This window comes from Patagioenas fasciata, chromosome Z, assembly GCF_037038585.1.
Source record: "Patagioenas fasciata isolate bPatFas1 chromosome Z, bPatFas1.hap1, whole genome shotgun sequence".
NCBI classification, from domain to species: domain Eukaryota; kingdom Metazoa; phylum Chordata; class Aves; order Columbiformes; family Columbidae; genus Patagioenas; species Patagioenas fasciata.
This window is the reverse complement of record NC_092560.1, coordinates 60,649,704-60,928,548: the sequence shown is the minus strand read 5'-3', so window position 1 is coordinate 60,928,548 and position 278,845 is coordinate 60,649,704. Positions and strand designations below refer to the sequence as shown.

At 38.1% G+C, this 278,845-nt stretch overlaps 1 protein-coding gene across 1 annotated transcript; it reads right to left on the bottom strand.

Moving 5' to 3' along the window:
- Nucleotides 1-47,689: 47,689 nt before the first annotated feature.
- Nucleotides 47,690-245,507, bottom strand: HCN1 (hyperpolarization activated cyclic nucleotide gated potassium channel 1). The gene is made up of 8 exons (XM_065861534.2): nt 244,994-245,507; nt 221,560-221,983; nt 144,866-145,027; nt 119,660-119,878; nt 95,253-95,399; nt 74,208-74,448; nt 53,388-53,552; nt 47,690-51,448 (listed from the first exon to the last, which is right to left on the bottom strand). The coding sequence occupies exons 1-8, from the start codon at nt 245,374-245,376 to the stop codon at nt 50,640-50,642; spliced, it is 2,550 nt and encodes an 849-aa protein (XP_065717606.1). The 5' UTR covers nt 245,377-245,507; the 3' UTR covers nt 47,690-50,639.
- Nucleotides 245,508-278,845: the final 33,338 nt, after the last annotated feature.

Sequence of the window (278,845 nt, the reverse complement as noted above, 5' to 3'; positions counted from 1 at the left end):
TGGGGTGAAATAGCCTGAGGAGCTGATCGAGATGCAAAGTAACCATGAACATTCATCATTTAGCTTAAGCAGTGCTGTTATTAAATACTGAACACTCAAAATAGTTCTTTTGCATAAGTCATAAATTAGGAGGATGCAATCAAAACATGTTATGTTACAGACATAAATTACAACAAGAGAAAAACACATGCACATCCTTTGTCTGACCAAATTTCCACCATCACCTCCTGTTTAACTGTGCCAGAAAGCCCAGTGAAAGCTCATGCTGACAGAGACCATGGTGCAGGAGTAACACCCTGACTCAGAGAGACAGATGTTCCCTTTGCTTTTTCCTCTGGATTTGATTTTCCATAACTTCATCTCCTGAGTGAATGGATAGTCCAAACTCTTACTTAGTGCTTCCCAGGGGCTTGGTTCATTTCCAGTTGATCATACTACTTGGGGTAGGAAATTTAAGGGTGAAGTCTTGATAGCAGCACAATATACATGGTTTGGCTTTCAGTGCATTAATGAAAGCATGTGGCTTGAGAAGTAGCTCTGGAGACAGCAAGCAGTATTTTTCTTTCTGATAATATCTCACCATATTTACTGGGGCCCAACATTTAAATTTTCACTCATTAGCAGCACATGGCTTTAATCAGGTGGTTGAAGACTTGATGTAAGGACATAAGGACTTGTGATTTCAAGGACATAATAACCTAAATTCTTGTGGTGAACAAAAGCACAATCTGCCTTTTGTTAAAGTCTTTATAATGAGAATGAGCACTGTACTTCAAAGAAGAAGCCCTGAACTTGTCTCATGTCATTATTTGAAGCAAAACTATAGCAATGGGAAAAGCTAGTGAAGATACCTTGGGTAAGACGCTGTACCCTCAGCAAGACCACGTTGGTTGGAAGCTAAGAAAAGGGACCAGGGGACAACTACTTCTAGCCACATAAAACATCACTGAATTCTTGTCAGAAAAGTTTAGCATTATTGTTATTTTTCTGACTGTCCTGATTTTGTTAAAAACAAGTTTCTCTTTTAGTGAATTTTCCTGTAGGCTAAAGTCTCCTTACTAACTGCACTTTTCTGAAAACTAGATACATGTTTTAGTAGACATAGCAATGGAATGTGAGGTCATTTCTAAGGATGGACATACATCCCACGAGAGCAGCAAACTAAAACAAGGGACCAAAAACTGACGAAATAAGTATTCCATCCCATTCATGTGATACTTCATATAAAAGTGGGAGATCACGAGGATCTTGTCCCTTTTTCCTTATGGCCAACAGTAGGAGAGGACCTTGTGAGTCATCCCTGCAAACTGAGGCCTAGTGACAGACTGAATCTAGTTCTGGTTGTCTGCAGAGTCCAGTCCAGGATGTTGGGTGCCGGCCCTACATCTGCTGGAGCAGTTGCCGGGACTTTCAAGATTGGTTTTGTGTATTTTGTATTATTTTCTCTATTTTTATTAGTAGCATTAGTAAAACATTTTTAATTTTCCCAACTCTCTTCTCTTGGTCCTTCTTTGCCTCCCAACCACCTGTCCTTAGTGGGAAGGGGGAAGAGGGAGCGGCTAAAGGTGGAGAGGGTCAGAGTGGGGGCTAACAATACATCTGTCAGAGTTTATTGTCACCCTGCAATCAAACCCTTGACACTGACGTAAGTGTCATTAAAGCTTCAAACATTACCACACATAATTAACAGCAAACTTAGACACTGATACCATTCAGCTTCCTGAAGTGCTCTGTTTCACAAAATAATTAGAAAAGTAGACATCACCAACCGAGTAATACCAAATGATGAAAACTACCTACAAAAGAGACCACATCTTGTCATGATGACTGAACTAGTTTTCTAGGATTAGCTTATGATGCATAGCTAAAGCACAATTTTTTTTTTTTCTTAAGGGTACATCTCTTTTTTTCCTAATCTGCTACAGGCACTTCTGCAGTGTATTTTTATTTATTTTATATGTAATGTTACTTTTTCAAATAGTTTTTCAAACTTCTTCAAACTCCTTTTACTTTTAAACTGCTTTCTTCCTTCTACATCTTACTTTAAAACATCCTAAAGGCTACAAAATCATCATTTTTCACTTCCACAATAAATGAGGTTTTTCCTCCATGGTATAGCTGTACCTCAGCTAGATGTCACTGCTCCCATTTTTCTTCAAAGTAAGGATGTTTGCAATGAAGAATAAAAATCCTTTCCCCATCCTCCCCATAAAGAAACGGCCAAATAATGCTGAGACACAGCTCATCTGCTACATCCAAAAGAGAAATTACATTACTAGAAGACTGAAAATATTAGGAAGAGAACAGAGAGTAGTGAGATTTTTAAAACAAGCAAGTAACCTAACATTAGTGTTCCTAACAAAACACAATAGTGTTCACACAGTTTCATTCAACCAGAAGTGCCCTGTTAGGGATGCACCAAATCCCAGGAGGCCATGTCCACTTACACAGCTCACTCTCATGACTTTTCCTTCCCAGACTCTAGTCAGCCAGGAGCCACTGTGTTTTAGGTCCACCCAGGCGGCTCTTATGGGACCAGAGTCAAGTTAATCATTAATTCAGAGCAGACCCGAGTAATTTCCGCTCAGACAAACATAAAGGTTTCGGATCAGGAAACTGAGAGCTGCCTGTCATGTAGCTACACCCTGTATATGCCAGACATTTCAGGTAAGTGCTGAAGTAATCAGCGTGATTTTCTAAGCAAAAATAACAACCAAAACCTTCCCTTTTCACACTAAGTTCTATTTATTATAGTTTTCTCTCTGCTACCAATGCCATACTTTCCAGGCTCGTTGTTCCAGATGTCCTAGGACAGAAAAATGGTGACCAGAGGGGAACAGGAAAGCAAATCCCTTAGAAGACAGAGGTTAGATTCTAAGATCTTCCCCCTCTTGCTGCCAAATGCTAAATGTTAAGCAGCAAGTTAGCAAGTATGCAACACAAATAAGAAAAAAAGAGCTTCTAAAGGAGAACCAATTTTGTTTGTAAGCTGTAATAAGTCTATATATTATGCTAACCAAGGTACTCCTGTTATCCTAATCAGTTGAAATAAGTCATGAAATAACATTGAAACAGAATTTAGCTACAATTTGTCAACTACCTTTAAACATAATTGCCTTAATTAAAAAAAAAAAAAAACGCTACACCATCTGTAATCACTCTCAGTTCATAGAAAGTTTAGCATCATCCTTTCATTGCAGGGAACATTAAAAAATTAAATTGTCCATCCATTTGTTTTTTACAAATATCCTATGTATATACGTATATTTAAAACATATTTCTGTGGCATAGAAAAATGCTATATATTTGTATCAACACTTACTAATTATCTTTGATATATTTTGACCTACATACTGCATATACAGGACATATCCAAGAACACAGCATACAAGCTGATCAGAAAATGGAACATGAAACTTGAGGTGTCTTTAGGATTCAAGAAACTCCTGTACTGCTGAAATTTTTATCAGTGTGAGCTTTCCTATCTCTCATCCACAGGAAGGTTGGTCTAAGTGACTGGGAATGAAAAGTACAGAAAGACACTATTAGGCCATAGCAACACAATGTGGAGACTTAGATAAATGTTGAAAGCTTTTCCTTTTCAAATGTCTTTTATTTTTTAATTGGCATTACACTTTTGATAAAGATAAAAGGGAATCAGAATTACTGGAAATAATTATTTGAATGAACTTTAGCTATGAATGAACAACACAGAGACTTTTTCTTTCCCCTTTTGCCAGAAAGAAAATGAAAGGTGAGAATATGGCATTTAAACTGTGTTAGAATAATAGTGCTAATTTTAATCTTCTTAGATGAGGAAATGATCTTAGTATAAGAAAATTGTAGCATTGTTCTAAACCCAAACTGTGCACAGTCCCCAGAGCCTGTGTCACACTGAAGCCATATCATCTCCATGAGGCAAAACTCACCTCATTCTCATCACAGTTGCACCTCTGTTTGATATGTGCCCTTAATAGAGGCGTGTTCTCTGTTGGAACAAGGGGAAAGCATTGTCACACTGGTTCCTCCATGAGCCTGGGTATCTCGCCCAACAGCCAAATGAAGAGCAGCTGGAGAGGGTCTCTGATGTCAGGACCATGGTAATCAGCCAGGGAACCTGAGCTACCATGACCCATGGCAAGGCATGAACTACAAAAGAGGGTGACAGAACTGAGACAGAACATGCTAACAGGGAACCACTTAATGCCCCAAGAGGGGGTCTCTGAGGTCATATAAGGACGGTTTTGTGCTTGTTTTAATTGTAACTTTTAAAAAACAAACAAACAAAAGTTATTTGTCTTAATAATTGTGTTTGTATAAAAACTTCTTTTACACTGTAACTTACACTCGCACACAAGGTAGAAATAGCCAAATATTTTCAAGCCTCCCACAGGTTTTATGGGGTTGCTGCATGCATTCACAGTCATAAGACCATGAAATAGTAAGCACCCCTAGCATTTCAATTCAGATACCCTTACCACTGCATGGAAAAAGATGTAAGCTCATCCAGTGACTTTACCATCTGAAAAAAAAGTCAGATGATTGTCAAGAGAGTGATGACTCAGATGTATCCCAAATATTGCTGGATGACCTGTCAAGGTTTAGTGGAATTCCAATTACCAGAAGTCATTCAAGCACTCTCTAGTAATAATTATATCCTCTGCTACCTAGTACATGGTACTGAGCAGCAGGAAATTGAAGGAAATAGATATCCTCACATTAGCTTCTAATTATTTAAAATTTAGTAAACAATCCAAGGGGAAAAAAAACAACAACAACAACAACAACAACAAAAAAAAAAAAACACAACAAAAAAAAAAAAAACAAAAACAACAACAACAAAACAAAACAAAACAAAACAAAACTATTTCTAGGTGATTGCCTCTGAACTTTGTGAACAAAGATAAACGTTAAGCATCCTCATTGATACACAAGAAATGAAAGCACAGCTGAAAAACAATCACCTATTTGATGTCTTATTAATCCTGTGTGTTCAGATATTTCTTATCACCATGGTTTGAGCAGGTATATAATTTTGCTCCCTCCTTGGTCATCATGGCTTCATTCCAAAAATTTAATGTTTAAATGAATCTTTCTATCCAAGAAACCTAGCTACTTAATGGCTGAATAGTAATTCTAATAAATGTGTTGAACAAAATAGAGGATGATCATCATCATTTAAAATCATTCCTTAAATACTTTCTCACCATTGTTTAATAATGTAGCTTTAGAAAATGTTTTGGCAAAGCTTGCACTTCCTATCCATCGTTACCCTGGCCTCAAAGCAAGAGTCTCATTAAGAAAATCACTTAAATGTTTTATCTGGCAGTTAATATATGCAATCTAAGAGTGGCCATCCTTGATTCAGTACAGTGACAAATATGATAGCATAAATATGATGAGATGGTGAGATTTACGAGGCCAATGAATGTGGATAAAAGAGCACAGGATAAGTCAAAATTCATTAGTTACTGGAGATCTGTGAGAAGAGGGAAGACCTAGGGTGGGAAGTGTTGGAACTTTTGGAGAGCTACAGACTTTCTCAAAATGGTATGTGAGCTTTGTAGCAGTGATCTTGTGGCTGCACGGTCATAGGCATAGTAGACACAAGGTAGAAAACCTCACCAGGGAAGGTGGCCAGTCTAAGAGTGAGCATCCTGGCACACCTTGTGCAACCTTTGACAGAGCAGCCTCATCCACACTGACTAATGAGAACAGTCTTTGACTTGTTCACCTCACGAAGAATATTAAGCAAAATGGGCAACTGAACACCAGAGCTTGAACCCTTGCCCTGGCTCTGTTCAATTTGCAGACTACCGCGTGCTGCCTAATTATCTGATAAGTGGAGCTGTGCTGACATAAGCTGTCACTCATCAGGAATTTACGTCATCAGCTCTGGATGGAGTCTATGTTTCCACAGTGTTACTTAAAGAAGTTACGTGAAAGATATAAGACATATCTGTTATAAAGATATGATTATCTTTATGATGTTCTTTAAAAAAATGGGGACTTGTACATTCTGTTGTTAATGACCTCAGTGCCAAGTAACTCATACAGAACTTCTCAAATACACCATTTTCTTTATCAGGTTTTCTCAGCTTAGCAGAACTTAAGCACAACTAGCAAAGTACAGAACTTAAAATTGAGAACTACTGCTAACTTCCTGAGTACAAGAACTGGAAGTACTTATTCAGTGCCTGTGCTGACTTATGATGCAGTGAGGCTTTCCGAGGTGGTCAGCACATCAGAATCAGCTGGGTCACCAACTCTGGTGATGGCATTCCCTGAGGCTCAGCTATTTCAAGCTGCTGGAGCTGCTTCTGGCTTCAGTCTTGGCAGGCAAAACAGACACCTCAGGCCTCTCTCTGTTCATCTGCTATTATTGAACTGAGAAAAGATGTTGCCCTTTTCTCCATCTCTCTCTGTATGGAAAGAAGTATGTTGCTTTCACTGTCACAGAGGACTGTGCCGTTCTTTCTTATCACATAAATATGTACAGTGTCTTCTTTTTAAGAAGCTGTGTCAGCTATGGGCAATAAACTAAGAGATTCTTCTTTTATATCAGTAGGTCCTCAGGGGACCTCCTATTGTGTAGCAGTGGTGCTAGCAAGTCATTATCAATTTTGGACAGAAAAGAGAAGAAGAGAAAATTGGGAAACAGGGTCACATGCTAACACAGCAGCAGTCTGTTGGATGACTGAGCGTAGCTGGGGCTTGCCATATATATTTATGTCCATTCTTACTATAAGCAGCTTAAAGTCATGCATATGGCTTGTTGCCAAACATCAAAATTGAAGGATTACCTTATGAAGCTAGGTATAATAGCAATAGTATGCTGTTGAGTACTACCTAGTTAATAAAAATGAGAGAAATTACATACATGTCTTGAACAAATACTTCATTTGATCCCAGCTGATCCAGTCTTGTGCACAAACCCCTCAATGGTTTGTAGCAGGGTTAGATTTTGTGAGGATTTCTCAGTATAACAGTATAATTGAGACCTGCATAAGTCATCTTCACCATCTTCAGTATTTTTCCACCCCAAAATAATCTTGGTTTGAGTTCATTAAACATCTCTTTCTTATACTTTAGAAAGTACCACACGGATATGTTTCAGCAAAATGCCAGCTAGACCTGGTAGCTGTTTCTCAGAGAGAGAGTAAAGGCTATAATTACACTATCCAGATACTCCTCATAATCTTTTTGCTTTGTATTATTCTCAATAGCAGTTTGGGCAATCACAATCTGCTTTCCCACCAGTACTGGAAAGGCAGATTCTGGGTTTTTTTTCTTTTTTTTTAAGCTAATCGACATACTGTGATGGGAGTTCATGAAGGCAGAGCTGCCTGCACCATTTTCCCTAAGGAAATACACCTCAAATCCCCCAAGTCTTTCGAATCAATAAATCTGGAGATTTTTCAGAACTCACTCTAGAGAACTAATTCAACAGAAAAGATCAGGGTTCAATAGATGAAAAATAAGGGATTTATTGCAAGGGATAGCTCCCGTCCTTCAGAGATACTAGTGGTTGAGAAAGAGCAGAACAGTTCCCTATGGACACTTTGAGAATCGTCTTTTACACCTCATCCAGCACTTGGCTGCGAAACTGCTTTGTGTCTTGCCAGGAACTTTCTCAGTCTTTGACTGAAAGGATGACCTTAAGCTCAGGGGACGTCTTCCTCTCTACCTGCCCTACCCAGCAGCCAGAGAAAACACTGAGAGCAAACCCGACCTCTACACCACCAGGCATGCAAACCATTGATTTTTCTGCTCTGTATTTGTCACTGGCTCTAGGAAGTGCATCAAGATCAAACAAATCTTTCCCAAGGTTTGTACCCAGTCTGGAAATCATATAATTGCATCTGAAAACAAACAGGCATTGAATTCCTTGGAGGATTTCCTTTCTTGGTTAAGCCTCTCTTAACTGTGGGGATTATTATTTGTGTTTCTTATTTAGCTAATATTGACCTCCTATATGCAAAGACATGAAAATTATTCATGCCAGTGCCTGAAGACCGAAGCCTAGCTCTCTATTTGAATATATTGTGACTGTTTTAGCATGCACTGCGGTAAATAAACGATTGTACAGAAGCACTTCTGGACATATTTTTTTCTTGCATTTTATTTTACACCATGAACAACTCCATGTACTGGTTTTGAACCGTACATTACTTTCTCCCCCAGGTTCCTTTTCTTTCTTATTTTATATTCTCTTTTGTGTCCAAACTATAGAACCACTGTCTGTTCCTATAAGCATAGAATCACGGAATCATAGAATGGTTTGGATTGAAGGGGACCTTAAAGATCATCTAGTTCCAACCCACCTGCCATGGGCAGGGACATCTTCCACTAGACCAGATCTCGCAAAGCCCCATTCAAACTGGCCTTGAACATTTCTAGAGACTGGTCATTAGATCGGATAAAGAAAATTCCCTTTCTTACCAGATTTAACTGCTTTTTCAAATGCAAATACTGGATCTTCTTGAATGTTCTGCCTCAAATCTTGGAACAATGTCTTCCCTTGGTAAAAAAATCTGCTAAATTTTTACATTCTTCTGGTACTCTCTCAATAAGTATACAACTAAAATGTTTGTGGGGTTTTTTGTTTTGTTTTGTTTTGTCCAGAGTAAAAAGGAAATGCAACATTTGATTCATACAGTATGCTGAAGTTCTGTATTCACATAAGTGCTCAGAGGCCTATAAATTATACCAGTTTGTAAGTAGAGTTTTAGACTGATGATTGGAATCAAAGCTATCAGATTGCTGAACTATAGGAAAATTGGTTTGGGAAAACTTTCTTTTAATGTCTTATGTTATATAATATTCTCTATGTTCCCTAAAGATGAATCAAGTTATAAAGAGCCTTTTTGCTGGACAAAGGTTATGGTCAAGTTTTAACTCCCTTAATTTACAATTGCCCCTTGGTGGAAGTTTTCTGGGTGCAAGGTCCAGAATTCATTACAGAAGTTACAAATGCTGACCTTGATCTACCCTTGCCTCTAGTGATTCTCATATCTGCCTCTCTGCTCAGGGACATGGATGCTAATGTTGAAAATGTATTAAAATGTGCTTCCACAAAGATTCTGACTAATTTACCAGGTTTTTCTGAGATCAATAGAAAGCATACTGGGCTGAGCTCTGAGTGCTTGACCTATGAATGATAAAAAAAAATCCCAGAACCCAAAATAGACAAGTTATTAAGATGTCATCCCAGAATCCCAGGATATTTTTAGCAATTTCTAATTTTTCCTGCAGAGTAATTGAAGCCACAGGTTTCATATCTCTCCTACTGTATCCTGTGGCACCATATTGTTGTCTTCAGGATTATATAATACTTTGTTCAAAGGTGGTTTTATTTATTTCTCTGGCTTTTTCTGATGTCTCCTTCAACTCATGGAAGGCTCATACATAAAATGAGTTAAGGAAAGCTGGAGAGGAAACGCATAAATTTGGAATGTCTGCTTTCTCTGCTTCGCTTGGTGCCCTTCACTTTCACACTGTTTTCCTTCTGTCTGAAAAACGTGGTTCTGCAAAAAAAACAAAACAAAACAAAACAAATTTTCTTTTGTGTTTGTATTTTCCTTTATGTGTACACTACTTTAATGCCAGTTCTTGTGTGGTCTTTCAGCCCTCCACATTGGATATCCTTATGTGAAGGCTGACAGTAACGTTCCAGCCAGAAAAATCAAACATGAAATTGTCTCTGTGTTCAATGGGAACATCTAGAATAGGATTCATCTCAACTAACAAGAAACGTCTAAAGATGCCTAACCCTATGCAATTGTTTTAAGGTCCCTCCCTCACCAACAGAGAAAAACATGTCCAAACAGTGATTCATCCCAACAATTTGAGGCACTTACTTTAGCAAGAATCCAGAGATGTTTATTTTTCTTCATTAAGAGAGAATTCTTCTCTCTGTTAAATTGAAGACTGTCAAAGCCACCAGGATATGCATTTCTAATTGGCATGAAGTAGAGTACATTAGTAAAGATAAACTTGTATGACATTCTGGCAGACTATTAAATGCATTTCTTTGAAAAACACTGGAAAGAATGATTACTTGATCTGATAAGAATAGATCACACAAAAACTTGAAGTGTTGAAATTGTCTTCTGATTTCTAATTTCATGCTTGGTACTTTGTATGAAACCTGAAACATTTATCATTATCACATCATAAGAAATGATAGTTCCTATGACAAGAAAATGACCCTTTAAAAGGAGTTCTGCAACTTGAATTTATGTTTCTGTTTAAACTAGAAGTGTGTTGAATCGCAAAGCGAATGTTGCAAATACTTATTGATTCACCTTTAAGGAGAACCTGGGATGTCCATTAAGGAGAAGCATCTTTCTCACCTGTTCTGCAATATAAGAAGCCACATACCTAGTAAATTAAGTGAAACTGTATTGGAAAACAAGCAAACAACCAAACAAACATGTTAATGTATCACATCTGTTTTATTAGTATCAGGGGGGCACAAGGCTGCTTGTTCAGCTGCTCCCAAGGACTGCATGATGGGTAGGGGCACAGAAGCTGGTGGGAAGGGGCTTGTTGCTGGGAAGAGCTGAGCCCACCTTGGCCCTGCCTGAGCTGCAGGAGCAGGTATGTCTGCAAGCTCATGAGACAAAGGAGGTAAAAAAAAAACAGAAAACAAAATGCAAAGTGCTGCAAATCCCACCTTTCCCTAGTGACTCAGGGAGAAATATGCAGTTTCAAGCAATCGTATTGGGCCAGCATCACAGGAAAAAGGAGCAGTTAGTAGGCAGAGGAGATTTGTTCTGAAACTTTCAATATAAAGCTTCTCAGCAGGAAAACTCAGCTTTCTGCATTATAAATATACTGGGAAAGTCTGACTTAAAAAGACTGAAAGCAATTCGTAGTTTCAATGTGTTCAGTTAAAGGTAAAATTGCAGGAAAATAAATTAGGGACTCATCACAAAGAAAAAAACTTTCCCTAAAATCTTCAGATATTGTCCCATTAACTTAATTTGTTTGTAGTAACAAGATGCTTCGTCCTTATATAAGAACAACTTTATGAAGGCTCACTCAAGATATTTTCAAGGTATTGGTTTGACTCATGAGAGAATTTCTGTCTTATCTGGGAAGAAACCCACTGAATGTTCCTAAATATTGTCGTGGTATGAATAAAACAAGCATTACCCTGTTCTTTATTTAAAATGTCCTTCATAATATCCCAGTCAAATACTTAATGCACATTTTGCAGCCCTGAAATCATTACCAAATGGCAGTCTTCTTCGTTCTTCTCCATGTTATTTTGTAAAAACGTAGGTTTGAGGCAAAGACAGTGAAGTCTCCTTAAATTACGTGTTACTTTGATCTCAGATAACCCTAAGGCTGCTGTACACACAGCAGCTCAAGTTTGCATACGTAAAAATAAGCTCTCTTTGGTGCATTGACGGTAGCAGTAACTTTTAGTTTATTTGCGCATACTTCCTACTTTGGTATTAAACTTGTGCTAAGCTGGAGTTCAGTTTACTTTAATTGCTTTTTTCTCCTGATTTTATTTCCACTTCTGTAATGTAGAAGAGATCCAGCAGAGTAAGGAAGAAGCAAAAGAAATGCCCTCCTCTTTTTGCAGCGTTTTGCAAAAGAATAATGTGTAGAAACTGGGTTTGCCCATATTACATTAGAAAAGGTTGCCTGTGCCAAAAAAATCCCAGGTGAAGTTTTTAGTTGAAAATTGCTGGAACAAAATATCCTGACATTCCAAATCACCCATATAGAAAAATACGCAAATGAACAGTGGCATTTCAGTTTAGTTCAGGAAGAAGAGTTCATATGGAAGAATAAAGTCATGGACTTTCCAACTCTATTCTCAGTGGCCAATTATAAAATCAAAGAAAAAAGAGGAAAAACGGACTAAGAAGGTCACCTATTTTACCTTCAGGTTATATCAAATGTACCTAAGCAGACCTGACAGATGTTTCTCTAACTTAAAACCATCCAGTGACAGAAATTCTACAGCCTACCAAAGCAGTCATATGCACATCAATTTATTATTATAGAATCTAAATAGAGAACTGAAAAGTTTAGTCAGAGATTACAGTTAAAGCTCTAGAGGAAAACAGGTATATAGTTTTGAAACTGCCTGGCTGTTGTCTTGGCTGGCTTGAGAGAATCACAAGAAGAAAGATGTATAAATGCAATGCATCCAAAGTCAAGACCAGGACCCAATGAGGTGCACCCATTTACTCAAATGGATGATGAATCAAGTGCTGAATACATGTGCAATACAGAATTATAAATTGTTGTCAAATGTACAGCACTAAATCTATGCAACACCTGGTAAGCACATGTGCACATGCAACATCAATAAGCACAAGGTACCCTCGTTCTCCTCTGTTGAGTGGGAGGAGACCTTACATTTGACAAAGAGGGAGGAGACTGGACATACCCCAGTAATGTGGAAAAGCTGATTAAAAACGCAGAGCACAGTCATATTTTAATGCATCTATACCTAGAGAATGGATGAGGTAGTGTAACATATTATATTCTTGGTTACACTTCAGATTTTGAGGAAAATAAATAAGAGGATTTTTTCTTTTTTTCTTTCTTTTTTCTAATCAGGTTTTCCCTAAGGTCAACCCACTGGCAATCACAAGGAAGTCTTATACAGAGGATCAGATGAAAAACAAAACAAAACAAAACAAAAAACAAATCAAAACCAACCAACCAACACCCCCTTCTTCCCCCCTGCCAAAAAAAAAAAAAAAAAAAAAAACAAACCACAAAGGTTTTATGAAAATTAAGAAATGGTGAAACTATTAAGTGATACCAAAATTTCTCTGAATCAAATAATAGGTTGGCTACTGTATAACTGGACTGGAAATTTGATATATTACTGATATTTTCCAGTACTTTCAGCTCTCCCAGTGTGAGCAGCAAACTATCTGATCTGCACATTGACTTGCATTGGAGGTTAGAAGACCCTTTGAGTCACGAATGTGTACTCAGTCATTTGTATTATATCATACATTTCTGAATCTGTTGCGAACAATACTAAATTTGCCACAAACTACAACATCTAGAAAAGGTTGGCTAAGGGAAAATATTGTCTCAAGGGCAAACAGAAAAGCAATATTTGATCCTTCAGACATGTTAGGAGTAAATACTATTGTGGACATCAGATATTAATACAAAACTGTTTACACTGACTATACATAACACCCTGCATGCAAGGGGACTATAATTCTGCAAAAGAAGGGTAAAAAAGTCTACACAACGTGACCTACTAGACAAGATGGAAGATACTGAAGTAGTCTGAGAAGAGAAGGGGTGATCATAAAAAAGGTGAGAATGAAACTAGGGGAATAAATCTTCTACATTTCTTGGGAACAGGAAAATAGTTTTAAATTATACCAAAGGAAGTTTAGCTTGTAAACTGCAAAAAAGCAGGGAGAATTAGGTACGATAATTTTGGAAACCAGCTGTTTCGCAGACAGAGGCTGGGAAAATGTTATTTCCAGATGTTTCTTAAGACCCTGTTAAAATAAAACCTCTGTTAGGTCTGTTTTAGGAATAGCAGCTTATTTCCATATTTAACGTGCAATGACTGTCATGTCTTTCAAGAAGGTGATGAGATTACTGACCTGACTAAGCACTCACTGACATGGGGAACTAGTTCTCAAAAAAATGAGATGGAAGTGGGAGAGAGGATAGAAAAGATTTGTAAAACATACTGATATAGATGAAAAAATAGAAGACCATAAATACGAAGCCGTATGATGGCAGCATTTTGCCCACACTTTTCTGGCTACTACTATGCACTAAGAATCACAGAATGGTTGGTGTTGGAAGGGACCTCTGGAGTAGATGGCACAGGAATGTGTCCAGGCAAGTCTTGAATACCTCCAGAAAAGGAGACTCCAGAACCTCTCTGGGCAGCCTGTTCCAGTGTTTCGTTACCCTTAAAGTAAAGAGGTTTTTCCTCATATTCAGATGGAACCTCGCATGCTGCAGTCTGTGTCCATTGCCCCTCATTGTATCCTTGGGCACTACTGAAAAGAGTCTGGTCCCATCCTCTTGAGACCTACCCTTGGGTCTTTTATAAGCATAAATAATGTCCATAACTATGTATTATAAGCATAAATAAGATCCTCTCTCAGCCTTCTCTGCTCCAGGCTGAACAGACCCACCTCTCTCAGTCTCTCCTAATAAGAAAGATGCTCCAAACCTCTGATCATCTTTGTAGCCCATCACTGGACTCCCTCCAGTAATTCCTTGTCCTTAAACTGGGGAGCCCAGAACTGGATGCCTCACCAGAGCAGAGTAGAGGGGCAGGATCACCTCTCTCAACCTGCTGGTCACACTTTTCCTAATGCACCCCAGGATACCATTGGCCTTCTTAGACACGAGGCTACATTTTCCACAAACTCTGGAAACTAGACAGGATTGATATTTTTCTTTAAATAAACCAAATTAAAATGCTTCTCTCATGTATATATATGAACTCTAGCTCCCCTGGAAAGAATGAGCACTCGGTAGAAAACAGATGTCAGCTTCACTCAGGTGTGTTTTGGAGAGGTTAGCAAAAGGGAGAATGAAGTGGTAAATTAGTGACTGAGTTAATAAGTTGTGGTGAATAAGATGCATTTGAAGCTCAGCTTCTCAGTTTAGCTCAGAGACCTATTGTGGCTAAATATCAATTAAAAAAATGAAAATGAGATATTATCCTACTTTTTAGTTCTTATGAAACTGCGCAAGCCACTGGTGTGGAAGTAAGAGCAGATCTCTTCAGAAGCAGATAATATCACCACAGTCAGTGCTTTTATAATTTAATGTCCTCAGCAGACCAAAAATGAATGGCAGCTTGAAGACTCACCAGTTTTAAGGGAAGAAGCAATTGATGTCACACCCTCTTGAACATCCCGTCACCATCTTCGACCAGTCAAAAAACTGCAGCCTGTGTTCTCTGTACTGCCCTGGGGCTGAAACTCACATGCTGAAGAGAACTTTGCATGAAGTGCAGCATTCGTGCTACAACTGATAATATACATGCTTAGTACAAATGACCATTTGAAAAAATATTTCTGTGTTAAGTGTGGAAAATGAAAATGAAAGTTTAATTTGGAAAATAGTTTAAGAAACAATTGTGTTCATATTCAGTATGTACTTTTGACCCTGCTAGATATGTAAAATCTAGAAGCAATGCTGATTAAAGTAAGATTCAGTATGTAGTTCCAGCTCACTGAAATTCCACTTAGTATTTGAAGAGTTTAAAAGACTTCCAGAATGCATAACACCAATGTTGCAATGACCTTTGCTCAAACAAAATGTAATAAATTTGGCTTTTCTGCCTACAGTAACTACAAATGCATTTGGAAGAATGCCAGTAGCATAACCTTAAACCAGATATCACTACACAGAGCAAATTTTTTAAAGTCCAACATGTTTGTTTGCTCTAGTATAATTGACAGAACTTATAATTTGTTGGTAAAAGCAAATGAAATGAAAGCAGAGAACTTTCTCTGCTGCTTCAACCTCATAGAGCTAATGGGCTTTTACATTACTGATCTTTGTTGCAGATCCGTTTATCACTTTATAAACTCGCTTATAGGTTTGCCTTAATGCAGGACTAAAGTGCAGCTGTGCCAAATAAGTCCTAGTTGAGTAAAAGAGAAAGAAAGCAGGAGCAAGGCGCTACAGGCAAGGCAGAGATTATTCAACAAGTGAGAGAGGAATCTCTCTAAATGTAGTTTATAAAGGTTGCATAGGTTGCGTTAAACACACCCAGTATAAAACCCTTCTGAAAAATGTGTTTTGTGAAATATGTGAGCTAACATACTTTAATGGATAATCTGGTCTAGATGTAAGATGGGGATAAGCCTATGTCTTGGTAGTCCTTGTCAGAGTAACACAGCTCACTGAATTCAAACTGTCCACTTCCGTGCTTATGTCCCTTCACAGGGACAAGGTACTAGCTGAATCTCTCCACGAGGGATTTCTTGTTTGCTTTCATAAGATTTTCAGTGGGGAGGTTAACCAAGTGACTGGATTAATCCATCTGGCACAGCTCAAGAAAATATCTTCCACAAGCAAGTAGGCTAGTAAGTCTTGGGCAAAGTGAAATATGTCACTGTTGAAATACCAAGCACATTGAATAACCCAAGCACATTGAAGCACAGCTAACTAATCCTTCAGGAGAAATAGCAGAACTTCTCATGAATTCTAGGTTGAGGAGTTGCTTACTTTTGTAAACTTCATGATTATATTGTCTCTTATTTCAAGCCAGACATTTTTAACTTAACAAGATTTGAGTGCTGACTCTCTTTGCTTGTATTGTCTTTGCCTGTATATGATGGTATGTTATTAGGAGCCTACTGAAAGTATTTCTGGAAACAGGGTGAGGTTCAGGCATGTAGATTCTTGAGGGGCACAGTAGTCCCATTGTACCTACCAGAGAATAAAGGGAGGCAACACAATTATTCTTTTTGTCCTCTGAAATGCCTGCAGGATCAACAGACTTACTGCTGTTACTGCTACTGTAGTCCCAATGTTTACACTGAGCACTCTCCAAGAAAAGGGATTGTACAGCTGGTCATCTCTTATCTCTGTGTTTAATAGGGAATTAACTTCAAAGCAGAACACTCTACCAGCCAGGAGACTTGTATTCCCTGCATGACACTCCAGGAAAGTGAAAACACTCCCATTCTGCCTCCTTCTTAGTTTGGATGTTCACAGAGGAGGAGGGCACGGTGTTCTGTGACCTTCTGAAATTGAAAGTAATCATTAATCTGTATGCTTTTCTCAGACTATGAACATATTTGTGTTACCATGTGTTTAAGCAGCATGAATCTTTTCTTACATCTGTGCATTTAATTTCAATTAATTAGAAACAGTGCTAATGCTAGCTGGATTATGCATGGATTAAATATGTAGCACAGCCTCTAGTAAGAAGACTTGATGTTTTTCAATGCCTTGTTTTACCACCTAATAACTGTGCATTCCCCCTGGGATGCATGTGTGACCAGCTCAGGGTCCTACATATCAGGCCAAAACACACAGTATGATTATAGAGTAATGATTTAGACTTAGAAATTGAAAAAAAATAAAAAGTCCTCCTATTTTGTGATTAATATTTTCCCCAATAAGTACAATCTTTAATTTAGAGATAAAAAAACCAACTCCTCCCCAGAAACACCAGAGAAAGGTTAATGACTGTACTTTAAAAAGCATAATAAACTAATGAATAAGTGCCCAGTGAGCACAATATTTCCCTACCCTGTGTAATTATTTTAGGAGAATTTTGCTGTTTAATGATCTTAGACTATTTCTATTTCTAGTTTTGCAAGAACTGCTTTTTGGAAGTCTCACAGCATTTGAGACTTTACAATGGTGTGCATTGTCCCAGATGTGTCATTCTATGTGCTAAAATATATTTGCAGCATTGCAGTTTTTTTCTGCTGACTCTTAGTATGATATCAAAGGCAGGTGCATGGAGAAGTTGGATGAAAAAAAATGTTAACTACCCTATAATTTTTTCACTATGAATAACTTTTGTAAGTATACAAATATTTCAATACTCCTCAGGCTGCAGGGAGGAAAAATGCAAAGGTTCAAAATAGGCTTGTTTTAACAAAATTCCATGGAGCCACTTGTTCAAACAATTTTAACTATTTAGTTAATCTTATGGATGAAGCAGATGTTCAGGAAAAAACTATTTAGATGGCTGATTTGAGGGCTGGATTGCACTGTGAAAGCTGTCACAAGCTCTCTGGAGTTTTTTTATTAATGCCCATTGCTGTAGGATCTGAGAGAGGACATATGCCTTGCGAATTCCTACAGAAATGTAGAAGTAATTACTAAGCCAGACCTAGTCCTCAATATTGTTACTATTTTAGTTCATCTTCTTTGTTGAGCCAGATCATTTCATATGTAAAAAATGTGGCTTAAGCCCCAGTCTCTTTATGCACTTGCACTGAAATTGCTCATGTTTCTGAGTGCTTCCTTGATAAGGACATCTAGTCATTAACTTATTACATTTGTGTCTTATTTAAAGCAGAAAAATCTGAGTGTGGCTAAATCAGATATCACAGGAATGTCTTCAGAGAAGCTGAAGATCAGCTGAGCTGTCCATGTCTTTCACCATCGACAGTTTTTAAGACTAAAACATATTTAGCAACACAATAAAGACAAAAGACATGTTTTTGATGTAGACTTTTAGGAATAATTCTCTTACAAACACCCTGGTTGTTAAAAAAAAATTTCTTTGTAAGAATGAGAACAAATTAAAGGAATCTTTACGGGTTATAGTGGCCCTTTGAGTAACTTCCGCTTCTGTGTTTCTCCTCTCCACCACATACATGCTTGGCTCAGGTTCATCCTAGTTCTCTTCCATGATAAATTCCTAAAGCTTCTCAGAGCCATTGGAAGGGAGAGATGTAATAAAAACAGCAGAGCAGAGAGGAGATCCTGCAAACTTATAATAACAGTGTCATCAAATGGTTTCCACCGTGGCTGGACAGTTGTAACAGTGTTCCCGAGGAGGGGTTGCTTGGGCTGCTCGCCTCTTCCCACAGCGTGTCTGGAGGTGAAGAATGGCTTCACAGTAAGAAACAGACCAATGAAACAAACAGGGGAAAACACATACAAATCTGGTAAACACAGCAGACAAACAGGGAAAAACTCACAATCCTGTTAGCTCACCCTTATCTTGATTGTGCTGGTTTGACTGAAAATGAGTTAATTTTCTTCATGCAGTTAGAAACGTTTCTTTTTCATAGCTAGCACAGTTATTACTAGGATTATATTAAGAACAAGAGATAACACCCCAGGACAGAGTCGATGTGTTTAATTGCTCTGTTCGGGGAGCCAAGAACATTCTGAGCTCTGCCCACAGGTGTGAGGCATCGAGAAAGGGGCCATGGATGGGCAAGAGCTTGACTGACATCCAGACTGATCAATAAGAGTATTCTATCCCATTTGTGTAATGCTTCATATTCAAGGAAAGGTGAGATCTTTCGATCTCTTTTTCACTTCTTGACCTTCTTTGCCCTTTTTGTCAGAGCCGGGGGAATTCTGTTCAGGACATTTAGTTTGGCCTTTTGCCATTTTGCAGAGGCCGCTGGGCCCTTCTGCCCTTTTTAGTTTTGTTTTTTTTTTTCTCTTTGGGATCAGCTGTTTGGGACCAGGTGCTGCCTCCTGGGACTGGTTGCTTGGTGCGGACACAGTTCGTGAGGAATTGCATTGAGTATCTTTTATTTTATATTCTATTTCTATTTTATATATATATATATTTATTTAATAGTAGTGTATTAGTATTTTATTATTTTATTAAACTGTGTTTGTCTCAATCCAAGTTTCTCCCTTTCCGTTCAATTCTCTCCCCTATTTGGGGGTGAGGAAGGGGTTGAGTGAGTGGCTATCATCGTTGTATTGCCAGCTTGGGTTAAACTATGACATTCGTTTACCTAGTGACCAAGATTTGTGTGCGTATGTCAGTCATACCTCCCTATAAAATCCCTCCTGTACTGATGCCCTGCAGCCACAGGATGTTAAACAACATGGAAAACAGAGATTCTACTGCAACGAGCAGTTTGTCCAGTTTTGTGATGTTAAATCAAGGGATATGCACAAATGCTAAAACTTAATTTGCTTGAATAGGTGTGGAGCTAGATTACACTCAAAGAAGTGAAGATGCAACTGAAAGCCAAAAATTTCAAGATCAGAAGATGAATCTTTGGAAATAGAGAACTTGGGAATATTTAGAAATATTGAGACACATATAGTTAATGAAATATTGAAGCATAGAATGTTTTTTCAATGCTTATAAGTTTTGGAATCTTTTAACTATATTCAATGCTAGGTAAATAGACAAAGATAAAATATTATTTATATCACTAAAACCAAATTTTATTTTCAACCTGCACTAAGAAAAGAGTTTTTTTATTATTATGTATATTGCTAAACAGAAGGAGACATTTCAACAGACAGAACATTCCTGCAGAAGAAAAAATACCTTTTTATTCTGTTGACTACTTTGTACGTGATTTTATTGTGGTTTGGTTGGCAAACAAGGAGATTGTTCGTGAACAAAAGAAAAACTACTTGCACATTGAACAAAACCTATCTTATGCATTTCTGTCACAGAATGATGTATTGCAGTAGCCTAAATATGCTCCATATCAAGAATACACAAAAAATGCAGAACCTGTGAAACACAGAGTTCATGTTTAGTAAAGAACACTCCTGAGAAGACAAAAACAAAAACAAACAAACCCAGACAAACTACTGATAGCAAAAACTCACAAAAGTTTGAGTGGAGGCACACTTTCCCCATTTCCTGGTCTTTCCTCATTTCTCTGAGAAGACGAATGAGTTCACTATATGTAATATTGAACAATATCCCTGTCATAAGTCTTCATTCATTCAGGCAAGGAAAGGAGAACTTTCCAGATCATTCTCAGGAATTCCACTTTTTATTCTAAAACAATATTTTAACTTCACTTAGACCCTACTTATAGTGCAATTTTATTTTGGGCCTCTTTTTGGCTAAGAAAGAGGTGCGATATTTACTGAGATTACCAACAATGGTTAATTAAAATCCTAGTGAATATACTGCAATAAATTTAAAAAAAAATAAGATAGCATTTTCGTGACTTGTAACATTTCTAAAATCTACTAGTCCCTGAATGAAATAAAAAATAGAGTGCAGATCCTGTTTAAATGTATTATGTTACACAGCCGAAGGGGACATCTGTGAATGCCTGATGAAGTAATAATTCACCTTTAATGTATGTAATTGAAGCCTCCAAATCAGAAAAATTGCTGGTTTTTGACAACTGTCACTTTGGATCAAGCATGTGCAGCATCAGCACATAAAAATCTATTTTTTGCCACAGAAAATGGGATATGCAAAATGGAAAACTAAAAAAGAACCAGTATTTAACAGCCTGGCATCCATTAGGAGATATTGCTGCACATGTAGATGGACAATGGCTGATCAGAGACCATACAAATTACAGCAATAAAATGTAGTGAACTGATAATGATTTATGCAGAAGAAAAAGCATGTGTTAAAATTCATTCTGACTTCTGAGCTGTGACTGAAGAAGACACACTTAGATCCTCTGGCAGACTATATGTGCCCAGGTTGTACAGATGGAAGTTTATGGTATTCCCCGCAGCCTTGTTATTAAACTGTGAGTCCGGCAGCTATTAAACAGGTGCCTATGGGCTCTAGACCCTTCTCCTTCATCTGTGTAGCTCCCCGAGAAATGAATAATTCCTGGTGATGGGAAAGCCCTTACCTCATATGAACTGCAACCAAGCAGCTGGGCTGTGCACCTAATTCACACAAAAGCCCTGAGAGGTCACTAGTGTGGTTGCAGACCTGGGATATGGGAAGGCTCTGCACTTGCTTTAAACAAAAATTTTGATACAGACTCTGCACCTACTTAGAAAATATCCAGCAGATGGTGAGATAAACACAATGGACCAGTTTCAACTGGGAGTATTAAGAAAATCTCCACATGCAACAGCCTAGTGAGGGGATCACTCAGGACATCTCTGTCACATCAGTGGGCAGTTAGAGAGTGGAAATTTAAGCTGCAGTCCTCTGTATTCCAGATGATTTTTTTTCATTCATTTATCTGGCAAAAATTCCTAGCTTTCAGCCAGAAATGAAGGCCTGTCTTTGTTTAGGTACCAGATGAGAGTTCTCAGGTCTGAATCCTGGATGGAGGAAAATGCTTCTCTTTGGCTTGGAAAGAAGCATATGGCTCAGCATCGTTCCCTCTGAGGAGAGCTTTGGCTCTCTTGGCGCTCTTTTCTCCTTGAATTTTTGTTTCTGGGTCAAGCTTCCTTGTGTTCAGTCCAGTATTTGTTTAAAAACCTGTAATTCCAGCTGACATAAAGAATATTAATGGCTGAGTAAGAAATAAAGTCAATGGAAGTTTCAATAATTATTCACACAAAATTAATAGGCAACGTTGAACGGACATTATAAATTAATAAACAAAATTTTTACTTGTACCTGTAGTGTCATACTTGCACATGACAAAGCTGCCCATGCTGTTCAAGCTGAAGGAAATGGAGAAGAAAAAAAAACAAAAGGCACCAAACAAAATGCTTGAATGTTGGGAATCAGCTTTATTATTCTCACTCTGACAGTCAGAACTTCAAACTGTTATTACTGCACCAAAAAGAAACACTGAAAAATCATTTTCAATTTCTTTCAGGCTATTTTTTCCAACACTCTCCTCTGTGTGACTGAAACCATATTAATTTTAAAGGGACGGGATTCACACAATCTGCATATGTGCCTGCACAGAGATGATTACGTATTACCACACAGGCACAAAGGCTTCACAATTTATTTACAGTTGGATGGCACTGAAATTAGATGCCAGTTGCCCAAGCATTCATGTCATCAGAATGACAGCTGGAGTAAAGAAACTGGTGGTGCTGTTTAATTGTTTACCACAAGAGGCATTTAATAAAAAGAATGAAGATCCTGTGCTCTTGGCAGTGTATAAAGGTATATAAGATTCTTCAAGATTTACATTAACCAATATTTTGTTAGTTGTTCTGCTTCTGACTTAACTGGTTGCATTTAATTTTGTGGTTGAATTCCTAACATAATTTCTGAGCTTTATTAGTAGTGATCTGGTTATTAGAAGCCATATGGTGAATTAAAAATCCCAATAGCTTGTTAAAAGTGGACCAGATGTGCAGTGTGTTGAAGTCAGTGGAAATTTCCCTTTGACTGTGGACCAAGCCCAGGGAAAGTATCATCTTAGCCACCAGAAATGCTGGTAACTGATTACCTTTCCACTGCCTCCCTCCAGTAATGCCTTGAAGCTAATATCCTAACTGTTGCCTGCCTGTTTTGTAATCCTAGTATTAGAGAAGGCCATTCTGTTCTGTCAGTTTATTTGTGATTTCACCAACTTCGAACCAGCCACATCTTATCTTAAAATATTCATAAACAATTCGTTTTTGCCCAGAAAACTCCCCACTGGATCCAACAGGTCTACCTGCTACGAACCCTGAATCATTTCTTGACCTTTAATCCACTTTACTCCATTAAATCAATTCTACTCCCAACCGTATAAACTTCTTTTCTCATGAGGCACATCAATGTTGAAAAACAGTGATATCAAACAGCAAATGTCACTGCAGTGAAAAATGAATGTCTGTTGTAAAAAATTGTGACCTGAGTAATATATTATACAAACTAATATGTGGCAAAGTAACCAGAGTCTCATGTAGGATCTCAATGTATACACACATCCTTTATTGCTCTTAGTTAAATACATAAATTCACCATACTAGAATAATATCATGCATCCCTTTTTACAGTAAGAGTCAGATTTACAGAATGTTCCTGGTTAGATTTTGGAAGAAATTTACTTCAGTGCCTGAGAGAAGCAATCAGCTCTAGTTTTTATGTACGTTACTAGAGTTTTTTCAGTAATGCAGAGCTCAGCACACTGAGTTTTTCAGAGCATGCTCCTAAGTGTGCAACAGGTAGCAGTTCATAACTACTCATCAATATGACAGTCATAAAGAATGATGAAATTTTATTCAATATTAATTATTTATAGCAACACCGTATATGCATTTAGATAAGAATTACAGAAATAGAGATACTGATATGCTTGTCCCCAGTTCCTTTTTATACACATTCCTGGGACTCCATATGTTACTGAGATGTGCTGGTGGTAAAGGTAGCACAAAGTATTTTCATGTGAAGCTGTATGTAACTAAAAGATTATAAAGTGCTTCTTTAGTTAAACTGGCACAGCATGCACACATACAAACGTACTAGAAGACGTAAACAAGCAGGACAATCTGGGTTGCATGTCTCTGCAGTGCAAACAGCAGTATGGGAAACAAACATGCAAACGTTGTCATGAGTGGACACTAGATGTGAATTGGCACTGTCTCAGAGATGTTTTGGGGCACACACCTACTCTATGGTGAGACATAGTCTTCCATTTTTTACAAAGAAAGACATTTCTTTGACTTTACCATAGGGTGATAGCACACAGTTAGCACAGAGCTGCTGACACTGCAAATCTGTGCCCTGACCCCAGTGCAGTGTGTGGCAGCTGTGGCCATGACCATGCTGCATCAGTGTTGTTGAGATGGTCCTTCACCATGGGCTTGCACTGCTATGTGCATGATAGAGCCTGCATGCAGATCTGATGTGTGAAACAATGACTCATCTGCACCTGTGAAGAGAACACAGAGCTTCCTGGTGTCTTTACTGGAGATTTCCATCAGCTGCACTTTTGGAAATGGTGTTCTGCTTTTTGAATATGCCCTCAAGGACAGCTGCCAGTTGAGAGCTGAATGTTGCTAGGAAAATGAAGAGTATGGCACTGAGACAAAGGTAACAGACTTAAAAGAAACAGTCTGGGACAGGTCATTTCCTAAAACATGGGTATTTCTGAGGAAAAAACATGTGTAAACCTTCTTTAACCTAAAAATTTCTGAAATTAATGCAAATTAATTTTAGGACCCCTCTGCCAAGCCACACTTTGTGTCTCCAAATGTTAAAAGAATCATATAATGTTCTCTGAAAGCAATATTTAGGTTTAGATTCCTGTGACATTGGCCTTTCTTTTACAGAATGGTGGGGCACCTTGTAGGAGGCTCTCAGCTTGTCAGTATAGTCCTATAACTGAATTCCTACATGGTGTCTTTAAAAGCCATCAAGAAAAATCTATTACACTTTACGGAAAGGCTTCATAATGGTCTGAACTCTGCAGCAGTCTGTGCTCCAGTATTAAGGCAGTTACCTCCACTGCAACCAGCTGCTTTTCAAATGGCCGCAGGCTATTCTGTCTCTGCAGGAAGAGTATCTCGCAGGTATCCCTCCACCTTGGCAGCTGCACAAACCATGGGCAACTCTCCCAGTGTTCCCCTTCAGATCCTCAGAGCTGGATGAGCAGGAAAGTATTTGTAAGTCTCAGCAGATCACAGGGAGAATGTAAACACACAGAGATGTAACCCAGAGATAAGAGGGATTCACAGCTTGTAACCAAAAAGTGATGCTCTGAGTCAGAAAATGGCTGTTACTGATCCTGAGATCAGCTGATCGGAGGCAGCTCTGCAGGTCCCGATTAAGCGAAATCTTCGAGGTAGAGAGAAGTCTTTTTTTTTTTTTTCTCTCAATCAGGCATTTTCATTCTCCAGAGACCTGGAAGCTCCCGGCAGCCCTTGCGAGAGCAGCTGACATGGAGTGGGCGTTATCGCGGTGAGAGCGATCACACCCCTGTCCATCATCTTGAAAAAGCCTCCAGGAGGGCAGCGACGCATCACTGCCCACCAGGTGATGGAAGGGGCAACCAACTTGTGACACAGGTGAGTAGCACCCACACTGTGCTGCAGCAGCGGGTGTGGTAACTCGTGTACTAGGGTGTAGAGGCTGTCACCTTTTGCTAGTTAGACCCTCTCACCTACTGCCACTGTCTCATACTGCTGCCGACCATGGTCTCGACCCGAAAGAGAGCTTGTCTGAAGAAGACTGTAGCAACTCAGACAGACTGTTTGCCCTGAACTATGGCTGTTCAGGTTTCTGGCTGCAGGGAGTGCCAGAGCCTGCTGCTGCTGGGGGAGAATGGCCAGCATCCCACCTGTGTGAGGTGTGAGCAGGTGTAAGATCTGCTCAGCATGGTTGCAAAGCTTAAGGAGGAGGTCGAGATGCTGAGGGCCATCAGGGAGTGTGAAAAGGAAATCGACTGGTGGAGTAACTCCCTGGCGTGACACTCAGGCTCCAGGGGAATACCCCCCAAAAGGTGATGAACTCCTTGCCCTGTTGGGCAGAGGGAGAAGACCTGAGACAGCCCCTGCCTTGTCACTGTCAGGTAGAGATAGGGGACAGAAAAGATGATGAGTGTTGGAAGCTAGTTCCAGTTTAGGGCTGTGGGCAACCCCCGTCCCAACCTGCTTTGCTTCCCCAGGTGCCCTTCTGTAACAGGTTTGAGGCCCTGGATCTTGAAGAAGAGGTAGGTGAGGATGTGGTGCAAGGCCCACCTACGAGGTCACATAGAAAGAGGCAGTTGACCCCACATCTCAAGACTGCCTCAGATAAAAAAGAAAGAAGGGTAATTGTAGTAGGCGATTCCCTTCTGAGAGGAACGGAGGGCCCAATCTGCAGAGTTGACCCTCATCGTAGGGAAGTTTGTAGTCTACCTGGAGCTTGGATCAGGAACATCACCAGGACACTTTCCAACCTGGTGCACCAAACGGACTACTATCCACTGCTGATCTTCCAGATAGATGGGGAGAAAGCTGTATCCCGCAGTCTGAGAGGAACGAACAAAGATTTCAAGGCCTTGGGACGGATGGTAAAAGAGTCTGGGGCACAAGTGATTTTCTCTTCCCTCCTTCCAGTTTTTGGTGATGATATGGGATGGAATAGAAAAATTCAGTCTGTAAACAATTGGCTACAAGACTGGTGCTACATGCAGGGCTTTGGGTTCTTTGATAACGGCTGGTTTTACAAGACACCAGTCTAAACAGTGATATGCGGGAAAGGCTTATCTCACAGGGGCAAAGGGTGCTGGGACAGGAATTAGCAGGGCTCATTTGGAGAGCTTTAAACTAGGCTTGAAGGTGGATAGGGTTGTAGCTGGGCTTGCATCAGTGGAGCAGCACTCTAGAGTTCGCGAAGGCTGGGAGGCCTCCCATACCCCTAGGGTGAAATCGGTGTGCTCAGCTCACAGTCTAAAATGCCTGTACACAAATGCACGCAGCATGGGGGATAAGCAGGAGGAGTTAGAAACCTGTGTTCGGACAGGAGATTATGACCTAGTGGCAATTACGGAGACATGGTGGGACAGCTCACATGACTGGAATGTGGTTATGCATCGCTATGTCCTTTTCAGGAAAGACAGACCAGCCAGGTGTGGTGGTGGAGTCGCTCTTTATGTGGGGGAGCAACTACAATGTATTTTTCAGGCACAGATGAGGAGTGAGTTGAGAGTCTATGGGTGAGAATTAAGAGGCAGGCTGGCAAGGGTGATACTATTGTGGGCATCTATTATAGGCCACCAGATCAGGGTGAGGAAGTTGACCAGGCCTTCTACAGATAGCTGAGCGCAGCCTCACAATCACAGGCCCTGGTTGTGGTGGGGGATTTTAACTTCCCTGATGTTTGTGGCTTGGCCAGCCAGCCACAGTCTAGGAGGTTCCTCCAGTGCATTGATGATAACTTTCTGATGCAAAGGCTGGAGGAGCCAACTAGAAGAGGTGTACTACTGGACCTCATCCTCACTGACAAGGAGGATCTGGTTGAAGTGGTAAAGGTTGAGGGCTGCCTTGGATGCAGCGGCCATGAGATGGTGGAGTTCAGGATCTCCTGTGGCAGGAACAGAATAGCAAGCAGAATTGCAACCCTGGACTTTAGCAGGTCAAACTTTAGCCTTTTCAGGCAATTGCTAAGGGAAATCCCATGGGCAAGGCTGCTTGAAAGTAAAGGGGCCCTAGACAGTTGGTTAGCATTCAGGGACTGCTTCTACCAGGTACAAGATCAGAGCATCTGGACACGTAGGAAGTCAAGGAAGGGAGCCAGAGGACCTGCGTGGTTAAACAGGGAACTGCTGGGTAAGCTCATGTGAAAGAGGAGAGTTTATAGATCATGGAAAGAGGGCCTGGCCACTTGGGGAGAATATAAGGCTGTTGTCAGAGGGTGCAGGGAGGCAACTAGGAAAGCTAAGGCCTCCTTAGAATTAAACCTGGCAAGAGGGGTCAAGGACAATAGGAAAAGCTTTTTCAAATACATGTCAGATAAAACTAACACCAGAGGCAATGTAGGGCCACTGATGAACAAGGTGGGTGCCCTGGTGACAGAAGATACAGAGAAGGCAGAGTTACTGAATGCCTTCTTTCTCTCTGTCTACTCTCCCAGAGACTGTTCTGAGGAGCCCCGTGCTGCTGAGACCCCAAAGGAAGGCAGGATAATGGAGGAGTTTGCCTTGGTTGATGAGGACTGGGTTAGGGAGCAATTAGGCAATCTGGACATCCATAAATCCATGGGTCCGGATGGGATGCACCCGCGGGTGCTGAGGGAGCTGGCTGAGGTCATTGCTGGACCACTCTCCATCATCTTTGCCAAGTCCTGGGAAACAGGAGAGGCGCCTGAGGACTAGAGGACAGCAAATGTCACTCCAGTCTTCAAAAAGGGCAAGAAGAAGGACCCGGGTAACTATAGACCGGTCAGCCTCACCTCCATCCCTGGGAAACTGATGGAATAACTTATCCTTGGTGCCATCTCAAGGCATATCAGGGATAAGAGGGTCATTAGGGGCAGCCAACATGGCTTCACCAAGGGGAAATAGTGTTTGACCAACGTCATCGCCTTTTACGAGGACATAACGAGGTGGATAGATGGTGACAGAGTGGTGGATGTGGTCTGCCTTGACTTCAGTAAAGCATTTGACACAGTCCTCCACAGCAGTCTCACAGCTAAACTGAGGGAGTGTGGTCTGGACGATCGGGTAGTGAAGTGGACTGCTAACTGGCTGAAGGAAAGAAGCCAAAGAGTCGTGGTCAATGGGGTGGAGTCCAGTTGGAGGCCAGTATCTAGTGGAGTGCCTCAGGGGTCAGTACAGGGGCCCATATTATTCAATATATTCATCAACGATTTGGATGAGGGAATAGAGTCCACTGTCAGCGAGTTTGCTGATGACACTAAGCTGGGGAAGTGGCTGACATGCCAGAAGGCTGTGCTGCCAGCCAGAGAGACCTGGACAGGCTGGAGAGTTGGGCAGGGAAAAATTTAATGAAATATAACAAGGGAAAATGTAGAGTATTGCATCTGGGTAGGAACAACCCCAGGTTCCAGTATAAGTTGGTGAATGACCTATTAGAGAGCAGCATAGGGGAAAAGTGACCCAGGGATCCTGGTGGAGAGCAGGATGACCATGAGCTAGCACTGTGCCCTTGTGGCCAGGAACGCCAATGGCATCTGGCATGTATTAGAAGCAGGGTGGTTAGTAGATCGAGAGAGGTTCTCCTTTCCTTCTACTCTGCCTTGGTGAGACCACACCTGGAATATTGTGTCCAGTTCTGGGCCCCTCAGCTCAAGAAGGACAGGGAACTGCTGGAGAGAGTCCAGCGCAGAGCAACGAAGATGATGAAGGGAGTGGAGCATCTCCCTTATGAGGAAAGGCTGAGGGAGCAGAGTCTCTTTAGCTTGGAGAAGAGGAGACTGAGGGGTGATCTTACTAATGTTTATAAAGGGTGAATGTCAGGAGGATGGACCCAGGCTCTTCTCAGTGACAACCAATGATAGGACAAGGGGTAATGGGTTCAAAGTGGAACACAAGAAGTTCCACTTAAAATTTGAGAAGAAACTTCTTCACGATGAGGGTAACAGAGCACTGGAACAAGTTGCTCAGGGAGGTTGTGGAGTCTCCTACTCTGGAGACATTCAAATCCCGCCTGGACACCTTCCTGTGTAACCCCATCTAGGTGTTCCTGCTCCGGCAGGGGGATTGGACTAGATGATCTTTTGAGGTCCTTTCCAATCCCTAACATTCTGTGATTCTGTGAAATAGTCACTAAAGTATCAGCTCCCTTGGACATAAAAGGATGGCATCTCAACTCCAGAGCCGGGAAAGGAAGCCTGAAGTACCTTTTCCACACCAAGACTGCAGGCTCACAGAATAGCTGAGGTTGGATAGTACCTCTGGAGATCACCTAGTATAACCCCCTTGCTCAGTGCACAGTCACCTATGGCAGGTTGCGTAGCACTGTACCAATCAGGTTTTGAATATCTCCAAGGTTGGAAAGTCCACACCCTTTTCTAGGCAACCTAATCCAATGTTCAATCACCACCACAGCAAAATCAATTCCTTCATATGTTCAAGTGGAATTTCAATTTGTGCTTGTTGGGCACCCGTGAGCAAGATGTGGCTTTGTCTTCTTTACTTCCTCCCATCATCTGGCATTTACACATTGATAAAATCTCCCTTGAGTTTTCCCTTTTCTATGATTAGCAATCTCATCTCTCTCAGTCTCTCCAGGTACCCACAATGCTCTGAGCCCTTCGTCATCTCAGTGGCTCTTCACTGGACTCTGTCTAGTATGTCCACATCTCTTTATCTAGTAGGTCCACATCTTTCTTGTACTTGGAACCCCTCACTGGGCCCCGCACTCCAGATGTGTCTCACTAGTGCTGAGAGGGGATGGATCACCTTGCTTGACCTGCTGGCAACAGTCCTAATGCAGACCAGGATGTTATTTGCCTTCGTTGCCACAAAGGTCAGTTGCTGGCTCATGGCCATCTTGTTCTCTACCAGGATCACCAGATGCTTTCCTGCTAAGCTGCTTTCTAGCCAGCTAGACCCCTCCATTTACTGAAGGCAGAGGATATTCCTCCCTAAGAGCAGGATTTTGCATTTCCTCCTCTTGAACTCCATGAGTTTCCTGTTGACCCATATCTCTAGCCCACTAAAATCCCTTTCAGTAGTGACATAACCAACAAGCAACTCCTTCCAGCCTTGCATCATCTGCAAACTTGCTGAGGATGTACTCTGTCTCATCATCTATGTCATTAATTAAGATGAGCTTTGGAAAAAGACCAAAATTATAGATTCACATATATATACATGTAGCCACTGCTTACCTGTTTCCCCAGATCCTTATTCCTTTGCTCCCCCTCAGAAACTACTTCCTTATTTCTAGAGATAAATAAAGTAAAGATGTTAAGGGCAAAGATTGCTGGCATGGGTCACAGTGCAGCCAGAGAATGCCTGAGTGCTGGGGTCACCGTCAGGCTTTGCCTTTGTTGCATTGAAAAAACAGTGACAGTGCGAAACTGAGAATATTAAATATCATGCACTGGAGCTAAATAATAGTGATACTTTGCTTGTTGGCACATTTGAGTCTCTTTTTTGTCTACCTCACATCCTGAATGTATTTGCAGATTGCCTATGGAGTGGTAAGATTCAGTTTTTCTTCTTTTAGTGAAGTGAATATATCAACATGTCCATTAATCTAGTCATTGTGGTTTGTATAAAAATTATATAAGAATTTCCCTTAACTATCATATCTTTTTAGATTGTTTGAATTTAAAAGGGATCAATTTAGGTAAAGAATCAAGGCATATTCAGTTGGCACTAATTCTTTAGGAAGATTCAAGACAGGATAAGGTTTTGACTGAGCATAAAATCCATTGTTTTTTGGGAGTTTCTTTTATACTTAACAACTTTCTGAGCAACCACTTATTCTCTTCTTGAAGTAATGCTTTTTACCTTACTCTTTGCCAAAAAGTCTTGCACAATGTAGCCTGAAATGGAAACTGTAAAACAAGGTGCAGAAGGGAAGAAATAAGTGCCTGGATGTTGCTGGTAGTTTTGACAGACCAGTTTAAGCCTCTTACTGACTTTTTTGCCTACACGCTGGGTGGGCAGCCTGACACCATGGCAGAGACAAACAACCAACAAGTGAGCACTGGTGTGAGGTGACACAAGCAGCTGAAAGGCAAGGAGATGTCCCTATGCTTTGCTTATGCACTTTCCTTTCATGTGGCTCGATCTCAAACATGGTTGATATATTCTCTGTTTGACAAGGAATCCCTGCAAAAGCAACCTTGGTCTTCTGGAAGCCACATTCTATTTCATAGAAAATAAAATATTACTTTTGAGTTCTCTTTTCTTCTATGCCTTTTTCCTCTTGAGCTGATTTTGACTGGAGTCCAATACCTAAATCCTGAGGGCCCTGCAACTGCAGGAGTTTGCTTTACAGTTTCAAGCAGGCCATGCATTCTGGGAGAAACATTAAAAGACATTCCTTCCACTTAGCATTACCCCATGAAATACAGGGCACAAGCTACATCCGACTGAGATCAGACTCTGAATTTTCAAACATAAACAGCCTGGTTACATGAACCTCAGTTTGATTCAGGGTATACAGCCACATCCATGAAGATAATTCGGGCTGCATTTAAGCAGACATGCTTTAATAGGCACTGAAAATGTATTTATTGCTATTCATAATGTACACCCATGCAGTGAGTTATTCTTCCTTGTAGTGAGTTATATTGGAGCCTGGTGACTTCAAATTCAAGTGGCTAATAAAGCTGTTTCTTTGCTCCTCCAATGAATTAAATCATAGAGTCATAGAATGCTAGGGATTGGAAAGGACCTCAAAAGATCATCTCGTCCAATCTCCCTGTCAGAGCAGGAACACCTAGATGAGGCTACACAGGAAGGTGTCCAGGCGGGTTTTGAATGTCTCCAGAGTAGGAGACTCCACAACCTCCCAGGGCAGCCTGTTCCAGTGCTCTGTTACCCTCACTGTAAAGAAGTTTCTTCTCAAGTTTAAGTGGAACCTTTTATGTTCCAGCTTAAACCCATTACCCCTTGTCCTACCATTGTTTGTCACTGAGAAGAGCCTGGCTCCATCCTCATGACACTCACCCTTTGTATATTTGTAAATATTAATAAGGTCACCCCTCAGTCTCCTCTTCTCCAAACTAAAGACGCGCAGCTCCCTCAGTCTTTCCTCATAAGCGAGATGCTCCACTCCCTTCATCATCTTGGTTGTCCTACACTGGACTGTCTCCAGCAGTTCTCTGTCCTTCTTGAACTGAGAGGCCCAGAACTGGACACAATATTCCAGGTGTGGTCTCACCAGGGCAGAGTAGAGGGGAAGGAGAACCTCTCTCGACCTACTAACCACCCCCCTTCTAATACACCCCAGGATGCCATTGGCCCTCTTGACCACAAGGGCACAGTGCTGGCTCATGGTCATCCTGCTGTCCACCAGGATCCCCAGGTCCCTCTCCCCTACACTGCTCTCTAATGGATCGTTCCCCAACTTATACTGGAACCTGGGTTGTTCCTGCCCAGATGCAATACTCTACATTTGCCCTTGTTATATTTCAGTAAATTTTTCCCCGCCCAGGTCTCTAGCCTGTCCAGGTCTCGCTGAATGGCAGCACAGCCTTCTGGCATGTCAACCACTCCTCCCAGTTTGGTGTCATCAGCAAACTTGCTGATAGTACACTCTATTCCCTCATTCAAGTCACTGATGAATATATCGAACAGTACTGGCCCCAGTACTGACCCTTGAGGCACTCCACCAGATACAGGCCTCCAACCGGACTCTGCCCCATTGACCATGACTTTCTGGTTTCCTTCCTTCAGCCAATTCTTTGTGAGATACTCCAATTTCATTCTTATTTTGCATCTTTGGTTATCCATACATCATCATTGCAACAGGCAGAATAATATTCAGGATTTACACCACTTGGACTTGCTTTGTTTTACGTAACAGCCTGAGTTCAGGGGAGGTGTGCGATAAGGTTTAGAAAGACTTATGGTAAAAGCCACATGCACTGTCTGAGGCAGAGGGAACTTGGGGCTCTCTTAAAAGCAAAGATATGATTTGAGTCCCGGCCCTGGCAATAATTTCTAGTCCTGTTACTCTGTTGTCCATCTGCAAACTGAGGATAATGGCATGTCCTTATCTCTCAGATTGTTAGGAACTGTTTAGAAACTGTTAACATCTCTTTTTTAAGTCAACTAGCTAGGAAAATATTAGAAGATACCTCCAAGACAACAAGGACATTTACAAAACACAAAGTGTTTGGAAAGTACTGTGGTATGAACGTTAGATGGAGTGGTTTTTTTTTTTTAAATCATCAAATATGTAATGCTCTACAATATTTTTTGAATAGGATGACTTAAGGATAAAATCCCCTAGCTAGTACAGATCCAGCAGAAAATAGATTTGATGGGTAAGGAGGATACCTTTCAACTCCTTTTTAGTACGTAAAAAAATGCAAATATCTCATCAGTGCTCTTCCCCTCAAATTTCAAGGGCTGTGTAATGCGTACCTTCTACTTTTCTGTGCATTTGAAAAAAAAAAAATTAATTTGAGACAGCTGACTGTATACCCTGCAAAGGGCCCTGATTAATTTTAGGCTAGTTAGCTAATAAAATATTTTCTCAACATAAAGAAATGTCTTTTAGAAATCACAGTGCATGTGTTTGGCACTTTTGTAAGCTCCCTAAAGCACCAGTTACATGTGTTGTAAAAAAGGAGTGATTCTAATATGAATAAAAGAAAATTTATACCACTTCCTGGAGTTTTCTTGAGTTTACAAACTGGAAATTGTATCAGAAGAAATGTGTTTTAGTCATAAAGAGTTCTTAATGAACTTTGTTCTGCTATTACTATTTTACAGAGAAAAAACAAATTGCTAAGAACTGAAAATAAATTCATATATTTCATTTCAAATCAGCTCTTTTCAGTTTTAGAAACCCCAAATCTAAATGTTGTCATAATGCTAAAGCCAGTGCTCCTCTAACAAGACTTTAACAATACTAAAAAAAACTTTGAAGTTATGCAATTCACAGAAAGGGCAGTTAAGAGAAAGAACGGCAATCTTTTCTAAGCTAATCACACCTAACTTCTCAGTTTCCATTATACTAACAGGTCTCCGCTGATGCTGCCTTTTCAACACTGAACTGTTCCGTCACCAATATGAACTGTGCCTGATATGTAATTAATTCATTGCTTGACTTCTATTTCACGTAGGATAAACAGAACCACTATCATATAGACTGTAAGTTTGGTTTATATAGTTATTTCCCTTTCTTTACAAAGCTGTATATGATTTTTACAACAAAGATTTCCAGCACAGAGACAAATAAAGCTTGACATTTTTGGAAACAGACTATGTGCATCTTCAGGAAATATTTTCTGCTGGAAAGTTTGTTCAAATGGTTGTCTCTGCAAATTCAAATGCAGTCACTAAAGTTGCATGTTACATTTGTTACTTCAGCTTTCACTACAGGATTCTGCCAGTGCAGGTGCAACAAAGATACATGGAGTCTCTAAGCTGCAGGATCCCCCAGGCAAAAACGGATCAACAAAACCCTGCTGTTAGCAGAGTTGCTTATTTCATTTGTAGGATGAATACTCTGCAGACTGTATAGACTGAAACTGTATTTTTCCCACTTAGAGCACTTATCTGGGAAATTGCATTCACATTTCAGTACAGACATAGACAGCATCCACACATATTCGTGTTAGAAAAAAAGGTGGCGTTAGTCACACATTTCCTGTTGCCTCTTTCAGTTGTTAAGAAAGGATGATGATCTCATAGTCTTACCACAGGAAAAAACAACAATCTTGGTCCATACATCAGTTTAATCCAAAGGACTTTCTTTCATCACATTGCATATGACAGAAACTAGAGAAGAAAAAGTTGCAAGGCAGCTCGCACATCACAGGACAAATTGTTTCTTGTGCATCATCAGTTAATGCAATTGGCTTTACTTCTTAAATTAGGGTATAGACTCTAATTGTCTGCACATGGGCCAGCAAAGCTATTAAGATGCCTCTGCTTCAGTATCAGTGCTGGCAATGTATTTAAGGCCAAGTAAAATCAGTAAACCTAATGGCAATGAACAAAATTGCCAGATTGACTTTACAATTTAATTAATTACAAGGGCTTGCAAACTATCTTTATGGATGTAAAGCTAGCCTCAAATAAAGTAAATCATTCATTAACTGTTAAGAAAAAGAGAACTTAATAACCAAAAGCACAGGTTCACAACAAAATTAAGCAATTCTAAACAGTAATAAAAGGCATTATTACTAACTTACACAATGGAGAAAAAAATAGTGCAAGGAGGACAGGCCAAGGGAGCATGAAAAAAAAGAAATCTTAAGAGAGTGACAGTGGCAGAAACACATCAGTATTTTAATTTTCAGATTTTCATAATTTTGTTATTGCTCAGAATAAAGGGAGCTGACCACTGTGGGTTCTATGAAATAAGGAATTTCTACTCAGAGTCAGAGAGTGTAAAACACGTGCCTTGTGATCTTCTGTGTTCTATGATAAATACAGATTCTACTCAGCCAAAGATGTAACTAACTGGGAAAAACCTTCATTCTTGGAAAAGTAGTTTCACTCTAAAAGAAGTGACTATAAAAACTCCGCTGTGTAAGGCTATGCATCTTACGTGTCTCAATGGCTGTAAATCACATTTGTTCAAAGCACAAGTTGTTTTTTTCTCATCCATAAACATGGCCAGAAGGCTTCCCTTGGGATAAGAAACTTCTGCTGTGTTCCTTTTGGCTTACGCATCATCCTCAGAAAGATGATTCATTTGAATCCATATTTCTGAGTATGATATGCAAGCCAAAATGAAAGTAACAGAAGTTTCTTATAATGCTATCTACTTGCAGAAATCCTTATATATGGCACAATGACTCAGAGCTGACTCTGAATGGTAGTGGATCACCTCACCTGGTTACCTAGATTTGCTGAAGGCTAGTGTTAAAACTGTCATTTGGTTACCATGGTTATCTGCTCAATAGCTATTGAGCATACAGCCCTGAATTTTGCGGCATGTGCCTAAGGCCTCCTTGGATGTAGAAAGTCTACCACCAAACTTGAAATACATAACAACCTTGCAGCAGAATGCAGTATAGGAGTGCTTCATGTTAATATTTTACCATCTCATTAAATAAGATACTACCAAGAGTAATCTGCAACTGCATTGGGCAGTGGTTCCTCTCTGGGGTTCTTACTCAGCTCAGATGTTGCTCACTACCACACACTTCTGTCTGCAAGTTCTGAGGACTGGAAGAAAAATTTTTCAAAGTGCACTGAGTCTGTTCTCTGAAATGAGAAAACAATCTCAGTAACTAAGACTGCTTTGGGCTGTGGAAAGCTCTGGGACACCACTCAGCCAGCAAAACAAAAGAGGCCTGTCTGCTGCTCAGATATCAACCAGAAAGAACCTTTTATCCTCAGAAATGAAACAAAGCTGGTGAACAGCCTTTTGCAGCCTTATTGAAGTCACTGCCTGAATGAAGAATGCCCCATCCAGGCATGTATGGAAGAATCACACAACCAGCTGATCATTTGTCTCCTCAGGCTTTTACAGGTATTAGCAGCATTTACAGGTATTAGCTCTCCTTCCTACTTCTAATTTCTCTGTACTGCTGGGCCATAAACAATCATTGCACACGTGCAAAATCAGATTGATTTGTGGCTGAACAAAATAGCTAATTCCCTTCAATACAGAGTGAACATGCAGGGCTGTGTTCAGCTTGCATGCAAAGAGTGACAATGCATACAAAATAAGTATACACTGGCTTCTGTATTACAGATAAGGATGCTGGGTTATAATCCACACAGAGGCACAAGAAAGATGCATATATCATCTTTAATTTGCCTGTTGCACCACTGTCACAAATGAAAACTGAGTTTTGGCTGTATAACCACAAGTTTGTTGACAGTTTTTGTTCTGGTTTGTAGCAGGAGACAGAAGGGAATGCATCTCAGGCTGCTGGCATGGTAATGTTAAGTGTGAGAAATAGTAAAGATACTTGTCAGTTGAGTGAACAGAAGAGGTTTGAGTGCATGCAGAAATAACACTGCCTGAGGGAAGAATTGGCAGTTTTACTTAAGCATTTTTCAGCAGGAGGGACACTGAGACATTTTATTTCCTTTTCTCCAATCTTTTGCATACTTCTCTTTATCCCTGTCTTTTAACTAGACTTTTTGTGAAACTCCACTTCTCCTAAAGCTCCTCATACAAGGGTGGTTCTACAACCTCCATGCCAGGAAAAGATCTCATATTAACAACAAAGAAGTAGTTGCTGCAACTTGTGACACAGGCCACTGGATCCAAGCTTGTTCAGAATAAGTGGCTAGTGCCAAGGGCGCAGGAGTGGTGGGCACAGATGGTGACATTGCAATCATACAATCATAGAATAATTAAGGTTGAAAATTATCTCAGGGGTCTATCTAGTACAACACCTTGCTCAAAACAGGTCTGACTAGGTCAGGTTGCCCATGACCATACCCAGCTAAGTCCTGAACACCTCTATAGAAAGAGTTCCTATAGCCTCACTTAGCTCCTGTTCCACTGTTTATCTATCCTACTAGTAAAAAACATTTTTCCTTTGTATCTAATTGGAACTTCCTATGTTCCAACTTATGTTTATCACCTCTCAACCTATTGCGGTGCACCAGCAAGAAGAGTCTGGCTTCACCTCATCTGTATCCTCATCTGATCAGACGTTCATAGACAGCAATAAGGCCTCTCCAAGTCCAAACGCCCCAGCTTCATTTTAAGGCTAAAGAAGCACAGTTCGCCCAGCCTCTTCTTCTACCTCACTTGCATCGACCTCCTGGATATGTTGTGGATCTTTTGCTGGACTTACTCCAGTTGGTCAATGTTTTGCTTGCACTGGGAAGCCCAAAGCTGGACACAACACTGCTGATTCAGTCCCACAAGTGCTGAACTGAGGGAAAGAATCACTTCCCTCAGCCCGTGGGCTTCTGCCTTGCAAGCACAGCCTGGCACGTGGAGTGCTGTCTTTGTTGCCAAAGCACAACCTTGGCTTCTGTTCACCTTGTAGTCCGCAGGATTCCCTGGTCCGCCAGCTATTCTGCAAAGCTGTTTTCTACACAGCCATCCCCAAGCATGTGTAATGTTGAGTAGGGTTATTCCAAGCTGGATGCAAGACTTTGCACTTGCTGTTGTTGACCTTCGTAAGACCAATGTCAGCCCATTTCTCCAGCCTGTTGAGGACCCATTGAACAACCTTTTTCTCCAGTTTAATTATTGCTGCCACCCCACACCCTTTTCTGTCAACTGGGGATGTCGGCAAACTTGCTGAGAGTAAACTTTGTTCCACATTAAACAGTATTGACCTGACCAGTGATACTGCTAGTTACTGGCTGCTAGCTGGACTGTCCACCAGTCCCACCACCCATGAAATGGCTGTACAAACCATTTAAACAGCCTTTAAAGTCATCTAATGACTGTAAATGGCCCGTGTTTATCCTGGAGAAGAGAGTGAAAATTCAAGCAGGAGTTAGGAAGAAAAAAAAGGCTAGTGGATGAAGTACCAAATGAATAATCCAGCGCAAAACAGATGCACAAAAGCTGAAGTGCTGGTACTGCAGTGAGACTGTGGGAGCAGAGCCGAAGGATTTTTGTTCATAGTGTTTGGTAGAGTGTGAGATTTCTTCACTACTGCCCTTGAAGAAATCCCTTTGTTCAGTTCTATTGGGTTAGGGTTTGAGGTTTTGTGGCCTGGGTTTATCTGTTTGTTTGTTTCTTTGGTTTTTCATTCAAACACTATTCTCTAGTGCCAAGAGGAAATCAAAGAAATAAAGGTAATAACAAAAACTTATGCCTACTGATTGAACTTTAATCTTAGTATACAGTATAATCTTAATATATGATATAAAGGAGGGGTTTAGATACTACATGCTGAAAAAATCTGAAATAAAATATATAAAGTATTAAATTTAGTATTTTCATAACTGCTTAAGAGTTTAAGATTAGGAAATACTTTTGGCTAAAACACTTCCTGCACCTAATTTTTGAAAGCAATTGTTTTGATTCCCAGCATTCTTCTACCATTTGAAAAACTGTCCAATCAGCCACTAAGGATGGTATTGCATCCACTCAGAAACGGCTGGAGATCACAGATGGCTGTAACCAACTTAACCCCTAATGCATATGCTTTGGATTCAAGGTGTAGAAGGCTGAGCTGCTCTGCTGTCTACATAAAAGACCATGCAGGACATTTAGATATATAACTGGATATGTTTCAGTTTTGTTATATTCTTTATAATTTAGCTTGGTGGTTTTTTTTTTTTCTTTATACATTACTGAAAAGCTTTCCATCATTTGCTGTAATAGCACAGCTTCAAAGTGCTAGTACTTTTAACAAATTTACATGATGTTTATTGAGATAAGATGTTCTATCACAAATTGCAATTTTCATGACTATTCTTAGATGTTAATAGTTAAAGGAGTTACACCTCTTTTCCTCCCAATAGTAATTTGTTGTAAGGTCGTAAGCATAGTCAATAAGTAATATATTTATTTATCCTAGACTTGCTTTATAATAAGCTTGCTTTCCCCCAGTTGTAGTGTTAAAACAAAACTTACTGTGTAAATAGACTGAATTCAATAATATTCTGGATATTTTCTTCTAGATGGATGTCAAAATAAAGTATGTCTCTGTTTACTCCTAATGTTTGGGACATACTATCAAGCAAACAAGTAACCTTTTCTGATTTTAGTCTCTGCCTGCCAAAGACAAGTTTATCATGGTTTTGTGGGGCACTGTCATGATTAGTTGCCTTTCACCACCAGCATAGTGATGCTTTGGCTTCACTCCCAGAAACCAACAAATGACTTACATGATGTGCAAAAAAAAAAAAAAAAGAAATGGGAGATAAGCTACAGCAAATTGGCCACTGCAAATAAGGAAGACAGGGGAATGTGTGGGAATAGAAGAAACATCTTTGAAATCTTACAGGCTGTTTACACTGTGTTGCAGTCTCGATCAAGTCCTAACCTGCGCTTTACATCTAAGTTACTTGGACCCACTCAGTAAGCTTGCTCCAGCCTATAATGAAGCTTAGTTAACAATGTTGACAAAGCTTGTGCATATTTTCCATGTTCAGAAAAGTAACCGTTAGACATGGAGCACAATGCTATTATAACAAGAAGAAAAAAAAAAAAAACAAAAAACCTACAGAATTTTTCAATATATAAAATCTGCTAAAGAGGTGTATGGGATTAGTGACAAAACGTGATCAGGATATCCACTAGCTTTGTGATTTTTTTGGACACTCTCTCTTCTTCCAGGTCTCATTCTGATACCAACAGAAGCAGCTAGCAACATGGACCTATCTGCTTTCAGTTCTCAAAATGAATGAAAATAATCACCTAAAAGAACTCATGTATTTGTGATGAAAACAAGAGAGATTGATCTCTCCTGCTTCTCGTGCTTTATTGCTACCCTCATGAGAGAGCTTCTTGGCAGCCTTAAATAGGACATAACATGTTGTCACCTTTTACTCCCTATCCCTTTCTTATCCTTCGAGGAATCTCAACACAAATGCCTTAGTCCAAAGAAATATATTTTTTCTGCCGCTGGTACTTGTCTTTGCCTTTTTTTCTACTCATTGTTATTGTTATTTTTGCTCTTTTCACTGTTCTTTGGTAATGACATCAGTATGTCCCATCACTGTTGAGAAGCTCCCCTAAACATTTGAGAAAAAAAAGAAAGAAAAAAAAATCACCACCACCACCAAAAAAAACAAACAAAAAACCAAACCAACCAAGCAAACAAACAAAAACCCCAGAGAACAATCATTCCACTTGTCTTAATGTATTTTATCACTTTTCACAGCTAAAATGATCAAAAGCCTGTTCTAGAAGACAGAAAAATATCTATATGTTCCAGATATTCAGTATCTCTGTCTTGCACAGGACTATCAGGGACAGGGTAAGAGGGCAAAAAGTGACCCAGAAGAGTGCAGCAATACACAATATATCACCTCATTGACAATCATAGACCTGAAATAACCGGTCTGCGCTCAGTGCCTACACTATAGATGTTCAACCCAGATATGTCAGGTTTTGCCAGCTATTAACAACTCTCTTTTTCTTAACAAGATGTAAAGTAAGTGGCAAGAGATCAGTTAAAAACATGTCTCCTCTTTCACAGAACACTAGACCATCTTCGACATGAGCAAGAAAATTAAGGTTATAAAGTATTCATCTTCTCAAAATCCAAATAATCCAAATCTGAGAGATGTCTTATGTGTGACATTTTCATTCAGATTGATTCAGCTCTCATAGAAACCAGAAACACAACCATAATGCTTGCTTATAGGGCATAAAAATCTAAGTGATTTGTAAAGTCACAAATTCTTTTTTTTTTTGGATTTGGATTTGTTATTCTAGAAGACTTTAATATATAGAAATAAAACAGGAGATTAAAAGCCCAAGGACACATTTTTTCACTTTCTGGCTCAGAGGTTACCTTTGATCTAGCCCACACAGTAGATTACAGCATTTAGGGACAGATATCATCTTCAGTCATGTATACAGAGGTGAACAACAATTTTTTTTTCCACTACCTAAAAACTTGCTTGTTGATGCCATGTGCCAGCTGCTGTAAGGCTATCATAGCTCTATAAAAGAATTTTATTTCTCTATGTGCCTGTTTCACCATCCTGTTGTAGTGGATGATGGCCTGGCATTGTTATTGCTCATACTGCCTCTTGGACTAGAGAAACTGATATAATTGGACATAAAACCTTCATCACATAGAAAAAATTCAGTAATGTAGAATGTTGCAGTCATCTCCTCAACAATGCAGACCACACATCTGGTGTAACACGCAGAGCAAACTCACTTTTTATCCTGACTTTGCAGAGGAAAAAAAATCTAATTCAAAAAGAGCCTGGTCTAGAACGCCAAAATGCCTAACTGTTGACAATGGAGACTAAGATCTGCAGTGATTGTCTCTGAAATACAGGAACTTCTCTTATTACAAAACCAGATCTCCTCATTTAAAATCTCCAACACTGCAGCAACAAAACAGGACACAGACTGAACACACGTTGCTCCCTAAAGAAAAGGCGTAAGTAAATCCATGAGAAGTGGTCAGACTCAGTGTACCACACAGAGAACATCTCAGATTTGTTTTTGTTATCATAAAATCATAAAACCCTTTTGGTTGGAAGAGACCCTCAGGATCATCGAGTCCAACCATAACCTAACTCCAGCACTAAACCATGTCCCTAAGAACCTCATCTAAATGCCTTTTAAACTCCTCCAGGGACGGTGACTCCACCGCTTCCCTGGGCACCTGTTCCAATGCCTGACAACCCTTTCCAGGAAGAAATTGTTCCTAATATACAATCTAAACCTCCCCTGGCACAACCTGAGGCCATTTTCTCTTGTCCTATCACTTGCTACTCGGGAGAAGAAACCAGTACCCTCCATGCTACAATCTCCTTTCAGGTAGTTGTAGACAGCAATGAGGTCTCCCCTCAGTCTCCTTTTCTCCAGGCTAAACAGCCCCAGTTCCCTCAGCCGCTCCTCATCAGACTGATGCTCCAGGCCCGTCACCAGCTTTGTCCCCCTCCTCTGCACTCTCTCCAGCATCTCAATATCCTTCTTATGATGAGGGTTCCAAAACCGAACACAGGATTCAAGGTGGGGCCTCACCAGCACCAAGTATAGTGGCACAAACACTTCTCTTGTCCTGCTGGCCACACTTTTCCTGATACAAGCCAGGATGTTGTTGGCCTTTTTGGCCACCTGGGCACACTGCTGGCTTATCTTCAGGTGCTGTCAGTAACACCCCCAGATCCCTTTCTGCCAGGCAGCTTTCCAGCCACTCTTCCCTGAGCTTTAGTGCTGCCTGGGGCTGTTGTGACCCAAGTGCAGGACCCAGAACTTGGCCTTGTTAAACCACATACAGTTGGCCTCAGCCCAATGATCGAGCCAGTCCAGATTTTTCTGTATGGCCTTCCTACCCTCCAGCAGATCAACACTCTCACCCAATCTGGTGTAATCTGCAAACTTACTAAGGGTGCACTCAATCCCCTCATCCAGATAATTGATAAAGGGATTAAACTGAACTGGCCCCAATACTGAGCCCTCGGAACACCATTCGTGATCGGCTGCCAACTGGATTTGGCTTCATTCACCACAGCTCTTTTGGCCTGACCCTCCAGCCAGTTCTTCATCCATTGCAGAGCACACCCATCCAGGCCATGAGCTGTCAGCTTCTCCAGGAGAATGCTGTGGGATATGGTGTCAAAGGCTTTGCTGAAGTCGAAGTATACAACATCCACAGCCTTTCCCTCATCCACTAAGCAGGTCACCTCTCATAGAAGGAGATTAGGTTGGTCAAACAGGATCCATCTTTCATAAACCCGTGTTGACTGGGCCTGATCGCTTGGTTTTCTTGTACGTGCCATGTGATGGTGCTCAGGATTGATCCACTCTACGCCCTTCCCTGGCACCAAGGTTAGACTGACAGGCCTGTAGTTCCCTGGATCCTCCTTCCTGTATATGGGTGTCACATTTGCCAATTTCCAGTCAATTGGTACCTCCCCAGTTAGCTAGGACTGCTGATAAATAATAGGAAGTGGCTCAGTGATCACCCCCATCAGTTCTCTCAGCACCTGTGGGTATATCCCATTTGCTCACATAGACTTATTGGTGTCCAAGTGGTGTAGCAGGTCACTAACCATTTCCCCTTGGATAATTGTGGCTTCATTCTCCTCCCCATCCTTGTCTTTGGGCTCAGGGGGCTGTGTACATGGATCACAACTGGTTTGACTATTAAAGACTGAGACAAAGAAGGGTTTTAGTACCTCAGCCTTTCCCTCATCTTCTGTCAGTATGTTTCTCCCTGCATCTACCAGAGGGTGGAAATTGCTCTTAGCCCTCTTTTTGTTGCTGATACATTTATAGAAACATTTCTTGTTGCCTTTTACAACAGTAGCCAAGTCAGCTCTAGTTGGGCTTTGGCCCTTCCGATTTTCTCCCTGCATAACCTCACAGAATCCTTGTACTCCTCTTGAGTGGCCTGCCCTCCTTCCAAAGGTTTTAGATTCTCTTTTTATTTCTACGTTCCAGTGCAGCTCTCTATTCAGCCGGGTCGGTCTTCCCTGCCAGCTCACCTTCCAGCACACAGGGACAGACTCCTCCTGTGCCTCTAAGATTCCCTTCTTGAAGAGAGACCAGCCTTCCTGGACTCCCTTGTCCTTCAGGGCTGTCTCCCAAGGGACTCTACCAACCAGCCTCCTAAACAGATCAAAGCCTGCCCCTTCAGAGGTCCAAAACAGGAGTTCTGCAGACCACCCCTCTAACTTCTCCAAGGATAGAAAACTCAATTATTTCATGATTACTATATCAAAGACAACCTCCAGCTGATACGTTTCACATGAGTCCTTCTCTATCTGCCAACAACAGATACAGTGGGGTGCCTTCCCTAGTTGGCTCACTAGCTAGCTGTGCCAGAAAGTTGTCTTCCATGCACTCCAGGAGCCTTCTAGATAGCTTCTTCTCTGCTGTGTTTTATTTCCAGCAGACATCTGGTAGGTTGAAATCCCCCATAATAACAAGCACTAGCGATTGTCAGACTTCTCCCAGCTGCCTGCAGAATATTTCATGTGCCTCTCCATCCTGGTTGGGTGGTCTGTAACAGACCCCCACCAGAAAGTCTACCTTGTTGTCCTTCGCCTTGATTCTCTCTCATAGACACTCAACCCTATCATCACACTCATCAAGCTCCAGACAATCAAAACACTCCCTAACATACAGGGCTCTCCACCTCCTCTCCTTCCTCACCTATCCCTTCTGAAGAGCTTGTAGCAATCTAATGCAGCACTCCAGTTATGAGAGTCATCCCACCATGTTTCTGTGATGGCAAATATATCATAGGTTTTCTGCCTCACAATGGCTTCCAGCTCCTCCTGTTTGTTGCCCATGCTGCGTCCTTTCATATAAATGCACTTCAGCTGGTCTATTGATCCCATTACCTTTTTCTGGTGAGAAGCCCTAATTCATTTGTGGCCATCCTCAAGTGCTTCAATGGTTTCTAACACATCAACAACCATTGTGTTTCTCCTACTGCATTGCTTTCCACCCCCATATGACAAGGGCCATATGTAATCTATAAAGAATAGTCATTAAACAGGACACAAGAAAAGATGCTTTGCTCTGTGTTGTAGGAACTATTGCCTGTGCCCATGTAAACTTTTCAGTAGTGTGGAATACAGAGGTAGCTGACATTGGAGATGTATTTTCGGATTGAACTCTGTGTTTGTTGAGATCCATGGTTCAGTATCAGAGTCCCTGCACACGCCTGCTGATTTTTGAGAGAAATAGTTCAAGTACCTGCTTCCCTTTTGTGCATAGGCTAGTTTGGACTGGTTGTAGATTTGGTATTTTGCATCTTCTTTTTTGGTCTGCAGTTCTATTTGATGCAAATTTGCCAATGATGTTTCAGGAAGAACTAACTCAGTGCTGCATGCTGTCTTCAAAGCATAGTGTTAGGGGAACCATACTGCAAATCTGGCATGTAAAATGCAGAAGGGTAAAAAATATGGTCTGACAGAAGTTGAAATAACACCACATATCTGGAACACTTTCAAGTTTAGTTTTGGTTCCAATGTGCACTTAATCTGTCAGTTCATAGGCCAAGGACCACCTGAGACACAGTGTACATCTTAAATCATCTAACGAAGTTGGTAAATGTGGTTTTTATTCTTACAACATATATCTTTTTAAACTGAGTACATAAACAGTGTTTTAGTGCACACAGCAGTGTTTTAAAACACAGGTAGATTTAAAATCAATTCAGTTAGTTGGAAATTCGGTTTGTCTAGTCACTGTGTTTCTCTTTCTAATGTTCCCATATCATGACCTGAAAAAATCAATGCTATCATAAAGTTCTTAAGATATTGCATGTTAAGACACTGCATGTCTTCACAGAGGTGAGGGAAATGTAACCATGGACCAGAAATTATTTCATCTGCCTGTATGACACCCCCTCCCCCCCCACCTCTAAAGTAGGTGATTCAAATGGTTACGTATTCAAAGGAGCACTGGGTACTGATTGTTGGTAAAAACGTATCGATTCAAGATCCACAGAATGTATTTCTCACACGATACAGCCTAGGGCAATTTTAATGCTCTTACTCTTCCCTGATAAAAAGAAAAAAAAAAAAAAAAGGCCAAATCCACTAAACAAATCAATTTGCACACCCAATTCTTATATCATGTTCTAGAATGTAGCTCAGACCCATGACTGTTCGTACCTTGTAACATTTTTTGGTGTGAACAGAAGACTTCAGAACAGCAGAAATTACTAATGACATTGTATTCCCAGAGCATAAAAATCAAACTATTTTTAAACAAAATATTTTTCTTCTCTAGACAATGTCACCTATAAAGCAGAAGAGTACTCACATGGATAGAAATACTTAAGTCAGTGTGAGAACTCATAAGTAAATGTCGAAAATAGAAATATTAAGCTTAAGTCTTAATGACATGCATCAAGACATGAAAGTTTGCTGTTTCAAATAAAATTTACTGTTTCCAGTTCTGCTGCTGCTTTTTCAATTAAAATGAAGGTAAGGTAGGAAGTTGAGGTAGATATAGATATTAGAAACAGACAGATTTTAAATATATATATATATATATTGTTATGTAAGTATACATTGATATCATATATAGTGATATGAAATATCATTTTGTTTCTTTTGGTTTTGTACACAAATGTATGAAGACTGGACTAAACAGCAAAGTATACCTTGTGCAGCAGTTCAATTGTAGACAGGAGAAACAAATTATGCTGCTAAACAAGAGTTTTCTAGTACACTGCTGATCCTCTTGGAAACCTCTTCATTGACTACAATTGGACTGGAGCTACATCTTACTTAAGCAAAATAAATATATACACACACACACACAAAAAAAAAAAAACTGAAAAGAATTCACAATACACTTTAGGGTGCAATTTGAAAATACAGCTACTCATGCTTACTCAAAATCACAGTTTACCAATCTAGGATTGTAGTGATTTTACTAAAATTAATGAAAAAAAAAAATCTACTACTAGTTTGAATGGGCTATGCTTTTTTGTTTATAATAATCTAAAACGTAATTAGTGAATGCTACTTCCACATCAATGTTCCCTTGAAACCTCAATTATTATGAACAAGTTCAGAAATAAATAATCTGGGATTGACGTATGTAGTACGACAAAATGAAAATATGATGAAAATATGAGAGAATACATTTTCCATAAGTTACACCAACAATACTTGGGATTCTCCCCCATGATATTTAAAATTTTATATTTAAGGAAATTTCCATTTCAAATGTTTGTGCTCAAGAAATATTACAGGTTAGTGGAAATGGCTTGAATGAGACTTTTGAGGAGAAAATGTTTTTAGCACAATTAATTCCTCTAATCTACAAAGGAAATATAGCTTAGGAATTGCTTGAGTAAATCAGTTAGTATCCTTAAATTGTGAAGCCCTCTTTTTTCCTACAGTGTACATAATCACTCAGGCAGTTTTTTCCCCACCTCCCCATATTGGGTGCGTATCAATTCTGGGGCTCAGAAGAAAGAAAGGAGAAAAGCAAACAGTTTATCTATCATCGTAATGCAAAACTTGCTCAGTTATGAAGATATTGGAACCAAAAAATATTCATGGTTTTATTTTTAATATATTTTCTTCAATTTATTAATAATCTTTTATATATATTTATTTATGGCTTTGAGCAAAGACAAAAGAAAAAAATCTAACTCATCCCTGATCATACAGTTATTATAAGAATCAGATCTATAGTCTTCCCAGCAGCAGTAAGATCCAACCTTTTTCATTAATACATTTCATCCTGTACAGATGTGAGATTTCATACTTATGGGCTTAGTTATGTACAGAGAAAATAGGTCAGTTCTGAGACTAGCAATGGACCTTTATATTACAGGAATGTGAGTCATCTGTTTCTTAATCTAAGTATATATACATTCATACATACATATATATACGTATATAATTTTATACCCTGTACCTTTTTTTTAAATTAACATACAAATCCTAGATATTGTCCACTCTATTACAAAGTCATTAAAAATTATTTATGGTTTCACTGAAAGACCACGTGAATTAATAATACTTCATAGTGCTCAAAATAAAATAAAAATATATATAAAAATATTTCGCTACTAACCCCATTTCTCCTGTTAAATGTAAACCTTAAAGAGTTTGAAAGATCAGTATATGATCTTAATTAACTGACATAATTCATTAGTATTAAAATAATATAAGGGATATTGTACTGATAAATAAATGGTCTTGCAGCGTATCCATAATGTTCCAAACACTTTTAAACAATCACTTCCCCATATACTACTCTGGGCCACTTAAATTAATGGCAGCAGCATGTTAATGGGTTAATTACATCAATTTTTACCGATGAGTGGGAGTCAGCAAAAACTGGAAGATTTTTTTTAAATTTTTATTTGATGTACCACTTTGGTAAAAGGCATAACAGGCAGCATGGGTTCAAGCTCTGTTAGCTTTAGAATATTTACTTGCCTCTCAAGTACATCTGGATTCACTGCATTACGTAGTTAGTGATGTTACTTAATTTTTACATGCATCATTAAACTCAGCATTAATGGGAAAAGAACTTCTTTGCATTAATTTCCTTAACATGAGTCAGCTGGGTTTTAAGGAACAGAATATACACTTGTATCACATCCATAATGCTGATTTTTCAATGAGTTAAATTATGACACGTTTAGTTTCAATCTCTATTTAATGTGACAAATCAGGCACAAATGATTATGAAAGAACTTTTTGTGGATAACGTGAAGGTTTGAGCAAACAAAACAAAATGTTCACAAAACAGTATGCTTCAACCCTGCTTTCTGTCATCGTTTCCTTTCTGTTTTGAAGACATAAAAAATAATAAACCTTGTACCTATGGCTATGTTTGACACTACATGCCTTAGGATATACTATCCATTTAATAAGAATATACACAGAGCAAATCGTGCATTTCCAGACAGACTTGATGCTATATTATATTTATTTTCGTAAATTAACACCACAGTCAACTACAAAACTACAGTGAAGACAGAGAAAGCACCTGAAAGTCTAAATCAAGCTGTGGTTTACAAATAATTATTTAAATGAAAAATCTCACTTCTAGACTTAAACCAGCGATTCAAAGTCAGCATCACAGGAATTTTAAGGTAGACACAATTAATGAATGGTTATTATTTTCTAAGATACCATAAAGCCTTTTCCTACAACGGCTGACCAAACCTATTTTTATTGTCTTTTTTTTTTTTTTTTTTTTCTCCTCAAAGCATGCATGGAATATTCTCAGATACTACTGAGGGCAAGGAGAAGAAAAGTGATGGTATTGGTGAAGTAGAAGCGGTTTGCAGGATCAAGCGTACAATTTTGCATAAAACATTGCCTGTAAAAGTAACATTGCAGGTTTTAAGCCATTGCATTACAATTTAACAGTTGTGTTGCACTTAGCTTTAACAAATTTTAAAACTGTAAATTTTGAAGTGAAAAGCGGAACCTAAATTCCTAAACAAAGACGTTGCAATGGTACACCACACAGCAGCTATTTTTGTTTTGGTCTAAAAATTATTTACAATGGCGATAGTCTTTGTAAAAGTCTTTAGCAATGTGAAGATCGAAGTCCACTCAGTTTTCTGAAAAAAAAGAAGGGTTGACATGTCATGAGGTTACAACCTGTCCAGAGGAGTGCTACTGTCAGCCTTTCGACTGCAGGTGTTCGCAATTTTTTTCCTTTCCAATCTAATTCTCAACGGAAAATGCTAACACACGAAATGCAATGGGAATTAACAATAAATTAACAAGGTGTATTCAATAAATGAAAAGCTTCAGAGTATCACTCAGTCAGTGCTATGTGTTAGATTGTTTAAAAATAATGTATCTGTTTGAAGTTTGCTACTGTGTTGATAATTTCCCCATGAAAATAGCAACCATCAAACAGAGGAATCCCCATTAGAATGATTTTAAAGTTGACACACTTAAAATAAGTAACATTACAGCTGGTTACATGGTTACAAGAAAGGAAGACATGAATTCAAACAAGTTTTTTAAATTCCTTTTTTTTTTTTTGATATATATATATTTTATATATATATAATTTTTACATTCGTTATGTGGGGGAAAGCTGTCTAAAGTATTTTTCTCATAGTAGACTGCTGGGGTACATTAGGAAACAGGCTAAAACAGTTCTGGGGATGGTGCTCGGTTTGTCTCAAGTCTGTTGCTCACAGTTACCAGGAATCATAAGTTTGAGGCGAACCGCGGTTTGTCTCCCTCGGGCTCTGTGCTTAAGACTGTGGAAGAATCCCTTTGCAGGGTGGCCGGGGGCGGCGCGGCCCCCCGGTTCGGAGGGATGGCTCCCGAGGACATCTGTCGGAAGAGAGAGACCCGCTGAGGGACGGTGGCCCGGCTGGCTGGGGGCACGCCGGGGCCAGGAGTGGGCTGTGGGAGGGAGGCGAGGGACTCCCCCACAGTGGGGTGAGGCCGGGCGATCAGGGTGGAGATCTCATGGGGCAGGGAAGGCTGTGAGGCGGAGAGGGGCCGCACCTCCCGGGTCAGGGTGGTGTTGTGGAGGGCCTGGGTGCTCTTGTGGACCTCGTTCTTCTGCGTGGCCCTGGGGGGCTGCTGGGGCGCCTGTGGCTGCTGCTGCATGAGGGAGAGCTGCGAGGTGGTCGGTGAGGCGTACTGGAAAGTTCGGCCAGCCAGAGGGCTTTGTATGGGCGGGCTGCAGACTGCGGTGGTGTAGGAGCAGGGCGAGAGGACGACGGCCTGCTGGGGTGTCTGCGTGCTGGGTGATGGGGAGTGCAGGTTTCCGTGGGACAGGCTGCTGGCCGTGTACACGGGAGGAGACTGTGTCCTGGTGCGTGACGACGAGGCGGAGGTGCTGGAGTTCAGGGCAGGCATCTGCTGCAAGCTCACTGGGGCGATGGTCTGCACCATTTCCCGGTCATGCTTCACGATCTGCTTCAAGATTTCATTCTCCTGGTTGTTGAAAACCCCGGTGTTGAGGTCCTTCTGGAACTTCTGCAGGAGGATCGAGTTCTTCTTCCCTTCACAGAGAGGCAGAAGAGTTAGTGAGCCTGACATGCAGGGGAAGACCCCCGCTCTGACTTCATATTTCAGCTTCCATCACCAAGGGATATATACTGTAAAAGCCTCAGCAACCAGTGGGCTGAGTAGGGCCACAGCTGGGCCACGAGCCTACTGCAATGGGCTGTGCCACTCTGGGCACCACTGCAGCAACCCACACCGGCCTCTGGCACATACAGTCCCCTCTCTCTGTGTCAGCCTGGTTTAATAATGCTGACACTTATTAAACACCACTGTGCTCAAAGACACCTGGACTTCCTGTGCCTCTTCACTTGTAGTACATTGTTATTACTAAAATTATTCTGAAAATGTTACCATGGTAATTTACCAAACAACAGAGTGGAAAAAGCCATCCGGTTCTGCATGTATATCTTTTCTCGTGTTGCAAAACTGTCCTCATTCCCACTGAATCGTTACATAAGTCATAAATACACTTGCCTTTTAGTACATTCCATGGAACTAATTATTAGACATTAGTAACCAGTGACCACTAGCTTGCAAGAAATCATCTTTTTAAAGGTTTGTGAACGAATATGAACTCACGGAAAATGTGACACCTGCTTGCACAATAGCAACTGTGGTACACTGAGTCCTACTGCCTGCTTGATGCTCTCAGTGTCTGCAAGATGTACACACCACTCAGTGCCACCAGACACACAGGAACACAACTGTACTCAACTGTTTCTTTCTCAGATAAAATGGTTCACGTTTTATCTTTCGTCCTGTGTAGATTTCATATTGTAAACACAGCACTTCAGATAGGATTGCTACTGCAAGAGCAGGCTAGACTTTACTACCAATATTATTTAAGCACATATTACTTAGAGTTGGACTACATTTCCAGAGAGTCTTGAGAGACAAATTTTAAGAGTTTGAAAAGTCTTGATAAATGCACTGAGTGTTCACAATCTGCAAGAAAATAAAACAGGTCTATTAAATACTGGAAACCTGTATACTCGTATTTTATTTTTTAAATCTTGCTATATTAAAGAAAAAATGTTTTCTTCTAAGTCACATTTTCAGCTTAGAATAGACAACACATCAACAATGCCCTGCAGTTCTTTCTGTCTTCACTTCAAAGAAACGGCAGATGTAACTGTATTGAGAAAGACTGACGTAGGAGAATCCTTACACTGTAGGTTTTTTTGTGAATTTGAGGAAACACCACTAAATAGGATTAATGATTTTTTTATGCACAGTTGCATTTTAAAACCAGTGTCAATAATGATGATCAGAGTGCACTTCTCCTGACCAAAGACTGTATATTTTACCTAGTAAGTCTTATTAGAGAGGTCCATAATGTCTGCACAACAACAGACTTTGCACACCATGTCTTGATGATCTGCCATATCCTTCCGCCTTTCACATGGGTATCACTGACCCGCTTTTCTGATTGCAAGCAGATCTGAGTAATGCCAGTAAGCAGACATTGATGTTATCAGAGCCCATGTTGTGAGGAAAATGAGAGCCCTGCTGCAAAGGATTGATTCACTTCAACAAATGCATGTTTTGTGAGTGCTGAGAGGCATTAGCTCTTCCCAGCATTATAGATGTACTCTGTGAAGAATGTATGTAGGAAAATGTTATCTGCTCATGAAACAGCATAAACCCTACGAAGTGCTGAGGGCAGCAAAAGAAATACACTGAATTAATAAGTAATACTAATCATAACTGAGGTACACAAAATAATCCTCAGAGGAGTATGAGAGTTTTCTAAAAGTGTGATTGCAGAATTTCTTGTCTGGACATATGTCCTATTCATAGATCAACAGAGCATTTACTGCAGTGTAATAGAAACAAAACTTTTAGGAACAGCTGAATTTGAGTATTTTATCCAGCAACTTGAGGAAAAGTTAGAAAGGTTTCAAGAATCCCAAATATGGAAAAAAAAAGTAATACCTATCCTGTCAAGTCTATCAATCGCCACTGTTTCAAAGGCCCTTCTCATCATGGGGTACTCTTCCAGAACCTCATTGAAGTTGTCCACCGAGAGAGAATACAGGCGACAGTATGTATCTGCTCGTACACTGGCAGTTCGACGGCCCTTGGTCAAAAGGCAAATCTCTGGGAGAAGAAAAATTCAACACACACAGAAAACAAAGAAGTTAGTGAACCGTGTGAAACTTAAAAGCTAGGAAGTGACTTAGTGCTAACAAGTAATAATTCAGTACTCAGCAGCATTTTTTCTATTGCTGTTTATGCAAAGTTGCAGGGACAATTCTGAAGGTGTTTGATTCTATTTTTGCTACTCTGAAAAAAACAACTAATGTCCTTTAAAAGCCCAGCTTATAGGTTTTCTCAGTTTGGACTCATTTTATCAAGCCTTTAAAAAAAATTTCTTCTTTAAGTTACAAGAAATGACGCATCAGTTATCAAACACAACAAGTTGACTCAATTAACGCAAATGATTCTATTGATTTTTTTTTAAATATCCAGCTGACATAAAGGAACAATTTCTTAATCATGCTTGATTAATCATGTACCAGTTTTACTAAATTAATTTAATACATGATATAATGAATGATACTTTAATATAAGAGCTGTTATAAGAAAGAATGCTTAAAGCATGAAAATACCTTCTGTTTCCTTGGGTATCATGTCCTAGGTATTTTGGGAGAGTAAACTTCTGATCTTAAACTTTTTTTTTTTTTTCCTCATTAGGCTAAACAACACAACCCTTTTAATCTCTGCTTAATTCATTTGATTAATCTTTCTCTGCAAGTGCCTCCAACAGGAACTCATCATTCTGGAACATAAGAGACCAAACACATATGCAGAGTCCCAAGAAAGAGCCCAAGACTTGTGACTGCTGATTCCCAAACCCACAGGAAGAGGATTACTGGATAAAGGTGAAAGTCAGTGGCCAAGGCTTGTAACAGCAAAACATATAGAGTAGAATATTTATTTATTTATATTAAAATACAAAAAATTTAAAATTCAATTGTAAAAGACATATTTGAGTTGATGCCATTTTCAAGCTGCAGAATAAGAACACCCTTAGAAAAATGAACAATTCTTGAGCTCAGGCAGGGTGATCATTTCCCTACCCAGTTTTAGCGGTCAAGAGCAGTGGGTTCATACCTGTTCATATTTAAATACTAGTTAGGAAACCGCGTCCTACACTGCTTTATTCTCAATCTCTTTCAAACCATCATTCTCAAGTATGGAAAAACAAATATTCTTCATTAGCAAAAAAACCCATAATTATGTGGGCTTTACTTCGGATCTATAAAGTACTAGCATTGTTTGTTTTTTTTTTTTTTTTTTGTTTGGTTCAGTTTTTTTGGTATGTCTTTAACAAAATACATTTTGTATTAATCTAGGATGTAAAGAACCGTGATGGTTTTCCATCTCATACTTCTTGTTGAAGTATTTCCACATGCCACCTAACCCTGAAGGCTTGGGGGCTAAGATGCTTAAATAATAGTGGGTAAATCAAAGTACATTAACATGGGACCACTACTAGCACAGAATGTACTTAAACCCCAACAGCTTTGGGGAGAAGTCATAGAGAATAATGGGTATTGTAAGAGTCTTGACCTAATGTCGCTGACATAACTTGATGCCCATGAAATAATGACAGTTTACTGTAAAGGGCTGGTGAGGTCTAACAGAAGTCAGTCCTCTCCTCCTCTATTCCTTAGCTCACCCTGACCCTTTCTCCTTCAATTGAACTCACTGCATTTTAGTTAACAGAGTGAGAAGGACATCTTGCCCACAGGGAGAAGTTAAATGCACTGAATTCCCGCTCCATTTCCTAAGGTATTCTTTAGATCTGACAAAGAATGAAGGTTTACAATACATGGTTGAATTTAGAGATAACTTAACTAGCTGGAAAATCTGTATGACTGATGGCCAAACCTTGATTTTCAGTATTTGTCATTTAAATTGCTGCAAACAGTGCTAGAGACATAAGGAGAAATCTTCTGTTGCACTCAACAAATAAAGTACTTGAGTTTAGAAAACACCACATGCCCCCCCCCCAAACAAAAAGGTTGACTATGGATCCCAAGGATTCTGAAGAAGCCTCATGAGGAGCGGTTGAGGAAGTTGGGGCTGTTTAGTCTGGAGAAAAGGAGGCTGAGGGGAGACCTTATCATTGCTGTCTACAACTACCTGAAAGGAGATTGTAGCATGGAGGGTGTTGGTCTCTTTTCCAAAGTACTAAGTGACAGGATGAGAGGAAATGGCCACAGGTTGCACCAGGGGAGGTTTAGATAGGATATTAGGGAAAAGTTCCTAATGAAAAGGGTTGTCAGGCATTGGAACAAGCTGCCCAGGGAAGTGGTGGAGTCACCATCCCTGGAGGTGTTTAAAAGGTATTTAGATGAGGTTCTTAGGGACATGGTTTCGTGCTGGAGTTAGGTTATGGTTTGACTCAATTATCCTGAGGGTCTCTTCCAGCTCAAATGATTCCATGATTCTGTGAAGAGTGCAAAAAAAATTGAGAAAGTACCATTTTCAGCATTATTAATCTAGAACACTGTGTTTTAGATTACTTCAAAAAGAAAGGAGAAGCAATAAGAGATTATACTAGATATCATCACTGGACAATGGAACCACGGAATTCATGGACATTACTGCAATAAATGTAACAATTTTTCCCTTTCTTTCATCTTCTATTATTGTCAAGTAAGGAGAATGGAAAGAATATTGAAAGCTATATATTGTATTCTGCAAACCCTGTCCACCTACAATTTATGGTTGAAGAATATCTTTTTGGAATGCTCTTAACAGCCACAATAGGGTCTTCTAGTTAGATATGATAATGGGTGGGTCAGAAAAGATATGACAAATGTTCTAGTGCCTAGAAAATAATCAGGGACTGCCACCATGGAGCTTGTCTGCTCAGGAAGAAGGGAAAACCTTGTGTTCTCAAGCCCAGTTGAATGGTCTCATTCAAAACATGAACTACAACCTTTTGACAGAAAAAGAACCATGTGATGAATACCTCTGTAATGAATTTTCAGCAGTGTTTTTTGACTGATTAGGGTTGTATTACAGTCACTGATACATCATCTGTATTTCTTCATTATACATATCAATAGCGTCATTTGTACTCTGGCCACAAGACTAATGTTCTTGTATGTGTCCTGCATTTAAGTTTATTTCATCAATTAGCTATTTGTTTGGAACACATTCTCAAGAATAATAAGACATAATATATTAAAGATATATATATATATAATATATTAAATCTCATTTACTTGGTCCAGAGAGGAAGAACACAGAATAACAAAATGTGTTCCTATCAAACACCTGTGTTCTTTTAAATAAAGTATTTTTTTTAATTACATATAAAGAAACAATAGATTTTATAAACGGAACAAAGTAGTGAAAATATCCATGATATATTTAAAATAACTCTTAGTGACATCAAGTAGAAAAGGTGCCCTCAACAATTATGCTCTCCTTGATCTTCAATCAATTTGAGCAGACTATGAAATACAAACAGTAATACAGGAGTGTGCAGTGAAACACAAAGGGAACATACCCTTTTCAAACAGCTTGGGCAAAATCAGTTCTCTATTAGCATAAAAAGAAAGTGTCAGCAGCATATTCACAAAATCATATAACAGTTTGGGTTGGAAGGGACCTTAAACATCACCTAGTTCCAAAACCCCTGCCATAGGCAGGGACACCTTCCACTAGATCAGGTTGCTCAAAGCCCCATCCAGCCTGGCCTTGAACACTGCCAGGGGTGGAGCATCCACAGCTTCTATGGGCAAACTTTTCCAGGACCTCCCACCCTCATATTATTCACTAACATTCCCATCTGCAGTAGGCATGGTCCATTGCCTTCATGCTGACACTTTCAAAGTGTGAAACAATTCTATCTTTCCTTTCCAAACAAAATAATGTCTTCAACTCCAATTAATGATTATACATTAGGCTACAGTGAACCTGTAATTCAAGTTTTAATGCAAGTTTTACTTCAATTATTTAATCTATTCGGACAACTGTTCCTTAGAACATTCTGAAGTAAATGCCAATCACTACACTGATGAAAAATGACCAGTTGAAAGTCCTAAACAATGCTAAAAACATTCATTTGTTCTTACAGTCCATATTTAATACAAATATAATTTATTTGTCTGTGAAAATCACAGTTTGTGTTCTGCTAACATCAGATCTTCCACAAAGAACAATGCAGCTCTCAAACACGGAAAAGGGCTCAAACACCATATACTTTCTGCTGTAAAGATGTTGACTGAAAAATGCAATGATAGAAGTTTGAAGCTAAGCCTGGTCTAAAAGTCATCAGTATAATAATCAAAACCCATCACCAATATAACAGTTGCACACATACATGTGACAGGGTTTAGAAGTGGACTTGGCAATGTTGCATTAATGGTGGGACTCGATGATCTTAAAGGCCTGTTCCAACCTAAGTGTTCCTATGATTGTACGGCAGTATTTTAGCATCAGGTTCAGTTTTTGGAACACCATGAATTTCTAAAGAAGCCTGCCCATACCTGTATTTCATAGAACAGGAATGTGTACACCTTATTTTATTATTGCATCAGTGTGACTGAACACTGGATAGGAAATTCTACATACCTGAAAGACAGCACTACGAAATACTGATTTCGGGAAAATCTGAATGAGTTAAGGTGAATGACATAACCACAGGATGACCAATTAGTTGGCCTTTTGTAAGGGCCACAGTTTTGGTTCCAACTGAGATCAGGTTCATTGTTTTTGGGAACTGCATTGGTATGTCACTGAAGGTGATAACTTTCCCACCCCTCTGCTGCTATGTGATTCCTAAATATTTTTCCTCCAAGAAAATAACTGCTGGGGATGTGGGAGTGGTTCACCTCTAGCACCATTTGTCATGATGCATTGCTTTCTTAGTCCTTGCTGGATGGATATATGGACTGGCTGCTTTATCAATAATTTCCTCCTTCCACTTTATGTAGACCTAGGAAAACCACTGTTTTACTCCGGGAAGCAGTATCACAGTATCACAGTATGTTTGGGATTGGAAGGGACCTCGAAAGATCATCCAGTCCAATCCCCCTGCTGGAGTAGGAACGCCTAGGTGAGGTCGCACAGGAAAATGTCCAGGTGGCCTTTGAATGTCTCCAGGGAAGGAGTACTGTCTATATGACAGTGTGGCACTTTACCATTGACGTCAGTTCATTTTCCATATAAATTATATGCCAAATGTAATCAGTCAACTTTCTATGTCACATTAACATTTGACTACAGATTGAAAAACTTCAAAAAACAAACTAACAATGTAAAGTTACCTTGCAGAAAATTTGTGTCTACCAACAGATAAACTGTGTTGATAACGGAAACACTTATTAGTCCAGTAGTTAGCTGTTTCACCAAAGTGCTCCTGTTTCTACAGAACATATTTTTTAACTTAGAATGGTATCTAGTAATATGTAGAAAATACAATGAATATAATGAATTATTATCAAATACACTGCTTAGTTTTGCAAGGACACAAAGACCATAATTGAGGCAAAAGTTCACTAAGTGCAGAAATTACTTTTGTAGTAACAAATAAAGAACTATTGTATTAGCCATATAGTGCTCTCTAAATTAAAATCAAGTAAAAATATTAGGCTGGTGCAAGATGAATTGTGGATTTTTCATTGCTGAAATTTACCGTTTGATATTAGAATACATTCTTAAATAAATGTGGTTATGTTATGCATAATTTTAATGTGTTTTTCTTGCTTTTTTTTTTTTTTGCTACTGACTTGTTACTTGCTGTTTATTTTAGACTATGGAAATTACGTTAAACAAAATGCAAATTTGAGCAATTTTCTTATTTGAGTTCAAAAAGGATCATAAAACAGTGGAGACAAGTTGCAACATCAACAATGCATTTGGCCCAGGAACTGCTGAATAATGTACAGTGCAGTGGTCACTCAAGAAGTTTCACAAAGGAGACAAGAGCCTTGAAGATGAGGAGCATAGAGGCTGGCCAGCGGGAGCTGACAATGACCAACTGAGAGCAATCATCGAAGCTGATCTTCTTACCACTACATGAGAAGCTGCTGAAAGAACTCAGTATCAACCATTCCATGGTCATTTAGAGTTTGAAGCAAACTGGAAAAGTGAAAAAGCTCGATAACCATGCCTCATGAGCTGATCGAAATCAGAAAAACTGTCATTTTTAAGTGTTTCCTTCTCTTATTCTATGCAACAACAATGAATCATTTCTTGATTGGATTGTGACGTGTAGCAAAAACTGGATTACATACAGCAATTGGCGATGACCAGCTCACTGGTTGGACAGAGAAGAGCCTCCAAAGCACTTCCCAAAGTCAAACTAGCACCAGAAATGTCGTGGTCACTGTTTGTTGGTCTGCTGCTGGTCTGATCCACTACAGCTTTCTGAATCCCAGTGAAAACACTACATCTGAGAAGGATGCTCAGCAAATCGATGAGATGCAATGAAAACTGCAACATGTGCAGCCAGCAATGGTCAACAGAAAGGGGCCGATGCTTCTCCACAACAATGTCCAACTGTACATCATACAACCAGCACTTCAAAAGTTGAACCGATTTTGCTTCCACAACCAGGAGGATGCAGAAAATAATTTCCAAGAGTTCATCAAATCCTGAAGGCTGGATTTTTACACTACAGAAATGAACAAACTTATTTCTTGTTAGCAAAAATGTGTTGATTGTAATGGTTCCTACTTTGATTAATAAAAATGTGTTTGAGCCTAGCTATAATGATTTAAATTTCATGGTTCAAAACTGCAATTACTTTTGCACCAACCTAGTAATTAGCATTTTCCATGCATTTCTGAACTAAAACAGTTTTTTAAATGCTCTGTCTCTTTCCAAAGCTTTGACAGGTTTCCTATCATCTGTCAGATTTAACATTACAGGATCTAATGAAGTAAGTGTCTGTCCAGCTGAGGAAAGCAGAATATTGCTTTAGTTCCTCAGCAGGAAACTTGTTTCATCTTGTAGCAGGCATATACATTGCTGTGCAAATGGGCAAGAAGCTATTAAGACCATCTGGTAACTTTGAGCAGCAGAAGACAGATGGAAAATCAAAGCAACTCAAAGGCTTGGGTCAGGGTGTCTAAAGTATTTGGGAATTTTTTATGAGAATGGGACAGTTGATTATAATACTGGTTATTTAACTGAGAGCAATGAGTTACTAAACTACTATAAACAAAACTTAGATGTATAAAAGCTCGTTCATAGAATCATTTTGGTTGGAACAAACCCTCAAGATCATTGAGTCCAACCATTAATCTAACTTTGGCACTAAAACATGCTAAGAACCTTGTCTCTACGTCTTTTAAAATCCTCCAGGGATAGAGACTCCACCACTTCCCTGTGCAGCCTTTTCCAATGCTTCACAACCCTTTCTGTGAAGAAATGTTTCCTAATATCCAATCTAAACCTCCCCTGGTGCAGCTTGGGGTCATTTTCTACCATCCTGTCACTTGCTACCTGGGAGAAGAGACCAACACCCTCCATGCTACAACCTTCTTCCAGGCAGTTGTGGACAGTGATAAATTCTCCCCTCAGTCTCCTTTTCTCCAGGCTAAACAGCCCCAGCTGCCACAACTGCCCCCCATTAGACTTGTGCTCGAGGCCCCTCAGCAGCTTTGTCGCCTCTTTTGCACTCTCTCCAGCACCTCGGTGTCTTTCTTGTAGTGGGTGGCTCAAAACAAAACACAGGATTCAAAGTGGAGCCTCACCAGCGCAGAGTACAAGAGGATAATAATTTCCCTAGTCCACTGGCCACACTATTCCTGACACAAGCCAGGACACTGTTGGCCTTTTTGGCCACCTGGGCACACTGCTGGCTCATCTTCAGTTGCTGTCAATCAACACCCCCAGATCCCTCTCTGCCAGGCAGCTTTCCAGCCACTCTTCCCCAAGGCTGTAGCCCTACCTGGGTTTGTTGTGACCCAGGTGGAGGACACAGCACTTGGCCTTATTGAACCTCATACAACTGGCCACAGCCCATCAATCCAGCCGGTCCAGATTCCTCTTTCCTCCACCCATCTTGTAAATCTTCAGAGCAAGTTTCTCAGAACTACCAGGTTTAGGTTATTCTTCTTTTCTAATGTAACTCTTCATAACAGCAACTCTTTGGTATGGTGCAAAGATCAACAGTTCTTGATTTCCTTCAAGATACTGAAGTTGTCCACTGACCAGAAACTAGGTAGTGGGCACTTTGTTGGTGTGCCAGTCACAGGAAGAGACCTTCAGCTCAGCATACTCTGCTCTCAGCTTTACAACAGCTAATGTGAGTGATATTTTTTCTTCAGGAAAGGACTATATAAACTTCAAGTCTTTAAAACAAACAAACAAACAAACAGAACCAGTAAGCTTCTAGACACCTTATTCTTTTAGAAATGGAGCAATTTCCTAGTTTCATGTTGAATCATCCTTCTCTAAGAGGGAAAAGCTGTTTCATATGATAAAATTGTTATTGCTTTAACATGTACTTCTGCAGTTCTGTCTCCTTTTTGTTTATTAAACTCTGGAAAACATCAAATGCATGTACCTATTTTTTTCTCTAAGTTTTCATGTATTCTTTTTATCTTTTGATATATTATCACTAGTGCACAAAATGGAGGATCCAGGCATATGCTGCTTTTTGTTATAGGTACTAAAATTACTAGCACCAGGTCTTATGATTAGTCAGAATGTAGCTTATACCAATCAGATGACTTCCAGCAATCTATTAAAAAAAAAAAAAAAAAAGATGTTAAATGCTATGCCACATAGCTATGCAGATTTTATTTTCTAGCTGTTTTGTAAAACTGTATTTACATTCACGTTAGTCACAATTGTGGAAGAAATTAAAAAAAAAAAAAAAAAGTGATAGGTCCCAAATCCAGACTAGATCTTTAGCATGGAAACTGAAAAGCTCAGGTAACATTTAGTTCTGCATTGAGTCCTGTATTTAAGAAACCTTAAAATACAGTTACTGCTCAACAGGAGCATTCCTGCTATAAAGGAGACAACGTAAGAAGAAAAGAAAATGGAGACAATTGCTACCCTTTACTGCCACGTTTGTAATCTGGGCTGTCCAAAAGAAAGCTGCACAAACCTCCACTAAATATGGAATTGCAGACAAGACAGTCTGAGTTTGTCAAAGTGAGCAATAGCAGACACTACCTGTATGACCTCTTCATTTAAAACCTGCCAACAACAATTGTCTGTAAAGCTGTTTTCAGGTGTCTGGGTTCATCAGCTAGAGAGAGGGTTCATGAAGGATGCCTGGATATACTGCTGAGTGGTTACTATTTTGAAGAAGGACTGAAAATGGACAATTACAATTAAGGGTCCAAAACAGCTTCTTTAATGGCTCAGTTTCAGTCTCCTGTAACTTTTTTAATTATTTACATAAACCTAATTAAAATTTATCTATTTGTGATAGGTGTTGCCCTTATATAGTTATCCTATTAAAACAAAACAAAACAAAACAAAACAAAACAAAACAAAACAAAACAAAACAAAACAAAACAAAACAAAACAAAACAACAAACCAAACCAAACCAAATCCCAGGTTAGTTTATTTCACATTTTTTATAGCCTGTTTGCAATCATTTGAAATTTCTGACTCTGAAGACCCTTGAAATTTCTGACTCTGAAGACCCTGACACATGAGTTCTCAGCATGTTCATTGGTGTTTTTTGTATTATTTAATTTAACAGGACAAATAAAATAAATAGAATATGTGCTCCAGCAAGAAATATAGCTCACTGAGTAAGACAGAGACTCATGCTTACTGACTTGTGGAATTGTCCCCTCATTGCAAGTGAGGAACACACTTCTTGTTTGCTATAATCTGTCCCTGCTTGTCCGCACCTTTACTGGCTGAGATAACTTCTCAGTTATGAAGGTGTCCCACATGTATCATGAGAAGAAGAGAATGCAATGGCAACTGAAAATTATATTTGCTTCTATGTTTGAGGATGACATGATACTATGGGGTAATAGTCAATATTAATAATAGGAGTTTCAGTCTTCTTGAGGCAGGAAATGGTCAGCAGGAAAAAGAAGTAGATGACAAGGGAAATCAGTACCCAATACAAACAGTAATATACCAGTCCCTTTTATACAGATTGCTATCCTTTGGACACAATCCCCACATTTGGAAAAAGGAGAGTTTGTCTCCAAAGCCACCCCAAGGCAAGAAGGAATCTTTAAAATAGATGAGTTAGAAGCAGCTGGAGACAAGTATACATGATGGGCACTTCATAACCATTTGCCTGATTAAAAAAACAGGTGAAAGACCATTAGCTCTCTTGCTATATTTCCTTCCATTTTTCTCTTCCCTAAACATCTCCCTCTCAAGCCTTCATTTGCTTAACTTCTATATATACACATATATGTCAAATGTTTGGTACAGTAAGTGGTCTAATCAGAGAGGTTCTATTTTTCTTTTTTTTTTTCTAATAGTATTTCTAATTGGCAGAGAGGTACATTTATTTCATTGGAGATGGCACAAATTTGCCAGGGGAAACAATTTCTATCAGTTTGTTTCCTTGAATAAGGTTTAATGCACTACTTTCTAGAAGGTCTGAGAAAAGCAGTGTGATAACATCTGGATGCTTTGAGACTTATTCAGAACAGGCCTCTTATTACTTACATATGAAATTCATTAAAACAAGCCTTCAAAACATTATCTACCATGATATAAGTAAATGTTGATATAGAAAAAGACATTTTGGGCATACATTAATTTTCAAGGCACATTTCGATGTACTAAGTCAATCTATTTTAGCCATTCTCTAATGACATCCACAATTTTTTTACAAGACTGATATATAACTGGATGTTTTTAAGTTCTCATTTTTCCTGTAGTTAATGGTGATATGCTATTAGGCATATCTCAATGTAATATGCTTAATACGTATTGACAGTATGATTTAGTTATTTTCAGAAAGACTGTTTTTACAATTACTTTTACATCAAGAAAGACAGCCAAATATACATGGTTAGAATACAATTGTCTTTATAAAATTGTTATCTGCCCAGAGACATTTCATATCCCATCCTGAGCTGTGCATGTTTTTGTTGGTGTTGTCTCGTTGTTTTTTGTTTGTGTTTGTTTTTTGTTTTGTTTTGCTTTTTTTTTTTTTTTTTTCCCCCTATCTGAAGGTACTGAAAACAGTTGTGGTCAGTTTTTCCTGACTAGAGGAAACAGAGGCCAGCAACATCATTACTTACAACCTGCCTATTTTTTATTAACTCAAATTCTTCTGAGAAATCTCTGTTTGATAGAACAGCAGCTTAGGATCATTATATAAAACAGAAATGCAAGTTCTTACTTTATCTTCAATGTAATTTATAAAAGAGCATCCATACATTTTTATTCTACTTTAATGAAACATTCTTTCTATCAAGAGAGACTAAGATAGTCTATTTATTATCTTGTAAAAACTAATTTTATTTTGCTTTCATACTGGCTGGGTTGAAGGTCAAAAATGACTTTGTTTGATTCATTTATGCCTACTTTTGTTCACATGGATGCCTATTCCCCATTGAAAAGAGCCACTTAGTTCCTTATGTATTCAGTGTTATGCTCCTGTCATCTTGAATTTGGCAAACAATAACAGTTACAGATTGAACTATTCAACTCGAATTTAAGTGGACTGTAAAAATATTGCACTTCATTTTTTTCCATTAAATTATTAAAACAATGATCAGAGACTGTCAGTTCTGAATTAAATATTTAGGTTAAATATTTAATCTAAACTCAAATATTTAGTTTAAATTCTACTGTGTAAAACTGATGGTACTTGCAAAATCACCTTCTTGTTTATCTGTGTTGGCCACGTCAGATTTCTAGGCTATGCTGATGAGATATTTTGATTGTGTCTAATTCTCTTAGGTATAATTATCAAATTAAAAATTTATAGTGTTCATGAATTCAGAGAATCATAATTATAATTTGGTTTGGAGACTATGTTGTTTAGATATCAAGAATTATTAATTAAATTATTATCATCAGTATTGTTAAATACATTTACATTTCCTATTTAAAAATCTCCTAAACCCAGACCCACTTCTACCTTTTAGCATATCAGAGTAAATTATTTTCATTCTATCTTCTTAAAAAGTCTCTTAGACTTCTAAAAATAATATTCTGTCTGAATAGCAAGAAGTCCTTCTGACTGCATAGTATTTTCTGTATAAAATATGGTGTCAAGAGAAGAACATAATTCAGAACAAGAAATTATACTATATCATGAGGAAATGTATCCTCAAAATGGCAGACTAGTTTGTGCCAGGAAGACATTTTGGTTTTAGGATCTCTTGCAGACAATACTTCCAGGAAAATGTTCTGTACTGTTCACCTGAAAAGTATTTTACGAATGAGTTGGTATGGAGATCTGGAGATCCTGCTCCCTAATGCATTTCGTTGTGTACTTGCCATTAAGAATGTGAATAATCACACCTCAGGGAGGCTACTTTACAATTAATTATTTGGATTGGAGTATGAAGACTGAGAGACCACTAATTCACCACTGCCTTGAAAAAGTAGTGGGCATATGCAGTATTTTTGCAAAATGTGAAACTATATATTGTATCATATTGTCCAGGTGTAAAGCAGTAAGCAGCCAGGCACTTTCTCAGCATTTTCTCTATTTATATGAAGTAATACACTCCAAATCTTCAAAAGCAGTCTATCAAATGGAAGTACCTAGAGTGTACCCAGAAAAAAAATAAGTGGCAAAATATAATCTAAAGTGACTCAATATTTCCCATGGTATTATTTTCCACTGCACTGGTCTAAAATATACTGACAGTTGCTGTTCTGAAACGGGGAAAAGCTCTACAAATAATAGGTAGGTCAAGGAAGTTCTGTCTAATTGGCCTTCTACAAGCTGAAGCAAATGTAAGATACAATTTGTTAGAATTTCAAGTGCAGAAGGATAACTGTTAAAATGGTATTAAATAATTTAAGCAAAATAAAACATTTAAAAATCTAAAGTATTCTATGAACTACATTTTCAAAAAAAGAAAAGTGCGACAATATGTCTCTGGGACATATTCTGGGAAAATGAGGATGAGAATCTGATTTATATATGATTTTGGTATATGGATGATGATATTCAGCAAAATTAGTGACACGTGCCTTTGACTAAGTAAAATAAGCCATATATTTGTTTCTTCTTACAATGCAAAAGGTAGACCATTACATTTTCTTATTGATATTCACACGCAGCAACTCTCTTACATATATCATAAACAGTTTTAAAAAATCACAGGCACTTCCTCAGGTTCATCATACCTGGAGGCTCATAGAAAAAAAAAAAAAAACAAAGCAATAGGAGTATTAGTTAGTCTACAAATTGATTTATTGGATGACTACAAGGGCATGATACCATTAGGATTCTCAGTGGGTGGAAAAAAGTAGAAAAAAACAATGGGGAGAAGAAACTGCAATGGACACATCACAAATTGGATACCATGACTTATTGCACATTTACCTACAGGATCTGAAAAGCCCCCACCAACTGCAAACACAATTAAATCTCTGTGGGACCCCTAGACCTAATTCATAAAAATATACCTACACTTCTTACTCACTCGGTTTGGATTTCCCTAGCAATATCGGCATTCCTTCAGCAATAACACAGTGTCTGCTAAAAACAGAAAAAAGGGCTTATAATTTCCTGGAACACACGTCTGGGTTGCTGAATGAAGGGAAGCCTGTGTAAACACAGGTGTGGAAACAGATGGATGGGATAGCAGGGACACGAGTCTTATCTTGTGTTCTTCGAGGCTGAGAGGAATTTTGCCAGTGACTGCAGCAGGAGCAGGATGAGACCACAGTGAACAACCAGTCCTCTGTCCACCAGCAAGGCAGCAAATGAAGTAACAGCAGAATCCGGAATGTGTTCCCAGAAATTCTCTTTTTAGTAAGCTGCCCCGAGCCTTGCTGCTTGGGCAGTGCTGGATTTATTCCTTTCTCTTCCTCTTTGTGGGCGTTTTAGCTTCATGCCAGCACGCCAGTGAGGCACAACGGTGGTTCAGCACCTGTGCAGCAGTATGAGGACTGCATTGCCCAGGGTGTTTCCCCTGACATCATGGGGCTGGTAGCGGGACAAAACCACTCCTGCTCATCAGTGTGCCCTGCAGTACCTTTGGGACAGCCTTAACCTTTATACTTGCCAGGGAGCAATCTGAGGTGAGCTATAAAATAGCAAAAAGCTGCATTTCTCCTTTGTTCCCTAAGCAGGAGCTTGCAGTCCATAGCGGTGTGTGTGTGAACACCACATCCTGGGGCTAAGATAAGGAGTGTGGAGAGAAGTGGAGGGTCACAAGGCATCAGGGAGCAAAAGGTCTTTCCAGGAGAGAAGGAAAAATTGCAGAGCCAGATCCCATTTTGATGACTAAAGAAGCCCTAAGAGGCAACGGACTAAGAGGAAAGAAATTGTTGGAAAGGAGTTATTTCACAAAGGAAAACTTCTTTTTAGTTTCTTACGTTCCTGCATGTTTATTAAGCATGAGGCATCCTGAATCATCAATATACGTGACATTAAAGAGTGATTCTAATACCCCAGCAAAAAATTGCCTTGTAGAAGTGGTATTACTCCAGTTTTTACCAACATATAGGTACAACATAAATTAGATTAGTGTTAGGCTCACTAGATACATTATTATTTCTGCTCTGTAAAGCCTCAGTAAATGATGAACTGTGCTCCTCTATAAGCAAAAGACTCACATTCTTGTGCTTCATCTGTAAAGACTTCAAAATGTTTGCATTTTACCAATTTTATGTGTCTAGTGAAAAATTCATATGCAATCTGTTCAGTAATTTCTCTCATCACAAGAAACCTTTCAGTAATTTCTAATACAATCACTTGGCACTGAGAGGAAAAGGTTCAGCAGGATTGAAAGCTGGCAATTTCCTCTCTACCATTTACTACTGGGATTATAGCATAAATGAGTTTGAACTACTGAGGTATTAAAGAAGCAAAACACAAATATGCACTGAGACAGACAAAAAAAAATTGGAGAGCGCTCATTCTCTACTGCTACATACTTAAGAAAGATTTTACATTTTCGGTATTGTAAACTGCAGATACTCAAAGCCATGAATCAGACTAAAAAAATAATTTAGGCATCACAACATCCTCAAAATACATACTTTACCTGCCTCCTGATTTTTATTTTTCATCCCAGGAAGACTGAATCTCAAGCTTGCAATTCAACTTAGCTGCAGACACACATGCAACCAGGTTTTTCCTACTTGCTGTACATAAGGGATAGCTGTAAGCACCTTCCCACTCCTTTCCAGTTTCTGAAGGTTGCTTTAATTTTGTTTGAGTGTGCTCTTGCCCCGTGTATTTTCTTCCCTTTCCCATCGATCTCATGCACTTGCAGTTCCTCTGTCTCACATTTTTTTGTACAACGCACAACCTGACTCTCACCCACACACAGTCCACCCTCCATTGACCTCCATCTTACTTCACATGCTCTCCTGACCCCCTCTCTATGGTTTTGTCCTATGTGCTAGCATAGCCCCAACCATCAACTCTGTCCTGACTTAATTCATTCACATTTTACTCTCCCTACAGAAGTAACTAGAAGTAGGTGGTCATAATTTCCATTGAGGGCAACCTTGTTTCGCCTCACATGAAAACTGTGTCAGTCTCAGTGGGAGAAGTTTCTCTTTTATTTGTGAGAAGAGACATTCACTGCTTTGCTGAAAGCAGCAGCAATCACAGAATGTTAGGGATTGGAAGGGACCTCAAAAGATCATCTAGTCCAATCCCCCTGCCGGAGTAGGAACATCTAGATGAGGTTACACAGGAAGGCGTCCAGGCGGGTTTTGAATGTCTTGAGAGAAGGAGACTCCACAACCTCCCTGGGCAGCCTGTTCCAGTGCTCTGCTACCCTTACTGAGAAGAAGTTTCTTCTCAATTTTAAGTGGAACCTTCTGTGTTCCAGATTGTACCCCATGCTCCTTGTCTTACCCTTGGTTGTCACTGAGAAGAGCCTCGCTCAATCCTCATGACACTCACCCTTCATATATTTATAAATGTTATGAGGTCAGCCCTCAGTCACCTCTTTCCCAAGCTACAGAGACCCAGCTCCCTCAGCCTTTCCTCATACGGTAGATGTTCCACTCCCTTCATCATCTTTGTTGCCCTGCGCTGGACTCTCTGCAGCAGTTCCCTGTCCTTCTTGAACTGAGGGGCCCAGAACTGGACACAATATTCCAGGTGTGGTCTCACCAGGGCAGAGTAGAGGGGAAGGAGAACCTCTCTGGACCTACTAACCACCCCCCTTGTAATACACCCCAGGATGCCATTGGCCTTCCTGGCCACAAGGGCACAGTGCTGGCTCATGGTCATCCTGCTGTCCACCAGGACCCCCAGGTCCCTTTCCCCTACACTGCTCTCTAATACATCCTTCTCCAACTTATACTGGTACCTGGGGTTGTTCCTACCCAGATGCAAGACTCTACACTTGCCCTTGTTATATTTCATTAAATTTCTCCCCGCCCAGCTTTCCAGCCTGTCCAGGTCTCTCTGGATGGCAGCACAGCCTTCTGGTGTGTCAGCCACTTCCCCAGTTTAGTGTCATCAGCAAACTTGCTGACAGTGGACTCTATTCCCTCATCCAAGTCGTTGATGAATATACTGAATAGAACTGGTGCTAGTACTGATCCTTGAGGCACCCCACTAGATACAGACCTCCAACTAGACTCTGCCCCACTGACCATGACTCTCTGGCTTCTTTCCTTCAGCCATCCCAGTTCACAGTCCATCTCACTACCTGATCATCCAGTCCACACTCCCTCAGTTTAGCTGCAAATCTCATTCCTAATTACAGAAAACTGGGAGACATTTTAGAAAACAGAGGGAAAAGTGAAGGAAGACATAAAAAAATTCATAGATGTTCAGGAAAAATTATTATTCCTGTATTTCCTCAAGAATAACAGACATCGTCCTGGGGAAATCCAATTAAAGCATCTGTAGAGTATTAAAATCCTGGAATACTTCTGGAATTCTCCACTGGTAACTGTGGGTCACATCATTTCACTGATGTAGAAATGACTATATAACTGTGCAATATAGTGAAAAATAGCTTCAAGTATTCTTCATTGCCTAATTCCTGTCCCTTTTATAAAAACTCACATGAGCACACCATGTGAGCACAGAGATTCTAAGGTAATGCAATAAAAAAAATCTTTAAATGTCAGTAAAAGGCAAAAGAAAATGGATTGTTCTGAATCTTTTTGAAACAATCTTTCTGATGATCCATGTCTGTTCAAGACATAATTTGTGGCATTCTCTTTAAAACATTTCCTCTGTGGTCACTACTGAAAGATTTGAAAGAACATAGCCTCAAATCATACATTTTTCTGGACATATTTGACAGCTAGCAATTGGGGGAATATTGTTTTTTGTATGTTGACTGCAGATTGGAGGGAGTATAGACCAGTCAGTATTTCTTACACATGCCCTTACACATTTTGTGTATTCCAACAAAGGGGGAGTGGGGGCAAGGGTAGGGTCTGGGGAAAAAGATAGCACCAGAAATTATTATACTTTCAAATTCCTACTAGCACTTGGAGTAGACACACAGGATTATACTATCCTTCAATCAGCAGTCTAAGGAAACTTATTGGGATGAAAATTAGCATTCTATATGCTGCTGGGCTAAGTAGTGTCCCTGCACACAAAGTTCAAAAAGATTACATTTATGAACACGCAGGAAGGTTAAGGGATATGATGCTCTTCCCACAGGACTAGCAATGAACAAATCACATGATGTCTGTGGTTACTGTCTTGTATTACTCCTTCCCTCCAGAAAGGAGAAACCTGTGAGCACAGATGAGGAAAGAGGCACATGGCAATCTAAACCACGTCTATGATGTCTCTCTATAGTCACCACTCTGCACTTCTCTCAAAAATCAACAGAGAATGTAAAACAGAGGTGAATTGCAGTCTGATTTAGCTATTCCATTGGCGATTATCGAGGCACATTCTTTTTGAGAAAAATTTCCAAGCAACTTTAAGGTTTATCTAGTTTCATAGGAGACAGATAACACCCAGATCCACATGGAAGCTTGTTTTTTAACTAAGAACAAAGGTCAGGCAAGAGAATTTAAATGTTTAAATGTTTTGTTTTCCAGGCTTTCAGTCTCCCAACGGTCTCCATTCAAGCCTCTCCCAAATACTGGTGACACAGCTGTGGTTCTTCATAGATCTTGGCTTTCATACTAACCTCCAGCTCTCTCACAACTCCACAGTGTCATAAGTTTTCTATCAATACAATGTGTCAATACCTGAACATTTTACACACTGTAAGGTTGAAAAACTTTCTCCAAATCCAAGGCAGGATGTTGGTGAACTCCTCCCTGAGATCTAGAGCTAAGCCTGCCTGCCCACAAACTCCTCCTGAATCTCCCCAGAGTCAGGGCCTTTGGGAAAGTCAGCTCTGGGAAATACCTGACACCCAACAGTTAGCATGTCTGAGCTGCGACTGGGAACTTCCAATGCATAAGACATTTAAAAATTGAAAAATTATCTGTTTAGGTATGGCACACCCCTCCCACCTGTGTGCCCTTTCCTTGCTTGTGAGAGCAGGGGTGTTCATATTGATTTATTGTGTCAGACCTGGGAGCTACACAGTTGAAGTTTCAAGTTGCAGTTGCTTAAATGGTACTTCAATCTCAAACTTTCCATGTCTCCATTAGGCAAAAAAGGGGTTATTGGTCTTAGAATTTGAATACAGGCTTATTCATCCAGGTTATTGTTCCGTTATTCAACTTCCCTCATGTCTGCTTTGGTCAGGAAGCTCTACCCATATACCAATACACATTTCAGGAAAAGAGTGACTTTTCCAAAGAAAAGAGAATACTAGAGGCTTTTTTTTCTGCTTTGACAACCAAACCTTTACAAATTCGCAGTTAATCAATGTGCAGCTTGTTTCCTCTCTTTTCAGCTGTGGTCAAATAGGTCATTCTTCTCTCGGGTCAGAAATCCCCTCCTGGGAATTCACAATGCTATATGTTATTTTTTTAAAACAGGTCTGAATCACAACACTTTGGATTTCAGAGCACTTCCTTTCTCAGGTTGTCTCTCCCTGTGTGTTTGCACTTTTCTCCTTGTCTCTCCTCTCCAGGCTGTATCTAGCAGCAGCTGTAACCTCCCATTTGCCGCAGCAGCTGTTAGGCTAGGGATGAATTTGCCCTCATATTCGCACCCTTTGTCTCATCCCAGCTGTAGTGTGGATGAGCAAAACTGCAGTGTACTAAGTTCTTGTGGTGTCTGGATACTGCAAATCGCTTACTTTTTGTCTGCATTCCTGCTAAGAAGGGTAGCGGACAAACAGGATGAGCTAAGTAGTCATTTGCACTGCAACAACAGGCTGACAGTTACGTAAAATACTTTCATGTGCAATCTCCTCTGATCCGCTGCTGGTTCAGAGGAGTATTATGGTCAGATCCAGCATGCAGGCTCTTGAAAACTCATTTTCAAAAACTGGGGCACCGCTAAGCATAAAGAAGACCAAGACCAAGGTTGCTCTGTTTCTTCACCCTCAGCATTCACCTTTTCTTTCTCCCTAATCTCCTGTCTTCAGCATCTACAGTTTAAGTCTGTGGAATAACTGGTACAAATCACCTTGCAGAGGCTACTGCAGAGTGACAAGGCCTCCTAGCCAGATCAGTAGGGTTTGCTTTAGCATATTATTCTAAAACGGGATTAGTTAAGCAACCCTACACCTCAATTCAAACACTGCACCCAATTCGCTTTTCTAAGCTTCCCACCTCTGTATACCAGCTAAATGCCACTGATTAGGCTTTCAATTGAGCATTTTCTGAGGTTTTTCACTCATTTCTGGAATGATTCAAGGCATTCAACAGAAAATTAATACAATGACCAAGTAACTGTAACTGTCATGGGCAGCAGTGGTACACAGAAGTGTTCATTCAGCTTCTGGAAAGCAGCCTTGTTGCTTTTCTTAGCAGCAGACACCTATTCTATTGTACAAAGAAAATTTACAGTCACAAAGAACATTTTCAATGCTCTATTGTTATACTAAAAAAAGAGATTGCTTTAATCCAAATTCAGATGTCTTCATCTAAATGAAAACCTATTTTTCATTAGGATTACCAGATGAATTTAATTTGGATTAAAATTCATGTCTGGTTTTAATTAATATATACGTTAGATACATAGCCATCTAGTCAGATAGGGAGTCTGGTTTCTTATAGTACATACTGGAAGGCTAAACATTACTGTGCACTAAAATTCAGTGAAAAAGCACTAATAACAGCTTGAAATATTCATGAATACCAAAATAACCCATAATAATAATTGCCTTTTATCCACTTCCTGATTGTGTAACTCTTACAGTGATTTTTACCTTTTACATTTATGACTCAAAACCACTATCCCTTTTAAAAGAAAATGGCTCTTGTTTATTTTAGCTTTAAATAGCTATAAAATTACTATGTAAATTATGATGTTTTTATTTAAATACTGTCTGTTAAATAACAGACTAATTAATTCAAAATAACTTAAAAATTCAGGAAGGTCATTCTCCATCTTCAATAACTATCCTCACAATAGCAAGCAGACTCTGAATGTCTTACTCAGAAATATTTTGTGCACTCTGCAGTTGGAACTGTATAACCAAAAGACACTGAGCAGACTTGTTCTGATGTCTCTGTCTGATATCTGAACATGTTTTTTTCTAATGCATTCACTCCAATGGTATCATTTATTTTTTCCTACTCACCTCCAAAGTAAGAGCCGTCTGTCAGCTTCAGCTCCTTGTTGGATTTGGTGATGACACCAGCAACACCATGCTGAATGAAATACATCTTTTTACCCACAGCCCCTTCTCGGATAATATAATCTCCAGGTTGGAACACCTCAAATCGCAGTTTGCTTAGCATGGCAGTCACAAAATTCGGGTCTGCATTAGCAAAAAGAGGCATTGTAGCAACCAGCTTCCGACAGTTGAAGTTGACAATCTCCTAAATAGGAAGGAAGCAAAATGATAATAACTGTCAGTGCATAAATACAATATGATTGGCACTGGGGGGGAAAAAAAAAAAAATCTGCATTCTTCACAAAGTAGTTATTTATGCTGATATTGGACTTTTCTGTGTTTATTTCTGTGTCTAGTTTTTAAATTTTAATCATATTTTTGTCTGTCTCTAGTGAGGTGATTGAAACACAGTTCAATCTGATATGTACTTCTGAGGTGAAAGGTCATCTTCTTCAGGCGATTTTTCACATTATTTATTATTCCCCTTGGATTTTAAGCAAAAAAAATATGACAGAAAGATGAAAATTAAATAGCAGTTACACTGCCTGACAAAAAGATTAGCTGCTGCAAGAGCTGTATTAAGTGATAAAGTTATGCAAGCCCTGTGTTTTCAAGTATTGCACCAGTAACATCTTTCTGATCAGAACAACTTTAGTGGCAATATAAATGCACATTAGAGTCAGCTGCAGGGCTAGCTGAAATCAACAGGAAAATTTCCTTCCCAGAATTCAACTCATTTTATGAATACACAGGCATACAATCCTGCCCTTCAACGAAATACATATATAGTAGATCCTTACATGTGGAAAGCACTGGTATTTTCCTAAGATTGCTACAGGCCTTAAGGGTGTCTCCCAACAAGAATACTTACATTTACAGAGCCAACTATGAGCACATCTGCACAAAAGTATTAGTATTGAAAAGCTATAAATATCCTACTTGTTTAAACAAAAAAAATTGGAACAATTTCTGAAAGAGTTTCAGGCTCATTCTTACAGACTTTTCTTTGTCTTAGGAAAATTAACATGGCCACTTGTCATACAGATTTAACAGTGTATTGAAGAGCTGAGGCTAATCAGTATTACACATGGAGAGGGGCTCAGGGAGGCAACATCAACTGCGTTAGCAATGCAAACATGACACAGAGAGCATGTATGATCATCCGTATATAAATGTACACAGAGCAAATAAAAGAAAAATACAACCAGCAGCTATCTAACAGCTTTGAAAAAATATACATAATTTCACCATCAGTGGAGTACCCCTAGCATTTCTTACACTAAGCCAAGGCTTTGTGAGTGGTGTAAAGGAGACATCCCATCTACCAGTGCTCTCACTCCCTTGACTGAGACCCATGCTGGAAGTTGCTTTTTCAACCTTGCATGCATCTGCTGTCTCATACTCACATATCTCATACATCCCATGCAGCCATCTCTCTGTGCAGCAAGCTCAGATATCTTTGTCCACAGTTCAGACAAATTCCTTGTTTCTCCTCCCACCCCCACCATGTGATGTCCTGGTTACAGGCACAGTGGAGAAGTTGAGCTCTTTCCACAGTATAAGCAACAAACCATAGTGGGTTCTTCAAATCAGTGTTGTTGCATGTGGGAAGGAGGTGGGAATCTCCCTTTGCAGGTAAGCAAATGGCTACTGAGGCAATTAAGAGGCATGAGTAAGAGCGAAGCAACAACCACCTTCACAGAGAAATTACGTTCTTTCAGAATAAATCCAGTGGAACTCAGAAAAACAATGTGAAACAAAATGTCTCAACAGGCAGGAAGCAGAAACCTGTTATGTCCAGCAATGTCTTATTTTCCATTAAAAAAATAAAAAGCAGTGCAAAATTATGTCCTTGTGCTAGTCCTAGGATAGATTTATGGTCTCTTCTGACAATCCTGCAAGAAAGTGTCATTATATAATGACAAAGTGGAAACAGAAGTGTATCTAGGCAGAAATGAACATTGATTCGTAACAAAGTATAGGGAATCTCTTTAAGCCTGGTCTCAATGGTATCACAGCTATATACTTAGATAAATACTATATAAGCCTTTCCTCCTCCTCTGTTTTTCCTCTGCAATAAGTCAATGTGATTAAAAAAATATACAACTTTATACAATTATAATTTAATGCAGATTTAATTCCAGAATTATTGGGTTAAATATAGAGTGAATGAAGAGTAAGATGCTACATCTTCAGTCATTCACTGAACTCCAATTGAATTCAGCAGCGATATGATTCCACCACAAACATTTTATCTGAGAATTATTTATAAGTGATGGAAATAGAACAACACTTCATTTCCTTCAGTTTTCCCACTACTGCCTCACTCTTCTCAGCCTCTCTGTTTGCCATAACATCCTCTTCTTATGATTACTTCGGCATGCCTGTGAAACACTGCATCATGTATGGACTCCATGGCTAAGCACAAATGGGCTAGATTAAGACAGAAGGAAACAGATCTGAACCAAGAGTAGACTTCTTCATCGTTGCATGAAACTTGAAATGTACAGAAATACAAGGCAGGAATGGAAACAGAAAAGATGTGAGGAAAAGAGGACTGTGATGTGCAATAAGGGGGAGACTTCCACTTACAGCGAAGAAGAGCAGTCTGGCTATGACTCCCACCCAGTGCAGGCAAAGACAGGGATGCTATTGGTGTCGCAATATAGAACAATACTATCTACACACATGACATCAGAATCAGAGCTTAAAAAAACCCACAAACTACTATTGCTTGTAAAAGCACATGGAAAATTTGATGCAAGATGTCTGCTGTTTGCCTGAATCCTAAAGTATCTGAAGGAACAGCACTGCAAGGTGTGAACCACCAGAGAGATGTCATTGGCATTCAAGATCAGCGATTCCTGCTGAGTCATTAAGTCTAGAGGAGTAATCCCAGGCTACCCCTTCTAGTATACTCTGTATGAGGGAAAAAATATTAAGAAGAGATTCCAGCTGACTGTCTTCCTGAGGGATGAGGAAAAGACTGTTTTCCTTTTCATCTAAACGTTCCATTCCTCAGTAAAGCTTCAGCCACCACCTCCCTCCCAAGGGAAAGCTATTCTCTGCTCCCACTGCTTGCGGTATGGTGGCATCATGCGAGGAGTCCCAGACTGCACCCTCAGCACTGTATGAGACTGCAGAAAGGCAAGGCTGATGCTGGAAAGCTGGAAATAATTGTTACTTCTCTTGCCTTTCTCAAGGGTTTTTCAGTAGACTTGCTGCTTGTTTTCTGTTTCTGAAGTGAATAGCTTGTCTTACGTGTCCAGAAGGCAGAAAAAGGAAATTACTACGGAAAGCAAAAATTGACTGGAAATTATATAGAAGCTGGTGGGGATGAAGAGAGAAGGCTGGGAGAGTGGAAAGTTCATCTCCAGTCATGATCAGGACGGAAGAGTAACATAGACCTAGGTGGAGCTGTATTAAGACAGAGAGAATGGCAGGAAAACAAAAAGAAGGAATACAAAGATATAGAAGAAAGACAAAAAAGAAGGCAGGAAGGTTGGCTTTAAAAAGAGACTGAGAAAATGAAATTCCTGGAAAAGTGAGAACATGGGTGCCTCGAGTGGAAGTTGAAAAGTGGGGCAGATAAAGTAAAGGGAAACGTGGGGAAAAAAAAAAAAGAAAAAAGAAAAAAAAGGAAAAAAAATGAAGTTATCAATAACTTATCTTAATAGCATCACAGGAGAGAATAATAGAGACAGAGAGGAGAATTCAGACCTGCACGATCCCTCTGCGCAGAGCCAGTCCAACCAGAAAGAAATTTATCTCATCTTGGGAATCCCAACAAAACACACCGTTGTCACAGGATTTTCATCCTTGAAACATGTCCTCTTATGGCTCCAACTTCTCCCCACCTTTCTCGCTCAATATGTGATCTATATCTGGATATGTCCATGTACACACACATTACCTGCTCAGCCTGAGTTGCCTAATGAAGGCACCAACATCGCTATAAAACCACCCTGCTGTGGTAATTTCAGCCATTATATCCTAGTAATGCATCCATTTTGTTGGTTAGTTTTCTGTGCAAGTTTATGCTGAAGTACAAACTTTCCTTATTTAAGACATTAGAAGGTAGAAAATTACTGAGGGAGAAAGAAATGTGTCATTTTAAGTGCTTTGTTTTTCTTTAAAGTGTTCTTTTATTTAAATATGAGATCATTCAGAGCAAGTAAAATACATTTCCCTGAGTCTTAATCATAGGCAGTGCAGCAATTTCAGATTCTTATGTATTACTTTAAATATCATCTTGGGGAGAAAGAAACAGTAAAGATTATGAACGTGTTTTAGGTAATTCAGAAAGTACTAGGAGAAATAGTTTTGTGTTTTGAAAGGTAACAAAAGAACAAACTGCCAAATTAAAAACTGACATTTTGTGCAGAGAAAAGTCTTTCACTCATATTTTCTTTGAATTAATTACTTAAAGCCAGACTGGAACCAGATTATGCTGCCCAATATGCTATCTTAATTAAATGAAATAATAATGATTTCGTCTCACCTCTACATGAATATAATGCCAAGTGAATCCTGAAGAAAGGATTAGGAAGGTATTATGTAGCTGAACTGGTTAAAGGGCAAGAGTGATTCAGACCTACGTGGAGCAAGTGTTGATCCAGTTCAAGTATTGGTCTCTGGTACACAAGAACTAAGTCGGTGGTGCAATAGTCTACTTTACGTAAGAGATTCTTCGGTAACTACACTGGCTCCTGTTCCTTTATAGTGTGCTGGTTTTATTACTCACCTTGGCCTTCCTGGCTATTTTTTCAAACTGATGTTAAATGATCAGATATCATTATTTTGCATGGGTTCAATATTTCTGGATGACTGCTCTGACACATCTCAAGATGTCACATTTACAGAGGCGGCTGCAAGGTTGTCCTAGCTGTGACCAAGCCACAAAGGTGGTCATCTTCTCCGATGGCAACTTTAAGACTTTTTAGGATCTTTTCTCCAGGAGGAGGTTTTTAGATAGATGGAGTAGAAAAGTCGTTGCTAGAAAAAAGCAAAGTTCTTCAAAGATCAGCGCTCCTGAAAGTTTCTTTGCTTTTTCCCACTAATAAAATTGAGCAAATAAAAGGTACTACTTCCATCTACCCCCTATGTCCTTCTTATGTGTAGGTCACCAAAGCTTGTCTGTGACTACATAAAGAAATAGCTTAGTTTCATTAGGTCACTTCTACATAATAGTGTAAAAATCTAATGCATAACTTTAACAACGCATTTTTTGCTTTTCTGAGTCTCCCTTCTTTCAATTCTGCATTCAAAGGATGTGAAACTAAATCAGTCTTAATTTATTTGCCATTGAAACTCTCTTCACTGAGAGACCTATTTTTTCCTCTTATAAGTAACTCACAAAAGAAAAATTACTAAGCAAGTGATTAAGAGCAAACCATAGGAAAAAGCATATTTAGAGACTTGGGGCTGTGTGAGCAGGTTAAATATGTTTAAACCAGTTTTTAAGGAGTCATATTCTGTATGTGTTCATGATTTTCTGCAATTTTTTAATCCATTGGTCAATTATAGTAAACTTTGGCAGAAACAGACATCTCACTGATATTAAGTTCTCCCGGGTTTTATGACAGTAGGTAACCAGGAGCACTAGGATTAATACCCCACTGAGGGAATGACTACATCGTTAGCTCACAACTTAGGTAATGCCAGAAAATCTGCATGTGGCAACAGGATGCAATATTCTTCATTTCTGGTGCACTGAAATTGTTCAAATTGCTTTGACACATTCTGTTTACTCATCTAAACATAGTGTATTACCTGAACACAAATATTGCTTAGAGGCTTTCATATGAGTACTAACAACTATGTATGTTTTTATTTGAATGGGATTTTCATGATTTTTCATTTTTCAATTAGACTGATAAATTTAACACAGAGACTCTGCTTAAATTTTACGTAGAAACAGAGTAGTTTTTGGCTAACATAACTGAAGTCTAGAGCTGCATTGAGAAACACAATTCTTTTTTTCTTCAGGAATTTGCTGTTTTGCCATTCTGTTAACATAACTGAATACTGCAGGTGTGTGTGTCTTAGAAAATCTCCGTGTCTAGCCCTTTTGACGTTAAAGCCCAACAATGCCCTATTCTGAGATAAACTATGTGTTTGACCTACAGACAAAGCACAAAACCTGAAAGAACTCTTATATCTAGGGCAAAGACAGTACATGTGAACTCAGTTGCCTTGAAAAAGAGTGGGTGAAGGAATGCAGGAAGGCAGGATGAAAGGAAGGCAGGAAGGCAAGAAGGCAAGAAGGCAGGCAGGAGGGAAGGCAGGCAGGCAGGCAGGCAGGCAGGCAGGCAGGCAGGCAGGCAGGAAGGAAGGAAGGAAGGAAGGAAGGAAGGAAGGAAGGAAGGAAGGAAGGAGACACTATCCATCCTTTCATTCAACCAGCTGTCCATCTATTCCTTAACTGGGCTAGTTTTAAAGCGAATTCAGTTTTCATCTTGTTCAATGTTCTGAAATGTGCTGTATCTCTTAAGTTTGGTTTCCATCTGGGAAAGGATGAGAAGTATCACAATGAGAACAGCAATACATGCAACATTTTAAGGTGGCCTGTACTTGTGAGATAGCTAGCCTAATTTCAAGAGCCTGGGAAGTCCTGATAATCCAGATAACTACTTGAAGTTTGTGCCAGTTGACCAACCTTTACTTCTTGCAGGTTTTACCTTCTGAACTGTACTGCTGACCAAATTTTCTGAATGCTCTTAGTAAAAAAACAACCATAGTTCATTACAGAAGAAAACACAGAATTAGTGCTGTACAACACAACAGTTGCTGGAGAGACTGTTTCTTTTTGCTGACAAAATAGAGAAATGGCAATTTGCAAATGTATTTGACAATCATTATTTCAGTTTTCTGACCCTGAATAACCAAATATCTTCATTCCCATTTGTGTGTGTGTACATTTGTGTGTTATATTCACTAATACTATAGTATTTACTAAATAACATCTTGGGCAGAGGGCACTTAAGACTGAAATAATGGTTTAGTAAGGCATTTTAAATATTAAAGTTGTATCATTATGGCAACGAGACTACAGATTTAAACGTGTTTCGTCAAATCGTGGCAGAAAGGTGAATCCTAAGAGATGTGAAGTTTACAAAATCCTATTGGTATCCATATCCTATTGGTATCCATATCAGAAACTTGTGTGAGTATATCAAAGAATGGTGTGAGCTAGTCATCATATTTGTGGTACACATTAATGGAGCATATCTCACGTTTTTTCTAAAACAGTGAATAAGAAACAGAAGAAAGTCTTGCTAACAACTGAAAAACTTTGTCAAATCTTCTTGCTCAGAATTGAATACCTTCTGCAGCATTGCTTTTCCACTCTATTTGGAGCTTCCTGTTTCCTCCTCTATCTGGTAATCTGATGACTCTGGAAACCATATTCATCCTTACTCATTTGTAATTTGTACTGAAGCTCCAGTGATACCACTTGGTAGCATTAATCAGTCTTTATCTGTGACCTGTGTGGCAGCTACTATTTGTTCCTACTACATGCTTCCAAAAAAAAGCTCAAATGCTACTTATAGCTTTTCTGAATGAAGAGTACTTCTGATATTCACCAGTGTCAGTCATATTTCACCTGATTGCCAGGAGAAAAAAAAAAAAAAAAAGGTTCTGTTTTGTTTTAGAACAGTGTTGGAAAGAATGCTGTTATGCTCAGGACACTGTTTGATTCACCTGATTACAAGGAAGAGCAGTTGTGCGTGACAGAAAGAAAAAAGGGAAAAAGACAGTGGAGTTTCACAAAGGCAGCCTGAGTTACACTTATATTTGTGTGACTTATTAGATAAAATATATTGATTTGGGTGCTTTGTTGTGTAAAATATGTCAGTCAGAATGCAGAACAGCATTTTATGACTCAAGAATACAGTCTCTCTTGCTGATGAAAAACAAGGCCATGAAGAGAATAACTTGTGGATGAAAGCAGGGAGAAAAAAAGCTGTGTTCGAAGCTAGCAGGGGCTGACTGGGTGCTAAAACAAAGTACTGAAGCAAACAACTAGGTGGCAGGAAAAAATCAACATGCCTTTAGGAGAAAAAGAAAGCCATGGCTTGGATATGAATTTTTGTGTTGACTTATTTCTAATATGCACTTGTTTGATCAAGACCAGAAATTGAAGATAGGAATGCTTCCATGGAGATTTTATTGTGACCTCTGCAACAGGCAAGAAATTCCTTTTGCTATACCATCACTCCCTTTTTGTGCCCTCCTTCCTTCTCCAGTCTTCTGTGCCCTACAACCCAAATGGCCAAAACAACCAAGTCCACAAGGAGGTAGTTCTCAAGAGAACATGTGTCTATACTCCATGTGTCTGGTTAGCTGACACAGTAATAACAACCAGGAAAACAGTTATTCAAAAATCAGTGGTGATTTTTTCACTGAGTTATTTTAAAGCTCTCCAAGATCTCAGGAGCAGAAATACTGTTATCTTGTTAATTACTAGGTTAACACTTACTTCTTATTATGAATTAAAAGCCCACTGCTTCAAAGCCTATCTTTATAAAATGATTAAGTGGCTTAATTTAAATGTTACTGATTATACTGGATAAATCCCAGTTAGCTGAGCTTGAAATATTCACAATGAAATTATATTTAGAGTTTTAAAGTACATTTCTGTTTGCATCTAATTTGATTTGTAACTATTCAATGAAGGCCTACCCTACATTAGGATACGGGAGAAATAGCAAATTCCTAAATTTATCTAACACACAAAATCTAAACATTGGTACTTAAGTATAATCCACATCTTAAAGTGGCAAAAAAGAGCATTTGTAAGTAGTGAGATTTATTTAGTTTTCTTAGACAAATATGTGACAGAACCTTGAATGCCTGTGTGTGTGTGCTAGAATATTTACAATGTCAGCTATAGATGTACACATCTATACATAACAGAAGGATATAAAAAGAAAGATAAGGAGGATCTGAATCAGCCTCCGTCACTGCTTTGCTATGTGAGCTGGGGCAAGTTAATGATGAGACTATTTGAATTTGCCTTCTAAAGGAAGCTGCTGAAGAGAGCGCTGGAGTGGGTTCAGGCACGAGGGCTCTGAAGTTATGTTGTGAGTAGCAAGTTCCGATAAGGAGCCTAAGAAGCTTATGACGCACATTCAGGGCACTGCGCTGGAGCGCAAGCATGCAGAAGTAGGAAAAGCACTGAAAGCGCTCACTCTAGAGCCCAGTTTTACAGTGAAACATGAGGATGATGTTCAGCTGTAAGGGCGAGACACGGAGAGCTGGCTCCAGGAGAGGTATCATTGGATGGTAAAAATGAAGATGAATTCTCTGGGAATACATTAGTAGAATGACAGCCAGACAGCTCTGAAGATAGAATTTGTTTGAGAGTGCCACTTTGGATGATATTTGTAGCTGCAGGGGAAAGAGATGCATGAATGGCACGGGAGGTGTAAAGAGAGGAAGAAATTCTAAAGAGTGCAAGTAGGCATGGTGACAGCAAGAACAGCTTTGATAGCAGATGATGTGGCGTAAAGAGAAGGCAAACTGGCAGGGATAGACTAGTCAATGTGGATTAGTAATAACAGCTAGAGTATAAGTAATGTATCAGACTCTTTAAACATCCAGTAGGCAGATACACTTAATAATGGTACAGTGTCAGAGTAACAAAGAAAGTCACACTACAACTAGGATCAAAATAATGATCAAGACTTGACAGATCAAGGATGCATGGGACATTCTCAGCATTTGTGCATCTTGAAAAGCATAGAGAGAAAGCAGCTATAAAAACAATAAACAAGAACCAGGCGAGATACCTGTAGTCTTCTGTCATCTACATTTAGTAATTATGCTGTGCTTGCTCTCTGCGTGCAATCACTAAGGCCTTAAATATTTGTGCTTGTGCTTTTTTTTCCAGGACTAGACATGCACTAAAAGCAAGGGGGCCTGATGACAGCAGGGTGCTCGGGAACTGCCATTAGCATCTGTGCATAGGACCTGGCAGACACAGGATTCATGTGCATATGCAGTACAACGTTCATTACATCAGTTAAATATTCTTCTCAAAACACTTTCAGTTCATCTGCTTGCCCAAAGTTTTAAATTTCTTTAACCATTAATAGCGTTTAAGTATAATTACATTACTCACCTCATGAATTAATTACAGGCTGAGGATTATTTCCATAAGAAATATGTTCCTATAATTTATTCAGAAAGATTTTCAAATTACCTAAAGACTGTATCTTAATCTCTGCTTTTATGAATAAATTTATCTGCATTGATTTTATATCATAGGAGAGTCCTTAAAACTGTTGTCATTACCGTTCATTTCAAGGTGATATATTGTAGCCATAGACCAGTGGCATAGGAAATACGTGTTGAGATATACTGTAATAGTGAAAAACATAAAGACCATATTGGAGTACATAACGCAATGTATGTCCCTAGTGCTATGCAAAGATATCAAAAGAGTATGATACAGTATTTTTCTCACACACACATCTTGGACACGTGTTTCCATGTATGTGCCTGAAAGTTTGTCTATGTGTGTATATATACAGATATATATGTTCTCCTGTAGACATATTTTTATGTGTACATGGACATATCTATATGTGTACAAACGTACATCTTTGTACATTTAATGTAAAAAATCAAAGTTCAATTAATGTGTCCCATGAGAACTATATTTCAAAATAGCTTTAGTTAAATATTTAGAGGTTAATATAACTCAAGTAAGAGTGTGTGCTTGTATAACTGAAGTTATAATCTACAAGCAAAAAGGTGAAAGGAAAGAAAATTCTGCTCCCAGTCCCAATTATGTTCTTTGGAAATGAAACGTCCTAATGTTCTATATTCTGCAAGGACACATGATCTGTATCTATTTTCAGCAAACATCTTCTCACATGGTGGCCTAAAAATAGGCTAGCCATGAACTTTAAATAATGGCTTAGGTAGGGTATTAACCTCTTTCTCACATTCTAAGTTTGTCCCATTGCTGTAAGTATCAATATTATGTAGAATGTATCTGGTGCTAGAGAATGACAAAGCAAGCTACATACACCTCCATTTCTGCTTCTCAAATATGTCATTTCCTCTTAAGTTCTTTCAAGGTCTGTTATATAGTAGGCTGCTAACATAATATCAGCAGAATTTCTCCTCAGTAGTGAATCTATTTTGTGACAGATACTAAAAAACATGAGCTATTACATTTCCAGCCCCTACAGATGGGAGACTTTCTACTCTTGATGAAATGTGGTTGATTATGGAATCTCACATTTGCATAAATACAGAAGTGTTTATACAATGTGCAGCAATGAGTGCTACAATGACAGCTAGATTAGTGTTTCAGGATGTCTGTACTAGCCATTGTATTTCCCAAATAATCTGTTACAACTCAAATAGCACCATGTTCAGGTATATTTTTTAAATGATTCTTAGTAGTTCTATTCTTTTCTTACTTTTTTAATAGACACAGACTCATCTTTGCTTCCTGCTTTTCAATCCAGTACAGGAAAAACTCATTGTGAAATAAACTTATTTTTAGTACCTATGACATTCATGAGATCACAGACATAAATATGAAATAGTTTTCAGTTGCACAGTTAACTAATGACAGTAATCCAGGCTAAAATTAAAACTGTTAATTATAAAGAATATGGTTTTTCTTTAGAAGGTATTTACTTTATCTACAAAATAGTTTAGTCTTCTAGGAAGGCACTGTCCAATGCTTCGAATACACTACAGTGATCACAGCACACAAACATGGAATGAGTTAATAGAACATGCTCCTGTATGTGCTTTATGGCACCTTTTTAGTACCCTCTCAACCAACCACAGAGTTTTTGCTTTTCACAAATGGGGGAAAAGAAAAAAGGATTGATTCAAAAGAAAATTAACAAACATAGGCTCCACTGGACAAGACGGGAGATAAAGATCCTCTTAGGGGAACTCCTTGCCCGTCAGAGCTCCACTCATACCCAGGTTGGCTTAGGATCCGGGGCTACTGCTGAGTAGGACTCTCTGAAGATCTCATGAAAGAGACACAGATAACAGATAAAAACCATTGCTTTCAACTCAGGCCAGGAGCTACTGAGAAGTCTGTACCTGCACTCACAGCATCAGACTTCACATTTTGCACCAGCTTTTAACTCCACTCATCTCTTAACAACCTTGTATCACAGTAGTTTAGTACCAAGGGGAGGAAGACTCTTGTTAAACATTAAAATACCAGACACTAAATACTTTCAGTGTTAGACACTTATCTTTAAATTAAACATGTGTAATTCAACACCTTGTGCATCCGTACCTATGCTAAATTTCATTCTCTGTCCATTTACAAATAATTTCAACAATTTTTTAGCGATTCTCATTTCCATTTAATGTCTTATATAAAGACACTTCATCAGAAGAGCTTATACTTCCACAAGATTATTTTGCAACTGAAGAAGAGAACCCTGATTTTTCAGGTACTAAGATTTTAGGAAAGAAAACAAAAAAAAATCAGTATTTCACCCACAAGACAATTTTTTGGAGAAGATTTTATTTGCTTGTTGTGTTTGCTAGATAACAGCAACAGTCCAAAACCACAGATTAGACAGAGTTCTGTGCAGGTGCCAAAATAAAGATATTTTTATTGTTCAAGTGGCACTAGGAAAAAAGCAAAAGAACGACCTAGCATAGCCATGAAGTTCAGAGTTTAACTTGGATATCTTCAATAGCTTCAACAAGATTTACCTTCTTAAATCACTAGTGTACCAAGTGGAAATTCAGTTCATTAATGTGCATTCAGAACAGATTTTGTGCTCTGCTGTTTTTTTGTTCTCCTTGTTTTTGCCTTTGAGATCATGTGCTTTTAAAAGGCAACTCCAAATTTATGCATAGGAAATGGTGTGTACCCTTCTGTATGTTGTTACTACCACAATTATAATGTGCAACTGAGTGCATAAAAATAGGCACATGCATTTGCTTCTGCATCAGACAGTGCATGGCATATTTATTTCCTCTTGCTGGTGGTGAGTCACAATGATAACCTTTATTTGTGGTGACTTCCATGGACACTGTCACATTTAAAGGGTGCCAGATCAATGCAGAAACTTGAATTACATGACCCCCAAAGTACTTTTACCAATATCAAACATATATGCTTCAAAAGACAAAACAAGCACAATGTTAAAAAAATGCATTTACATAAGAACTAATTCAGAAGTCATATGAATTACTTTGTTATCAGTTTTAACCTCCTAAGAATCAGCAATGCCATCTAAACTTGTAACAACCTATTCAGACCTAATACGGATGAACATGCTGTGGTAAGCACTGTCTAATATGTAGTAATCTTTCCTGGCTTTCAGCAGAAACTGCACAAAAAAAGTGTTTGGCTTTTTCCATCTGCTGCCCCTAGCACTTCCTGGGTATCAGTTAGCTGAACAATTCTTTACTCTATTAAAAACTGAGATATGATGGGCACTTGGAAGCATGGTCTCAGACTCAAACAGTGTGAAATTCTCCTCCGTGGGACAGCACTCCTGTTGCATTAGCTACTGATATCTCAATGCACCACACCTCATGCCCACAAAAACCTTTCTGATTCTGCTCTTCAGACAAACAGCAGTTCAGACAGGAGCAGGCACAGACTGGATTTACTCCTCTATACTGGGATTTTATATCCCTCACAACATTCCTGCTCTGGCAGGGGGATTGGACTAGATGATCTTTCGAGGCCTCTTCCAATCCCTAACATTCTGTGATTCTGTGATTTAGTTTACATCTAAATAGTCTGGTACTTTTCTCAAACAACTTACCTTTCTATGAAGGACAACCACTGCACAAAGATTTGGGTATTTGATTTGGATCAGTATTTTTGAAGAGCTGTCATGTCTGAAGCATTTATTACACAATTAGGACAAAGGAATCTTACAGGTGCAGTAACAAGACTTCAAAATCATATTTACTGAGAACTGATGTTGTATTATTATCTGTGTTATTGGAAGCAGTTGGACTTGACAAAAAATGTTTCAGCTAAGGATGGTTTTGCTAACAAAGCATGTCAAACACAGAAGGGACTATGATCGAAGTTTCTTGAATACACTCAACAGCAATGCAAGTGGGTGGCAATTTAAAAGCTGTTTCTCAACTGCAGCATGTACACTCCTGTATGTACAAACACACATCAAGGGGCAAACACATTCCCCATAGTTGAGGAAATTAAGCTACATTGTCTCAGGTCCCTGCGAAACAGATTTAAGAGTGCATATAGTTTGTTACTGTGTCACATCCATGTTGAAAAGCATCTTAAAACACAATAAACCAATCAGCTGGTGATTGTCTGCCATTTCCAACATTAAAGTGACCTGTTTGTTACTATTTTTAATATTAAAAATGTAATTATAGTCCTCTCTAAGAAGTTTTCAAGGCTTTGTATACACACACTATTCTTTGGACACACCTTACACAGAACTTCGAAAAACAGCAATATTTTTTTTCAGCATTTGTCAAATAAATAATGCTGTGATATATCAGCATTTTTCCTGCAAGACCGACATGCTACATAATTCATTCATGACTCCAGCACTCCAGAGTATGAACTAAAGTTATCTTTTATCTGTGCCTATGTGAAAAAACCTTTAATGCACTATATAAAGAAGGATTCACTCTTTCCATAAAGTTATATAAAGATATATTTAAATTAGTTCCTGTATGATTACATCTATAATTTTGATGCATTTTTCCCTAGTTACCCTCTTTAAGCTTCAGAGGATGTTTCATTCCATACAAAAATGCATAAAAGTACAGTGGCTTATAAGGAAAGAATTACCTTAATTTATGGATATAATTTGATACGGAAGCAAAATATTTCGAATCTCCAGTAACTTAATATTGACTATGACACTTTATTTTTGTTTAATAAACTAATTTTATTTTCTACCACTATTTTAATGTTTGATGACCTGCATCAAAAAATCATGATGACTACACTATTAAAAAGGACTGAAACATACTATCGTCTAATCACACCATGTTTTCACCTCATATTATTAACTCCGGAGATGTTTCATCCTTTTTGCACAGGATTGCAGTATAGTCTAACTTGCAATATAATGTTTTGTGATTTCTGAAGATAAATATTAAATAGAAGGAAAGGTATTACAAAAGGAATTAAGTTTTAATAGGGAAAAGGAGAAGGTTAAAAAAATAGGAAAAACATTAGCAAATTTATCAAATGGATAAATTTACAATTTATTCTGGAAGGACCAAACATTTTATCCAAAAATGTACTAAATTTGTCTACACATACCAAACTGATGTGGTTTTAGTTCTGTTTCTATTTAGATGCAATCACTATTATCAATTATAAATTCAGTAATGGAAGCTTTCCATTATTTTGCTGTGAGAGTACCTCCCTTACAAGAACTGCCACAAAATGCCACCCTTGATGCAACACTAAGGACTGTGCAAGATCTTTTTCGGAATCTTACACTTGACTCATTAGGCTGTAATAGGTACCATAATGTACTTCCACTCACTATCCCTATGGGAACAACAAAGGCCAAGAACTTCACACAGTTCTGTTCAATTTCAGAAACAGCACTGTGTAAAGATGAAGAAGTCTGTTAAAAAGAAACTAAAAGAAGGTTCTTGTGATTTGGCTGGAAATTACTGGAGAGCAGTGTTAAGTGATACACCTAGACAAATACTTAAAATAATGTATCCGTTACCTCTTAGGAGTTAGGTCTTACAGTTACAATTAAAAAAAAAAAAAAAAAGTTAACTTGATGGTTGGAAGTGATTAAAAAAGCAAATTAATGTTAGGAATTATTAGGAAAGTAACAGTTTTTACTATTATAACATCAGTATGCTTGCTGCAGATCTGGTGCTCTCATCTCAAAAATGCTATAGTAGACTCAAAGAAAAAGCTTTGAGAATGGCAAGAACAATGATCATGGGGGTGAGCTGGCTTCAATTCAAGAAATCATTAAGTAGAATAGGTCTCTTTTTACCTTCAAAACAATACAGCTTAAGGATGTTATCATAGAAGTCTACTAAATCATAACTGGCATGTGAAGGGTGGGTAGAAATTGACCATAACTTCTGCTACAAGAATAAACGGTCATCAAAACAAAACAAAACAAAAAGATTCAATCCCAAAGGAGATGGGTTCTCAGGCAGCAGAGCACAGGTCTGGTCCTTGCGAAAGGCGGGCATGGTTGCAGAGAGCACATGTGGATTCAAGTAATAGGAAGTGGTATGTATTAAGGATTACCCAGTAGAAAAAAACACATTAGTCTCAGAGAATCCCTTGAACTGAAAATATTGGGAGTCTAGGAGAGTCATTAAGGGAAATGCCACACTTGCCTTGTTCTTTTTCATGGGCATCCACCTACAGGCACCGTTGGGGAGGCGGGAGGCTTAGACAGCCACCAGAGCTGAGCCATTTGGACATTTCTTACATTCTCTTCTTAGATTAAAATGATTATTTATATGTCTTTAAACTTTTGTAATCCAGGTGTCCTTTTAGAATAGGCTTAATTTAGGTGTGGGTTGTTGTCTGGTTTTGGGTTTTTTGGGTGTTGTGGTTTTGTTTGTTTGTTTGCTTTTTGTGTGTGTGTGTGTTTGGTTTTGTTTTTCTTGTTGTCTGTACTATCTCCACTTCAGGTAATGACAGTTACACAAACCACTTTTGGGACTACGGCCTTCTGGCGCCAAATGATGTTCAAGTATGTAGGTGGCAAGAACTCTCAGTAAAAAAATTTGAACTTTAGAGATGTCTACAAGTATCTCTGCTGAAGAACCAGAGATGATATTTATATAAGGGAAATACGCCAATTGTTACCAATTGCTAACTACTATCTCAAGACATGAGGGAGGGAGATAGTTAATTGCAAATTCTGGTAAAGACAGAACTTATTTCACATGTCAGCTGCTGTTTGAAGATGAAGCCTTTTTTTCTAGGCTAGTCAGCTAGATTTTCTTCACAGCAAGAGAGTGTCTGTGGGGGGTGGGATGTGCAAAGGCAGCTTGGTGATTAGCTCAGACTTGCTGCAGAACTTGTATGAAGCTACGGATACGTTTGATGATTCCAACCCTGCATGGCCTGGAATAAGTGACTTAAAATCTGCTATGTCTACTGAAATTGTAACTGCCAGGAGTTTCCTGACTATCTGATTCTCAAGAAAGCTGAACAGTTATTATCAGATAAGTGTAACTGTGAAAAATGGGATATGTTTTTCAGTAAGAGTGAAATTTCTGAATTTAATGAAAAGAAAACTTTAATTCTTTGCTTTCATCAGACAGCACTTTTCCTCACAAGCAGGTAGCAGCACACCACGTATGGCAACGCATGCTTAATTCAGTTTGAGTGTGTAGAGGTGAGAATATCCAATTAACTACATTACCATGGGACTAATATACCCAAATTGTGCAACTAACTTAAGCAGGGAGATAAGGTTTTTAAGTCCCATTTTCTAATCAGTGTCTGCCTTAGTTTCCAGTCATTGAAGGGAATCTCTTCATAAATACAAGATCATCCTTGAGTGACACAGGTCAGCTATCAGTTGCTTTACTCAGCTATGGACCACCTAGAGTGAGCCTTGTAAAATTTAAAAATGTTCAATGTCCTTTTTCTTTTTCATGAAGCTCTAGTCAATTCCCCACAACAAACACGATTCTACTTCTGTTACCCAACAAAGTTTGCCACTCACACATACACATCAAATCTTTTCTCAGCTTTTCATTGTTTTAATCAACCAAAATGTTCCATACATGATTTTCAGAAGCTCTGTAAAGTGAACACGCATCTTCTTTTACCAAAAAAGTCTTACCTCTACTATAAACATATAGTAGCATTTCTCATTCAAGAATTAATTTTACACCAGGTTTTTGCTGATAATTCTATGTCCTTCAACTATTTTTAAAGGTTGAATAATCATATTTGTACCATAAATAATTACTTATCTGCTAAAAAAGTATGAGTCAAAATTTTAAACCATAAAGAAAAAAAAAGGACACCACTCCTGAAGAGAACTTAGCTGTGGAAAATTCCAGCCCATACAGTAAACCTGAATGGCTGAGAACAAGAGGAACTGAAAATAACTTTTTTATAACATTTGATGATATTCATGCTATAATTATGCAATAGTTTCTGTGGTTTCTTTTATTCTGTTTGCTGTGAGGAAATAATGGTTTCAGTTGAATGTCTTCATCATAAGCTGCTTTCATCAGGCTAAGCATGCCCTGTGGAGATTCTCAATGTTTATTTCTTATCCTATGCTAAACTCAAGGTATAACAAAATGCAGGATTAATGAAAAACTCAAGAAATGCAGTAAATACTTATTTTTGAATGATGTAACTAGGATATCTGTGCTACCACCTGGATATTATAGCCTTCTGCAGTTATTGAGACATAAGATGGTATATCCCATCTAATACAAGACCATATGTTCTGCCTTTAAGGGTCCAATTTATTATACATTGGTAACACCAAAAAGCCCCTACCTGCACTACCAAGCTGTGCATACTGAAATAGTACCTAAAACATCATTTGAAACTGCTAAACTAAGCAAACACCCAAGTGGTGTTCTCAGGGCACAGGGTAGGAGCTGCCATCGGAATCTGGACAGATTCATCGGAAACCTGTTCCAGTATTTGCACTGTACAGCTATTACTCTTTTTGCTTCTCTTACCTTTTTCTGGAACAAATTCTATGTTGTCATCAGGGCACTGTGCAACCTGATTGTAGTGTCTGAGGAACACACTCTACTGAGTAAATAAATATTTTTCATGTAACATGGAGAACAAAGGAAACATGCTAACTACTGCATGATCACAGCAAAACCAGAAGCCATTCCTTCAGAGTAATTCTATTTTTACTCAATGTTTTAGTGGCTCATTAATTTTTTAAATTTTCCATGTTTGATCTCTCCCCAGAAGTGCTTTTTTGTTTTATTTTTATGCTTGACCCAATTTGCTGTGCTGCTCTTAAGCAACAAATAAAAGGAAAGGAAGGTGACAGTACAGTAGGGGAGTGAAGGAGGAAACAAGGAGAGAGGAAGGAGGAAGAAAAGACAGGTATTAGGGTGTCATATAACTGTAAATTGTTAATAAAAAAGGTTTTGCAATAGGAGCATTTTAGACATAATTTATGGAGGAATGCTTTCCTTAAAAGCAGAAACAGATAAAACTGTTTCTGATGTCAGTGACTGATGCATCTGGATATGCACCTGCTTTTTTAACAAAGCTCCATAGTGGCCAAGATTCATGTTTTGGCTGCCACCGCACTCCAGGGATAATTTTTAATAACTTAAAAAATAACTTTTAAACTTTTCTTGTCCTACAAGATAGATTTTTATAGTACATTCTCCTCAAGATATTTCAAAAGATACTGAGGGGAGCCCCAAGTTAAATTGGCAGAGGCAACGCAGAGGCAGAGCCCTCCACCTGCCTCCCAAAACACTTACAAATTCACAATATAATGAAAGGATTCAGGCTGCCTCTATGTTAGGGAATTAAATGGGTCCAGACACTGGGATCCAGTTGTCTGTACTATTATATTGTTCATGGTTTGGCCTGATTTCGATTTGAATTATCTAGCAATGACCCAGCAACTTTGGGCAGGGTTCACCAGCCCCAGCTGGCAGTTTGTAAGGAGAGAGGCCACTATCAGACTTTGATAACACAGACGTGGCCAAACTGTACCAGCTGGTCTCACAGCCCATGAACAGGCAAGGCATTATTTCTTGTAACTATTTTAAATATGGAACTTGATTGATTTTGGCAATGGATTGTATGACATGTTTTCCCTCCACAACAAAGAACAATATTCAATGATACAAACAATCCATCACAGACTTGTGTTCTTACGGCACAAAACTTGTTAAAAAATAAACAACCTTCACATATCTTTCCAAAAGTACAGATGTCGTCTGGTGCTCTGCTGGGTGTTACGTATACATTATATATATATGATATTTGTATATACATGCACACACACCCATTCAGCACCACTCCTCCCGTGGCTGAAGATACTAAAAGACATTACTGAAAATGACATAGGTTTCATCACATATCAGACTGTTCCTCCCTTATTATTCCCTTCTATTGTTTCTTCTCCTTTCCCTGTTTATGTTTTCTTCTTTCCCAATTCTTCAACTTCATGATTCTCCTTTGGATTTTTTCTTCCTCTTTTCAGTAGAGGATATTAGCAAAATGATAGCACAAACACCCCTGAGTAGGTCAGGCATGAGCACTACCCAGCAGAAGACAGTCAGATTTGCATTCTCATTAAGCAGTTACCTCTGTTATAGCAAGAAGAATGCTGCCTTCCTCCCACACAAACACCTTGCCAAAGAAAATTCCAACTGCTGCCACATATTACACAACACAACATAAAAACCCATCAATAAAATAAAAAAACCCCACAAAACCAAAAACAACCCCCCAAAACAACCACCAAAACCCCCCACACAACAAAACACATGGAAATTATTTTAACTGAATTAATTTTTTAATGATTTATATATCTTACGCCAGCTTCCCCACACACAACAAAAAACATGGAAATTATTTTAACTGAATTTATTTTTTAATGACTTATATATCTTACGCCAGCTTCCCCATTTCAAGTAAAGACCATCTTAACCAAGGATGCTACTCTGCAGAATGAAACAAAGCAGCTCTCCCTTCACTAGTTTCATCTGTACAGATGCATGGCTAGCAAGCAGGGAGAGCAGAAAAAACCCTTCACTGAGTACCATTCTAGTCCAGACAGTCCCTCAACAATTAAGGATGAGATTTTACTCTTTGATATACTTGTGTTGCAGTGACTCTGGCAGATTGGTTCAGAATACAGTATAATTCAGTTTATTTCTTTGTGTCAACCTAATATAAAATTCATTCTCCTGGTCATTCATTGACTAGGTCAAATGAGATTAAATGTTGCAGAATGGAATTACAAAGAGCATTTCAACACAGAAACAGTGAAGACACGGAAGTTTTCCGTACCATGAAGAACCACCCAAACGTTTTAATCTTACCTCCCTGAGGGGATCATTGAGCTCATTGAGAATGTTTTCTTCATCAAAGATCTTGCCTTGGTAGCGGTGCTCATAGTAATCATGGATCTTCTGGCGCATTTCAGCAGGTAACTTGTGGAATGACATGTACTGTTCCACTTGTTTGTACTGTCAGGGCAACAAAAGGAAGACTCAGTTAAAAAAAAAAAGAAAAACAACAAAAAACAATACAGCCTTTTTACTGTCTACAAAATGAAAATTCATTTGTGTACCCACTTAAGATTGATATATTTTATAAAGATAACATTCTATTCATATATTGGAGAACTCTCACACAAATATTATTTAATTTAGTATTATTCATGTAACAGCACAACAACAACAACAACTTACGGAAACTGCCTTTAGTGGCAAAGCTGACATCCACATTAATATACAAGTTTTAGAGGCCAAACCTCACACTTGTCACACGTTCCCTAAAATCCCAGCTCTACAATTTTTAGCCTATTCCATGTGGCAGATAGGGAAGCTGAACAAAGCGTGTATCCACATGTCCAGTGCTGCATTCAGAGGGAGTTTAACATGTGAAATTTCAGGAATTGTCTTAATTAGGACCAGCATCTCTGCAGAGTAATTGAATGAATTTATAATGTACATGCACTCCTTATGAAATGCAACACATATCCTTTAACTTTGAATATATATACATTGCATAAATATGTATGTATATACATATATGTATAATTGGACGCTGCTCCATGCTCTTGAATTGAAATTAGTTTCTGCTTTACAAAGCGGCTAAATCTTAGATGGAGCCACATGTATGACATGCATTCCCTAAATAAGAAGAAAGTAATTTGGCATGGGACTATTTAACAAAGTATGATGAATATATAAGCCTGATTCAACCTTTGCACAGCTACTTTGCACCTCTGAAGCAACAATTCTTCGCCCCCATCCTTTAGAAGCAAGATTTAAATTTGCATGCTCATAATGGTTTCTATTCTGATTTGGAAAAGTTTATCCATATATTGTGGGTATGAATCACAGTCCTGGGCCACCTGCAGACATGCTCTAGCATAAACAAGGTATTGGCTCTATTATAAGATCACCTCACTAATCAGTTGCAGCTAATCTAAACACTGATTCACCGGGAAGGAAGGGGTATGAGATTGCCCAGTGCTCTCTACATTAATATCTCTCCAAGGTGGTCAGACAGTCCCCACTGCTGAGCAGTGCACTGCGCAATGTCTTTGTGTCTGTGTCCAGCCCACCATGGCTGTGGCCTCACATACAGACGTGTCACATAGGTCACACGTCTCAGCACACACGGGCAGGGAAAGGACTTCACTGTGCTCCCCAGCACAGCAGCTGCATCCTTCTACCCAATCTCATTCGCATACTAACATGCTCGAGTGACACTAATAGAAGTAATCCTTGCCAGCAAAAAAATATACATTCATGGAGATGTATAATGCAAGCGAGCTATAAAGGACTTTAATACCAGAATGACCTTGAAGAAGAGAACATCCATGCTAAAAGCAATTTGCTTTGCCAGCAATTTACATTGCTCTCTTTCATTAGTGCTGTTATTTGAACAGGTGCTTTCTCCCACACAAGCAAGTTCTTTTCTCTACCAGAGTTTACGCTTACACATGAGAATTTTAGGGAAAGAAAAATTATAAAACTACGTAGCTCTAGGTATGTAGAGCTTATATCTGGTGTGTCTCAGAATGTTTCCAAGTAACACATAGAATAATAGGCACAGCTGCATATAAGTAATATTATCTTGAAAATATGTACAACAAGGAATTAAAGTCCTCCACAATTCCCAGAAACATTTAGCCATCCAAAATACTGTTAAGGTCTTTTTCCATGCCAAAATAACTGACTATCATTATCACCCTGTAATAAACCTTTTCTTGATCTTTCTCAGTGTGATTTTCACATTCTGTATCATTCATGCTATGATTAGTCCCTTCTTGACATTCTGTTATAGCATTCATGTGAAGTCTTCCCTCAAAACTTTTAACTTATTATTTTCTTCAGTGACTGATATCTTTCACTAACTCAGTCCAAGTAAAAATTCGTTTTTATTTCTCAGAAAAGCAAGTTCATTTTTTTCAACCTTGCTATATGTTATTAGCATTTCCTAGATGAGTCATCACTTTGGTGTGTCACATGCAGGTGCCAAAAAACTGTGCTAAAATGAAGACAAAAAGAGACCAAAATTGGTAAGGTCTTGTTCATTTTTTTTTTTTTAATATAATAAACCACTAATTTTATCAAGTTAATTTAAAATAATGGTTTATCTGTGAGTACCACAGATATCAATAATGGTTAGAAATGGAGGCATTTTTTTACTTTTAAATAATTATACTGATTTCTTGGTAGTTTTTTGTTTGTTTTGGTTGTGGGTTTCTTAGTTTGCTTGTTTGTTGTTTTTTTTTTCTCTTGTAAAAATAGTGAATAATTTAAAGAGAACAGAACTACTCTCTGGGAAAAAAATTGCAGGTCAAAATGGTTTAAAAAGTCTCATTAGCACCGTGAATCCCTTGAATCAATACAAAAATCCACTAGTTTCTTCCCCTGATTTTTCCAAGTGTGATTTCATATATGAAGTTGATAAAATTGTCAGTGAAGTTAAATTCTGTCAAAATTTTGTATTTTAATCATATTTAAAAGAACTGTAGCTGATCCTGAGTCATCCATCAGACCTGACACTTGAACCTGCATCTTCATATATAAGTGGAATCATTTTTCTCTAATGACTTTTCTCATCACAGTGTATGCTGTATGATGTATCTTTTTACTTCTAAAAATTTTCATTTGCCCACCCCCCTGCCTTTTTTTTTTTTTCTTGTTTGTTTTGGTTTATTCAGGGAAGAGATTTCTTAATTCCACACTCACAAAAGCACTTCTGGTGCTTTTCTTCTATCTGTGTGAAATAACTGTCAGTGTCATGGCAGGTTCCCTCAAAACTGACTTTAATTACTTTTTTTTCTTTTTTTTTTTTTTTTTTTTTTTTTTTTGGTCTTTTCTTACGGTTCACAAGACGTCACAGACTATATTTAAAATATAAATGACCGTGTAAAAACTTGCCTTTCCACCCACATCTGGAATGTTGTGTCCAGTTCTGGGCCCCTCAGTTCAAGAAGGACAGGGAACTGCTGGAGAGAGTCCAACGCAGGGCAACAAAGATTATCAAGGGAGTGGAGCATCTCCCTTATGAGGAAAGGCTGAGGGAGCTTGGTCTCTCTAGCTTGGAAAAGAGGAGACTGAGGGCTGACCTCATAACGTTTATAAATATATGAAGGGTGAGTGTCATGAGGATTGAGCCAGGCTCTTCTCAGTGACAACCAATGGTAAGACAAGGGGCACGGGGTACAAACTGGAACACAGGAGGTTCCACTTAAATTTGAGAAGAAATCTCTTCTCAGTGAGGATGACAGAACACTGGAACAGGCTGCCCAGGGAGGTTGTGGAGTCTCCTTATCTGGAGACATTCAAAACCCGCCTGGACACATTCCTGTGCAACCTCATCTAGATGTTCCTGCTCTGGCAGGAGGATTGGACTGGATGATCTTTCGAGGTCCCTTCCAATCCCTAACATTCTGTGATTCTGTGTGATTCTTGCTAATGCCTGACACTGTGGAGAACTATGTTTTTCCAGGAAAAAACACTTTGTAAGGGACTCCATGTGTGCATGTACAAAGAGATGTCAGAGGCAACAGCAAACTACCTCCAATTCCTGAGGTATGAGGAGAGAAAGAGGCATCCAGCCTATTGAACAGAGACTGTGCTGGATTAAGACTCAGCAGGACAAAGGAAAGAAAATAACAATGTTTTTAAATTGTTTTGTCTGATGTTACTACACTCGAGCATGAATTTATTTCCATAAAATTCTAAAGATGGTCAAGTTAAGCTAAATATGTTTGCCTGTTATCAAATTCTTTCAGACTGCTTCAAATAATTTCTTAATTCACAATGATGTAACTGATTACTATTAAATGGAAAGACTGTGACCTTCCCTTCCCTTCCCTTCCCTTCCCTTCCCTTCCCTTCCCTTCCCTTCCCTTCCCTTCCCTTCCCTTCCCTTCCCTTCCCTTCCCTTCCCTTCCCTTCCCTTCCCTTCCCTTCCCTTCCCTTCCCTTCCCTTCCCTTCCCTTCCCTGCCCTTCCCCTTCCCCTTCCCTTTCCCCTTCCCCTTCCCCTTCCCCTTCCCCCTCCCCTTCCCCTTCCCCTTCCCCTTCCCCTTTCCCTTTCCTTCTTTCCCCTGGATCACCTGGCTTATACTCTGAATTCTGGAGATCACAAGTCTTCTGATCCTAATTGATGCAATTAAATGCTTTTCTAATGCATACAAATACATATTTCTTATCCCCCCGTGCTTCTATAGTATCTACACTTTTTTTTTTTTTGCCTGTAGAAAAAATATATTATTTTTGCACTTTAATTTTACTCTCTCTCAAATTAATTACATACTTACCTTATATATTCATGAAAGTAAACAGTATTTTTGAATGCTGATGCTGTTCTCCATACCTGTTACAACTACATATTCATGATGTTTTCAATATCTCACTGAATGAAAAAAATATTGTGTTGCTGACCACTCCAATCCTACCTCTTTTTTAAGATGAATATTGAATTGTTTCTCCTAAAATAAGTACATATATTGTGATTTATATATGTACTGCCATAATTTCTATAATTTCTATCTCAGTGTTTTAGATTCATTGCCAAAATGAAAATTCCCCAAAATGCTACACAAATAAACAAATATAATTGCTGAAATAGGCTAAGTGGATTTCAAAGTCAAGTAATATTTCACAGACTTCTACTGAAGAGCACCATCCAGTAATAACTGTTTCTTGTTCTTTCAGCCATAATCTTATTAACGGGATCCTTGTATATGGTAAAATTCTGCCACTGTGTTCCTCCAGTAACAGGAAAGTAGTATGAAATCAATCATATGAGGTCCTTGGTAGAGTTGGTTAGGAAACTGAAGTTATTCTTAAAAAAAATAGATATGGAAAAAAGGCAAAGGAGAGAAGTGAGGTTTTTTTCACTCCTGAAGGTATTATCCAAGCCTAGTGTCAATAAGTGTCTTTAAGTATTTTTCTACAAGGTTTGGTCCAGTTGGATATCTGGAAAACTCCTAAAGTCCCCACAACCAAAGCAGGGGAAGCATTGGCAATAGTACATGTGAAAGCAAATAAAATTTCTGTCTTTGTGAGAGCAGGATGAGGTATATACACCCTAAAGCAAATAAGTTTTGTGTAGATGACACGTTACAGTCTGCATAGCACGTGACACATAGAAGAGATCCCAGAAAGTTCTGATACACCCTAATACTTACATGATTCCCATCTTTGTAAACTTTCATCTACTAATTCAAAAAAATCAAGCGAATCAAAAGATAGCAAACCACTATCACCAAAATCGGACTTTGAACTGAAACTTTCAGAATTATAAAATTAAGACTGCTCTCTTTCTGTGTTAAACAGTCTTGAAAAATGTGAACTGACAATAAAAATTGGAAAGTTATTCATGCGATACCTTAGTTCAGCTTTCTAAAAGTCAAGTGTCTAATTTAAACCAGTTATCCCGATTCTCTCTCATGTAACCAGAGAGAGATAAGAAGAGACAATTAATTTCATTCTAAAATTCATGTCTTGCATAGATGGAAGAAACTCACCTTTGTCATCCTTATCTCTCTCTGCATTCACCCTAGGGGAGGTCTAAATGTCTAGTAATGACCAATTTGCTCATCATCCACTGTAACCATGTATTTTAAAAAATAAATTATTTGAAGTTTCTAAAATAAGAACCTTTCTATAGTAATACACAAATATATAGCATCTGATCCAACATGAAAATACCAAAGGTATCCTTTCAAGTTCAATCATTTGCTCTTATAACTGTGCTTCTAAAAGCTCAGACTTCAAGGAATAAATTTAATAAATCGGATGATCAAAAGAAGAAAGTGAATGCTACAGGGTGGCATTGATGAATCTTTAGTTATCAAATGCCAGGTGAGAATTTTATATTTGTATTCCAAATTTCTTATAAAAAAAAAAAAAAAAAAAAGGATTCTCTGAGCCAGAAGGGCAATTTATGATTCTCTCTGAATCGAAGTAAGAGAAAGGTTGTTCGTATGTCAACACATCACTGAATAACAACTAACAGAATGCACTGAACTACAGAACTATCTGATACATAAGTGATTAGTAAAGAATTATAAAATTTCACCCCTAACTTTTTAATAGTGACTAAAACCATGATTCAGGTGACTGTCAGTTATCTTACCTGGCAGAACACATGGTATTTCAATAACCAGCTTTTCTTAATAGGTTTTCCAGTAAGTGTTGAATAAAAAGGCACAGCCCAAATACATTCATGTTATTCAAACAGCATTTTCTTAGTAGAGTTGTTTCATAAACACAGAGTTCAAAATGTTATGAAACAATTTTCTAGTATGTTTTAATCTCTGTGAAAGTTCACTGGGTTTACACCTCCGGGGTTCAAATATAATTCCTGCACATTCCACAAAATATAAGCAGGCATCATTGATGTCAAAATCCGTTTTCTCTCTGCTATTGTGCTGCAAGGCCTTGAAATGAGCCAAAGGAACTGCGCAGCTTTGCGTCTGGAGATGAGAGCTGTATGGACATGGACAGAACTGAACGATGATCACACATTTGCAAAGAGTAACAGCTGGGGAGAGGCTTTGCCAGGTTTTATTGCCTCTTACTCAAAATTATTCAAATGCATAAGTTGACTTGGAAAGCAAATACTTAAGGAATTACACAAACTACTAAATATGCAGGAAACATATTCCTGTTTAAAAATGAAATGTATGAAAATAACTTTATGGTTCACAATTCACAGAAATAGCTGTAATGTCTACTATGCTTAAATTTGGTATTCAACTGAATGTTGACTTATCACTCAAATTACACTGATGAAGGAATCAAAAAAACACAAACCGAAGCTTTATCTGACCAAAAATTCGCAGGTAATTAATTTTTAAGCAGTATATCTATATTTCATTCATTGAGATTTCATTCTGCAGGAGAAGGGCAAGTGCAAGTGCACTGAATGAGCACTAAACGAGTATAAAGGGGAAGTTTTTCTCCTTATGCAAAAGGTGTAACACCACTTTAAAAAAAAAAAAACCTTTCAGCAAAATATACTTTTTAAAATTAGAGGGATAATATTTGAAAAATTCTGTGCAAAGACCACAAAATGTAAGTACATAACTTTCACTTAAAGATACTACTTTGAATGAAAACATTGTGTATTTTAAAGCATCCAATTTGCTAAATCTTTATAAACTTTTTCAATTAAATTCCATATATACTATTATGCATCACGATTTAAATTGTATGTACAAACTACATGTTTTGTGCCCACCCCAGAAAAAAGAGAATGGGTAACTTCCTATGGCACATTTCCCCCTTTTTATTATATCTAGCTCCCTCTGACATGAAATAATAAATTAATTTGCTTTTTGCACTCAGTCATTTGAAAAATTAGATAATAAGTTGTTTAAAAGCTTTTAAAATGACCTCTTAACCCAGTATTCAACAGTTCCAGCTCACTAGCTGAGCTTCATGGTTGTATGTCTAAATATCACATGATATTTCTTCTGTTTGCTGAATGAATAATCTAATCTGTATAAACAAAAATAATGTCTGAAAAAAATCCCTGAGGCTTGATTCTCCCATGAAGACTTCTAATAACATGAGACAATCACAGACAGCAGAGGCTGCATTTTTTATCCCTTTCCAAGAACTTCCAGTCTAATTTCATAAGTGGGTTCTATGTTAAAATAATAATAAAAGACATTAAGTTACAGATTAATGGGAAAGGAATGAGAATAATTGTATAGTTTATATTTATTAATGGCTATTTAACAGATTTTTGATTCAATTTTCTCTTGTCACCTTTATTCTGAGAACCTGGTATTTTTCTCTTCTTTAACTCCATAACATGTTACCAGCTGCAAGCATTACTCCTGACACACAGTGGTGTAAATGAGGTAAACCCATTATCCCTGCTCACAAAAGATGGGGACCCCTCTTTTTGGCTCAGCCATTGTTCGACCAGGGGAGCCTGGGCAGTGCACAGATACTGCAGGATGCTGTTTCATGCATCTTTTCCATCTCAGACTGCAAGCGGTGCTATTTAAGGAACGTGTCAGCTGGGTGATATAAGGTCTCCAAAGTTATTATCTCCTCTCTTGCAGAAGTTGTCAGTCCTACAATACATTCACCGTTTGGTGCCTTGATTCACAGTTACAGAACCAAACAATAGCATCCTGAGTCTGCTGCTCCGGAATAGCTATGCTGATACCTCCAGACTGCAGTTTAAGCTACTGGCAGATAGAAGAGAGTGGAGAACACCATCACCCATCAGCTCTCCTCCATGGTTAAGAGAATCCTGCCTCACTAATGAGTATTTGTCACTACTGCAAGGCCCTCATGTTAAGCAAACACAGCATAGGTCTAAGCTTTTACCTACTCCCTTTGGTTGAGAACCTGAATGATTTTTATATTTCTGGAGGACAGAAAGGAAAGAAAGGTCACAAACACCTTCCCAAGCTATAAAGAATTCTGGATAAATATTCCTAAATCATTTAAGCTCAACCTTTATTTAGTCTCATCCAGCATTTAAAAGTATTATCTTCAGCAGCTGATACTATGTATTTGCTATTTGTAGTGTTCATTTTCTTCCATATGTCAACAGTTTTTTCATCTGCACAGGAGTAGACTCATTGATTCTGCCCTATAATTAAAATAATCTCCTTATCCTTCTGCTTCATCCTCACTAGAGGGCTGCAGATGGTTTCCTTGCACTTGGCCAAGGGGGACTCTTGTCCTCCACTGGAAATTCAACTAGGAATCAAGAAACATTCCTGTACCCCTTGCAAGGGTTACTGTACATCTCGTGTTTGTACAGTTCATCCTTTAAAATTACTTTTCATCCTAGCTTTGACTGGGATTATTAGGAAAATAAAGAAAGGTTTTGCACGTGGAAATATCTCCATGTTTCAAATGGGCACAAGACTCAACTCCCCATCCCTTTTGTACAGGTTCCCCCAATTACATTGGAAAAAGAAATTACTTCCATTTCACAAACATCTCTGATTTATGCACAGTCCCTTCGCCCACAATGGTAGGTTATTTCACGAGCCAGCTGAACTCTTGATCTCACTGTTGAGGCATCGAAGGATGATCTCTAACCGAATATTTGGTCCAACTTGATGTCAGCACTAAACATTTACTCATAGGATTATTATCTGTAATGATAACTGTGTACACCAAAAATGAGTAAACACAGACGCTTCTCAAATGACCAGAGATGTCTGGTTGTGTTCAGAAAAGACACCAAATAGTTAATCTGCCAACCCTTTGGTGATCTTACTGCAGCAGTGGTAAAGTAATAAGCTCACCCATCCATCCCACAGTCACCAAATGGCTGAATTCACTATGAATTTAGCAATATTTGTACAGTCTACTTCACTCACTGTTACTCTGTATCTTACAGATATCTTCACAGAAAAAAAAAAAACCCAACAACCCAACAATAAAACCACCTCCAAACAAACAAAACCCCAAACAAACCCCAAAACCCCAACAAAACTATTTTACAATTAACTATAGATGAAAATAAAAAGTTTCCTGCTTCATGGTGGAATAGGTTCACTTCTATAGTTCTTTATCATGACATGAAACCAAAGTGATTTGTTTAGCCTAAAAGCTATCATCTGTTCACTATCTATTTTTCACTAATTACCCCCCAAAGAGTACTGTTGCTTGCAAGAATGCTTTAAGCTGTCATTTTACTCAGACACAGTAATTAAACATTTCCTTTCAATTGCCTCAAAATACACAATCTCTTACTATTGTTCTTTTCAATTAGTGTAATTGAGAAATTAATTAAGTTATAGGGAATTTTCTGAATAGGATTTGTTTCCTTAGTCTGTTCTTTATCCTGTGCAAATTTGCTTTTTACTGTTTTAAAGAGGGGAGGGGACGGGAGGAGAATGAAAACTAGACTCAGAGTTCTGTCATTGCCTCTGTGAAGAGAGGAACTAATTTAATGAAACAATGATCAAAGCCCCGAGGCAAGAAAAGAAAAGCATCTTTTCTCCATGCTACCCTAGGTGAAAACGCATCAAGTCCAAGGCAGGACGATTTTATTTTTTAATGAGAAAAATACTGTACAGATGACAGCTTATTTAAAAATATCAGATATGCTGTAATGGTCTCCTTAAAAGTGCCAGTTTCGAAGTGAAATTTAATTCCTATTTAATACCATCTTGTACAATTCTCCTTTATCTTTTGAATGCTTTGGATTTTTTTATTTTTTTTTCTTTCCAATTTGCCTATGCTGGTAAAAAAAAAAAAAATATACATTTTAAAACGTGCCTTAAGTGGAGGGAGAGGAGGCAGAAGGAGTTATTCCCCACATTCTCTCTGAGTGAAGCAGGGGATGAGGAAGATCAGTTCCTCTGCTTGGTCACCCCTTTAGCTCCATTCTGGCACAAGCAGCAGTTTGTGCAGCTCAAGGACCTGCAATGGGACATTTGTCCCTGGGCAACAAATGCAAGCAATACAGGAACACTGCACTACGCTGAGTTGGGCCTGTGCTACCACGCCTTTAGCTAAATGGGCATGCTTCGTTGTTAGCAATTCGCCCACAAGAAATCCAGTTATTTCAAGAAGCAATTTGAAGCAGTAATTTAGAAGAGGAATACAGAAAAAAAGGTATAATTAGGTTGAAATTATGTAACTTCGTATCTATTGTTTAATGGTCGTAATGAAAAGAAGAAAAAAAAAAGTTTTATTTGCACCATAATTGTTACATCTGCTTGGTGTTGTGCCAACAGCTAATGCTGCTAGAAGCACCAGCACAAGCAAGACAGAAACACTGGCATGATACAGCTGCTGATCCTAGAAATTTTGGCTGTGATAAGACCTAATTATGGCTTGCTAGTTCTTCTTGTGTTAATTAGTGGAAAATGCCAATTCATCAAGAAGCGCTTGCTTTTTAAATTGACCCATTTCAAAGACACTTGCGTGGTAATAACTTTATCATGCATGAGGAGGTCTGTCCAAAGCTAAAGGAAGAGACAAAGAGATTCTTCAGCAAAGAAAGATGGTCCAGTTGCTCTATTATGGGATGTTTTGCTTTTCCTGACCTCTGATCAGAGACCTGAAACTGCCATTCCCTCATTTCACAGCAGTGTCCTAACAATGAGGAAATGGTTCTTCTAGGCTGTGCATCTATCAGTATCTTTTCTGCTTTGCCTGATAAGCATCTATCAAGCTACAGAGAGACAGAAAGTTATCTTGTTCTTTGTAGAAATAGAAATAGCAATGTAGATTATCACATTTCACTTTGATTTTCCAGTAAAGTACAATTACTTGCACAGAATCTAGGTGGTGAGGAAGAGTGACAGAGACTCATCCCATGCAGATGCTACTAGTGGGAAAAAAGTCTGCACAGGACCACTGGCTGCAATTAATCGACTTTCTCGAGACATTTAACATGTAAACACCTGAGTCAGTGTCAGACAGCTGCAGTACTAACATTTTTTTTAAACTGAAGGAGCTTAGAGGAGACCAGAAAACCTGTGCTCTGAGCATACAGCTTGTTACTGCACGATGCAAAGAGCCCTTCCACTTACACAGGAGACCTGGTGATTATAATTTATAGTTTTAGATAATCTAAAACTGTCTGTCAGACTGTTCAAGTCTCTAGCCTCACCTGAGTCACTGAGGTTAACACATAATATCACACAATATTCATGATTCTGAGCCTTCTGCACCAAAAACTGCGACAGTCTGACAAACTGTTCCTCTTCTTCATATTCCCAGCTGTTGTTTTTCATCCATTCTTACAAAATAAATGTAATCTTATCTTCTTTTTCTCCTTACTTTATCTAGTCTTGAAGTACAAATACTTGAGAGACATCCCTAGGGAAACGAATTTATGGCACCTGGAGGCTTCTCTGATAAATGACAGCCATGGCAGTAAAGTAATACTCCAAGCAGCCTTCTGTACTCCCTTTAAAAGCATCATTGTAGACCTGATGGTTCCAGAGGAATGCCTGTGAGTGACAGGATGTATCTTCTGGTGTTCCAGAATTATGAAACTTATTCACTAGGTACAGAAAAAAAAACTTACTCAGTTTTAGTAAGACTTAAAAATAATTATTTAATTAGAATAAAAATGAAAAATAAGAGAGATGCAAAAGCCTATCAGGGATAGAAAAGTCAATGGAATACATTCTGCAAATAACATATTTTAAGGCAATTTATAGTTTTCTTCAAACAAATAGATTAATAATCCTTGTGATACTCATGGCTGTGAAGAAATAGTTCGATGCATCAATCATTCAATCATCCAATTGCACCAAATCTTACATAAAGAGTAAGTCTTATTTTTTATTCTCCAAAAAGACAGACAAAAAGTTCTTAGTAATAGTGGATTACTTCCCACATCTCTATGGAGATTTAACTCTCAAACAAATGATGGTACTGTATTTCTGTACTCATCATTTCTGCAAAAAACACTCAGGGAAAGTGTAGCTGGTTCGCCCAGAGGTGAAGTCACAAAGCTGTAACTGCGAAAGAGAAACAGCTGCCAAATAATACCTTTACTTTCCTTTTTTCCTTCCTCCATAACAAGAAGAAGAAATGTAGAGAGCTTTGGAAAAGTAGGCAAAACATCTATAAAAGGCTATGAAAAAATGTGAAAGTAATGAAAGGCTACCAGAGGGGTCTTAAAAAATTCTACAAACAATTCTAGACTAAAAAGTTCTAAAATATTTTCTTCAACTTAACAGAAATCAGATTCATAAAATACGTATCTATTTCTTCGCATCTTAAGCATTTTAGAAGCACTGCTGAGCATCTGAAATGTTAGCAAAATTTACCTTAGTTTTAGAGCAGAATAAAGGAGCCTTTGTTTCCATGGCAAGAGAAGTAATTTGCACTATAGTGTCACTGGCTGTAAGATAGACTCAATTTTGTTTTGAGAAGAGCTTGGTTTTTAAGCATGCGATAGAGTAATAAAAGATTAGTTTAGTTTGGAGAAGAGGAGACTGAGGGGTGACCTTATTAATGTTTATAAATATATAAAGGGTGAGAGCCACAAGGATGGAGTCAGGCTCTTCTCAGTGGCAAACAATGATAGGACAAGGGGCAATGGGATCAAGCTGGAACACAAGAGGTTCCACTTAAATTTGAGAGAGAACTTCTTCTCAGTGAGGGTAACAGAGCACTGGAACAGGCTGCCCAGGGAGGTTGTGGAGTCTCCTTCCCTGGAAACATTCAAAGCCCGCCTGGACACATTCCTGTGCGACCTCACCTAGGCGTTCCTGCTCCAGCAGGGGGATTGGACTAGATCATCTTCTGAGGTCCCTTCCAATCCCAAACATACTGTGATACTGTGATACTGTGATTACCAGGCCCTTCTTCAGTCTTCAACAGCCACATGGTGTAGACTGCAAAGTTTTATGTGATGGCCATGAAACTGTAGGGGAGCTTTCACAAGAGAATAGAACAGGTAACAAACACAGGTAACAAGCTGTTAAGGCAAGGAAAGGCTTTTCATTTGTATTTTGTTCCTCAACTGAATGCGAAAACAGAGCTGGAAGAATTTTGAATGTCTTCGCAATGAATCAATATGCTTTAAAGCTGCATAGACAGCGAAATACCATTTTGAGTAGTCATAATCAAATATACAATAATACATGGGCTCTATGATGCTAATTCCTGAGGACAACAAAACCAGAATATTGCTTGGGCTAAAACATCAGTGTTATGCAAGAACCTCACTATAAATAATAACGACCTGTGGTAACCTAATGATTTTAAGGGCTAAAGCAGCAGCCACGTCAAGTATGGGCTGGTGTTTCCCTCTGTTTTTCATGTCTGATACTAACATTTTCTCAAACTGATGGCCAGCATAGAAGTCCTCTCTGCCCCACAGGGAAAGTATGTTATATACTATATAAAGTATGTTATCTAGAAGTTTCATACAATGTAAATTACAAAGTTAATATCTTTTTTTTGACCGATTTCATGCCTTTTGGCCCTGGTGTGATGTAGAAACCCAGGCCATCCCACTGAGGAATCGCCTTCAGCCACTGCAGACAGCAACAGCTCATTTTCTCAGCCTGCCACAGGATCATTCCCTACTCTGCCCATAACTGTACTGCAGGTTTAAATGTCACATGCAATGTGTCACACACCTAACATTGATGGATATGTCACAGTACAATGCTTTCATTATTCATTTTTTTCTCTTTTTTCCTGCTTTGTCACATTATTGTATGTAATTATACCACTGCACCTTCCCCCAGGAAGCTCCCACTTCATTGGTGTAAGTGGCACAGCATCCTTCAGAAAATGAAAACATTCTTTTCCTGCCATAGTATGAGTGGTAAGGTTTAGATAACGGTCTTGTCTTCTCACACAAAACAGGAAGTTTCTGTGGTGGGTTTTGAGGAAAAAGAGGACAAATGTTCTCTGCAAGATGCAGAGGATGCCTTGGACAGGGGTGTAGGGATTGTGGGGCATATTGCTGGACAGAGAAACTACAATACTCAAAGCAAGCAGGGGAAATATGGGTGGAATTTAAAGTCTCAACTCTGTAACTGTTCCCCAAAAAAATAATAGAGTATAACAAATAATTTCTGAATTTCTTCCACATAAGGTCATGTCCTGCCCAATGGGAGGCTCTTCTCAGCAGATGAATTCAAGGGCCATCAACAAGTGACCCATTATAAAATCCTTTGTTTTATCCTAAGACACGCCACCAACCTCTCCTGCTGGTTCAGCCCCAGTTCTTTCCCCTCTTCATCCCTCCCTGCCTCCCACCTCACAAATCTTTTGGCTCCTGCTACTTCCAGCTTCTTTTTTCATCTCAGACATTTCATAATAGGAAAAAGTCACAGATGCCCTTCCACTACCTCTGTTACACCAATCGATATGTTTGGGGGGGGCTCTCTGCCTCAGTTTTCTTCTGTGTTAGCCTTCTGGCCTGCTGCTGGTGTCAGTACTCCTGGCTGAGGTGAGGCCACGTCCATCTTCTGATGCTGCCAGATGCTGCCTAAACAAGGGCTGAAAAACTCCCGATGCTATGCAGGAGTCAGGCAGCATCAAAAGGAGCTACTCTTCTGCCAGCTGATCATCCTCCCTTCTTGCCTGCCTACATGCTTTACAAAGCCAGGAGAAAAGAAAGGCCTATGCCAAAAAAGGAAAAAAAAGTTGTAAAAGGAAAACGTATAGGGAGGTGCCTTAATTAGGGGGATTATTTCCATTAAACTCTTGTTACCAGCTCCTATCAAAGGTCTAGTAAAAAAGATGCAAAGACTTGCTTTCACTGTTCATTTAAAAATTGATCAGTGTTTTCTTCCAAACTTTATAAAATTATTTCTAGATTTAAATTGGATTCTGCAATGCCTGAATATATACAGGCCTGAATATATACAGGCATCCAGCAATGTATATAAAGGGCAGATGATAAACAAATATTTTGGCTAGAAGGAGATTGTATAGATACTTATGTGAAAAACGACATTTTCCTAACTCCAAAAGGTATAACACAAACTCATAGCATTGTGCATTTTCATGAAAAGATATTATGTTTTTAGTAAATACTTCGTGTTTAGAAAAATGTGTTCTAAAGGTTTAGTTGATTTTTTTTTCATTGCAGAAATCTGCTGTAAAAGGTAAGTCTGGTGCATTTTATGAAAATACATGGAGATAAAAACATTTTCATTCTATATTCATTACAGAGTCTTTGTTCTAGTAGACTTTTCTTGGATTAGTGTTAGAATATTTTTTCAAGGTCAGTAACCACTTGGACAAACTGTTAATTTAGCATAAAATACAGTACAAAGGACTGCTTAAAACAGTTTTTTGCAGAGAAAAAGCTTCAGTTCTACTGCTATCCTATGCACTCCAAAGCCTTTATAAACCTACATTGCATGTCTTAGTTATGCAAATTATTATGTTCTCAAAACAGACATGCTTTAATTACTCAAACCTCAAGAAACAGGGTGAAGTCAGGACAGAATGATGATTTTAAAGTCAAGATTAAAATAATCAATCTTTTCTTTGCTTGCTCCCTAACAAGGCAAATGAAACAAACAAATCTGTACAGCAAGGATTATTTTTTCACTCAAAATATTATGTTAGATAATATCGAGTGCTATTTTCTTCTACACATATGAGACACAAGCACAATAATTCTAGTGTAATGGGGATAGTTGCTACCGGTTATATCTATCTGGTGTGAATCCGAGAGTTTTCTCTTGTTAAAAGGTAATTTGTGCTATATTTGAACAGAGACGTTGAAAAACAAAAGTCGGTCCTCCTTTCCTTTCCTTTCCTTTCCTTTCCTTTCCTTTCCTTTCCTTTCCTTTCCTTTCCTTTCCTTTCCTTTCCTTTCCTTTCCTTTCCTTTCCTTTCCTTTCCTTTCCTTTCCTCTCCTCTCCTCTCCTCTCCTCTCCTCTCCTCTCCTCTCCTCTCCTCTCCTCTCCTCTCCTCTCCTCTCCTCTCCTCTCCTCTCCTCTCCTCTCCTCTCCTCTCCTCTCCTCTCCTCTCCTCTCCTCTCCTCTCCTCTCCTCTCCTCTCCTCTCCTCTCCTCTCTCCTCTCTCCTCTCTCCTCTCTCCTCTCTCCTCTCTCCTCTCTCCTCTCTCCTCTTTCCTTTCCCCTTCCCTTCCCTTCCCTTCCCTTCCCTTCCCTTCCCTTCCCTTCCCTTCCCTTCCCTTCCCTTCCCTTCCCTTCCCTTCCCTTCCCTTCCCTTCCCTTCCCTTCCCTTCCCTTCCCTTCCCTTCCCTTCCCTTCCCTTCCCTTCCCTTCCCTTCCCTTCCCTTCCCTCTCCTTCCCTTCCCTCTCCTTCCCTTCCCTCTCCTTCCCTTCCCTCTCCTTCCCTTCCCTCTCCTTCCCTTCCCTCCCCTTCCCTTCCCTCTCCTTCCCTTCCCTCTCTTTCCCTCTCCTTTTTCCTTTCCTTTCCTTTCCTTTCCTCTCCTTTTTCCTTTCCTTATTTTTTAATTATTTTAAATTTAATATGTAACCTACCCTATGATGATCACTGTGGAAAAAACAAAACAAAACAAAACACTCACACCCACCAAAAAAACCCAACCAACCAACTAACCAAACCAAACAAAAAAAAACCCCAAAAACTAAAAGCAGGATGGTTGTAAAATCTGGCTCTGGTATAACTTCATGTCTTTACAGCTAATTTTATATAGTTATCATAAACATGGCTGAAATTGTAATGAGCTTGCTCTGCAGTTTCATATGGAAAATGGTTAGAAACCTAATCCATAATGCAAGACAGCAGAACACCTTACAGGTAAATTACCCACAACAGAGCAATAAATCAAAGTAAGTCCCATCTGTCATTTTAGAAGCAGTGGGAGTCTATTAGAGTTTGGCACAGGTACGATGCAGCCGGGTGGATTGCACTTGGCTTGCACAGTACCTGCTATTGGGAGGAACCAATCACCTTTCTACAGATACAAGTCAAAAATAACTGACATGATTACCCTAGCAAGAGTGACCGTAACGTGAAGCTGAAACACAACAATGAAGTAGGACAAAAGAGGAGAGTAGTCCAGTGAGAATGTTGTGACTGATTTATATTCCTCTGCTAAAGCATTGCCCTAGAACTAAGCATACTATTCCGTTCCACTTGAAAATAAATAAACACGTTTATTTTGTTATCACTGTATTGTTAAAGGTGAACAGCTTCTCATTTTTTATTAGGAGGAGAGGGGGAATAGTTTTTGTCCATGTTTGTTGCAATAACATCTGTTATTCTTTCCCATTTCAAAATTTCAGAAGATCAAGGTCAAATTAAATATCACAACTACATGCAGTAAAAATTCAGGAAATTATAATAAATGCAAATTGATAAAGATGAGCTTACAGAAAGCAAGTGATGCCAGTAGAGGTTCTATCCTGACACAACAGATGTTTTCACGTGCAATGAATAAGTCTCTGTGCAGCTCACACCGGCTCTCGTGGCTGTATATACATTTTCATTTATATGTCAGAGGGTTGAGTTCACAATGTTCTTAGCTATGCATCAAAAATATTTAAAAGAATGCACACAAATAAAAGAATTAACGTATCTACAAGTTCTTTTCTTTGCATGTTCTCTTGAACAACAGTATGCAATCTGTGAAACAGCATATCTGAAAAGTTTTTTCTGAGTTGCAGCCAAGTGTTTTGTCCCTTTCATAGTGTTTTCTACCTCATTTCTACTAAATATCTTCTAATAACTTGCTTTATTCTAAGAAATCTCAGTGCTTTCTACAAAGATCAGTAAGTGTCACAGAAGGCATGAATACTACATCTATCCATTTAGCGGCCTGTCACCTGGTATTTGCGAAAACAGCATAAGATTATCCAGAAATAAGCCAAAAGCCAAGACTTCCAGATCCTTTTCTTACTATAAGACACCCCAGACTTCCAAATAGAATCACAAAACCAAAAATTATAACTACGAGAAACAATCCACAGATATGAGATCAAGCAATCACTCTCACTTATGACTAAATAGTCAGAGAATAAAGAATTTCTACTTTGCAATCATGCAATGACTACAACACTCTCGGCACAGTCAGTACTCGGTAGAGGAGTCCCAGACCTTTGGTACCTGATCATTTGTAACACACCTCAAAAATTGTTCGCTATTTAACACACTGTGCTGTGGCAAAGCTAAATAGGACATAGATCTGTGCATGCTGATGAGATTTTTATGAAGACTTGAAAAACTACAGGCTGATAGTCACTGACAGGATTTTGCTTTATTTCATTCTTCTTTTTTTTTTCCTGTGAGGAAATGTAGCTACAGGATATGGTAATCCATTCCTCACTCTCCAAAATAAGTAATTCCTTCGGGTTGGCATGTATATTGTAGCACAACTGCACAGAAAAGATAAGATTTATCTGCCAACTCACTCACCTCCTCCAGCAATCTGAGCGTGACATGACCTATTGCTAAAATCATGCTGTATGAGTGAAAACGGGCTATTGTAAAGAGAAGGAGTTGAGACGAGTCACATAACATTTTTATGTCACACTACTTTCAGGCTTGCTAAAAACCAGCATTGGAAAAGCAAGAGGTCCGTTTTCAAAAGGAATGTGGACGGCATGAAAAGCTACTAAACTTAGAAAACAGTATTTAGCGAGAAACTTTGCTGATTGGTTCAGATCCAGGAATTACATGCTAAAATTCTGGTATTGCAAGTTTGTCCGAGTGTCTCAAATTCAAGTTCTGCGAAAGATGCACACAGAGGTGGTTCCCCTTCCCAGTTCTTGAAGGAAGGACCTCAGATGTCTCATTGCACAAGGTACTCCAGCCTTGTGATGGGTAAGGGTGATGGAAACACTTCAGCAACTGTCCCAAAGCTGCCCCTAAGAGCTTGATGCCTCTTGAGAGTGCACGTCGGGTGTCTCCCCATGGACTACATGGACAATTTAGATATCCAAACTGGAGCTGTGAGAAGTAGACTTGAAAAGCTCGTGCAAGGCCTCATGCTGAAAAATCTAAAGCTGCACTCCTCGCCTAAACCCATTATTCATTCATAAACACTTCTTTGGATGCTTAAGAAATGAAAAATGAGCCATCTGTGCTTCAAATCCTGATGCTGTCTATGTAAAAATATCCAATACCAATTAGTAAGTTGCTTTTTAATTCTCTTTATACACAATTATTGCTTCTTCTCTGTAGAAAAGTATGTTTAGGTCCTTTTCTCCCTTCGAACCAGATTTATTTAACTGAAGATGTGCTAAAAAAACGTAAATGAAGCCATAAGATAAAAGAAGATTACACAGTTAGAAGAAGATGTCCGTTGGGACATTTGAAGTGGAAGTCAAGCTCAAAATTATTTCAGGGCTTCAATAATGGTTTAACACATCTCCCAATGATTGAGAGAGCAAGCACTATATGGAGATAGTTGTCATTTTTTCCATTTCCTATGACATGTGTATAGTTGAACTAAATCTATTTTATGTCTCTTTACTACTTGCAATTGCTAAAATTGCTTTGATTGGTTTTTCTATTTTTGAAACCTTGTGTGACTGTTTGAGTTGCTTAGCAATAGAGAAAAATCAAAATATACAAAATGATAGCACAATGAAAATCGATCTAATAGCTGTCACTTTATCAAACCATTTTAAAAATCTGTATAAGCATGAAACAATCTGTATGCTAGTACAAATCTTGTCTCTATTAGCTTGTTGTGACTTTGTTCCTGGATAGTCTATGTCCATGACAGACTGGAATAGAGGAAATATAAACTGGTCTTCAATCAAGCCTATTCAATGACATCCACAGCATTAGGTGAACATCTTCCTATTAAAAACTTCCAACTTCTAAGGGAAGAAATATTTTAGTAACCATCTTCACCTAATCCTCTTCACCTCCTTGTCCAGTGGCTGTTCATTTGGCTGCTTTGTTTCACACTAGTGAAGAAGTTCTGCATATGCATTTCTGGTTGTTTCAAATAAATGTCGCCTTTGCAAAAGCAAACATCTTTGAGATGTGGTCACTTCTTAGATACTAGAAAACTTCAAAGGAGCTACCCTTTAAAATATTTTTATTTATTACTGCATTCATCTTTGACTTATAATGAAGATTAGAGAGTGCTAAGATGCCATTGAATCTTTCTGTCATTTTATAAGGTAGAATGCTTTGTCAGACATTCTTACCGAAAAGGGAATATGACTTGAGTATACATGGCTTGGATATGTCTTTCTCCTTTGTCAGGTATTGGTCTTTCAAGCACTGATACCAACATCTGACGTATGTATTCAATCCAAGAGGTGGTTTTTTCTCAGAGAACAGTTCCACTCACTTCAGCAGAAAAACATCTGAACTTCCTCAAAGTGACTAAAATGTACCAACATGTCCTTTTTTGCAGCATTTCTTGGTACATAGTTTTATTGTCCACCTTCCATATTTGACAGCTTATAATCACTGTTAATTTCCTCTGATAAATGATGTCTTTGTCCCATGACAGTAAGTACGTGGAACGTATTTGCTTTCTTACCATACTCAGCATGCAGTGCTTGGCACAAGTCAAATTCTTAGCTTGTGCTCTTAGATGGTATTCAGCTTATCTGGCTTAATGAAAACTCTTTCTTGTTTTATTTTTTCCAGTTTGAATTATTTATGTTCTAGGTTTGCATACCATGAACATTAGGAGGATCTGAATGAGGATGATACACAGGTTTCAGCAAATATGTCACTTGTAGCTGCTTTCTGTGTGAGGAGAATCAGAACTCTCCTTCCATCAGTTGCATATGACCTATACAGTTATGAAATATTATTTTAGCTACAGCAGAAAACACAGTCATAAAAAAGCAGGGGGGGATGACACATAAGATTTTGGCATGATGCTACAGAAGAACAAAAGAACAACCTCCTTCTTCACCTCTGCTATCATTCTATGTGGCCCAGCAGTTCATATTAATTACATGATTTTCTGTAACTCTTATACAGAAAACAACAGGGCCAAGAAATACACAATCCTGTATACATAAGACTGAAAAAAATTAAACTGATCCTTGCATTTAAGCCCAAAAAATCAGAACAAGTCACAGCCTCCTGATTTTCCCAGTGTTTTAATTCCAGAAGAGGAGAAAGCAATGCACTAGGCAAAAATAAATATTGCAGCATATATATGAAAACTCTGAAACTTATGGCTGGAAATTTACTTTTTTTTCTCATATCTCAGGTAAGTGAAATATGAGCTATTTTTATCTGCTAATAATTAAGAAAATACACTGACAATATAGGTAACACAGACTGGCCTTTGAAATACCCATTTATCTAGTTTGCAGAGTAAAGAAAAATATATAATAAGCATCAGTAGTACATAGTAAATGCGTATAATTCTTAGGCTATAATAAAATATTTATTTCAAAATAGATAATTAAACTATGATAAAGCAAGAGACAAGAATATACAAGTATACCAGTATAGTTGTTATAGCTGATAACATATGATTACAGCGTTTCAGAAATCAGCAGAAAAAAAATATTTAATTAACACAACCTTTACGTCTAGCCCATAGTAACTGGCATACAAATGGTTGCCAAAAAAAAGAAAAATGTTTTTCTAAAGCATAGAGACATGCAATTTCTGGCTTATTTCTTTCATTCTTGATTGTCAATGCCATGCTATGTTTTTGTCTCTGATGTCATGAAACAAATGAGAAGCGAAAACCAAAAGAAGGATGAAAATGTTGAGAACTGCAGGAACTGAAAAATGCCAGACAGTTCTATGCTAATATTTAATAAAGTGTGTGCATAAAAAATGCAGAAAAAAAATAAAGAGAAAGCTTTATTTGCTCTCATGTGAAAACACGAGAAATGCAATGCCACTTGATTGCTGCTGGGTTTTAATTTACACCAAAAACTCAGAGGCTTTACTCAATATAGTTTAAAATATATGAATATTTTTACACATGCACTATATTTCTGGCACTCAAAAACATTGTAATATCATGCTGCAGCCAGCAAGGTCTGAGAATAACAATTAAGATGAGGTTTCAAGTGGATGGTGACATTTCTGCTGATTTCACACATCTGTGTACGTGTATAATATGTGGACCCTAACCTCTAAGAAACTGGATTTCTTTGTCTATGTCTTCCTTCATGTTCATGGTTAAGATGTTTCTGCTCCACATCTCCCTACAAGTGTCCTATTTTGATAAAATTCCTTCCCTTTTAGCTGGCAGAACAGGCCAAAAGAGTTCGTTTTGGTGACACGACCTATCAGGATTAGCCTTGTGACTTTATACTGAGATGGATTAGGGGATTTCACATGGTCACTGACAAAGCTCAGATTTTTAGAGGTATTAATGCTCAGTCATGTTCTCCTTCTAAACCTTACATTCTCACTTAAGTTTCAAGATAACACTGTGTGGGCTTTCTTGCTTTCAAACTTCTGCTTTAAACAGCTGTAAGACTAATGTGTCAGCCACTGGCTAATTTTTCTGTTACTGGACTCCTAGTTCATCCCTTACCTCCTCCTGTCCCTGACACACTGACGCCATGGTCTTATTGCAACTTGAGCCTAACAAAATCAAATGTAAACTCTTTTTCTCCCACACATTCTTATTTCCTCCTTCTTTGCCTACCTGTAAAGAAAACACTTCAATCCTTCCTACTCAAATCTTTTTTGGACTTTTCCCTTTTTTTTTCCCAGCAAACTCAGGCCATTCCTCTTCATCTTCAGCAGATGCCAGGGTCACCCTCTCCTCTGCTTACTCTCTGCCTGGTTTCTCCCCCAGGCTTGTGTTATATCACACTGGGATTTCTGCCCGGTTTGACTTTCTGAACTTTCTTATGGACATATGCCAAATACTATTGCTCGGGCTGTGTTTCTTATTTGCTGATACAAACTCTCCGATTTCACTAACTTGCTCAGCTGACCTCTCTCCCAGTATGGCCTCTCCAGTTCCCCATTAACTATAATAACGAATTTTGGCTTCTTTTTAACACCCCAATAACATCGCACGTCCTTATTGCCCCTGCTGAGGTTCACTCTGATCCTTTCTTCCTTATGCCACCACTCCTAACCTCATCACCTGGTTTCATAGCTTTACCCACACCTTGCCTCTGCCTTTCATTACACGACCTCATTCCAGAAAGATCCCACCCTGTACCCATTTACATCTTTTTAATTCCAATCATACCTACAAGGAATCAAACAACCTTTTTCTTCCTGTTTCAAGAAGAACTCTCTTTCTTCTACTAAAGTCTACTTATCTACCCTTCCACCACGATCCTTTTGTGCTTGGAGAGGACCTAATAAGTCATGGATCAGCAGCTAAACAATACCATTATAAAGCAAAGACCTCTTGTAAGTACTTCTGTGAGGTAGTTACAAACAAAACTAACTGATTTGGTTTGGTTCTCATTTAAAGGTCATTCTATTAGCATGTTCAAGGTTATCCCAAAACTGCAATCCAAAGGAATGACAGTTATTGAACAGACACCCAAACTACAGAGCTCAAGGCCCTTGTTCAAGTTACCTAAACCAAGTACCTACAAAGTCACACAGGGGTACATAGCATAGTCTGAACCAGGGGATAGAGTTTTCACAGAAGATTTTACAGAGTTTAAAGCAAGTTTCACATCCAAGATTTCATTCAATGCATGCAACATCCAGAACTGTTTGCTCCCTAAGAAAAGCGGGTTCATGCAGGAATATGGTGAGCCCATGGCACATTCTGAACTCCTTCATGTTCAATGAAATACGCCGCAGGATTCAGATGTTACTAGATTATTTCATGTAATCTTGTACAGCCTTTTCCACAGTCAGAACATTCCCTTAATTTATGTCAAAACTTGAGAAGTTATGTTAAAATGAGTTACCTTTTCTTGATATTGTCGCCGTGAGGAATCCAGAGACTGAATGAGGGCAGTGGCATGACCTACAAACATGGCATAACAAGTAGCCCCCACGATCATACTCAACATGGTTATCCAGAGGTCGGACATGCTGACGGGGGCACGGGCTCCATAACCAATGCAGAGCATATGGCTCATGGCTTTGAAGAGCGCATATGAGTACTGCTTCCCCCAGGAATCGTTCTGCAAGAAAAGAGACAAGTGACTGAGCCAGCAAGCAGCTGAAAGGAAAAATACATTTGTACCTGTATAGCGGGATCTTAGATTACTGGCTCTGAAAGAGCAGTCTGGTAATGTATTCTCTGTGTGTGAGAAGAGATATTTCTTCTAAATTAATTGTTAGATAAAGCATCAGAGATTCTGCCAAAAAATACTTAGCACAGTGAGATGAAATAAAATTGACTATACATGATTGTATTCTTAAACGTGGGTGTTAACCTAATTACAAAGAGACTGAAGGTCAATTTTATTTTACAGCCCATGGCAGAGAGACTGAAAGGGTAGTGTCTCAAACATTGTGGCAAAACCAGTTCTGCAGCCAGAGGAGATGGGCCATCCCTAGGAGAATGAGATGGGACATCATGAGAAGGTGAATTGCCATTTACATGTCAAGGACAAGCTAACAAACCACAGAAAAAAGGCCAGGTGGTACAGGAGGCAGGGAGGATTTGTCACACAGCTCCTTTTTCTGATAGGCCCAGCATGGCAGTAGGGGAGAATAACCCAGACCGCTCAAGACCCTTCAAGATTGCCTAGGACCCTTCAGGACTCTTACATCCTTCACAATCACCCCCCAGTGACACCTGTGCAAAAGACTGCAGATCATGCAAGCAGGCAAACCAGAGGACTATAAGAAGCCCACTGGTACCAGCACAGGCAGTGTGCCCACCATCCTGAGGACCATTCTGCCCACCAGTGTCACCGCAGGAATCAAACCAGACACCAGAGGACGCTGCACATCGATCCAAGACTACAAGCCTCAATATAGACATGGCAGAGCAATAAGGGTGGTGAAACCTCTCTCTCTTTCCCTTTCTTTTCTGTTTTCCTTTTTGTAAGTAATACAGTAACGTAAAGTTTACAGCCACACATGTGCCGCAAACTTTTTATGTTTACTAATTGAGCCTAAATAACGTAAATCCTTGTGCCATCAAATCATTTGTCAAATGGGCCACGCTGCAAAATAGAAGTCTTTCATTGACAGACCTTAAGTATCCTGTGTACTCTTTTCCAACCAAAGGGACGCACAAATCTGAGTCACCTCTCCCCCCACCCATACCTCTGGGCAAGACATCACTCAGATGGATCACAAAGAACTGAGCAAGAAGACTCATCAAGCGCAAGAAGGTAATATTTTAATATGCATGAACATACTCTCATGGCCCCATTTCTTTTCAGAGTTGTCCACACAACTACATTTCATCTTACCAGCTGTTTCACTTTCAGAGAACAGAAAGAAAAAAAAAAAGGGAGTATTATTTCTTGTAATGTCTGCTTAACCTGTTTTTTCTTGTAATATTGTGCTTATACGAGAAGCATATTAATTTAAAAGAAGTCTGTTTATTCTGCAGTCATAGCAAACCCATGTTCATAGCCACGGTCTGTGAAACATAGCTCAAAAGAAAAGGTGAATATCTGGGTCCTGCATTTCTGATTTGTAGCAACCCTTTCCCTTTCTCTCTGGCAGATTAGAAGGACTCAACAGCTCACTCTCAAGCTTTTAAAATTGCAAAGGTGTTGTCAGCATCCTCCCTTTAGCTTTACATAGAGGCAGTCAAAGGCAGTGTTCCCAGAGAAAAGCAGTCACTTTAACACATTCCAAAAAGCCCTGGGACTCCTTGTCAGATTTTTCTACTTTCCCTGCCAAAAGAATGAAACAAGATCAATTTTATAGCGGTTGAGCATCCAGTACCCAAGAAAACAAACTGTGCTTGGAGGCACACAGTGTACATGAGAAAACGTGATATTTACCACACGAAACTAATTTCAGAAATGAAGAAGACAGACCTGGGACAACATTAGTAAGATTAGGCAGTTATCTAGTACATTGTCTATTATACAGGACCAAAAATAATAATCCTGTTAGCATAAATCTCCAAATCAGCAGTAGCATATATGTATAAAATTTACATATAAAAGATCAGTATTTGTGTCTCTCACTCATATAAGCTTTGCTCAAATGCTCATTTCTCAAAAGAGCTGCAGGCTTGCCCTTGTGCCATTTAAATGCCAACATTACTAATCACTCTTCTGGTTTTGGTCTATTAAAATGCTTTTTTCTATACCTCCTATTAGCTAAAATAACTGGTAATAGGAAAGAAGCTAACAATTCTTGGATTGCAGATGATAAAGTTACTATTTATTCACTAATACAATATTTTACAAATTAATGATTCCTCTATTTAATGTTTCATTTTCTAAGTTAAAGCTTTTCAGATCTGTGACCTGTTTCTGTCTTCACAAGCGAAAATTTTGTGTTGTAAGTATTGCTAAGGAACAGGTTTACAATTTCTGTACTTAAAAAAAAAAAAAAAGAAGAAAAAAAAAGAAGAATTATCTTAGACTGCTGGGAATCAGGTAGATTTCACTGCATAACAAGGAAATGAGTTTCCTTTGCTCTGGGGGTTTATAAAAATACTTAAAAAAACGAATGAACAGAAGAATCTTCCCTGAAAAATCTCCAGTTCAGGATTTGTACATGCAGCTGGAACACAGACACTTCTTGCTGTCTCAGTCAGTGCAGGTATTTTATTGTAAGTTCCTGATCTCTCAGGAATGCAGCTTCCAGCAATGAAGGCACATTCTACTTTGAAGGACTTTCCTTCCAACTGGTATCAATCTCCTTTGGGCAGAAATCATTAATAATGGAACTATCAGAGACCCATACCAAATTCTTTTGCAGTTGCAGCTTTACATAGAGTACATTGGGGAAAACAATAAACTGCCTGCTGTGGGGAAAAAAAAAAAAAAAAAAAAGGCCTGTTTTTTTAGGCTACAAGTAGCATTGTTAGAGCCACAGTATTCAAAAGCTGGTAAGATCAAAACCTCAGTTACTGCAGGGCTCCATGCAGTGGATCTTGCTCATAAACTATTTTTTAGCATAACTATTTTTAATATTAAATAAAAATAAAAGCTGATCTAGATCTGGCCTATCATACCCTTGTTGTGATAAACCTCAATTAAAATTATTTCAGTAAAATGATATTTTTACATCATGGCTTTTAGCTAATCCAAACACTGGTTGATTTCATTTGTTGACTGAGATCCTTTCCAAGTCTATGAATCACAGTTTTAAGTAAAATACCATTGTCTTTAAGAAAGAATAAGAAAAAGGGAGTGAGGAGAAGCAAGAAGAAACAAAATACAAGCACAGCCTTCTACCAAGCATGGAACAGGCTGAGTGAAAAATAAATTCAATACTACTTTAGAAGTATTACTATGAGGGAATAAGTAAGCTGTAATGACAGAAGAGAAATAACTAAAAATGTACAACAAAACAAACAAATCTATGTTTTACCATGTGTCTAGAATCTAACACTTCAGTCATGGTTGCATCTGAATCCAGACTGGAGGTCAAGGCCCTCTCAAATGGCCATTTTGTTATACAAGCAGCATTAGATATTACTATTTAACTTGCGATAATCTTGTTACAGGACGGGCACATTTCAGACATTTGTGAATGGATAGTCCTGAGCAGCTGGTCTTCAGATGGCTAGAAAGGGTTTAGCAGAAAAAGACCCGGTGAAAAACCTCATGAGGTTAATATGGCCCCCATTCTCAAGCTTGTCCAGGTCTCTCTTGGTGGCATCCATCCAGCCAGTTCTTCATCCACTGAACAGTCCATCCATCAAATCCATACCTCTCAAATTTAGAGAGGAAGATGTTGTGGTGGACCAGATGTCCCAGATGGACAACATCCACTGATGTGGTCACTCCATTGTAGAAGGCTACTGGGTTGGGCAGGCAGCAATTGTCCCTAGTGAAGCTGTGCTGGCTGTCTCCAAGTGCCTCAGCTTAGCTTCTAGAAGGATCTGATTCATGATCTTCCCAGGCACACAATCAACCTGTTATTCTAGAACCAGTTGCAAATGTTGCACTTTTTAGCTTCTGTGGGGAACAAATACCATTGTGGAGGGTATAAATTTCAATACAGTTACTTGTGCTGCTCAATGATTTATCCTAAATATAGAAACCACTTTAAAAGTATGCTGATTCTAATGTCAAATCCTATAAACCATATAGCCTACTCCCAATATTACTATATGATTAATTATTACTATTTAATTATTTTTCTACTTGCGTTGTATAACCTAAGGGCTTGGCAGGACAAACTAACTTTGTTTCAATGCGAGACACTGGAATTTTCCACAACTCCATTTCGACATGCTGCCCTTTGCAATGCAAAAGTGAGGAGTGGCCATTCCTCTGCTACTAGCCTACAGAGGTTTTTTTTTTAATGAGAAGCATTTTTGCACTTGCATCATAAGGAGATTTTTACATAACACATTCACATATAATATCTCTGAGTTAATAAAAGCTTATTCTATGAAATAAAGAATCCTGTGTTTACATAGCCAGTGTTTCTTTAATATAATTCTTAAATATAAATATTCATATAAATACATGTTAAATGTAATATTCTGGCTTTAATGTATACATTATAAAGAAACCCAACACACAAACAAACAAAAATGAAACCAAGACAAAACACAAACCTCTATGAGCTGAAAAAATCTCCTACCAATCAGTAAAAAGGGCATTTAATTTCTTAGTTGACAATGGATTGATCACTGTTTCCAGATTAGCAGTAATCGGTTTAAAATGTTTTAAATGAAATGACATTAATTTGGAAAACTATTAAAGACTGTAATTGTGAGAAATACCAAAGCTGTTTATCCAAGGACTGATTAGATAATCTAGCTTGATGACATTAGAAAATCCTCACATTTGTGAAAGGAATGATCACTGATCATTTGCAATTAGTTGTGTGAGTATATACATTAACTTAGCCGTTATCCTGAAGAATACATTAATCACAGGGCACATCTGATTTTTAAAAGTCTGTTTCCAAGCCTCTTCCTTCATCACAGGATGCTATCCTCTGTCTCATAATTTCACATAAACCTGCTACAAATATATTTTTGTAATATTAACTTTGCAGCTCATAAGAAAAAAATCACAGTAAGGTCACACAGCACCTTCTACGGGACAACAATAAAACACAAATTATTTTTCTCAGTGGATTAAGAAAGGTATTCTATTTTACTGGGATCTATGGAGGTTTTCACCAGGATATTTTGTTGTCATGAGACAAATCAATTCTACTCCCATACTGTGGTCATTCGTTCAGGCACAGCTTATCTTCCCTCAGTCACACGTATGCACTGAGATATAAACTGATTTAGAAATCTCATTAACAAGCAGACTATTGCACAGACAGCAGTGGTTTCCACGTTTTTGACTCAGTTTCTTTTTCCTTTCACATCATGGGTGCTGCATGTGTCACATAAATGGTCCTCTCAGTTTGCAAGAGCATGCTTTACAATAACGGAACAAAGACTGACCTAGGAACAAAATGAAATGGATTCCTGAACTCACACTCCTGATTCTCCTTTTCAAAACTGTAGTAGGAATGGTGGAGGAGGCTGTCTCTACGCCAAAGAGCTTGCACATCCATTTATGCCCACCATCGCCTTCAGGTTCTTCTGAAAGTGATATCTAAAGGAGGGAAGCTGGATACAAATCTTGACAAGATATAGATGGTTTGTGTCTATCCTAGTAAATTAAAAAGGATCAGAAATAATTTCCAAGCTCTGGAACTTGGTTCAGATGGGTATATGGCTAGAGACGCCCTGCTGTGGCACTGGCCACATAGCACACTCACAAGCAATACCAGGTCTACTTTGGAGCTGGTGTGGGTGAGGAACCATTCCTTCTAGGCAGCTGGCATGAGTTCATCCTGTGATGAAGCTCAAACGAGATTAATACTGTGGAAAATGTAGGTAGCTCCTATCCCAGTCCTTTCCCAGCATCCATTAAAAGTGGGCACTTTTAATTTATGAGCATGGAGGGAGGTAGCCAGTCCATAAGTAAGCCCTCTAGTTTCAGCATTTTCACAGAAAGTTATTGCACAAAATGAATGTAAAGTTTGAGTGGGGCTTCAAAAGTTGAAGAAAGCACAAAGCACCCCTGCTTGTATGGCAGCACATACCGTAATGCACTAGTGGTCCCAGGAAAACAACTGCCTGAAATATGGAGGACAAGAGCCACTGCTAGTCGAAGTTACTGTAAAAATTACAGGTTTTTCCAATGGGAATTCAATTAAACTGCATTTGTGTCTTATACACCATAATATGATGTATTTATATATATTTATTTGCAATATAGTATTTCCAACAGTTTCTTAAAGACTTCTTCAATTAAAGAATTATTTAAAAGATAATTTAATAATAATAATAAAAAAATAATGCTAAGAAAAGGATATACCTATATGTTAATGTCATTTCTAACAGGTATACCAGACAGAATTAGAAAAAAAGATACATTTCTTACCAAATCCTGGAAGATTGAAGTTTAATGGCCAAATCCTTCCAACTGTTACACTTAACCTTCCATAAAAGTTCTATTGTCCTCAAAAGCTTCTCATGCTTTGGATATGGCCTCTACACATTTTCAAATTCTAGCTCTGCTTTTGAATTTCAGAATACAAGTTACATCCACTAGCAGTAATTTCCCCACGTCAGCTAGTTATATGAACTAACACTGGCGTGAGACTAGAACTGGGCCTATGAAATCTATGAAATCATAGAACCACAGAATGGTTGAGGTTGGAAGGGACCTCTGGAGATCATCTAGTTCAAGACACAACTGCTAAAGAAGGTTCACCAGAGCAGATCACACAGGGATGTGTCCAGGAGGGTCTTGAATGTCTCCAGACAAGGAGACTCCACAACCTCTCTGGCCAGCCTGTTCTAGGGCTCTGGCACCGTCAAAGTAAAGAAGTTTTTTTCTCATATTAAGATGGAACTTCAAATGCTTCAGTCTGTGCCCATTGCACCTTATCCTACATTAATCTAGTACTTAAATTTTCCCTAAAAATGTATTACTTTAGAACACTGATCTTTCTACTTAAGTCCAGGGTTCACTTAGGAAATGTAAATATCATAGTTAATTCCTAGAACAACAATCCTCCTGGACCCAGTACTGACCCCTGGAGAACCTCACTAACTACAGGCTTCCAACCAGACTGCATCATTGATCACAACCTTCTGAGCTCTGCCATCCAGCCAGTTCTCAATCCATCTCACTGTGCACTCATACAATCCACACTTACCTATGATGATGTTGTAGGAGACAGTGTAGAAAACCTAGTTGAAGTCAAGGTAGTCAACATCCACTGCTCTCCCCTCATCTACGCACCCAGTCATGCCATCATAGAAAGCTACCATTTCAACAGTAATACATATATACATTTTGATATATTAATAGGTATATAGTTTACATACTTGTCCAACAATCAGTTGCATAATTTACTGCCTCTGGCTTCATACAATACCTTTGAAGGACACATTAGTTAAAATTTCAGGAAATTACAGCAAAATACCATTTCAGCATTTCAACTTTCAAATAAGTTGTTTGAATATTGCAGTGAATATCCAAGTTGGCCAATGGGAAAGTTGTGCAATATTTACTGTTTCAAAAGTTATGCAATGGTGAATGTTTTATCATGCAAAATCTCTACTTGTCACAGCTATTACTACTAAGAAACTCTTGTTTTCTAAAAGTAGTAAAGGCAAGGTGGGATCAGACTTGGAAGACTAAAAATTCTCCTTTAATTCTAAAAATCTAAGTTCAAGGAGTAGAGTATATTTTAGGAAGTGTGTAAGTACATATGATACAAGGAAATCACCCTAAAAGAGTAGGCTCAGTGGAATGAGCAGAAGTCTTCAGAAACTTCTCAACGTTTTTCTCTGCTGATATGTGCACAGATAACAGATGGTGCAGATGACTCAGCAATACTTTCAAGACCAATACTGGCAGAAAAAAAATCAGAAAGCGTTTGGCATTGTGTTCCACAGGAAAAGAGGTTTGACTGGTGGAGAATGACTAAATATTATATATTTACTTTGTTCAGAGTCCTTACGAGACTTTGCTGTCATTACAGCTTATTCATGTTTTGGTGCTATGTCTTTGGCACTAGCCATCAAACAAAAACAATGTTGTGTAACAGATCTTTTTTTCTTCTGATTATTTATCCTGATGCAGAAAAAAAAAAAAATAATAGTTATCTGCTAATACATTTGCAAGTAGAAAGAATATCTGCCTGTGATCACCTTTTCATGGTAAGGATGAATAATTTTCAGTATGGAAATCAGTGTGGCAATTCACGGACAGCAAAAGAAGTGCAGGTATTTGGCTTAAACGCATAGCCTGGTCTTTCACATATGAGTTATTATGTTCACATGAATAGGCCTGTTGTGTTCAAAAGGATGGTTCACATGAGAACAAATGCTCAGAATATCATAGGTGAGGCTTCCCTGTACACTGCTCAGTACTGCCCTTTGTTCTGTGTATCTGTATCTAATCAGAGGTAAAATCATGAATTCCTACACTATTCTTTTACCTATGAATCAGCCTGCTCTGACTCAAAGTTTGATGAAGTTCAAATCACACTGTTTTTTGATCTTGAAACTGAAGTGCCATTGTTTACAAGGGACTAACTGGAACAGATAGACATTGTTTGCCAAAGGGAAAATATGCAGTAATCACAATAAATACACAATAAGTATTGTGTGGTCACAATAAGTGATTACAAGTACATCCACAGGTTTTCAGCAAACTTAATTTCACTGGAAAACAATGCATGTCAGAGAGAATGATGTTCTTACAAGAAAAGAAAGCAGGAGTCAAAACAATGTCATGTCTAATAAGAGAATATATACATCCTGCAAAGAAGCATTTTCAATGAGAAACTATAGTTCATGAAGTAGCACTATTCAGGAGCAGTAAAAAAATCAGACACAGCATATCTTTTTTTTCTGTTCTTTTCAGTTGGTGAAAGGGGCTGGATACAATGCAAACCAGTTTACTTAACAAGCCTCAAGCATTGAATCAAACCATTTATGAAATGTTTTTCCAACGCAACCATGGAGAAAAGCTTTGAATTTTCAACTATCTGATAGTCAAGAAGAGGGAGATGATACTGTGGGCTTAATATAGTACAGTTCTGGGAGACAGCTGAAGCAGCGAAGTGACATAAACCTGACTCGTGACTCCACAGTATACTGCTTTACTGAAAACTGTTAGGAAGAACCTCCACCATCACAGAAAATATTTCCAACCAATTTAGAAAAAGGAACTCAGCAGAAGGCACTGCATCTCTCTGTTCTACGAACAACTCAGACTAGACAGCAAATTATGTGATGCATTTGATCCCAAATAAAATTACAAATAAAACTGATAAATTTTTGGCAGTGGACATGTAGCTTTCTGAATGCTATCACTATTCTCTTTGACTCAAAGTGGTTTTGAAGCTACATAAAAACAAGGAAGGAAACAACTAATGTAGCAAGTGGCAGAAAAGGTTATTATTAGGAAAAGACTAGGCCAACTTGACATATAAATTGAAAGGTAAATAGACAGGCATGCACAAAATCAGAGTATCACAATGCTTATTCCCTAAGAACATCTCAAAACATTAAAAGACTGATTTTCCAATAAATACTTTCATCCTTTTTCTATATGAATACATAGTCTGGCAAAATAATTTCTTGTTCCAAGTATTTGTAGGAATGTATCCTCAGGAAATAAAAAAAATAAATAAATAAAAACAGGATTACAGTAGATTAAAACAGTCTAATATAATCCACTCATAAAGGCAAATGTGTCCACATAGAGTCTGAATATGTTTTAATCTGCTTAAAAATGGATCAAGGTGAACCAATGCTACTTTCACACAGGGAAGCAGAGTAAAGGCTGGGCCTAGGATTCAGGAGTTCCAGTCCTTTAAAAAACAGGTTCTTTCCCTGGTAAAGTGATGCTTGGTACAACATAAGCAAATTAAAATATTTTTTCTCCTTATTCTAAAGATGTAGTTTTAATAATGTTTTATTTTCTCTTTAAGTAACATTCCTTTTAAGGCAGAGGTTCAGTGCTGGTTTTACGTATTGCTCTTCACTTAGCTGATATTGAAAGCAACACTTTTCTTGTCAGTTTTTCCATTTATTTCCTAATGTGATGCCTTTGAGACTTCAGGCTACATCTAGTTAGTTTATCATTCTTCAGGAAATTAACTTACTACAGTATCTGAGCCCTCAAGCGGCTGGTCTGCTTTTTTGGTAAATCACAGTCCTTCATCCAATACTATATCCTATAAAAAGCTGTGTGTTATTTTATTAGGTAGTGACAGCAGGAAGCAAAAGAGTTTTGCGGCTGAAATTCTATTTTGGCTCTACAAAAAGAACAAACCTTTTCTGTCAAAGTAAGTAGGCTGGATCTAGGTCAGAGGCTTTTCTTTTTCTGAGAACTCATCTGAGCTTTGCTGATGACCTGTTCTTAAATTCAGTTGCTCTAAAACCACAGCTGCTTACCACAGTCTGCAAGACTTGAAAGGTAATAAAATAATATAAAGGAAAAATGATTTACCAGCCTAAACACCACCCACAAAATTATGTCTAGGCATTAAGATTATTCAAAAAAAAAAAAAAGACTGAGTAACTCATAAAAAATTAATTTCTCTCTTCCATCAAAGGGAGGTTAACCTAAAGCATAGACGAATATCCTAACTTTTGGAATAACAACTTCATATTCTGAAGGACAGGACGGGGAACATCCTCTTTTTCTCTTTTGAAGCCCTTGAGGGAGTTGACAGAGCATCCAAGTGACCCCACAGTTTTCATCTAAGAGGTGAGGAGCACCCAGGCCCCAGCTCCAGCAATAAAGACAGGGATGTCCCTGTACAACCAGCAGCCCAGGCCCACTCGATCACTCTGAGCCTCCTCAGGTGAAGTCACTCAGCACAGGGCCCAGTGCCAAGGCCAGTCAGCAAGGCCAGCTCACAACCATGACAGCTGGCAGAGTCATGACACTGTGACACCATGCCCACCTGACTGGCCTAATAGCAAAATGCACATGAACTCAAAAAGTGATTGGACAAACTACTGGAAGAAAGACACGGTGATGGCTATTACACACATAAATGACAGCTTTGGATCCAGAAGTCCCCCAGCTGCAAATTTCTGAAAGCTTGTAGGATATGCTAAAGGAAACATCACTCTCTGCTTGCTGTGGTTTGATCTTCCCTGGGCACTTGCTCCTTGGTCGCCCTTGGAAAGGAGCCAGACAGATGGTGGGCCAGACTTCCCACAGACATTCCGTCAGTCCTGTCATCCCACGTGAATGAACTCTCAACATTAACTCGGAGGCAGCTATGCATTCATTTTGACTTTATTTTATTCTTCTCTTTTGTCTGCCCACCTTCCTACCTCTCCCCCAAACCTCTTGTAATCCTCACCCAAAAGTGAGGTGTACTAAAACTATTGATGCATAATCCCAGTGTTACATTCAGTCTTGTATAGACTGTTTCATTGCATGATTTTTACTGGATTAGTGATCATGTGGGATATAGCCTCTCTTACTATCACACGTAGTTTTCAAACAAATACATTATTTGCTGCTGATTGGAGAAACAGCAGTTCAAAGTTATTAATTCCTTATTCTAAACTATCCACCTCTATTATTTTCTTTAGATAAAGAACAGGGTAATGATGCACTTTGAATAAGTCAATCTGGAAAGAGCTATTGCCAAGTCATAATTAGGCTTCATTGTTCTATACTTTGCTTCCACAGATTAGTGAATAGAGAAAAGGACCAAGTAATAAATTACCTACTTTTATTGTGTCTAATTTTTCTTTAGCCAACTTGCCTTCTCACAGCTCCATAGTAAGTATTTATGAGACACCCATTCCATCCACGTAGCAACGGTAATTCCATTTAACTGTGCAGAAAAGCTTGGAAACCATATGGGATACTTTCACAGTTGCAACATAAAAAGTAAGAGAGTCTCTCTCTGCATTTAAGAATTAAACTGCACACTTTGATTACAGCAAGATGCACAAAACTATCCTGCAGAGCAAATATGACATCCACCTGCTGAGCAGTTTACAGGAATTCAGGTTCCTCAGACTAGATACTGAGGATGAAAATATTCCGATTGAAATAGGTAAGGCTGAAGCAGATGGCTCAGCCCAGGGGACAAACCCTGGGGAGAAGCAAGTAATGGGCAGTATAGCACTGATGTTTGAGGGAGAGAGGAACAGGGAGAACACCACAATCCTGAGTGATGGAGGATGAACAGGAATAATAAGAGTGCATTTCATTTTGTATCATTCACACATGAGTATCTACAATGACCAGTGGTCCAACTTGTCCTGGGTTTTGTTTGTGAGGATGGGCAATAAGGGTGGAAGGTATAATAATAACATTTCACATCAGCTAACTTCAGGAACTTCACTTTGATGGCTGAGTTGGCCAGTGTCTCTAGGCTCCCCACAGAGTCAGCAAAAATCACACTCCTGCAGATGGTGATTCAGAGCAGAACTTTAATGCAGGTGCTCTCTATTGCCTCCAGGGGAGAGCTTCTTTCTCAATCAGCTGCAGCAGGATCCTATTTAGCTAAAGTCACCTCCATTAGTTCCCTAATCTCCCCTGCTAGGTGGACCCGTGTTTTAGTGGATGGACATGCCTCCACGTTTCTTTCTTGCTCCTATCCAGTGGGGACAATAAAATTGTTAAGGATGGCCTCTTCTCTCAAGTGACAATTTTATTTGATGTTCCATGGTTTTACTTTGACAATTGAATCTGACATTCAGATTAAGAAATGGGTTTGCCAGTGGAAGGGCTGAGGAAAGTCAGTGGGGCTCTGTAAGAGGTGCTGGAGACTTGCCTATATTAATTTGGTTCCAGTGCATTGGCTTTAATTTAAGCATACTACAGTGAGATGATATCATAAACCACAGATAGGAGCAAGCAAGAGACAAAAAAAAGATATCTAATGAGAACAGAAAAATGCTCAGAATGCAAACTTCATAATTATTCAATTATATAGATAAAGTTATACAGCAGAGAGTACACAATGAGAGTAAGAGTTCTCGGATTCAGGGCACATATCTGAATATCCACATTTGAAGGCATGGCATTTACTTTGCTTTAAAAAGGTTGGGAAGGATGTTAAATTGGAAACATCTTAAAGGAATCAGAGTCTAACGAAAATAGTGTAAATTTATAAAGCACTGTGTTATCTAACTTTCAGATAGTTGGAACCTTTCCCAACTAGAAGATTCATCTTTACTGGACACCTGCTAAATGACAAGATTGATCTTAATACTCTGACAGATTTTATATATTTAGTATAATCAAAATAACAGTCTTTTTTACTATTAGTTGGTCAACTGAAACAAAGTAATCAAACCATTCACTTAAGTAAAGTGTATTTTGAAACCAGTACCATCTCGTGTTTGATTATGTTAATAAATCTAGCAACCCACAGCATTATGTCTGGCACTAAGTATGAATAGTGATAAACAACAATTTACTTTTACTGCAAACATGTTTTGCTTCCTCCAAGAATGTAGGTACAGACAAGTTTTAGCTGACTTACAAATAGAAACTGTTTTGTAATTCCCACCAAAAATTTACAGACTGAAGTTCTCGTTTCATTGAAATTAGGTTTAAAGTGGTCTTGAACTGAATCTAATTTAGTAGAATCATAGAATACTTTGGGTTGCAAGGGACCTTCAAAGGTTATCTAGTCCATCCCTCCCAGCTTTAACCAGATCGGGTTACTCAGAGCCCCATCCGGCTTGGCCTTGAATGTCGCCAGGGATGGGGCATCTGCCACCTCTCTGGGCAACACGTGCCAGCATTTCACCACCCTTGTTATAAAAAATTCTTCCTTATAGCTAGTCTGAATCTCCTTTCTTTTAGTTAAACAACATTACCCTTTGTCCTATCACAACAGGCCCTGCTAAAAACTCTGTCCCCAACTTTCTGAAAGGCCACAATAAGGTCTCCCCAGAGCCTTCGCTTGTCCAGGCTGAAAAACCCCAACTGTCTCAGCCTGTCCTCACAGCAGAGCTGTTCCAGCTCTCTGATCATTTTTGTGGCCTCCTCTGGCCCCTCTCCAACAGGTCCATGTCTTTCCTGTGCTGGGGGCTCCAGAACTGGACAGAGTTCTCCAAATGAGGTCTCACCAGAGTGGAACAGAGGGCAGAATCACCTTCCTTGACCTGCTGGCCACACTTCTTTTTTCATATCACAAGGCTCTTTCTTTGTTTTGAAATTTACATTAAAAATCACAGAATTCTTGATAAAAAAAATAAAATATATTAAAGTATGTTTCAGTTCCAACCTTTAGAATCAAACCTGTGAAAAAGAAAAAAAATCACTCTATGGGAAGAAGTTCATCAGAGGAAGTATATGAAAGGAGCTTTCATTCTTCAAAAAAGCAAAATGTTCTTTTTTAGATTATATTTTAAAATAAAATTGAGAGCTATTATTGATTAGAAACACAGGATATATTGTATTTAGGTGAGTTTTCATTGATACCATGCCTATTTAGTTGTTCATTCAGATTATGCACTCAGTGTCACTACTGTAAGTGAATAATTTAAATGGCATTTCTTCTGTCTTGAAATTTGAAAGATTTTAAAAGCAAAAGAGTAATACCAGTAAGCTTTGTTGAACCCTAGCATACCTTCATCTTTTATTTATTTGTACACATTTGAACTTTATGCTTCCCCAAATCATCTTGAGATGGATGAGTGCACTGGCTCACATTTTTATTTTTTTTAAAAAAAGAGACTTCAACTTCAGATGTTGCATTTCTGTTTAAACTGCCTCATTCCTTATTTCTCCTCCACACATGATTTGTGTGTGTGCGTGTGTTTTGCCTTTACACTTCAACTAAGCTGGTTTAGAGTTAATGTATTTTATTGATCTGCAAAACATGTTCAGATAGGAGCAGTGCAGTTATACACATATTTCTGTGGGCATATGGCATTTCCAGGATGTACTTCCTGTCAGCATTTATACATTATCCTTTCCATAAACAGCTGCTTTGCAAAAATAATAAGTGCAAAAGCCTAATGGGAACCTCATCCTTGCATATTCATACAACTAAGACATAAACTTTTAGAGTAAATTTTATAACCACTCCATTTAGGCACAAAAGATTATCTAGAAGTTGGAAGATCTTGTTGAAAGTGTAAAACCATGACAGTCAGTGTTAGAGAATAACAAGAAAGTAAAAGCACATTTGATATATGCTGTATTGCATCTGCATTGAATATACAGAGATGAGGGCAAGAAACAGGCTGCCCTGAAGTGAATAGTATGGGTTGTGAGAGCTTAAAGAGAGAAAACTCCCTCAAATATTCTTCTCTCAGTGTTGTTTGAGCAACATTTAACCGAGTTTACATTTTGCATATTTTTTCTAATTGTATCTAAGAGATAAAGGGCTTTTTAGTATTAGAGATAAGCATAGTTATATTGCATAATATTGGAAACAGTGACAAATGATTGGTGCTATGGCTTTATTCCTGATCACTACTCAATTACTGTATGTAAAACTGAACTACCAGTCTGAGTAGAGTCTGCTTGAAAATACAACTTCTAAGCAGAAAGTTGTTCAAAACCAGTTATGCAAGTCCCTTCCTATCTATATCAACATAGATAATCCTTCTTTGATTATATGTACTATTGTCAAAGTGTCAGGCTACCCTCAAATGCAAGCTAACTTCACCCTCTTCTAAATACAAAAGATCAAATAGAATGCCTACACGCTAAATGTATTTTTGCTTAAAAAAAATAAACAACACACACACAGAAAAGGACAAAAATATTTTACAGAAATCCAACAGCAATTACATTATTTTATTACAGATTAAGGCATCTTGGATGGACTAAAATGATAAAAGAGATGGAGTGGAAAAGGTACATGAGTCATCTGTAATGAATATGGGAACTATTTTCTTGTCTCAAATGCCAACTGGTGATTTTCAAAGAGGTTGTTTCAAAGGACCTCTGTCATTCTATTAGCAGTAGCGCAAAATGCAGGTAAAATTGTGTTATTGAACTAGACCTGATACTGTATGTCTCTCTCTGCTCCAAACCTATTCATATGAGATTGTCATGAACCTTTGTAATAAAATCCAGCCATTCAAAACAAAGAGATAAAATATATTAAGGTAATGTCAATAACGGTCTTTTGAAATCTAGGCAAAAGTGGTTTTATTTTTACAGCTAGATTAAACAGCTTAGTAAATTATTTATAGCAGGCTTTTTAAAACAGATATTCAGCATTTTTTTAATGCTAAGATTGCTATTCCTCCCATATAAGAATAAAAAAAGCACTGTAAATTATTAGAAGTGGTTAGAAGTGGTACACAGACCAGAGAAAGTCTCAACACAGGGCTTTGTTCTTTTCTTTATGTTATCAGTAATATTACACAGCCCAGAACAAAGTATCTTGCTTTGATTTTTTCTAATGTGAAATGTAAGCATTCTAAATGTGCATTTTCAGGTGGCCAATTTTTATGCCTAATTGGATCTCAATAGAGACTTTTCTCCAGATGTACTTTGGATATTAGGATGAGTCAGGTGCTGAATAGCCATGTGTAAGAAGTTCAACCCCTCCATTAAAAGCAGTACAATCAGTGTGCTTGAGAAAACCTGATGGTGATACGGCTGATAATGACGCCTTGGCAATAACGTGCTGCTTGTGCAAAGGCAATTCTCTTTATACAGTCTTATAGCATACAGATTAAGAATTAGACTGTGCATATTAATACAGGTTTGCATGAAAAAGACAAAGATTTGCTGAAGAACAGCTGTATATGAATGGTATTCATCTGGATTTATCTACACCTGGATTTATTCTAGGATACCTGCTCTGAAATCAATATTCCAAGGGTTCAGTTTTTGGATATTCTAATCACAGGAGAAAAGTCACGGAGAGCTACTTGAGAATAATTGTTCCATACTGATATCCCAGTTCAACCTGGAATGCCACCACATGCAGATAAACACTTACTGTTAAATGTATAGAGACAGAGCAAGGAGATTGATCCAGCTCCCCCAGAACAAATGAACACTCTCTTCTACAACAGAAAAGCTGCATTTGGCCATGAGGTGCTTGTAATTCCTCCTGAATATTCATTCTTAAGCAAATGGGGGATACAAGGTTCGAAAATATGACAGGTTCAACTTATGGTTCTGCTTTAGTTCACATTTTTTATTAAATAAATGGCTTAACGCATGCTTTATGATGTCTATTATTTTTCCCTAGAATGGCTATCAAATACAGCATTAGACTTAGCCATGTTATGTGCAGTTCCTAGTATTTCTTCAAGTTTAAGGCTGACATAAAATATTTTGTAATTTACTGTTAGCAGAAATCCCTTCACAACGTACTGGAGTATATGCATTTATGAGTTGGTTTGTTTCTTTGGGGGGCAAAATAGAAATTAACTTTTGATGATAAATTAGTAAGTCACTCCCTGCATCCACATTTTGATATTTTCCTGCTATCTCTTACAATGACAGAGAAAAACTGTGGAAATAAGTATCTATTAGGTACATCAACTTAATTTTGCATACTTCCTCTAACTAACAGTTTTATTATTTTTATCCCATATAAGAAAGAGTAGCATTCGATCTGAAAGAAACAGAAGCATGCAAGGCAGCCAACTAATTCAGTACAGAAATCCTCTGCTTTGGCACCCACTATCACATCAGTAGCACAGTGCTAGAATCAACGCTTACAAACACGGGTGTCCTAATTTAAAAACTTTCTCCATAGCTCTGACCACCAGTATCTACTGAAGTAACTATCACCATCAGCATTAAATAATTGTATCAAGACTACCATATTGAGTTTAAAGCATTTTAATGAGAGTAAAGTAAGGCAGCAGGGCTTATGACAGTAGCTGAGTCTAAACCCTTTCCAAAGTTGGTGGAGTTGTGGCATTACAACTCGGAATTCCTTCTTTGAAGGACTGTTTTCACTTTTGTCTCAGTTGTAAAACACGTTCACTAATTTAAACTTTTAAGAAGTTTTAAACCTCCCTGTAAATGATTTTGCACCTTTCTTTTCAAACTTTGACTTTCTATATCTCAATTAGTTCATGGATAACCTGAGAACACATAAATGGTAGTAAGTTATGAAGATTAGTACATTTGTAATTGGTTTAGGTTAGGAAACCAGCGAGGCCTGACTGTCACAGAATCTAAAACAATTTCTGCTATATTTCAGATTTTTAGAAAGAAGAAGAAAAACACTGCTCTGCACCAGTGTTTCATGGCTTGAAAGAAAGAAATAATAAAATCTCAACTAGAAAGTAAAAAAGAAACAGTATGAAAATAGTATGAAACAAATCAGTACAATTTTTACAACAAGAAAGAGACCGTATCTGGAATATCGTGTCCAGTTCTGGGCCCCTCAGTTCCAGAAGGACAGGGAACTGCTGGAGAGAGTCCAGTGCAGGGCAACAAAGATGATGAAGGGAGTGGAGCATCTCCCTTATGAGGAAAGGCTGAGGGAGCTGGGTCTCTTGAGTTTGGAGAAGAGGAGACTGAGGGGTGACCTCATTAATGTTTATAAATATATAAAGGGTGAGTGTCAGGAGGATGGAGCCAGGCTCTTCTCAGTGACGACCAATGGTAAGACAAGGGGCAATGGGTATAAACTGGAACACAGAAAGTTCCACTTAAATATGAGAAGAAACTTCTTCATGGTGAGGGTGCTGGAGAACTGGAACAGGCTGCCCAGGGAGGTTGTGGAGTCTCCTCCTCTGGCGACATTCAGAACCCTCCTGGACACATTCCTGTGTAACCTCATCTAGATGTTCCTGCTCTGGCAGGGGGATTGGACTGGATGATCTTTTCGAGGTGCCTTCCAATTCCTAACATTCTGTGATTCTGTGAAACAGCAGCCATAATGGAAATCACTTTTAAAGCATACCGTATTGACTATGAGTTTGATCACAGGAACTTCTTTATTATTTTGAATCAATTTCCTGTTGGCAGAAATCAGTATATAGAAAAAAAATATAAATAATGAAATATTTCCAATAAATAAGAGGCAGAGGAAGTCTAATAACTGTTTTTATGCAAGTACATCAGAAATCTACTGTCAAAAATACATAGTCCAAAAGTACAGGTGACAGCAGCAAAATTATACAGAATATGATATCAAAGGCAAGAAGGTAGGAAGGAAAATTATTATTACTTCCCTTTCTAGCCCTGCAACAGTGGATGACCTGCTAACCTGTCAGAGGACAGAAAAAAGCATAAACTAAAACTTATGTGGTCTTCCTAAAGCCTCAGCAGTGATGGTAAAAATATGAACTTGGTTTGTTTTCCTTTTCATTGATCATGACACATAGAATTAAATCAACAAAGTCCTCAGCTATCCCATTTCTCTGGTCCTCATTAGCTTGGCATAAAACTTCAGTATTGCAATTAACACATGTCCACATCCTGCATTAAACATACCTTGTCATCTAGCACTGCACGTCTACAAAACTTAGTTCTATAGTCTCTTACAGTGCCAAATCACATGAACGAATATATTCTCCTGAGCTAATATATTTTTAGGCCTGACACTTGATCCCAACCCACTGAAACAGGTCATTACTTCATCATCTTGATGCAGGGGAAATGGACTAATCTCAGCAGCTGGGTCGGTGCCCTCTGCAAGAGAGCAATAACTGCATTCTGAATACCTGCACAAACTAGAAGGGATATTATTGTTCACCTTAGATTCCTAAAAGATGCATATCTCAGTCCCAAGAATGTCAGTTACATATTGCTGTTACTGGAATTACTATATTTCTGAACTGTGTTGTAAACAGAACACTTATCTGTGTTGGGCGATTTTGACCCCAGTTCATCTCTGTTAGGTAATTTCAGTCTTTTATCTGTTCCTAGAAGCATTTGCTATAACTAAATAGTCATACATAAATACAAATTTATGAGTATAAAATGCATTAGAGTAGTAGCATATCTCATGAGATTCTCAGTGCCTCTAGTAATCTGATGATTCCCATATGTTCCGTATTTTCTAGGTACCCTGTTTAAGATTCTGGGATTTGTTTTACATTTATTGAATTTATTGCTCAGCACTGCAAATGAAGTCAGAAGAATATAATGCTTTTAACGTGGCTCTGCAATACCTTTCCATGAAATAAAAAGGCACTAAAAAACACTTGTGAAGCTCCAAGTGATGATTACCATGTAATGATCAAATGCAGAAAAATCTCATGAGAAAATTACCTGCCCTAATGGCCAACTATAGAGAAGAAGGTGCTAGGCTGATGCATTATCAGAAAGGAGAAAACTCAATAGTGAATAACACATCAAATTACTATAATGCATTCCTTAAGGTCCGTTCAATAAATTAGAGATCTTATTGAAAAAAAAAAAAAGCAATTGCTTAAAAGTGGTGTTTATTACTAAGAAATGTTGAGAATTAAAATTGAATTTTTGTGTGTTATTACTAAATAGTTCTATGCATATTATAAATATATTAGCATAGTTCTTAGAGCACTATAAATCCTTATCATCTCCTGCGTTTCTGAATTTCCCCATCAAGTATTCATTTAAGTACTTCATTTTATATGAGAGGGACTTTACAACTCTATAGCTGAAGTGCCTGAATTCTTTTACTAGCAGTGTTGATATTGTCAAAGATGAAGACCTGAAGTCTAACATCTGATTTCTTCTGCCCATGAGGAAATATGTGACACAAAGAGGTGTTAATATAATGTAAAATCCCACCTCACTAAACCCAAAACCTAAAACTCACAAGAGTTGCAAGGACAGTAAGGAAAAGCCAAAACAAAGAAACCAGAGTAGCTGGAGGCTTCTTGCTGAGCAAACATCGACTGTCTGCCATGAGAAATGTAAGCAAAGCAACCCCTTTCCAAAAGCTTTAAAATCCCTTTTGGCTTTTAAAAATGCGCCTTCAAGTTAAATTCTATACTTTCCTGCTAGATTTTTATCTCACTGAGGGAACATTATACATGACAAATCTGGAAATGCAGGTAAATATCTTCTTTAAAGGACCATATGTTTTTTCTAACCATATGACCAATTATTACAAATATAGACAGGAAAATATAGGTTGGGGACCTTCAGATACTGTTACTTTCAAGGACTAACATGCCTTTGAGTCTTTGCCATAGATGGTATGAAAAGCCAGAGCAAACTTCCAATACAACAAAAACTAATAATTTACTGCAAGGGATGCTTTATCGCAGGCAGTCATGCTTGGATGGCCAGATGACAAAAATGTCACCTCTCATCTCTCCTTGCCTAGAAACTCTGTCCCATATATGACCTGGCTATAGCTGCTCATCACTTGGGACCAAATCAAAACGCAGAATCTCAGTTTGCACAGACTGACTACAGGAGAAGATCACTATGCCTTTTTGTTTTTGTGCCTCCCCTGGTTTCAGCAGCAAATTTTACTCCTAATTTCTAAAGAACTGTTGGCTCAAGCTCTGAGTTATGATGAAGATGATTGGTCTATGAGTCATTATGGAAGTGCACCAGTTTGAAGCAATGCAGATCAGATAGCTGAGGACAAACCACACGAGAAGCTGTGGATAACAGGCTTTCTGAGCCAAGGAGAAATCAGGCAGTTATCATTAGGAAAGTCTGTGAAACTTCTTCAGAGGAGACTTTTTCGGTATGAAATAATCCTAATATTAAAAAAAAAAAAAAAGCAAACATAAACAAAACCAAACTGGGAACAGCATCAGAGAGCCATATACTCTCAAAGAAAGGTTTTTTTGTCTGTAATGAATTGGTTGGAACATGACTTCAAGTAAGCAGAAAAAAAAAAAAAAAAAACACACAAACCACTGCTGCTGCTTATTTTTATATTATGTTCACTGGTTTTCTTATTTTTAAAGAGAAGTGTGTTGGTATTCTGGAAGAACACAAGATCCTGCCTGCCAGTAGTAAGTCAGTATTAATAAAGTCAGTGCATCAAATAACAGTAAAAATACAGAAGTGGGCAAGAGGGATCACATTTATAAAATTTAAAGGAAGATGAGAGTTCTGGCTTTTATTTCCTAGCAACATGAAGGCTAATGTTAGGAACTGGCCTTTCCTTTTACAGAGGAGGCTTTCCATTTAATTTTACAGTCTACTTCACAATGCACTATGACATTTTTATTATCCTTTCAAAGTCAAAAATCGAACCAATTTGTTTTCCTTTAATTGCATTCAGTCACATTGTACAGAAAAGCAGTAAGCAAAATGCAGTTTTGTTTCATTATCCCATTCCTTTGCGACATTAAATTTAACGTACTTTTTTTTCTTAACAGTATTTGTGAAGTAAAATCATGAGCATGCTTGCTGAATTTGAATACTTTCACATATCAGCTCATACCAAAGCAACAGCTTTCAGGAGAAGGCTTTTAGTAGTTCTTGCACTCTGCAGCCTGAAGCAACCAATGTGCAAGACAGAATGGATCTATGGGCTAGAAGAACACAGTGGGCAGTGTCAATGGAGGAGACAGCACGTCATCCTCATGGCATCCTCCCTTCCTTTAGCATCAAGTTATCTGCAGATGCTCTGGCTTGCAGCTGACCACTGGCTGTGCTGTGTATTGGAAAACTAACTTTTTCTGGCTGAGCACACATTGGCTTGAATAAGTCTTCAAGCCAGTGATCACCATGAATAAGTGTTAAAATTCTATTTCAAAGTAAAATTGGTGTATTAGCCTGAGGTTAGCCCTTGTAACAATGTCATTTTGAGGAATGTATGTGTAGCCACAGTGCGGAACCCAGGAAATTCTCGCACAGTCCCTCCCCGCTCAAAAAAAGATTGAAATTCAAAGAGAGACAATTTTGCCTTTCTTAGAGTAGTTGTATTTCAGAAGTATTTGACTCAGAAATTTAAATAAAACTCCAAATGTATGCAGATGCAAGAGTTATCTTTATCTATTAATTTACTAAAATCTCAGACTAAAATCTGAGTGAAAGGGAATACTTTGACAGAAAGATGTATTAGCTGGGGTTAGGGAAAGACCTCTTTTTCCTGACAATATGGCCTTTAGCCATGGCCATAACTATCAGTTCACAAACAAAGAAAGTAAGGGCAGCAGAAATGATAAGATTCTTATCTGACTTTCTGTCTCAACAGCATTTGAGGCTAAACCCCAGTATTAGGTGCAGTTATTTCAGTAACACAAGTTTTAAAACTCAGAGCAAATTAAAGAGTTATAAGCTACAGCACACCAGGGGAGTAAGGCCCCCTCTTCCCAAAGCTCTTGCAGTCTCAGGAACCTGAAGCCCTTCCAAACTCCAAAGTCAGCAGTCCATTAGACTCTGAATACACCAACAAAGTATATAACTATCATCACCATCATCATCATGACCCTCCTATTCCCCCTATCATTTCAAAGGACTGATATCTCATTGAGACTTCTCTGCTTGTATTCAGTGCTAAAGAATTCACTTCCAGAGCCTGGAAAGCAATTAGGAAATGTCTCATAACATCATGATATCATCAGAAGAAAGGTCTAGTTGTTTGCCCCAACAGTGGCCTTAGACACACTCCAGATTCCAGGCTGGCAGTCTAGGACTCCTTCTCTTGCCATAGGACTAAAAGACTGCCCATACTGTGAACATAGTCTTGCTCAATTTCAGATCTCCCCACAGAGCTCATCAACAGCAATAGATTCAGCTGCTAGATTTAAAAAATAAAATTTAAAAAAAAAAAAAGTGCAAATTCAAAAAGGATCTTTCCCAGAGTATGTGGCCAGTAAGGAGAGAGTATTGTTTCCATAAAACAAAATGACTGCGGGTAGTCAGAAAAAAGTGTCTCCCTGAGCACGTGCATGGCATGCACAGCCTTCTTAGATTAAATGTTGCTCTTTGTATGGAAAGTGGGAACTTAATAGTTCAGTGTTCTTTGAAAGTGAAATACTTCAATTCAGTGTAATCCAAGGCTTCCTTTCTCTCAGCATTGTTTCCATCTAGTTCTTTAGCAAGCTGGTAGAAAAAGTTCCCTTTCTAAATGTGAATGGGAGATGTTACAAAGCAGAACCCAGAAAGCAGCAGAATGCAAAGACATGCCAGTCAGCATCCTGGTGACCTACTTTCATTGTAGCAATCCCATTTTTGAAGATATGTCACTACTTTTTTTAGGAAAGTTGCACAATGAGGTGTCAGCAAACATGCTGCTTATCATTAAAGATATAACTTGATGACTGTAAATACTTGTCTGTATGACTGACAACTTTAGTCAACGCGCTCCCACAGTAATGTGCAGTATCACATTCCTAAAGGAACAAATACTGTTATGTTTCTACGATAGAAATACGCAGAACTGCGGAAGATGCCCATCTACAATAAAGGCGCTATTTTATGGGTTCTAAAATTGTAAAAACTGAAGAGACACATTTTCAGATGACCAACGAGACTGTTGTTTGGGGCTTTTTCTTCTTGGTATTTGAATAAAACAAAAAAATATTAATTCTTCACTGCCACTAATCTTTAAGGCACATGCCAAGCAACCAGACCCATCATTACTCACCCTTACAAACAGGGCACCGCCCAGTTCCCTCCTTGAACAGTTTGTTCACACACACAAATGTAAATCTGTGTATTTCACTTATTTTACTTAGAAAAACACATGTTGACTCTCAAGTTGGGAACAACTTGGTAAAGGGCTTCATGAGATGATACAGAAGTGATTTACAACACAAACTGAGGACAACATTAGATAAAACAAATATACCTTCAGGAGCATTCTGAAACTACGGCCTAAAATGAAAGCACTAGTGAACTGAGTGTTTTCAGATTTCTTTTGGTGGCTTTTTTTTTTAAGCAATGAGGATTAATAACTTAAAATGACCTTCAAATTGAAAATATTTTCTGGCTTATTTACTGATAATGAGTCAATGTCATTTTATCAGTGATAAGGGCTACAAAACAAACTTTAGTTCATTAGCAAGCCAGCCAAGAACACCCAAAAGTAACCTCAAATAAATTGCTGGGCAGCATATTACTAGGTATGTATTTTTACACTTAAGTCTGGAGCTAATTCTTTAGAAAAATAATGTTTAGAAAGCACAATGAAAAATGAACAATACTTACAACCATACCGTTTAGGGACACCCAGCAATCTGGTGGGAAATCCTGGAGTAATGGTACTAAAAACTGCAGGCAACCATCCCAGTGACACAGCAGCAACATCATTCCGATCAGATTAAAGATTCTCACCACAGCACTGGCCAGATCATACGTCATGTGGAAAATCTGTGGGCAAAAATTACAGGTGATGTATCTGATGCAAATCAGAAATGCAAAACATTTACTTGTCAACAGGCAGGTTAAAGGCAAAGAAGTATCATCCTGAACTTCTGAAAAAGCTGAGATTTCTCAGAAAGGCCCAATAATTTGGTCACGCTAATTTAGGCAGGGAGCTGTGCTGAGACACTTGATTCTTGGCTGCACACCAGTGTTATACAAACTGCTGAAAAAGACATCTTTTGGATAAGAAGTCACCAACTAAAGTGTTTTCTTGAAGCCTACAACTCCTTCCAATTAAAGCAAATTTAAAAAGCTTGGTAAATGCAATGAGACCACTACTTGTCTGTGAACTTGATGCTTAAATACTCATAAGGCTGTGAGAGACAGAAATTCAACGACCTGTTCAGAAAAGACTGACATTCGTATTTCTTACCTTCTTAAAAGCATCAAAATATGTAAGTAATTCTACATATTTTTGGACTTCCATACTGTGTATTTATTAATCCAAATTGCGCATACCAGTCCACAAAGCAAAATGACAAAAATACAGTTCATTGCTATTAATCAGTAGTAGTTTTTCTAAAACACTTGAGAATCTTGTAAGTTTATATCAGACTAATATAATAAACTGGATTTCAATGTATTGCTCCTTTCTTAGACAAAAAAATGTTTGCATCTGAAAAGTGTCTTACAACAAACACACATATAGTCTTAAAAACCACACAAACACTTTCAGGTTTGTCATGGGCAAGTCCATTGGAGAATTAGCTTTAACAGCAGCAGTCAGCTGCCAAATAGTATGGAGAAAAACAAGGTATTTAACACTTTTCTGCTATTTGGTTTTAAAGCACTTCCAGGCTATGAAGGCAGGCATATTCTTTACTTATTACACAATTCAGTCAACTCAAGATAAATATGTTGCATTTTAATATGCATAATTATCACTATCCAGGAGTTCCGTTTAGAAGATGAAGAATATCCAGTGGGTATTTCCTGGAATTTTAAGCAGAAAATAGTATTTAATTGTACAGATAGACACAGAAACCAGAGGCTTTAGTGCTGAAAACATCAGATTGCTAGAGGTATACAGGAATATTGGCACACGACATACTGCATTTGTAAATAAAAGAATTCACATACTGAAGAGGGAAAGTCTGTATACCACATTTTACATATCTAAACTGAGAGCAGAGATTACGTACCCACACTGTAAATGAGTGCAAGTGCAAATACAGAGAGTGTGTTATGGTCTTTCAACACCATTTTTTTGATAGTGGGAGTTTGCCCTTGTTTAAAAATGATGGCATATGTTTTGAGTCCCAAAATGCAAAACCTACATAGTAGAAACACACCTCAGTTATTAACTTCATGTGCAACACATTTTTTCAAGCTAGGCCACTTAAAGAGCATATATTCCAAATACCAGTCTGATAGACACTGGAAAAAGATACTTGTAACATTATTAAAAATGTCATGTCTTATCCAAATACCATGTAGCTCCTGTCAAAATTGAGGAGATGACACTGGTATTTAGGAGATACTGTAAATGGAAATAAAAATAAAAATGTCACCATTACACATTTCTGTGGTTAAGAAATTTATTTACATTACAGCTATTTCAATAGCCATAGTTTCAGTAGCATGATATGGAATGAGAGAGTAGATGTGTCCACTGAAATAATTTCATTTTAAAGAAGTGGAAAAAATAGCAGGGATTACTACTGGTTTGGAATACTAACACCCATGCAGATAATAACTTATCGACATGGTTATTATACTATAACCACAAAGTACAGATGAATTCCTAACCAAATGAAAAGTTGCAGAAGTTTTGTCAGAGAAAGCAGGATATGCCCTAGATTATCTGTCTGAGAAAGTGCAGAAGATCAGACAGAAATAATACATATTTTATACAGAGACAACAACATCTCTACACTAAGGCTGGACAAAATTCAGAGTTCCCACCCACGCTGTTTTCATACTGCCTCAAGCTTCCTACTAGGCTTTACTGAAAGAGACCAGATTTTCAAAATAATTCACTGTGTTGGATACTGAGTATTTTTTTTTAAATGTGTTACAAATATGACAATCAGAGCCAAACTGAGCACAAACATCTCCATTTCTATACCTAGAATGTGAACTTTTCTGAGAACATGCACCGAGGTGCATGTGATAAACTGGGAAAGAACTGGTTCTCCAAAACCATCTAAAGTCCAAAGACCAGCACTTGCATATACCCAAGGCTCCTGAATCCTTATCATGCCTCTGCAACTATGGGCTTAGGCACCAAGATAGATTGTGCTGCATCCTGTAATCATAGCTGCATAAAAATGACCACTCTGTGGCTCCTTCACTTTGACGGAGCCTGTTTTTGGGCATCAATTCAGATTACAGAAATGGTCTAAACTGCAAAGCCCATATCTTGATATAGAATTTCCAACATTCCAGAACATTCTGTGCTAGCACATTTCCATTTCAAATTTTAAAATTATTTAACTGGGTAATGTGCACTGCAAAAACCCAAAAGGTATACATTTCAGCACTTCCAAGATCTTGCCTAGCTCTTACAGACATATTACTCCCTGCCCACCCCACAACATCACGCAATGGCTCAGTAGCGGTTTCCAGTGAGCCAGCAGAATCAGGACACAGAAGGAGGTATTACAAAGGGAGAATAAATTCAAACCAAACATCTGGGGCAATGTGTTCATACTAAAAGGCCTTGCTGAAGCAAAGAGGTCTGCCACTGGTTTTGGGCTCTGCAAGGACTATTCTGTCTTGCTACAGTGGTATGACTGAATAACCATAGTTCTTCCTCAACGCCTCTTCATAAGGAGTGTGCCTCTGCAGAAATGGTCATGTACTGCAAGAACAACAACATATTGAAAATTTCATGTGAAACCAAATCCAACAAAGGAAATGACTGCAACCAGCTGTATATGACACTGCAACCTTCTACCATTTCTGAAACCTGAATTTCACTCCAGAAATAGCTCCTGTGCAGCTTAGTATTCAGGATCTGTACTATTAAAAATGCATTAACATATTCTGGTATTATCTGGACTGCTTAGCATGGTAACATTGTATCAGCATTTTAACCATACTACTGATTAATTGTAGTGTTTTATGGCTCATCTTTTGCTTATATAGCCTGGTATAATCACAGTCTAATGACTGTGACAACTTTGCATTAAATAAAATAACTTAGTAAGAAAAATCTTAAGCAAATGTTGAAAAAATCTTTTAAACATCTCTGTGTATTCTCTCTCCAGTAAACAAAAACTGGGTTTTTTCCTCCAAAAAGGAACTTCTCATGGAAATGTGTGCTTGGTTGCAAAGAACATTCAAATACCCAAAGCACACATTGCAAGTAGACAATAATATTTGTTCATAGTAGTTTATTGACATATTTACATTTAGAAAGGGAGGCTTCGTTTTTTAAAAGTAATAGTAACTACCCTGTGGAATGAAGTTATAAATTACATGTTTAATATTTTATGTTCTTCCATTCAAGAATCAATTGTGACACTCTGGAACAAGAGAAGTGAAGCCACTTTTTTATAGCATTTTCTTTTTTGTAATCACAAAGTACATTTCCTATATTAATTAGAGGAACTGGAGGAAAGAAGGCTAATGCCACTCATTTCACCAGATAGTGGCTTGCCCACCAGCTGCTCCTCCAATGGGACAAGAAGAAATACAGGAAGACCACAAAATCAATTTACCTTGATTTTGCAGCGTGGTACATTCAAATCAAATCTCTATGTTTGAATGGATGTCTTATCAAGATAATATTCACAACAAAAATAATTCAAACCTTGCACACAACTGAAGTACTAAACCCATGACTCAGGTAGTTAAGTATAAATAGCCTGATTACGCTTCAATACTTACCATTCATAAATATAACACAAATAAGCAGGAACTGCAGCTGTAAAACACGTTTTAAAATCTGTCCACTTTATTTAGACTCATAATTTCATACCTGAAGATTCATCTTAACCAGCAAGAGGTGCAAATTTTGGACACCACATCTCAAAAAAATTACTAGTGACATGAGATTACTGCAACTGAGTAAAAATTGACATTCTCTTATAAACTAACTTACATTTTTATTTTACATTATAGGAAAGATTTAATGGATATCTCTCATTACTACTCAGTTCCATTTCAAGTATACATGATGCCTTTTATGTTATCATGTTGGGGGGGGCACACTAAAATATTGTCATTTTTCATAGTTTCCATATACTTCAAAATCAGATTTAATAATTAATTTAGTTTATGAACACACTTCTGAGAACTGAGAATTTCTTCCTATATTATTTTGGTTACCTTTTGTCTCCTTCAAAACCTTTTTTTTTTTTTTTTTCCTAAAGAGCTGGCAATGCCTTTGACAAAGGCTGAAACGTAACCACAGATTAACAGCTTCTAATATTGTGGCAAAATATTGCTCACAGAGAATAAGAAATTGCTGAAGAAGTCAGAGTTCACATATTTTATCTCAGTTTTTACTCACACTTTATTAATGACTCTTTTTATTCCTATGTGTGAAGCAGGAAGTAGACTGTTCCTTCCTCACATTTATAATGGAGTGTATGTTTTAAATCCTGCTAACTCCAATTTCTGAGCCTGACACAGAAAAACTGTTCTGGTCTTACCAACCCACTTACTTAACAGTATTTGAGTGCTGTCATATTAAGTTAATAGAGAACATTTAGTTTAAATGAACACAAAATTTGTTGAACTGTTGTCTTGGAATGCATAAGTAACCTCTTCTGCCTTCTGATAATTAGCATGTAGCATTTGTTCAGTTATGATTTTTAGTTCAGCTTGGTTTTTAGGCTCAGTTTATATACAAATTGGTTTATATTTTATATTTTCCTGGAAAATGTATTCAATTCTCATATCACTGAGTTCATTTAGATACCTCTTTTCTTCCATCCCTCAGAAGTACTAAAGGTGCTCAATATTACAAAGCTAGTTTGGGTTTAATCTTCAAATTAGGATTTGCAACATGCCTCAGGCAAAATGAAATGACACTTGTACTAAGTGAGCTGTGTGGAGTCTGGAATATTAAATAGCCACAGTGGGGAGGCAGAAAGAGCTGCACATGTGCATGGAGACTCTGGAAGGCACACTGAAATCTGTACCAAGGACAACACTGGAAATTTAGGCTGGACTGCAGGGCAAAGTAACAGTTATAAAAATGACAAGGGATTTTTGGTTCAGCCTCTGTGTCAGTCCAGAATTATTAGGTTTAACCCTCACGGCACAAACTAGACAGACATTAAGAAGAGCAGAATCCAAGTTTTCCCACCTGAGCTAAATGTTCACTTTTAAGATAGTGGTTGTAACAAAGCTCCCCAGAAAATAAAATAATATAAAGAGCACAAAGCTTCTTTTTGAGCATCCATCACTCCATCTACTTTAAACAATGAAAGGCAATCATGACTTTTTGTTCAGCCATTTCATATTCTACAAATCGATATTAAAAGACGCTATTTGTAAATATCTCTTGGGAAACTATGGGTCTGATCCAATTCCTACCAAAGTCAGTTTCTTTGGGAGTCGCAGGTTATTACACACTACACTGGAAATACATCTGCACAAGTAAATGTCCATTGATTGAAATGCCTGGCTATGCCCTCAGGGTAACATTTTACACTCAGCTGACTCCTGATGTGTGTGCCTAATTTTATGATAAATAATAAATCATTGATAATTCAGTAGTGGGGAAAGGTATGTTGCACTATTTAATCTAGTTGTATTTGTGACCTTAAGCTGATGGTAAATGCAAAGATCTTCTTCTTTAGTTGGGCCTGAAGGAAAAACACCAGTGATTTTATAAACAGAACAAACTATTTTTAATCAAACATATCCAGAAAAAAAAAGATATGAGAATGGCCTATTTTATGTGACCTTTAAAAATTGTTATTTTCTAGATGGAGCCAATCTGACATTAGGTTTTATAATAGAAGTCCCATTTATTCCACTTCAAGGCATCTACAAACGGAAGCCAGCTTCTGTGGAGCAAAAAGAACAGCGCAACAATATATAAATGTGACAGTGTGCTATGTCCAGGTTAAACCTGAAAGCATTAATAAAACTACTTTGCTAAGGGAAGAATTAGGTAAGCCTTGAAAAGGTCACATATAACCAGGAAGCAAAATTTATTTACTATATATAAATTCTGCAATATATATTTTCTACTTTAAATTTGGCAATCCTATACTAACATATTACCTCTCTCACAGAGGTTGTAACTTCACTGCCAAAACATGTGTTTTTGTTATCCTGCTGTGATTAATGTGTTTGACCTGTATTGACACCTAAATAGAGAGGAGCAGTCACTTCAGTTCTGTGATGAAGAAAACAAGCCAAGAATGACAGACCTCAGGATCCTGAAATAAAAAACACAGTGCTAATTTTCACCATCTTTTTACAGAGGTGGACGTCTCATTCATCACTTACACTGATGACAGAATGTACCTTATTAGACTAAGCTTTTATCTTTGTTAACTGAAGCAATGTAAAAGCAAACCAACCAAAACTAGTTCACAGCTGTCAGAAAGACACAACCATGCAATAATAACACCCTGCCTCTGTGACAAAGTTTAGCTGAAGCTCTTCTCCTTAATTTCTAGTACCAAATCAAGAGTTACCATGTGGCAAAAAATACTTGAGCTGCACATGAGCACAGAGATTGAGAGTTTTGTCCGCTTGAAATATAGCTCCATTCCCATTTCAGCATTATTTCAAGCACCAGCATTGTCTGACCTTCAGCTCAAGCTTCTTGATGGGCCAAGTATCTCAAGTGACAGTATCACTGAACTCAAGCTGGAGACCTCTGTGAGTGGAGCTGAGCTTGAAAGAACATTGCATTTATTATCTTTTTAAATGATTTATATCTTACAAAGAAGGCAGCTCAAAGATAGAGGCAGACTCTAAATGGCCCAACCTATTATTTTCCTTAGTACCCAAACAAGAACAACTGTTTTTTGTATTAATGTGCAGATGTATTCTGGCAGCAACAAGAAAAAATAAGTTATTCACCATCACTGCTCTGCCCACAGAAAGGCCAAGGCAGGACTCTCACAGCACTGACAAAGGCAGCAGAGCAAATGATGTGAATCCTAAAACATATCAGGGCATAAAGTCAGAAAGCTGTTTGCGTTTTTAGAAATTAATATCAGCTTCTGAATCCTATGTTTCTCAGTTGTAATACACAAACAGTTTTCATCCTTAATGAATCAGAAATAAAACAATAAATACCATATACACATTTGCAAAGAAATCTACCATAAAACATGCCAAAAATGCTGAGACAATTTAGGGAGATTCTTAGAAATTATCAAAGTCTTCACAAAAGTGCCACATCCAACAAAACCGTTTTACGCCAGTTTTGAGTATTCAAGTCTCACAAACCCTGGAGCCTTTTGATTTCTGTTTTTAAAGCATAACTTCAGAGATAATTGCGCTCCACCCCCACACATGAGGCCTTTTCCTCTGAGTCACCTATTGGAAGAGATGAATGGAGCAGTGTCCTGGCTGCACCTGACATTGACACCAGCAGGACATGATCCAGATTCCAGGACCCAAAAGTGAAATTCAATAGAAAATAATAAACGCAAAGTACATACACTGCAGGAAGTATTTAGAAATACATACAAAGTAACAGCTTATATGAGAAAAATATATATTTTGACAACCAACACTGTTCAAACAGGACACCTGTAACCACTCCCTTTCAAGCTCAGTATATTCCTAAACTTCATTTTTTTTTTTGTTAAGGTAGTTATGTTTCAACTGCCAAACTCTGTGAATACGAAGTGAAATCAGTCACTTTGTGATAGTAGGAGAAGCACTAGAGGACTGGCTGTACACAGAAACTGGAAAGTTTGCATGTTTGCAAATTTTTATCTGAAACTGCTGTTTCTGTAAAACAATTTTCTTTGTTTTTTCTTTTCACTAGATCTGTATGTCATGACAGGCTTCAAATACTTCAAGGAGCTTCTCTTGTCTCAGCCAGAATCAGGCTTGGGAAGCAAACGAAAGCATGTGAGTAAGAGTTTTCACTTACGTCATTCCAAACGTCCAAAAGAATCAGTTGGAAATTTAAGGGAATGGTTCATTGATGTTCTTAAATCACCAGCTCTTTTTACATTATGTCTACCCTCAAAGTCACACTGCTGCATATCTGAGCTTCAAATTAATTGTCCTAATTATAGTACAGCAACATGATGATCCAATAACAAACAACTGAAATAATGAGGAATATTTATCCTGGGGAACTGAAGTTTGTGTCTTACTGAAGCTGCTGAGGTTAATCTTCCAAACATGGAAATAATGGGCAAAGAATTGAAAATGAAAGTAATCACATTAAATTTCCTCTGGAACGAAAGTTCTGAGACAAAATTGACTTGCAATGCTTTCTTGTAATAGCATGTTATACCTTAATCTAAAAAAAGCCCTGAAATGTTGTTTTATGAGGGACAATTTTAATGTTTATATATTTGAGTTGTTAAGATTAAATATAAACCGTGAATAAATAAGCAACATTGCATACTGCATTAGAATCTAAATTTTGCTTTTTATACTAATCAAAAATAAGAGTTCAGAGGCCAATCCTTATTAAAAAAAACCTGTCTGTATGTATGTGAATAAATTATTGAGCTAATTATATATCAATGATTTGAGGCCTAAGTCAGTGTTTCACAATATTGACAAATTATTTTTAAAATTATTTGGCAAATTAAACTGCATTGTAGAAAATCTATTTTTGGGAAGTACAAGTGAAGCCTACAGTTAAAATCTTACTGCCACTCAAAATCACGTAAAGGATCCCTTTTTTGGATTTTAAAAGTTAAATACAAAAAATAACTGATGCCTAGGCAAGTAGAAGGAACACACCAGAATCACAGTCTTAATAATTTACCTCAAACATTGTCAGCTCAAATTAAGAATTCAGCTGCCTGCTAAAAACTTCATGTAGTCAGAAGTTTAAAGAAACTACTTTTGACATTTGCATATGATACCCTCTGTTGTAAAATATAAGGATGGATTAACACTGGGCACAAGTAGAGCTTGGGAGGGGCGTGGTTGGAGAGCAGCCCTGCAGAAAGGGATCTGGGGGTGCTGGTCAACAGCAGCTCAAGATGAGCAGCAGCGTGTGCCCTGGAAGCCAAGAGGACAAAGCGCATGCTGGGGTTCATCAAACCTGGTATGACCAGCCAGGCAGGAGAAGCGATTGTCCCGCTGGATTCAGTGTTGGTGCGGCCTCACCTTGAGCACTGTGAGCAGCTCTGGGCCCCACCACTGAAGAAGGACGTGAAGGTCCTAGCAAGTGTCCAGAGGAGGGCAACAAAGCTGCTGAAAAGGTTGAAGGAATGTCCTGTGAGGAGCGGTTGAGGACTTTGGGCTTGTCTAGTTTGGAGAAAAGGAGGCTGAGGGGCGACCTCATTGCTCTCTACAGCTTCCTGAGAAGGGGAGGATGAGAGGGTGGTGCTGAGCTCTGCTCCCTGCTATCCAGTGACAGGACACATGGGACTGGTTCAAAACTGCACCAGGAGAGGTTTAGATTGGACATTATGAAACATTTCTTTACCAAGAGGGTGGTCAAACACTGGAAGAGGCTTCCTAGAGAGGTGGTTGATGCCCCAAGCCTGTCAGTGTTTAAGAGGCACTTGGACAATGCCCTTAATAACATGCTTCAACCTTTGATCAGCCCTGATGGTGTCCAGCAGTTGGACTAGATGATCATTGTATGTCCCTTCCTACTGAAACAGCCTCTATTCTATTCTATTCTATTCTATTCTATTCTATTCTATTCTATTCTATTCTATTCTATTCTATTCTATTCTATTCTATTCTATTCTATTCTATTCTATTCTATTCTATTCTATTCCATTCCATTCCATTCTATTCTACTCTATTCTATTCCGTTCTGTTCTGTTCTAAATTATGTTTACTTGGTTTAGTACATAAAGCTACCTTGATCAGAAATTTCAGATCCTGAATTATTCTATCTTTGTAACTGTGTTCAACATTTGGTACATACACTGCTAAAGCAGTATCAGGTAATATTTGTAAAGAAAAGAGTATCCTTACTTTCTTCTTGTGGATTATGAGCAATCCCAAATTGGTGTTGATATTTTTACTCATATTTTTAAAGGCAGGTTCTTATGTTACTAAATACCTGGAGGAAAAGGTTTTACTTTCAGTAAGTAGACCAGAACCTCCTTCTGGTTTCTGTGCTTTCTCTTATTTTTGTTCCCCAGAGCATCCCTGCAGTACATTTTCAGTCCATCCCTTCCAAATGTTCTAATTTTTCTATACTCTGACCCTGTACTATATCCTCTTCTGTTTTTCATTGTTTTGATACATTCCCACAGAGAGCATGAAAATTGCATCAAAAAAAAAAAAATCCAGAAAAGGTTCTCCAATTTAGAGCAAGTAACTCTGTCCATTCCTTTTCAGGGTGATTGTATCTAATGGCTGCCATTAAAGGTTTTGTACTTCAACTACCACATCGTGGTAATATTTCTCTCTCCAAGCCAATGCAACTGTGTTTCAGGTGACCCCATAAAACTTCAGATTAATTTAATAACATGATTTAGGTTTCTCATATTTGTGTGCCTATCAAACTTATCTCAGAAATTGGTGGGAAGCTAAAAATAGCTATTAAAAGAAAAAAAAACAAAAAACAAAAAACAACAGTAATAAATCTGAGATGTTTACAAAATCGCACAACTCCAGGAACTGGGACATAGAGAGAAAAGCAATGCTGCAAGGCCTACAGTGAAATTGGAAGAGTTTGCAAATTTGTGCTGATATTTCAATCATCCTACATTTACTCATTAGTCCTAAATTACAGAACTCCTTTATTTTCAGAAGGCTAAATCCTGGAAATGTTTATCCTGTGTGCTCTCAGTGCTGCAGTTTGCATCTCTGGGACAGTGTTGTGACGGAGACAGAATAGCAAGAACAATATTTATGCAATTGCAGAGTGACAGTGAAATGGAGAGTTATTTTTATCATTGAGTTCGGCAGCACCAGTGAAGCACTGTGTGCTTTAAGTGTTTCAAAAGGCCTAGTTTGCACATGGTAGAGCTAATAGCCCAGGAAAGTAACCATAAAAAAACAGAGAGGTGGCAAGAGGGAGGAGGGCAACTGTAACCAGTGCATGCAAATACCACCTCAGCACACATGAAAATCAGCTCAGTAAGATTGCATACCATTCAGGTAGTGCCATCAGGAGCACTGAAGGACAGTGTCTCACTGCAGTCAGCAAGGATGGAGAACGCAACAGCGTGGAAGCACGTCCCTGAGCAGCAAAGATGGTGAGTGCCAGGAGGAGCTCTGACCCCAGGCCACTGGGGCTGCTGGCTGCCCCTTCCCCATGCACCTCTTCTGATGTCATCTAATATGGTAATAACAGCTGGACATTCAGCTTTTGTCTTTTTTTTTTTTTCCCCCACTGACTAGGTTTGCCCACATGCCAGGATCAGGCATGTAAACTGAGCTCTTTTACAAGGAGCTCCCAAGTAACCCCAGCCCACAAGTCAGACACTGTTTTATCTCCAAATCCTTTTCCAGCTGCATAACTGTTGTGTGCCTGTGGGCTCTGTGTGTGTGTGGCATCACTCGAGGAAGGGAAAAGGGCAAGAGAGAAGAAAGGAGAAGCCGCAGCTTTACAGAGCTGTGAAAACTATTTGCCTACCCAGTCCTTCCCCTGCAGAGACAGGCCATAAGCAATGAACACAGGCTGCAGGGAGTTTTCTGAAAGACTGCTGAAATGTGGAGTAGCACTTACTCAATCCTCTACCAGGCGGTGTTCCCTCAAGTATAATTTTGAAATTACTCTGGACAATTTATCACCTGCCCAAATGACCCTGTCACTTGGCCAGTCCATCTGCCTGGAACTTGCTCTAATATTCCCAGCCACAGAAGCAGCAATAAACAACTGCCATTTTTTATAAATCAACCTGCCAAATACAGCTTTTTCATCCCTGTCTAATGCTCAGAACAAATAGTCATTCCTGGGTCACCCACGTTTTCTAGATGTTAAAATGTCATCATTTTCACTGCTAAATAGGAGAACAAAACCCAACCACAATCACGATCGTTCTGGGAAAACCTTTACGGCCTGATCAGCTACCATCTGACTTCTATTTCTGGAATAAACACATTAAAAATAAATGAAGAGGCTGTCTTACTTTTTTTAGCATGCCTCACGTTAAATATTCAGACTGTGCTCTGCACAAGACCTCCACTTACTCTGCTCACTTACTTGTCTTTACAGTATGAACTGCAGAACGGGTCATTGCTGAGAAGCAGGAGACAGGGACACCAAGGCTTGTTCCTGGCTCCCCACCTCTGCCTGGAGAAAGAGCAGCTGCCCAGAAGCCAGAGGACCCTCTGAGGTTGCTACACCCTTTCTTGTGCACCCAGTACAAGGAGGTCATGCACTTCTCTTCACTCCCTTGAGATTATAAAGTAAGAGTGCTCACTGTCTTTACAGTTATTATGAGAAGAAACAGTGATAAATATTACTTAAATTAAAAAAGCATAAATAGTTACTTTTTTTTTTTCCAAGAACCAAGGAATTCATTGCATCAGAGTAAAAATAAAGTGAATGTTAACTCTGAAAGTCAAAACAACACAACTGAAGAAGTACATCATTATTTTCAAAAGATGAAGAAGGTTTTGTAATCACAGGCAAAATCCTCCTTAAATCACAGTTAGGTCTCTCTAACATCTTCCTTTCAAATTTTTAGTTTTCCTCTCAATTGATTTGTCTTCCCTTCGCACTTCAGTGATTATTGATTCTTCCCTTCTGAAGGAGCACAATTATAAAACAATTATCTGGTCTCTCAGTATTTGTCTGTCAGCTAGAAGTAGCATGTTATTCCATTAGTGTACTGTTAGATCTTTTCTCCTCATTGAAGTGCAACTGTTAAAATGGAAAAACAGTGTACAATATGTTTTCTGATGGTGGACATAATGTACAAACATATGTATGATATTATCTGTATATGTGCATATATATATGCACACATAAATATATACAGATGACAAATGACAGTGATGTATGCAGAAGTGTCACTGGGCTTTTGATATGTGGCTGAAGCTTGTAAGCAATCAAACCCCATCTTCTACCTTAGCTACACTCTCCTCAACAGTCCTTCACCACCATATGCACCATTTCTGCGTATAAACGCATCACCAACCAATGCCATGCTCAGTACACAATTATTTTCCTCTTGCCCCATTTCCTCTTCACTCTCAAAAAGCCCTTTACCTAAAATGTGAAGAGCTCCTTCAGAGGATGCATATACCTTCAGGTATCTTGGGGAAATCCTTGCCTCCCAGAAGTCAGTAGGAGTTTGGTATTGCCTTCAGTGGATCTAGCATTTCCTCTCATGTCTGAATTAAACTAAATGGCAGCTAGTATGTCCCAGCCCTAAGAGGAGAAAGGATTGGGGAGGCATGAATCCGACAGCCACGAGGGAGAGACAACTGTGTCGTAAAGGTAGCAAAAACATAAGAAATATGCTTCATATGGATTTTAGTTCCTTTCAAGTACTATTCTCTGTTTTATAAAATGTCATACATTTTGGTATTATGCCTGAAATAACAAAATGATCCATTAACATTCTCTCATATAATTTCTACATCCATAACATGTAAGTTCAGATTTTATTTGTGAGCCTGCACTCCTGGCACTGAGAACATGGACGTCTCCCTTATCAACAGACAGTACCAGGATACCAGGCCATGCTGGTGAACATCCTGTTTTCTGAAAAGCAAACTAGAGAAAAACTATTAGATTTTGCATCTTTTGCAGTTTACATAGGATTCACATGGAGACTGGATTTTATCTAACCAACTGAAGACTGCTATCATGTGGGTATTTACTATTCTCATATCATCACCTGATGACCTAAGAGAAAATCAACATTGTTTTATATGTGCTGTGGGCTTAAACAATGTTTAGCAGGAAACTGAGAGCAAAGGGTCATTGCTACCTGATAAATTTGTGTACAGAAATATAGAGTGTAAACTACAGCTCAAATGACAAAGCACTGAAAACCAGCATAGAGAACATGCACAGCTCTATTACAAAGTTTTCTTGCTCTTCCTATTATAAATATTACTTATTTTCACAAACTTTAAACAAGGTATAAAAACTGCCTTGCTACGCAACTTGCAACATCACCTAAACCCAGCTAGTTAAGCATTCAGAAAAAATACCATGCAGCTTAATGCATAAAATGACCATGCAAAATGTCTTAACATTTTGTTCTTCTCCAATACATAACCTATTTCATTTTAATTCACTAGGCTTTTGGGTGCCTTTTTTTTTTTTTCTTTTCCCCAAGTACTTCAGCTTTCAGACTTATTTTTCCACTACTGCATTTGGTGTGACAAAGGTCTCACATACAGTATTTTGAAACACTACATTATTTGTAAAAGTACCTTGTGACTATCATTAACCATTTAAAGACACTGTTAAAGGTTTTTTGGTGTTTTTCAGCTTTGTTTATCTCAGCTTCTCTACACCAGATGTCACAGCAATCATTATCCCCAAGCCAATAGGACTGAAAGCTACTTCAGCAATGGCCCAGGTGTCACCACTACCAATGATTGCTAAGAAATACTATCATGAAGATTCCTCTTGGCTATCACTAGCAGCTTCAGCTGTCATGCTTTACCTTTTGAAGCATCTTAATACAGCTAACATTTGTGATTACACTGAAAAGCCTATACATAAATATATATATACCTATACCTGTACATACCATTTACCAAGTAGAGCACAGCAATAATGGCAGCTCATGTGGAGGACGTCTGTATAAAACACCAAAAGAAAGCACCAGAGAAGACTTCTCTCATCTGTTTGTCCTCTCATACCACACACAGACCACCCTGAGCCTCCTGCCTTTCTCACCAAATGAGCCACCTGGGCACTCCCAATGGAAAAATCCTTCAGTGCTGCTAGAGCAGGAAACCTGCATGATGGAAACTGCCCTCTGAAAGCGTCTCTCTGTTCCACTGAATTTAAAAGACACTGCGGAAGACTCACATATTAGTCTTAGCACATAAATACCCATGCAGAGGTTTTCCTGGGTATATTGCTCTCCACTTTTCCAAGGACCAGCAAGATCTTCATTCTCCACAGTAAGAAACTCGAAAGAGGGCTGTGCCAACTTGCAAGGGCATTTTTCCCTGGTTGTGGGGGACAGAGAGGGTAGGAAAGAACAGATGTAGCTCCTCTGCTCCCTTGACAGACTATTCTAACAACTAGACCCCACGGCACAGGGATGTGAGTGATGAGCCAGCCTGGGTGCTCAGGAAACAATGCCCCGGTGCTGCATGCAAAGCTGACACAGCTCTTGGGGGTTATCCGGCTCCACGCAAATCCATGGGGAAGTGTTGCCCAGGTTTTGTATTTTAAGACAGTTCCTCATTAAAAGTAGTCTCCTGCTATGGAGATACTCAAAACCCGCCTGGACGCCTTCCTGTGTAACCTCATCTAGGTGTTCCTGCTCTGGCAGGGGGATTGAACTAGATGATCTTTCGAGGTCCCTTCTAGTAAGTAACATTCTGTGATTCTGTAACAGATGAAAAAGAACATCATAATGAACATACTTGAACTCTAGCTGGCCACCAACAGTGACAGAAAGGATTAATCCATACACAAAGTGCTAATTTCCATTAAAAAAGCCTAAACACAGATCTAAAGAAGTAATAAGCAAGTAAAACCAAACCAGAATATTTTATTCTGGATTAACAGTTTCATGATTTGTCTGTTTCCTATTGATTTCAATATACTAAAACTGATCTTGTCACATATAACTCCTGCTATCCACCTTTTATAAGTCTACATATTTAAATCCTGCTGAATGTTTCAGGTCATTAGTATCTTGAGATATGTGGCTGTCACCTGATGTAGGAAAACCACTATTTCTTTATAACACTTTCAACTTGTTATATCTGAATTTTATTGTAAGAGCCTGTATTTTTATCAAACAGGTCAACCATTCAGACCCAGTCCACTCTTGTGGCATGGCTTAAGCAGGGAAGTTTTAAACCCTGCTGAAATCTAAATAAAAAATACAAACATATTGTAGTGAAATGTTTATACTTTTTAAAAGAAGAATCCTTATTTAAGTCCTTGGACACATTTCCTACAACAAAATTCTAAATAAAATCTAGTATAACATCAGGCAGTTCCCGCACAAAAATGGTTTTACTCCATGAGTTATAACAAAATTTGTCAGCCACCTTTATTAGAGGAAACATGCCATCTATTATACAACTGGCATTTTAGAAATCATGTGTATTAAGCCATTATGGTTTTGCTTTTATTTACATACATTTGATTTTGAAGAAAAAAAGCATGTAGTGCCACCTAGGGGTATTTATAAGCCTATGAATTTGAATTTTTGACAGCTCAAATATTTTGAATTAGGTTTATTTTTCATATTTTACTAGAAATAAAACATATAGATGTTAAAGGAGGTTTATGCAATTCAGTTTTGTCCAGCTGGCAGTAGAGCATACACGAATTATGGAAACACCATGGAATTAGGTTTTTGCTCTGTTTCAGCCAGTAACTCTAAAGTAACTGCCTCTCACAGAAAATGACAAAATAAACAATATGTATGTTAGAAGGAAATAAATAACTAGGGAAGAAAAAATACTTCTCCTCTTGCATTAAAAGTCCTTCCCTACCAAAACAGTGGAAAACTAAGAATCATGTTAATTTGCTGTATTGGACGTATGAAACTTCATTTCACATGCTTTAGTTTGCATTTAATTTCCTCCAGTCCACCACATGAGGGGCCAGGTGGGAGCATTCCTCAGCAGCGGCACGAAGCCAAAGGGGAGGTCAGCTACAAAACCCACTTGCTCACTTCAGTTTTCATTTCTTGGGTTGTTTTGTCTTCTTTTGTTTTCCTCCTCGCACTGAGCAGGTACCTTTTTTTAAGCACACGAGCAGTTGTCTTGACCCAGTGGGGAAAAAAAAAAATCAACAAACTGAGTAGGTGTCTGCCCACCATTTTAGCTTTGTGTGGCATCACTGGAAAGCGTGCAGTTATCGGTCTCTCTTGGCACTGCCTTTTTCGTCAGACACCAAACAAGGCAGCGCTGCTCTCAGTCAAATGTGCCACTGCCCCTGTGAAATATCCTGGTATCACTTTCATAAGTACCACCGGAGCATGAATGGCTGTTTTTTAATATTCTGAATGATTTTATCATTGACTTTCAGTCCCATCTGTTTTTTTCAGTCATATTGGATCATAGTGCCATAGTAATCATCCAGTTCTGCTGGATATAACCTAAAAAACCCGAAACACCTAAATGCAGAAGTGGCAGAGCCTGTTCAGTGCAAACTACAAGAAAAATACACAAGTCATTTAACAAGCAATCTATGTTCCACATAGCAGGGGTTTTTTCACAGCTTCCTCCTCTCTGCTGAGCATATCCACTCATCTCCATGCTCAAGTAATTCAAAGACGTTACCAGAACGTCTGTGAGGCTTAAACAATCTGTGAAATTGTACGGATTATTTAGAAAGCACTGTTCAGAAACACTGTATTGTAATGGAATTTTTTCAAAAGTTGTTCAACATCTCCCTTAGAAAACTGCAGGAACTAGAAACATAAGCACAAGAGAGAGGATGTAAGTCTTTAAAGCAATGCAAATGCAAACTGTGGAATATTCTTATTCTACGGTTAAGCATTCAGGTGATACAACAACACTGACCCAATAAAATTCTACTAATCCTGGTAGTGCTAAAAGGAAAAACAAAAAAGGCTAGTAAACCAACAGACCCTGGCAATATTGGATTTTTCACAGGCTAGATGAGGGATCAATCCTGCGAAAATGCTGGGTGGGCTCCCTGGTCTCAATCCAGGAAAGTTTTTAGCAAGTACCTTATTTTAAGCATATTAAGAGCTGTCTTGACTCAATGGGAAAAAAAACAAAACAGAACAAAACAAACAAAGGTTAGATTGGCATCACTGGAAAGTTTTCTTGTCGCCTTTCAAAATATAAATCCATTCTAGTTTTAGCTCGCTCTGTTACATTCTAGTGGGAGAATCTTTGTTTTACGTCATCTATCAGACCCGAGAGCCCCCTCAATTACATTATTTCTCTTCTCTGAAGTTGGTACTTCTGCACCTAGATCCTGAAAATCCTATTACACTCTTGTATGAGGATCTCTGCATATAATTCACCACAATTCACCAGAGTAATAGCATTTCCATAGCTGAATTTCATTCAAATCTAATTCGATTTTCTAGTGGAATGGTTTAATTATCTATTTGGAAATAACCCCTCTCTGCTGTATTCTCTTAGGCTACTTTTCTCCTGCGTGGAAAAAGAACAGTTAAGGACAACTAAAATTACTCTAAGTGATAAAGGGAAAACTACATTTGAAATTATGTTCAATAACTATTATAAGAGTTTGTTGAGCTGACCTCTCCAAGTTACAGAAAGGCCTAAAAATACAAAACAAACTAATACTTCTCCTTGATAAACTAATTATTTACTTTCTCATTTTTACAAAAAAAAAAAAAAAAAGGTGGTTAAAGATTTGTATAGTTTTGATTTGTTTAGTTTTGATTTGTTTTCCCTTATGAATTACTGACTTATCTACCCAAAGTGAAATTTTTAGGAGTCAAGGACAATCTAGGCCAGTCTATCTCCACCGCATTCCCAACCTGTTATATTTTTCAGTCTGCCCAGAAAGTTACACAATGGTCCTAGTTAAATCCCATGTTCTGTGGTAGATCTGCTTAATACACTATTTGCCTCTTCTTTTGCTCTGCACAGGCAACGTAGCACCCTGAGTAATGGTTTCTGACATGGTGTTTTTAGCCACCTCTCCTTCCCTTTTGATTATTATTTGAGACATTTTATTTATTTATGTGTTTATTTCTTCAGCATCTGTACTGTGAGACGTCATTGCACTGATCACACCTGGAATTCAAACTGGAATAAAAACATTAAAAAAAAAAGAATAAAAAAAAAATCCCCTTTTTATAACCATTGTGGGCTTTCTTATATATGAACTCTTATCATTTTTGAGGGAAACCACACTGAAACCAAACTGAGAAGCAACAGAAGGCAATGCAAAAGTTAGCACATGAATCTTGCAAATCAGCATGAACTAAACAACAAACGCCTATAAATAACAGCTGCCGAGAGCCTAGTAAAAACAGCAGTGCAGTAAGACATGAAGGAGCAAAACATATGAGGAGTCAAGATTAAGTCCCTTCAAGTAAGATTTTGAAGGACTGGTGATACTAAGCAGGGGCATTTAGCAATATCAGTATACTTTCTGGGAAAGGGAGTATCAAAGGACAGAAATAAACAATGTTTTTCTTAATTCTTCCTGCAGATCACATGATGATCTGGTGAGCAAGCTGCCCTGCCTGAGCATCAGCTGCAGTCCCAGATCTAAATTCACTGCTCCAGAGGTACCCAGAAACCACTCAATGGCAGAGCAAGCAAAGATACTTGATGTTTGATATGTGTCTAAAGGCCTATTTTGCTATTTCGTGAAGCCAGCTGTAATAATTTTATGATCCTCTGTCCAAAATAACAGGTCTAGCACCAAGCTTCTGTCAAGTTCTGTTCTTCTGCATCTCACATACAGATCCAGGCTGCCCTTGGCCAGCCAGAATATAGAATAAGGACTTTCAGCGCTCCTGGCAAGTTACGAGTCGCCTCCTTTCTGACAGTCCCAGGCACCAGAGGTCAGCTCCCCTGTTCCCACCACCAGTTCACCCAGGCCCAGACATAAATGAAACAGGATTGCACACCAGCGCTTCACCTCCACACTCCTGCACAGAAGATGCAGGCACATCCAAAATATGCAGTGAACTGCAATGCTCAGTTTCATTTTCAAATGCAGGGCAAATGCTTTGGCATCAGTTATGCCCCAAATAAAGCATCTAACAGAGCTCTGACGCTTGCATTTGGACTCATAGGTCACTTGACGGTTAAAATTGAATGGCCTTGTACACACTTAGGTGAACACATACTGATGACCCTATCCAATGCAGACTCTGGCAGGTTTTCACATGAAAATAGAAAACAGCTAAATTCACACACCAACCCATGATATTAGACGGTGGAAGATAGCACTGAACACTCCTTCTATCCAGTCTAAGAAAATTAACAAAGTACAAATCCCAGAATAAATGAGAAAGGGAAAATAATATAATTACTTTGGCTCTTAGCTCATTACTGTTACAGTTAAATTGGCCTGTCAATGCTTATGAAACATTCCTCACAGATTCATACTACCTGTGTCTAAAAAGTATTCAGAAACCTAATCCATACGTTTCTTTCTTGTGCCTCGCCTGGATGACTCTAATGCTTTCTCAGCAGGTCTACCAGTAAAGCCGATTAGTAGTCTCCAAGTAATTCAAAATCCAGCTGCAAGAAACCTAGCTAAAAAGAAAAGGATATTTCTCAACTGTAACCCCAGCACAAATCTTTCAAACAGACTTTCAGTTTGCACTTGGAAACATATTATTTTTCACAGAACACAATGAGATTCTAAATTACCTTACTAAGTTGCTCATCACATACTTCATTCACTCCTCACTTCCCCTCTGGTAATATGGAAAACAAGATATCAGCAGTCTGTTTCACTGAAACAGGATGCTATTATAACCTGTATTGCCACAGAACTCAACTGTGATACATTAATCAGAATAGAGTCCTGATCCAGGAGGTTTACCCTTTGACAGGACAAATAATATCTTTAGAGCACAGAACAGAGACAAATATAGGACTTTTCTTGTCATGCAAAGAAACAGGCAACAGCAAGAGAATCCCCCAAATTATCCCCAGCCAACTCATGCAGGGAACAGTGCCGTTTACCACCCTCCTGTGAGCAAACAAACCAAGAGAAGAAGAGAAAAGCAAATTGGGGGAGGCAGCAGAAAGACCCAGAGGAAATGTTAGGTAACTGTGCTCACAATGTATGCTTTAGCTACAGGCTACAGCTACATCAACACACACCCTGAAACACGGCAGAGCTCACCATGGAGGGTGTGTGTGCGTGTGCCTGTGTCCCTCGCCACAGTGCACTACAACTGCGAGACACTAGAAAATGCTTTTCAGGCAGTGATATGCATAAAATGATCTTTGGACCTATTTCCTATCTTTCATAACTGTGATGCTATAAAGTAGCCTAATGGCTAATAGCTTATAAACAAATTCATATGTATCTGACACAGCAGAGCAAACTGATTTGAGATGAGGGGGGATAAGACATTCCTATACATCTGCTGGTCCTTTTTAGACTCTCTCACATTTTCTACATCAGAAGTTGTTGTTACAGGGCAAAGCTCTTTCCTAGGATATGAGAATATGCATTGCAATCTACACAAATTAAGACTGTTAGGAAAGTGAAATTTAGATTAAAAAAAATAGTAAAATATACTAAATTCTGCTAACACTTTACATGCCATTCAAGATCACCTGCCTAACATTTCACATTCTGCCTTCTTCTAAATCCCCTCTAAAAGCTGAAAATTATTTTTTATGATGTCTCATTATTCTGAACTCACAATCAGCTAATGTTAAGGTACCAAAATGGTTACATTGCTATCATCTGTCTGTGCATGAGAGATACTTTTGCACTAAAATTTTATTATAATTTATTCATGCTTGACATTAAGGTATGTATTAATGTAGTCCAATTTCTCAGGAACAAGCATGTGAATAATGTTGCAATCATAAATTTTAAGTATTCTTTATTAAAATCTATTTTTCAATATATTGAGTATTACAAGGTAGTTGGTGTTTTTTTTTTTTTCCATGCCTATTTTGCATTTTTCATTTCACTTAAAGAGTCTCCTGCTTTGTCTTTTCAGTCATCAGAGCAGAGGATAAGAAAACTGGTGTATGAAAGATTGGACATGAGCCAGCAATGTGCACTTGCAGCCCTGAAGGCCAATTGTGTCCTGGGCTGCACGGAAAGCAGCGTGGCCAGCAGGTCGAGGGAGGTGATTCTGCCCCTCTGCTCCGCTCTGCTGAGACCCCATCTGGAGTCCTGTGTCCATCTCTGGAGCCCTCAGCACAGGAAAGACATGGACCTGTTGGACAGGCCAGAGGAGGCCACAAAAATTATCAGAGGGCTGGAACAGCTCTGCTGTGAGGATAGGCTGAGAGATTTGGGGCTGTTCAGCCTGGAGAAAAGAATGCTGCTGGGAGACCTTATTGCAGCTTTTCGGTACTTAAAAGGGGTCTATAAGGAAGATGGGGACAGACTTTTTAACAGGGCCTCTTACAATAAGACAAGGGGTAATGGTTTTAAAATAAAAGAGGAGTGATTCAGGCTAGACATGGGAAAGAATTTTTTTACGAGGATGGTGAAACAGTGGCCCAGGTTGCCCAGAGAGGTGGTAGATGCCCCATCCCTGGAGATATTCAAGGTCAGGCTGGATGGGGCTCTGAGCAACCTGATCTGGTTGAAGATGTCTCTGCACATTGCAAGGGAGACTAGATGACCTTTGAAGGTCCTTTCCAACCAAATTATTCTATGATTCTATTATTCCTCTTGATACGCCATTCATTATCATCCTTGGGAAAGCTGCAGAGGACACCATGGCAATGAGGACATATGGCAGAACGTTTTGTATATTTGTGGAAAACTTAACTGTGAGGGTAAAACAATAAAAAAGAAGCAGCAGCATCACAGTTTAGTGACCATTGGGGTAAGTGAAGTGGTTAGAAAAATATGTTTCACTCTTGCAATTTCCAATTGTCTTCTCTTCCCAAGAGGCTAACAGAGAAAGCAGCTAAAGATAATCTCACTACTGTTGGGAATTCCAAATAATTTTTGAGAAAGCAGTGGCAGTTTTAAGAAAGAATAAATCTTTCACTGCTGCAAACCAGCTACTCATTTCTTTAAACAACATGTCTAATTTTTCTAAGTGGCTTCAGAGGCATGTGTGCATGTTCGTGCATGGAAGACTAAGGGCCAGCAACTGGAGTGGGAGCTGGGCTGGATCTTGAAGAGACCACAGGGCCTGTGAGTTGGTTCCTGGAGGTGCCAGGGGTCCAAGCCAGCTACTAGCGAGACTGTAGGGTCTGCGTTTTGGCTAGTGGTAAGTCATACACCTGGCCTAGCTACTGGGCAAACATATGTGCATGTATCTGCATGTCTGCGTGCAAGATAACCGAGACACGGAGATACAGGGGCCGCTATCGGTCAGACCGAGCTTCTAAGGCCAGTTCTTGCAGGGAACTATGGTGAGCGTGTGTGCGCACGTTTGGATGTGTGTCTATGGATGTGTGTGTCTGCTGGTGTTTGTGTAGGGTTGTGGGCCTCACGGTTTGGGTGACCAGTTGTCAGCAAGCGGGAAGACCAAGGATCCAGGGGCAGCTACGAGGCACACTGAGTGTCTCAGGCCAGCTGCTGGTGGGATTCATGTTGTATATGTGTATTTTTACATACATGTATGTTTTCCAAGAAGCGGGAATGGGTTGTTTGTGTTTATGTGAGGATTGTGTTTTTTGCCTGGGTTGATCTGTGTGGCTGCATATATGTATACATAGACATGTATGTATGCATATGTACATACATACATGTCTATGTATACATATACATATATGTATTGTGTGCATGTGTAAACCACTGGGAATATATGTTCAGTCTCACTACTGGCTGGACCTGGGTACGCAGAGCTGCAGCAGCTTTGACTTTTCTGGGCAACTTCTAGCAAACATCACTAACACAAATACAGATTCTCAAAACAGTATTATGCACAACTACAATTGAATTAAAAGAGCTTAATCTGTTTGTTGCTGTAGCTGTGCTACAATATGCAATGATAATAAGAAATACAAGGCTTGCAGACTAGCTGATACAGCTGGGAAGGTGCACCAGCTTTTGGACATGTGGTTCTGTCAGAGCATATTTTTGTAATTCTTAAAAGAACAATATTATCTGTGCAGAGAACCTGTTTTTTGAGGTAATACATACCATAAACATGTAAAGCTGTCAATGTGACATGGAAACTAATTGCATTTGGAGGCCAGTATATTGCAGCTGAAGACAACAGCAGCAACAGAGAGGCTTAGGGAGGCTAAGCAGAGGGAACAGTTTTTCTGGGAGAAAGCCAAAGGAATCAAGACTCTGTGTGGTCTATAAGGATTTCATGGAATGAAAATAAATCCCCGTTAGCAACCTCGAAATCTAAAAATGGTTACATGTCCTAAAATTAATCTACACTGCCAAGGTCTCTCGACTGTGCAGATACTTCACTTTCTCTCAGTTAACCCCACAAAAAGGATTTGGGATGCCAGTATTTTAACTTTGCTTTTACATGACTAACACCCCAAGGTGTATCACAGCAGATAAGTGAGATTACGTTAAAACGGCAGACGTGCCAATGTTTCTATCCCAATTCCACTTATTGTTATGAGAGTGGATCTCCTGTTTGACCTTGGTGAATAAAAGATAATTCTGTACAGACAACTAAAATTGCCAACTAAAGGCTTTTATTATGGAAGCGGTGCGGCTGACAGTTCTTAAATCAACTACATTCCTAAGCTCCACCTGGCCTTCCCAAGGGCACCTGCTTCATTGCCCAGGCTGCCCACTGTCATCTTCCCAGGGGCAGTGTCCCCAGTCTGCTCCCTCCAGAGCCAGGCTTAGGCACCAGAACCCTGCCACCCACCGAGATCTGCTTAGCGGGTCTGTGCCGAGATCAGTGCCTCTCGTCACAGAAATGACAGTCACTTAATGCCCCGGACATGAAAAGGAGCATTTGCTCACAAGAAGAAGATTTGTGGAGGATGAGGGGGAAATCTGTCTCAAAACAGAAAATTCTTTACACATCTACTTGATTCATTGGGTAAGAATGCATCATCTTCCACAAACAGCCCTCAGTTATTGGGAACACCAGAGTCTTCAGAGCTGTTGAGGTCTCTGAATGCAGTCCAGGTAGGTTATGTGAAATTTATTACCTAATTTTTTCATTATTCATAATTTATACTAATTATCCCTCTTGGCTTTTCTTTCTCCGGAAAGTATTCCATATTTTACACATTGAAACATGTAACCCATTAAAGATACCTAAAACAGTGTCTGAATATTCCCAGGCTCCAAAATACACTGAAGGACAACAAACTATGTCTTTACTTCTTCTAAACTAGAGAATTTCCATTTACTTCATTGAAATTCATAAAGTTATACCAGTCAAAGAAGGGATACCATGGCTAAAATGCATTTACATTACTGAACATGATGTAACTTCTAAAAAAAATTTGTCACCTTAAATTAAGGTGAACCTCATTGCACTTTCCTAGAGCCTACTTCAAAGGGCTCCTTAAATTGAGGAAAAGGTTTGTTTCAAACCTGAGCTCACTTCAGAGATATTGATTATATGATCCAACATCATTGTTATAAGTAAGCCCATCCTAACCTGACCTACAGGTAGGTTCAGCTTTAAATAGATAGCACTGATTCTGCCCAGAAATTTGTGATTCAGTCTCAAAATTTGACTCCTGAAATAAAAAAAATACTTATTTGAAAGGAATATTCTCTGTCCTTGCTCAAAACTTCACCCAATGTAACATTTTTTCTCAAAACATTAACTTCTAAAATTGTGTGATAATATATTAACAAATTTCACTTTAGCTCAGTTTCTTAATGGGAAAAAAAAAAAAAAGGGGGTGTTTTGTTTCTGTGAATCTCATAATGTCTCTTTGTCACTGCACTTTTAAATTAATCCAACAGGAGGGAACAAAAGGACAGGGTTTAGTTTATCTATTTTCTACAGCTTTTAGAAAAACAGCTAGCCAGAAAGTGAACAGTTCGCCTTCTCTCTCTCATCTTTCCTCCTCATCCAAGAAGAAGGCCACAAAGTCAGCTCAGACATTATTAGATACTAGCAAATCCATAAAGAAGTCCTCACCCCAAAAGAGGCTCAGTGATTATAGCTTATTAGATGTAGGAGGATCCACATGCAACAAAGCCACAGGAAAACAGGTTAATAAACACCACTGCTTCCCAAACTACAACCTGAAAAATGCAAGTCACTCACTCTCATGACTGCCCTGAAAAGCTCAGAAATGCAGAACCTGGGGGCTCATAAACCTAACATAAAGTTCAAATGGTTTATTTTTGTAATCTTATGATCATGACATGAAAACAAATTGTGTCTAATGCTTCAGCTTGTGTTCAATTCCTTGAGTCAGTTATATGTGGTTTCATCCAGTTGTGTAACCACGAGTAAAATCTGTCCTGAAGGCTCTGAATGCTTTCCTTGGGAGGACGCTAATGGCACAGCTGAAATGAGTTCCTCAGGATGCAGTGAGCTTTACAAAAGCCTCTAACCATATCATCTCGCAGATAACAGATCGTAATTCTTTTCTGTTTTGCAGCATATTGACTGGAAAATGTAAAAGTGCCGTAAAAATGCTGTAAAAATTCATGGAAAATGTAAATTTTTTTAAGGAATGTTGCTTTCATGATATTGTGGAAAGCAAGAGAGTCAGCAAGAGAATGTTTGTACACAAATGCATTTCAACATCTATTTCTCTGTTGAAAATTAGAAGGAAAAATTAAATCCGTACAGAGGGACTGTCCTGGCATGAGGGTTTTTCTGTGTCTGTATCTTCCATCTGAATTTTATTTTGTTATGAATATAATTACCAGACAGTGATGCACAGGAGCAGACATATGCTTTGATTTGACTTCTCAGTACAAAGCAGAGGAAACACAGGAGAGGCAAATTTACCTCAGTGGAAACTTGCTTTCAATTATTTTGAAAATTATTTTTATAGTCACAGGGTACTAATTACACAGAAATATTCCTGGGTGCTCTGTCAAGTCTCCATTACAACTGTTTTGCCATTACCCTTCTTACCTTTTCCCACAGCAGGGCCCCAGATATCAGAAGGAGGAAGATGGTATATGATCTTAAAGGCAAGCTTTTCAAAATTGGGTGGCATCTATAGGCACCTATATTTAAATGGCCTGGTTTTCAAAAGAATTGAGCACTCATCAGTTCCCATTGATTTCAACAGCACCTAGAATTGATCACACTTTGCAAATCAGGACATTTCTACCTAGGCACGGGCACATGAATATACCAGAACCACTTTAAGCATCTGTGTTTAAAAGTAATAGCCAAAAGTTCTGCCACAGAGTTTTTAGATAAAGATTGTGATCTGCAAATGAACCCCCAGCAGCACAGGAGTTCAAAAAGAGACACCTGAGCAATAACACTTCCTGTTGCCCTAAGGGAGTTGCTAAAAATTTTGCTGTTAAGAACAACTTTCTTTGGAGCTCTTCAAAATATGGAAGTTTTCCATTTGTAAATAAAATGGATACGAATAATCTTATATATTAATTTTCTTTCCTAACTAAAATAACCCAGTTCTCCGTTTCCATTTTGCTAACTGCCTGCTGTGACACTAAAAATTATGTTAGTTATGTAACAACATGTTCTTTGTAGCTGCAGAATAAGAGAATAGTGACAGGGACTGGGACAGCGAAGTCCCCATGATGTTCAGCTTTAGCTGTTTAATGACAGCAGGCTGCGAATGCACTTTGCTAAGCTGGAAGGAATTTCTTCCTTTATTCAACAGAACTAAAGACTTTCAAGAAAAAAAAAAGGTATAAGTTACATGAACGAGAGGCATGAAGTTCATTTTTAAACATTGTGATTTGGGGGAATTAAGGGACCACATATTAATTAATTTTATGTGCCATTTCAGAGACAGAAAAGCAGTAAGAGCAACCTTATGATTCACAGAAAAGTCAGATTTTCTTTAAATACCATTAAAATTACATATTGTGAAGCAAAATGCTCTCCTTAAATTTTCTGTTTCTTTAAAGGTGCTCTTTTACAGACCTTAAATGCACAGGGGCAAAGAACTCCACAGTACCATTGACTGAAGCCAGTGAATTCACACAACACTAAGCTGTGCTACAAAAATGCAGAAGCTTACATCTGTAAGCAACGCAGGTTTATGTGATGCTGCACTCAAGCTCAAAGATCCCTTTAAGACTTATTTGTTAGGTTACATGACAAAAGCTGCACAACCTCAAAGAAGCTCAGAGAGAAAAGGATGGGGGGAGAGGCTCAAACGATACCTTGCCAGGTATCTTGCCCCAGGAGAGCCTCAGCCCCCATGTCCAGGTGTGAAACACATCAAGCCAAGTCAACACTACCACAGCTTTTGGCTGAGGGGGTGGCTGCCTATGGGGCACAGCACACATGATAGGACGCAGGGGAAAAGCCAGCTCAGACACCTCTATATCGCTGTCCGCAGCACATCCAATTCCAACGTGACTGTATGCAATTTGATAGCCTTACAATCAGGATAGGTGAGACGGGTATGAAAACAGCTGCCAGTGACAAGCTCACAGCAGGAATTTTCACATGTAAGTCTGTAAATACAGACTCTCTCGGCACAGAAATTAGTGGCCCGTCCCTTCAGCTCCAAAAGGACTGCTCCCAAATCACAGCAACGGGGGCACTGCAGCACTCTGCATATGCCTTTTGGTCCTCAGAGACTTCATCACTCCTTCCTGCTCACTTCAGGGAAATGCTTGTGCCAAAACTCTTTCTTTCTCCCTGACCATAAGACATAAATATTATGGTGCCTTCTCTTTTTTGACTATTATATAAGTTGAAGGAAGTTTTTTTGTAAAATTTGTTTTCCTTATCACAATCTCACTGAATCTTAATGCCTTTGCAATAAACTAGCCTTGTAAACTCAGAAAAAGGAGTGAGTTCACAAGTGAGGCTGTTTTGTTTCAAGCTGGCAGCTAGAATGGACACTGCTGCTCTTTTATGGAGGTGTTTTTGAATGAATGTCACTTAGGTGACAGTGACAGAGAAGCAGCAGCAGCAAAATGTTGTCTTGTGACTCTGTGGGACACAGAGGTATACACTAAGAACTCAGGCAAGTATTTTACTTCAAAGATACATTAAAGGAGTGGCTAAAAGCTGGATGCAACTGGATTGTGAATGAAAAGGGAAGAAAACCAGGGACCTGCGATAGCAAATCAATCAGGCCCTGATCATGCTCTAATGGGCAGTTCCAAAAGGGAAAAGGGAATTTCTGCAACCCAAGACCCTACTGTTTCTTATAGCACTGTAATTCCTCATTCCAAGTTAAAGTGTGCCAGGGATGCTTCCCCTCTGCTATAGGGAAAGAAATTTCACTGAGATGCAGAACATGCTGTACATAAGCACAAAAAGCTAAAGTGTAAAAAATTTAAACAGCAAGAGTGTTGGGGAAGCTGTAGCCTGGTTCCACTTTGAGGTTAGACTGAAATACAAACTGCTGAGACAGCTTGCTGACTTGCACCGAAGCAGAACTAAGTGTCCATGAACATACAAAATCTTTCCAGAATGTATAGCTCCTGTAAATTCTGTTCATCATTTTTCCCTACTGCTAGTTACAAATATTCCCTTGTTAGAGCTAATTGACAGCACTTTCACATACTCCTAGAAGAGGGCTGTACCATCATGTTTCTATTCTAAGGTTCCCTTGCACTTTTGACTTGCACAAATTGCTGCCTTAGTGATTGTTCTACTTATAAATAATTTCTGTATTATTCCATGTATACACAAAGAAACTCATGACCACATTATTCTAAGCTTCGCAGTCTAAGGAGGCAAAAGATAATAAAAAAAACCGAGAGATTGATCCCAGAGTCCTGAAAGAAATGTAATTCATAAATAACAGGATAAGACAAAGAATTACAGATGATGCAACTATCTACAAATGAGACCCGTATCAACAAAATACACATCTATCACACCAAATTTGATTTCTTCAGGCCTTCTCCTCAGTTCCCAGCTATTTGACGTGACATTTTTATTCAGTGCCTTGCTTTTTTTTCTTTTTTTTACATACTTATCACTAATAAACCCATGTCATTGATTACGTATTTCCTTTTGACCTGGATGTTTTCTGACCATGGCCAGAAAAAAAATATGTCAGAAAGAGATATTACAGATGCTTTTATCCCTGAACATAATTGTTTTTATTTAAGTAAAAACTGAAGGCAAGAAATATGTAATGGCAAAGGTACACTATTAACCAAAGATTTTCCAGTAGCTGAAAGAGTCTTTCCACCCTTCCACATCCTGGTCTGCACACAGTAAGTGGAGGGTTTTTCACAGTACTCACATGTTCCTGCTGTATTTTTCAGGACAACTAGTAGGCATTGCCATAAAGCAAACTGAGGTAATGATGTGGTTAAAAATAAATAAATAAATAAAAATACTATTTTGGTTTTGATCTTCGGACTTCTCCCTGATCTGCTTTACAGAATTACCTGACAAACACCTACACTGGCGCAACCAAAGGAGTGAGTTCAGGTAAAAGAGGTCAAGACGGGCACTTCAAACTAGTTTTTTTAACAAAGCATATTCTCTGAACTACACTGACAACTACCACTTTTGAGGCGAAGTCCTTCCATAATGTAGAGCCTGTGCTCTTTGTATCCAGATCTGTGCCATTCCTCACTGCTGAATTAAAATGACTGATCAGTTTTCTTTCAATATCAAGTTTTATAAGCAATAGTTATATATTTTCATTCAATTTGCTAATAAACATATGAAGGAGCACTGTCCAATGAGCAGATTCTTCTAGAAACCTACTAATTTTCTGAATGACATTGGTTTCCTTTCTCTTTTTTTTCTGTGCGTATTCAATATGGTTAGCCCTATTAGCTTTGGCTTCTTTAGCACTTCTTAAAAGTTTCCAGCCACATGACTTGACAATTTTATTCAATGCCTTCCCATTTGCCTTTCATTTACATACTTACTAGAAATATACAAGTATATCTGGGTTTATATGTCCTTTTGACATGGATGGTTTCTGACCGATTCATAATAATAAATGAGAAAATGTGGATCCATGGCTTTCTGGGCATTCAGGAGGATGTCCGTGAACAGTTGGTTTTTTTAAAGACTTAGACTAACTTAAATGCAAAGCCCTGCTCAGTATAGCGACAGAGTGTTTTGGAAAAATACTCTCATGTAGGTCTAAATTCTGATCACCCCATCTGCATATGGAAAATACAGCTAAATTCTAATCACTGCAATCTGCACAGTGATGTTTTTTCAGCTTTCACAATTAACTGTTCAGAATAATGTCCAACATTAGGCTGGACCTGTTTTTTCACACAGGACTTTCTGGTCTGAAACAGCTATTCTAACTTTGGAGAAACTCTGAGAAGGTTTTCTTGGGTTATGTATTAACTAGAGGATTGCTGAGGTAGGATGGCACCTCTGGAGATTGCTTAGTTCAACCCCATGCCCAAACAAAGCAGAGTCACCAAAAGCAGGTTGCTCATAGCTGTGTCCAGACAGGTCTTGAGTATCTCCAAAGATGAAGACTCCATTGTCTCTCTGGGCAACCTCATCTATTGATTATAGATTAACATCAATGACTAATTACAGGTTAATATATTCTATTTACTTCAGAGTAACCTGCTGAATTTGGGAGTATAAGGTTACTGGGTTCTGAATCTCTGCAGCACCCACCCGTGTATGGAGCCTTCCCTTTCTGTTGTTAAGAATGAGATGGAAGACATTTATTTTCTGCTGGATTCTAATTTGGTATTTTAATGACAGTAGTGTAAAGCAGCTCTCCAGAAACGAAACTCCAAATAAAAAAAGTTTGGTATTTTAGGGATGTGGAATTTCAGTCCAGTGAACATCAGCCCATGTGAGGTGGATCAGATCTAAGTGAAAATTTGCCTGAGAACACAAAGACCAGCTGCTGCTCCTCTGAGTTTATGAACTGCCACCACAACCACAGATGAGAAAAAAATTCAACCCTGCCTACTCAGTTCAACAGGTGATAATCCTTGGTACATAATCTGGAATTGCAATTGACTATGTAAAAATAAAGATCTAGACTTTCAAGTTAAAGTTGTTGAGTCAGAGTGTTCAAGTTTAATGCTTTGTAGCATCAGCCATGTAGAATAGATAGCATGAAACATAATTTTTCTACAAGGCTTCAAAAATTGCTATTTATTTTCCATCAGAACAAGCAACTGAAACCTTCTTACTTAAAGTGTAACTCTTCTTCGTTAAAAGAATATTAATCTTTATTTGTACTCTCAGTAATGAGGAAACATTGTCTGACTGCAAGAGGACACTCCTTTTGCACTGATGGCATCATTTTCTGCTATAATGTACATTGCTGACAATTATATTTTCTTTTGCTACTATTCAGTAACTCAAAGACGATTAGGAAAGTTGGCCACTACATATTTAAGCTGTAACAAAAGTCTCTTCAGGCTTACTCTGAAAAGCTTGTTAACAGCTGTTTGTCCTTTAGATTTCAAATGGAAAACAAATCATAAAGCAGCCAATATTTAATGTGGAGACTCGCTAAATTTGGCTTTTCCCCATGCTTTTTCCCAAATTTGACACTATTCAAGGGATGGCATATAGAAACGTAAAACAGGTGACGTTGCTAGAAGGGAGAGTGCAAGGAAGAAAAAGCAATTACCAAATCAAATGAGAAGACATTCATTATGAGTTTAATTCCCCTTTCTGTGACATTTCTTCCTCAATTTAATTAATGTCTCCTGAGGCTCACAATCTTAGCAGTCTTCCTATGCAAAAGAAAACTTGCTTGCCAAGGAAAATATGTCCGAAACTCTCCTAACTCTGTGTAAGTGAAACTCAATTCTATAAATAACCCCCGTGAAATCTATCACATTCTGGGCCTGCAAAGTCAAATTATTAAACCTGACATCTCCATTATATCCAGCTGTGGCACAATTCCTTTCTTCTGTCTGAGATCTGCTACTTTATCTTGTAGACAACAGAAACACTGCAGCTGTGGATGGCTAGTATTTCCTACAAAGGACTTAGAGGAAAACTATAAATTTAGATTTAATAGATGTAACGGATTGTATAAGAGTATCCTTTGTTCTAACAAGAAGATAGAAATTACTTTAATTAAAATTTTAAATTTTATTGTATTATTAATGTTAACATGCTACTTCAGCAGTTTACGGCTCTTCAGTAGATAGTGATGCTTTTTAAGACATGAGAAGACCAGTGAAGTCGACCTCGGCCTGATTCTGTACATCTTCCCCTGACAAACATCTGCATTGCCAGAAGTCAGTCATTGTGAGTCTCATGATTCCTGCCCTTTTAAACCTCATATCCTAACAGCTTAACCTGGAATTCTTTTTTAGTGATTAGGAAATACTAGTCTCAGAAGCTCAAAATTTAAAATGCAACCATTTTTTGTCAAGGGAAATATCATGACCTTTGAGGGACATAACTCATGAATTTTGAACTCCTGGCAATGTTTCTGTAGGCTGAGTCATGCAGTGATATTGGCTTTCATGAGTTACTTTCATGGGGTTTAGATGGATTTATAAACTCAGCCCCCAGTGACAGGTATCTAAGACAGAAAGACTGAAATACAGACCACTTAATACTGCCCTGAATGTTCTCAGTTTCAGGCAGGATAATCAGCTGTACTAAAAACAGGAGTCTGTTTTGCTCACATTACTGTATCCAGCTGTCCTGCCTGCTTTAGTACCTGTTTATCTGCAACAATTTTTCAATGAGTTTTACTTCCGCTCACCAGTTTAAAATGTAGCTATGTTACCAATCTGTTTTGTCCTACATTCTTCTGTGCTATACACTTTCAAATATGGTGTTGCTTGCTTTATTTCTCATTTTCCCTCCATGAAGAATGTGTAACAGTGTTAAGCAGAAGGAACGATGAACAAATAAGGACTTCTTCTAAAATGGAATTTTATTTTCTCTTCATGTCTTCCTTGAAGAAACAAAAGAGGAATACTCAAATTTCTATTTCATATCTGCTAAAAACAGACTATTAGATCTGACACTAAACCAGTAATTAAAGAGTCTACATCAGTGAATGATCTTTGCACTTCTCCACATGGTTGTGTCCTGAGCACCAGAAATCTTTCAAGTATTTCATACCACACACTCAATTGAACACTTTATTTTGTAAGCAGGCAAAAAAAAAATAGCTAACTCTCCCTCATTGCAGTCTTTCCAAATGGCACAAAATACTTGAAGTTACAATTACAGAGCCTCTTAATTTATTTGTCTTCCATGAATGCTAAAGCTGTAGGCATTACAGCAGCTTATCAAGACAACAGCCTATCACTTTGGGCACTTTCCCTAGAAGTCCATTATGTCATGTCCCAGTCATCTATTCCCTTCTGGATCTGCTCTTAAATTGTTCACAGAACTTTCCTTCTTGCTTGACCTTCAGCCTCACTCATCAGGCTCATTCATTTCTCTGCAGAAGAAGACCACTAGCTCAAGTAAGAGTAATGAACCAGGTCTTATGTTTCACACCAGAGCTTATACATCTAGAGACAACTCAGAAAAGTACCAAAAAGAAGGGTCTCCAAATCACAACCGCTGCAGGATTATTGAGATTCATGACAGACTGAAGAACAAGGATGCTGCCCACAGCATCCCACTTCTCGAGCCTTGAGGCAGAAGACATTTAATGGTAGGAGAGGAAATCTGTATTCCCATTGAGTACTCTCTCTACTCCACAAACACCATAATCATTCAGGAAAGTCACACAGGTTCAAGGCAGATTTTTTCACTAGTATTGTGCTACCCAGCCAGAAGCAGAAGGAGCAACCATGCATCTTGCCACATGCCACTGTTAATAACTCTGATGTGCATTCTTTGCATTTCAAGACCAGAATTGAATGCTAACAGTTCTCCATAGCATTATTCTTATTGATTTTGCTACAACTGTTAGCAAAAAGAAAAAAGGACAGATACAGAAATCTATCTACTTTCTTGGCATCATCATTGAAGTAGCTGACCTGGTCCCAGGTATTTGTATACAAATGTATTTATCTTTATATCAAACCTATATAAAGCACAGTATAATTAATTTACCATTTCAGTCTCCTAACTGATTTTATGAGGAATTTCTTTTTCATCAGTATATACTGACAAATTCCTCAGTATTTCCATATACTGGCAAATACAAGCACTTTGAGAATTTATCCAGCCAAATTGTGACCAATGTATAGAGAAAAAAACAGTGGTTTCAAACACATAGTTCCACATTGAAGGAACAGTGACTTGCTTTCTAAACTGACCTTGACTTACTGCCTTTCTGTGAACAAAGTGGAGAAAAAAAGATGTTTACATAATTGTCCTGGTATTACACACACAGAAGTAACTGTTTGTCCTGTTCCATAGCATAAAAAAAGAAACTTCAGACTCCTTAATAGTCAGATACTTTTGCAGTGAACAGATGCTTTGGACTGAAATTAAAGTTTAAAACTTTCATCTTCCTTTAATCTTCCATGATTTTATTCTGTATTGCTCACTTTCTCCGGGAGACTTGGGTTGACCTAGAATCCCAAGTCTATAAAAGTTTTAGTACAATGTATAGATCAGCCCACAGCTTAGCCAGACATAAAACCACACTTTTTGGGTCCCAAGTCAGCAAAAAGGTTTGGGGCTCTTTTTCAGTTTAACCAACTGTGTCTCTTCTGTTCTTCAGTGTCACATAGACATCAAGCTAAAATGATAATATCTGCTTCTTTTCAGCTCTTATCTCCTTTTCTTCTTTGTGCTTTATCCCTTCCCGCTGGAGCTGACTACAGTATCTCACATCGTCAGGGAGCAGCATGGTCAGGCCATGTATCCTTCAGGTCAGAGAACCGAGTTACCAGCCAGTTGTCCAAATTTTTATTTTTTGAGTAGTATTTTCAGCAATGTTTGAGATGCTGCTCAGTTTGCAGAAACAGTCTCTGTCCTCTATTTCTAGTTTTTTAATTTGCAGACTGCAAAGTCAGATGGTCCTAGACAGTCCTCCTCACAATTTGTCAAACAGGGACATATTGCCCTGACTGCATGGTTCCGTGATACTGTTGTAATGATAAAAGGCATCAACAGTAATACAGAACCACTGAAGAAGTAGTCTTTGATAAGCAAGTTCATGATCTCAGAAATTCAGGTTTATAACATAGGCCAGACCTCTAAGATACAATCACCTGTTGCTCTTACCACCCATGTTTTTCTTTTTAATAACCCTTTTATAGATTCAGTTTTGGCACAAGTTTCTTTCGGCCTCACTTTTCAGCCAGTGAGAGTCTAATTCGGCTAACTTCTCTGTCTGATACCAGTACTAACTTTGTTTTGAACTTATCCTGATGAACTTGCAGAGTGGCTAAGAGGCCTCTGCATGTTTCAAACTTCTGACAGCAGCGGTTACACTGACAGGTTCTTTTATTATGTTTCTTGAGATGAAAATAGTGTAGTTCATTGAGGAAGAAAAAGGTGGTCAGGAAATTCCTAGTCTTAAAGTATTTCCATTTGAAAAAGACAAAAAAATTTAGACCCTTGCCAAATGTGTTGGTTTGAGGCAGGATGAAGAGAGCATACAAGAAATGAGAATTCTGTAGTCACGGATCTACATTAAACAATATACAAATTTTAAAAAAATATATAAAAACCACAGCACTCAGCTGAAAGATATGTATCATCATATCTCACCAACACAGCTACTGCATTTTCTAATAGATTTTTCATCTGTATGGGAATGCATTCCAACAATAATTGAAATTAGCTATAATTCTGTTGTGGAACAGTTTTTATTATCAGGTATTGAGACATTTTATTATCACCAAAAATACTCAAGTAACAAAAATGGTACACTAGTAATTCTTGACTCCTACAAATATCCTTTAAAAGTTATTAATTCTATATCAATCAAGTTTTTTGAAATGCTTGTCAATTATCTTCCTGTAAAGCACGAAACCAGTATCTTATTGCCACATATCTACTGCACTCAGAACAAATTCTAGGTATGACAACCTTAAAGCTTGAGAAACCCAAACACTGACGTAAAATTTCATCTAAATTGGTCAGCTGGGTGAAAAAAATCTGCCCCAACTCCTGTTGTTTCAAAACTTCATATTCTTAGGGAGTCTAAAATAAAGATTTGAACTTGACTGACAGAGACTGACAGGGCACGTATAATTGCTAATTCTTACATAACTTATCTTTGAATGAGCAAACCATGAAAGAATGAGAATGACAAGAAACTCCATGATACCATGCCACTTCTCTTACAATGCAGAGCAGAAGAAAGTGCTGTTTTCACTTTCCCTCTTCTGATGTGAGTTAAAAGATGCTTCCTGTACTTTCCCACTTAGTAATGAAGAAAGCTAGTGGCTAGAGATGATTCATACAGGAATAAAATGGGCAGATATGGCAGGTGGTGATAGTGTTTCTCATTTGGAAAATATTTTAGCTAAGTCAGCACCTTTTCTATGTTGATTTCTTATCTTTGAGCTTCTCAGGAATTTAGATCATAAACTTTTCTTAATCTCGGTTGAGCAAGTTTTTAATCTGTAAATCTATGTTGTCAAATGGTGCTTGTTTCACTTGCATTTTCAATCTTAAATTATATTCTGACCTCACTGAAATCATTAGCAAAGACACTAGCAACATCTCTGGTGCTGTGATTTTATTCTTCATGTTTAGTTGTTAGTGCTAAATTAGTAAGTTTGTCTGCATGTTAAGCTCCATTAAATGCACTAGTAAACATATGTTTCATTTGTCAAAGAGTGAGGACAATTTCACATCTTCAGCACTAAGCTGCTGCTCGTATTTTATCTATGATAAAAGAAAATATTAAATCTGAAAGAAGCCAAGTGCTCACTCAAGCTATACATGTCAGCTTGACAGGATCAGGGCCTTAAATCTGGCTGTCCTAACTATGCAACATCCTCCCCTGCCAAAATTTATTTTTATTAACAAATTTTGACAGCTATCATAAAATAAATCCAAACAAATACTTGACATTAGGAAGGAGGAGTGTGAATATTATTTTCATAAAAACTCATTAATAGAATTTCTAGACTACAGTGTTTGACATCAAACTAGCATTTTGTCCAAGCGCTGACTGTTCAAGATGCTTCAATCAATATTACTTACAATGACAATGCATACATCAGTTGAGAAATTATTTTCAACTAATGGTTGGTGACAAAAATCTGAATACCATTGCACATTTAGCAATAAGACTTTTAAACTATCTTTGTAACTACTTTTGGTTTTGTCCTTTTTAAAAGAACCTGTTAAATACCTTCCACAATATGGCCTTGACTATTTTTTTCTGTCAATGTTTCCCTGCCTGGTCATTGATCAAAGAGCAGTCCAGCTCATGCCTTGGAGTCTTACCAAAAGTACAAGAGAAGGAGATATTAATAGCATATCAAAAGGTAGCTGAATATTAGATACTGGAGTTCCCAATGCAGATGAAATTATCGTATCAAGTAAGGTATAATGCATAGTATAAAAACTTTCTTCTTCTAGAGATGATTCTTTCACTGAAGTAACTTGTATACTATCAAACTACCTGTCCTAGTTCTGAAGTCTCGTTTTCCAAATGTATTTGAGGGCAGCCTAAATGTAAGCTGAGGATGTGTTGCACTTTTTTCCATCAGGATTCTCATACAAGCTAAATTTCATTGAAGCTTAAAACAGTTAACTTTCCAATTCAGGCTATCTTATTTTCTGTAATTTTTCTAGAAATTCTGAAATACTATCAGTGCCACAATACTGTTTACTTTCACTGGCAATCTTGAATGATCTTTGATTTATGATATACTGCTTGCTAAAATATCTTCAGTTTTGTCTTCCAGCTTTGCATCTTTGGCATTGAAAGAGTCTTGAATTTGAAAGCACTCACAAGAAACCTTCCTGTCACATTAAAAGGAAAAAAAATAAATAAATACACAAAACAAAACAAAAAAAGTACAAACAAACAAAAAAAACCCCAAGATATTTATGTTTGGCTTAGGAATATTGAAAAACTGTAGAATTTCCTTGAAGAACTGAAAGATGCAAGGATTTTTGTATCATTTCGCCTGTAATCTGTTTTCCTAGTTATCTGACTAGAACTATGTTTTAATGCAATCATGTGTAAAACTTTTTACAATGTATGCATACAATACTATAAGTATTAAAATATTTTAATATTTGTGATTTTGAAGAAGCTTTCTGTTACAACTGAGAGACCAGCAGGGACTTCGCAATTTCTGTTTTGGGCCCACCAAGTCATCACTTCTGTCTGCCCCTGCTTTCACTCTCTCAGGTGCAGTGATTGACACTTTAATAGGACATACAATAGTATTCATCTTCAATTTTACTCTTTAGTGGGAGGCAATGTAGAAAGACAAATACATTAACTTACTGTAATGAGTATAGAGGAATTACAACCTATTGCAGTTTTCTCAGTTCTACTACTTAAAATTAGATGAGCAGTACAGATAAAAAATACTGCCTTAGTCTAGAATACTTTCGACTCATTTTGAAATGATTTTGCATAAGGTGGGGAGAAGGGGGAAAATTATCCTTATTTGTTAAGGCACTTGTTTCTAAGCACAAAATGTATCTACTGTTTCCTTTTTAAGCAGCATGTTATAATCCAGCTAGCAAACCTGGTCAAAAAAAGAAACAAAACTCTCAGTAAGGCAAGTAAACAGGTGAAATCCACCCAATATAACCTCTTCTGTGACATGCATATGAGTACTCCATCGAATTACCTGAGAAATGACATGACATTTAAAAGAGAGCTATTTTTTCACTATTTTTAGTAAGAATACAGGAACAAAAAATCCCAACATATTTAGAAATTGGAACTATGAGGTCAAATAGATTGCCTAGCATGTAAAGCTTTGAAAAATCAAAGGAGGGTTGTTGCTTTTCTTTAATGGACTGCTACAAAACAGCAATCAGCCCTCAAGCTGAGGGAGCAAAAAGTTTCTCAATACTCTATGACTTTTGTGGCTGCAGAACTTTTGTTTGTTGCCGTTTTTATATTCTTCACACCTGAAAAAAAAAATTAAGCCGTAACTACAGGGCGTCTCTACTTAAAAGAAGGCTCTACTATTTGAAAAAATAGCATTCACACTACAAAAAAAAAAAAAAAAACCAGGCATTGGCATCTGTGTGCAATGCATTTACGAGCAGTGCTGTGGTTGCTGACCACAGAAACTGAAGCTGCGTGCTGTTTTACATGATGGACCCGTGTCACACCAGCCAGACGGAACAGCACGATAAAGGGACAGCTGGGGACAGGCCTCCCAGGCTGCTGGGAAGACACTGCCTCTGTGCAGTTCAGATGCCTGAAAAGCAGGGGACAAAAAAAAAAAAAAAAAATCTATTTTGCAATAAACAAACTTGAGAAATATCAGTACCAATGACAAATTCTTATTTTGAGCAGATCCTGTGAATACAACGCCGAGGAACCTCTAGAAGTGGCAAGCAAAAGACAAAATCAGGAGAAAGATTACAGAGGGCAGCCTGGCAAGGATGCAACCAACAAATTAGTTAGCGTTTTGTAACAAATGGTGTTTTAAGTCAGATCTATTTTCACGTATTTCAGCATCTGTATCGGATCAGCAAGGATCAGCTACTCTTTCAATCCCATCTTATTTATTTATGATGTATTTTCAAAAGAGGATGCTTTTTAAAGCTTTTTATAAGAGCTTATATTAATACTGTATATCAGAAAGAAGTGAGTAGTCACGAATGGACTTGAGGTATTTTGTGGCAATATGAGGACAGAGGCTGGTGAAAGGTATTACCCTGACCAGAGACACCTCTACTTTACAAAGATATTTGACCTGCTAATTAACAGAAATGTTAGGTCCTGTGCAAACACCAAAGAGATAAAAAGGCACTCCAACAGTTATTCTACTGTTTGCTAATAATTTCCTAATAGTTTTGCTTATCACTTTTATCCTTCATTTCAAATAGCCTTCTTATACTGCATCCAGAGGTTTTTAAATGCTCAAATATCCTACATGTACACCTTTTTATACTGCCTAACGAAAGAACTAAGCAATCAAAGGATGAATTTTGTAGCACCTCTTAGGATTTCAACAGCAGAAAATGTTGTTGTTACTCGGGGTTGGAAAACAGTGTTCAAGCAACAAAGAAAACATGAAATTTTGCTGCTTTGTTATTCTGGATAAGTTCCAAATACAAAAGTCATGAGAGGATGAAGAAGAAATTCAATGACATTTTGACATATGCTCATTTTCCTGCATTCACAAAATGAAAACTTAATTAACCTGAATTACCTTATTTAAAAGAAAAATAGCGGTGGAAAGGATTAATTGATAGTTCAGAAAAACAAGACCAACCCAAATGAACCCCAGTTATGCATATGAAGAGACAGCTCTTAAATACTTTGGTACTGAAGATGATATAAAAACCCAGATGGATTCTCAAAGAGCTTAATAATTCTTTTATAACCGAAACTTGGAGTTTCCCTATACTACCCAGCAGAGAGTGACAAGGACAAGAATTGTGATGGTCATTATTTTCAGATTTGACTTCCAAAAGCTAACTATCTAGCAAAAAAAAAAAAACAAAAAACAAAAAACACAAACTAAGCCTTAAGTTACTTTTTCTCAATTCCAGGTGAGATCTCCAACCACCAGGCTATCACTCAAAAGTACTGGCATCAGTCTCCTCTGGCCTCAATTTAAAGGAACATTGTGAGTCTTATTCTTATTTTGAAGGAAGCAACTTCCATCCTGTACTCTAGGAGAACACTAAAATCCTTTCACTACGTTCATTAGGAAAATTTAAGCCACAATATTTGGTGTTAAAATACAATATTAGTGAAAATCTAATTTATTTCAACTCACTACATTTGCAATACAAGCACTTTTTACAGCACTCAGATTTTGGACATGCATTATCTGCTAATTGGTACTGTATAAAAGTATAGCTTGCCTTCTAATTTACATCTATTTTTCTTCAGAATATGCCATTCAGTCCACTAACCCGATTCATGTCTTATCTCTCCTCTGTGGTTTCAGGTAACAAGGAGCGATCATTCCATAACACAATTATTCTAATTTCTAAAACTTGTTTATCTATATCTGATCTAGACAGAAAATGTTGAAGTAAAAAGGAAGTAGCAGAAGCTCTGCTGTCAGACTAACCAACAATTTTCTGCTCTTATTAACCTTCAGTCAACAATACAGTTTGCTTCTTGGTTCATTAAAATCAACTGTTCAGTTTTTGTTAACTTCAATGGCATTGCAGTTAGGAGACATTCTACATGCAATTTTACTTGAAATACAAATTTAGAGGTCATAAGATCATAACAAAATAAGTAAAATGTTTAATATTTTTTGTACTGTATGTTTGTTATTTTCACTTCTTTGTGCAGTAAATCATCTCGGTTATTTCATTTAGAGAGTTCATGTAAAGAATATAGACTAGCCAAGTTCATCCACAATAAGTCTGAATGCAAACCTTTAAATTAATTACATTTTTAAAAATGTATCAATGCACGTATTATTATTTCAATGTAACCATTTGAAATTTAAATGGCGATTCCCACATGTTACTAAGATATATAGGCATTACTAATACTGTGGAAACTATGCTTTGGAATCTTAATGGCAATATGATAACACAGCCTAGTGCTTCAAGCATTAGTTCACACAATGTACACCCTTCCCTTAAGCTGCATTTTACACAGAAGAAAGCTGACGAAAAGACGGTCTGTGATGTGTAGAAAAAGTGAAATACAAATTTTAAGAGTACAGAAGGGCAAAAAGTGCCTTCAATTCATTGACCGTTCTGTGACTGTAGCATACTCTTATGAGAGGTCATTGGAGAACATCCCTGAAAATTCAAAGGGACATTTTGAGGTCATATGAACAAATTCCTAAGCTGTATCAGCTGTATCAATTCCTGTGGTTGATGCCCTGTCTCTGATACTCCTCAAATGCAGAGAGAAATAATGGGGAGGAAGGTATCCTGAGTTAGAAATCTGAGAAGCAACTATGCACAGGGCAGGGCAAGGAAACAGTTGTATATTGTCCTATCACTTCCTCTGCAGCTGATGAGGGAAGCGGAATTTCATAGTTCTGAAAAATCCTGCTGAAGGCAGGTATGTCTATCTGATACATCATTTGGCACTATTCTTCAACCAAACATACAGTTTCTATACCTAAGTGAGGCTGGGCACGCCTGTTAACAATATGGATTTCAGGAAAAGTGTTACGTCATCCTGATACTCAAAAGCTGAAGTTCACAAGTTGAGAATACAGGTGTTGTTCTTTCTAGGAGCCAATACAAAATTCTGCTCACTTTTTTTTTTTTTTTAATATTAATTACTTGTAACAACATTAAAATCAAGAGAAAAGCCCTGAAATCCATCTCTAAGTTTAGCTCAGCTGAGCTAACACATGATCTTTTCACTTACCATCAAAACTAAAAGAATAACTGTTCAATAATTAAGCTTTTCTTCATGAGCACCAACATGATTCTCATTCCCCATTTCCCAGCACAGTTCTTCTATATATATACATGGTTTCTATGAAACAAACCGAGCTTTTCAGTCTCAGGAAATCTTCCTCCTAGGGAAGAAAATACTGAACTGATTTTAGTGATTATAGTATATGTATGCACTATTACAGGTATGAAAAGCTGACACTTTAATTGCAGTCCAATCTCAAAACTGCAGTGCTTTGATGTTTAGATATTTCCTTCAGCTGTCAAGTGGAAGTGTTATTGCAGATCTCTAAATATATTTCATTTAAAATGGTCAAAGTACTGTCAGGGAGCTTCAAAAATTTTTTATACAATAGCTGAAAGAAGGGAATTCATTTTAGAAAAGCAAGAAATATATAAACGAAAACTCCAAAATGGTGAAGTGCAATAAAAAACATGAAAGAATACAGCTGAACATTAACAGAGAGAAAGCAGTAGATATAATGTCTCTCTAACAACAAATGCTCAGTTGTTCCCAAAATATTATCAGGTGAAGAATGAAAACAGAGTAACACTTGGGAAAAAAATATATTATTCATATTAATCAATTGTTAAAATAATATTATCTTGATTGCAGATAGTTTTTCATTATTTTATTCTCTAATTCACTACATCTGGACCAGTACTTCATAACTGCTGTAATAATTAAGCTTAAATTCTATCTTGTTTTGCAACGAGTTTAAGCGGTTGAAAATTGCTTCAAAGAACATACCTTACATAGAATTTAATAACATAGCTTTAGCAGGTCTTGATTTTGCTACAGAAAACCTAAATTCAGGAGACCTTCACTTCCCTAAAGCACCACGTCACCATTGTTAAGCAATGCTGAGCCAGAAGCTGATCAAATAATGCTCTGATGGAACCAGGATCCCCTTCCCTGGTATACAGTATCTTGCTATATAAAGGACATGCAGTGGGTGGGCACTTAGATGCACTCAGTGAGTACAAGGTAATTCTTAATTGCTATGACGGGTAAGATAATCTGGTGGAGAAATACAGGACAGGGAGTGAGAGACAGAGAGCTGACAGGCTGCCAATGAGGGTAACAGTTGTGTACCTATTTGAAAAGCAGAAATGAATAAGATGCAATATTAAATGATTTTAGAAAAGTGTGTGTCTGAAATTGGTCCACAAAAATGATCAGGGGCTAGAACACCTCTCCTATCAGGACAGACTTTTTAGCAGGGTCTGTAGGACAAGGGCTAATAGTTTTAAACTAAAAGAGGGGAGATTAAGACTAGATATAAGGAAGAATTTTTTTTTTTTTTTTTTATGATGAGAATGGTAAAACACTGGCACATGTTGCCCGGAGAGGTGGTAGATGCCCCATCCCTGGAGACATTCAAGGCGAGGCTGGAGGGGGCTCTGAGCAACCTGATCTGGTTAAAGACGTCCCTGCTCATTGCAGGGGGGTTGGACTAGATGACCTTTGAAGGTCCTTTCCTACCCAAGCAATTCTATGATTTTATGACAATATACTGAATGAAGACAAATTAAAGAGCATAGAAAAATACAAACAGACTTGTTTCTATTCTTCTGCAGCCAACCTTTTTAAAGAACTTGTCCCATTAAATAACAAGATTTGTGGCAGCCAAAATTCAACAAATATATTGCTCAATGACAGTAAAATATGGATGAATAATATAAAGCAGTCTAATCAGTTCTGGTTTTAGTCAAAAGCAATGGTGTGCTATCACCACGGTAACAAAGTCCTACTTGTATAAAAAGCTGAGTTCAGGGGAGTACTGACTGTTCAGCATACCAATGCTAAATTGCTGTTGTGGAAATATCTTACAGGTATCACATTACAATGGTTATCTTTTGCTACTGCTCAAAATGAAACATAATGAAGGTATCCAAACACTGGAAACATGCAAAACTGACATATCACATAGCAGAAATGTTTTTCTTTGATACACATATTCTGGTTTTAAGTAACTACTTGTTTATAGTTGTATGTCCTTTACTGCAACATGAATCTGACATGCATTATTTTTTAATTATATTCAGGGCAGGGGTGAAATCTTCTCTTCTGTGCACACTGCTGTTTATTAATAATTTTCATCCAGTTTTCAAACTTGCTTTCTGTCAGTTGACATTAAGACCTTCAAACAGAAGTCTGAAATCTTGAAAAAGAAAATGTACTCAGGTGGTAAAGACCTTTGACTTGGTAATGGACATTTGTTGACTTGATATATTTTGAGGGGGGTTTTTGGTAGCCTGTTGAAATGACATTAACTATGCCACAACTGTCATTTCCGCTAAGGGACATTACTTCATAACGTAACAGAACTGAACTTTGTAAGCTATTTCACACAACTAAGTCCAGCCTTTCTAAAAAGAAAGAAATAGGAAGCACATGCAAAAACAGTTTATCATTCACTAGACATGAACTCAGATCTGGTACAATCATCTCAGAAAGAGAAAGTCTGAAGAAAATGTGTTAAAGGGATTAATTCTACAATAAGAGCTATAGCATAGACTAGTAAAGATCTGGTCTGGCCAGAAAGAATGACCAAGAATATTACATTTTATGAAAAATGTTGAGATTTTGAAAAATCTTTTCATTTTATATTGAATGAATACCTTGTGTAAAAATAAAATAAAATAAAATAAAATAAAATAAAATAAAATAAAATAAAATAAAATAAAATAAAATAAAATAAAATAAAATAAAATAAAATAAAATAAAATAAAATGCACAACAAACATTGAAAAGAAAATACGACTAGATAGAATAGGGGAAGCTGGAATATTAACTGCCCAATATGAAGTTAAACAATTGGTATATGAAAGAATGGCTTTGAGCTGAAGGGTTGCAAACTAAAATAGCATTTTCATAGTCTTTACGCTTCTAATTAAATACACTTTGTTTTTAATACACTGTTCTTGATCGTCTCGTGTTTCTGCAGATTGAGGAAATGCTTAATCATCCTAGCATTACCCGTCTTGTCGTGTGATGACAAAGAAACAACCAAGTCCATGCAGCTCAAGAGATAGACATGCGAGTAGATATTGTGATGGATACCAGGTGAGTTAGACATTACAAGCTGTATCTGTCTCCAACACTGACTTCAGAAAATTGTCTAAACAACACTCTTTCAAAGTACAACCAACTGCAACAGACACCAGCAGAGGACAAGACATGCAGAAAAATGTTTAATAGCAGCCATTTCTGAGCATGATAATGCTTTTTATAATTATAATTTATCTCAAGAAGAGGCCAATATAAAGCAGTACAGAAGACATTGGAAAAACACGACACTAAGCACAAAAATGAAATTTGATCAATACACTTTAAAAGAGAATGCAGAAAGAATGGGAACATAAAGGTGCCCATGACTGGTTAAAAGCTGAAGAAGTCCAGTATATTTTTGAAAGAGTGGGGGAGAGGAGGCTTAGCATGTGTGGGCAGCATTCTGACATAAATAGACATTTTAAAGAATCCAAAGGAACGAGAGAGAAAGACCTCTGGAATCCAAAACTGAAATCTACCCAAAACTGTACAAGCACATACACAGTTGTGGCAACCAATGCAATATAAAAAATGATGTTTATCTTACATGAAAAGACGTAAGAAAGGGAATAAATAATATTGCTTTGTGAATTTGCAAGCAGGAACAAGAAGTCCAAGTTACATCATCTGCCATAATGTTGTCTGTTGCATTAGTGAAGATAAATTGCTATCGGTCTGACAGCACAAAACATTTATTAATTTTAAATTGGATGAAGATGTATAAGCTAGTATTTTTCCAGGATAAATTTAACTGGCTATTAAGACAGTAAATAGGTGAAACTGTAGAAATGTACTAAAGGCATATAAATAAAAAACAAACTAGAAAAATAGAGCTCATAAAATCACATCAGTTGGAAGGTACCTCTAGAGGCCATCTGGTCCAGTTCCTTGATCAAACAAAGGTCACCTTCTATCGGGTTGCTGAGGTCCACATCTCATGAAGTTCTAAATACCTCCAGGGACTGAGATTCTACAAGTTCCCTAGGGCCCTGTTCCAGTATTTCACCAGTATTATGGTAAAATATCAGATATATCTTACTGTGTAATTCAAGTTCATTACTGCAACTTGTGTCCACTAAACCTCCTCTTATTTGACACCTCTGAGAAATATCTAGCTCCATCTTCTGAAAGACTACCTAAAGTTAGGCAGTTGTAGACAGTAATAAGATACCCAAAAGCCTTAAATAAGCCCTGGTGTTTCAGCTGCTTCTTATACACCTGGTGCTCCAGGCCCTCAAGCATTTTGATGGCTATCCTCTGCTCTTGTTCTGGGTATTGCAACATCTGTCTGGTAGTGAGGAGACTGAAGTGGACCCAGCACCCCAGATTTATGCTCACAAGTGTTGAACAAAGGAGAAGGATTCACCTTTCATCTTCTAGTTGTGTCCCTGCTCCTACAGCGCCAGATGCCACCAGTTCTCACTGCTGCCAGCCCCAGGGTGGGCCCTGTGCAGCTGGCTCCCCCAGGGCCATCTCTGCAGAGCTGCTGCCCAGGCAGGCAGCGCCCAGCACGGACTTTTCCTAGCAATGCCAGGGAATAATTAGATATCATTGGACTAACCTGTGTCTTCTAAATGGCAAGATTAAACAGCTAAGGGAGAAGTTTAAGTACCTCTTGAAATGCATAAAGACTCTGTCAACAGAGGAGCACTGCATTTCAGATTCAGCAGTTGAAAGACCAGAACTGTATCAACATTGGCAACTATTGGTGAAACCGTAGCTTATGAACAGACTCAACTGAAAAGGAAGATATTTTTGGAGAGAAGTGATGCAAAAATCAATAAATGGGGAGAGCAAATATTTAGTCCTATAAGCTGATGAAGTACATGCCAAGAGTAAAACGGAGCAAACATTTGTGCTCAATTAACCCCTTTCACAGACAACACTTACTGAAGCTACGCCTGCCACCTGAGGTCCTCAGCCATGGGCTGGGAGAAGAACCTTATCAGCAAGAGACTCAGCAGAATGGCTGAGGGTTTATTGTTCTCAGGCTTGTTTACTGCAATGAACACATCAATGGAGTACATCCTTTATTTCTGGCATCCTTTGCTTCTACATTTGTAAAACACTTGCGTGTTAACTATTCAGAATGTACCAGCTGTTATGAGACCCAGCAAGCAAATGACCCTCCAGAGCTTGCTGTGTGTCTCCAAGATCATGTTCAGAGGAAAAGTGCCAGACAGGAATGCTTTGCCATACATTCACAGTGACATCTTGAATTGGACTGGGTACAAAATTTGTCTTAATTCTAAGACTGAACTGAAAGTAGAAAAGGATTGTTCTTGCCCATATTCAAGAAAAACTCCTGACACCTCCTCCCTTTAACCAAATAAAAAGTTCTGGAAATATTTTTTGAGCAAAGGATGACAATTTTTTTTTCCAAATATGCTTGAAGAGATGTTTACTTTTTGCATTTATTTTCTCCATGGTAACAGATACATAACAGTGTGTACTATGCATTAGGTCAAAAGCCTTAAATATTTTCCTGTCAAGCCTGAGTCTAATATCAATTCATTGCCAAAAAGAATCAGCTGTAATCACCATCTGGAATGTGCTTTCAGTCTAACTGTGACATCCTTAACACATTGCTAAGAAACGCTTGAGCTCATACGTACGGTCTTCTTCATGCTTATTATTATTATTGTATTTGTAAGTCTTGTAGCCAAAAATGAAATAATTTCAATTAAATTCTTGCATTCGTTTGGCACTTCAAGGTGTCATTAATTTGACAGATTCAGAGCAATGATGATTAAAGTGTTCATTTGTCTATTTGAATATATTTGCATATGCAAAATAAAATCTGAATAAAGTCTCTAGCCATATAATTTGGGAGGGAAGATTTACCATTTTTATATATTTATTACTTCTGTGTCTTTTTCACTTAAATCTGGAGGACGGAAAGAGAGTGTGTAGTCTCTGGGAAAATTTCAGGTTCATTATGACACATTTTATCAGATGTTTCCAAGACTAAAAAATGCCAGGATATCTCCACTAAATATTAGCAATTTTAGAATTTCAAAAAGTACCTAGCTGTCTTGCTGTGCTGACAGCTTGAAAAAATATCATTCTGGCTTATCAATAGTCCACAAAATTATATTCCATCTCTGTAAAACTTAGAGCAGCTCCTCAAACTCAAAATTATGTCATGGTATTCTTCAGCTTAATAAAACTACCAAGTAATCCTCCAAAACTGAATTAATAAACATGAATGTAATATATTAATTGTATTTTGAAAAATTCATATCGATTCTTCATATGCAACCTCACATGGAGCTCTTTTTTTGCTTTTCAGTGTTACTTCCACTCAGCTACTTTTAAAAGGCACAGTTTTAACAGAAAAGCGGTACTCACACCCAGATAAGCAGCAATGTGGTCACATTAGCAAGTTTCAAGTTCAGTTTTCATCAGAACTTCACTGTGCCTTGATGAAGAGGTATATTAATGAGACACTAAAGCTGGAAAATCTCTGCAGCTGCTAAGCAACTTTCCAAGGAACTGTGTGCTGAGAGTGAATACTTCGAGCTCTGTTAGATTGGTACCTCTCCAGTAAAATACAGTGTGCTCAAAAAATCAGAGGAAAATGCTGTAGTTTAATTATTGAAATACTTGTTAGAGGGTCATATTCCAAAAAAAATATGCTCATATGCAGAACAATATTTATTCTTTTCATGGGCACCAAGAACAACACTGCTTCAAATCAATCAGTTTGGGGAAAGGTCACACTGGAACAATTATAAAAGCAGCAAGAGATTTTTAAGTATTTTCAGTACTAGAAAATCTGGAAGTAAATGAAGGGATAGAGTTAAGGGGTAGAGAAAAGCAAGTAATTAAAAAAAAAAAAAAAACTTTGCAATTGTATGTCAAAATACTAGAACAATACTTCAGCTAGTTTGTTAGTATGATGATGTAAAAACAAATGTTGACCAGGAAGCCATTTGAAAATGTCAGCCACTTCATGTCAAGCTACTCGTGAGTCAGAAAAGCTGTAAAGAGCTATATTATTATATTTAAAAAAGAAGAAATGTCACACATGAAATACTATATCTTAAACAACTGCACAATGTTCTCCTTTTGCTAAGAGGTCTGAGTCTGAATTCTGATGCTCAGTTGTTTGCAGTTTATTGCTTTGTAATGCAGTTAATAGAAAGTATTGGAGGTAAAAAATGTACTAAATTCAGTCCTGTTGTGAAAAGACTGATTCAGCTCCCTTGTTTTAATTTGATTCCAATTCAATTGCCTCCAAAGGAAATCAGTCCAATATTCTTAAAATAAATGATAATGAGATCATTAGTCTTTATCCAGCAGATGCTGATAATTCAACAGTGACTATTTTTTGGAACAGTATGTTTAAGTTTCAGAAGCTCCCTCTTTCCAGGAAGGTTAATTACTCTAATGTGTTTATCTAGTTCTCTAACAGTAATACCCTATGTCACATGGCAATATCACTTTAAAAATAGGGCAGATTAAACAAATCTCTTTACTTGTCCTGTAAAAATATTGGTTGTGGTTTAAAATGCACTTTCGTAAGTATGCCATTAATGGCTTGTCTTCTAAAACATTAAAGCATATGTAACTACAGTATTATGTTCTTCATAAACCCTGAGGCAATGTTGAAAGAAGATAAACAACGACTTAATTCCAACTGCTATTGGCTAAATCTAGATGTGCACTGAACAGATACAGTCAAAATTAAGCAACACTGAAGATCTCATGCAAAGCCATATGTACTTTCTAAATTTTACTGCAGATTATTTCTGCAGTTTTCATGTTTAACATCTTTAAACAGGAAAAATGCATACCAGTATGGAAAACAAGACAACATTTTACACCATGCTTTTAACACTTCACTCTGTTCTGCAAAGTGCTCTGTGGTCTTGCCTTAACAAAATACAAGGTTTTGCAGGATCGAGCCCAAAATTAACATCAAAGTAATTCAATGCTTAATATGCATGTCCAGCTTTTGCTTCATTGCCTTGAAGCTGGATGGAACTAAATCATACACTTAATTTTAAGCACAGTTTGTGGGTCAAGAAAGCACTGCCCATCACAGGAGCCCCTTTGCTCCTTGGGGAAGGACCACCGCTTCTGCTGGGACTGTGCTGATCCTTGTCCTCATGCACAGCCTGCAAATGGGGTGAGAATGCTGCTGATAATAATTAGTTGGAATAAAAAGAGCACGAACTGGTTGAGAAGAACTGCAGAAGGACATTACAAAATGAGCAAAAAATGGCAGAAGAATTCTTATTTAACACAGAAGGTTAAAAAACAAAACAAAAACAAACAGACAAACTTAACTTTATATCCAAGATCATGAGCATTTAGCTAAGTATTATATCAAGAGCAAGATCCTGGCAAGATACTGCCATGAGCTTAATGCTCAGCTCTGGTTGAAAAAGTAAATCATGCGTTGGAAATTATTGAGAAAAAAAGAGAGAGCAAAATAAAGATCACTGTGCTGTGGTATAACCTGTAGCTTTCTTGCATCTTAAAAAGATATATTTGCTTAAATTGGTGACAGAGTACTCCACACTCAGCAAGAATTTCTTTCTAACATCTGTCTTCCACTATTATTCATAATCAGAAGGGTCAGAGTTGCCAAACAAAACACTGGATTGCTATCAGCAACATAGGAAAAAATAAAACAACTACTATGAGACTCTCAATGAAAATTTTTTTGGAACAGAGTGTCTTTACCTTAAAAACTCAGTGATTATACTACTCCCATTTTCCATTTCAAATAGTAATTTCATTATTTTTATTTCAGAAATAAGTAAATGAAAGCAAATACTCTTACAAAAACTAGATAGAAGTTATGCTTAAAAAAAAGACCAGTAGATGAACAGCACTGACTTTGCCAAGGGACAAACAGCTAAATCTCAACTATTTTGCTATCATAATTTTAATTACATAGAAAGCTGAGGTTTCCATGAAGTAGACATTTACATTTCATCAGATGAAGTTTATCCCATGTGTCCATACAACTTTGATGTTGGCTTGATTCTCTAGGCAATAAGAGGAACAGAGTATAAATAGTAACAACTATTAACCTTGGAGGTTACAGTGCTCACTCAGTGAGTGAGCTATCACAATGCACATCAAGTTATTAATACCAGTTATTAATTGTATTACGATAGTCCATGAAAATCCTAGTTGAACACCAGTGCACATCTGTGCTGGTATTTTACAGACAGCAAAAGAAAACAGTCCCTGCTCCAAAGACCTAAAATTTACATAAGACAGAATAAATGGCCAAAATAGACTCGCTGGATAGAGGGTGAACTAGAAGGTAATTCAGCAACAAAACTCGAAGTTTAGAAGAGAGAGTGGAGACTCAGGTTTCTACTTGCATAATCTAATTAGAAATAAAAACTGTCAGGGAAATTGAGTCAAGAAAGAATAAAAGACAGGAATTATCCTGTTCCTGAAAAGCTGCAGTGGCCTCAGGTGCTGTCGGGACTCTCTGACACCCTTGCAATAACCTCCTCGGCGCCACAGCCTACGTGCTTGCAGGGTACAATGCTGCAGCAAGAGAAGCACGAGTTATGATAGCATCCCTCTAAACACTTACAAAGGAGCCATCACAGTAGGGACACTGAAAGCAGTTTTTATGTTTTTATTCACGATTTCAAAAGCTGAAGGGCTTCTGAAAAGCGAACTGACTACATTAATGCAGTGTCACAGGGATTAAAAAGACAGGTACAAATACATGGCTAGAGGAAGAACATTGTGTCTAAAAGCAGGTAAATACTGACAGTTTCAGGCAATATTAATGTTGCTTTTCCATCAAATCCATTTCACATCTATTCACAGCCATCTCTTTGCATTGCAGGAATAATTTGCCAAAGAAGGCCATTTTAAATTCGTACTAGAGAACACTAGAAAACAGAATTATTTATAGCTAGGAATATTTGTACCAGAAATATGACTGACTTTTTTTTTCTGACCAGAGAACACAGAAACATGTGAATTGTTTGTTTAGTCAAAATCATCTGAAATTTGAAGATCAGCTTCACCTTCCATTCCAGCAGATGAATAATTGCTTTTAGAAATATTCCAGGAAGCAGTTTATACTCAATAAATTTTGAAAAAAGCCATGTAAATAACAAATAGGGAAAATTAGTTTTGACTATTTAATACTATTCTAGAGGAAAAATCAACTAATCTCCATTTCAGAATCGTTAAGTGAGCAGACATGCTTACACTGTAACGAGACTGTTCTTCAAATAGCAGCAGGTCACATCTCATCTATTAGTTGTGTACCTCAGTAACTCCAAATTTGCACTGTGGTGTAACCAAGCACAGTCAAGCATTAAATAAGGAAACCAGCATTTCTGGAAGCATTTATAAATGTGGAAATTAGCATTTCCAGAATCAGCTACATTTACTGGAGGAAGCAATAAAGAACCCATAAATTATTCTAGATGAAAAGAGAGTTTCTAATAAAATGTATCCGAGGTAGTAACAGACTACAATATAACAACACAACGGTAGGGATTAAAAGTAATTTATAGCTCTGTAACTTGGAAATCTACGCTGCTGCTACTAAGGCACTGTGCATGCCGTAAGCATGGCTGTAAGAGGAATTTCGGCTTGCCTCTGGCAGAGGAAAGCAGACGGACACCCCACGAGGCTCTCTCTACATCTTGCACAGCTTTTCTTTGTGATAGGTACAAGCTTATTCCTTGTCATTTTTGTGTTGAAAACCTTTGCAAGTAATGAGTGCAAAATAAGCACCAATAGTACAAGTTCACATATGATTTTAAATATTACTTAATAAAAGCAAACAGTGCATATACTATAAAAAGTGAGAGCATTCAGCAAAATCCTGGCATAAAATTAATGTATTTTTGCAATCTAAATGGAACCTGTACTATTTGAATTGTTACAGAAAACAAAAGCAGCTTAATTTTGTAAATTCTAATATGTCATAGATTACGTAAGTGACAGATAGAGTAATCTAACAGAACTCTTCTGCCTACAGAATAATACTGACTTTTCCATTTTCCTTTCTCTTCTAAGAAAACCACAGTAGTTCCTGGCTTAAATATAAGTGAACAGTTGCAGTCATTTTCCTTATGTTTCTTTTGCTGTTAGTCTAGAAAAACAGAAGTCTACCTTCTTCTGACACGCTAGCAGAGCAGAATATTGGTAGAAAATAACAACTCTGACACAGAATAAATTACTGACATTGCTCCTTCAAAGTTGTTGCTGGAACCCGACCTTGTGTTTCTCATTCCTTATTAAAAATGTGCATACAATCAGTACATTATTTCTCTATTTCCACTGAGAGGCAGTAAGCCTTATCTGTGCCATTGCATTGACTCTACAAGTATGTCAGGAAGTGTGTATTTCAGTGGCTGGTACACTGGGATATGTTTCCTGTTGATTGTTCTGTATGGCTTTATAATTATGCTTGGTTTATTTAGTTTTGCCTGTAATTAGTAATTTTAATAGACCAGACGCATTCAGTCTAGCTTGTAATACTGTACATAAATAGAAATATCATAAGTATATCAAGGGAAAAGTTTGGATGTACTGAAAAACCCCTTCACAGTGAACTAAATAGGCCAATAGGATACCTTCCATTTGCCTCTCCAGCAGCTAACAACCTTGGGCAGACTCCCCCTGCACCTGAAACAATGTGACTTCCAACATCAAATAAAGTATTTCAGGTAGCACTATAGTGCAATTAATGAACAAATATAGAACGCCATTTGATGCGAGATTTCTTAAGAACTTGTCAATGGATTGCATAAGATGTGAATGTCTTTGTCCTACTTAGCCGAGACAAGGGCATAGATTGCATTATCCATTATAATACGAAAACTGAAGCAAGTCTTTGTTGCCTGCACTTGCAATTTAACTGTACTGCTTGTGATATTGGCTTTTTTTAATCTTGCAGTCTTGTGATACTGTAAATCCATTATTAGACTACAATATCATCATTTGGGGGCTTAGATTTTGTTTAACTGTTTGAATCAGGCAATACTAAAACTAGATAATAAGATTCTCTCCAATGTCTCTTAATGAGCTAATGTAACTTACTTCTATGGAAATACTGATTACTATGTTCAGTTTATTCATATCGATTTCACTTACTCCTCCACAAGATCAAAACACATAGATTTTATTCCATTTACTGGAAAACTGATTAATTGTGAAGTTCCCAACTCAAGTAATGGATGTGACAAAATTTGGCCTTATATATTAAATGTCTAACAATACCAAATTGCTTACTGTGGAGAAATTAGGACAACATATTTTCCCCAAAGCTTTCATGTTGCTATCTTCATGAACAGCTTCCATTGTATTAATTAGAAAACATCCATCTTTATTTACTGCATTTCAGGATTAGCTTAGCAGTTTAACAGAGAATGGAATAGAGCTCAATGTTAAATGAATATTGAACTACCAAAAAAAGGCCACTAGCCGGTCCATTTTACAAAATCTCTTTACGGATGCAAACAGGCTTACCCTCACACACTCACTCCTATCAGCTGTAAGCCAAAGATCACACACTTCCACCCTGTCGCACAGCCCCATGGCAAAGAGAGATGTCACATCAGGGGCGCTTGTGCAAAATCTAGCCTAAAGATGAGCCAACAGTGGCTTCTACCTTCAAATGCATTGTACATCCCAGTGAAAGCAAATGAGAGATTAGAAAACAAAGGAAAAGGGGGGGGGGGGAGGGGGGATATGAAAGAATATAACCATTAAAACTCTTATTCCTACTATAATAATGAAACAATGAAATCTAAAAGAGTAAAAGCATGAAGGTTCAAAACCAACCTTGGATTAACAGCAAAGAGAGATAAAGAGATAGAATGAAAGCTCAGGGTGAGGACACAATTCTCATTATGCCCCTGGAAGCGTGGGCTGGAAGCTCTCCAAGAGATCAGTCAGTCTGAAGGTAGGATTACCTACACCTACAGCGTTTACCTGACCTGGACAGACCCAAGATGGGATTCCAAGGAGTAATTCCAGTTATGTATGAAGGTCTTTGAAGCACTCTTTACTTCCCAAGGCATTTTTTTCCAGCCAGTTTAGTTCCCATACAATCACACTTTGCTCACCCAATAGCATGACCTCCTCTTCCATGAAGATAAAGTGTGCTCAAACATAATTTGAAGGACAATCTAAAATAATAACATACACGGAGTGTCAGCGTTGTTGTCACTTTAAATGAAATGAAGTTCAGTGTAGTTTTGGGCATGATATAAAACCTAAACTGTGGTATAAATTTATGATGGATAAAGTCCCACTAAAGCTGCTGCCTATTTGCTCAGGTTCTTTGAAGGTGATAATAAGATGTCAAGATATGTAAGGTTTTGCAACAGCCCATACAGCTTAATGCTGACTTTCAAACGGTTTAAACATTTTAAATAAATGCTATTTCTTCTCCTAATTCTCCAAAGGCCACTTTGGTGTGTCTCCTCAAAGCAGCCTAATACAAACGACTGGGAATCAGAGCTTCACAGAATTAATAGGGGACTATTAGTGGCTCTAGTTTTAATAATAATATAACTAGCTTTTATATAATAGTAAGTTGATTACTTCATGATGATGGAGGTGAGTCCCTGTTTCAGGCTGAAAGACATGGCTATAATTCACAGGACCTATGCCTGAACCACCACTGCACAGACTGTATTGTATGGCAGAATCCTACACTGCTCTGGCCTCTGTGGTTTATATTATTTACCCTACCACGTCTGGATCAGGATGTATACATTTGGGGACACAACATTTATGATGGTTTTGAATCCTGTTCTGAAACAAATTCCATGGCACAATTAGTGGCATAAACATTAGGTATCACTAGTTCTCCCGAAACATAATTTCCATGGTAGTTTTTGTGCTTTCCATATTATTAGCTTTTTACTGTTGCAAAGAGCAGAGAAGGTATATTAAATAATGTATGCTGTAATTGAAAAGTAAAAGCCAGAGAGCATCAAAAGTGTTCCAGGCAGTATAATGGATTTATCTGTTCCTGAAAATGAGTCATTATATTTTAGCAAACGCATAGCCACCAATCCTAGTCTGCATAAAAATCTGTTATGGTTTTATGTGACTCAGTAACAGATCTGATTAAAAAAAAAAAAGTCATATTTGGAAACATATTTATTTGGAAATAGAGGAATACTACTTCTAATATTTTCTGGAGGAGCAGAAAGGAGGAAGCTAAGGAGGTGGCAATGTTGAAATATCCTCTCTCTCAGTTAAAACCAGAATTGTAACAACTGTATATATAATAATGCAAATGAAAAATAAAGCTGAAATCAAATGTTTCAGTTTTGTCCAGCTAAAATACTCTAGCTTAACTGAAGAATATTCTTCTTGATTCATCCTGTTGGTAAACTTGGCATTACCAAATTTTGTTCATTACCTAAGCAAAGGAAGATATCAAAGTCACAAAATCCTTCACAAAACAAAATTGCTGAACAGCAGATTGTCATGCAATTGTAGTTAGTCTCTTAAAGTCACAGTCTGAACATATAAAATTGTGGTCCTACATTCATTAAAGTTTCTGTGCCATCATCTTCTAAATTAAAAAGGCTTTGAGAAGTGAAAGACTTCATTCAGAGTGCACTGAACTAATAAATAATCACAAATCTCCATTGGGAAATCAATCAATATTAAAGAGTCATGAACAAATCGTTCCTGTATTGTCTTTCTTCATGGTTAGATTGCACATCTACATGAACATACACACAAAACATATATATGTCTCTTACTCTACTAATTTATTTTTCCAAGCTAACAAATTGACCTTTGAACTCAAAAATGAGCTTTGAGCTAAGAAAATAACATTGCCTCCTATTGGGGGGGAGTAGGAAAAAAAAAAAAAAGAGAAAATAAGGCAATAACTGGGAAGTAGAGAACAGAAGAAGAAAAAAGAAAACAGAGCAGTCCAAGCTGCTGTAAGGATGGTGGTTCTGTGTTCTGTTATTTTTATGACAAAAGACATAATTCCCAATAATAGCAGTTGAAGCAAGTCTCCTGATTCTTTTTTCTAGCTGCAGGCTGAAGAAAGCAGATGGACCCTTTTCTGACTTTTCAAAGTTACTCTATATCTCTTTTGTACCAGCAATAAAATAATATCAAACTCAATGGAACTGAGAACACTTCTTAAAATACAATTATTAAATTTATCTGGACATTCATTTGCTTCAGATATGAAGGGTTATTAGTAAGCCACATTCCAATACAACATATATCAAAAAGCCTCTTCACTTTACAGAGTTCACTAATAATAGAGAGAAACAGAATTATTACACTGTACTGTCACCAATTATTTTCTCAGCAACAAGCAGCTGTTTCGTAGCACTGTTAATGTTATCTTCTCATGAACTGCCAGCACTGGCACTTCAAAAGCAACTGCTTCCACCTCTTCTGTCACTAATGGTTATAAACACCTTAGAGTAAAGTGACAACTGGCAAGGCTCAGGAAAGCCAATGAAGATAATTTTCAATGGAAACAAGGTAGAAACACCAGTGCAGAAAAATTATTAAATGTAGTAGTTTCAATTTGATACTGAAATTTTGAAATAAGACATAACATCTGCTTATCTTTAGGAAAGAGCAGGAGAGGTTCTCATCCCAAAAGCCTCTAAAACATCAAACAAAACACAGACACTTCTATGTGAACTGTTACAGGTCCAAGACATTTTCACAATATAACAAAAAACAAATAGGCAGGCATTTGTCACTGTGCAGCCTGGAGGCCAGACCGCTTATCTGAGATAAGGAACAGATAAATTATTCCGTAAGTAGTTGCCTAGTGAACAAAATGGAACTGCTTCAACAGATCAAAAAGGGAGAAGATAGTCATCTGATAATTCGGACTGCTCACTAGGGAGTATAGGAGTGCAGCCAGGCAGGGACTTTTATCTGATTCTTCTGCATTCTAGATGCCTTATTTACTGAACATCATTTTTTTTGGCATCTCTCTTTCCTCCCTCCCCCAGCTTTGATAAAAAATATTCAGAGCTGAGGTTTTTCCTCACTAAAGAGCTGTCACTGGTAGCATCGCACTTTCTTTTTACAAAATTATTATTATTATTTTTGGCAACCATGAATTGGCATCCTCTGTTGAAAGCTCACATTTGCAGAAAATGCCAGCTCTAATTATCCTAGACCCTTAACTTATCACTGCCAAAATGAAGGCAAGATTGGCATGCCGCTTGTGTGTGTTACAACACAAGGTCAGGCATTGCTGGTGCTATTGCTGGAATTGTCTGTGGTACTTAAGAGTAGCAGAACGAGAAAAGAAAATCCCTATTAATGGGTAAGGAATATTTAATAGCCTAACAGTGGAATTTTCCTTTCATTGATTACAGTAACCTCACTACTACCTTCTCCCAAAGAAAATAAAAAAGTGGACAAAAAAACATCCAAGCCTAAACGAGTTACATACATGGAACATGCCATTCATAACAGACCAAAAATATTACTAATTTTAAATGCTTTTCCAGTAAACTGAAGCTCGCTGGTCTTACAGCTACCCAGCAGAGTTGCTTTTTTCGTTATTTTTATATCAATCATGGAACTGAAAAGAAAACTTCATATCATGAAGCATCTTCATGGAAATCCTGGAGTTCCTCCACCCTAGTGGGAGATGTTAGAGCAGACAGACTCCCTGGGAGCCTCCCAGTGTCCTCCCTCCCTATGTGCTTATTCATGGGATCCCTCGTAATTCTATCTTCATTACAGAGAATCTCTGAATTTGAAAGATTATGAAGAAAAAACCAAACAAACAAAGCCTCAGACCAAATAAAACTTTTTGTTTGTTTGTTTGAAAACTATGAAAAAGCTTTTCTTGAAGTAGTACACGGTGAGTGATATGTCTCCTCAGGTTATTAAAAGCACATGAACCCTATCTTCTCTTCAGAATTTGCTATATTCAAATTCAGACCTTCAAACTGTCTTCAAAATATTCCGTGTTTTAGCCGTGAAATGTAAAAGTCTGTGAAATGCTCCAAAATTAAGACTGTAGGAAACAACAATGCTCCCCAGCAGAACTCACAACATGAATAAAACATGCTTTTCTTTAAAAAGTCTTTAGAAACTAATAACAAACCATACAAAAATAAGACAATTTATATTACATACTGCTGCTGGAGGAAGAAAAAATTAAAATCTCAGATCAATCAATTCTAAGTAGCTTGAGAAATCAGACTAAAGAAACAAAATTTAATTGGCTAGCATTACACAGTGTTCACAGAAGCATTAATAGAAAGGAGAGGTGACCTGTGAGGCATACAGCACTTCCCTACCAGCAGCACTCATATGCAACAGGTGTGTAAATCTACTTGCCTAACAACTGCAGCAATCTCAAATCCATAGCAGATGTGTGGAACATGTAACACAGGGCTTGGCGTGGGCACATGGGAACAAGACCCCCAGAACATCAAAAAGAGGTCCATTCTAACAGCCTGTTCAGGTTCTTAAAGACCTGCTCCCTGTTAGAGGTAGAGATTGTTGTAACCTCATAGATCTTACAGGAATAAACATGATATAAGGATACAAACATGGGAAAACTGATAAGTCAAGGATCTGCAGTAGCTAATCTGCACTACAAATAAAAGGAACATTTCAGCAATCCGTTTTGGCCACCGCTGAGTCTCACAACCTCTTATTGATGGCATACCTAAAAGGCAGGGAACTAAGTGAATTTGTAACGCTTTGTTGAAGAATGCTGCTACAGCACCAGGGAAATCACTGACAACAATTACATGTAAGCATTGGTATATATTAAATATCATTCTGGATTGCTATCAACTATGTCAAGGTTATAAGCCTATCTGCATTACCCTGAGAATGCCAAACCCCAACTGGTTCCCAACTCAAAAAGTGCTGACTGTCTAGGAACTGGCTGAGACAGGGCAATTTAACCTTGTACCTTACGATGCATTTTTATATGCCAAGGACACCATAGCCAATAAGCATCTGTGAAGGCAGAGGAACCTTTAGGTTCCTAGTGATTTTAAAAATCTCAAATTTGCAAGTCCACTTTGAGATAATTCATACTTCACTCCTTCAAGGAATCAAGGGAAGATGTGGCAAATCAGGAGCCCTGATTAAATGTCACTTTTGGGGAAAAAAACCTTGAAAATTGTTGATGATGCACGGAACAGGCAAAATTTCCCAAAGTCGTAATCACAATGCAACAGGAACTGCATTTGAAACTGGATTTCAGGGGAAGAAACTGTAAACAGTGAAAGAAACATTAGCTTACAACAGATAGAACAGCAGCCCTTACTGATGCTGGTGCACTTAGCGTGACTAAAAGGCAGAGTGCAATATTTTTACATGCCAGCAAAGAGCACTTTGAATAACAAAGCTGTTATTTAGGGTAGAAATACATTTTGAACAACAGTATAAAAGATAGGCCATATCAGGCATTGCTCTGAGGGTATGCAGAGCAATCTGTATCTTAGACTTTTGAATATAATATTCCGTCTTTGGTGAGTCATTTTGGCTCACTGTTTCTTCTTATACTGATTAGTTATCAAGGGCAGCAGACCTGTGTCAATGTTAGACCACCTTTTCTCATCTTCCAATTACAGACAGTTTATCTCATCACACTTTCAACCAGGAGGTAGATTAAGCCACCAAGCTCCTACAGAGATGTGTTTATTTACGCCCTGTCATAAACTTCATATTGAGCACCTAAGGATAAAGGGCATATTAAAATGTGCTTTATTTACTGGTAGAAATAATACTTTTTGTAAAGTAGACACAGTAAGTAAAAGATTGAAAGCCTAGTAATGGGTCAAATCATCTGATGATTTTGATACATCTCTATCTATTTAGGAGTTATTATAATTGATTTTGTTCTACCTACAGAATAGCATTCATCAAACAACAGTAGTGAGCTGATGAACTCATTTCACCATATCCAAGGAATCTATTATAATTCTTTCAAAGTACATAACACAGAATACATAACTCTGTTGTTCAAGTACAAATACTTGACCTGCCACGAAAAAGATTGTGAAGAGGTAAAATCCTACTTAATCATTCTTTATCTACTACTTTAGTAATATTCTGAGAACATCATCTAAGGTAACCGAATGCTAGCAGTATCCCTGCAAAGCTCTGGCACAGTCTGAGAGCTGGAACAGACTATGACAATTCCATGCTTTACACTTAAACACAAGAGTAACTTAAAAAGAAAAGTTAAAAATGGTTAGATTTGTTCTTCTGTACCACATTTAAAAGAGCTTTTCAGCAGACATATCTATTTTCAATCTTGCAAATGAATGAAATGGGTCAGATCAAGGTAAGTCTTAAGGAGAATCCAGAGTTTCAATCGGTAACATGGGAAATTCTCTAATCTTCACCGGTGCAGCCTCACTGAATTCAATTGAGACCAACAGACTGGATCACTGAATTCAAAACATTACAAAGCAAAACGAAATGGGCTTCTCCTTTCCATTCTCTCCAAGTCATACACCATATTTCTTCTGTACATAAATAAATTCTCAGCACTATCACTGGTTGGAACTTGAGAGTAGCCCTAATAGCCAAGTATAAGAAGGCCCCTAGGTAGCATATTTTGAAGAGTTTTCTCTCCAGCGCTTAATGGTTCTCCGGGCTCCCTGCCCAATTTTTGGAGAGAGGCGGACACTTCAGATGGTGCTGCTGGTCATAAAGGAGAGCGCAGATCTGCTGACAGCTAGTCAATGGGAAACATCAGGGCTGAGGCATTGCCCTTGCTGTGCATGCACGAAGCAGTCATTCCATGCCCATGCTGCCTCTCTGTCGGCATCAGTGGTCCCACCATGAGGGCAGAGCCATGCACTCCATCAGGCGCCTGGTCTGGCACGAGGAATCGCGTCAGGTCGATTAGGGCAGTGTGCCAGTGCAAACCTTGTCCCACGCCAACCCTGCCCAAAGCCCTCCAGACTGAGAAGGGGAGCCATTCCCAGTCTACCGCTTCCTTTCTTCAAGACATTAGTGGACAATATGGTGGATTTTCTTTGGTTTGTTTCACTTTATAAAATAAAGCATTGCTACTATAGGGGAAAAATTTTAACTAGGAATAAATGTGATGATTGGCACAACTCTACATTCTGCAGCTTTCATCTGGAATGTCTTACAAAAATACTCTGTTCAACTCAGCAAATATGACAAGTTTAGAAAACTGGTTTTCTCTCTTTTGTTTCCAAACATAAAAAAAAGAAACTGAAGCATATGTCTTCTTGGGATGCTTATTTGTACTAGTCTAAGTAAAAACTGTCACTAAAACCTCTTGTGTTTTGCATCTCTGGCTATGGAAACAGACTTGAGGGACCTGGAGCTACAAATCTGGTAGAAGGCCCTGACCCTCCACACCTACTGCCTGCGGGCACAGAGGACAGGCCTTCTGTCCTCCCAAGACTCTTACACAACGTCAAGGAAGAGGTGGGGGACTGGAAAGATGTTGGAGGATAAATGTCTGGGGGCATTTCTCGGTGTGAAAAAGAAACAGCTGGAGGTCACTTGAGTACATTTGTAGCTCAGTGTAAAAATAAACCACAGTTCAATCACTTTTATGCATGTAAAAGATTAGAAATGTGAAAATGCTAAAAATCATCTAACAGATGTCTGTATTCCTGAATCAGATTTTCAAGTATAAATCCTCCAGTGAAAAGACCAGTGTCACACCCCAAAACAGCATCTACCTACTCTGCTAACCAACTGGAATAGTGCACATGCAAAATGTTACAAACATGCAAACAGAGTGGGAAAATGGTGTAAATACTGCACCTGCAACACTTATTATTGTCCAGTTATAGTGATAACAGCCCAGCTCAGCTACTGGCCACCCCTGGCCGGGACTGTGTGTATCTAACTGTACTGAAGTCCTCTTGTTAGCCAGAAACCTGCACCTACACCTCTCACAAAATGCCCCAGGCAGACCAGACAACCAAAGATTGATGCACATCCAAGAATTAGAAAAAGGCAATTAACTGGTTTCATTACCATCAAGAATACTTCTTTGTAAGTTACTAATTAATTAAATTATTACATGGCAATATAATTAGTGCAAACCTGGAGATGCCAGTCAAAATTAGTCCTAAAAGATAAAAACAGATTAAAAGATGGTGGCTGTTAAGGGAAATCGAGAAAAAACTAAGCTAGGTCTAGTTGACGGCTCATAAGTCTTCAAGAAGTCTTGAGAGAAAATATCAGACGTGATTTCCAGTTTAAGTTTCCTCAGTGTCCTAAATTGCCAGGTTTTCCATAATAACAAATAAGAAAATATTTAAAAAAATATTTACACATAAAATAACAGCACTATTTAGCAGATTAAGAAGTTACACTGAATGTACTTTCACTCTTACGAATTCAGAGAGACATTATCTTGTGAGGTGCCACCAATTTTGTTTCTTTTTCATCAGACTGATTCAGCTGAGTATTTGCAATGACAAGAACATAGTCAGGGGAGAAATAAACGGAGTTTCCAGCTTCCAGCCACAAACTGGATGTCACAGTAGAGGATGTAACCCCAACAGGTCTGGTACCAACAGCCATATCATTCGCGTTTTCAAATAACTTAAACTAAAAGATGGTAGTCAAGGAAAATTTCATAGGTGAGCTTTTTGATATTGATTTTCTAGACAGCAGCACCAAACAAGAAGCACCAGTTATAGAGAAAAAAGTCATGTATGGGCTTGGGGTTCCTTACCCCTTCTCTTGTCAGATTTTCTTTTCCCCTGTGCTCTACTCTTCCCTAGGATTTGTATGCATAACGATTAATACAGTGTTACATTTTTTTTAGTATATTTACCACTTGAACTTAAAGCTAGAGGTGCATTGCTGCTTCAAAAGGCTTACTGTCAAAAGATCAAAAAGCAGAATTAAAGGAAAATGAAACTCCTCAAATGTGTATAGTAATCCTGAAATTCAAGCTTTAAATATCTCAAGCTATACTTCCTTCATGACTCAGCAAAAAGTTACCATTTTTAATTGGTGGCGAATTATTTTGCACTGCTCAAATGAAAATCCACTACTGGTCTAAACATTCTAATTCTGAAAGAGATAATCGCTATGTCTAAAAAGCATTATTATATTCTTCACATCAGAGAAGAACTTTTAGAGAAAGTGGAAGGAAATCCACAGGAACGTGGTAATGACTCACATGGGACTACAAATTTCAAAATTGTTTACATGAGGGGAGGGACAAAATTCGGTACTAACAAAGATCTACAAATTTTGATTTTAGATGCTTACTTCTGCACTTCAGTGTTAAATTAGGAAACCAAACACTTAACTTTCTTTCATTATCTGTTCAAAAATATTAAAAAGAAACTGATTCAATAGATGAAGCATCTTAAAATAGCTGAGAAGTCAAATAAAATATGTTCTTATTTCTCTGTAACAAATAATGCCCAAAATTTATGCTACTGTACTGTCACAACGATTTTAAAGTCTTAGTTCTAACTAGGTTGTTCAACACAGACGCATATACTTCTACAGTTATGTAGTTGAAGAGCTCATGTCTTCAGCTGGTATTCAGACTAAGTTTACTTTATACAATGTATGCATACACAGCTAAAAAGTGGGAGAGTTTCAGGGAGGCAAAATCTAAAGTTGCATAAATGACTTGCTCACCCTGAAGAGCACTAGTAATTGGCTGAAGCAGACAGCATGGGAATTGTTGTGTCAAAGGAAAACATCCAGTATAGCTGCTGTCAAATGCTATCAATTCTAAATAGTCTGCTGAGGTAAAAAACAAAAAATAAAAATGTTTCATTTCAATTATAAACTTACTTAAACAAGATTTGACAAGAACTAGTCTCTCAACCAGTTCTGTTACAAACAGAAAAATACCTTATGTAAAAATCTTGGTGTCAATTAATTTTATTTTCACTAGCTTCCATGGGAATAGCCATGGGGTGCTAAGAAGGAAGAAAGCATGTAAAGTTGTACTGGATTTATTTATTAGATAATTACGTTAAAAATAAGCTGTCTGTTCATGAATTTCCTTGTTAAAAATGTTACAGTGTTGATTTATTCTGTTCATGCAAAGTATTCAGATACCTTCATCTCCAGTGCCTAGCAGTCACTATGCCAGTTAAGAAGCCCAATAAACAGACTGATTTTTTTTTAAGATTATTTGAAAAAATATCAATAAACATACCTATATATGATATGCCATCATTAACAGAAATAAAAATAAAAATCCACCTAGGGCTAAGTTACCACAATTGTCAAATCACAGAATGGACAGAGAGAAAACCACAGTTATGGTATAGGTTCATTTTGCCATGGGCAAAATAAATAACTGATGACGAAAAGAGCATTTATAGGAGTGATGCTAAAGGAAAACCGGTGTTTCACTTAGTTCATCTGAAAGCCTCTGCAAAAAAATGCGAGTTACTTGTTTGAGTTCAATATCTTTAAAACTTCTTGGCAACCAAACAATGCAGTAATTCTAGAAGTTACCCGTTCCCAGATGAAATTACATTTTGGTTGCTTTTTTTTCCCCATTTCCTCGTTAAAACATATCTTGACATTAAATTTCCCCAGCTGGAAAGCAATTCTCATGTGGGATGCCCAGTCATTTTTGAGAGAGATGAAGATATAATTCATGTCTTTGGTTGAGGGAAGAATTGATCATCCTACAGAGAACTACTACATCTTTTTCAATCATGTGCTTTGGAAATCCCACAGGAAGGTACTCTTAAAAATAGATTCATTTTAAATTACACACAGCAATGTTCTCTCTCCAGATTCAGGTTTTGTCCATAAATCTTGTATGCCACTGCCTTAAAAGTATGAACAGAAGCATCAATTTGGCACCAAAACTTACAGTTTTTAGTGGCAATAAAAGGTTGTTTGTCATGAGCCTTTGAATGTTGCCAGTTACTTGAGGTAAACTGAACATATGATGCATGGAGAATTATTCTAGGGAGATAAAAATTTTAGATAGGACGATTTTCTTCGATTTCTATTCAGAGGTACATAGAGGCTCAGGAACCCTCACACCTGGAGACATATTCACATAAATATGTTTATGCTCATTTCCTTGAATTACCATTATTTTCCCATTTTTGGGGGGTTTTTTTGACAGTCACATCTTTCCTCTTTCCTACAGGCAGCCTAGCTGTACAACACTCATGGCCCTGGCAAAGATCACAGCAGTTGTAAAATAATGAGCCATTCAGCTGCTTTCAGTTTTTTATATATGGCTTCTGCCATGCCTGTACAGGGAGAACATACATGTGCTATTCGGGGCTCTGCTGTCGCTGGTCCTCACCTAGAAGTGCCCACTGGGACGCAAAGCAGGATCTCCAGTGCTGCGTACCATTTTGTCACACAAAACCAAGACTGAAATGACACCCGATACACCACATGGCAGCAGTTCCCACCAGATCACAAGGTGCAGCATTCACTGGAAAGAAAGGCAATGCAACTACAAGGTACCCTATCAAGGTATGCAGGTGTACAATTAAGCTTGTTGATACGGGTTCTGAAAGCAGAGAGGCTGGGGAAAAAACAAACAAAAACAAACAAACAACAACAACAACAACAACAAAACCCTCACCTGTTTTAAGAAGATAATAACTAACTAATAACTAACTAAAAGGAAAACACTACAAGCCTAGGTACACAAACAGGCCATGGCAAAGCATGGGTCTGGGTTCAGGAAGATGAAAATGTCAAGAAAGAGGGTACATTCCAGTGCAGTGTGGTGAGGAGCCTTCATTTCTGCTTGGAAGCAAGCAGCACAGCTCTGACAATTCCTGAATTAGGTTATTTTCCTGTTCGTTTCAGGTCACAACTATATTTAGATCATATATTACGCATGTGGGATAATGTCATGGTTATTTGGAATAAACTCCATGAAATTCAGGTTAGAAATAACTCATTAAAGATAACTTGCAGCTGGAAAAGCCATTTCTCACTGCCATTTCAGTTCCTCAGCCCTCTCTAAATAGGTTTATACAGTTGCATCTTACTCCCTAAGTGGTTAATTCAGATCGTTTTATCCTTATAAAGTAGAACCTTGTTCCTAAGTAACTATTAAACCACGATTCCATTGTCTTCAAGGGAAACCATAACAACAGAAACCTACTTAAACAAGTAGTGTCCCAGGTATTTTGTTGTACTAGAAAATCAGAACATGATCCTCAACCCATTGACATGTGGTGAATTCTGTATCATTTCAGTCCTGGTCCTATTTGATAAAATGCCCAGGTGAGCTAAGGAACATGACAGACTGGGAGAATAAATAAAGACAGCTGTGCATGAATGGTCTACCCAGCACAGTGCAGCACAAGTTCTCCAGATATCTCCTTTTTATACCTTCAGGCCTTTTTGAGATAACTGAGGCAATGCTCTCCCACAAAACCCCACAAAATTCACCAGCACACTCTTCTCTGCATAAAAGAATGAGAGATTATTTTTTTTTAATCTAAAAAGTGTTCACAGCAACTGACAACTTTCTCCTTAAGTCAGAACATAGTAAGAGAATTATATCAACTTGAAATCTAATAAATTCTCCTCCCACCCTTTAACACATGATTGCCTAATTAAAAAATGAAATGCCTCTTGCAGCCAAACGTTAGGAATAGGTTAAAATTGTTCATATCCAGCTTCTGATTTAGTTTTCCTGTATAACTTGTTCCTCAACTTTCAATTAGTAATAATGCCCTTTAACAACATCTTGTTGCTTTCTTTACTAAATAAATAACATATTAAATATTATTACCGTGGAGTATAAATCTCCTATTTCAACAGATAACGGGGTTTATTTTATCATGTAGACCAGCAAGCCACCTTCAAATTTGCCTTTTACAAATTTATTTTAAAATTAAGTCTATTTAAGACAGCATAAAATGGCCACAAGGTATGCCTAACAATCTCTAAAGATAACTAGCCCTAGCAGCTACATATAGGGAATAACAAGACAAATTTAAATCTGTGTGCTAATCTAAGGTAGTTATTCAACTGGCTTCTTTACATGCAAAGATCTATTGGTATGCAAACAAACACAGAGGGGAAGGATGTTACAAGGCATTAGTGACAAGCTGAGAATATCTTTTAGTTAAATAACTGTTGCTGAGTAATTTAGAAGTGTAAACAGGCATTCTGAACTGGTCCCTATTAATACAAAGCTGAAAACGCAGAGATATCTGAATGGATTCTGCTTAGCCTGCAAAGAATAAACCCTAAAATTGTCATTCTTATTAAAATAGATTGGGGGGGAAAAAAAAAAAAAAAAAGGAAAAATCTAATTCACAGGTTCCCCCTTCTGCCTATTCACTGCGGGAACCAAAGGCAGCTGGTAACACTTGTGCTCACGCAGAAAGGATTCTGCAGCATCACAGTGCCTGCACGGTCACCGCTGTCCAGACCGGGGACTGCCCAAACAGCTATTTGTCCGTCATAACCTTCTCCGATTGATTTTCAGCTCCAAGGAGGGAGCAGGACGACGAGGCGAGTAGCTGGCAGCTCTGTCTCGCTCCGGCATGCCCCATTGCCTGACGTGGGGCGGATCCATCAGGCCATTACCCCACGAAAGCTAAGCAGGCTTTCTGCTCATGTTAAAAGCTTGGGATGGAAGAACAAGAGTCTTTTTTTCCAAATCTGCAGCCAGGGCTAATGTGTACAAGGTCTAGCAAGTGCAAAACAAGCAATTATCTCCAGAATTACTAAAAAAAAAAAAAAAACAAACAAAAAAAAACCAAAAAAACCAGCTTTTAAAAAATTATTCTAAGAAACTGTGGTAAACTTCAGTATCAAAGACAGGCTAATATAGTTCTGATAATTTTCAAAACTGAGTGACTGCCACTAAGTAGAAATGCTACTGCAGGAGTGAACCCACCTTCTTGGGTTCAACAGTCAAGACTGCCAGCAACAGACCCATTACCATAAAAGCAGACAAAACTCATGTAAAGCAGAAAACATTATCTTCCAGCATTTGAGTTCAGGGAAATTTATCTCAGGCTATGTTCCACATGGTTTATCTCCTAGGGAAAACATCATCGCCACACAATTACTCTCTTGGCATAGGCATACAAGAAAGACAGATCAGTTTGCTCAGCGTTAAAAAGGGAGTATACATATCAACGAAGAACCTTTAAACTTGTTACACTTCCTATTCAATCTGTAGGAGGATGGATTATTCTTTCCACAAAAGTGATTATGTGTAGGCCATTAAGTAGGAAATTAAAAAACAAAATACCCCATGTCTTGCTTGCATTTCTGTGATTGCCTGCTGTACAACTGTGCTGGGTTTTTTTGGCAGTTAGTATTTATTATTAGGAGACCATGGATCATAATGTCTTCTATTTGTCTCTATGGGTTATGTGTATTTTCCTACTGCTGTACAGAGCAATAAAAAATGAAAAGTGAAAAATAAAAACTCGAGAGTATGCTCCATCATCTACATCAGCAAAACTTCATGGATGTATGCTTTAGCTGCAGTGATATAGACTTTTCTGAAACAAATAATTCTCATTGAAATAAATGAAAAAGCACTGGCACAACTGAGCTCCATCTGATGCTAAAATATGTATAGTTCCATTTAAACAAAAAGATTTACATGAAACAAGAAGTATCAGTCTGCTGATAAAATACCTTGCTGTCAACTGCTGTCATAGAGACAGAGCATCCATTAGCCAGCATCCCAGTTGAATTAGGGAGGAATACCAGCACTAAGAATCGTAACCAGTAATGACCTGACAGCCAGTGATCCTTCTGGGGAACCGCACTGAGCAACCCCCTGCCCCAATGAAGGTAGAGAGCTCATCTTCTACCACAGCCATGTTGAGCACAGGGCACTCTTGAATTTTGTAATTCAAACTACAAGCAAACAGCATAGGTTTTTAGATTACACAAGAGGTGGAGCTCGTCAGCAGATGTCAAGCGCACATGGCAACAGCTTCACCTGCTACGGAAGATGCAGAACAAGGAGGGAGCTCCAGGCAAACCTCGCAGGTGTCTGAGATACAGGGCAGCATAAAATGGAAGTCAGGTGTGTCAGATGTACATACGCAAGCATCTGCACACTGAACAACACCACGAATAACTGCTTTGCATATTTAGTTAGTCTTGCTAGGGAATACTTCTTAGGAAAGAAAAATAAAACAAAAACAAAATAAAACCAAAAACAAGACAAACAAAACAAAACAAAAACAAACAAACAAACAAAACAAACCAAACAAAAAAAAAAAAAAACTCCACACACAAAAAAAAACACACACGCCAAACAGCTCAGGTTTGGATATTTCTCACTGATTGACACAACCTGCCCCCAGCCATAGACTTTATGTGGGAGGATATTAACTCACTAATTTATACGTAAGAGGCATTTTCCAAGCATGACTTTAAAAAAAAAAATGCAAAACTTGCTTTTCTGTTTCCTTCCCATAGAAACTGGTAGGAAGTCAGGATTTTCTCCTGCTTCAATCTTCTTAATGGTAAGAAGGCAGAAGACACCAACACAGAGGCTTTGTTGCAGAATTCACAGACTTTGTGCCAGTAAGTGAAGGTGGGCTCTCCTACGCCTTCTTTCCCTGAGAGTTATTTAACAAATTTCCCCCACACACACTCCCTATGAGCTAGACAACTCATATTTGATTGATGCATCTGTGATAGGCAATAAAAGTGTCCCACTTTAAGCTAATTTATTTTTAAAATGCCACTCAGCCTCTACTAGTACGCTTATTTGAAGTACTTCACTAATTGACACAACTTTATAGGGCCTAGAAAATACATTTTAAACTATCTCCTTGGAGGGCAGGAATTAAAACTGTATTAGAATTATTAAAAAAAAAAAAGTCTATTATGTCACCTCCCATTTCCATGGGACCATTAATTTAAAAAGTTAAATTGTATAATACCATAATTGATATGAAAACTCCACATATGGTAGACACAGTCCTGTTAAAATAAAATAAAGTAAAATTAATAATCCAATCAGTAAAGATATGTGCTTTCATCCAACACTACCAAGTACCCACCTAACTCATCATCTCTCCCTTCCCACACAAAAAACCTTCACTTCTCACCCAGATGAACGGGATAGAAAAAGTGGTTTGATTTTCTATAGGGAAAAAAAGCCATGTGTATACCTACCACAGAAACAGCAGGTTTCTGAAGCAAGAGTTGTCTTCTGTGGTCTGGACAACACAAGTATTCTTTTACAATATTTTTACTTAGCCAACAATAATGACTCAACAGCAAACACACAAAATACGTATTTTTGTACCACTGGCAACAAGCAGGACAACGAGGAGAGGACACCTACTGCTGGTCTGTCGTCACTGGGGCTGGTAGAGAGGATGCAACAGATGAAATCGTTAATGCAGGATTTGATTTAGGCAAAGTTCTTAGACACTTAATTTTTAAGCACTTTAGTAAAACTTAGCATTCAAGCAAGCTTGTATTGATGAGCTTTTCTGGATCAGCATTACTGTGATTATTAGAAATAAAACAGTAAAAAGTAGAATAAGACATGTCTGTGTGATACGCTCAGAAATATGTTTCATTAAATATCAAAGCTTTAGCAATAGCTAGAATGAATATCAACACTTATGCAGGCTCATGAACCTTGAAAAGGTTTGGCAAATTGAATTTGATTTCAGTACAAGTCAAATCAAAATAAGGCATAGCAGCAATTTACAACTATCGCACATATTACTAGATCGCTTTCTGCAAAACATAACCTTTATTGCACACCTTGCAATAAGAATTCAGTCACTTTGAAACTGCTTCTAATTCTACATAATCAGACATCTCGGAATGAGAAAGACTCGGGGTACAGTTTTAGAAGCACCACTTCTATTTACTCATAGATCTACCAGGTCTTGTCCTGAGACAAGAACTGCTGTAAGCAAAGCTATTACAGTCTGGTTAATAGGCAGCTTTTGGGAAATAGACTTATTTGAAAGAATAAGTAAATTCATATCATAGACAAAAGTAAAGCACAGTGGAATATCATTTGACATGTACCAATGTATTTATTTTTAATTGTTCAGTTATCCATGAGTGTATTTAAATAAGAATTACATACTAGTTGCATGCAAACCTATGTTAAATGTTCAGGGACCAGCAGCCTAGGCAATCTCACAAAGTTAAAGTAAATAAGAATTAGATCCAGTACATCCTGTTCAGTACTTTTAGGAACCTGTGGTGCAAAAGTTAAATTTGTGCAACCACCAATTTAAATAACAATTTTTTTTCTTTCATGTTATAGTATGTAATTTTGTTTATGATTTTTTTTTTTTCAACATCTGAGTTGTAAAAGCCTGGAATATTAGATGTTGTGGCTAAAAAGCAGTTTTAGGATGGTGTGAATTTGCAAACTCAGTATGTTAATTCTTGCCAACATATCTCCTGTTCATTTGTTAAAGCGTTTCTTCCCATTTCCACTTCGTCATTCACTTAGATAAGCTATTAACATCAGACTGATATGAATATATCAATCAAATTTCATATATATTGCACCACAGGCTACAGCTGTGTTCCCCCATAACAGTTAAGGAGAAAGCTTCTGCAATGTATGTATTGTTTACCTCAGTATTATTCCATGTGGCTGTTAGCAACTTGGTCATATTTAATTGATTTAAATGATGTGGAAATAAATGAAGAAAAGGGACCGTATTTCACCAGTATCATATAAAAATGTTTTAAATTTTTGGTTATTCATTTGAACTTCAGGATACCAACCAACTGAAGTCCAGGTATGTGATACAAAAAAAAAGGAAAAGCTCAAGCAATTTCAGCCTTCCTTCTCTGTTGGATGATGTATAAATACCTCAGTGGAATAACAGCCTTATTAAACAGCCTGGTTCAGTCATCAATCAGTTTTCCATGAAGTCTCCTCTTGGCAGGTTATGAAGAATGAGTTTGCTGGCTGTCCCCTTGGTATTTCTGACATAATGCTCATTATACTGGTTCCAAATACATGGTATTTCAGATTTATCTACACCATATTAAAACAACATGTCAGCCTATATGCAAAAACTACTAAATCCTTTTAACCACACATTAACAGACTCTACTTCTGTGTCACAGACATCAGTTAACAGTTGCTCCCTGTTGTGCGTGTGCAAACACACACAATACAGAAGAGATTAACATCAGCAGCAACCGTCACACTGGCTGCCCCTATGGGATCATCCAACTATTGTTTCCTAATTCAGCAGAGTTCATCTCTACACAGATCTTATTTTAAAACACTACAATACTGTAACACACAATTTCTCCAGAGTGGTAATGGATCACCACGCAGAACAGTTTCATAAGCTACATCCAGAGTAATCATCAACTACTGTGACAACAAAAACCATGTATGAAGATCCATAACCACCTTCATTTCTGATAATTGTAAAATACTAAACAACAGCAAAAATAACTTTTTTTTCTTGCACACATTTCATTTTGGATTTTGTCAGAACCTGATTCAGTCTACATAATTAACACTGTTCCACATGTTCTTGCAGTCATCAGAAACCTTTTTTGAAAGCAGCCAAGCAGCTTCTTGCTGCTTTATTGCAGGCTCAAATAAAAAATATACACCTGAGACCCTCCTTCTTGAGAACATCCAGAGAACACCATACTGTGCTATCCAACACAAAAATATAGACTCCAATTATTTTTCAATACTTGTCAAATAAAGTATCATACAGGAAATATTTCACAAGTTTTACTACTGGAATCAAAGGTGAAGTTGTAATCAAGCAGCCACTAACTAAAGATCAAATGGACCAAATCCATGGTTTGGACCACATCCTCTGGTCACTTCTAGTCCCACTTAGTGGCCAGTTCAGCTATATTTGATTTAGAATATCTGATTTTTTTTTGATAGTAGATGGAATGGGGGAAGTGGGGAGAAAGTTATTCAATTCTCTGCTTAGAAGGTCTTTATAGTCAAAAGCTATTAATTCAAGCTGCCAGAAAATAATGTCATTGAATGCATTTCAGAAGGTTGTCTCTCTGTAAAGCACAGAGACAAAAGCACAGCTTTATGGTAGAACTGCAAAATATGCTTAATCATTCAGCTTAGTTTAATTGAGTACCAAACTGCAGTGCTCTATTTTTGTGTCAAAAACAGAATAACACTGCATTATAGGGAGGCAAAAAGAAGCAGAATTTACAAAATACAGAAACAAAAAATAATGACCTATTTGAGGAGCTTTTTGAGAAAAAGCTATAAATTTACTAGATTCTCCATATTTAGTATCATCCAGCATCATTCCGTTTTTAAATATAATCTGATTTTATTTGTAAGATGGCTTTGTATTTAGATTTCTGTTAAACCAGCAAGTGGCTATAATACTGGAGATAACCAGCAGAAAAAGCATCAGAAATGGTACCAAATCATCTTTTAATAGTGTTTCCATGAAAATGCTTTACAAAATAATCCTCATTACACTTGCTCCAAGAAAGGTTTAGAAAACAGCAGTTATTTTTCCCATTTTTTTAGCAGATCCTTTGAAAATACATTATGATATTTAGAACTACAGAAATGGGGACAAGCAAGAAGTGAAATGACTGAATCATAGTGGTAGGCGCCAAAGTATTAAATGCTTCCTAGCCATGAGCATGCCAAATTAGGGAATGCTACATTTCCTGGAAATGTCACTGTGCCAAATTGGCAGGCAGCACAAGGTCATGTCAGGAAAGAGTGGAGCTGACAGTTTAGAAGGCAATGACTCAAAATTTAAACTACCTATTTTTTACGAAGAAGGTCAGAATTTTATATGGTTGGCCTACACACAGCCTTCAATGAGCATTCTAGGAAATCTACTCAATTATAAATTGTTTCAATTTCTCCTGAAATAGAAAAATATGAACATGTTCTCTGTGATTATAAGAGTATTAAGCTCATAAGCGTAAGTGTTAGTCACCAACTCAAATGCAGATTTAGGTGGCTGCTAAAATTTCTAATATTCTCAATAGGAGCCCATCCACACTATTGTGCTGATGCTCTCAAACATGTTTTTGGTCTCTGTTGTTAGCAGAGAGAAGATGATTACTCTCCGCTTGTTTGTTTTTCCAAAAAGGCTTTTCTACTAGTACCTGTATGTAATTAGACTAATTGGTGAATAAAAACTCCTCTTCCATTCTGGTTCTTGTGTAGCTGTTTGGAGAGTCCTGAATATTTTTTTGTAGGAATAAGATCTTAGTGAATTACGTTATAACCATATAAATCTTACCTCTTCCCACTGGTGTATGTATCTAATCAGTCTTGAAAGGCGTAATAAACGTAACAGGCTGAGGATTTTTGTAAATCTCACAATACGAAGTGCTCTTGCTGTCTTGTAAACCTCTGAATCCATTCCTTTTTCTACAATGAGAAAGATATAATCCACTGGTATTGATGAGATGAAGTCAACCACAAACCAGCTTTTTAAGTAATTCATCTTAATGATTTTAGGGTCCAGTATTATTTCAGAGCTGTCTTCATTTACAGTTCCAGTTCTAAAATTCATGATCAAGTCCAATAGAAAAACAGTGTCTGACGCCACATTGAAAATAATCCATGGTGTTGTTGTTTGTTCTGTGAAGAATGTGATTCCAACTGGTATAATGACAAGGTTTCCAACCATCATTATGAGCATGATTAAGTCCCAGTAAAACCTAAAAAAAAAGGAAGAAACAGAATGGTTGATGTGCTGTGGTAAAACATGCTTAGAAAAATGGTCTCTAACATGCCACCAATTTCACCTCAAGATACTTAAATATTTTGTTAATGCTAAGGAAACTCTCATTGTTTTAACTCATACAATATATTTACAGTCAGCAGAGAAGACAGAGTAATTATTACATTTCATTATGTGCCTTCCTTCTCAAGAATACACATCTAGGATAAAGACAGTAATATGGTTTTTCATTCCATGGCATATCTGAAAGGTGTGCATGTGTGGTACTCTGTAGACTTATAAAGACTTGAGTTAAAACCTCTTAGTGGGTTTATACAACTAAAACTGGTATCTGTTGCCTACCAGAACTGCTTTAGCAATGTAGTATTTTTCTAAGGCCTCTATCCAAATGGAAACCCAAATATCTAACTCTTTGCAAATATGCTCATAACATCACAGTGCGGGAATAAAATTTCAGGAAAAGAAAAAAAAAAAGCACTGAAGAAAAAAAAAAAAACAGAAACAAAAATTAGATAACATCAAAACCTCCATCCACATTTACAACCCTAATTGAACTTTCATGCATTTTTACAGCCTCATAGTCTTATCTTCTTTCAGAGCTAGCTAAGAAGCCTAGACAGTAATAGCTTCAACTTGCATAGTATAAAATGGGTACTGGAGACTTCGCCATTCTACTCCAGAAGTATCTAGAGTCTCCCCTTTAACAGTGTTAGAATGCAGCTTACAGTGCCCAATACAGATTGTAAAGAGTGAGACTCATAACTTTAGCATCTGTTATAGAAATGATGAGTAAACCCACCTGTTACATCAAATATACATCTACCCTGATGGAAGATTTCCAGAGTAGTATATACCCAACAGATTTTAAGCAAATTATGATAACTCCTAAATGTTAAACTGTCAACGAAAGTTCCATACAAAAACTGATCATCAACTTCAGAAAACCTGACCCCGATGCATGACCTCTTATTCTGCTTGAGAACTTGATCTGCTCCACTAAACTTGATTGGGAGAGGCATAGAAACCACTCAACAACAGCTCCCCGTGGACTCATTAGGCTTCCTAGAAAACTGGAGGCAGCAACAGCTCCGCAACTACCTCCCTGCTCCAGCCTCCATGACAGTGGGGTCTCATGCTGGGCAACGTGTGATGGACATGCCACCAACACAGTCCTCCAGCACTGACTTCCAGGCCACTTCAATGACACTACCACCAGCTTCCTGGCATGCAACCTGGCATGCAACCATCATCTTGGTAAAGGTTCATGGCAATGAACAATAATGGTAGTTCAAATGGCCATGGAACATTTAATAAACACAAGTTTATTAGACTAGAGCAGAGCATATGGATTACACTAAATTTAGGAGATTGCTTCTTGTATTCAACAATCCAGGTTTATAAATTCCCTTTGTTTCATGTTTATCCATGAAAACACTTCTGAGTTTACAAATTGCTGATCTGATAATACAAGTCATTAACTGTAACTGCAAAACACACTAAAGGAAGAGTAGCATAGGATTGAGAGTGGCACGAGAACTCTCAGTTTTAGAATTCTTTATTCCAAGATAAACCTATAGAGATTAGGCTTAACTATCATTTGAGAGAGTAGGTGGCAAAGAACCTTAAACTAGTACTCAGAAATTGCATGAAATAGACTTTATACATAATTCCCTGTATACCAGAGTGTGATTTATGTCTTACACATCTTTAATCTTACAATGAATGTGCATACAAAGTGCTATAAATATTCAGTTTTATGCAGGCTGTATGTATTTTTGCTTCACATCGAACAGTATTCACCATTTCTGTACCATATCTGGCAAAAACTTTCTGATTTCTCCTATCTTTTTAAACTCATTTAATACATTTCTTGCTGTGCTAGATTTATTTTCAATAATCTAGAATTACCATACAGAAGGAATCACTAAATTAATATATCACTACTACTATGATCTACAGGTACAATCATCACAAACACTTTTACAATGCTATTGATCAAAATATTTCAAAAAACTCTTCTCTTGGAGAATAAATGTCTCCAAGGAACCCCCTAAATGAGTGGAAAACCAGCAGGAAATAACCACCAGAGGTGTACTTGTATCTGTGGCTCACTCGTAAGCGAAGCATTGCTTGATTTCCAATTGACCTTTATGTTTCACCAGCACAGGGAGCAGTTATGCAAGGAAGGCAAACCAAAGCTGCACAACAACCAGTCACCCGGCCAACATAAAATATTATACAGAACAAGGTGTTTTTATCCCACAGTAATCCATGGTTTAAAGGATCATTATGTACTACGATTACGTAAAATACACTGGAGTTCCTGATGTTGAATGTCAGCAAAAGTGGTAGCGCTAGGGCTTCAGTAATAAAATCAGATTGATTGCTAAGGACTATGAGATTGCGCCAGTTTTGTATTTTGATTCTAGCCCACAATATAGTACAAGCTGGTTAGTTTGTAAGACAAGTTCTTATTATATTACATTTTATTTTTCATTTAGAAACCAATCAGACATTTTCTTTTAGGAAAATGTTTCTAAATGGCAACGTTACATGATATGTTTCTTTCAGGTGAGAAAAAAACTAGATGCAAGTCCCAGTATTGCCCTTTTGTGACCTGTACAGAGAAAGTAATACAATGCGTTCCCTGCCTACTTGTTCAGAACATCCTACTATCCATGTAACCAAGAGCGAGCTGAGAAGCTTCACAAGGCAGTGAAAGGAGATGCTATTGAAGCACAGAGGCAGCCCTTTGTTTCAAGCTATTTATAGTTTTGTTTTTTTATTTTTGCTACTTGCCACAACCCTCTCCCCCCACGTGAAGCTGGTTATAAATTTAACACTTACAGTCTCAGAGTTCTAGATTTATACAAGGGTTTATGAAATGTTGACTATAAGCAAGGAAGAGATAGGCCTGTGACACAAAATTTTCAAGAATGAGGGGGAAAAAAGAAAAAAAAAGAGCCTGGGAGTAAAGAGATCTTTCAGAGCTCATAATAAGAAGCAAGAACTGACCTTAACCCCATAGCAAACTGCCATAGAGCTTACCACTCCTCTAAAGCTAACTCAGTACAGCTACTCCTACTTGCTGTTTACTGAAAGTACAGAGGTTGCACCACACTGCATTGAACTACTCCTGAAAATTTTAAATGCTTCTAAATAGCTCAGATATTTAATATCTCTAGATGAAAAAAAAGTGTAAAAACCAGTTTTAAGGTACATTTTTTCTAAATTGTAAATAATTGTTTTATGCAGACATTAAAAAAAAAAAAATCACACTAACTGTTGCTTTGATATTTTCAAATAAAACTAGCTGGATTCATAGCACTCCTTCAGTGATCTTCTCACTCTAAATTTATATCTACTATACTTTCAAAACTACCAGTAACAGCATGGTGTTCCTTACAGCTCTGGAACATGGTGCTGAAGCTTTGGTGGCTTATTTATTGCCACAGGCTATCCTGAATAGGATGAACAGTCTGTTCAAAATGAGTGCCTACACAAGCAGTGATAAAGATTTAGTATTAATTAATCAATGTTTGTACTAAGCTTAATAATGTAAGGCACTATGAATTCTAACAGGCACTTCATTTTCCACTTTGTATGTCCAACCCAAAGAAAACTGAGTCTTAAAGAAGGAAATTTCAGCTCTAAGTTAATTTGCTGAATAATCTGCTGTGTATATAACTGCATAAAAAGTCGTTGAGATCTGCTTTCTGTATTATTTCCTGGTTGCTGCCCATTGACACAGGAGTCTCAATGACCTTGAATCAGTGCAGTTTGATATGTGATTATCCTTGTGGTACACACAGATTGACCCAGCGGAAGTTCTCAGTGGTCTGACAGACCGTGCAGTAGAGTGAACAGCATCTCAAAGGCACTGGGTGCTATGACTGGAGGTCACAGAGCAGTCACAGCTTTGCTTAAGTTTTCTGAGTTTCCAGATCATGAAAGTAAAAAAAAAAAAAAAAGGGCAAGACATATATATCAGTAAAACCTCATGAAGTTATATACTCAACAGCCACCTTATTAGCCACATTGTGAAATGTAGGGGTTTTGAAAAAGATATTAATTCAAATTGCTTGTAAAATGTCTTTCAAACCAAACTTGATGCATCTAAGACATTATTTCATTCTACATAAGGAACCCAAAACAGTATAAAATTTTTACAAGCTTTCCATTTAAAACTCGACTCCTCTTTAGTTAAATATTTTGCTTGACTAGCAGATGCTCAGTGAAATGAAAAGTGACTTTTTCTTATCTCAGCTTCAAATGCAGCTTTATTTATTTTGCTTTCATGGATCATCGGTTCACCTAACAGAGAAATCAATGTCCTATATAGAACAAAACCATCTTAGTATATATAACAGTAATTTAAAACTTGATTACAACATACTGTAACAAGCACTAAACTTGGTATTATCCATGTCAGAATTTGATTCTCACCAGATCTGCCATCTTTGTCTTGCTTTGCAACTATATTATTCTTTCAGTAAGAGAGAACAAAGCTAGACATGCCTGAAAACATCTCAACTTGCAGATAATTACTCAGATGTGTTGGAAAGGACAGGAGGATGAAGAAGGAGGATTTTCTTCAGGAGATCCAAACTATCTTCATGATTGCACAGGTGTTTGTACTTGAATATTTTCTGAAAAATCATCACCATTTTTTTTCACAACCTGAAAGTGAGGATATCCCCGTCTGCCCGGCTATCCATTTTCGTTCTGCCCATCTGCCTCTCTTACACATACATGCACCTAGAGGAAAACACGCTTCTTCTAGGAAAAAGGAATACAAATCAAATGTGAAAATCCTTCTATTTTAACAAGAAATATTGCATTCAACATCTTCCATGGAACAAATTATATTTAAGTGTTGCAAATCTGTTGTGGAATGCTTCTAAGACTTTGGCCCTGCAGCAATTTTTTAATTTTCAAATTTCCAAACTTAGAATTTACTGTAACGTATGTGTTTTCATTAATATAAATACATTAAAATGGCTAGTGAAGTGTCACTTCTTTACATTGGCCAGTTTTGCTTTAGCAAACAGGTCACTTCTGCAGCTGTGTTGTCCTTCTGTATGGTAAAACTTTCCTCATCTGAATGTACTCAGTTTTGCAAAGCTTTAAAAAGACAGAAGGTTGGGTTTGATTCTGGTTTCTTTTTAAAGATAAACTATTCTTCTGAAATTGTTGATTTATATTCTCTAATGTCCTCTATTTTTGCTCTGATAGCTTTTAGCTTACATTGAGTAAACACAAACGAGGAACTTTGGAAGGCTGAAACAGAGCCCCCTTTCGCGGCTCACCCCTTGACTGTAAAGCACACACCAGAGCCGAGCACTAACAGCATCTCCTGCACTTCAAGTGCTGAGGTTGAAGGGCAGAAATTATTAAGTAGAAGCCTGTGACACTTTCTCAGGTGAAAATTTCATCAGTATTAGCTATTCTTTTTTAATGTAAAACACATCAAGCTTAATTAACTTTCACTGACCTAGCTAGGTATCCTGCTGAAGCAGCAGAAAGGCTTTTTCTGCCTGCCCAAGACCGGCCGGTCTGGGATGAGGCAGAGGCTCATGTTCTGAAAATTCCATTTCCCTGAGTTATGAGCAATGCTGGACCTGGGAATCTTCTTGCTTAATGGTTTAATTCTGATTAAGACTAAAAGCAATTTTCAAAATAAAATAATAATGAAGTTTTCAGACCCCCCAAAAATCTTCATTTGATTTCAGACTAATACTGAAGTCCTTCACTTCAAGGTGAGCCATATACACTTAGAGAGCCAATTTATGTGCCTTGCTGTTTATTTTTAAATATTGATGCAACCTCTTACCCAGTAGCAGAAAAGGAATTCAAAGATGGTTTAATAAAATTCAGCAATACTGAGCCTTCTTTTTGATATAGCCATAGAACGTATCTAAAAACCGCAAACTCGCACAATTTCAAACAGATTTAATTAGTTTTATCTGATAACTAAAGACACATAGTAGTGGAAATCAGTGATTTTTTGCTCACTTGTGATTCTATGCATAAGGCAGATTAATAGAGAAATGCAGCTCTCGGGGGACCTGATCAGGGCCCAGTAAAGCCAATGAAGAGCAATTTGCTAGGTTCAAAAGGCTTTGTTTGCATTGTTTGGTTAGGTTTAAAGCTTCAGTGCTTCAAAGGTTTGATTACTAGAGAAGAAAATCACAGTACTGTCTATGGAAAGTGACTATAAAATTAATTAATTAACATTACGTTAATATATATGTATATTTTCAATAAATTCAACTAATATTTAAGCAGTGGACATTTCAACAAAAAAAAAATTAATTCTCACTACACATTCAATAGCTTCCGTCTAAAGTTTTTATAGTATTTTACATGCAATAAAAATTAAGTCTCAGATTTCTGAAACAAAAAGGCACAGGAGTAATGCCCTCATTGCATATGTGAGAGGTGGAAGGACAGGACAAAAAGAAATTTATATAACATGGCAATTTTATTTAATATTGAGCCTATTTGGCTTTAGCTAATAATCCCCTACCATAAGTGCTTGAATACATCTCATGTTTGCCATTGCTTTTACTCAGATAAACTTATTAAACTACAGCAGAAAGAATTAATGCCTGACTTCCACGTAACCTTGGGCAAGAACAGTACACCACTGCCAGTGGTGCTCTGATATTGCTTTTGTACTCCCCCATCTTTACACAGTTTGCCCTTTGTTCAGCCCCATTCCTTAGTGAAAAAGCAGGGTAGTCGTCCCATCCAGATAGCTACCAGCTAGGAACTCACAAATCGGTTTTGTCTTGGAAAAAGCGGAATCTGTCTATGCTGACCTGTATGATGATCAAAACCTATTTATTTCAGATTATCAAGATCGTTTTTGCGTCAATACACGTCACAGCACAAGTAACATATATTCCTCAAAAATACTCCCCCCTGCCCAGTTCAAACTGTTAGACCACAGCCTCTCAGTATCAGGAAACATTTTGTACAGGGACTCCAACTGATTTGTTTCAGTTTCATATTACCAGCCCTTAAACCCAAGTGCTAATTGCAACATACTGATTTGTTAAGTGTCAGCAAATTTCTGTAGTAGATCACTGCAAAAGATGCATTCACATTCTCAAATTAGAAATGACCGCCTTACAGGCGCAAGAAAAAGTTTGAAAGAGACAGGTCTAAAAATATTTCAGCTGCAAAATAATCTCATATCTCATGTTGGAACACTTGCATTAATTAAGAATTTTGTAGTGACAGTAATTTTAAGAGTGTCATTTAAAAATACAACATTCAGGGTGCCTCCATACTAAGTAAAAATTCAGAGGCTTATACTGAGAGAAGCCTTCTGTAATTCTTCTCAAAAAAGCATCACGTGAAAAGGAAGGTACCTCAACCAGCATCCCCTCGCAAAACCAAAAGAGACAGATAATGTCACCTAATATTTTGCTTTAATAGATGTTTTTAACTAATTCAGTCTCTTGTCATTGTAATCTTTACAGGTTCTGCTGATGGTGAAAAGTGCATTTTGTCTACTATCTTCAGAGAAGAAGATGGAGAAGACATTGCTCAGTAGCTATTGATAGACCTCAGCCATGAGGTTTGGCAAGGAGATTGGCCTGTGACCACTGAATGAGTTGAAGCAATTCGTTTTTAGAGGTGAATACCTTCGACAAGAAAAACAAGATTAGGACCATCAACTTGGTTCATGTAAGACTCCAAGACTTCTGGTATTTAACATACATACTAACAATTTCATTCTGATAGTCAGAGGTAAAACTGGCTTTGTGCATGTAACTGTACAAAGATACAGTACATTCTGAGAAGCCACTTCAGAAACAAATTTTCATTTCCCAGAAATGGGTGCATCATTTCTTGAAAAGTTCACTGAAAGCAAGACTATGTAGTACATTTAAACTGAAAATAAAAATTTTTTAAAAAGGCACAGAGGTGTAAAAAAGGGCAAAAGAACTATATAGAGGTCTGAAACAAGCTGATGGATTATACATGCATATTTTGTATTCCTACATCATGACTGAAAACAAATATACGTGACTGAATATTTAGACACCTCATATATCCACATGGATGTACAAGATTCTAGTGCAAGAACAAGTAATTGAGATAGCATAAATATATCATGTTAAATTATTATTCCCTTTTACAACTATTTACAGCTGATCTTTGGTTCCAAAGCCTATGTTTCTTCAAATATTAAAAATAAGGACTGAGATTTCAACCCTTTAAAATAAGTGGAAGTACCATTTTAAGAATCAGTAAATTGTTTTACTGTAATTCATGAATATAACATGTTAAATCATTAATAACGTGTTGTGAAAATAACGCAATAAGTGGAGGAACTGGTGTTCAAAACAAATCAAAATAACCAGTTTCATTTTTACTTATACTTTGATGAAAAAGAATTAAAAATATATTTCAGACACTTTTTAGAAGAGCAAAGGAAAAATACCGAATTCACAACCGAGCAACATGATAAGTAATAAGGGTCACGTCATGCCCATCTCCCTTTTGCAAAACAGCTTGACACCTACAGCTCTCACCAATGCTTCAGAAAATCCATTTGACTTTCCTCACCTACCTGTGGGTAGCTGAGCCCAGGATCTCCCCCCTCTCTGGAAAATTCATCACCCCCAAGCCATATTGTGTCTCCTGAAGTGAGGTACACTGCTGCCTTGTTCTCTTTCCCTAAACAAATATAAACCAGAGCAGGAGCCAAAACCTTCTTCCCAGGGAAGGTGACGACTACACCACAGAGGAATTCTCACTTTTTTGCTCTGTCGAAGCAGATCAGCACTGAGAGGCAATATTGTTATTGAACACATCTATGCTAGAAGTGTTATGCAAAGTAAATGTACAGGTTTGAATTCTCCCCATCAGAGGATGGAAATTACTCTGCACTTCCAACATCAGGGACGAATGGTTTGGATTCCTGAGCAGATACAGGAGATATTCATGTACACACTCAAAAATACATGCTGAAAATAGCCTTAGTATGATTATTTGTTATTTTGTTAACTTAATTAACTGAATTCATTGCTTTTATTTATCTTTCTAAAACAGCAATTAATTGAAAACACAATGTGCCCAATACAAAATATTTTAAGCAATGAAAGCAATAATCTTCTACAAGCCTCTTATACCCTTCCCTACATGTATTTATGATGATTGTTTTTTTGCAGGGTGACACACCTCAGGAGTTCTGCACTAGAGAGCAGATAGGAAGGAGGATGCTCAGCTAGGAAGTTCTATATGCAGTTTTACCATTATCTTTGAAAACAAAATTTCATACCTCATACACTACAAACACTTTTCCCTACCAGAAATAAAATGCAGCTCTTGCATGTTTCTCATCTCTACAGAATTTACACTCAGAGTCTCCATTCTCTTCATCATTCAGCTTGTATCCAGATCTCTGTGCTAGCCATTTACCTTCTACACTATTTAAGCAGATGCAATGTAATTTTAACATTTCTTTAAAATTTCCCAGTTTACATACTGCATGCTCCAGTCTTACCACTCTTTTTAGAAAATAGCATTCTGCCTGCATTGCCAAAACAAATCAGATAATTATGCAGCTAGACAGAGCAGTGATCAGACAGACCTAATACTCACTTTTTTAAAAGAAAAAGGAAAACTCAGAAAAGCAAACAAAACAAATAACAAAGAGAATACACGATGTTCAAAGATGTTCTGGTTATTGGCCTAAGTAACTGAAGCCTTGTTAATTTTACCTCTGTTCCTCTCATGGTCTTTTCATGCTATTTACCCTATAATGCTTCAAAAAGCTCCCCACAAGCAAGTCAGAGCAAAATCTCATGTACTGCCACTGTGAGCAACTCAGTGAAGGGTGGAGGTTTGGAATACAAACCAAGTTTCTGGGGATGCAGAATTCACATCTGACATTTATGAACATTGGTCAGTGCAATGGAATGTGATTGCTGAATGGCCCTTTTGCAGTTTAATTCAATATAACTGAACAAGGAAGGTTTTTTTCCAATTAAATGGCTTTGATTATTCTTTCAAAAGCAAACGATCAAATGCCTTCAAAAAAAACCCTACAAAATAACTTACGTATACTTATTTATTAATTTTTTTTTTAATCTGCAAAACAGGAGATAACCTGCAATATCAAACACTCCAAGGGATTGCCTTTACATGCAATGGGCCTTTTCTTTGCCAGCAGCAGTACTGCAGGTCATATCCACTGTTTGGTTGTAATTAAAGAAACAAGGTTCCATTATATTTTGTCATAGGTATACACAACACTGAAACAGATGGCCAAGATCAATTTCTAAAAACAACAGGTATTACATTTAGAAACTATGCGTTGGAAGTATTTATTGAACTATGGCAGATTACGAACTTGAAATACATTTGTTAATTATTGTTTTAATTTAGTCATATGAAATGGTTGAATATCAGTTGAAGATACTTGATAACAATATAGAGATTAATTTAAACTTCTACTTGATCTTCATTGAGATAGAACCATCTAAAGTAAGCCTGTTATACAAAATACGTATATGAAAGCTTTTTTCCTCCAAAGTTGCTTTCTAAAAAAGACCCAAAAATAAAGGAGAGGAAGTCACTTTAGGCTTCAGGAAAAACATGTCAGTTTTCAGCCTGAAAATAAAAGATTGGTAAAAATGTTCAGATCTGAAAACATATTCAAACTTTACCACAGGCTTTGTTTTATGCTTCACCTATGAATATTTATCAGAAAAAAATATAAAAGGGAATTATTTAATAATCTACTTCTCCATATTTTGGTGGAGTGTTTTGTTTTTCACAGTTGACTTTGAAGTCTCTTGGTCCAAAAATTCTCTTTCTCTGATCCCTGGGCGCTCGAACGGAGTCCGTATTCCTGAACAATGGCACAGCCCGCACGCTGCTTTCAGCATCAGCCGCACAGCACAGGTTAAGGGTGACAGGGAAAAGTGTTTGCCTGCAAGTAAAGTTGCCTATAATCGTAGCCACTGATAACTGACTCTAAAATAAGCACTCAAAGAAACTTTGGTCAGGGGTCTATGACCTGAACTATAAACAGCAGAAGTACCAAGGAAGATATTTACTCCCATACAGACAGATGACTGTTGCTTTGATACAGCACAATAACAAGAGCTTCTCTTGACCGTGGTGAATGAAACACCAGATGTCCATCTTTATCTTCCATCCATATTCACTCAAAATGAAGTTGTCTACATATAATAAATAGGTTTCTGGCCTTCTCCAAATTAAAACATTTTACTGTGGAGGTCTTGGAGAGGTTTTAGCCAGAAGCCAATATTCCTCAGAAAGACAAAATTTAATTTAGCCAAATGTTTGTTTCATTTCTGGAGGACAGGAAGTTATGAACTATTCAAAACTGTTTAAGCTAAAGATGTGCAACAATTAAAACAGAAAAACAGATGTTAATAATTCAATGGTGTAGGACAGCAAGAAATTCAGGGCGACAAATTATTAATAGAACTTTTGCATCATAATCTTAAGAAAGACATTGATCTGTACTCTGCAAATCAAAATATATAATATGACAGAAATGGAACATGAAGCATATTCAAAATACTCTGATATACTAGTTCTCCAAATTCAGAACACCCATGGATGACATTTTTTAAAAATCAGTTTTACCATTTACAGTTCCTTATGGTTAGAATTCTAAAGATGTTCAGGCACAGAGTCCAGATGCTTACAAGTTTCTAGGTCCCTATCTTGTTCTGAAACCCAAAGATAGATAGGCTCCTGACATCCTAACATCCTAGGGATTTGCACACTCTGCACAGAGCACTGGGTAAAACTGTCATTTTCAAAGCCATTCCAGAAACGGAAAAATTTGTACTGAAAACATGAAACCAAGTTAAATATCATATTCCCTTTGCTCATATTGCCAGTGGCATAAAATCAGTATGTACATTCAATGCTAAGATGAGCTGCTGACACTTCAAGGAATCACAAGTCAGTGGCCCCAGCAGGAACATCTGTTACCATTTCATGCAGATTCATACTACCTGCGTTCCTGGGATATAAAGCTAGCTCTTCTTCTCTGGAACACGTCTGAACTCAGTCATGCTGTAAGGAACAAGTGTGGGAGTGGAAGTTCACTGCAGCTCTCCCATCCCTTCCACAGAAAAATAAATGGGGTCTAGCCTGTGGGAGAATGTAAAAGTTGGCTCCAGCTTAGAAATGGTAGAAACAACTATGGCCACATCGAGCAATGTTCATACACGGTCCTGGGTAACGTGGCTGGTGGTGGTGGAAATTGCTGTGTAACACTGACAGGTTGTATAATGCTGAAGGAGTCTTCCTCAGACCCATCTTAACAAGGATCATCCCTCGACAAAATAAAATTAGCCTGCATGTGAACGACAGAGTACAGATACAGGCAGACCACGGGAAAATACACCTTCAGGAAATGAGAAGACAGGACACCTCAAAGGGAAGCAAGACATTTTAAACTCACACCAAATTTCTTTAAATAGCAAACTAAAACATTTAATCAGATTCAGCTTTTATTTATTTTGTATTTATTTCACACCTAGCTAAGTAATATGCATATTAAATACTAAAATAGTAGGTTCTGGATGTAATTCTTTTCAGTATCAAAAACCTTGAAACTGTTCTTGAATTTCTTCTTCCACTTCTGAGAGATAAGGCATCATAATAAATTCATTACTTCAATAAATACAAAATAAGAATAAGAATATATCATACTCAAGTTTTCAACACCCAGCAGTATACTACTGCATTTAATATCCTGTTCCATATTTCAAAAAACACCTTTATGTTAGTAAAATCATGTATTTCAGATATTTACTGACAGAATGCAAGCAATTAAAAGTCAATTTTGGTCATGTGGGCACCTAAATTAGGTTACTTATCTCTCACTTGTCCCACACATGCAACATCTACTGCTTAATAAGTCATCGGATTTCAGATATTTTCAATTTTGACCCTCTTTAAATGTTCTGTTAGATTACCTACCATCTGGCAGTTCTTACTCTTGATACCACACACCCTTTGCATTACAGAAGTGTGCTTCTTATAATTATATCTTTAATGTGATAGATGTATGCAACAGAATTCCCAAGCTGGCAATAAACGCGCTGAGGAAACAATCTTGGTCAAGTATCTTGTTACTAGGTCTATGGTAACGGCATGTTCAATTGCATCAGGTTGCAATTCTCAACAGAAAACTTCCAACCTGCCCAAGTCATGGGAAACAAAAAATGTCCATACAATTATGTTTGGTTTTAATTATTACAAAGTATCTATTTACAAACTACAAAATACTATGTAGAATTACTAGGTTAACTTCTCCCTGCTAGTTTGAACAAACAGCTCAATATCTCCTAGCTAAAAGACTCAGTAAGAACGGAAAACCATATAGCAGACCTAACAAATGTTAAAATTAATAAATAAACTCTTGATTTCCATTTATATATAAAAAAATCATTATCTCTTCAGGAAGAGATGCAGGAGGGAGAACCAGAAACAGAATAAGGGAAAAGAGAAGTTGTTTTCAAAAAACAAAATCTGGCAGGGACTACATCACCATGCTCTTGCTAACTTTCAAATGAGAAGTGCAAGTTGTCTGTAGCAGAATTTCACTGTCTGAAAATTAGACCATAAAAAATGCCATAAATAAAAGACAGAAAAAGCCAGTTTTTAGGGAGTCTCCTAGATAACAGTTTCTATGAACACTGGACACACAGCTCTGAAAAACAGAACTTCTCTGAAGTATATGTGGTAAGGCGGGTAATGAGAAAGGCACCCAAAAAGCTTGAGGTATATGCTTGCTTTATTTTGCTATTTATGTTTTGTTTTGAAGTTTGTGTGTAACAGACTATTCCCTAGTTAGAAAATGAAATCTTTGTGTTACTACTGAGCTTGTCTGGCACTAAAGACAAGGTGAATCAAAGTGACTGACACGCTTCACACATCTTCACTGAGAAATCAAGTGCAAACAAGCCCATATGCAGCCATTCCAAGGAACTTATAGCCTAGGATGTGTTTGGGGAACCCAGAGGCTTGCAAGTGTGTACTGTCAGGCAGTAATAACGTGTTTTAGGGGTTAGTATTACAGGTTTCATAGTAATTTCTCTACGAGTCAGAAATCAGAAGTCATCCTGGAATGAACGCATGGACAGAAGCAACTCGAGAGCCCAATGGAAAACCTCTCAGTACTCCTGTGAAAACTTTATTGCACTCCCATGGTTTTGCAGCCACACTTTCATTCCATCTCCTGGGGAGGATTATACAGATCTTACTCCATACATCTTATAAAAGTTCTGTGTATTTTCCATAGCTTTGACCTAAAGCAAGTTTGAATACTCATTTAAGATCCTATGATGTATCATGCTAAGTTTACTGCAGTCTATGGATTTGCTTCACATCAGATCATATCAGAACCACACTGCCCGTTGCTGCAGTCATGCCATAGAGATGCTTCTTAGGGGATCAGGTAAATTACTGTAAGACACAACAGAACCAGCCAAGGAAATATCAGTACCTCCATACATCACTCTGCCGGCAGGAGACAAAAAAACGGGAGGTAACCTAAGTACGCTATGTATAGAATCGGAAGATCTGATGGCTTGAGAGGACATTCTCTTTCTGTGGGGCTCTTCATGTACTGGAGCTTTAGCACACGTGTAAGATTCAGTGAATTCAAGACTGAGAACTGGATGAAAAAGAGTAGTACCACCTAAAAAAAAATCCTACTGTCAAAACAATTTTTATGTATATTAGCTATTTTAAGTACATTAAAAAGAAAAAAAAAAAAACAACAGACAGAAATAACCACCAGGTGACCTAGCTTTGACTGGGAGCATAAAGCAACCTGTGTTTTTTCAGTTGAAAACAAACTATCTTAATAATAATTTTTAATAAATACTATATTTTTAGAGATAGCTTATTAATATCAGCAGCATGCTAAATTCTAGCAGCATATCAAATTATTTGCTAAATAATGTGCTTCGTATCCACATAGATGTGCTTCGTATCCAACATAGACGTTAATAAAATAAGAACAAAATCCTGTTCTTAGCTATATGACACAACTCCAGCTGTGGGAACTTCACTGGCATAAATAAAAAAGGGTTTGGCCTTTGTCTGGGGGTCTTTAAAACATATAATGGAAACAGACTGCATTTATTTTGTAATTAAATAAATGTTTTCTGAACACAAGTTTACTCCAGACTTATTCCAGTCGCACTGCAAACAAAGGCAATAAGATTACTGCAAAATATCTCACAGCTTGCCTGAATCTGACTATCATGAGATTAAAAAATATTAAGAGATTTTATGGAAGCTAGATGACAGTGTCCTTGAGGTAGTACTGACATTGACTGCAGCTGATACAGTTTTTGGTCATTAACGTACCTTAGTATGTGTCTGAAACGAGCTCTCCAATAATTAGAGCTGAATACACTATGATTTTTAAAATTAAATCATGCCTCTGGGAAAGAATCAGGGAAGAGACAGCTAAAGGACTTTCAAGCAATTAATGAGAATTGTACTGGCAGGTTAAAAATTAAACATTGCAAAGTAGGTTAAAAGTTTCTTCTCTCACAAAAATTATATGTTGACACAGAAGACAGCTCTCAGGCATACCGTTCACTGAAAGCAGAGGTGAGAAATGGATACCTCTTATTTATAACTAAATGAAGTAAATTTCTCTACTAATTTTCATATTCTACCCCCTCCCTAAAAATAGTATTTTGCCTTCTAGTACCTTCCAAACGAGCGTCTCAAAAAGAAGCTAACAAAGTTTAATTAAATATTACAATGTCACTGATCTTAGGCATAGGCAGAAATGCCGAGGTAACGATTCACATTTTTTTAAGTGACCTCTGATTTCATACGTCCTATTTCTACTATCCCAGGCTGAACAATCAGAAACTGAGCCACTCAAATTTTAACCTGATTATGTAACCGTAAAAAAACCCAAGCAACTTATCAAATGCTATGCATTTTTTATGTATATTTGTAGCCACCAAAACCCTCAAAACAAATCTTAAATCCAGATTTTTATTTACTATTCCATGCTTTTACATAGTATTCCAATTCACAGTTCTCTCTGTATACTCAAGTACAAGAAACCTAACATACAGAAAAAAAAAAAAAATTACTGACTTAATTATAAGCACAACTTATTTAGATGAGCTAACAAATAAAGTGCCAGTACACAATCAAAAATGTGTAGTCTTGCTAGAATAACCAATGGGAATAACAAAATCAGTACTTTTTCCCCATGGGCCCAAGCATGGTGCTGATCTTGTGATCTTACTTTTGGTAAGTGTATATATATAGATAATATTAATCAAGTGCTTTTTTAATCACTGCAGCCAAACTGAAAAAAAAAAAAAAAAAAAAAACAACAAAACAAAAAACAGAAAACCGAAAACCGAAAAGGGAGTCTCATGATATTGAGCATTCCAGGTCAAAGTTTAAAGACTTGCATGTAAGTCCCCAAAAACATCATCTTATAGATTACTTACAAAAATTGTGTAACATTTTGGTTTAATTTTGTTCTTATTTGTTTTCATCTCAAAATAATGATGATAAAAGTATTTGCGTTTATTTAGACTGGGAAAATGAATATTCTAAAATCAAGCATCTTGCAGGAAAAAAAAAAAAATATATATATACTTGTGTACTTTTTCATATGTGCTTTCCACAATCTTTAAAACATCTGAAGTTAAATTTAAAGTACCTCATAAAACAGAGGAATTATTTGAGTTACTAAGCTTGTTCTCTGCTGTAAACATTTTTCTGTTTTCAAGTATGTAACATTTCAAAAGCATAAAAGAATGTCACTCCAGGACTAGAATGGACACATGAAAATTGGGAAATGTTCAAAATATACGTGAGCTCAAACTATGCATTAGTATTTTACATTATCAAGAGACAGAAGGATGCCTTATCAATAAAATTAATTGCTTGTCTTGAACAAACAAAGGCATAATCTTATGCACATCCCTTAGAGGTCAAGAAGGTGAGTGGTCAGGTGGACTCAGCTGGCTTGCTTTTGTGGTTCTTGGAGACAACCTCAAAGGGGACAAAAGCATATGGCCCTCACGTGCACCTCTACATATCCATTTTCATTTATACATGCTTGCAAGTGGCACAAAAAGAAATGCCAGTAGCTAGCTTTAATCAACTAGATTTCATATCAAATGAATCAGTGACAGCCGATGATGAGACATTACTCAATATTAAAAATAATGAGAACTGAAGATGAAAAACAACCTAATGCATTTCTGGCCCTTATTCGACATCAAAGCATTTCCAATAGAATATTTTATTGCTTATTTTTGGTTCTGCTTCCTAAACGTCTCCTTTAGATATTTGTTGCTGCAATTTCACCCTATTACTTGTATGCAATTTTTTTCCTCTTTGTAACATCCATTTACGCATTTGAGGACTGTTAACATATTTCTTTTCAGCCTACCTTTATGGGAGACACATTTTACCTAGGGAACTATTATAAAGCTTAATATATAACTTACTGTCAAAAGTATTTTCAGACATTATAAATGCATTATTTAGGTTAATGCTACCATTTTGTCAATTTATGCTTTGGGGCATTTACAGAAGTAAAGTGCAAAAAATTGTTGGAATGCAGCAAATAAAAAGTCAAATGCTACTACTTTTTCATACGTAATGGTTCTCTATGCTTAGTCACGTACAAAGAGTGAATCTCCAAGTAACAGGAATAGTGTAACTGTACAAGGTTTTTCTTTAATAGAAATAAAAAATATAGTTGCCACAACAGTATTTGAAAATTATATATGAAAGATAGCTCTAGCTAAAATTGTACTTCAGTCATAAAAAGATAAATATTTTTTTTTAAATCCCTTGTGCAAAGAATGTATGCAGTATAATTACAAATCCATGATTATCAGTTTATTAGCAAATAATTCAAAAGTCTTAACACTGTAAAAGAACCTCATGACAAATCCTGAGCAACAAGACTGAGATGACTACCTAGACAATTGAAAACCAAACATTTCAAACTCCTACACTGCCGGTGATATAATGTATCCATGAAAACCCACGCTAATTTGTATCTGATCTACTTAATACAAACCAACATCACTTATAGACTTAATTTTGCATACATATATCTATATCAATTACGTTTAAGTATGATACAACACATTTTGTCTTCATCTCATATAGCATTACCTTCCAACTCTACTGCTCAACATAAACCTAAGCATGTAACAGCTCACAAAAGATAAATCTCATTAGCTTTAACTGAGACAGTACAGACATGTGACAAAAGAGAGAGACAAAGTGCTTACCCTAAGCTACTTAAAATATAAAGGATAGGTATGACACGTGGAGACCGGTCCCAAAGAACAGGTTTTAAACCAATATATGCACAAATTTTAGAAACATGTACGTGAGCTGCACATATGCACAGTCTACCACGTTAGGATGCCTTTCACCAGCAGTCAAAGACAGGCCCAAAAGATAGGCACATATTAAAAATAAAATAGATTCATAAGGCAAATATAAGTCCAAAATTGAGAGAAGTATAATAAAAAACATGAGGTACACCAATACGTTACAATTATGATTTACAGTTTGGCACATAATTGAAAAATTAAGCTGCACATGTGCATGACAACATGGATGGGTTACATAAAACTGCACAAAATAACAGAATGGTTTTTAACAGCAACAGACAAAAAAAATTGTTCCGTAAGTACCTAGATAGACACATGCAAATATTGTGTCTTTTACCCTGATTAAAACCCACTGAAACCTGGCATGAAATTTACTTACAAGGTAGCATCAATAGAGCCTTCTATGATTTATAAAGATTTATATGATAAACCTCATACATTTACATTATAACCCTCAAATGTGTATAAAAAAATGGTTTGAAATTGGAGTGCTACACTTGTTAAAAAAATCTGGCATACGTTTACTATTCACTATGCTCTGAAATTTTCTGTTTTAGAATTAACTCTGCTTTTACTTTTTCGTTATCATTAAAATATGGCTTTGTGCTCCTTGAATAGATGAGAAGTTACCCAGAGAGATTCTCTCGACATAAAATGTCAACAGCTTTTTGCTATTGTTGAAAAGCAGTTCATATTTTGTGTTCATCTACACAGGAAAAAGACCTTCAGTGCTGCCCACACTGCACCTCCTTATCCGCTGCTGCGCCAGTCCACTCCACATCACAGTCTTACTTCACTTCATCTTGAAAGCCAGTAAAATTTTTTGTCACCACTTCCAGTCAAAGGCTGTTCCCAAACATCAAACTAAAAGCTGTAACCATCAGAGTGTGAAGGCTACGTTTACTCATACACATATTATTTCCTCTCAGTCTTTCTCATAGACGGCTATTGCTGGTCAAAAGATGCCTCTCTCATGTGACTCTGGAGGTACTAACAATTTTCTTTGTAGATTGCTGACTACAGAAGCCCTGGCTGATGCGATAATAAAACAAAGATTTCCAGAGTTTCTCTGTGTACTCATAGACAGGGAGAGAAGCAGACACTCCAGGGCCAGACCAACAGCCCAGACACGGGCAAGGAAGCCCTCTGAGCATTAAAGAAACTCCTGACATGCTGAAGGACACTGAATAATTAATCATCTGAAAAATCAGCCACGTACGTTTCCACTAATACTAGAAGGCTGTACAATATAAAAGTCCCTCAAAGCCCACGAACAGTGCAACTCTGCTATGAAATGAATGAAATGTGTATGGCAGCAGCAGCAGAACCACGTGCAGTTGCTCCCATCTCCCGTCGGCCTCGTGCTGCTCTCATCCGTCCCAGGGCTGTGAGGCCACGGGGCTGGACCAGGGATGCTCTCCCATGGGCTCGTTCTTCTGCACATGAGCAGAGGTGGCCGGAGGCACTCCGTATCTCATGGAAAGCACGCAGGACTTCAATAAACTCTAATCAAAGCACTGACAATAAATTCACTTTTGTGAGTAATGCAATTACACAGAATTGTTGTCCAAGTTTAGAGACACAGTAATCACAGCTGCGAAGAGATAAACAGAGGTCTTGCGCTGGGTTTGATGAGCATTAGGTGCTCAGTTTACATAACAGCTTCCAAATTAGACATTAACCTCAGAAGACTGGAAAAAGACAACCAGGAACAAAATGGTCCCCTTGTGGAAAAATTATGTAATACTCATTGAATTTAATTCTCCAAGGGTGTATCTGCCTGATGAAGAGCAAATCCTTCCCAGAGAGACAGGGAGGATGGAGAGCCATAAAACTAGAGACCAAGCCACACAAAGACACAAGTAACCGATTCACAGAGCACGGAATTTACAAACACAGCTTCCACACTCTCTTCATATCAAAAAGGGGGGCGAGAGGGCACAGGGACACTGCCCAACCCTCCAGAAAACAAAGCAAAGTATTGCTATGTAGAAAAATGTACGAAGTTTTATAACAATTCTGAGAAAGAGATCAAGAAATGTAACCAAATGCATTCAAAGTATCCCAACAAATGCATATAAGCATCCAGAACTAGAAAAACAAAAATAAATGAAAGTCCATAGGAGTCTGTTCCAGAATTTTCCTCTGCCTTATGTTGTTAACCCAATATTGTCCTAATTATTGCCTATATTTAAAATGTGCTGTGATGTCTGTTTTCATATGTGCTACAAACACCCTAATGATAGCTGCATTTACAAACTTATTCTGAATTCTCCCACTTGGATATCATAAAATATTCACCTTTTTACCTTTTTCTTGTTGTTTTCTTAGAAAATTTAGTTCTTTGCCTTGGTGGGATCAACATTAACACTGTGCAATTAGGATACCTCTGTCTCTTTGCATGTTTTAAGGCTTGTCTCCATACATGCATTACATTGTTACAAAATCACACACAAAAATAAACCAGATCAAATCCATCCTTACAAATGCATTTGCTCTGGTACAGAGGCACTGTTGGGAGGCACTTACTATCATTTTCACGATTCACATATAGGAAGCGCATATACTATATAGTAGAACTTCTTCAACCATTTCTATAAACACTCCCACCCAAAAGAGAGTACTACTATTATACAGCTGCAATTATTTCAGGAGAAACATCTCACATTTCTCACTGAAACAGTCTTACTGGCTAAAAAAAAAATGGGTCTGGATCAGGTCACATCATCCCAAGACTAATGAAAGACTACCAACTTTATTTAAAAAAAAAAAAACAACACCTTATTCTGATAAATAAAGACATCACAAAACCCTCAGAAAATAGAGTTAATTTAAGAATATGCAGACAATGGGACTGAAAAGGATGCAGTGTTATTTATTCCTACCGAAAAAAAAAAAATATTAAACATATGCTCTGATGCCTAAACCTTTCCACAGGAAGAATTAGGACAGAATTAGAAGATATTTCTGTAATGAAACTGAACTAACATGCCTATCACCTATTTCAACTATCAGTTTAAAAAGTTACATGCTGCACAACATAGTGCATAACCTCCTACTGCCCAAAACATCGTTGGGTTGTGCACCTCGCTCAGAAACCAATCCTACAACAAAACAAGGGAATTTACTTGCAAGAATAATCTCATTCATTGTAGTGCAATTTTAACATGAATAAAGTTATTCATGCACACACGTGTGTGGCCATCAGACCCTCCTAATCCACTGTGCTTGCTACCACAACACCAGATGTGACCTGCTACATCCCTCTCGGGCTGGCAGAAAGGGAGCGGGTGGACTCCTGGCTCTCTCTCCACTTAATGCACCTGCCAGTGCAGCTGAGCTGGCATGCGAGGGGGGAAAAGGTACTCCAGGAAAAGAATGAGTGCAGCTCATTGCCTCCAGGGAGCCAGGAAAAAGGCAGGGGGTTGAAGCATGATCTTGAGTCATAACTGAGTTTTGCCCTGCTTCTCTGCTCTTGTAGCTGTACTGTTCTCGGGCTCGACTGCAAGGTGCGAGCACAGCTCACTGCCTAACACCTCACTCTAAACGGTCCCACTGAAACTTGGACTTTGGAAGTATTTTTTGGAAGTATCTTCTCCAGTTACCACTATTTAACCTACTTTTTCTTAGAAGATCCATGTAACTATTGAACGTTCTGGATTTTCCTTTCTTAAACATGGTCTCCAGAGCAATTCACTTATTGTATACATACAGACTGTTGATTAAATATACTTAATGACACCCATAGTTCTTTAGCAAATATTGTGGAGTGTAAAATTTACAAAGCCATACGTCCAGTTAGCATAGAGAACATAATGAAATAATCCTTCACTTAAGATGTAATTTTAGAGGGAAGTATCTCCTCAGAAATTAATTTGCACTGCTTTTCATCTAAACATCCCAATTTGGCATACGTTCAACTTACTGCAAAGGAAAAACTAATTTAACATCACATTTACCCATCTACCTACGAAAATGTAGTTTGGTACACAGCGTCAGCTTGGATAAAGTTATTTTGCTGCGACTCTGACCCAGACGCGCTTCGTTAACGCAACCCCCTGAACAAGTGCTCGCGGCGGGCGCTCAGGAAGGGGCCGGCGTGCGGCCAGGGCGGACCGCGGGATTTCATCGCTTTAGCTGACGCTGCCCGCGCCCCGGCGAGCTCCCCAAGCCCGGGGCAGAGCCGTGCCCCGCTCCGGTGGCGACTCCTGCTCTCCCCCCGCCCGAGGGACCGGCACACCCCACGGCGCGGCCAAATCGGGACGAAGCCGCAGGCCCGACGGCGGCAGCGCGCTGCCCGCAGGGGGAACCGGGCTGCGGGCAGCCAGTGCCCGACCGCCGCCGGGCCCCCGGGTCCGTTCCGAGAGCAGCACGCTGGAGAGCGCCGGGCCGGGCCGAGCTCAGCGGGGGAAGACCCTCACCTCCGCGGGGCTCCCCCCGCTCCCTTCCAAGCCGGAGCGCGTCGAAGTTCGCGCCGGGCGGGGTGCGAGCCGGCGGGAGCTCTGCTCCGCTCCCCGCGCCGGGGCCACCCCCACGTGGGGCGCCGGGAGACCCGCTCTCACCTGAAGTCGCTGTAGGGGTGGATGATCCAGAACCCCGCAGTTTTAACCCTTTCCTGCTCCTTCTCCACCGCCTTCTGGCTGCCGAACATGCGGAGGGAGAATTTGTTGACCCCCGGCTGCAGCATGGAGGTGAACTGCCGCTGCATGAAGCCGTACTGCCGCCGGGGCCCCTCGGCATCCTCGAAGCCCACCACTGGCTCCTCGCCCCCGCCGCCGTCCACTTTGAAGCACACCGAGTTGCCATGCTCCTTCACGCCGCCGCTGCCCCCGCCGCCGGGGCTGCTCTGGGCTTTCTCCGCCGGGGCCGCCGGCTTGGATGGGAAAGCGTTAGCGCTGCCATCGTCCCGGCTGCCGGCAGAAGAGCTCCGCTTCCCAGCCTCCATGCTGCGGGGCGGGCGCGCCCCAGCTGCGGGAGAGCGCGGGGAAGCCTCGCCGCCGCCGGTGCCCTTCAGCGGCGCGGCTGGGCTCGGCCGCCCTGGGCTGGGCTGGGCTCAGCTCCGCGCCGCCGCGCTGCCCGGCATGGCCAGCGCCACCGACTCTGAGCCGCGCTCGGCGCAGGGCTGGCACCGCTTCCCCTCGCCCGCCCCCTACCGGCGGCCGCGCGGCGCCGCCCGCTTGACATTGAGCGCCTCGGAGTCCTTGAGGGGCTGAGGCGCCCGGGCCCGGGGTGGAGGAGCCGGTGGGGGCGGGGGGCAGGCGGGCTCTGCCGGCGGGGCGGTGGCGAGCGTGAGCACAGCGGCTGCTCGACGCTCGGGCGTGGGTGCGATGGCCCGCGGAGCGGGGTGGAGCGGGGAAGGGGCCCGGCCCGTCCCGGCCGCTCTGCCGCCATAGGGCGGCGGCTGGTGTGGCGCGGGGCCGCCTGTGACGGGCGGAGGGACAGGGAGAAGCGAGGGACCGGCTGCCGGCCCTTCCGACAGAAACGCAGGGACAGGACCGGTGTGTGTTACACCTTGGACGAGGCGCGGGGCGGATGTGTGTGCACACCCAGAGTGGGAAACGATGGCCGGGAGTGAAGCTGTGGGAGGTCGCACGGGCTCGCCTGTCACTTGCGAAGCCTCTGGGGTGCTTCTCGTGAGCTGGCTGACGGGAAGAGAGCAAGCGGCCGAGTGATGCCACTGGAGGTGGCAGAGCCATTCGAGGTTCAGGCTGCTGAAAGTGAAGTCAGGACCTGCCTCTAGCTCGTGCGGTGCGTGCGCGACAGCGAGCAAGGAGGAGGGGGTGTGAGTGAGGAGGGAAGGCCAGGTTTGAGTGACATTCGGTTTCGCACAAAACAGTCACTCAGGTTTGGTGGCATCTCGCAGTTTTCCACCTCCTGAACCTTACGCTGACTGCAAACACGCGGCTGAGCGCACAAGCATAGGGGCGCATCATGCGTGGGCTGCTGTGGAGCCCCGGGTGTGATTCCTGCTGGGAGGGCCGTGCGCTGCGGGCGCCTGCGTGTCTCACCGCACCGCGTAAAATGGCAGGTGTACCGAAGTGCTGAGACATGCTTTTCACAGATGCCAAAAGGTGGTTTTGGTTTTGTTTACATTTGTAAAGGGGGAGCTGGAGTTCAGCTCGCTCTGCCTCATGCTGAGGTGCATCAGATAAGAAGCCTCCAGGAGAGAAAAGACTATCGGACAGGGAAGAAACAGTGCATGTTTCTAGCTCGCAGATACTCTAAGTAAACTCAAAGGATTTTGAATACGTATTGCCTTGGGTGTCTCTACACATACTACCCTAACGATTGTGTCAAGTATTTGGGGAGGTATGGGGTGGCGTAGGATCTGAGAGCAGTGAGTGAGGAGGAGGGCCTTGGTTTCTGCTCTGAAAACTGAAGGATGCTGATATTGACCCCTAACGGGGGTGAGTTTGTTTGGGTTACACAATGATGGAGCATCAATATCTGCACATGATATCACATGAGCTGTAGCATTATGCGTACCTGCATATGCATGAATGCATATGTTACAGCAGGTATACATAGGTCCTGGGACTCCATTTGGCTTGACATACGTTTGTTTTTCACACTTCATTTTGCCCGTTACAAATATGATAAGAAAGAATTAGTAAAGTCTCCCAAGCTTGGCTCCAGTATTTTCAATGCTATTTGTCACTTCGTTGTTACCCACTTAAGCCTTTGCAAAACAGATGCTTGAACTTGATAGAGAAACAGGTGTGCAAATCTGCACACCACAATTTGCACAGTGCAAATCAGGTGCATTGGGGCTTTTCTCAGCAATTCCAGCTCACAGAATGTATATGCGTAGTACACTCAAACACACAACGTTCGGGTGATGTTAGTGTGTTGTTAAGTGTGGAAGATATTAACATTAACATGATGCTGGTGTGGAAGAAGATGGCAAGTGTAGATGCACTGGGATGGTTTGCTGGAGGCTGGGCAGTGACCAGCACAGGAAGGAATATGCTCGCAGTGTGATTGGTCGAGGGCTGACATACATAAACCTTCCCCATCTGGAGTGATACTCTTCTGTGTGGTTTTATCCTAAAACACTGAAGAGTGTGTGCACAGCTGCTGATGGCTCATGCACAGCTGCTGATATACAAAACCCTCTTACTGGTTTATCCCCAGATGATGTCCGCCTCCTTCTCTCATGCAATGTCTATCACCAAATGATAATTAAAAAGTAAGAAATTATTATTGTTTTGCAGCATTGTGAAAGAATTAGGTCACATCATATTTGACAGAAATTCACAAAGGCGAGGGATAAAAAAGCAAAGTCACACTGTGCTGTTTCACGCACTCACACCGTTTACCACATCAGTGTCACTGTAACTGACACTTTCCACGGTTCAGTCGTGTATGCGTTGCAACCTTAACTTTCCTCTCTAAGAGCAACCTATTTTCCTATCTCTTCACTCATTATTCCAGAGGACTTCTGCATGCAGCCCTTGGCCTCAATGGTCTCTTCCACCATAAGCTAAACAACAGCTAATCATGTACAGGAGAAAATAGACTTGTAACAGAGTAAATCAGAACAAGTGAAATGGAGACATTTATAGCTGCAGTAGGCAAAGTCTCATGTCTTTAACTGGAGAAGCAGTGATATTGTGTTAATGGCGATGGTCCTTCATTTCTGAATAATGAAAACTGTGCACAACAAGAACATCCAGTTTCTTATTTTATGAGACTCTGCTTTTATCTATGCTTACTTAGCATGAACAACAGTACAAGAATCTAGAAATATTGTATTTCCTTTGGTCGCAGTATATAGATCCAAAAGTGGTTTATTACATCTAGATGTCATTATCTAAGATAAGTTTCTTATGAGAGAAAACAACTTGCAATATATATGTAACATATTCTCTGCATGTTTCTGAAAGACAGCATATATAAACTACACAGGTACAAATCTCTTAATAAAATTGATATTTTGAGATCTTTTGCTTCCTGTGATCAAATATTCAATTTTTATAGTTCTTATTCTACAGAGAAGAAATGTATGCTTATTTGTGCATGGTTGTGTACTATTTGTCGTAAGTATCCGCATGGCCTGAGTGGCCTTAATATCTCAGCATCTTGCAGTTTTTAATAGTAATATTGCAACTGCAAGGATGAAAAAGGATTTTCATAATCTGTAGTTTATATGTGGGACAATGGATTCTTCTCCAGGTCAAAATAACTTATTAGGTTGGTGCAAAAGTAATTGCAGTTTTTGCGTTGTTGAAATTTGACATTTGATATTGGAATACATTCTTAAATAAATATGGTTATGTTATACATCATTTCAATGTGCTTTTCTCACTTTTTTTTTTTTGCTACTGACTTATTACTTACTGTTTATTTTTGGTTTAGAGCATGGAAATTACTTTAGACAAAAAGAAAATTTGAGCTATTTTCTTATTAGAGTTCAAAATGGATCATAAAGCAGTGGAGACAACTTGCAACATCAGCAGTGCATTTGGCCCAGGAACTGCTGAAGAACATACAGTGCTGTGGTGGTTCAAGAAGTTTCCTGAAGGACATGAGGGCCTTGAAGATGAGGAGCATAGTGGCGGCCACTGGAAGTTGACAACAACCTATTGAGAGCAATCATTGAAGCTGATCCTCTTACAACTCCAAGAGAAGTTGCTGAAGAACTCGGCATCAGCCATTCCACAGTCATTCAGCAGTTTTAGCAAATTGGAAAGGTGAAAAAGCTCGATAAATGGGTGCCTCATGAGCTGACTGAAAATTTTAAAAAATTGTCATTTTGAAGTGTCGTCTTTGTCTACACAGCAACAATGAACCATTTCTTGATCGGATTGTGACATGTGACAAAAAGTGGATTTCATATGACAACTGGCAATGACCAACCAGCTCAGTTGTTGCACTGAGAGGAACATCCAAAGCACTTCCCAAAGCCAAACTTGCACCAAAAAAAGATCATGGTCAGTGTTTGTTGCTCTGCTGCCAGTCTGATGCACTGTAGCTTTCTGAATCCTGGTGAAACCATTACACTGAGAAGGACGCTCAGCAAATTGATGAGATGCAATGAAAACTCCAACATGTGCAACTGGCATTTATCAACAAAAAGGGCTCAATTCTTCCTCATGACAATGCCCAAATGCACATTCCACAATCAACACTTCAAAATTTGAATGAATTGGACTACAAAGTTTTGCCTCATCTGCTGTTTTCACCTGACCTCTCACCAGCCAACTACCACTTCTACAAGCATCTTGGCAACTTTTTGCAGGGAAAATGCTTCCACAACCAGCAGGATGCAGAAAATGCTTTCCAAGAGTTCGTCGAATTCCAAAGCATGGATTTATAAGCTACAGGAATGAACAAACTCATTTCTTGTTGGCAAAAATGTGTTGATTGTAATGGTTCCTATTTTCATTAATAAAGAGGTGTGTGAGCCTAGCTATAATGATATAAAATTCACGGTCTGAAACTGCAGTTGCTTTTGCACTAACCTAATACGTTATTTTCAGCCAGGATACTGCCCTCTCCTGAGGCACAGGCCAACATGTTTAGATGAGAGCATTTTGGTTTCACAGAAAGAGAAGTAATGGTGCATGGTGTGTGTGAATATTTCTGGAGACCGCTACATATGGTAGAAAGGTCACAGACTCCCTTGAGCTAAAGGTATAGCTTGTTTTCTGTCAAATTTGATTTTGATTTTGTGACTATGTCAGGAAAGACACTGAAAAAATGAAATTGATAAATGAAGTTGCCATTAAATCAGTGTTAATAGAATAAGGAAAAAACCTTTTATATCTCATTGCTGTGTCCTAGGTTAATGGATCATTAATAAATAGTAGGCTTTTCTATTTGTATTAAATAATTTTTGTTACTTACTGGACTCCATAAAACTATTGTAACACCATTGATTCCATGCTTTATATGACTGCAATACTAATGTATACCTCAAAATGAATTTCCTTCTGCCAAAGAGTAAATTTTTATACCTGTAGGAAATACAGTCCCACTTCTTTTATTTTCTCATTTTATTATAACCTGCACATATGCAAAACAGTTCAGCTGTAGCAATGAAAAAGATAACAGCCTATGTATTGAAGCAAATGTAGTTTGTTCCACAAGGAAACTGGGGCACAGAGAAGTAACAGGACTTCTGTGAGATGACACAGTAAGATGCACCTGATTGCAGAACAAAGCTCTTGTCTCTCAAGTTTTAGATTTATCCACTGTGATTTTTTTTAAGATTGTTTCTCAATAGAAGATCACCATCAAGTCAAATGCTAAAGCAGGATTAGCAAGGAAGGAGAATAATATTTACCATTATAGGAGTAGCTCTGCAAGCTAAATTGAGAATTAATCCAAGTTCATAATATCTGCTGTTTTCTGTGTCTGGTCTGATTTGGTCCCACTCTTTTAATTTTATTTCCATGAATATTTAGTCACACATACTTACTGGCAACAAATGTTTGCCTGAAGAAGGAAGAATCTAGTTTTTGCAATCATTAGTATCCCTTTAATAAAACTGTCAGAAAGCAAGTGTACCTACAAGTGTGAATCTTAGGTGGTAGCCATCCATGTATTTTTGTGATTTTTTCCTGTTGTACACTCTGAATATCCACAGTGAACTTTGATGTAAATATGATCTTCATGATTTCTGTGAAGATCAACAACAGCAAATGTGCTTGACCTGTAGAAGTCTGAAGTCCTAAATTTGCCTGACTGTTTAATGGGCACCTAAATTTGCTGGAAGGCATGAAAGGCAGCTTCTTCTCTTGCCTGTTCCCAAAAGCAGTGATCTGATAGGTTCACGAAACATGCTTTTAGGGGAATCCATGTCTCTGAAAGTCGAAAGCAAGATCTTAAAGAAATTGCAGGCAGAGGTGTATGTTCTGTGGAACAAAAAGTAGGGTAAACACTAGTGTGTATAGGAGATGCCTCTGAGATGTGACCTAAGGTGCATGTCATGCTCATCTGTACAGAGAAAAACACACCATGGTGCGTGTGAACAGAAGTGTAGTTTACCTATCTTCTGAGTCATACGAAACTCTGGTTGCCAAGAATAATTAGAGTGCATTGAGGTCTACTAAGCTGTCTATTCAGTTACACTTATTCTACAGAAGTATGTGCTTGTATATTCACTACATACCCTAGCTGGTTTTGCCTCTTGGAAAATCTTGGTGTTCAGCTCTGGCCTGGTGCTGGAAACCAAGCTAGTGGAGCTGAGTGTGATGCTTCAGAACAGCGACAGGTGAAGTGAGACAGGAAGGTTTTATTGTTGCCTATGTCCCTGCATGAAATTAAAGCACAGAAAATTCCTGCAATTTTTTTACCAGCTCTCTGGAGTGTCGTTTACTTATGCAAATCCCTTCTAAATTTGGTAGAATATTTGTGTGCTCTGCTCTTTTTTGAAGAACAATATTGTAATGCTAGTGTTTATTAATCTGTTTAATAACCTGCCACATCATTATAGATACAACACCACCACAAAAGGAAAGTGAAAGGTTGAAGAGAAATTCTGATTTGTTCATTTTTTTGGGGTTTTTTTGAGTCATGTGTATACAGATAATTGTTAATTACTCTTTGCTGTTGTCTGCCTTGTTGAGTATTTGTAGTGCTTTAGAACTAATTAAGAAATCACTTTTTCTGACAAATGTTCAGCTGACCAGCTGAACAGCTTTGACAATGCACTTTGAATTTGTGCTATGATAAAATAAATTGTTGTTGTTGTTTAGTTCATATGCAAGTGTCCTCCATAAAAACTTTCTTTAAAATAATATTGATCTTATGGTTGTATTGATTTGAAGAACTGTGATTTAACACAAGAGCTGTAGACACTTCTGAATACTTTCTGTAAAAAACATGATACCTGTTTAATACAAAGGCTGAGTCTATTAACATTTCTCAAACTAGCATATACAGCTGTGAAAGGTCACATGATGATATTCAGAGTGCTAAGTGCTATGCTGGGCAGCAGATATGTTCAGGCTTCTTTTTCCCTTCTCTGTAATATCAGAAAAAGACACTATTTCTCTAAAAATGCAAATACCTTGGTTTTCTCTGGAGTGCGACTTTTCATTCATAGTAGCTTCTTCCTACATAATTGTATAATAATTCCACAAAAACTAGTTCTTGTGATTTAGAAATCTCTTCTGTCTGGAAGTTCCAGGGCCAAGTAAAGAAATCATTTTTAAAAAGTGTATGCTTCAATAATGTGTGAAGATCAGCATAAAACAGAATGACTAAGTATATGTTGTCAAATATTTGGCTGCGATATGCATGTAATATGACAGACGCTACACTACCTTTTAAATAATTTTCTTCCATGGTCCTGATTTTCCAGAAATCAATAATCTTGTTCATCTTCTCATCCTAACTTTGCTCAGGTTATCAGACGCAGTAGAGTATTTTTAGAGATAGCTGGAAAGTGCCCCCTTGTTGACTTGTAAATTCATTAGATAAGGTTTTAATAGTTGTCAGTTTTAATCTTGCAATCTGCTCTTGTGTGTTGATTGACTTAGTTTAAGCACTTCAGATCCATCACTTCACCATCATGTTTTAATGGTGTAGATACTAGAGACAAGCAGAATGCATGTGTCTTGTATTCTGTTTCTTATGCAGAGCAATATATTGCAGGACTCATCATAGAATAGTTTGAGTTGAAAGGGACCTTCAAAGGTCATCTAGTCCAACCCCCCTGCAATGCACAGGGACGTCTTTAACCAGATCGGGTTACTCAGAGCCCCATCCGGCTTGGCCTTGAATGTCTCCAGGGATGGGGCATCTACCACCTCACTGGCCAACACGTGCCAGTGTTTTACCACCCTCATTGTAAAAAATGTCTCCCTCATGTCTGACTTGAATATGTGTCTTCAACGGAATGTTCATTAAGTTAAATATACTGCTTTTTAAAAGTTCATTAGAATCTTTCTTAGGGGAATAAACATAAAATCTTGAAATCTGATGGTTTCTATGTGCTTACAAAAAGGAAGGCCTGCTCCAGTTATTTCTAAGTTGTAGGAAGATATTCTGAAAGGCAAATCTTCAAGTTATTGAAAATCAAGAAATTTCAGCTATTAAGACAACAATGGGGGAAAAAAAGCATCAAAACGGAAGACTTTCAAAACAATCGTTTAAATCTACACTGCTTTTTACAACTTTCCAGAATATTTTTTTAAGTTCCAAATGTGAAAAAATGTTTCTGTTTTTAATGAGTACTTTGAGGAAAACAGTGTGAATGCTTAAATCTTTTCAATGTTGATTTAAATCTTTGGCCTTACCAGCAACTAAGAAAGATGTCTGGAGAAGTCCAGAGATGGTCCCAGCACTAATCCAGAGCTGTGTCTCACTTGCCATCTTTGAGATACCTATTCATTTAATGATTTTTCAGAAGTACTTGAGTTACTATAGCTGGCTGTGCTCATGGTAGGCGCATTTCAATTAATTAGCGTGTGTAATTGGAAGAACACACAGCACTATTCCCTGTTGATTGGACTGCCTCAGAGAGGCAGGCTAGATGGTGACATTGAACACACAACTCAGGAAGGATTGTCCCACTTTTTGCTGCCTGACTTTTGTTCCCCAGTTCACACCAGCAGCTTTCTTGCAGATAAAGACATGTCTGCTGCAGAGGAAAGGAGTAATCTATCACAACTGGCAGAAGCAAACAGTACAACATACACAGCAGAAAAAACATCCTGAAGTACTTGGGGTAAATACTGCTACTGCAGACACTGACTGTTTAGGTTTGAAAGCAGATTCCAATACTGTTCAACTTATCCTACATGGAAAGTAGATGAATTAGTGATTATAAAGAATTTTTACCTCTGAGGTTATATTTCCTCTTTTCAGCTGTGATATCAATACATGAGGAAATGGAAACTACCAGAATTACAGAATCGTTTTGGTTGGAAGAGGCCCTCAGGATCATCGAGTCCAACCGTAACCTAACTCTAGGACTAAACCATGTCCCTAAGAACCTCATCTAAACACCTTTTAGACACCTCCAGGGATGGTGACTCCACTACTTTCCCGAGCAGCCTGTTCCAATGCTTCACAACCCTTTCCATGAAGAATTTTTTCCTAATATCCTATCTAAAACTCCCCTGACACAATTTGAGGCCATTTCCTCTTGTCCTATCACTTGCTACTTGGGAGAAGAGACCAACACCCTCCATGCTACAACCTCCTTTCAGGTAGCTGTAGACAGTGATATGGTCTCCCCTCAGCCTCCTTTTCTCCAGGTTAAACAGCTCCAGTTCCCTCAGCTGTTTCTCATCAGACTGGTGCTCCAGGCCCCTCAGCAGCTTTGTTGCCCTTGTCTGTACTCTCTCTAGTACCTCTAGTACCTAATGGAGTCATACCTGCTACAGGTGTAGTGTTCTTTTATTAAAGAGAAGTATGAATAAAATAGCAATCTAAATGAATTAGCGGCAAGAATGGAAAATAAAAAGTTGTCACTGTTTTCCTTCCCTAGGCCACTGCTGGGCCAAAACATATGACCTTAGATACACACCCTAAAATTAGTTGGTTTGATCACTGGTGGGAAGTTGTTTTTTGATAATAGTGGGGATATTAAGGTTGGTAACAGGTGTCTGTATGGCCAATAAATCTTGTGCATAGAGAATGCAGGCAGCATTTGTGGTGCTCTGTAGATGAGCTACTGGATGTGAATTCCGTGCCTATGGGAGCCTTACACGTAAGACTCCACAGAACTATAAGGGACCATATATGTCTGTAGCAAGTTCAGGTCTTCTGGAAGAGATCGGATAGAAAACCCAAACTGTGAACTGAATGATGTTGATTGCTTCCTCAGGGCTGTTGTGGCAGAAGCATTAGGAACATGAAGTGCAAAGAGGCTCTTAACCACTATAACAACCGACCTAACTCAAAGAAATTCAGAGTTTAACGCTAGCAGTAATTATTAATGTACTTGTAACCAAAGTGTTGCTGAACTAGTGGTGGCAACTGTGGAAAAGTAAGAGAAAGATTATTACAAACACTCCCTCTAAGTGATATCAGAAGCGGATAAGAAGATTTCATCATTTTAAAAGGAAAGTAAGTGGAAAAAATGCGTAAAAGTTGTAACTTTTATGAAAGTGTATGCACAGTAGGTATCCCAAACAGTAAAGTACAATAAGTATGTATAAGGATTCAGCAAATGAAGACACTTGCAATGTTTATTTCTTATAGCCTTGTCTGTACATTTATTCATTTAAGAATTTTTTTTTTAATTACTGTATTCTCCCAAGAGACTTTCAGTCCAGTAAAAATTACTGCTAAAGACTACTTTGCATAGAAGTTAGGTAGACAGAAACACTTATGGATAGAGTTGCCAGATAACCATTAATCTTTGTACCTATGAACAGACAGAGATACAAAAATGTGTTTGACACACAGAACAGTGGAGACTGTTGTGCACATATGTATCTTTGTTCATCTGTGTGAGTGATGGAAGAACTGGACTCGAAGGTTGACGAAAAAGTCAATTTTTCTGCAGTATTTGATTTATCTTAGCAAAATTCAGAGAACATTGTAATACAATTCTTTTTTTAGTGAGTGTTTTGGATTTTGGTTTGGTTTGGTTTGGTTTGGTGTTGTAGGGAAAGCTGAGGGCATGTTCCTCAACAATGAAAAATCTCCATTTGAAAATAAGATGATGCAACAGAGAGAAAAGGTGAAAATAAGAAAGAATATATATTTGCCTTCAAACCTTACCTGAAAAATTGTAAATCTTACTTAGGAACTAAGCAGAATTTTATTAGATCTATGCGGAAAAGTTAAGCATCAGGGGAAGCAAAATGTTATAAAGAGGACAGAAAACCGACAATGTTTCCAGAGAAATAAGGATAGTGGTCTGTGCAAGATAGAATCATAGAACTGTTCTGTTTGGAAAAGACCTTTAAGATCACCAGGTCCAACCATTAACCTAAAGATGAGACCTTACAAAGTGGTTATGTCAAGATACTAGTTGACATGGAAGGAGGATAAATTGAAGGCAAAGAGTATCCTCGGAGACTTCCAAAGCTTGTGAGAAAATACATACTATGTGCAGCAATCACGGATAAACATACAAAATGGGTATCTGGTGCTTTATTAATGGAGATTTCTCCTATCTTGTTTGTAATGGCATTCAAAAGCACCACAGCTTTCTCTGACACTAATGCTATACAAATGGTAGATGATGTTGATATTAGATGATATAACATTATCTCAGTTCCTTTCGTAGGGAAGACATGGAATTTCAGAGTATAAGATTTCAAGCTGGAAAGTCAAATCTGATAAGTAGAATACTGTAATGCAACTTGTAACTTAGTGGAAGCAGGAGAAAAAAAGGTCTGCAAAGCTCTCTATCAAAAACTTGCTTTTTCTGAAATCCTTAAAGAGCTGTCTTAATACACTAGGTGGCAAGTTGCAAAAGATATGAATGATTTTGCTGATGAGTTATTATGTCCTAAACTTGGGTTTGTTTTTTATGGCTCACCTTTTTTCTTGTCTTTAAGAAGAATAGTCTCTGTTGGCCCAGACTATAAAAAAGGTAGGCTTTTACTCTAGTATAATTACAAAACTGACAAAGCAGAATATTTCTAATCAAATGACAATCCTACAATTTTATCATGTTGTAGGTGCTCTAGTAGTACATTCTCTGAATGTCACTTGTGTGAAGAATCGCTTGCTAGTTAATGTTCTGTAAGTTAGTGCCTTGGTAATTTTGTTCTTGGATTCTGTATTTTCAGCAACTTTGATTTCTAATCTATAATTTCATTCACATTGGCTATTGTCTAACCATTCTTTTAGTTCTCTGCTGCTATTTGGTACTGCCATATTTGAACAGTTTGTATTTAACATGAATCAGAAAGTCCTCAAAGTGCTACCAATGTCTATCTTCAAATAAATATTATTAGATGTTTGTGATTAATTCCTTCTACACATTGAAACACTGAAGTAAAAATCATATTGTAATTTACATCTTACATTCACAGTTTCATTCTTCTAAGTATTATAAGCTTTATAGTATTTTTTTAAATCCGTGTATCACTGTTATGCTTATCTATGTTTGCATGAAAGGCTTTGTAGAGCATCATGCAATTTGCAAGAACTATGGCTTCTGAAAATGACAGTAAGCAGTCTGTAATTCTCTAAAATGTGCTGTGCCATGATTTACATACAAAATCTAGGCTTTTGTCTAGGCTTTGTATCTTATGCATTGTGATAGACGTGTTTAGTGTAGACATGGGTTTATTCCTACATATATGTTTCAAAAAATGCCTATGATCAAAGCACACATGAGCTAGTATCTTAAACCTATATATATTTTCTACTAAGAATTAATCAGTAAGGATCTGTTTGGGCTGTTGAATGATGGACTTAGGTACTCTGTACTCTTTTGGCTGACAACCTTTACTGTCAATAAATTGTTCCTAATATCCAATCTAAACCTCCCCAGCACAGCTTGAGGCTGTTTCCTCCTGTCCTATGACTTGCTACTTGGGAGAAATAACCAACATCCTCCATGCTACAACCTCCTTTCAGGTAGTTGTAGACAGCGATAATATCTCCCCTCAGCCTCCTTTTCTCCAGGCTAAACAGCCCCGGTTCCCTCGGCCACTCCTCATCAGACTGGTGCTCCAGGTCCCTCAGCAGCTTTGTTGCCCCCTCTTCACCCTCTCTAGTACCTCAATGTCCTTCTTCTGATGAGGGGTCCAAAATTGAAGTGGGACCTCACCAGTGCTGAGTATAGTGGCACAATCACTTTTCTAGTCCTGCTGGCCACACTGTTCGTGATACAAGCCAAGACACTGTTGGACTTTTTGGCCCCCTGGACACACTGCCGGCTCATGTTCAGCCACTGTCAATCAACAACTCCAGATGCCTCTCTGCCAGGCAGCTTTCCAGCCACTCTTCCCCGAGCCTGTAGGCCTGCCTGGGGTTGTTGTGACCCAAGTGCAGGACCCGGCACTTGGCATTGTTGAACCTCATACAATTGGCCTCAGTCCAACGATTCAATGGGTCCAAATCCCTCTGTATGGCCTTCCTACCCTCCAGCAGATCAGCACTGCCACCCAGCTTGGTGTCATCCATGGAGGTGGTGCTATGCAGGGAGGAGAGACATTTTGCTACTGGATTTGATAAATATTTGCTAGCAACAGGAGAACAGTGGGTTCAGTGAGTTCCATTCCTGACTGGACTCAAACTGGAAAAATATGAGTACATATTTGGAAGAGAGACCAGGGTTTACTTCCTGCCCAAAAGAGATTTCAGCAAATGTGAAGTTTTTCTCAAAATCTTGGATATTCTGGAAATTGTAAAAAAAAGTTATCATGACTGGATATAAGAGAAATATACTTTGCTTTGTCTAACCCTTAAGAAAAAACAACAACAACAACAACAAACAAACAAAAAACAAAACAAAACAAAAAACATTGAGTTGTTTTGTCCATCTGCTAAAATTCAGCCTCAGGCATATTCCTGGCACAGGAAAAATATAAAATTTCAAATCTGTGGTTTTGTGCAGCTGGCAAAATTTCTGACCCTTTTTTTCAGCAATTCAAATGGATTTCACTGTTGGATGATGTTATTAAAAGAAGGAGGTGTTAGTCCCATCTATGATGTAATTATGTTGTCACTATTATTGTCAGTTAAAATGCCAGCAGCACGTTCGCTGGTGAGAGAAAAATAAGAAAGAACATGGTAACACTGCTGAATTGGACCTTCCCTTTTATTTGCTCAGCCACCTGCTGTTTCAAATCTGTATAAGGAATTCTCCTGCCCTGCAGCCAACAGAAAAGTACAGGGATAGTCAAGCTATCTGCACAGTTGGACTCATTTATATGAAGCAATTGAGTAGCAGCAGCATGGAATTCTATGTGAGCAAGGTATTCAGGTGAGAAATGAGAGCTGATTAGCTTATTCCCTAACAAATTTAAACCTATTCCATTGCCTCTGCTATCTGTTTTAAATCTGGTTTGTGCATCCCTCTACTGAGCTATAGGCATACTTTAAATGAAGGTAGCAGTATTCTTGAGATGAAATAAGTTATAACTTGGTAAATTTTCCAGATGTATTTAGTTAAGAATATTTTTTATTTCTTGCATTCTGTCTTCAAGTATTCAAGTACTACAAGCTTTACCGTATTTGTGTTTCATATAACATAAATATCTGAGCTGCTCAAGCAGACAGGTAATTTTTCTTACAGTGACCGTGATTTTTTTTCATGTTTCTTGGTTTCTAAGTCACTGAACAGCTTACCCTTTAACTAATCAACCCTACTGCATAGAGACACTTTTTCATTAACAGAGAGACAGATTGTCTTTTCCTCAGCACTACTGCCCACTCCAAGCAGATGACTAAAGAACCATGGAGAGCATATGCTCAGCTATGCCAATGAATGCTACACAAGCACTTTTTCTTGTGCTGTGAAATGTAGCTGTTAACATCTCTCCATTTTTTTCAGTACTCTCAAAGGCTTATTCAGTTGCTAATGCTGTTTGAGTCATGGAATATCTTTGCCTACCACATGGAAAAAGGAGGAGGAAAAACAGGGAACATACACTTTTAGAAGGAGGCTGTAGGAGAAAATACAAATAGCAATGGTGGAATTCTAGTAACACACATAGGACTGTGGAAAAAATCTTCCACAGGGAAAAACATTCATTAAAATTCTGGCCTGACCTTTAGAGTTCAAATGTTAAACACACAGCTTGAATTTTAATCTACAGAAGCAATCTAACAGGTCAGAACTTCTACTCTTAATCATAATAAAGGATTTTATATAATGCTGCCTTTCAAATATGTGAGTCCATTCATGTTGCTTAAAGAGACTTTGATACTTGAAGTTATGGTGAGTGTCCTGGTTTTGTTAAAAACCAAGTTTCTCTTTTAGTGGATTTGCCTGTCAGCTAAAGCTTTCATATTAGCTGCATTTTCCTGGAGAATCAGATACATGTTTTGGTAAACATAGCAATGGAATGCTAACTTACTGATAAGCATGGATGGACAGCTCGCAAGAGGGGCAACGAGAAACAGGTGACCAAGAAACTGACCAACGGAGTATAACATCCCATTCACGTGAATACTTCATGTAAAAGTGGTAGATCAAGAGGATCTCGTCCCTTCTGCTTATGGCCGACATTAGGAGAGGACCTTGCTGGTCGTCCCTGCGAACTGAGGCCTAGTGAGAGACTGAATCCAGCTCCGGTTGGCTGCAGAGTCCAGTCCAGGACTTTGGGTGCCGGCTCTGCAGTTGCTGAGACTTTCAAGATTGGTTTTGTATATTTTGCATTATTTTCTCTATTCTTATCAGTAGCATTAGTAAAACATCTTTAACTTTTCCAACTCTCTTCTCTCTGTCCTTCTTTCCTTCCTGATCGCCTGTCCTTAGTGGGAAGGGGGGAGAGGGAGGGGCAAAAGGGGGAAGTGGAGGGGGAGGGAAGGTTAACAATTCATCTGCCAGAGTTTTATTGTCACTACACAATCTAAACCCTTGACAGTGTGTCACCTATACTGCTTTTGTTTTGAAGTATGATACGAGTTTGAGACTACCTATATAGAAATGCTGAGTGAACAGCTAGTATTTCAGAAAATAGTAGAAATTCATTATTTTAACTGGCAAATGTGGATAAATGGACCACTGATAATCCTTAAGGCTGAATGTTTTTAATATAGAAGTCATGCAGTCTATGTTGTATATGCACTGTATCACCTGTGGGATCCGATGATCACTGGAAACACAGCAAAGACTTTGGTTAACTGTAAAAGTTAGAGCAGCTCTGGCTGTCATATAATGAAGAAAGATAACATGGCAACACTTTTAACCATCTTTAAGAATTCTGCTATGATTGCAATTCATATATTTCTGCTGTCTAAGTGAGATCCCCCTGGTTTCAGTCCTGTAGGGTAGATCATATCTAGATCCTACATATGTGCTAGTCTTTCCTAAGCAAATCTGTATGATTCCCTGACCCCAAGTGTCCAACAGGACAAACACATCAGAATATGAATCACCTTTGTGAGGTGTGATGGGCATCAAATAAACTGTTTGACCACTGACCTCTTTGGTTGTGCTTTTTAAACTGTGAATGTTCTTCACCTTTTATGATATGATGCCTTGATCTGTGGTCATTGAGATAAAAAGTGACCTTCTTTTGTGAAACTCTGAAAGAGAATGCAATCATGTAGGTCACCACACTGTCAGTCATAAATCAAACAAAGCATTCTGTGGCAAAAATAAAAAAAAAAAAAAAAACAAAAAAAAACCTTGTACTGCACAAGATTATTTATCTTGCTTATACAAGATAATCAATGCAAACCTCGGAGGGAGGTCACTGTGGTCATACTTTTAAAGATATTATATTGGCGTCTAGCAGGAACATGTAACACTGCAGAGCTTGCGGAATTATTTCTGTAACTTTTAGAAATAAGCAATAAAGTTCATTTTAGTCATGTTATTTTAAAACAAATTTTTACAACATAATAAATTATTAAAGCCCACTCTATCTGCACTGGTAAGCAGTTTCCTGAAATTTTTAAGTGACTATCCCATACTTAATTTTACCTACCTATATTAATTTACTCTGTGATTCAGCAAAATTATTGAGCTTAGGTAGTCTTGTTGATTTCACAGAGAGCATGCACATGCTCAGGTTTTGATAAACACCTCAGTAATGTGGGGAACAGAGATGTAAATATTAATGTTACAGTATCAATCCAGATATATTGTGGGTTTGGGCTAAGCTTCTGAGCACAGACATTTTGGCATGTTTTTCCCCACGAAATAATTCTTAGAAAGAATACACAAAAATGTAGCAATTAAGCAATTTATGTTCAATGAAGCGAAGAAAATCAAACCAAAACATTTTTCAGGACCTATTTTTCAGTTAGAGAAACATCAGGACATGGGTAAATCTAAGCAGGATATCTGATGCCATTCAGTCCTATCTGATTGTTCAGAAAATTCGTCTAGTCATTCATGTTCCCTGGTCTTTTTTCTAAAGACTCAGAGATAAGATGATGAGCAGAACAATATACCATTCTCTGTAGAACTACTTTCCAGAACAAGAAAGCTACAGTTTTCTGAGTTTAATCTCTGTGTTATTTCAGATTGATGTACAGTCCTTTGCCTGTTCATCAGAGTGACCATCTTTGTATACACCAATGGTCATTGTATGGACACCTCTTCAGTCTTCTACTTTCATACTCCTTCCAAACTTACCTTCAAAGTGTGCTACATAGCAATTTTAACACAAATTAAAATTCCACCTAATTTTTAGGAGCACTGATAGAAATATTTGAAAAAAAGAACTGCACATTCCATTTGCTGATCTAGGTTACCTATACATCTTACGTATCGTGTTTCATGCAACTTTATCAATGGCAGCTAATAAGGTGCCAAAGCAGTTAATAACAATCAATTCATGAATGCAGTGTTGAGATTTTAGATTTTCACTTTTCTCTACTAATTCAGCGTACCCCACTGTCTAATCTGATGGTCGCATACAATTATGCATTGTAAAATGTAATTTTAGGATTAGACTGAATTATCAACCATGAAGCCAGAGGTTTCTCCTTCACTATCTGTGATATAAAACCTGGAATGTTTTGTCTTAAATGTAAATACAGACGTTAGAAATTATTGTACTGAAATCAATGGAATTAATGAACTTATTTCACTAGAAGTGGCAGGAGAATCTAATTCTGACACATTTTCATTGTGTGTCTGAGATATGCATCTTGCTTAGATTTTATGAAGTACACAGTGCCATTCAAATAGTTAGTAAATTCTGTACGCTAAATCCTATATATAAACTATGAGGGTGAAAAATCTTTGAGCTAGTACACTTGCATGCAGATTGAATTCAAACTAGATAGAACAGCACTGTCAAAAATTATCTAGAGAAATATTGCAGTCTTTGAGTTTCAGTCTTTACTAATAAGAATAAAAGCTTCTTTTTCTTTTTTTTTTTTCTTTTTTTTTCTCTTTTTTAAAGCAGGAAATAATATAAATGTCACTGATTTTTTGAGTTATGGGTAAGGATGACATATGCAGCATTCACTTGCAGTAGCACCAACATGTCTTCCTTTTAGGGTTGCCACATGGAAGTTCCCTGCTAGAATAAAAAAAACAAAACCAACCAACCAACCAAAAACCTATAAAATTATCTCCTGCTTTAGTAAAACTACACCAAAATATGAAGAAATGCTCCTAAATTCTTTCTGCTGTCCTATTGGTAAATCTCAAATGACAGCTCACTGTGTGCGTTGTCACATCACTGATTGCAAAATATGTATGATTGTTATGGGAACAGTAAAAGACTCATGGTGCAGAGTTCGGAGCCTTCAAATATTAGTATCTTTTTGTATGTTCCACAAACTTTTTCTTCAGTGTGATAAAGCTGAATGTAGCACAGGACATTGGCTTGAAAATGAACTCTGAAAGGGACTGACCAGGGCTGTGTGCCTTGATATTCTCATAGACTGAGTACATCATTCAGCTTTTCCTGGGCCTCTCTTGCAAAGCATTTCCTTGAGGATAAATTGAAGCTGATGTGCCAGTTGGCATCAAGTTTCTGAAATGAACAAAACACTAGCTGGTATTCTTTAACATCTTCTAGGCTGTTTTACCAACTGCTAACAAATGTTTCAAATTAGCAGGTCACATGCTGTAGACAGCTGAGAGACAAATTTCCTCAAACGTGGCATATTAGGCTAAATAACATAACATATTTTTTGAAGAGTGAGTCATAGATCCAAACAAAAATACATTATAAATCAACTCAGTACTAGAACTCTGTGAGAAAAGTCCATTGTGTAACAGTAATTATTCTTCTACTTGTTTTGTCCTCTCTTGCTGGTACTTCCTATTTGAAGATTATACCGCTAAGAAATAATACTGATGGTTGTTTTCAAAGCCTTTTTGGCATAATTGCTTTCTAAATCTTAAGCAAATAATAAAATTCATGTGAAGTGAATGTCACCACCTTTCTATAACCTGAGTACAGAAAACAATGAGTTATAAACACACTATTTTTCAATAAAACATGCACTCTTCTTATGGCAAGAGGTTTCCAATATTGATCACATAATGGCCAAAAATATTTTTGAAACATCATAAAATTGCAGTGTTGTCTACAAATTCCTCTGTGGAAGGAGTTGAATTCACCATCACAGCTGTTCAATGAAAAAACAAAAAAAAAAAAGCAAGATTTACTTATTCCCAAATCAAATAGTCTCTTCCTCTATCTAATTAAGGTTTTGTCCTCAGAACTACCTCATTGAAGGTGACTCCACCCTGTGATGAGATCTTCAATAATGAAACAAATTCTGTGCAGATCTGGCACTATTGTCAAGAAAGCTTTTTGGATTTCCTAGATATGAAATTAATTGAGTTGTAAAAATCCACAGGCAAGCTAGTAATAAAACAGTTGAGGATATGGAGATTAAATGAATTAAAAGAAAGACTTATGCTTTCACCGTTTGCCTTCTTCACTTCACTTCAATGGAAAACCGGCCAGGTCTTCTTGGAAGTGTAACACTAGAAGGTCAGTGGATGAAATGAAGAACTAATTCTGAGCATAACAAAAGAATGCAGATTGATTTTTTTCTCCCTCATGAGTGACAGCCCTAATCACTGACCTCGAACTTCCTTCTTTCTGTTTTAATAAAACTTAAAATTCCTTTTCTGGAAAATAGGTTTTGCTAACCTACTTTTCAGACAGGTGGCAGAGTTAAGGGGTTAGAAACCTCATTGGGCTGAGAAAATAATTTGACTCGGATCTCATTTTATTATAAAAAGTGGACATGACCACATTTGCTAACCAGTCATGATTAGAAGAAACAAAAAAAAAAAAAAAAAAAAAAACAATCAACCAACCAAACAAAACCAAAACCAACCAACCAAACAAAACAAACAGTTGATGAAAACTGATTGTTTTCCAATAATGAATATAGTCTGTTGAAGTTTTTGATTTGAGAAGAATTATACAGGAACATTTAAAATCTATTAGACATTTTTGGATTTTTAGAATCTGGCATTATGGTGTTCTTAACGACATTTCCACACTTTTAATAGATAGTTAGATAGAATTTAGAAAGACTACTGAAATAAGTAAAGGGGTTTACTGTGTTGTATAGTTGTGTGTTTTGTCAATATCATAGCAAGACTAATTGTCACCAAGAATATAGCACACCTTTGAGGTGTTACTTAGGGTTCAACACTTTAAAACAGAAGATCAAAGAAAAACAAGAGATAAGGGAAAGGCAAATTATAGAAGCACAAAGATTTTCCAAAGCACTTCCTAGTGTCTACTGGAACTGCAAGAATTTGAATTTTTAATGTCATTGCATTAAAATTGTAAGGCTAAGAAATAATCATCAAACCTCTAATGTAAAGTTCTTGACGATTTTTTGTTTATTCGTTTCCTACATTTGCCTAGAATTGAAAATGGAAATTACAAAATTACATCTATAAATTACTCTGGAACTATAGTTGCTTTAGTTTCTTTATGAACTCAGGAAACTCGAAATTATTCTGTAAGTCTAGTTCTAGCTCGTCATGAAAACATTTCAGATAAATTGAAATAAATTGTGCCTAAGCATCTAGCTGAGCAAAATAATGTTGTTCTAAAAGCATTTATTTATGTTGAACAATAACTTTACACCTATTTGAGCAATAATGAAATTTGAGATTTGTAAGTAGTAGTGTTTAAATAAAATAAAACTAGTCTCATTAAACTCAGGGTACTTATGTGGCTTTTGGTGTGGTCTTTATTACTGAATATCCAAAAAAAAAAAAAAAAAAAAAAGAAAGGCAGATTTTAACTCAAAATTTTTACTTTGTCAATAGTCAAAATTGCATACAATAAAAAACAGAGTTTCATAATAATGAAGTACATAGTAAAGTACTGACAGTGTGAGTGGTAACTTGAAGTGTAGTGTGAAGCATCATGAAGTCTTAGTAGAAGGAGAAGAGCAGAACTTCCGAGTAGTTTTTGGAAGCAAAACTCAGTTTGTTTTAAGCTTAGTTTGAAAAGAGAGAATACATATAAAATTGAGCAGAAAAAAAAAAAAAAGTATTTCTAAAATTTTACTGTGAACTTTCACTTTACTTAGCTGTTGTCGAGCCTTGTTTTATTTAGGAAGCAATATATATTTTGTACAAGTTAGGGATAGTAACATATACCATATGATTAACTAGGTTTATTTAATAAATAGATGGAGTACGGAAAATAATTACAGATTTTTCTTAGTGGTAAAGAGAAATTATGAAGACAGGCTATATTGCCATTTTAAGTTGATAAGAAGTAGCATGCTGAAAGATAATGTCACATTGTTATTTGTAACTCCCCCTTAATTGCATACATTAGTGTGTAATTCATGTTTTGGGGATGTAACCCTAAATCTGGTTCTAGTATGTCTTTTTCTTCTTGCAGTCCTTAATGAACAGAGAAAATTAAATCAGTGGAGCTGTTCACATATTGTTACTCAAGGGGTAACAAAATCCAGCTACATTTTTCATATGACACATTTTTTCCATTCTTATCCATAATTCATTTGTGCAAGTGGGCTTTTTTACAATTTAATAAACAATGTGAAAGAAAGAGCTATTCTCATGATATTTGCAGAACAACAAAGAAGTGTTGAAATGTTTATAGTAGCCCTTTCTTATGATATGTTTAAACTGATTTATCTGATTAAGGTGTTCAGTCACCCAGTAAACACTGATTATTTAATGTTATGGCAGTATTGTTCTCTAGAAAACCAAAATAGAAAGAAAAATATTATATCATCAGAGTGTTTGAAATTGTGATTTTTTTTTTTTTAATTGTTCATGTACATTTCACTAAGTAAAATGGCAAGATCTGTAGTGCCTAGAAATTGTCTGTCATCTGAAAAGTGGTATTCATACAAAACAAGATCTGAAAATACAACAGCTACCATATTATAGAGATAACTCTGTGTGGAATCCAAATCATTGAATCATTCATTTTTCCAACGGATGTTGCAGATTTCAAAAAGCAATTTGCTTTCTAATGTTTTCAGTAGCAGTAGTAGTAGTAGTAGTAGTAGTTCAAAGCTTTCTATCCAAGTTTATATATATATAATATTTGAGTGAGTTTTTAAATTGTACTTCATCTAATATACAATTTTCAGCAAAACTAAGTAAACCTAAAGCAAACAGAAGCATCCTTAGGCAGCATGCGTCAACAGCGTTACGTATTACATGAAGTACCAACCACAGTTCTAGAGATCTCTAAATAATGAATGCACAGTACATCTGCTACCTCCCAGTGGTTAGGGATGGGAACTGTCCCTCTTATGAATCACAGAACTGTAGAATCGTTTAGGCTGGAAAAGATCGTCAGGATCATCCAGCCATTAACCTAACATTCACCACTAAACCTTGTCTCCAAGTGCCACATCTCCACATCTTTTAAACACCTCCAGGGTTGGTGACACCACCACTTCCCTGGGCAGCCTGTTCCAATGCCTGACAACCCTTGCCGTGAATAAATTGTTCCTAGTATCTGATCTAAACCTCCCCTAGCACAACTTGAGGCCATTTTGTCTTGTCCTATTTGTTATTTGGGAGAAGAGACCAACACCCTCCATGCTACAACCTCCCTTCAGGGAGCTGTAGAGAGGGATAAGGTTTCTCCAGCACCTCAATGTCTTTTTTGTAATGAGCAGCCCAAAACTGAACACAGGATTCAAGGTGGGGCCTTACCAGTGCTGAGTACAGTGGGACAATTTCTCCCCTAGTCCTGGTCGCCACACTATTTCTGACCACACAGTTCCAAAAGCAGCCAAAATAGCCTTTTTATTATGTTGTTGAAAGTCAGATATTTGGTATTCTTGAAAGGCAACTGATAGATACTCAAAAATATTTCCCAGCATCAAGTGAATTCCTAGTGATAGCATATAATACTGCATAAACAAGTCTGTCTGACATAGCTGATTATCTTAGCACAAGAATAATGCACCAGTTGTTACTGTGGATAAACAAAATTCCACTTTGCTTTTGCTGTCAGCTTTCTGAATACTAAACATACAGGGTTTAACTTAGTTGAAATGATTCTTTGAGATACTGTGATAAAATACTTCTGTTATGCAATACTTGTGGTTTTTTGGTTGGTTGTTTTTTTGCTTGTTGTTGGGGTTTTTGTTTGGTTTGGGTTGGGTTTTTTTTGTTTGTTTGTTTGTTTGTGGTTTTTTGTTTTTTACCTAGAAAGCTACAAACCCATTTCAGATTAAGAAATACAACTTAGAACTGTCACAGCTAGCTTCAGTTTGGGGTCTTTATTATAGTAAGATAACAGAGCTTAGTCTTTCAGGCTAAATGAACTGCAAGACTACTTAATAAAAACTTCATAATTAATCAAAATAACTTAATCAAAACAAAACAAAACTGATGTTATTTCAGCTTGTGCTGACCATAACATTCACATTACTTGCACTAATTATTTTCGTGGTGGGTCCCTGCTTGATATTTGAATGGCATAAGAAGTACAAAGATATATAAATGAGAAAAAAAATAGTATTTTCTGTTTTATTCAGGCCCATGCTGCAGTCTTGAAAACACTGGAGGGTAAATCTGTAGGTATGCTCACTGTGTTTGCATATTTCTGTTGCAAAACCTCCTCCCTATCTACCACCTAGACTTTTATAATTTGTGAACTTGCTTATCCAAATTTCCAGACAGAAAGCTTTGTCTACCTTCTGTGCTTGGAAAGTACAGGGTGTTTCACAAAGATGGACTCAATTTCAAAACAGTGTGATTTCAAATCGTCAATTTCAAAGCAGTGTGATTTCAAATCGGGTCAATCTTTGTGAAACACCCTGTGTTGTGCATGACGGTAGTAGTATTAACAGATCATTAATAAACAGTGAAGAAATCTTGAAACACTTGCTGGAATAGCACCTGACAAGCTGGTATTTCACAACCTGAGGATAAACACATACCCAAATATAATTATGTTAGACTACAATAATGAACAAATTAAAGTCTAAAGCATAGAACCTTAGAACTGAGGGAAATTTTTTGTGTAGCAGTTGTCCAGAACTTTGTTGAGTCAAGCAAACGCTATTAGTGAAATAACTCACAGAAAAACAGATTAACTTAAGGAAAACCAAACCAACAGGTAGACATTTTTACTGTATGAGCATAGAATGGCAATTTCACAGAAATTAATATTCTTTATGAGAAGGTGTTAGTGGGACAGCAACATTTCTACCAATTGTTTGCTTTGATATCCTACTCTGCTAATACAGGCTTCATCCACTCTTGCTATTCTTATCACCTAAGCCTGAGTGCCTTCAAGTAATGCATCAAAGCAAATTGACTGCCATATCTTACATGCTTTTTCTTTCATTTTTTTTTCCCCTGAGAGGAAAGTGCATGTGCTTGGAAAGTGTGTTCTGTATTTTTATGTACTATTGATGTGCACAAATAGATATATCAATCTGACTGATCTGTACATCAGATAAAGACAGATTACGGGAACACGTTTTGCAGCTGGAGCAGGAAATGGTGAGGTTTGTGACAGTCCATAGTTCCTGTGGTCATCCCCTCCATAGTCACAGGCCAGTCTGTGGGAGCACATTACCCTCTGAAAAGGCAAGCTTTGTCTTTATTTCTAGTACCACACTGTGCTAGCAGAATAAAGTTGCTGAACATGGTCCTCATGAGGACCCAAAGGTAAGTGTAAATCGGTGAAATACTAAAAAATTCAAAGTTGCAAGTATGACTTAGAGGTCAGTTTCCAAAGGTGGATGTTTAATAAAACTTAAGACTTATTTTTGGATTATAGGCTCTAGGGTTTTAATTAAAATGTCTATATGTTGATTTTTAAATCTGTATTTCTAAATCTGAGTATAGACATGCAGCTGACATTCATGCATTTAAATGTGGGATTAATCCATTTACCCTTAGTACTGTATTTTGCCATTAAAATTGATTCATAATCACTTAAAATCATTGTAATGTTGAAGTTGTTCTACTTTCTAAAGTTATGTATCCTCTTATTTTGATAGAAGAAAGTGTTTGGATCTTGAGTATTCCTTTACCTTTCAAGCCATTTCTGTTTCCACAAGTACCTGTGCCCATTTCTATTCTGCCTTGAAACATAAGTCTATATATTCTCTCATCTGCCAGTGTAATTGTGACTGTCTGTTCTTGCAGTGGTAATGACATACAAGTATTTATTTTAGCCTTATTAGATCCTCCTCTCTGTTTCAGTGTAGCTACAGAGCTGACTGTCACAACAATTTAAATGAAACAATGTGAAACCATGAGTCATAAGACTGGTAAATTCACACAAATTACGTGAAGTAATTTGTTGTATTTAATTTTTAAGTTTTGAATCAAAGCCTTCCCATTGCCTATGATTATAACATTTTAAAATAATTAGAATATTTAGAATATCTATTTGAAACAGATACATATTGAAATGCTAAAAAGTGGAAATAAATAGCATCAAATAGCATGTACCTGTTAAGAAATCTATTAAATTATAGTTGGAGATAACCCTTTGCTGAAATACATCATACCAATAAAGATGAAAGCTGTTGAAGCTGATGAGAATTTTTGCTGGGGCACAAATTGGCAGAAGATGCAAATCACTTACACCATGCTTTAGAGACACAGCCTGCAATCAGTTTAGGCCCCGAGTACTCACCATCTTTTATATCGTATTTTCTTCCTTTTCTGATGTGTTGGTTTTCTACACTTACCGGGCCACTCACTGGGATTCTTGTTCAGAGTCTCCAGTCAAGCCATGAGCTGATGATTGCCAGATGAGATGACAGTCCATGCCCAGCCCCTGCTTGGTCCAGCTGAGCTCAGCTCCTCCTTTGCTAGTCATGGTTTTGTAGACCTTTCATGACATTTTTCCTTCCCCTTGCCAGTCTAAGCCATGGAGAGCTGTTTTGCTTAGCCATTTCTTCCCTGGAAGATATTTTCTTTCTTCTGTTTTCCAGTTCTATTATGATCTTTTGAGAGAGAAGAACCAAACTACAGGCACTGTTTGCAGGTGCTATACAGACTGATACAGTATGATAATGATGCTCTGTTCTGTTCCTTTGCTAATTATTCCTTACTTTTTTTTTTTGCCTTTTCACTGCTGCTGCACACTGGGCTGACATCTTATGAACTTTTTAATAACATTGCTTTTTCATAAGCCTTTTATCACTCTACAATTTCTTTTCTGAGTGGTAGCAGCTAGCTCATAAACCTGTGACTGTGTCATACTCTAGCTTCCCAAGCATCGCCGTGGCTCACTTTACTTTTTGGAAACAACATTGCTGGCAGCGATGCGTACACCACAAGCAGGGGGACTGTTAGGACTCAGTCCTGTAGAGAGCACTGGCAAGGAAAACGATAGCCCTTGCAACTTGGATATCAATGGGAGAATGGAGCTCAGAGCACTCAAACAGTACAGAGCACTTGCAGTCAATAAGCCACTTCCTTAATCAGCACGGCCCTTTGATGAGACCTCAGCAAGTAACTGCCCATCAGTTGCGACTGAAGGGACCTGATTCCCTCACACCTTAGCCAGAAGCCCCAGCTTGTATATAACACGTAGTCTCAACAATCTGCAACTGCAAATTGCATTGGAGAATAGGTCATTCCAATTGCGAACACAAAACATTTACTGCAAGAAATAAATTTACAAGCAGGGGAGCTAGAAATAAGGAATCTTCTTTACAGATAATGGGTTCAGTGCATTCTCTCCTATTGACTGCTATCTATGTCCTATTTCTGAGACCAAACTGTTCCTTGTTTATGCTGAAATGAAATCATTTGATAGAAAGATGCCAAGCGTGCTGTGTACTAGAAAAGCAGCTGCTCGCACTATCATAAAAAATCCTGGCAAAACCTAAGATACTGAAAACAGCTGCTATGCACTTTCCGAAGTAATGTCTTCATGCTTCTATACTGTTTCTTGAGAGCACAATTCAATTTCTTTATAATAATATTTGTATTTTATTTCATAGCAGCTGAATTGGGTTCCTACTTCTTAACTGACTTGTAAGAAAATCTTAATTTTTCTGTGAATCTAGAAAATTATATCAAGTCCTGAAAATTTATTTATGTCTTCAATATAATTTCTTAATGTTTTAAAAAAAAAAAAGTGTGAACTTTTGAGCTAATTTACTACTTTTGTGTCTGTCTGCTTCTTGTATGTGTTTCTCATTAATAACTAAATGGACTAGATTATTATATTGTGTACTTACTTCTTTGAGATTCCTGTGTGACTGGTAACAAAACATCTTTCCTGCTTTGTTAGAAAAGTAATGACATACTCAAAACATCACTTTAAAACAAAGTTTAATGAACAGATTGGAAAGGAAAAGTCCTTTAAATATTGCATGTGCATGATAATTATGTATCACTTAAAAGGATAAATACGAATGGGAAGCATGGTTTGACAGATACAGAATTGTCTTTTCATCTTTCTAGAAAATTAAAAGCAGATGCTGAAATCCTCCTTATGTGGGTCCCACAGCCAAGGTATAATTCAGAAAATCTAGGTTTCTTGCCTCTAGACAGTAATGGAGTTAATTCCTTGTGGCTCAAATTAATCCGTTTATTCATATTTTTATATGCCAAAGTTTGGTTAAGGCTTTTGCTTTTTTGTAAATGTTACCCAGCATGTAATGTCTCCCATCTTCTGAGGCTGCCAATAAGGTTATATGTAAATGATAATTGGTGAGAGTGCCCCTTGAGAATGTCAGTGGTGCCACTCAGCTCAATTCACATATGCCAAAGAGTACTGCTAAGCTGTTGATAACTTGTGGTCATTTATTTCAGGTTGAATATTGTCTAGTATGGCAGAAAACATGGGGAGTCTTCTGCAGTCAGATTTTTTTCCAAAGTTTCCTTCTGGAATCCTAATGTGTGTGATTGTGCAACAACTATTATTTGTGTAGTTTTACTTATAAATAAAAAGTTCAGAAATATGCTTGCAACTTTGTCTTCTACCATATTATAGATGCGGGTTGCATATCCATTGTTGGGATACTAAACAAGTTCGTGTTCATGTAAAATGTTTTATCTTATTCATGCTTTCTTGGGATGTATCCCTTGTCATATTAAAAAGCATGTCACACAGTGAGCAAGGTAGTGGGCACGCTCTGGACCAGTCCCATAGAGTGCCCATCTCCTGGCACTTAGAGCTCACCTCCTAGGAGGAATTCAGTTTCTTCTCTCAAGGCTGCTCTGTAATGCAGAGAGCAGCAAGAGTGACTGGCAGATTACTTCAACATCACGCCTGGTCTGAAATACAGTACTAATGTACCGCGTGCACAGTCAGCAATTTAAATCAACTTTCCCTCTGTCCTTTCCTTGAGATGATGAGCAGAGTCCCTATCACTCCCAAGGCTCCTGTTGTGGAGCACCAAGGGCTGCTGTCTCTAGAAGGAACAGAGAACCAAACCCAGCAATGCAGCTGGGAAAGCCTCACCAAGGCCCAGTCCCTCCAAACACAGTGAGCATGGCAGGTCTGGTGGCAGCTGAGTCTAGCAGAGAGTCCGGATTGCTCAGCAAGTTCATAGTGATGGGGATGTCTGAGGTCAGCTCACCAGCTCAGATGTACACATAAGCCTCTGCCCAGACCAGCGCACAGCACAGGACAGGCCAAGCAGGGACTGAGGCACATGCCTTAGCTTAAATGCAGCTCCTGAGCAAAGGGGTGCATGGAGTGGGGAGGGCCACAGTTCTCATAGCATTGTTATCTGTGGTCACACAGGTGTGCAGTACTGATCCTGAGCACAAGCAGTAAAGCACCTAACAGCTTCTTCAATCTCCAGTATTTTGTGCTGGTCAGGTGCAAGTAGAAGCATGCTGAGAAACTGCATATATTGTGGGAGCACTCAGACTCTCTGTCCTTCATCTGGGAAAGTGAAGTGTGCAGTGAAGCTTTCAAGCTCTGTTTTTTTTTTTTTCTTTTGTTTTTTTTTTTTTTTCTGGGCTGGAAAATAGTTGGAGGTATAAAACATGCTGATTGTTTTATTATATTCCAGTGAAATATAAGTGCTGTTACAAATATGCCTACATATCAGGTATGACTATTAGTTTTTACTTCTCAAAGGTTTACTATTGTTTTGGATTAGGAAGTGGGAATTTATTGTTTTCCAAACTCTACGTGAGAGATTTAGTCATGGAAATCTTACAGAAATTTGATTGTTGTTTCTTTTGTAAAATTGGTCTTTAGAGACAACAACTAGAACATAATGCTAAGTGGAGTTGCTATGTTTGTTAGATCCTTCTTTTCATGTTGTCCTGCCTTGAACTAACCCTTCTGCTCTGTTTTTTCTTATTTTTTTTTCATTTTTTTTTTCAGAGCTTTATACTTTGCTATAATTGGGATGTAGGTTAGTAAGGCTGTGGTTCAAATGCACTTAATCTAACTTCTTGGCTCATTTTACCTTTCAGCTTATGCCTTCTGCAGAGTTACTTTCTCCAGCTTGGTGCCACTTTAGCTGCTCTTCCATGGTGTTATGAGGTCAGTTAATCCCTACTTACAACAGCTTGTACAAGCATATCTTGAAAGGACTGGCCTTGAAAAAAAATAATTATATTCATCTATATCATGTTGTACTTGCAAATGATAGTATTCGTGATTACTCGTGGTCTTATACTGGCCAGCTATCTCTATAGTTTGGCAAATCAACGTGCCTCTGAAATCTGCTACAGCTCGTTTTCTGAAAAAAGCACGTGCAAAGAAGATATGTGATCTCTAGTGTTGTCTCAAATCCTCCTCCTTTTCTTTTTTATAGCACCGAATTTATCTCCACTTATCATTAGCCTTGTGAAGTGGGTCTCTTGTCTGTTAGTTGTCTAGGCTCTCTCAGTGGTATGTTATGGTTCACATTACAAAACAGGTAGAATTACTCTCTGGAGGTACCTGTCCCAGTGACTGTAGGCAGGGGCAGTCTAGGTAACTGGTTTACACTACGTCACTGCTGTGTAGACAGCAAAGATGAGGAAGTGTGAAGCCCCCACTTCAAATTTATAGCTAAATGTACTTTCCAATAGACAAAGACTTTATTTTTGAACATTTAGATGAACATTCAGAGTTAGATGAAACTGATGTGGTTGGAGATTTTTTTGTCAAGGGGATGCTCATTTTAAATTTGCAGACATTGGGTAATGATGTAAACTGGCATTCATATGCTTTTCCATCATAATGAGAAAATTTAGTAAAATTTGCATCTCTCTCTGTTTTTCACGATGTTACCCTTCTAGATTTTTGTATTGAGGTGGTGATGAGTGGTAAATGAGTCTGTTTTGCATGGTTGTTACTCAGAATCCACATTAAATCTTTCTTCCAAACCCAGCTATTTCTGAAGGCTTTTTCAAACAGACTTACAGACCCTGTTGCAATGTGAATGGGAAGTGCCACAGCTGGAAGTGGAGTTTGACAGCTATCATTCTCACATGGAACTGTATACTAAAGATAAATTATACTTTAAACTTGTTAGCATGGGAATAAAAAGCACTTAAGTTTAAATCATGATACCTGATTATGACATAATCCTCCACTTAACTCATGCAACCTCTAGAATGACCTGTGATAGAGTCCCACAGCTATTGTGGAGCTGGGTGGCATAGTCTCTGTTGTTGTTTTTCCTTTTTCCAAAATTCTGGAGTGCTCAAAAATGGCATTTATGACTGCATCAAGTTGGTGACCAGTATAAAAGACAAACTCTCTCTAAACTGTAAAGTTATAAATCCATGGAAAGCAAAATTAAAGTTCTTCAAAGATCTTAGTGTTCTCAGCAGTATTTTTTAAATAGAAAGTGCTTTTAAAGAGAGGAACAGAGGATAAGGAATTGCTACATGGTAAGTTCTTTGAATCAGCTACTATGGAAATACTGTATAAATAAAATCGACTTATTGGATCCTTGTATTAGATAACATCTAAGTAGCATATAAGAATTAAGGGAGGGAATGTTTTATTCACGTGATGTAAGCAGCATTCAGCTTTGTGTAACAGGAAGGGGAAAAAAAAGGTAAAACCTTCCTTTGTTTCTAAACTGAACATGTGGATTCTCACTGTAGTGCAGGAGTTTAGAAGCTACTCAGATTATTTAAATGTCATGGAAAAATTCATAAGAAAAATCTCCTTTTCATTATTTTAGAATATACGTTTTGTTTGAAGGATACTTCTAGATTAATATCACCAGGTGTGTTACTGAAGGAGCATAAACAACACTACAGGCAGGAGAAGGAAGTAATAATATTGCTAAATTTGTTTCTAGATTCACTGATTTAAAGTAACTGTCTGTTCTATAGCTTGTGGCAAAACACACTTTTGACTGCAGCTTCTTTTTGATGCAGTCTTCAATGAGCAGCACATCAAACTGAGTACTAAAAGTTGGCAGAGCTTTTGCATCTCTCATGCTATGACAACAGGCTTTTTGAAGTAGTTTCAGAGAAGTCTGTTCACATCCTATAGAATATAAGAGAAATCATTCTTTTGCTATTATGCAGAGAAATGCTGCTCACAGCCCAATGCATAATCAGCAGAGATTTCTCTTGTTTTCTGACTTACCACCAGTTTCTGGTGATTTGGATTTTGGGAAAAGTTGAAGTCATGCTGTGTAACCAAGACAGATAACATCTATAAAAAAGAAGTCCCTATACCAGCCTGCATAACTCCAACAGACTGTCTGCCCTCCTGGTAGCAACATTACCTGCTCTTCGTACTCTTGATATTTGAAGTGCAAATCTGGATGCTTTTTGCATAGTAACAGTAATGAGAAAGATATTATTTGCAGATTTTTCGGTCTTCTAGTTCATGTACTCAGAGACACTTGGAATTTAACCTAGTAAAGATTTGTTTCGAAGATACTAATGAGACCAGTGTGCCTGTTTGACATTTGCTATTGAAAATTGAAAATCAAGCAATTTTGTTCATATATAGGTCCATAAAATAATGAAGAAGTTTGTTGAAAAGGACATGTGGGTTATTGGACCTTACTTCTTCAAGCAGGGCTAGCTCCAAAGTTGGATCATGTTGCTTGGAGCCTTGCCCAGGTGAGATCTGAAAATCTCTGAGGGGTAGAAATTACAAAATTCTTTGATTAGTCTTTTTTAACTACTAGGTTACCATCCTAGTGAAAAGCTTGTTGTTCTTACATCCAACCTGAACCTCCCAAGCAACAATTTGTGACCATTGCCCCTTTCAGCTCATCTGGCATTACCAAGACAGAGGTTTTCTCTGACATTTTTGTACTAGCTTTAAAACAGTTGCAGGGGCCAGTCTGGTTTACAATAAACTAGAACCCTGAAGGGTTCTATATCACTTTACACGTCCATAAAGAATTTCAGAAAGAAACAGAGAACTGATAAATGGGGAAAGGTGCACAATTACTTTTGCAGAGAACTAGCTTGATTGAATTTTTCTCAGAAGGGCTATCTGCAACACCATGTAGAAATTCCTTTGTCTCACAAAATTAAAGCTAAAAATAGAGAAAAGTTGTTTCTTACATTTTGACTTTCATTGGAGATTGATATTGAATTTATTTAAAACAATCATGTTTTATGGAAGTTACCATATGATAAGGAACCTCCTCAGAGTGTACTGTAATATGATGGGGATTTAGGTGTAGAATTGAGGGCAAAGTTAAAAGTTACTGTTCTGAATGCTTAGGAACTTAGAGAAATTAAGTCAACTCGAAATTACAGATTGTTGGCTGCTGAGGATGTTATTTTTAGTGTGCTCTGTTAAATTGATTTGGTGAAACTTATGACAGCTGATACTAGTTGTAATGAAAAGATACTAATAATATAAAAAGGTATGGGGTACAGCCGTGTATACAATTCACTGTCTGAATGTATGGAAGTCACCTGAAAGGAAAGTATGAAGTAAATTCCGTACATGAAGTGCAAAAATATCCAATGCATGGAAGACAGATAACCTCAGTGAGACCAGTATATATAATCAGCAGAGAAATGTGTTCAAGAAAGACATAGTAATTGCTCTGTGGAGACTTCAAAACATAATGATGACAACACAAAGCATTATGGCATTAAGTCATTTGTATATACACCCAACTATAAGAAGTTAATTTGATTTTACTTAAGTAGGTATCTTTTATAGGTTTTGGAATTAAGAATTGCAATTTAGACTTGCTGAAATCTAAAGTTTTATAGTTTGTTTTATTAGGCATTTTTGGCCTGATATTTTAGCACAGATTTCAACTAGTTATAATGAACTATTTCTATGAATAATATAGAGCTAAACTTTGTTGTATTTGAAGCCCCCCAATGGAATTATTTAGATTTGAATTAACATTTGAATTGGTACTCTGCTGAAAATCTTAAATGTGAAATATGAGGTGCCACCTTTTTTTAAAAAAGCTCTACAGTCCTTTAACTTCTGCAGCTGCAGTTATGAAAGTAATCATCAGCTATCACTACAGAATCCTTTCATGAAGTAGACCTC

Excerpts from the sequence above, each read along its gene's own strand:
- HCN1 (XM_065861534.2), bottom strand. The coding sequence starts at position 245,376 with ATGGAGGCTGGGAAGCGGAGCTCTTCTGCCGGCAGCCGGGACGATGGC. Across the intron at positions 74,449-95,252 it reads TCAATGATCCCCTCAGGGAG|GAGATTGTCAACTTCAACTG; the intron begins GTAAGATTAAAA and ends CTTCCTATTTAG. Across the intron at positions 51,449-53,387 it reads TGATAGACTTGACAGGATAG|GGAAGAAGAACTCGATCCTC; the intron begins GTATTACTTTTT and ends CTCTCTGTGAAG.